Source organism: Myotis nattereri (genome assembly GCF_964212035.1).
Source record: "Myotis nattereri genome assembly, chromosome: 1".
Classification (NCBI taxonomy): Eukaryota; Metazoa; Chordata; class Mammalia; order Chiroptera; family Vespertilionidae; genus Myotis; species Myotis nattereri.
The window spans coordinates 206,991,301-207,251,801 of NC_138075.1; the positions used below are offsets into that span (position 1 = coordinate 206,991,301).

Consider the following 260,501-nt stretch of genomic DNA (forward strand, 5'->3'; position numbering starts at 1 on the left):
CCACAATCAATTTTAGAACAATATTTAATTTTGTTTTAATGTATTTACATGTGCAAATGATTTGAATTTTTGTGCAACCAAATTTATTATTCATTTCCTTTAATGTTTCTGGGCTAGGAAAGCCATGCCCACTCTAAAATTATATTGATAGCCTCTTATATCTTCTCTAGTACATTTATAGTTTTGCTTTACATGTTGTGATCTTTTTAAAATTAAAAATTTTTTAAGTTATTTACTCCCCCCAGTCTTCTTCCCCACTTTCAACTCTTACAACTGTTCTTCTAGAATTTGTACATCTCCATATTTCATTTTGTATAATCTTCAGGTAGCGGTATCTTTCAATTAATTAATTTCAGACTATCAATTTCCTGTTTTGGTAGATGAAGTTGTAGGTTTCTTTCTTTTTTTAAAATATATTTTATTGATTTTTTACAGAGAGGAAGGGAGAGGGATAGAGAGTTAGAAACATCGATGAGAAAGAAACATCGATCAGCTGCCTCCTGCACACCCCCCACTGGGGATGTGCCCGCAACCAAGGCCCATGCCCTTGACTGGAATCGAACCTGGGACCCTTCAGTCCACAGGCCGACGCCCTATCCACTGAGCCAAACCGGTCAGGGCAAGTTTTAGGTTTCTTGGATCACCATTTCCTTTTGGTAAAAAAAATCCCAACACTTACTTTTTTGGTTAAATTGATATTTAGGGTTTATATGACTTTTACATAAATATTATTCATTGCTGAGCATTGTAGTATACTATGATTATGCTCTCTCTCTTTTTTTCTTATAGTTTAATTATTGCCCTTTTTTAAAAAAAAATTTTGCTCAGTTGTCCTTGTAGCTATTGCTAAGGCTTCCCACACCTGCCAATAGCTCTCTACAATTTTCCGTAAGACCATCTCTTTTATTATTAGTTTCAATCTTTCCTCTTGGAGGTAGCCCTGCTGGGGACCTTTGTTCCCCTCTATCTAGTGATGCTCTGACTATTTGCTGTCTTGGGACGCTGCCCTTTGCTACTGTCTTTGGAATTCCTTTCCCTTTCCCCTGCTTTGTATTGTTATTTGAATCTCATTCTTTCATTTTCCTTGGTTCACTCCCTCATTGTCATGGAGTGGATGCCCCAGCAGCTTGGTCCAGAGGCACAGTGATGACAGTTCTTGCTTTTCATGTCTCCTGAGCGACTGCTGCACCCAGACTGCTCGCCCCCTACTCCTGGTGCACAGCTGCCACCTGGGATGCCCCTCTTTTTTTTTCAGGTGCTCGGTCCCCTGTTTTCTGTACCCCGCATCTGCCTCTTCTCTCTTCACTCCCTCATTTTGGTGGAGCATGTTTCCCAGTAGGGAATCAATTTTGGAGGCAGGCTTAGGGGGGACTACATGTCTTTTTTTACCCACACGTTTGCTTGTTTGATTGAGTTTAGAATTCTAGGTTGGGGCTCATTTTCATATAAGCTTTTGAAGGGAGACAGAGGTGATGATTCTGGTGTTGGAAGAGCCTGATGGACCACCCTGGGCATCACTGGTATGTGTAGCAGCCAGAGTGACATTCCCTGGAATGTCTCCAATTTCATCAGTGAGGGAAGGGAGGCTGTGGCAGTGGCAGTGGTAGTGACAGCAGCAGCAGCAGTTGCCGTTTCCAAGGGTAACCTTACACAGAAGCCTAGTGATGGCATCTGGCTTCATTTCTCCAGCTCCTGCTCCTCTAACATACTAAGTACCAAATTTTGTTAAAACAAAACAAAGCAAAATGCCCTCTTTTTGGTTGTTTCCTTTGACTCTCACTCATGGTGCTTGTACTTGGTCATCTTTGTTTTGTGGTGTGTGCGTGTGTGTGTGCATGTGTGTGTGTGTTAATCATCACCTGAGGATATTTTTTACATTGATTTTTAGAGAGAGTGGAAGGGATGGAGGGAGGGGAGAAAGAGAGAGAAACATTAATGTGAGAGAGACACATTGACCGGTTGCTTCCCGCATGCGCCCTGACCAAGTCCGGGGATCGAACCTGCAACCCAGTTATGTGCCCTTGACTGGATATTCTGAGATCCTTCGGTGTGGGGGCCGGCACTCTAACCACTGAGCCGCCAGCCAGGGCGTGCTTGGTCATCTTTAATTGTGAGTGGAGACTTTGCAAGTGGTGAGAGGGTGAGCCATACAGATATCAGGGAAAAGAGCACTCCAGGTAGATAGTGTGTAGTGAGTAAAAGGTCCTTGAAGTAGAAGTATGTCTGGCACCTTCAAGAAATGATGAACTCCTTAGGGGCAGAGACTGGACTTGGGGTGGTGAACACACAATACTCAGAGTGATTTCTGTTTCCTACACTGAAGGCCAACAGACACAATGTGTAAATGAGATGTTGTAGATTGTGCACCTGACACTTGCATAGTTTTGTTAACCAGTGTCACCCAAATAAATTCAATAAAAAGGGGGAAGAAAAGAAGAAATAATGAAGCCAGTGTGGCCAGTGGAATGAATGAGTGCAGTAGGGAGTCAGTACAGAGAGGGAATGGGACCAGATGGTACAGGGGGATGGAGAGGAATCTGTCTTATACTCTTAGTGAGAAGAGGAGCACTGGAGAGTTTTTAGCAGAGTGACCTGAAAGGAATCACTGTGGATGATGTGTGCAGAGTCTACTAAAGGGTGACAAAGGCAGAATCAGGGTGATTCGTCAAGAGACAGTAACAAGTAGAGAGGCGACGGTAGCTTGGACCTGCATGGTAGTGCTGGATGTGGTGAGATCTGTTGGGTTCTAGTTATATTTTGAAGAATGAGCTAACAACATTTCCTGAGGCTTGAGTGTGTGTGTGTGTGTGTGTGTGTGTGTGTGTGTGTGAGAGAGAGAGAGAGAGAGAGAGAGAGAGAGAGAGAGAGAGAGAGAAAGTTAAGGGGTCAAGGATTACTTCAAAACTTTTGGCCTGAGCAAATGGAAGAATGGCAGTACTATTAGTTGGGATGCAGGTTTATGAGGGAATATCAGGAATTTGGTTTTGGACATAATAACCTTGATATATCTATTAGATAGCCAATAACCTTGATATATCTATTAGACAGCCAAATGGAGATGTGAAGTTGGAAAATGGACACATGATTCTGAAGTTCATGGGGAAAATCAGCAGTTGATACAAATTTAAAAGTGTCAGTATTCAGCCAGTATACAAGGCTATGCGGCTGGGTGAGCTAGCTCACCAGGCAGTGAGTATAGAAATGAGCCCGCAGGCAGTCAAGTATTGAGAGGACAGGGAAATCAGCATCTGAGGAGTGGCTATAGAAGGAGGAAGAAAGCCAGGAGACTACTGATGTCCCCAAAACCAAGCGAGAAAGTACTTCATCAAGAAAACTCATGCCCTAGCTGGTGTGGCTCAGTGGATAGAGTGACTGCCTGTGAACTGAAGGGTCTCAGGTTTGATTCCGGTCAAGGGCACATGCCCAGAATGCGGGCTCAATCCCCAGTGGGGGGTGTGCAAGAGGCAGCCAATAAATGATTCTCTCTCATCATTGATGTTTCTAGCTCTCTCTCCCTCTCCCTTCCTCTCTGAAATCAATAAAAATGTGTTTAAAAAAAAGAAAAGAAAAAGAAAACTCCTCACGGAGAGATATTTTATTGAAATCACAGAGATTTAATTTACAGGTCATTAATAATTTATTAATTGTACCTTCTTAAAAATTTCATCTTCACAGCCATCTTATACATTATACATAAATACAAATTTTCTGATTTCTTTGCTCATGATTATTTCTTTCATTCCAAATCTAACAGACATTTTAGACATAAAATGTCCAGAAACAAATTCTTATTTCCTATTCCCAATCCTGTTTGTTGAACAGTACAACTATCCACCTTGGGGATATCATTTTTTTTTTAATTAAAAAAAAAGTTATACTTATAGAAAACTTACAAAAAGCAGTACAGTGTTCATGCGTATCTTTCACTCAGTTTTGCTTCATGTTAACTTACATAATCACTTATAATGATCAAAATCAGAAAATAAACACGGCTATGATACTATTTACTAAAGTATGAACCAATCAAATTGTACCCATTTTCCTCCCAATGTCCTTTTTCTGTCCGGGGTCCCACATTGCATCTGGTTACTGTATATTCTCAGTCCTCTCCAGTCTATGACAGTTCCTCAATCCCTCCCTGTCTTTCGTGACCTTGACACTGTTGGTGAATCCTAGTCAGTAGTTTTGTAGAAGGTCTTTCCATTTTAGTTTGTCTAATATTGTCTCGTGATCGGATTTAGACTATGGTGGAAGGAAGGGAAAGAAGTGGAATCTCTATATATAAAAGGCTAATATGCAAAGTGTCCCCTCAGGAGTTCAACCGGGAGACCAAGAGTTCGATCGCTCCCTATGACGTGCGCTGGCCACCAGGGGGTGGCGTGGAATGAGGGAAGGCCCTGGTCAGCAGCCAGAAGGCCTCGATCGGCCCTGATTCCCAGCCAGGCCTAGGAACCCTACCCGTGAAGGGCTTTCGTGCACCGGGCCTCTAGTTGAACTATAATAGTGAGTTTCAACATATAGTAATGTTAAGTGTTCTTAAACTGAAATATTTTCAAAACAATGTCTAGAGAATTCAAGTTATTAGTAATGATGCTGCACTAAATTCACCAATGCAGTGCATCCCAGAGCTAATGATAGTATTTCTATAAAGGCACCAAACCAGGTATAATATTTTAAAATGTGGAGTCTAACGCATTTGACCTTGTCCTTTTTTTTTTTTTAATCCTCACCTGAGGATATTTTCCCATTGATTTTTAGAGAGAGCAGAAGGAAGGGGGAGAGATAGAGAGAGAGAAACATTGATGTGAGAGAGACACATTGATTAGTGTCTCATCTGTGCAGCCCGACTAGGGCTTTAGTCCATGGGCCAGGCCGACACTCTATCCGCTGAGCCAAACCGGGGCAACCTTGTCTTAAAGCAAAGTTAGTTCTCTCTATAGCAGGTAGCAGCTTAAATGCATATGTTAAAAGTATTGTTTATATCCCTTTTGTGGCAATAAATCCGACTTCATCTGATAAGTTTTTTGCTGTATATTTTGTGGAAGATGTGAATTTATTGGAGTTCCTTTTTCATATGTCTTCTATTCTGACTTGTGTTCATTTACAAGATTTTTTTTTAAACCTCCAATATACCCTAGTCTGTATAAACAATGATGATATTCAATTTTATTTCAACTGCATATTGAGAAATATGACTGTGAAATTTCCATGGAAGTTAGATTTTTATTTTTACTGCTAACATTGTTAAAATATAAATGAGGGTTCTGGGCATACCTTATCATAGAATCTCAGATTCTCAAGAGTCTTAAAGGTCTGTTATATCCAGGTATGTGGTCATTCTTCCTATAACAGTCGTTCTCAAATAATAGCTGATGGCAATTTTCTTTATTCACCATGCCTCACATAGTTTCTATGAAACAACAATAACAACAAAATGATGGAATTACTTTGGTTTGTAGCTTTTGGGAAATGAAACATTATCCTAATCATAAAACCTATCACTACGAAATGCTGTTGGCATTCCCGTTGCTCTGTTTATACACATAGATACATTATATATAATAAAATACATTGAGATACATTATATATAATCAAATGTGTATATCAACAGTAAAGCTTTATGATTTTTAATAAATTTACTATTTTAAATGTCAATGTTTCTTCTAACCTAAGTGAAAATACTGATTTCCTTGGGAGAAACTTTCTATTATTTATACGTTATAAAAATCTTCAGGCAAATTTATATAAATTTAGATTACCCAAGCATAATCCCATTAAGAAGGTTAACTGGCTATCATCCAAGAATTAAAATAGATGACATAGTTAGTGCCTAATATCCTAAATTAGAATATGTGCACTTTAATGGTAACAGATATGACTTAATGATTACGTTCATAAATGGATTACAAGGTCGACATCACCGGTCTGGCTCTGCAGTCATCGCAAACACAGCAGAGGACAAGCTGCCTAGCAGACTGTTTTCTATAAGGAAAATGTTCCAGTAAACCCTGACAAGGCAGGACAGGCTAATATTTATCCAGAGGGCCGAAAGTCACATTTGTTGTTGCACAGTGAAAATTTGATTGATTCCTAGTGACTTATAAACGTCTATGTGAAAGACAATGCAACAATTGTGCTCCTGAGAAGGAGTTTAAAGTGACTTCAAGTGAAGAGGTATTCCTATGGCACAGATAAGTTAGATAACGCAGATAACCAGGGCGGAGGCATTGCCACTGAGGATTTATATTGACCTTTGCAGTTGTCTTTCACTGATACACAGTAGTTACGTGAGATTATAAAGGATGACCAAATACAAATCATGCCCTTTTTAATGAATACACATCTGTCAGTCCATTCAGGAGGGCAGCAATTTAACTCTCTGTGTAAGATATGGAAAGAGTGGCAATAATATAATAAGAATAATCCCAACCATTTGCAAATTTAGAAACATACTCAGAGAGATGTTAATGTCAATATTCTAACTTTGGGAGTAAAGAGTTCTCCATGGAATGTAAACAGTTCTTCCAAAGGGATCTGTCCCTAAGTGGGGCAGGAAAGGGACCGCTGACTTGCACAAAACTGGCTTTGTTGATAGAGCTTTCCCCGAAGCCTTTTCTTCATAGGACTAAGACAAGGCCAGTGAGCATCAGGTATCAGATCCAATGTAAACATATCCCTTAAAAATTGTCTTCTTCATGTTAGGTCTCAAATCCTTATTATAAGGACAAGAAAAAAAAATTTTAGGATTTCAATAGGTGTCTTTAATTCTGGAACTTTCAGGGCTATATTATCTGTTACCAACTACACTCTACAAATGAATTGTTAGTCTTATTTATTCATCAGTTGGGTTGATATATATTGATATTAAGAAGAGCTGAACTAATGACTAAGGAGAGTATGAAGAAAACTTTTGACCAAAATACTTTTAATAAAACATGCATGGAGTCTTTGTTAGTTAATATTTTATATAATGAAGAACTGACTTTTCTATGCCTTTCTGAAAAACTATCTAAAAATCAGCAGCCCTGCCCTGGCCAGTGTGGCTCAATTGATTGGAGCATCGTCCTGGGCACCAGAGGGTTTCAGGCTCAATTCTTGGTCAGGGCACATTCCCAGGTTACAGGTTCGATCCCCTGGTCAGGGCACCGATGTTTCTGTCTCTATCTGTCTCTCTCCCTCTTTCTCTCTGCCTCTCTCTCTCTCTCTCTCTCTCTCTCTCCTCTTTCTCTTAAAACAAACAAACAAACAAAACATGCACACAAACACAACAAAAACCCCCAAACCACACAATATCCTTGGGTAAAGATTAAAAAATATCAGCAGCCTAGTTTGTTATGTTCTTTGTGTATCCCCAATTTCTTGGAATGCATTATTGCAGTCTTTCAACTAAGACCTAGAAATGGAAGTAGTTATGACGTATTATTTTATTCTCATCAAAGAAGGGCTATATAGAAATGGAAGGTGCATATAGAATGGTCTTTTGCCTGGAACAAATTCAAACTAGACACTATTAGAGAATAGTGACAAGTAAGGGTTAAAATCCAGATGCAGTTATTACGTAGAAACAAATTTAATAAGAAACTCACTCAAGAGATATATGCACCAGTCATATAATTGGCTTTCTTGCTTTTCTTTGAATATATTTAACTCATACCACATGAGGGCCTTTATACTTGCTGTCCCTTCTCAACATTCATGTCTCAATGTCCCCTTCTTAGACGTCTTTTGATCACTACTTCCCCATTCTTCTCCCCAGCTTTCCTCTATCTCACTATGTTGCTTCATTTTCTTTTAAAAAATATTTTTTATTGATTTCAGAGAGGGAGAGAGAGATAAAAACAGCAATGATGAGAGAGAAACATTGATTGACTGCCTCCTTCAGGCATCCTACTGGGGACCAAGCTCACAACACAGGCATGTGCTCTGACCTGTGACCTCCTGGAATACACTGTGACCTCCTGGTTCGTAGGTTGATGCTCAACCACCGAGCCACACTGGCTGGGCATGCTGCTTCATTTTCTTTACAGCACTCACACTTATCTAAAAATAAAAAATTTATTCTTCCTCAAAAATATAAACTTCAAAGAAGCCGGGACTATCTGTCTTATTTACTGTGGGTTCCCAGCATGCACACACAAAAAAGTGCTGACACAGCAGAAGCTCAATAAATATTTGTTGAATAGTACATGAGTAAAAATCACCACAGTTAAAAAAAAAAAAAAAAAAAAAAAAGGCATCAGTGTTCTGTTCATGCTTATTTTTTTGAGCCCTTTAAAATGTTTCTATTATGGTTATCTTCACACCAACTACCTCAAAACTTAGTGCCTTAAAAGAACAATCATTTTGCCGAGGCCGGTTTGGCTCAGTGGATGGAGCGTCGGCCTGCGGACTGGGGGGTCCCGGGTTTGATTCCGGTCAAGGGCATGTGCCTGGTTTGCGGGCATATCCCCAGTGGGAGATGTGCAGGAGGCAGCTGATCGATGTTTCTCTCTCATCGATGTTTCTGACTCTCTGTCTCTCTCCCTTCCTCTCTGTAGAAAATCAATAAAAATATATATATATTTTTTAAAAAGAACAATCATTTTATTATGCTCACACTACTGTCGGTCAGAGTATTTAGTCAGGTGAGGTGATCTTTCTGTTGTACACAGTGTTGGCTTGGGTCACAGTGGAATCCCACCAGCACCTGGGAAGATGGCTTCACTTTAAATTCTGGCACCTGATGGAGATGGCTATAAACCTGGGCTCAGCTGGCCCCTTCTTTCGCTTTACATGGCAGCTCAGGCTGCTTGAGAGAGCAAGGTGGGAGTCGCTAGTCCTCTTAAAGCTGTCTGGACCTGGCATAGTGTTGTATTCACCGTTTATTTGGTCAGATCAGTCACAGGCCAGCCCAGGATCAGGTGAGAAGTATCAAAGCAGATGCAGTCATTTTTAATATTTCTGAGAGACAATATTTCCAAGCAGATGTTCCTAAAAAAAAAAAAAAAAAACCAACACAATCCAACAAATTAAATTCAGTATCTTTCTGGAAGTTACAGGCTTCTGATTGAAGTCCCACCTAAATTCAAAGGAGGCTTCAAAATGCTAATAAAGAAATAAAGAAGTTAAAAGTGATATAATGGAAAAGATATGTATACTTTTTATACTATGCTGTACACCTAAAATTAATACAAAATAATATTGAATGTAAACTATAATTAAAAATAAAATAAAAACTTTTAATATACATCTTCTTTACTTATTTAAACATAATAAACACTGTGAATTGGTTTAGTTCCTCTGAACTTATAGGCAAAGATTCATATATGGACTCCAGGTAAAGGAACCAGCAAATGCAAAGTGGATAAATATTATTCTTGTGATTATGGTAGTAATAAAGGCATATGAAATTACTAGAGGCCCAGTGCACAAAATTAGTGCACTGGTAGGGTCCTTAGTGGCTGCTGGCTGGCAGCCCGGGCCTCCCTCCCTTCTCCTGGATGGTCTGCCCCCTGGTCAAACTCCTGGAAGAACTCCGGTCAAAGGGACAATTTGCGTACTACACTTTTATTATATAGGATAGTTTTTATGTAATGTGGATAAATCTTGCTTTTGTAAATAGTATATGTGATTGCTATGATTAACAGAATCAATATAAGTAGTGAAATTACTAATGAGGGGCCCTAGCCAGTTTGGCTCAGTGGATAGAGCTTCGGCCTGTGGACTGAAGGGTCCCAGGTTCGATTCCGGTTAAGGGCACATGCCCATTGTGGGTTTGATCCCCAGTGGGGGGCATGCAGGAGGCAGATGATCCATGATACTCTCTCATCATTGATGTTTCTATCTCTCTTTCTCTCCCTCTCCCTTCCTCTCTGAAATAAATAAAAATATATTTAAAAAATTACTAATGAGGGGACAAATAGGTTTATTACTTTTATTTGGAGCCCCACCAGTAGTTTAGTTGCTAACACAAATGGGTAACTGCTACCCTTAAAGATTGAAAAATCCATACTATTATGCATGAAGGCATGAATTGTCAGTTTTTTGCATACTTTTTTGGTAAATAACAATTTTTACTTTTTGTTATTAGAGTCACAATCTAATGATTTTATTAAGCTATATTTACATTGTGCCCTTGCTTGCTGGCTCCCTTTTATTTCAAGAGTGGGAAGTGCAACTTCCTCTTAGCCAGGCCTGGTTATTTAATTGGTGGGAGGATATTTCCACATATGGGTTCATATGTGGATTCATTATGGATTCATATAGGCAAAGATTTATGTGATGTGTCTTCTATGTACATTTTTCTGAGGAGAAGGTTCATAGTTTAAAAAATATATTTTTATTGATTTCAGAGAGGAAATGAGAGATAGAAACATCAATGGTAACAGAGAATTATTCATTGGCTGCTTCCTGCTTGCCTCCTACTGGGGATCAGCCCGTAACCCGGGCATGTGCCCAGACCAGGAATCGAACCATGACCTTTTGGTACATGGGCAGATGCTCAACCACTGAGCCACACTGGCCAGGCAGGTTCATAGTTTTTATTAATCTCTCAAAAAATCTAATGACTCCTCCCTTCCCCATTCAAGTATTTCTAAGCAAAATTCCAAAGTAGGTAAGTTCATTTTTAGAGTTATCTCCCTTCTTGTGTAATTAATAATGGTAATAATAGTGGACTTGCCCGGCCAGCATGGCTCAGTGGTTGAGCGTTGACCTATGAACCAAGAGATCATGGTCCAATTCCCAGTCCGGGCACATGCCCTGGTTGTGGGCTCGATCCCCAGTGTGGGGCATGCAGGAGGCAGCCAATCAATGATTCTCTCTGATCATTGAGGTTTCTATCCCTCTCTCTCTCTCATTTCCTCTATGAAATCGATAAAAATATGTTAAAAAAAAGCTGACTTAAAAAATTATTACCTGCTACGTGCCAGGAAGAGTTCTGTAACAAGCCTATGAAGTAGTACTATTACTCCTATTTTACAGATGAGGAAACTGAGGCACAGTAAATTGCCCATGGTCACCCAATAGAATGTGGTGGGGCTGGGAACCCTAGCACATTGGCTTCAAAGGGACGCATGCAAGGAGGCCCTGTTCATGAGTAATCGTTTACTCCTTTGCAAACTGCGGATAATAGCAGGCAGTGTCATCATGGGGATTAAATGAACCAAACTAGGACAGTCCATAGTTGTAAGCCTAACACCGATTACAGTGGGCGCTTAATAAACACCAACTCTCCATGCTTAGCCATTGTTGAATTCCAGGGACCTCGTTATCTCTCATTGTAGAGGCAGTGGTGTGATTAAGTGCAAGTCCTAACAGGGTGGGTGGGTTAGGACTTGAAAGTCTAGGACTGATGCTGGAGATACTGCTCTTCCCACTGAACTCCTGCAGTGGTTCTCAACCTTCCTAATGCCGGGACCCTTTAATACAGTTCCTCATGTTGTGGTGACCCCCAATTTCATGGTTACAAATTGAACATAATTAAAGCATAGTGATTAATCACAAAAACAATATGTAATTATATATGTGTTCTCCGATGGTCTTAGGCGACCCCTGTGAAAGGAGTCGCGACCCACAGGTTGAGAACCACTGCCTTAGGGTCTTACCTTTTCTCTTAAACTTGTATGCAAATGTTACATTCTATTCCACAATCCTGTCGCCTATCTATTAATATAAAACCTGTTTACTCCCAAAGCTTTGGGATCATTGTTTTTCTATGAAGATGCACCTTGGTTATGGTTATGACTGGACTTCACCCCCCTCCCCTCCCCTGCTCTTTGGGGAACTTGGCAGGGCAGGTTTGGAGGCCTAGATGCCTAGTCTGGCTTCGTTTTGGAATAAAGCTGGACTCCTTAGCTTGGTTAGGTCTCATATTTTTCTTTTTTAAGAATATTTTAAAATTTATTTCAGAGAGGAGGGGAGAGGGAGAGAGAGAGAGAGACATCAATGAGAGAGAATCTTTGATCACCCGCTCCTGCACGCCCCACACGGGGGATCGGGGATCGAACCTGAATCCAGTCACTCCCGGCTCATTGGTGGACCCTCAGCTACTGAGCCATGCGAGCAGGACTAGGCCTCATAATTTTCATTTATATAATATGGAGCGGTGGTTGTCTCCCCCCCCCCCCCCACCTTGACATTCCCCGGTCCTTTCTTGCTCTAGAACTAGATAACCTAAAGGTGATCCTTAGCCTGCTGGTTTTCAAACTAGGGGTCTCCACGTAATAGGTGAAAAAGACCAATCGATGGGCCAAACATGAAAAAAAAAACCATCAGAGTAAATGCCGTTTGGTGAAAGCCTTGTTTAAAAACAGCGGCTTAGGTCTAACCCGTGAGAGTCCCTCCTAAACGGACTTCTCACTGCGGGTGGCGCAGCGGGAAGCCACGGCGGGCGGCGCGGCCCCGGCGGGAGGCGGGAGGCGGGAGGGCCTGGGAGCCGCCCTCCCGGAAGCCGGGCTCGGAAGTTCCCCGCGAGCGCCCCCGCCAGAGCCCGAGGGCGCGACTCCGCGCGGGGTCCCGCCGCTCCTCGCGAGGCTGCGGCCCGCCCGCCCGCGCCGCCCGGCGTCCACGTCACACTTCCCGCCGCGGCCCGCACCGCCGGGCGCCGCGCGCCTGTGACGTCATCGCCAGGCGCCGCGCCTCCGCCTCCCCGCTGCTGCAAGGGAGAAGTAGTTGGCGCGAATGGGTCCCGAGCTCCGGTAACGGATCCCCCAACCCGCCGGCCCGCCCGCCCGCGCTGTGTCCTGGGGCTGCGATGGTGAGCCCCCGGGGAGGCCGTGCGGCTCTGGGCGCGGGAGGCCGCGGGCGGGTGTGGACGGGGCTCTCGTGGTGCGGAGGGGCGGGGCGGGCGGGGGGCTGGGGTGCGCGACTCCGAGGGGAGCCAGGCACCGAGGGGACCACCCACCGGGCGTCGGTCGCCCCGCTTCGCTTGGCAGCCGGCGCGCCGGGCTTTTGGGGTGCGCGGCAGTGGCGCTCTTTCCCACTCTTGGGGGCAGGGTGGGAGGAAGAGTCTCGAAGGAGGTTTCGGGGTGCAGAACAGTGGTTTTCCTGCTCAGCACTGCCCCGGACCTGGGCTTAGGTCCTAGGTGAAGCGTTCAAAGCTTCTTTTTAAATTTATTTTTAAAATATATTTTATAGATTTTTTGCAGAGAGGAAGGGAGAGGGATAGAGAGTTAGAAACATCGATCAGCTGACTCTTGCACACCCCCCACTGGGTATATACCCCCCCCCCCAACCAAGGTACATGTCCTTGACCGGGTCGAACCCTGGACCCTTCAGTCCGCAGGCCGGCGCTCCATCCACTGAGCCAAACCGGTCACGGCCGTTCAAAGCTTCTTTAGGTCTTAAGGGAAAGGAATGTAACAAACTTTTTTTTTTCTTATGAATAAGTTATCTCAGGCCTTCAACTTTATTTTTAACAGTTTCAGGAGCTGCTCACGCAGGCGCTTGGAGACCTAGGGCCTGGGGAGGGTGTTTTGTTTTGTCTTGATGGGTGCACAGAAGTCAAAGGGTTAACACGACCCCCCCCCCCTCAGTAAAAACAGATGTAATACATTTGACAGCTGTCATCGCTTATCACCTGATGTTAACATCGTCACAGCAACAGCCCAGAAACCTCAGTGCAGGATTGTGCATAAAGCATTTAAATGAGGAGGGAGATAATTATGCAGCCGCCAAAACAGACATTCACGGTGCTAGGGCCATAGATACAGGCCTGTGTTTGAGATATTTTAACTTAAAGGACACTTTATGATGTTCATTACACCAGAATATACTGAATAATTAGACATAATTTTTCCAATCCTTCAGTTTGTCACAAATGCCAGCATTGTGGGGGTGGGGGGGGGTGGGGCTGGGGGAGGGGGAGTTTTTTTTTATGCTAAATTGGGAAACCTTGTGTTTTTTTTCCAAGAGGGATAAAATAATGATTATAGCTACCTTGGAGTAAGTATCTTCTTCAGGTCCATATGTGATCTGTCTGTTTTACTACCTTTTCTCACTTAAACCTCACAGCAATCTAGTTTTACAGACGGTAAAGAAGGCTTTCAGAGTTTCAACCATTTGTCATACAACTAATACATTGTTTAATTAGAATTAGAACCCAGGGATTTCTGACTGCTAGTTTATACCGCCTCCATAAAACGATCATACTTCAGGCACTACAGTGTTGTGGAAAGTTGATGAGATTTGGAGTCCTGAAGGTGAGAGTGAGGGGATGTTTTAGTGTTGTTGTGCCATTTAATCAGTTTGTAGTTTGGGGCTTAACTTTACACTCTTTAAGCCTCCATCTTTTTACCTATAAAAGGGGGAAATACAGCTGCCTTAAGTAATTGTCTTGAGGATTAAACAAGATTATATATGTAAAGCTTCCATTTTGGTGCCTAGCATATGGTAGGCAGTATACATTTACATTCTACTCATAATCTAATTTTCTCAGGAAGGACTTTTTAAAAATTTTTTTTATTGATTTCAGAGAGGAAGAGAGAGTGAGAGAGAGAGAGAAACATCAGTGATGAGAGAGAATCATTGGTAGGCTGCCTCCTGCACGCCCCTTACTGGGGATCGAGCCCACAACTTGGGCATGTGCCCTTGACTGGAATTGAACTCAGGACCCTTCAGTCCACAGGCCAACGCTCTATCCACTGAGACGAACCAGCCAGGGCAGGAAGGACTCTTTATGGAATGTTACATAGAGTTTAAGGGGCATCATAGATGCCTCTGCTGTTGTCAGTTACTGTGAACAAAACTGGTATAGTCAGCTTTATTTGATCATTTTCACCTAGAGATACTTTACATTGCAGTTATTTTTTTTTCTTTAGAATTTCTTTTCACGGTGCAGATGAAAAACAAAGCCCTTGTAAGAAACGAAGACATATTGGTCAGTTTTGCTCTTTGTTAATGGAAAACAGCAGTTAATAATGTTCAATAAAGTAGATAAGAATTTTGGATTATATTGACACTTAATTTAGTCTTTCTGGTTGCAGGTTCAATTCCTGGTCAGGGTACATGCCTGGGTTGTAGGCTTGATCCCTGATAAGGGGCGTGCAGAAGGCAGCCTATCCATGTCTTGCTCTCACATCAGTGTTTCCCCCTGCTGAAAGCAGGTTTCTGGGGTTTTGTTTAGCTTCTATATTTGTTACAATGTTTCTTAAACTGCAAGCTCAGAGGCCAGCAAGGCAGGCGGGGAACGTTGGAGTCCTCCATCACTGAGGCAAGCAAGCCTCATGTTCAGTTTAAGCTGCCTGGCTGCCGGCCGCCATCTTGGCTGGCAGTTAATTTGCATATCTCGCTGATTAGCCAATGGGAAGGGTAGTGGTCGTACGCCAATTACCATGCTTCTCTTTTATTAGATAGGATACTATTTTAGAGGGTTTACATATTTTCTGAGGCCTTTCCATATGCACCAGGTTAACATTTCTTGTCCTGGGACCTGCATTTTTTTCTCAAATATTTTTCTTTTTTTAAAAAAATAAATCTTTATTGTTCAGATTATTACAGATGTTCCTCTCCCCCTCCACCCTCCCATAGCTCCCCTCCACTTGGTTCCCACCCCACCCCATGCCCTTACCCCCCGCCACTGTCCTCATCCATAGGTGTAAGATTTTTGTCCAATCTCTTCCCGCACCTTTCACACCCTCTTCCCCCTGAGAATTGTCAGTCCACTCCCTTTCTATGCCCCTGCTTCTATTATATTCACCAGTTTATTCTGTTCATCAGATTTTTTTTATTGACTTAGTTTTTAGATTCACTTGTTGGTAGATATGTATTTGTTGACCCTTTGTTGTTCATAATTTTTATCTTTACCTTTTTCTTCTTCCTCTTCTTAAAGAATACCCTTCAGCATTTCATATAATCCTGGTTTGGTGGTGATGAACTCCTTTAGCTTTTTCTTGTCTGTGAGGCTCTTTATCTGACCTTCAATTCTACATGATAACTTTGCTGGGTAGAGTAACCTTGTCTGTAGGTTCTTGCTATTCATCACTTTGAATATTTCTTGCCACTGCCTTCTGGCCTGCATGGTTTCTGTTGAGAAATCAGCTGATAGTCGTATGGATACTCCCTTGTAGGTAACTGACTGTTTTTCTCTTGCTTCTTTTAGGATTCTCTCTTTGTCTTTTGCTCTTGGCATTTTAATTATGTTGTGTCTTGGTGTGGTCCTCTTTGGATTCCTCTTATTTGGGGTTCTCTTTGCTTCCTGGACTTGTCTTTCTTTCATCAGGTAGGGGAAGTTTTCTGTCATTATTTCTTCTAATAGGCTTTCAATATCTTGTTCTCTCTCTTCTTCTGGCACCTCCATAATTCGGATGTTGGTATGCTTGAAGTTGTCTCAGAGGCTCCTTACACTATCTTTATATTTTTGGATTCTTTTTTCATTTTGCTTTTCCGGATGGGTGTTTTTTGCTTCCTCATATTTCAAATCCTTGACTTGATTCTTGGGATCCTCTAGTCTGCTGTTGGATCTCTGTATATTATTCTTTATTTCAGTCAGTGTATGCTTAATTTCTGACTGGTCTTTTTCCATTTTTTTTTTTGGTATTCTCATTAAGATCCTTGAAGGTCTCACTAAGTTCCTCAGGGGTTTGTAGAAGATTCTTGAGTAACCTTATAACTGTGGTTTTGAACTCTATATCCAGTAGTTTGCTTTCCTCCTTTTCTTTCATTTGTGACCTGTTTCTTTGTGACCGCATTTTGGCTGCTTCCCTGTGTTGATAGAGTGGCTTTGTGTGCTAGGTGTCCTGTAGGGCCCAGTGGCTCAGCCTCCCCAGTCACCTGAGGTGGACACTCTTGGTGTACCCCTTTGTGGGCTGGGTGCACAGTCTTGTTGTAGTTAAGCCTTGACTGCTGTTGGTATCCCTGGGAGGAAATGACCTACAGGCCAATTGATTGCAAGGACCAGCTGTGTCTATAGTGGAAGAACTGCTGTGCTGGAGACACCCTTATGGGGCAGGACTTGTTTCAGTGGGGCTTTGGTGCTCACTGAGTCTGCCTCTTGAGTGTGTCACTTACGGATGTGAGGAGTTGAAATCTGGTATCTGACCACTGGGTACACTGGCTCCTGGCTCTCCAAGGATGTACAAATTCAACCAATGTGTGAGTCCACCCAGCAGGAGCTACCACTAAATCTGCAGATTTCACCTCTTTGTTTGGGGTTTGGAACTTTTGGGGTTCTCTGACCCAGCTGCAGTTTGTTAGGTTAGGCTGCAAAAGGAGAGGCGATTCATTTGCGCCGCTGAGCACAGCTTGGGTGGGTTGTAAATTGGGTGGGGCGGGGTCTCAGAAAATCACCAGGGCGGAGCAAACAGTGATGGCTGTCTGTCAGCCATTTCCAGGTCTCCAGGTCTCCACAGTAACAATGATCCCTGCGAGCAGTTCTGCAAGAAAGCCACCCTCGCTTCCCGACCGATGCCAAACAGTCGAGTTTCTCCCTATAGGAGTCTGAGTCCTAGAGTGTCGCCGGAAATGAGTTTAGTGCAGTCGGGAGCTTGTATCTCCCGATCGAAAAAAACCGCGCACCCAGGTGCAGCCTGGTTCGCATGCCTTCGTACCTCTGTTCTTGGCGCCTCCGCACCTCCTACCCAGCCTCAATGCTCTTTTTTCTTTTCTTCTAGTTGTAGAACTTCCACTCAGCCAGCTTTCCCGTGGTTCTGGATGATAGCCGTTTTGTCTTTTAGTTGTAGTTTTAATGTGGTTGTGGGGGGCGGCACGTACAGGTATATACCTTATGCCACCATCTTGGTTGTCCTCTCAAATATTTTTCAATTAGAAGTTATCAATAAGAGAATAAAATACTATATCTACAAACTGGAATACTATGCAGCCATTAAAAATGGAAAAACTTGCATGGCCAGTGTGGCTCAGTGCTTGAATGTAGACCCATGAACCAGGAGGTCATGGTTTGATTCCTGGTCAGGGCACAGGCCTGGGTTGCGGGCACAATCCCCAGTGGGAGGCGTGCATGAGGCAGCCAGTTGTTGATTCTCTGTCATCATTGATGTTTCTCTTTTTCCCTCTCCCTTTCTCTCTCTGAAATCAATAAGAACATATTAAAAAAAAAAAAAAGGAAAAATGTTATGCCCTGCTGTGAAACAATTGCCAAGCTAATTCAGTGAAAAAAATAAGGTTCAGGAAATATGTGAAGTATGCTACAACTTTATACAGTAAAAGAGAGAAAAGAATATATACATATTTGCTTGAAGATAAAATCTCTCAGGAAGAATACACAACTAATACATAAATAACACTTGTTGCCTGCAAAGATGGGAAGTTTTTGTTTTTTTTTTTTTAAATATATTTTATTGATTTTTGACAGAGAGGGAGGGAGAGGGATAGTGAGTTAGAAACATCGATGAGAGAGAAACACCGACCAGCTGCCTCCTGCACATCCCCCTCTGGGGATATGCCCGCAATCAAGGTACATGCCCTTGACCCGAATCGAACCTGGGACCTTTCAGTCCGCAGGCCGATGATGCTCTATCCACTGAGCCAAACCGGTTTGGCGGGAAGTTTTTTTTTTTTTAATTAAATATATTTTATTGATTTTTTAAAAAAATATATTTTATTGATTTTTACAGAGAGGAAGGGAGAGAGATAGTTAGAAACATCAATGAGAGAGGAACATTGATCAGCTGCCTCCTGCACATCTCCTACTGGGGATGTGCCCGCAACCCAGGTACATGCCCTTGACCGGAATCGAACCTGGGACCTTTCAGTCCCCAGGCCAACGCTCTATCCACTGAGCCAAACCGGTTAGGGCAAGATGGGAAGTTTGTGTCAAAGGAAAGGTGGGAGGGAGACTTTTTTATCCTTTTGAATTTTGAAACATATGAATATAATGTCTATTTAAAGGAAATGAAGCAAAATTGAAAATAAAAAGAATATAGGCATAGCTAGTTTTTTTATGCTTTGCTATATTGCACTTTATAGATGTTGTGTTTTTTACAAATTGAAGGCAACAACTTCCACCAGCAAAAAGATTACGACTCGCTTTATTGTAATAATTTATTGTGGTGGTCTGGAACTGAACCCACAATATCTCTGAGGTATGCTTGTAAAATAAGAAGCCATGTAAACAATTGGATTGCTATGAGGATTTAATTAATTGGTCAAAATGCAAATAAAACCTGAGAGATGCCATTTTTAAGAAGTCAGTATATATAATTTTCATTGGCTGGTATAAATATTTATTGAAAATATAAAAATAAGGTTTAATTAAATACACAGGAGATTATGGGCTAGCCTTTTTGAAGAGTTGTCAGGTAAATAAAAATACATTGTAATTTGATCTGTTTCATCGCGCCACTCTAGGGGACCCCTCTCACATCTTAGTTTATTATGTGAATGCTCCCCCTGGAGAAGTGCTGTGACCCTATTGTAATGTAGCTTTTGTCATATATACTGGTGCTTGGCCTGTAAAGTCCCTACCTGCCTCTGTGATCTCATCTCTCTGTTTTTTGTATATATTAAGCTGGTTCTGTCTTGGTTTTTGTTCTTGCTGTTTTCTCCTTTGAATACTCTTCCCCCAGATCTTTACATATCTCTGCCTTTTTCATTCAAGTCTCAGTCATCACTTCCTTAGAGCTTTTGGTTTCATAGCTAAGAAACCATTGCCTAATCCAAGGTCATGAATATTTATGCCTATGTTTTCTTCTAAGAGTTTTATAGTTTTAGCTCTTACTTTTAGGATTTTAATTCATTTTGAGTTAATTTTTATATATAGCATGAAGTAGTGGGCCATCCAAGTTTATTCTTTTGCATATCCATTTGCCCCAGCACCATTTGCACACTATTCTTTTCCCCTTGACTTATCTTGGCATCCTTTTAATGGTCAAAAATCAGTTGACCATTAAAGTGTGAGGGTTGTTTTTTTCTGGATTCTCAATTCTATTTCCTTGATCTGTATGTCTATCCTAATAGTAATACACTGTCTTTACTATTGTTGCTTTGTGATAAGTTTTGAAATTGGGAAATGTGAGTCTTCCAACTTTATTCCTTTTTTCAAGATTGTTTTGCCTCTTCTGGGTCCCTTGAATTTCAATATTAATTTTAGAATCAGCAGAGAACCCAGCTGGGATTTTGATACTAATTGTTTTGAATCTGTAAATCAATTTGGGGAGTATTGCCATCTTAACAATATTAAGTCTTGTGATCCATAAACATGGGATATCTTTCCATTTATTTAGATCTTTTTTAATTTCTTTAAATAATGTTTTATAGTTTTTAGAGTATGTATTTTATATTTCTTTTTTTTAAATATATTTTTTATTGATTAAGATATTACATATGTGTACCCTCTACCCCCCCCCCCCCTGCTCATCCCCTCACCCCCCCATTGTCCGTCCATTGGTTAGGCCTATATGCTTGCATATAAGTCCTTTGGTTGATCTTTCCCCCTTGCCCCCACCCTCCCCTACCTTCCCTCCAAGGCCCGACAGTCCAATCAATGCCTCTCCGTCTCTGGATCAGTCCTTGTTCATCAGTTTATGTTGTTCATTATATTCCACAAATAAGTGAGATCCTGTGGTATTTATCCGCTCTCCAGTTCCATCCATGCTGTGGCAAATGGTAAGAGTTCCTTTTTCTTCTTCCTCTTCTTAAAGAATACCTTTCAGCATTTCATATAATGCTGGTTTGGTGGTGATGAACTCCTTTAGCTTTTTCTTATCCGTGAAGCTCTTTATCTGACCTTCCATTCTGAATGATAGCTTTGCTGGATAAAGTAATCTTGGTTGCAGGTTCTTGCTATTCATCACTTTGAATATTTCTTGCCACTCCCTTCTGGCCTGCATGGTTTCTGTTGAGAAATCAGCTGACAGTCGAATGGGTACTCCCTTGTAGGTAACTGACTGTCTTTCTCTTGCTGCTTTTAAGATTCTCTCTTTATCTTTTGCTCTTGGCATTTTAATTATGATGTGTCTTGGTGTGGTCCTCTTTGGGTTCCTTTTGTTTGGGGTTCTCTGCGCTTCCTGGACTTGTAAGTCCATTTCTTTCACCAGGTGGGGGAAGTTTTCTGTCATTATTTCTTCAAAAAGGTTTTCAATATCTTGCCCTCTCTCTCCTTCTGGTACCCCTATAATTCTGATGTTGGTACGCTTGAAGTTGTCCCAGAGGTTCCTTACACTATCTTCATATTTTTGGAATCTCTTTTGTTTTTTCTTTTTCGGTTGGGTATTTTTTGTTTCTTTGTATTTCAAATCTTTGACTTGATTCTTGGGATCCTCTTGTCTGCTGTTGGATCTCTGTAAATTATTCTTTATTTCAGTCAGTGTATGCTTAATTTCTAGTTGGTCCTTTTTCATGTCCTCCATGGTCTCACTATACTCCTTGAGGGATTCATTAAATTTATCGGCGGTTTCCATAAAATTCTTGACAAACCTTATAAACGTGGCCTTGAACTCTATATCCAGTCGTTTGCTTTCCTCCGTTTCTGCCATTTGTGACCTGTTTCTTTGTCTCCGCATTTTGGCTGCTTCCCTGTGTTGATAGAGTGGCCCTGCGCGCCAGGTGTCCTGTAGGGCCCAGTGGCTCAGCCTCCCCAGTTACCTGGGGTGGACACTCTTGGTGCACTCTTGGTGCCTTGGTTGTTGTAGGATCACTGGGAGGAATTGACCTCCAGGCCAACTGGCTGTGGGAATCAGCTGTGTCTGAAGTGGGAGAATGGTCCCCCTCTGACCACTGGGTACAGTGGCTCCTGGATCTAAGGAGGTGCTAATTCAGCCCCTGCCTGAGGCCACACAGCTGGAGCCACAAAGAGGCTCAGCTGTGAAGCAATGCAAGCCGCTTCGGGGCCTTGGGCCTTCTCTTGGAAGTTCCGGGTCTCCCTGGCTGGGCTGTGGTTAGGTACATTCACATGCAAAAGCCTCTGCCGCAGCCTGGGTGGGGCGGGGTCTCAAGGAGTCAAAGGGCGGAGAAAACAGCTACGGTGATTCTCTGCGCCCGGAGTCGCGCGTCTCAGTGTCCTGGTAACGGCTGCAAGCACCTCTGAGGGGAAGCCGCCCTCAAGTTCGCCCGCTGCCGCCTGACAGACCAGCCTCTCCCCGTATAAGTCCTGGGTCCCCAGAGACTTCCCGGAACCGGAGTTCAGAGCAGTCGGGAGCTTGTGATTCAAAAAGACAGCCGCGTCCTCAGGTGCCACCCCCTTTCCGCGCGCGTGAGCCGCCGCCGTACCTCTGCACTCAGCCTCCGCAGCTCCTCTGGCTCTCAGCGTGCTTTTCTTTCCTTCTAGTTGTAGAAATTACACTCAGCCAGGCTTCTGGTTGTTCTGGATAATGTTTGCTCTGACCTTTGCAGTATTTTTCAATTGTTGTGTGAGGCGAAAATTTCCCGGTGTTTATCTATGCCGCCATCTTAGTTTTCCTTCCTTTATATTTCTTTTGTTAAGTTTGTTTCTATGTATTTTGTTCTTTTTAAAAAACATTTTAATTGATTTCAGAAAGGAGATAGAGAGAGAAAGAGAGAGAGAGAGAGAGAGAGAGAGAGAGAGAGAGAGAGAGAGAGGAAACACCAGTGATGAGAGAGAATAATTGGAGAGCTGCCTTCTGCACTCCCCACCCTGGGGATTGAGCCCACAATCAGGGCGTGTACCCTGACTGGGAATTGAACCATGACCTCCTGGTTCATAGGTTGATGCTCAGCCACTGAACCATGCCACCCGGGCTGTATTTTGTTCTTTTTGATAATACTGTATATGGAATTGTTTTTATAATTTCACTTTTGAATTGTTCATTGCAAGAGTTTAGAAATACAATTGACTTTTGTATGTTGATCTTATATCCTGCAATCTTGTTGAACTCATTTAGTAATTCTAATGGTTTTTAAAGTGGATTTCTTTATATATAAGATTATTTCATCTGCAAATAGAGATAATTTTACTTCTTGTTCAATCTAAGTGCTTTTTATTTTATTCTCTTTTTTCTTGCCTAATTGCTTTTGCTAGAACTTCTACAGTGTTGGATAGAAGTGACAAAAGGCATGTCTTATTCCTAATGTGATGCGAAAGCATTCCAACAGCTTTTTGCTTTCAAAGTATAAGGCCTTAATATAATTTTAAATAATATAAAATTATTTCATAGTTTGTCTCTGCTTTGCTGCTACTGGTTATATCCAACAAATATATTAGACAGATATAGTTTAGCATTTTGGTGGTTTTCAAGATAAAAAATTTTTGCATTTGGATAGATTTTATGAAATGTGTGTTGCTAATCAGTTTCTGCTGTGTATTTGATATACTATGTTAAAATAATCAAACTTTTATAATTCTTTGTTCTCAAAATAGAGAAATAAAAACTGAAATATAATATTTTGGTAACTAGTTTTCAGAGCACTGCAGTACTTACTTTGTACAAAATCCTGTATTCTTCAAAGGTAAATGAAGACAGTGACACAATTTGCTTTCTATTTTGCATTTTGATAAGTATAATTTATTTACTGATTGAGCACATTAGCAGTCTAAAAAAGTAATTAGAGCTGTTTGGTTATATGTCAGAATAAATATATATCTACATTTGTACTTTGGCCTTTTGAAATTAAAGATATTATGACAACTTTCCTCAGTGTGGATTGAGGAGTACTTACTGCAGAATTTTTTATCTCTTACTACTGATAGATTTATAACCAATCAAGTTGGAAATGTATGGACAACAGACTTTTTCTTTAATCTTTTAGAAAAATTTAAATTCTTTATTGTTTAAAGTATTACGTAAGTCTTCTGTTCCCCCCATTGACCTCTCCCCAGCTATTCCCACCCCCTAGCACATGCCCTCACTGTCTGTGTCCATTGGTTATGCTTATATGCATGCATACAAGTCCTTTGGTTGATTTCTTAACCTCCTCTCCCCTGCCTTCCCTCTTAAGTTGGATGGTCTGTTCGATGCTTCTATGACTCTGGCTCTATTTTTGTTCATCAGTTTATGTTCTTCACTATATTCCACAAATGAGTGAGATCATGTGGTATTTATCTTTCTCTGACTGGCTTATTTCGCTTAGCATAATGCTCTCCAGGTCCATCCATGCATGCTGTTCCAAATGGTAAGAGTTCATTTTTTTTTTTTACAGCAACATATTATTCCATTGCATAGCTGTACCACTGCTGATGGGCACTTAGGCTCTTTCCAAATCTTAGCTATTATAAATTGTGCTGCTATGAACACAGGGGTGCATATATCCTTTCTGATTTCTTGGGATATATTCCTGGAAGTGGGATTACAGGGCCAAATGGGAGTTCCATTTTTAATTTTTGAGGAAACTCCATACTGGTTTCACAGTGGCTGCACCAGTCTGCATTCCCACCAGCAGTGCACGAGGGTTCCTTTTTCTCCACATCCTCGCCAGCACTTGTTGTTTGTTGATTTGGTGATGAGAGCCATTCTGACAGGTGTGAGATGGTATCTCATTGTCATTTTGATTTGCATCTCTCTGATGATTAGTGACTTTGAGGATCCTATATAATAAAGAGCTAATATGCTAATTAAACCGAACAGCAGAAGGACCTTCCAGACCAGTGGTTCTCAACCTTCCTAATGCCGCGACCCTTTAATACAGTTCCTCATGTGGTGATCCCCAACCATAAAATTATTTTCGTTGCTACTTCATCACTGTAATTTTGCTACTGTTATGAATCATAATGTAAATATCTTATATGCAGGATGTATTTTCATTGTTACAAGTTGAACATAATTAAAGCATAGTGATTAATCACAAAAACAATATGTAATTATATATGTATTTTCCAATGGTCTTAGGCGACCCCTGTGAAAGGGTTGTTTGACTCCCAAAGGGGTCGTGACCCACAGGTTGAGAACCACTGTTCCAGACGAAGCTGGGCCGAGCTCCTTACACAAATTTCGTGCATTGGGCCTCTAGTGTTTTCACATGTATTTTGACCTTCTGTATGTCCTCTTTTGAAAAGTGTCTATTTAGGTCCTTTGCCCATTTTTTGATTGGATTGTGTATCTTCCTTTTGTTAAGTTGTATGAGTTCCCTGTAAATGTTGGAGATTAAACCCTTATCAAAGGTAACATTGGTAAATATGTTCTCCCATGCAGTGGGCTTTCTTATTGTTTTGTTGATGGTTTCTTTTGCTGTGCAGAAGCTTTTTATTTTGATGCAGTCCCATTTGTTTATTTTCTCTTCAGTTTCCATTGCCCTAAGACAGGGGTGGGCAACCCCTGGCACGCGTGCCAAAGCTGGCACGCCAGTAACCTTTGCTGGCACGCGAAACCCTCTCTTATAATCTTCCATTTACAATTTTTTTCTTAATATCGACTTTTTTATTTTTCAGATAAATTCAGTGTAGGTGCATCTTAGATAAATAAATAATTTTACATAAGAAGTTATCTTAAAGACCATATACACATGGATTGACGAGAGAGGGGAAGAGCAATTTCTATGCCTCTGCCTTAACTCTCCCTGCCTTCCTAGATCCGACCAGTGTTTTGGTTTCATCCACATACGCTTGTGAATCTTTGTTCTCAGTGATGAATTTTGTTAAGTCTCGTAATAGGAGTAGCCTAATGGATGAAAGTAGTAGCTCGTGCATATCTCTGAAGGTCACGAAATATAAACCTGATGTAAAATCTCTGTCATCAGTGATGCAGCAGCGAAAGTCCTACTGATAATATCAAACAGAATCATAAAGTTTTCTGTCGGACTATCAGTGTACATGTATACATTAAAAAATAAATGTATTTTTCATCATCATATACTGTGTTTTTGTCGCTCGAATGAATTTTATTATTTCTTCAATGTTCTTCACATATGTACACCTTAAGAGATATCAAGTAGGTGTAAAATGTTCTCAAAAAATTAGGGTTGGCCAGAACCGGCTTGGCTCAGTGGATAGAGCGTCGGCCTGCGGACTGAAAGGTCCCAGGTTCGATTCCGGTCAAGGGCATGTACCTGGGTTGCGGGCACATCCCCAGTGGGAGATGTGCAAGAGGCAGCTGATTGATGTTTCTCTCTCATCGATGTTTCTAACTCTCTATCTCTCTCCCTTCCTCTCTGTGAAAAATCAATAAAATATATTTAAAAAAAAAAAAAATTAGGGTTGGCACGCAGAAGAATTTTGAGTCAGAGATTTTGCTTGTTTCGGCATGCACTCACAAAAAGGTTGCCCACCCCTGCCCTAGGAGCCATATCGGTGGAGAAATTGCTTCGACATGTCTGATATTTTGCTGCTTATGGATTTTTCTAAGATTTTTATGGTTTCCTGTCTTACGTTTAAGTCCTTGGATAGCAGACTTTTGAAAAATAGTTTTTCTGAGTACTTGGAGAAGTCTGGTACTTTGTCTTGGCATATGTTTATTAAAATCGCACTTGGGCCACTTGATGGGCATTGTTTCTCTCTGACAGTGTTATAGAATTGTTAGTTACACCTTAGGGTAGGAAAATGCAAAAAGTCTTTTTGCTTACATTTAGGAGCAACTTAAATTTCAAAACTTTTACTAGAGAATGTATTGTTGGCATTCTTAATTTTCTCATCTGTAGATTGAGGTTAAAAAATTTCATAGGGTTGTTTTGTGAATTAAATAAGTTAATTTAAAAAATATTTTTATTGATTTCAGAAAGGAAGGGAGGAGTGATAGAAACATCAATATTGAGAGAGAATCATTGCTTGGCTGCCTCCTGCATGACACCTACTGGGGATGGAGCCCACACCCTGGGCATAAGTCTTTGACCGAATTGAACCCGGGACCCTTCAGTTCAAAGGCCAATACTCTATCCACTAAGCCAGTGATGGCGAACCTTTTGAGCTCGGCGTGTCAGCATTTTGAAAAACCCTAACTTAACTCTGGTGCTGTGTCACATGTAGAAATTTTTTGATATTTGCAACCATAGTAAAACAAAGACATATTTTTGATATTTATTTTATATATTTAAATGCCATTTAACAAAGAAAAATCAACCAAAAAAATGAGTTCGCGTGTCACCTCTGACACGCGTGTCATAGGTTCGCCATCACTGCACTAAGCCAAACCAGCTAGGGCATAAGTTAATTTTTTTTTTTAAACATATGACTTAATTTTTTAAATATATTTTATTGATTTTTTTACATAGAGTAAGGGAGAGGGATAGAGAGTTAGAAACATCGATGAGAGAGAAACATGAGAGAAACATTGATCAGCTGCCGTTGACCAGAATCGAACCTGGGACCCTTTAGTCTGCAGGCCAATGCTCTATCCACTGAGCCAAACCGGTTAGGGTAAGTTAATTTTTTAAAGGCGCTTAAATCATTTATGTAAGGATTTGATAAATAAATAAATACATAAATAAATAAACAAATGAAGCCCTGAATCAGGGCAGGGGCAATGGAAATAGAGTGAAGAGGACAGCAGTACTTGGGACATAGGTTAGATAGGATGATTAGGCGGAGGGTCAGAGCGAGGAGGAAAAACTGCTTATTTTCCGTTTTGGATGAATGATTGTACTATGCATGAAGTTGGGAATAAGGGAAGAGAAACATGTCTTGGAGGAATATGAGCTTAGTTTGGATGTTAGGAGTTGGAGGGACCTTTGGGAATTTGGACAGAGATGTATCGAGTAGGAGTAGATGCTACATGATGGAGCTCAGAGGAGGTCCGGAATGCAGACCTCTATAAAAATGACTTGTATGGTTAGTGAAAAGACTGCCTACTTTGCCTCCTTGGCACACAGGTTGGCATATTTTTAATAGATAGGCAACCTGTTACTGACAACTTTCTATACTAGCATATAAGCTCGGCAAAGATAGGGGCCACTAGGATAGGCAATTGCTGTATAGTGCCTGGCACATGGCACATTTTCAGTAAATGAATGAATAAGTACAAATAAACTTTGTAAATCCAAAAAAAGAGAAATGAACTAGAATGTAAAACTTATTGGTATAAAAACACCTCTAACCCTTTCTGCATGACTTTATGTCTGAGCTGTTGAATATTTAATGACAATGAATAATTAGCCTAGAGAAATACAGTATTTACTCTATTAGGTTGTAGGTGTATTTTTGATGTGAACTTAATTTCAATGTTTAGCCCTGGCCTGTGTAGTTCAGTTGGTTCGTGGTTTCGATTTCTGGTCAGGGCACATACCCAGGTTGTGGGTTTGATCCCTGGTTGGGGCATGTATCGGAGGTAACTGTTTCATGTTTTTCTCCTTTTCCCTTCCTCTCTCTAAAAATCAATTAAAATAAATATCCTTGGGTGAGGACTGAAAAAAAAAAAAACAACATTTATTTGAATAGTTTAAATATGATTTTTTAAGATCCAGGAGTCAGTTGTAAAATTTGATGTCTTGATGAATAAAAACCGTAATCACAGTACATTATCCCTGATGAAAATTTCAAAATGTTGAAATAAACCATTATATAGGGCATAAACAGTTTCAAATGCTTTAGTTATCCCAAGAAGGTTTGAAGAACTTATTTATTTTAAACCTAAATTAGATAAACATTTTCTGTTTAATTTTACCAGTGTTTTATATTTTTTGATCAGGTACCTGAAAACTTTTTGTGATACAGTATTTCACTGAAAGAGTAGTTTAAGGCTCATGATGCAAATATTATAACTTCAGACTCTTACACATCTATCTTGACACACGTAAGAATGAAAGTAGATCTTTCATTACCTTGGGAGCTGCCTCTGAGGTATACTGAATAGATGACAGAGCAAGCAGGGGAAGCAGTTTCTATGCACTGTGTCTCCCAGAATCATCCAGTCCCCATTCCCGGGCCGCTGCTGTGCTTTATTTGGTCTGTTCTTTATTTCCTATGTTCTGCCTCACTTTCTAAAGGCAGAAAGACCAAAAGCAGAAAATAGAATGAAAGCTCCATGAGAACAGAGATTTTTGCCTGTTTTGTTTATTCCAAGCACAAAGAATAGTTCTTGGCCCATAGAAGGTTCTCACTAAATATTTGGTGAATGAATAAATAAATGATTGAATGGAGGAAGTTGATGCAGGCACTTAAAATTATTTTTAGCTTGAAACTGTTATTGTTCAAAGATTATTCAAACTGCACTTCTTTTTTCACTCTCCGGTATCTTCCTTAGGTAAGTTCTTGAGGCCTGTGTTTGACTTTACTTATCATTAATAGTGATTATATAAAGAGATATTTGTGATTTTCTAAAAAAAACCCAAAAACCTTCTTTGGCTAAAAACAAATTTTAAGAAGAGGAAGTAGCCTACTAAAAGTGAAAGTATTTTGGTTTTCGTAGCCACAATATGGTAATATGACAAGAGTCCTTATTATAGGGATCAATTATAAGTCAACTTTAATAATTTACTTCAGAAATAATACACAATAAGTGTTAGTTTAATACTTAAAATTTCTTAAAGCAATTGGTAAAATCACAGCAAAATTTAATCCTAATGAAAGATTCTTTTAATATACAATCTTTAAAAACAAATCTACCATGAATTTTATTTTACATAATTAAGAATATCCCTGAGCCCAGGTGTGAAGGTCAGTGACCTCAGGAATAACTGCGCATGTGTTCATTGAATATTAATTAAGCGTTTAGTCATCTGAGGTGCCGACCCTGTGCCTGAGATACAGTGGTGAGTAAGATAGACAAGCCTGCTTTATGGAACTTGCAGCAGTGTATTTAAATTTAGATTTCTGTGACTATCAAAAGTCTCTTGGTAATCATTTTAGGACCCAGGGCAAGTTCCTTGGTTCCATTTTTTAAAAAAATATATTTTTATTGATTTTAGAAAAGAAGGGAGAGGGGGAGAGAGAGAAACATCAATGATGAGAGAGAATCATTGATCTGCTGCCTCCTGCACGTCCCCTACTAGGGATCAAACCTGCAACCCAGGCATGTGCCCTTGACCGGAATCCAACCTGGGACCCTTCAGTCCGCAGGCCGACCCTCTATCCACTGAGGCAAACCAGCTAGGGCTTCTTTTTTTTTTTTTAATATAAAAAAATTTTTTTTTCTCTATTACAATTGGCATGCAATATTATATTGGTTTCAGGTGTATAGCATAGTGGTTAGACATTTGTATAACTTAAATGGTTCCCCCAATAAGTCTAGTACCCACCTGAAACCATACAGTACAATATTATTGACTGTATTCCCTGTTCCCTATGCTGTACTTTACATCCCTATGACTATTTTGTATCTGCTGGTTTGAACTTCTTAGTCCCCTCACCTTTTTCATGCAGCCCCCAGTACCCCTCCCACTTGGCAAGCATCAGTTTGTTCTCTATATCTGTGAGTTTGTTTGTTTTATTTGTTTCATTTAGCATAATCTTCTCTAGGTCCATCCGTGTTGTTGCAGTGGTAAAATTTCATTCTTTTTTATAGCCGAGTAATATTTCATTTTATATATGTACCACATCTTTATCCAGTTATCTATCTATGGACACTTTCATGCTTTCCATATCTTGCCTATTATAAATATAGCTGCAATGAATATAGGGGTGCATATATCTTTTTGAATTAGCGCTTTGGATTTCTTTGGATAAACACCCAGAAGTGGGATTGCCAGGTCATATGGTAGTTCTGTTTTATTTTTTGAGAAACCTCCATACTGATTTCTTGGTGGTGTTTTTTTTGAGAAGCTATCCCTGAGGCACTCTGTGTCAGGTGCTTCTGGTACTCTTAGTCTTGTGATTAGCTCTTAGGACTGTTCCATATTTAATTCTTTATATACTAATTTGTCTCCCAGGTAGCTCCATGAGTGCTATTTCCTGTTCCCATCTTAAGTCCCTGGCACAGTGCCTGTCTAAGCATACAGGATCAAATGTATCAGAAATAATCAGAAGGAAAGGCAATGTTCCTAATTGTAGGGGGATGGCTACTTTTGTATGGATCCTTAGAATTACAGGACAACTGTGAAGGGGCAGGCATGGTCAAGTGGAAAACTAAGAAAAAGATTTGGAATAGGAGGACCAGGTTTCATTCTGGAGGTTTTGGTGGGCCACCTTTAATTCCCATAGGGATCCACCGAGGCAGGTGGCAACAGAGGAAACAAAGGGGCAGAGAAATCAAGTAATTCATCAGTAATAAGTGGCAAAAAACAAACGCCTGTGTGTGTTTGACTTACAGTTCCACTTGCTCATCTACAAAATGGAGATGTATCATTATATATTTGCCCTGTTTACTATGGATGATCATCAAAAGAGATAAATCTGTGTCCAATAGCTGTAAGTAAAATCATGAAAAACTTTATTTCTTTTAGAAATGGAATATTGAGAAAAAAGGTGTGCACATTTATAATTTTGATAATATTGCTGGATTGTCTTCTGAAAAGGCTGCACCAATTTTTACTTTTATCAGCATTTGTAGTGTGTGAGCATCTGTTTTCCCACATTCATGACAAGTTTGGGCATTATCAGTCTTTTAAAACTTAGAGAAAAATAATCCAGTTTTAACTTATCTGTTTATTATTTGTGAAGTTGAGCATCTATTTATGTCTGTTGGATATTTACATTTCTTTCATACTAGTAATTTGCCTATTAGTAGCTTTTATTTATTTTTTATTGGGTTATCTTTTGATTTGTAGGAACCCTTTTATATATAGCAGTAGAGGCCTGGTGCATGAAATTCGTGCACAAGTAGGGTCCCTAGGTCTGGCCGGTGATCTGGGCTGATCGGGGCTTTCTGGCTGCTGGCCGGAGCCTCCCTTCGTTCCACGCCGGTCCTTGGTGGTCAGCAAACGTCATAGCAAGCGATCGAACTCCCGGTCTCCTGGTTGAACTCCTGAGAGGACACTTTGCATATTAGCCTTTTATATTTATACTAAGAGGCTGGTGCACAAAAATTTGTGCACTCGGGGGTGGGGGGCAGAGGGGGGTCCCTCAGCCTGGCCTGTGCCCTCTCGCAGTCTGGGACACCTCGGGAGATAACGACCTGCTGGCTTAGGCCTGCTCCCGGGTGGCAGAGGGCAGGCCCAATCCCTAGGTGCAGCCCCTGGTCGGGCTCAGAGCAGGGCTGCTTGGGGAGTTGGGGCGCCGCCCCCTGTCATGCACAGAGCAGGGCGGATCGGGAGGTTGCGATGCCACCCTCAGTCACGCTCAGGGTAGGGCCAATTGGGGGTTTGGGGCACCGCCCCCTGTCACGCTCAAGGCAGGGTCGATGGGGAGGTTGCGGCGCCACCCCGTGTCATGCACAGAGCAGGGCCAATTGGGGTTGGGGTGCTGCCCCATGTCACTCACAGAGCAGAGCCCATCAGGGGGGTTGGGGCTCCGTACCCTGTCATGCACAGAGCAGGGTCGATCAGGGGGTTGGGGAGCTCTCCCCTATCACACACACAGCAGGGCCCATCAGGGGTTTGGGGAGCTCCCCCCTGTCACGCACAGAGCAGGGCCCATCAGGGGGTTGAGGAGCTCCCCCTGTCACTCACAGAGTAGGACCGATAGGGGAGGCATATTACCCTTTTACTATATAGGATAGAGGCCTGGTGCATGGATGGGGGCTGGCTGGTTTGCCCTGAAGGGTGTCCTGGATCAGGGTGGAGGTCCCCACTGGGGTGCCTGGCCAGTCTGGGTGAGGGGCTGAGGGCTGTTTTCAGGCTGGCGAGTGACTGAAGCTCCCAACCGCTCCTTTTACCGGTGCGGGGAGGCATATTACCCTTTTACTATATAGGATAAAGGCCTGGTGCATGGATGGGGGCTGGCTGGTTTGCCCTGAAGGGTGTCCTGGATCAGGGTGGGGGTCCCCACTGGGGTGCCTGGCCAGTCTGGGTGTGGGGCTGAGGGCTGTTTTCAGGCTGGCGAGTGACTGAAGCTCCCAACCGCTCCTTTTTTTTTTTTTTTTTTTTTAATTCTGGGCCAGCTTTACTCTGAGGCTTGGCTCCAGCTCTTAGGCCTCCGCTGCTGAAAGCAGATATCTGGTTTGTTTGGGTTCTATAATCGAAACACTGTTTCAACTCCAGCTCTGAGATCCCGGCTGGCTGAAAGCAGGTTTCTGGGGTTTTGTTTAGCTTCTATATTTGTAACAATGTTTCAAACTGCAAGCTCAGAGGCTGGCAGCGGCAGGTGGGGAACGTTGGAGTCCTCCGTCACTGAAGCAAGCAAGCCTCATGTTCGCTTCAAGCTGCCTGGCTGCCGGCCGCCATCTTGGCTGGCAGTTAATTTGCAAATCACCCTGATTAGCCAATGGGAAGGGTAGTGGAGGTATGGCTAATTACCGTGTTTCTCTTTTATTAGATAGGACTAGAGGTCTGGTGCATGAAAATTCATGCACTGGGTGGGGGGTCCCTCAGCCCAGCCTGTCCCCTCTCACAGTCCAGGAGCCCTCAGGGGATGTCCTACTGACGACTTAGGCCCACTCTGAGTGGGTCTAAGCTGCAGTCTAGCCTCCCTCTGCAGGAGTCAACTGGGCTGATCAAGCGAAGACGCCATCCCCATCACCCTGCTGCTGCTGCCACTGCTGGCTGACACGGCTGCCGGCCCTTAGCCCTTGCTTCATAGTGCTGGCCCCGCCCCTGGTCCCCTGGTCAGGGGGGTGGCAATCTGGGGCCAGGCCAGCTGGGGGAGGGGCTGTGGGAGGTTGAGGCACTGTGGTTGCACCCCATTCAGCCTCTGTGGAGGCTCCAGGACCGAGGCGCTGTGGCCCCTTCTGCTGCCACCTCTGGGGAAGAAGGGGCCGCAGCGTGGGTGGTGGGACTGGACTGGACTCACGCTGCGACCTCTCCCGCACCCCCCACAGCCCCTATGCGAAAGGCGCTGCGCCCCCAGACCAGCCCGCGCTGTCGGCCCTCAGCCCTCACAGCTGTGGCTTTGTCTGGAAGATGTCGGTTTAATTAGCATATTACCCTTTTGTTAGTATACATAGATGTTTGTAGATATTTTCAAATTAATTTCTTGTATTTTAACTTTGTTTATGGCGTGTTTTTTTTAAAAAAATATATTTTATTGATTTTTTTACAGAGAGGAAGGGGGAGAGAGAGGGATAGAGAGTTAGAAACATCGATGAGATAGAAACATCGATTCAGCTGCCTCCTGCACGCCCCCACTGGGGATGTGCCCGCAACCCAGGTACATGCCCTTGACCAGAATCGAACCTGGGACCCTTCAGTCCGCAGGCTGATGCTCTATCTGCTGAGCCAAACCAGCTAGGGCTGTTTATGGCATCTTTTGTTTTATTTTTATGTAGTCAAATCTGTTTTTATGGATGGTCTCTAGCCTTGATGTTTTGCTTGGAAGGCCTTCTCTGTGCCAAGATTGCAAAAGTAAATTTAAAATTTCATGCCTTTTCCTGTTTATTCTGCTGTTTAGATTCATTATTTGGGACATGATTAGCCACTGGACTTGTTCTTCAACAGTTTTTTAAATCTTTGAAGACCTGGAATACTAAACAGAGAGTGTTAACTGAAGACTAAGGTGAAGTCACATTCTATAAAGTGTTAGGCCAGATTGGTGACCTTTGTCTTTTAGATGTTTATACACAAGATGGCTGCTCACGTTAGAGGTAATACTAAAGGTATGAGTAAAATGGCTCTCACTCTGATGAAAATTTTTTTCCCAAAGCTTAGATTTTTAGTTTGTGTTCCGTTGGATCAGGATGCTGTGATTTCTTCAACTATTCTGCTGCCATCAGGGATAAGGCATGGGGAGTGTGGGCCCGTAGGGTAGACTAAAGGGAAAGGAAGGGACAGGGGGTGTGAATAGAATTACTTAGGAAGGAAAGGTTGTCACAGTGTGGAGGCGGAGCAGTGTGGTACAAACCGAAATCAGAGCTCAGCAGTTACTCAACCTTACCAACAATTTCATTTCCTGAATTGTTTTTTTCTCTTTGCGGTTTTAAGCATTTGTGGTTCTAAAACATTGAAAAACACCGCTGTTTTAAACCTGATTATTAATCTTCAGTTTTGGTATTTCCATGGTGCATGTGCACTCTGTGTCTGTGTGTCTGTGTTTTGCACAATCACCACTGTTTGAAATGAAGAATCATTTGGCAATTTCAAAAGTGAAACTCTAATGTGAAATTCTCATTTCCTCCAGAAGCAGTAACGTAAGTAGTTGTCAGCCTCAAATTCAGTTCTGTGCAAGCTATACAGAAGACTGAGACTTTCTTTATTACCTATCTCCTCCTCCTCCTCCTCCTCCTCCTCCTCCTCCTCCTCCTCCTCCTCCTCTGTTAAATAATTCTTTATTGTTGAAATAAAGAATAATAATTCTTTATTATCCTATATAATAAAACCCTAATATGCAAATTGACTGAGCAGCGGAACGACCAGTTGCTGTGACACACATTGACCACCAGGGAGCAGACACTCAATGCAGGAGCTGCCCCCTGGTGGGCAATGTGCTCCCACAGGGGGAGCACCACTCAGCCAGAAGCCATGCTCGTGGCTGGCGAGCACAGTGGCAGTGGTAAGATCCTCTCCCACCTCTGCTGCAGGTGGGCAGTAAGGAGCAAGGGGTCCCAGACTGCAACCAAGAGATCAGGCCAAAGCTGGCAGGAGGACATCCCCCAAGAGGTCCTGAACTGTGAGGGGGCACAGGCCGGGCTGAGGGCCCCCACCCCGGTGCATGAATTTCATGCACTAGGCCTCTAGTTGTTAAATTATTCTTTATTGTAGAGGCCCGGTGCACGAAATTCGTGCACTGGGGGGTGGGGTTCCCTCAGCCCAGCCTGCCCCTCTCACAGTCCGGGAGCCCTCAGTGGATGTCCTATTGACGGCCACAGTCTGGCAGCAGAGGCTCGGAGCAGGCGTCCTGTGTGTGTGTGTACGTGTCCGCTATGGGCCTGCCCCCAGCCACATTGGAGGCTCAGAGCAGGCGCTGTGTGTGTGTGTGAGTGTGTGTGTGTGAGTCTGCTGGGGGCCTGCCCCCAGCCACACTGTGGAGGCTTGGAGCAGGTGCCCCTCTGTGTTGATCTCTCAGGCTCCTGGCCTCCACTGCGTTTTTCTCTCCCTTGAGCTGTGGCCAGGGTGGGGTGCTGCCTGCAGGCTGCGCTTTCCTGCTCATGAATCACCGGATCACTGCAGAGACCAGGGGCAGGCCCTGCTGGGTGCTGCCTGTGGGGAACTTTTCTCCTCTGGGATCACCATGGCGATCTCAGGAGCAGGCCCACCTGGGGGCCGCCTGCCCTCCGCACTTGCCTGCTCTGGGATCACCATGGGGTCCCAGCTGGCAGTGGGGCTTAGGCGGCACTTGGGGGTCTTGGCTGGGGGTGGGGCTTAGGCGCATGGGGCTTAGGTGGCACACGGGGGTCCCGGCTGGAGTGGGGCTTAGGTGATGCGATCGTGCTGCCTAAGCCCGGCCACCCAGGGCCGCATATGGGGGCCGGATGGTGTCTGGTGCTGGCCAGCCCTGCCCACAATATGCAAATTAGCCGCCATCTTTGATGGCGGTTAATTTGCATATGGTGCTGATTAGCCAATGGGAAGCATAGCGAACGTACGGTCAATTATCCTTTTTGTCTTTTATTAGATAGGATGTCTCCTCCCCCCTCCCCCCCCCCCATTGACCCTCTGACTGCCCCCGCCTCAGGCCTTCAGCACCCTATTGTTTGTGTCCATGGGTCATGCATATATGCATACAAGGTCTTTGGTTGATTACCTCCCACCCACCCATCCTCCCCTGCCTTCTCTCTGAGATTCCACACTCTGCTCCATGTCTCTGGATCTACTCTGTTCATCAGTTTATTTTGTTACTTAGATTCCACATATGAGTGCAATCATGTGATACTTGTCTTTCTCTGACTGACTTATTTCACTTAGCATATTCCCTAGGTCCCTCCATACTGTCTCAAAGGGTAAGAGATTCTTCTCTTTTTTTTTTTGCTGCATAGTATTCCATGGTATAAATGTACCACAGCTTTTTTATCCACTCATCTGCTGATGGGCACTTAGGCTGTTTCCAGATCTTAGCTATTGTAAATTGTGCTGCTATGAACATAGGGGTGCGTACATTCTTTCTGATTGGTGCTTAGGGTTTCTTAGGATATATTCCTAGAAGTGGGATCACTGGGTCAAGTCATCCTTCTCTTCTTTAGCACCTGACACAAATGTCTCAGTTTCATAGCTGAGGTATCCATTTCATAAACAGTATTTTTATTTTATTTTTGTTACTCCTCACCTGAGGGTATTTTCCCATCTATTAGAGAGACTGGAAGGAAGGAAGTGGGGGACACAGAGAGAGAAACATCGATGTGATAGAGACACATCGTTTGGTTGCCTCCCCTCCTGCATGAGCCCTGACGCATCCAGGACCGGGGATTAAGCCTGCAACCCTGAGGTATGTGTCCTTGACTGGAATCAAACCCAGGACTCATCAGTCCACAGGCTGGTGCTCTATCCACTGAGTAAAACTGGCTAGGGCCATAAACAGTATTTTTTATTTATTTATTTATTTATTTATTTTTTAAAATATATTTTATTGATTTTTTACAGAGAGGAAGGGAGAGAGATAGAGAGTCAGAAACATCGATGAGAGAGAAACATCGACCAGCCGCCTCCTGCACATCCCCCACCGGGGATGTGCCCGCAACCCAGGTACATGCCCTTGACCGGAATCGAACCTGGGACCTTTCAGTCCGCAGGCCAACGCTCTATCCACTGAGCCAAACCGGTTTCGGCAATAAACAGTATTTTTTAGACTTGGATTTTATTAGGATAGATTTGTGACTTTCCTATATTGGGAAATTTACATAAGAGGGTTTAAAACCAGGGAAGCCTTCAATCTTTTTGGCAGAATTTAACATGTCCATGTACCTCTTTTATCTGCTTTGTTTATTGCTTAGCCACAAATCTGTGTGTGTGTGTGTGTGTACACATGTATACATACATAAAACACTTGTTTTGGGTTTTGGACATTTTAATGACAATTATTCCCATAGCCTGTATAATAAAGAGATAATATGCAAATTGACCATTACTCCAACACACAAGATGGCCACCCCCATGTGGACACTAGATGGCCGGCAGAGGAGGGCAGTTGTGGGCGATCAGGCCAGCAGGGGAGGGCAGTTAGGGGTGACCAGGCCTACAGGGGAGGGCAGTTAGGGGCGACCAGGCTGGCAAGGGAGGGCAGTTAAGGGTGACCGGACCAGCAGGGGAGGACAGTTAGGGGCGACCAGTCCGGCAGGGGAGGGCAGTTAGGGGTGACCAGGCCGGCAGGGGAGGGCAGTTAGGGGCAATTGGGCCAGCAGGGGAGCAGTTAGGTGTCGATCAGGCTGCCAGGGGGGTGGTTAGGGGGTGATCCGGCTGTCAGGCAGAAGTGGTTGGGGCAATTGGGCAGGCAGGCAGGAGAGTGGATGGGAGCCAGCAGTTCTGGATTGTGAAAAGGATGTCCGACTGCCCGTTTAGGCCCGATCCCACCGGGCAGTCAGACATCCCTCAAGGGGTCGCAGATTGGAGAGGGTGCAGGCTGGGCTGAGGGACACACCCCTCCCCCCCATGCATGAATTTTGTGCATCGGGCCTCTAGTGTAGGAAATAATTAACTTTCTTATACTTCACAAAATAATTTTACAGGCATTTTCCTCACCACAATAAAGAGAGATAGGTTGAAACAGGTAAAAAGGATTTGAAAATTCAAAATTATAATCACCAAGAATAAGAAGCGGGAAGAAGGTACAATTGGTTCTTGAACCTAGTTCGTTGGAATTCAGATCCTAGGTTCTCATTATTTTTTGTTCCTGATACCCTTGACTATGAGTAGAGGTTTGTAAATGGAGATGTTACAGGGTATGAAGGGATAATAGTTCATAAAGGAGGGGGAAGGGAAGCTTTTTACTGAGCCAAAATTGTTATAGATGCTATAATTAATTCTCATAAAATAGGTATTACTAATTCTATTTTTACTGATGAGAAACAGACTTATAAATTAAAGTAACTTGCCCAGGGTCACACACAGATAGAAGGCAGTAAATTAAAGATTTAAACCAAGGCTTTTTGATTCAAAGCTAAAATCTAAAAGGGTAGGGAAGAATATGTATGGATAAGAAAATGAAGTGATTTTAATTATAAATTACATTGTAAGTGTATGATTAAATTATACAGTGTAACACTGGGAGGGGGTAGAGAAATTAAAGAGAAGATTGTAATAAGCATCAAAATTTTTTTCTTCAGAACTTGGAAAACTCATATAAAGGAAAAGAATGTCAAAGTTCTTAGTTGTTAAAGTCTTAAATGATCAGGGTTGTTATGGTTATTCTTCTTTCAAACTGGATTATAAATCCTGTGGGCAAGGATTATATTTTTCAACTCTTCATCTTCTTTGCTACTGTGCCTGGTATGGTGAGCTGAGTATGTGCATGATTGAACAATAGATACCTATTACTTGCTACTTTAGTAATTGTGCTATTGTTAACAAAAATTTCACTTGGTTTTTTTGGCCCTATTCTTAGAATCAATACTGTTTTTCATTAGGCAAATCATTTTTAACTCAGGTAATTTTATCAGTTCACTTTTGCATATAAAAAGAATGCTGCTACACATGGAACTATGTCACCATAATGAAATTACTCACCTGGCTGGCGTGGCTCAGTGGTTGAGCATTGACCTATGAAACATTTGATTCCCAGTCAGGGCACATGCCTGGGTTGTGGGCTCGATCCCCAGTGGGGGCGTGTAGGAGGTAGTCGATCAGTGATTCTTTCTCATCTTTGGTGTTTCTATCTCTCCCTTTCCCTGACTCTCTGAAATAAATAAAAATATATTTAACAAAAAAGAAATTACTCAAGGTAAACCAGTGTGTGTATAGAGGTGTCCCTTTTTACAATTGAAATTATAATTTTATGCTGTTAATGTTTACTTATGAATCTTTTTTACTTTTAGGATATTCGGAAATTCTTTGGGGTTATACCAAGTGGAAAGAAATCTGCAAGTGAAACAATAAAGAAGAATGAGAAAACAAAGTCTGCTGAAGAAACTTCAAAAGCAAAGAAAGGAATAAAGGAAATCAAGGTAAGTTTTCCAAATACAATTTAGAATTGTACGAAAGGTTAAATCAATTCAGTTCCTAGACTTGATAGGACGTGAGGGAGCCTTGAGTAAATACAGATTTCAACTCATTTAGCAGTGGAAGAAGAAAAGTAATGAGCTAATATTTATTTCTAATTAATATGGCTTACTGAATTCATATGCTTTTCTGAGGTAGAGATGGAACACTTTTCAATTGTAAAAACTTTGTTTTAAGACCAAAGTTTGCTCATAGAGAGACATGAGTCCCTATACCCAGGTGAATGGTATTGGACTTCTGGTGAGGAAAGGGCTTTGGAAAGCTTTATTTTTTTTTGCCTGTCCTCCTTGGGCAAGAGTTTTATCATTTAACTAGAGGCCCGGTGCACAAATTTGTCCATGGGTGGGGTCCTTCAGCCTGGCCGGCGATTGGAGCCATCTGGGGTGGGCCGGCCGGCTGGGAGGAGTCACCACAGGAGGTTGGCCAGCAGGGGAGGGGCTGTGGGAGGTTGGCTGTGGGAGCACACTGACAACTAGGGGCAGCTCATGTATTGAGCGTCTGCCCCCTGGTGGTCAGTGCATGTCATAGTGACTGGTTGACAGGTCGTTCTGGTTGCTTAGCTTTTATATATATAGACTAGAGGCCCAGTGCATGAAATTCGTGCATGGGTGGGGTCCCTAGGCCTGGTCAGCGATCAGGACAGATCAGGTTCCCTGCCTCTCTTTCTCCCCCCCCTTCCCTTGCTGCCACCACATGGTTCCCTGCTTCCCCCCTCTTCCCTCGCCGTCTGCGTCCACCACCACCCACCCCCGGTTCCCCATCTCAGCCTGGGGCCTGGCCCCGATAGGGCAATCGGGGCCTCTTGCCCAGGGGGAAGGCCCAACCACCACTGTGGTAGGTGGACAGTGGACTGATCATGGCTTGCTGGCGGGCGGGAGGGGTGGGGGAAGGGACCTGGGAGGTTGGCCGCCAGCCCCAAGGAGGGAGCTGGCCCTCAGCCCCCTGGGAAAGGGGCCGCGTACACCACCACCAACCCCCTGTTCCCCATCCCAGCCCAGGGGCCTGGCCCCGATCAGGTGATTGGGGTCTGTCGGCCAGGGGGAGGGACCAGGAGGTTGGCCAGCAGGCCCCATCGGAGATCAGGGCCTGCGGGCTGGGGGCAGCTCCTGAGTTGTGCATCTGACCCCTGGTAGTCAGTGCATGTCATAGCGACCAGTCGTTCCAGTCATTCTGGTGTTCCATCATAATGGTCGCTTAGGCTTTTTATATATATGTGTGTGTGTGTGTGTGTGTGTGTGTGTGTGTGTGTGTGTATAAATGACACATCACCTTTCCTATAGTTTCCAATAACCTCATTTTTGCCTAAGACCTTACTAGAATGACCTTTAATGTTTATATTTCTACCAGCATTATGTTCATGATGATACATATATTCTCTAAGATGATAGAGGCTTTTCTATAGTTCTCACCTTTTATCCCTGACACTTTGCCAGAATCACTTTTTTAAAACAATATATTTTTATTGATTTTAAGGGAGAAGGAGAGAGATACAAACATCAATGATGAGAGAGAGTCATTGATTGGCTGCCTCCAGCATGCCCTCCACTGGGGATCGAGTCCGCAACCCGGGCATGTGCCCTGACTGGGAATGGAACTGTGACCTCCTGATTCATAGGTTGATGCTCAACCACTGAGCCACCCCGGTCAGACCAGAATCATTTGTAACGTCCATATTTTTACCAACAGTCCCTTTCCAGCAGTCTAGGCTTTTTTTAACATGTACCTCAAAACTCCTCTAGCCTCTACCATTACCTAGTTCCAAAGTCACTTCCAGATTTTAGGTATTTGTTATAGCAGTACTCTATTTCTCAGTAACAAAATCGGTATTAGGGTTCTTCAGAGAAACTGAACTAGTAAGGTGTGTGTGTGTGTATTTGTAAAGAGATTTATTATAAAGAATTGACTCCCTTGATTATATGGGCTGACAGGTCCCAAGACCTACAGTTGACAAGTGGAGACTCAGTATAGCTGATGGTGAGGTTCAACTCTGAGTCCAAAGGCCTGTAAATCAGGATTGCCAGTGGTGTTATCCCAATCTGAAGGGTGGCAGGCTTGAGACCCAGGAAGAGCCTGTTTTAGTTCAGGTCTGAAAGCAGGACAAACTGATGTTTCAGCTTGAAGACAGTCATGAAAGAAGAAGAATTTTTATTTAGGAGAGGGTCAGCCTTTTGTTTTCTTCAGGTCTTCACCTGATGGGGTGAGACCCACCCACATTAGGGAGAGCAGTCTGCCTTACTCTATCACATTAAATGTTAAACTTATCCCAAAACTTAACTCACAGAAACACTCAGAATATCTGGGCATCTTGTGACCCAGTCAAATTGATACATAATATTGACAATCATTGCTACATTTTCTATTTCTTTGTATCCTCCTGGTTTTCACCATGGACAGCGTGAATGATATAGTGTAGGTACTTTGGATTCTTTTGATTTAGCAGGCAGTTAGTTAACTTTGCCAAACTCAAACTCTAGACTCTTGTATTCCCTGTGATGGGCAACAGCTGAAATTTTTGTCCAATTCTTTTAATGTTAGCTGGACACTTGGAGTTGTTTCGTGCATACATATTTTAGGAGATAGTCCCAGACTTGGGCTAAGTTTATTGAAAGGATTTGGACTTTCCTTCTGTGGCTCTCTCCCTTCTTGGATACCCTCTTCTCTTACTGTTGAATTATAGTAATTGCTTCTGTTCTCTAGTCCAGTGGTGTATTTGGATTATAATGGTTTATTCTTCTCATTTCCTTGCAAGTTAGTGGATTATTTTTATACTTTTGATGTTTTATTATAAGGGCTAGAAATAGAATCCTACCTTATAATTGATTATAGTCAGTTTTTTCCTGTCTGCTTTTTGGGAAAATTTGAATGTTAGAGATGTGATGTATAAGTAACATGTAAACAATACCTTTTCCCCTGGTTTTATTTAATTTTACTAATGCTCTGTAATATCTGACATCCTTTTACTCTTTATTATACACAGATTAGTGTTGAAAGTGGAGCTGAAAAATAATATAGCTTTTCTATAACTTTTTCTTTTCCATCTGATGCAATTATTGTCTGGCCTATTCTTTAGCCTAATCAGGGCATTATTAACATTTTGGGCTGGATAATTCTTTTTTTTTTAATTAAAAAAATATGTTTTATTGATTTTTTTACAGAGAGGAAGGGAGAGGGATAGAGAGTTAGAAACATGGATGAGAGAGAAACATCGAATAGCTGCCTCCTGCACACCCCCTACTGGGGATGTGCCCACAACTAAGGTACATGCCCTTGACTGGAATCGAACCTGGGACCTTTCAGTCTGCAGGCCGACGCTCTATCCACTGGGCCAAACCCGTTAGGGCTGGATAATTCTTTTGGTGGATGACTGTCCTGTGCATTATAGGATGTTTAGTAACATCTCTAGTCTATCCATTAGATGTCACTAAACCTAGCCTCCCCTCCCCTGCCGCTGCCAAGCAAAACTCTCCTGGGGACACAATTTCTTCTAGTTGAGAAGCACTGAGCCTAAATCTAATGAGGAAAATACTAAGTTATATAGGCTTCTTTGTGTTCTAATTATACTGTGATGTTTATAGGTAAATAGTTCTTGTAAAGATGATGACTCTAAACAGAAGCAACCAAACAGGAAAAAGAGGATCATCTATGATTCAGGTAATATTTCTTTTGAGGAGCTTTAAAGTTTTAAAATTATTTTCTATCCTTTAGAACAGAGTTTTTCAAACTGATGTTCTGAGACACACAGCTCTCTATGATCGTAATAGGTGCTCGTATGAGAAGGCTCTGTGCTTGATACAGTAAAAAACAATTTATTATACTGCAGACTTTATCAGAGCCTATCTATATTAATGCATTAGAGATTTTTCTTAGAGAGGGATATATTATGTATAGTATATGTAGCATGTCTCCAATTACTTTGATTATATTATTTTAAAAAATATCATCTTCTTGTCCAGCTAAGGTTCTGAGAAGCTTAACTTGAAAAATAGTGCCTTAGAATATTGCTTTAGAAACAGATCTAAAATTTAATTTTTGTGCTTTTGAGCTTGTCCTTTTTTGTTGCATTTAAAATAGGACAAACACAATTGTAAAGTTTTTCTTTGAATATAATTTTAAGATAGGGAATATGAATCTTTATGCATGCTTTTTATATCTTTAAATAATGGTAGGACTCCGAAGGTGTTAGGTTTTGCTTTGTGGAGAAGATCCATCTGGTGTGAACTCTAAAATTAAAAATGTAACCTAAGGAAGCATTTATAGATTGTCAGGATTTTAACAGTGACGACAAAGAACTTGGGCTCAATTCTAAACGTACTTGTGTGATTATTGAGTCTTACTGCTGTATATTGTAAGAACATTTTTTTAAATCCTCGCTCGAGGATATCTTTTACTGATTTTAGAAAGAGAAACATCAGTCAGTTGCCTCCTGTACATGCCTGGATGGGGAATGGAACTTGTAACCTTTTTGGTTTATGGCAGCGGTTCTCAACCTGTGGGTCACGACCCCTTTGGCGGTTGAACAACCCTTTCACAGGGGTCGCCTAAGACCATCCTGCATATCAGATATTTACATTATGATTCATAACAGTAGCAACATTACAGTTATGAAGTAGCAACGAAAATAATTTTATGGTTGGGTCACAACATGAGGAACTGTATTTAAAGGGCCAGAAGGTTGAGAACCACTGGTGTATGGGATGATGCCCCAACCAACTGAGCCATCCGACCAGGGCATAAGAAATTTGAAAGAAGTACATATCCCCATTTCCCATGAGTTTCCATCTGATTTTGGAAACTGGAAGTTTAATTTTTGGATACAATATAGAGTAGTATGAGATATGATTTCTAAATGCACGATGAAGAGGAAGAACACTAACGTTCATGAAACACTTATTTAGTGCAAGGCACTATACTGGGTACTTACACTTTGTCCTGATTTATATTTAAGGGCTTTGGGTGACTAGGTGGTGGTAGACAGAATAATGGTCCCCAAAGATGTGTGCCCTAATTCGTGGAACCTAGTTTACATGGCAAAGGGAAATTAAAGTTGTAGGTTGCATTAAAGTTGTTAATCACATGGCCTTAAATTAGAGAGATTGTCTTGGATTATCTGGGTGGGCCCAATGTAGTCACAAGGGAAGCAGGAGAAGAGAGTTAAAGAGAGATTGACTGGAAGGTCAGAGAACCAGAGAGATGGCGCATGAGAAGCACTTTACCTGATGTTCCTGGCTTTGAAGATGGAGAAGGGGGCCATGAGCCAAGGAATGCTGGCAGGCACTGGACACTGGAAAAGGCAAGGAAGTAGATTCTTCCTTAGAGTATTCAGAAAGGAATCAGTCCTGCTGACACTTTGATTTTAGTCCAGTGAGGCTCAGATTTCTACAGAAAGTGTAAGATAAAAACTTTGTGTTGCCTTGAGCTACTAAGTTTGTGACAATAGCAGTAGAAAACTAATAAAAGGCTTACCACTGGGTAGAAGTAACCTGTGAGAATTACAGAAGAGATGTGCTTCAAAAGGGATGACCCTGAGAAGTTGGTTAACAATAATCACTTAAAAACACTGTATTACATTTCTTTCAAAGTTTTGTTTTATTTTCCTCTCATGTACAGATTCAGAGTCAGAGGAGACAGTACAGGTAAAAAATGCCAAAAAGCAACCAGAAAAATTGCCATTGTCTAAGCCTGGTAAAATTCTGCGGCAGGATCCTGTTACGTACATTTCAGAAACAGGTAAGGATACTGGATGTGTTTAATGATTCAGAGAGAAGCAGTGTGTGTTATGTTCTTGTGCTTCTCTTTGGAATTTGCAAATAAAGGTCAAGGTTTGTAGAGCTATGAGCAACATTAAAACTTTGCTTACATGTATGGGCCATTATTTGAGAGTATGAAGGTATACATGGTAGGTAAATTGTTCAGTAAACAGGGAATGAAATAGGAAAAAACATTGTGTGTTGTAGAAGGAACCCGAGACTGGAAGGTCAGAAGCTCTGCCTGGAGAGTACATCCTTGGTTCCCTTTTAACATCTGTGTGACTTTGAGCTAATGCTCAGTAAGTCTGTCTCCCTTTCTTTAAAGCAAAAACACTGATTGCATAGACTTGTTGGGAAGACTTAATGGGGTGATAGATATGAAAGGGCCAGACCTAGTGACTGACATGTAGGCAATCAAAGGAAAAAAGAAAAAGAAAAACAAAAAAGAAGTACACAGATTAGCTTTGTAAGTTCCCTGAGACAATTTATTTGATAAAGTTCTTCAGATCAAAGACAAAATGTATGTGATGGGAATATATTACTTGTAAAATTTTTGGTTAGCTGAGTTATTCATTATGGCAGATTAACTCTTTAACCTTTTTGTTCTATTGCTAAATATCTGCTCAGGTACATTGTGTAAATGAACTCTTGCATTAAGAGGCCCCCCCCCCCCCCCCGCCCCGGCTACCTTGGTGAAGCTTTGAATATGTGGGAGGGATTCTAAAAACAGTATGTTGATAGGTTTATTAAGTAACTGAAGGTGGTGTGATCAAGCTTTCCAGAGACACCATGGTTAGTGAGCAGACAGCCATGGCCTTCAGCTCTGGGTCAAGGCCGTCGCTATCGGGTGATTTTAGGTACACAGAAGGGTCAGACACCTTAAGCTCTCATCACAGATTTTCTTTAACGTGTGATTGTTTATTTCAAACCAGGTATTTTTGAATAGTATTTTCTAAAGAAATGTCCAGCATTTTATCTGAAATTTTTATAAACATTAGGCAATGTTTACATCATTCTGCTGATTGCATGGACAGGTGAAAGTGAGCAGTGTCCCTTGCTTTAGCTAAAAATCTTGGGGTACCTTGTACCCATCTAATATGATGGTCAGTATTACATAGTATTTTCTTTAAATTGAGAATTAGGAAAGAAGCTACCTCTTTTCTTGCCTGTTTTATCTTCTCATACTTTTTTATTCCTTGATATGATAGGTGAATGAGAGAAGATAAGCTCTTTTCCTTTCCTATGTAAAAGAGAATGAAACTGTTAAAAAGAAGTCTACAATATAACTAGCATAATAAAATCGGAAATATAATGAATTTCAATAACAGAGTGCAGCCTCTTGAAATTAATACACAAACTGGAATGTTCTTGACCTTAAAATAATTCTTTTATTATTCTTCACTTTTTGTTAAGCGTTAGTACTGCATCATAAGTAAATATTCAAATTACCAGTATAAAGTTAAAAAATATTTGTGGTGATAATTATTTAAAAATAAAAATTCTAATGTAAAATTGTATTAGTTGGAGATTGGCTCTTCTTGTGGAAAAGGGTTATGTGACATGATTCAGCTTTAAAACCTGTTAATTCCCAAAGAAAGAATTTTTGCTGTTTTATTCCATATTTTACCTGTTATCCACCAACTTTTGTTATTTTGGGTATTTTTCTTGCAGCATAGCAAGTGTAGTGTTTAAAAGAGCATAGCCCCTGAGTCAGACTGCCTAGGTTAAATCTTTGTTCACCTGCCCTGTGTCTTAGTTTTCTCATTTGTAAAATGCTGACATTACTAGTACCCAATTCAAAGGCCTTTGTGATGATCAAGTAAGATAATGCCTTAAAATAGTGTCTGGCACATAGTAAATGCTCAATAAGTATTAATTGTTATTTTTTGTTTGATTTTATTGTATGCCTATATCTGCCCTTAAAGACTATGCTGAAGACATTTTGCTTTTGCTTAAGTACTTAGGGCTCTCTTGATGATATAATAGTGCTTTAGAAATTTAGAAATTGTATTTGACTCACTTACGTCATTTATGTTATATGCATTGTCCAGTAAGGGGACTGCTAATTAAATGTGGTTATTGCACACTTGAAATGTGATTAAATCAAATCGAGAGTGGTTTTAGTGTAAAATACAGATTTCAAGGACATAATATGAAAGAAAGTAAATTATCTTTTTTTTTGGTATTGATTACATATTGAAGTGATAATTTGGATATATTGGGTTAAGTAAAGTATATTATTAAAATTAATTTCACCCTTTTTAAAAACTTGAATGTGAAAATTCACTTTATGAAAATTTAAAATCACATATGTGGCTTGCATTTTATATCTATTGCATAGTATTTTATAAACAATGAGGAACATATTTAGGAAATCACCTTAATTTAGAAAATAACCTAGTTTAAGTGTTTTTGTTTATCTTATTATACAGTTCTTTAGGCTATCTTATTGTACAGATCTTTAGGCTTATCATTTAGTTCCATGACATATTTTTCACCATTTTATTTGATTAAATCTATTTTGCGCTATTTATTGATTTTTAAAGTACCTAACTACATTAATCTCCCAAATACAGGAAAAGGAAAAAACTGCTGATAAATATCTTCATAGTTAACCATCGACTCTAGTGAAAAGGTTTTGTGGGTTGGTAAAAACCGAATACTGTTGTACTAGGTAAATATTTTTACTTTTAGCTGTTTAGTGAAGTGAGAGACCTTGAGTTTTGTTTGGCAAAGATGACCTTTTACTATCCAGTTTAATCAGGGGCTGGCGTGTGGTTGAAAATGGTGGGGGTTTTTCCTGTGTTGAGAATTGTTTATGACTGGTCATCTTAATAGTATGTAATTCCAGAAGCAGTTAGTGATCTTGATGCTAAATGGGAAAAATTAGAAATGTGTTCTCCAGGTTACTATGGAATATCAGTGACCTGTGGCTTGGGGAAAATAGTAGCAGAAGATATTATTGGGGATGTGTGTGTAGCATTCTTTTTGCTAGTTTTTAGAGACATATAGTTTTGTGTACAGACAAATAGGAATGGATTCTCTATAGGGTAGAGAGTTTTTCTTAGATGTTTTCAGAGAAACCTGGAGTTATTGAGAGAAAAATTCGAAGTAAGAGGAAACTAAGCACTGTGTATTATATTTCTTTGACTGTACTTGTTCAAAAATTATTGTTGATTGTGGGCTAAAACTCTGTAGAAACTAGTTTAGCATTTTTGAGGATGAGTAAAGTCTTTAGATTAATATTATTTTAAAGTACCTAAGTCACACATTACTAGAGTAAAAAAAGCAATTTTGAGTTTAAGATTGTACAAAGCTTCCCCGTGGAAGAACCCAGTAGTTCTTTCAGTGTCTCTCATCCACTTATTTTTTTTTATATCATGTGACTTCATATCTTCTACAAATTTGCTAAAGCTGTTTTTGTGTTTCTTTCTGAATCATTAGTAAATTGTTTAATATTAAGAGACAAATAAACAAACTTTTTACAAAGTTGACAAAATTGCCATAATCCATTATCGGTATCTAGGGTCTAGTTGTCCAATTTGTTATGAGTAGCTGTTCAATTACTACTTATAAGTCTTGGTAGCTATTGTTACTTATCTTGTATTTCTTCATCTTGTCATAAATCAGTGCCTCTCAATCAAGGATGATGTTGCCTCCTAGGGGACCTTTAGCAGTATATCTGGAAACATTTTTGTTCATCACAACTGTTGGGTACTGTGGCATCTAGTAGGTGAGATGAATATTAGAACAAGGGATGTCTGGACATCCACCAAATTCTCTTCTGATAGGCTATGGCAGGGTTTCTAACCTCTGCATTATTGACTTATTGAGCCAAATCCAAATAATTATCCGTTGTGGGGAGCTTTCCTGCATACTGAAGTATGTATAAGATATCTCCGTGGCCCACAAACTGCGGCTCGCGAGCCACATGTGGCTCTTTGGCCCCTTGAGTGTGGCTCTTCCTAAGCCTTAGGAGTACCCTAATTAAGTTAATAACAATGTACCTACCTATATAGTTTAAGTTTAAAAAATTTGGCTCTCAAAAGAAATTTCAATCGTTGTACTATTGATATTTGGCTCTGTTGATTAATGAGTTTGCCGACCACTGGGATATCTGATTCATTACAGAAATGGTGAAGAGATGGTATGTTTCGTTTCGCTTCCATCCACTTAATTAACAGATATATATTATTATTTTTTTAAAAATATATTTTTATTGATTTCAGAGAGAAAGGGAGAGGAAGAGAGAGAGATAGAAACATCAGTGAGAAAGAATCATTGATCAGCTGCCGCCTGCATGTCCCCTACTGGGGATTGAGCCTGAAACCAGGGCATGTGCCCTTGATTGGAATTGAACCCGGGACCTTTCAGTCTGCAGGCTGATGCTCTATCCACTGAGCCAAACCGGCTAGGACCAGATATATATATATATATATATATATATATATTTTTTTTTTATTTTTTTTTATTTTTTTTTAAAGTTAAATCTTTATTGTTCAGATTATTACAATTGTTCCTCTTTTTTCCCCCATAGCTCCCTTCCACCCGGTTCCCACCCCACCCTCTGCCTTTACACCCCCCACTGTCCTCATCCATAGGTGTACGATTTTTGTCCAGTCTCTTCCCGCACCCCCGACACCCCATTTCTTTAGCATGGTCTCTCTTAATTTGTTTTTTGTGTGTTCCAGACTGAAGGAAAGAAAATCAGAATCCCAAGCTCTTAGCAGTATGAATTCCAAGATTAGACCCCCCCCCCCCCCTTTGGCTTGTAAATAGATTTTTATATGGATCTGCACATTATTTTCTCTCTTTTATTTGTTATCCTTTTATATATATTACTATTTTTTTTTTGTAAGAGAACATTTATTGGGTAAATACAGAGGTAGGAAAAGTAATTCCTAGAAGAAATGGGCTTAGGAAACAAGTTTGAGAGGTAAAGGAAGAGCCCTTGGAGTTTGGGAGTGAGGAAGGTAAGGGTAATGTGCCTGGGGGGGTGGTGCAGGGTAGGGTGGGGGAAGGGAAAAGCATGGGCGTGGTCCTGGGAGGGAGATTGCCGTCTGTTATCCTTTTAAATAAATGAATGCATCTAACTCAGAGTGGCAAAGCAGTCTTCTCTCCCAGCCAGTTCCTCCGCTGTTTGTTGGATAATACTCTTTTACTTGGTGATTGTTACTACATTTGCAGTTATGTTGTATATAAATAAAAATAAATGGCGTTTTTATAAGGAGACAGATTGCCTAGAGGGAGATTCTGAGTTCAATTGCCCATGATTTTCAACTAGATGTCAGAAATTTGACTTAGATTTATTTTTCATTGCTTTATTACAAGTTTCTGGGAAGAAGAGAACACATTTTGCCTTTGGCTTCTGACAAGGAAGGAACAGATTTAGGCTTATTAGAAAATAAGAACAAATGTTGAAGGACAATCATAACTTTATTTGGAACATTAATCTTTACACGTTGTGTAGGTTCGTAAAATATTTATTTTACATGAGGGTGGTCACAGAAACGCCTGCTAAATGACTGCCTTTTGCAGGCAGCTAATTGCATTGTTCTAATCCTTGGCCTCTTTTGCCTTCTTTCTCCATAATGTATTAATGTAGCCTTTTCAAGGCTATGAAGGGCGAAAGTTTTTTTTAAACATGTTTTTATTGATTTTTTTAGAGAGAGAGGAAAGGAGGGAGAGAGAGAAACATCGAATGGCTGTCTCCTGCATGCCCTCACTGGGAATTGAGCCCGCAACCCAGGAATGTGCCCTGACTGGGAATTGAGTAGGCTACCTCTCCATGTAGGGATAACGCTCAACCAACTGAGCCACATGGGCCAGGGCCTAAAGTAGTTCAGAAGCCATACTATAGCGACAGCAGAATGCTGCTTTTTTTTAGGTTCTAGTTTTATCAAGGCAAGATGACAGAATGCTTTCAGATATGTCTGTGATTTTTAGTGAGCACCATATTTCTTTTTCAATAGTCACCTTAATGAGATCCTTTTTATTTATAAGAAATATCTATGCTTAGGATCATGAATTGACTTTTTTCCTGTTAGTCCCATAAGTGTAAGGAGTATAGGGAAATGCACAAATCACAGGGCACTAAGTAAGTGTCAAATCAAGCAAATCAAGCAAGTCAGTCTTTTTTCTCTTTTCATAACTATTTCAGTAGAATTGTGCCTTCTTTCCAAGTGGCCTGGAGAGCTATTTATTTTGTGGTTATCAGAGAAAAGGGGGCCATATCTGCAATTTTTGCTTAGTACATGCTTGAATTTCATGCAGAACATGGCCATATTTTTTTCCTTGAAAATCCATGTATAATTATATTTTCACTCAGAAATTATGAAAATGTTTATAAAATTATGTCTGTGTTTAGGTATCATTGTCTGGGTATATAGCTTGAAGACATTATTAAGTTTGAATTCATGTATTCTAAGCCAGAAATTTAGAGAATGGCTCTATTACCCTCCACTACTGTAAAGAGAAGCTCATGAAGAGAAGTTTCCTTGTAGGGGTGACATTTATATCTATAGTGTTAAGGCTAACCTAAAAGAACAAAGCTATGTGCTTTGGGTTTCTTTGCCAGCTTAATTTTGCTGTTTTCATAAGGTGTTTTTTTTTTGAGCTTTGAAATTTGGGTTTAGTTTTGAATGACTGCATGAGTCCTTTATATGGCTACACTACAATTTATGTAGCATTTTCCTGGTTTTGATTATTTCAGTTGCTTACTTTTCATGTTCTTAATAGTGTGATGAATATATTTGTATATAAATATTTGTTAGCACCTCCAAGAATTACTATGCTAAAGGTTATGAACTTCTTTAAAGAAAGTGAAAAACAGGGCCGCATGTATTGACATGAGGTAGAAGTAGTGACTAAAGCAGCAGTCGCCAACCTTCAGACCTCATGGACCACCAGTGTTGGTGACTGCTGCTCCAAAGGTTTCCTTAAACCAGTGGTCCATGGACCACTGGTCGGTGACCACTGGACTAAAGGTATGCATTATAAAGAAGGTGGCATGTAGCTTAATGCTCACTAATGATAACTGTTATTAATAGTAATTAGATAAAAAAGGTACCATGCAGTCCCAGTCTCTGATTCTAGTGACAGAATAATCAGAGATGCTGATAAATAATGAAAGAAGTAAGCAAGTAAAAGTGAAGAGGAGGGAGAAACCAATGCCAGACCTTTTCTGTCTCAGAAAGCTATGGGGCCAGGGAGTTTCTAGGAGAGAGTCAATTTGTTGTAAAATATTAGATGGGCGTTAAAAAGAAAAAGAAAAGTGTAATATATAGATTAAAAAAGATAGGAAGAAAAAAATGAAAGCTTACTCATAATCCCCTATCCAGTGATAAAAATTAACACTTTATTTTCTCAAATCTTTGAATGTTAATTTAAAAGTATATATAAATGGATAAATAGATGGATTATAAATATATCATTTAACATCCCATTATGTTACCTGCTTTTGTCACTTAAACATATAAATTATTTTAATGTCAGTAAATGTGACTATGCATTATAATTTTCTGTTGCTGCCTAGAATTCCATTATATGCTTGAACATATTAACAGATATTTAGGTTGTTTGTTTTCCCACTTTATAAACAATATAAACTTATCTCTATCTCCAGTGCCCCTGTTATATTTGAGGCTGTCTTTTTTTAAAAATCTAAACTGTTAGTCCTTTAGTTTTTTCTTCATCTTTTCTTGCCCTATTGCAGTCTGTTGTCCATACATTGGAATGAACCAATGCTGTGGTAAGCATTTTGTACACATATCTTTGTGTGCTTGTTTGTTTGTTTATTTATTTTTACTAAATCTTAGAAATGGAATTTCTGGATCCAGTTAATAGGTATGCATGTGTAAAGTTTTGGTACATACAGGGTGGGGCAAAAATAGGTTTACAGTTGTTAGTATAGAAAAGAATACAATAATTAAATAATAATACAAGAATAAACTGTGTTTCGCATACTCACAACTGTAAACCTACTTTTTCCACACCCTGTATTGCAAAATTGTCCTCGTAAAGATTTTTACAAATTTACTATCATTGTCACATATGTGTTGGTCCCATATCCTTACACATTTGCCAACAATCTTTTAAATCTGATGTTCTTAGAAACTCCTGATCTCACTAAATTTCATGCTAGTCTATTACCTGCAAATATTTATGAGACTGCTGGAGAAAGGGTTAAGCTAGGGATTGCAAATATCTATAATACTATTGTTTCCCTTTCTGAGGCTGTATCAAATAGGTGATTGACACTGCCTGAATTAAGTTCTTAAGAACAGATATAATGTTTTATTTTTTTATTTCAGAGAAGAGGGGAGAGGGAGAGAGAGATAGAAACATCAATGATGAGAGAGAATCATTGAATGGCTGCCTCCTGCACGTCCTACACTGGGGATTGAGCCTGCAACCTGGGCATGTGCCCTGACTGGGAATCGAACAGTGACCTCCTGGTTCTTAGGTCAATGCTCAACCATTAAGCCACACTGGCCGGGCAGGACAGATAAAGAATTTTAGATTGCAAGGAAGTTCTTGAGGAAAACTTAAAACAGGAAAACACAGTAGTTGTTGGGTCAACTCAGGTCTGGGGTTTTCTGTCATACTGCTTATGACTGGGAGTAGTGGAAATGTTAGTACTTTTGACATTTCTAAAGTGGGGGAAAAACTAGTCAAGGGCTATCATTTTTTAGAGACAGAGTTATTTTGTTCTGCATTAAGGGATTCCCTCCTTTCCAGAAGTACAGATATGGAACGGAATGTAAACATAGTAAAAATTATAAAATTTAATAAGCTCTCAGATAAGATTAGAAGCTTTATATACACTAAATATACTTTTAATTTTGCACTTACTCCCTAAGGAGATGTATTGGTTGTCTATACTTACCAGATCCCAGTCTTGTGGTTTTTCTTATTTTATTTTTTTATTAAAGCCAGAGTATCAGCAGTGTTGTTTTGAATCTTCTTTTAAGGGCAATTTACATAATTTGTTTTGACTGCTAAGTAGAAAAGTTTGTTGTTGAATGTTAACTGGTTTGGTTATGCTACAGCTTAACCAAGTCTAGGGGTTTCAGATAGACCAGCCATAAATTTTAAGGTTTCCATAACATGATAATTCATTATGGTGTTATTTTTGAGAAAAGGAAAGAAGTTTCAGATTATGTTCCCAATGGCACCATTACGGGTGACTCATGTGGCTGTTGCACTGATCTGAGTCAGACATCGGTCCACTTCTGGCGCAGGTGCAGGAGGACGGACTTGTTAGTAGGGAGGACAGATATAGGAGCGACTGAACCTAGTCTCCCAGCTCTTGTTAACAGGGTTGAACTGAAATCTGCAAGTATATCAAGCCTTGGATGTGCTTGGAAAGATTTGTGAACGAATCCTTCCTCTTTCCCCCTGAGCTCCTGCTTTTCCAGAATAAGCTGGAATTCTGGATTTTTGAGTTTTCCAATTAAAAAAATTTTTTCATATTCCCATCACCCTTCCCTTTGGCAATCATCACTGGTTCTCTATATCTATGGGTATGGATACAGTTTTAATTAAGCTTAAAGGTAGACTGATTATAGTTGAAGTTAAGTAAAACAATGCTTTAATTAAAATCTTCTGGTTACAGGTTAAGAATGTTTATTGAAAGCCTTTGGAGGGTAGGGTGGGATGGGATGTAAGTTTTAGGAAAAATGGGCTTGTAGGGGACAATGTGCATTTTCAAGAGACATCTGGTAAGTACACTCTTCCTTTTTTTGTTGTTGTTAATAGTCAGCTGAGGATATTTTTCCATTGATTTTTTTTTTAAAGAGAGAGTAGAAGGGAGGGAGAGACAGAGAGAGAAACATCGATGTGAGAGAGACACATCTATTGGTTGCCTCCCTCATGGCTGCAATCTGGGGCTGGGGTTGGAGCCTGCAACTGAGGTTCGTGCCCTGAACTGGAATTGAACCCAAGACCCTTCAGTCCAAGAGCCTACGCTCTATCCACTGAGGCAAAACGGTTGGGGCCACTCTTTTTAAATGGTGGATTCCTTTTTTACATTTAGTAATCAGAAACCTGTAAGAGTTTTACTTTGTAAAGTTTTTTGTTTCATTTTAACATAAATATAAAAATTAGAAAGTAAGGCTAAATGCTTTTTGATTTCTTTTTACATTATCTTAGGTACTTTCATGTTTGAAGTGGCATTCACCTAGAAATAGCAGATCTATTCTATATATATATATATGTGTGTATATATATATATGTATATATAAAAGCCTAAGTGACTGTTACTACCGAATGACCAGAACGACCGGTCGACCAGTTGCTATGACACGCACTGACCACCAGGGGGCATAAACTCAATGCAGGAGCTGCCCCCTGGTGGTCAGTGTGCTCCACAGCCAACCTCCTGCACCAGCCAACCACCCATGGTCCCTCCCCCTGTCTAAGGCTCTGAGCACCGGAGAATCTGGGCCCAGGAAGCCTATAGGAGGAGAGGGACCTTGACGCTGATTGAGACAGAGTAGCAGCTTGGGGGGGGGTGGGGTGGCAGAAGGGGAAAGGCGTAACTTTGCCTAACTGCAAAGACGTAAAGTTAGCACCACTGCCATCTTACCTCTGCCACTGCACTGTGCGCCACTTGCCCTTCTGCCTTCCCCCGCTCCCCCCCTGCCCCCATCAACCACTTCTAGCTTTGCTCACGCCTTTCCAGAAGGTAGAGGCAAGCAAAAATCTACACAACTAGATTGGGCCTGCGGCCAACCTCCTGCGCCCCCCCCCCCCCCCCGCATGAATTCGTGCACCAGGCCTCTAGTCTGGTACATAAAACCCTTAGCAGATGCTCCTGGTTGAGTAAGGGAGTGAGCAAGGTGTGAGTAAAAGCTAGATTTTTTTTACATCCGTGGTCTTTGCTTGCCTCTACCTCTGTCTTGAGAGGAAGACAAGACCCATTCATATGTAGCTTTACACACCAACTTGTGAAGTGACCTAGTCTTCATGATTACCTTTTAGATTTTTCTTTTTTTTTTGGATTTGTTATTAGGCCAAAGCAAAGGTTGTTTTCTCTTGTGAATTACTGAACCAAAGAAAAAAAGCTGGTTAAAGTGATTCCTTGATATAATTGGAGTTGATGTTTTATCAAACAATATTTGGTTATATTCCATTTAAGATGAAGAAGATGACTTTATGTGTAAGAAGGCAGCCTCTAAATCAAAAGAGAATGGAAGATCTACAAATAGTTATCTTGGAGCATCAAACATGAAAAAGAATGAAGAAAACACTAAGACCAAGAATAAGCCTTTATCGCCAATAAAACTTACCCACACATCAGTGCTTGATTATTTTGGAACTGCTAGTGTCCAAAGATCAGATAAGAAGATGGTGGCAAGCAAAAGAAAAGAGGTGAGTGTTCTACATGCAAGCAAGAATGTTCAGGAATGTTAATTTGCTGTTATTAATAAGAGGAGAAATTTGGATGTCATAATAGAGCAACATATTGTATTGATAAAAAATTTTCCTATGATTATGGACAAAATTTATTGCCATCATTTTAGAGGATGAGGAAGTTAGACTATTTAATTTTTTATATTTGAAAGTGGAAAAAGATCACTTAAATTGTATGAAAAAATTATGATTCTTAGAATTTAAATACTCAGAATGCAAACTCATTTTACTGTTCACCTCAAGTAGACAAAATTGGACAATAAATTTGTTCCCAAATGAGGTTCTAAGTACATAACTTATGTGCCAATGTTACACTTTTGACATTTTCTACTTTGGTTGATGTTGGATTTACATTTTTCTGGAAATTTACGAAACAGGAATACAGATAAATTATAGTGAAAGTAGTCCCCTGAGTCAAAGCCTGCCAAATGCTGTGTGTTTGTTGATTTCATTAGTGTCTCCATCGGACAGTGTAATCCTTATCACTATTATGTTATACCATGAAGAAAACTACAAGTGGTTGTTGTTGTGTGTTTTTTTTGGCCGGGGGAGAGCTGGGGGGTTACTTTTCTTGAACATTTCAATAGAATTAAGTGAGAACCATCTCTGCAGAATATTTGTTCATTAGGAAAAATGGATGTGGTCACTGAGTAGTCATGAACATGACTTTCTGGCTGGTGTGCATTGAGACTGACTATTTCATTACTGATACACTTAACTCTCACTGGTGTATTTAATCAGCTACAGTCAAGAAAAAAACACCTTATTTTTAACTTAAGTTTTATGCTGATCTTCCTTGATTTTCTTTGAAATACAGCCTTCAAAAAATGCAAATGATTCCAGATTAAATGATGAAGCCATTGCCAAACAATTGCAACTTGATGAAGATGCAGAGGTATTGCCATTTTGTTTAGATATCATTAACAACTTGATGTTCTGACTTTAGTTAGTCTATCCAGACAAACAATCAAGATTATTCTAGGCCAGCGGTTCTCAACTTGTGGGTCGTAACCCTTTGGGGGTCAAATGACCCTTTCACAGGGGTTGCCTAAGACCATCGGAAAACACATATATAATTACATATTGTTTTTGTGATTAATCACTATGCTTTAATTATGTTCAATTTGTAACAATGAAAATACATCCTGCATATCAGATATTTACATTGCGATTCATAACAGTAGCAAAATTGCAGTTATGAAGTAGCAACGGAAATAATTTTATGGTTGGGGATCACCACATGAGGAACTGTATTAAAGGGTAATGGCATTAGGAAGGTTGAGAACCATTGTTCTAGGCTAATTATGGATTGAGCCTCATTATGAGTTATTTGTAAAATAAGTTAAAATTTAGCATATAAACATCTAAATTTATATAAAATGATAAGAGCAGGGGATAATTATTTAGAGATTTATTAAATTTATTTTTTTAAAATTTTTTTATTGATTTCAGAGAGGAAGGGAGAGGGAGAGAGAGCTAGAAACATCAATGATGAGAAAATAATTGATTTGCTTCCTCCTACATGCCCCCTACTGGGGAGTGAGCCTGAAACCCAGGCATGTGCCCTTGACTGGAATCGAATCCAGGACCCTTCAGTCTGCAGGCCGATGCTCTATCCCAGTGGTCGGCAAACCACGGCTCACGAGCCACGTGCAGCTCTTTGGCCCCTTGACTGGCTCTTCCACAAAATACCACGTGCGGGTGCGCACGTACAGTGTGATTGAAACTTCATGGCCCATGTGCAGAAGTTGGTTTTCGGCCTGGGCAAGTCTATTTTGAAGAAGTGGCATTAGAAGAAGTGGGGGTACGTTCACTGAGGTCAACCCCTCAGATTGAGGACGTTTTTAGCAAAGGCCAGCTTAGGAGTACCGTAATTAAGTTAATAACAATGTACCTACCTATATAGTTTAAGTTTAAAAAATTTGGCTCTCAAAAGAAATTTCAATCGTTGTACTGTTGATATTTGACTCTGTTGACTAATGAGTTTGCCGACCACTGCTCTGTCCACTGAGCCAAACCAGCTAGGACTTAAATTTCTTTGAATGGAAGCCTCCTTGAGTATAGTTAAAAACAATTTAATTTGGTCATATCTCTTTTCACTGTGGGTGATCTCATCCACCCCTGTGGCTCTAATTGTGTGGATATGGTGATGATCCCTAAATCTGTTTCTAATTTATAGTGCTCTCTTGAGCTGTAAACCATATATGCATTCATTAAGCATTTGTTGAGCAGTTATTGAGTGCATGGCGCAGTTCCAGGTTTAAAATAATTATGTCATGCACTTAAGAGAACTAAAGGGATAGTTTTGGGTTTCTTTTTTAGTAAAGCACCATTATTACATGAGCTAAGTTGGGAGGGAAGAGGATTTATTTGCATTTCCGGGCCTTGATTTTCCTCAGCTAGGACTCCAGCTCCTTGCCCTCTAGCACATAGTCATCTGCTCGGCCACTTTGGCCTGGTACTGAAGGATGGATGCAAAAAGCTTGCCTATTGGAACTGCTCTTCTAGAAGACTGCTGATTTTGGCATTCTTTTTCCTTTCATCATATTTCTTCTGAATTTTTTTTTTTTTATCATTTTTTGTTTAAAATCTCCTCCTCCTCAGGAGTCAGCTTGGCCCCCTTCTTGTGGCCCAGGGGCAGTGCAGAGTGGGACTTGTACCAGTCTGTAGGGTGTGCTTGCTGTAATTGAGCACGATGAAGCTCTGTACCAGGGTCTTGGTACGGACCAGTTTGTTGTTGGATGCATTGTAGGCAACATCAGTAATCCTTTGTTTGCATGGACAACACTCGGGGCCCCAGGAGAAGTTGCCATGCCCAGCCTCAAGGCTTAGTACTTATTGCTGCCTCCCCGCATGTAGACCCCGTGTATGTGGCGAGGGCCAATCTTAGTGTTGGCAGCAGGGCGTCCCAGCTCATATTTTACTTCTTGTGGCAAAGTTTTCTTTTGCCCCAGATCTTGTGGTGCTTCTGCCAGTTGTCCTGAGAGATGCCCGTGACTTGGCACCAGCTGGAAAGAGCATGAGTATTCTATTTTAAGTAGAGGGGTCAGGACAGCCCTTCTGAGGAAGCAATATTGGGGCACAAAATGAAGTGATAATGGCAAGCCATGGGGCTGACTACCGAAGGCAGATTTCCTCTAAACAGAACAGCAAGTGCAAGCATCCTGAGGTAGGAGAGTTTGAGTTTGATGAGTTCGAGAAATGGCCAGCAGCAAATACTGTAAGCCACGACAGGTCTTTAGTACCTACCCAAAAGACTTGGATGGTGAGGACTTTGGATTTTAGTCTCTGTGTTGAGTAGATGTGACATGAATTTACAGATCTTAAAAGAAAATCATTCTGGTTGCTATGAGGCTAATAAACCATGGTGGGGCAGGACCAAAAACATCAGTTTGGACACTGTTCTGGTGGAGTAGGTAGGTGAGAGTTGATGTTGGCTTGTACCAGGGTGGTAATGGGAGAGATAGTGAGAAGTGGTTATAATCTGTGCTTTGAACGTGTAAACTTCAAGTTGTTGCTGATAGATTGGATATAAGGTATGAGGGAAAAAGAAGATTCAAAGATAGACTGTGTTTTTGGGCTTGAGCAACTGAATACACATTTATTAAGAGGAACACACTGGTACAGAGAAATCAAGAATTTTGTTTTGGACATGTTAAGTTTGAGGCTTCCAAATGGATATGCAGAGTGGGTGGTTGGGTAGTGGAATGTGGAGCTCAGGGATGAGGTCTAAACTGAAGATGTATATTTGGGAATCACTAGCATTTGAATGGTACTTAATTAAACCTGTGTAACTGAATGAGATCATGGGGAGAGAAAGTTAATAGAGAAGAAACTTTAGGATTGAGCGCTGTTAATATTTAGAGATCAGGTAGAGGAGGATGATCCAGCAAAGGAGATTTAAGACAGAGTGGCTTGGCTCAGTGGCTAAGCCTCTACCTATGAACCAGGAAGTCACAGTTCAATTCTCGGTCAGGGCACATGCCTGGGTTGTGGGCTTGGTCCCTGGTCTGGGGTGTGCAGTAGGCAGCCGATCAATGATTCCCTCTCATCATTGAAGTTTCTATCTCTCTCTCCCTCTCTCTTTGTCTTAAAAATCAATAAAAATATTAAAAACAAAACAAATAAAAAGAGTGGCTAGTGAAATAGGGAAATGAGGAGAGTTTGGTATTTCAGGGAAGCCAAGTAAGTATTCATCTCAGAGGTGTCAGACCTTGGTACCTACTGTTTGAACCCTCTTCCTGTTTATTAGCTTAAGTGTCACTTTCTCATATTCCCTAAGCTATATTAGAAACCCATCCTATATTCTCAGTCGTGCTCCATTGTAGCTACTATTGATTTTGTTATAATTGCTAACTAAATGTCTTTCTATGTGTGGGCTGTAAACTACCTACCGGGGCTGTTTATGGCCTCATTCAACTATTGTGCCATCACTGATTATGTGCTTGGCGTGTTGTTGTGAGAGAATAGTATTCTGATCATTTGGAATATATCTGATTTATCCAGATTTTATTAATTTGACAGTTCACAGTGCTTTCAAAATCTTTTTCCATCTTATTTGATTACACTGGATTACATAAACTACAAACCAGGTATCCATACAACTCAAGACAGCACAAATGGCCTAGGTAGAATTGTGGAGTTAATTTTTAGGGACCTGACTTCTTATCTGTCTTAAATACTGGAGGCTTACCCCATTCTTTCCAAACCAGGTGTGGTACTCTGTCACCATTCCCTATTTTCTCATTCCTATCACACTTTTTCAGAATCTTGTTTGGGTAATTTATTAGTCTGTTGAAGAGTTTTTAGGGTGTTAGTGACTGATGGTATCTTTCCTGATTATCCCTCTTAAGTTCATTTTTTCTCTCCCTTTCACCTTTTTGTTTATTCCTTTAGTTAAGTGTGCGTCCAATAACTAAATCAGTAAGTCAGTATGTAGACAGTATGTTAAACACCATCTGCTGTGCTAAACATTGTATTAAAATATAGGGTTTTTCATCACATATCTCAAAATTTTGTCACATTTACATGTTCAATGCATATTTAATCTAGGAAATTAACCCTCTTCAAAACAAATATATGTTATTGAATAGCTCTGTTAGAGACGAAGTAAATAAAGGTATTAAAAAATAAAATAAATTAAAATGTAGGGCTTTTGATCATATGATGCCATAATCACCAATTATGAATTTTGGATGAAAGTATTTAAATTTCTTCTGTCATCTAAATAATCTAGAATCTTCATCTACATAATCTAGAAGTGTACTACATAGTGTGAAATTTTGGAAAAATGGTATGGGTTCAACTATAAATTTTTGCAGGGCCACTGGAGGCTTAGAGTTTGAAGGACCTTTTTATGGTGAAGGTTTTCATATTCATTTTAGCAATTAGATGTGTAGTGCAGTTATGGTAAAGAAATACTAGACAACAGAATATATTGATGTGCACCTCTGGCTTATAGTTCTGCATAATTGGATTTAGTTCATTTATTAACAAGAAAAGACTTGGTTACTGTGTTCTCATCAGACTTATGCCATTTTCCAAGCCTTTTTAGGATTGGGTAGATTTTGAGTTTTTTTTCATATGTTTGAATAATATAGGGATGCCTTTGTTCGATGTTACATTAGGCCATTTTATCAAGGGACATAAAAACTATTCAGTTTCTAATGAGAAATGTATTCCATTGCTACACATTCTTTTCTGGAAGAGCTCCATTTTGCTGAAAGTAAGAATGTTTGTGTACTAACATTAGCGTCTTAGGAAAACTTCTGATATGATGACTTAAATTTTCAAAAGTCAGATATATTTGGATTAGTAATTGATAGTTATATTTGTGTATGACTTATGTTTGTAAAGAAAATGTATAATTTTCTTGATTTCTTTTTATATTTATATTTTATTTATTTTTTGTTAATCCTCACCTGAGGATATGACCAGGGCTGGGGATTGAGCCTGCAACCAAGGTGCATGCCCTTGACCGGAATCGAACTTGGGACCCTTCAGTCCTTGGGCTGATGCTCTATTCACTGAGCCAAACCATCTAGAGCTTGATTTCTTGATTCACTCTTTTTTGTGCCCTCCAGACTATTGTTTTTCTATTAGGATGAGATTATTTTCAGAGCTTTTCTAGAGTTTAAATAGAAGTAAGAGATCTATAAGTATTGCATTAGGACCATAAAGAAAAAATTGTAGATTTCAAACTTTACAAGTAAGAAATATGGCTTTAAAAATATGTTCAATTTATCTGTCTGCCTGCAAAACTAGATATATTTGTTCTGAAATCTAATATGGCTTAGTGAAACAAACCTGTGATACTGTTAATATTAAATGGAAAAATGTCATAGTTACTTTCTGGAAAATGTTTTCCAGTTTCTTCTGTGTATCATGAATCAAACATTTAAAAACTTTCATTTACAAAAAGAAAAAAAAATGACTCACTCTGTTGACACTTTTTTACAGCTGGAGAGACAACTGCATGAAGATGAAGAGTTTGCCAGAACGTTAGCCATGTTGGATGAAGAACCTAAGAACAAAAAGGTGGCGTTTTTACTGGGCTGTTTGCACGCTGAGTGTACAACATAGATCAGTGTTCCCTTTCATACCTGTGCAGTGTAAGCTCTGAAGATACAGCCAAGACTAATTTCTAAAAAGAAGCTAAATTGTTTTAATTTATAAAAATGTTTTTGGGGAAGCTCATTGAGGAACTTATTCTTCCCGTCGGAAGTTTGATAGAGCCAAAGCCAACCAGAACTTTGCTTCACAAAACAATGAATTGCAACCTTTGCTTACTATCTGTCACAAAGGGGTTTTATATACTTGTTCAGAGAATAATGCTTATAAAGATTCCTGTGAACCTAACGTTTAATAATTGTAATATTTATTACCATTTTGGGAAGCATAATTTTGCCATTTTAAATTAACTTTAAGGTCTGTATTAGGACAGTCTCAAAAGATGAGTATTTGGGGCAATTTTTAAAAGCATCAAAATTCTTTTTAAGTACTTGATCATCAAAAAATTAGACTTAATTTATTTTGAATCCCATTCTGATAATTGTCATTAGCAATATCTTACTATTTAAAAAGATTTTTTAGCAGTCAGATGTATGACCTAGTGGGTCATGAGGACTTTGTCATTTGAGAAGCCTTACTCAGTACATGTAAAGACATTCAAATTATAACTATTAAAAAAAATAACCGGGTCACACACCCCAATTTGTGATCTCTTTGTAAAAGGAAGTTCTGAGGAGGCAGTGGAAAGAGAATGGATGTTTTTTTCTCTTTTGAGCTGTATATTGTTTTTCATGTAGTCTTTTGGGTTTAGATTTTAGTTTTTAACCTCATAATGCTAACAATTCGAGAATTGAGGTGAAAGAAGCAGAAATAAGGCTTTCATTTCCAGGCTTACAAATTTGGAAGAATTGGGATAATTTTTTATAGAATATGTTTTTTATATCCTTTTCATCTGTTTTCTCGTCTGTAAAATTAAAAGAAGCAAAACATGCTTCATTTGCTCCAGAAATTTTGTGGATGAATGAATGAAAATTTATTGTATTGTCCTTTTACATTAGAAGATGGCCCTTAATCTTAAAATTAAAATTTAAATTAAAAACTGGTCAATTTTAACAACATATTTTGTGGTAATAGTTTTCTTACCATTTGTCACATTTGCCACTTTTAAAATTTTCTTAGGCTTTAAAGGACCCAGAAGAGAGAGAAACATTTTCATCTGTCCACGGCAATTTAAACAAAGCAGAAAAACATAAATGTCCTTATAAAGGTAATACTAGCAGAAAAAAATAAGCTGGAATATTTATCTTTATAGAAGAAAATTTATGGTAACCTTGTTTAAACATTCTATCAATAACTGTTAAGCAGACATTGTTTCATAGGAATATTGGAGCATGTTCTACTTAGATACTTTGAAAGTATTTAGGTATTAGTTGGTCAGAGTACCTGTCTGCTCTGTGATCGTTTTGAGAAAAGTTCACAGCTCTTGGCTGCATGTTAATCGCCATGTGTAGTGCAGCCTCTGGACTTCAGCGTGTGAAGCCAGAGAGCTAGATGCCTCCAGCTCGGAGCTGACTGGTCCTTGTCAGGTCATCTGAAGCTCCTGCTGACTGCCCAGAAGTTTTACTTGTTAGTGGTTCTGATATGTAACCATCTGCTAGGATAGATGGTCTTAATCCTATAAGTAAATCTGTTCATATAGTAACTTTTAGTCTTGAAATCTCTAGGATTTGTGGCTTTCAGACCATATTACAGAAATTTTATGTGCCATATTTTAGTAAGTTTTCTCAAGGCAAATTTCAGACCACTGAAGATTATCTGTGGAATAAAATCCATGTTCTTAGATGTAGTTTATCATATTTCAGTTAATGAGTAATTTGTATTTAAAAACAGATTCCTTAATTCGAACTGGTTATACAAAGAAATAAGATACAGATGTTTAATTTTTACTAAGTGTGCTGTATGAAGAACTAAAATCATAATGTAAACATTATGAAATCACCTATGACATTGTGCACTACTAAGATTACTCAGTAGAAAAGTGAAAAAATAATCTTGTTATTGGGTATCATTTTCCAAAAAACAACAATCACAGTCTCTTCTGTTTCCTTAGTAAAAACAGATCAATTCTTGGATGAAAGAAAGAACTTCAGTCCTAAGAAGCAAATTAAATGTGAAAGTTCAAAAGAATCTCAGCAACATTCCAAGTCTTCAGCTCACAAAAGAGGAGAAACTTCTCCTACAGCTAGTTCCAAGCTGACGCTTTTGAAAAAAAAGGAAGAGAGTTCTTCTAAAGAAACAGAGCCTATGTCCTTGAAAAGAAAAGAATATGCCATTGAATTGAAAGGAGAGGCAAAAAGTCCTAAGAAAATCAAAAGTTCTCCTGCTAAAAAAGAGGTAGAATTTTCAAAAAGTGTATCATGTTGGGGCTATGTGCTGATCTGGGTCTGATTATTTTAAAGTTTTCTAACTTTGTAAGTCATTATGGTACTTTTAAGATACCATCTTATTTAGATGCTGTTGCAGGTCATAGGTTACTAATATAGCTAAATTAGCCGATATTTACTGAATGTTACTGTGTATCAGATATGGTGCTAAAACATACGTAATCTTCACAACAACCTTGTGAGATATTTTTTTTTATTATTCAGCTTTTAAAAAAATTGGCTTTTAGAAGAAAGGGTGGGAGAGAGAGAGAGAGATTGATGTGAGAAAAATACATCGATTGGTTGCCTCCTGTACGTGCATTTACCTGGAATTGAACCTGTGACCTTCTGGTGCATGTGACAACGCTTAAGCCACTGAGCCACACTGGCCAGGGCTTTATTATTCAATCTAAAGACGAGTAAACAGGATGACAGCATTTAAGTAACTTTTACAGGATTATCCAGCTGGTGGGTTATAGAGCCAGTTTGAACTTGGGAATTTGGAGGCCAAACAATGCAGTATAACATGGTGGCTCTGACATGGAGATGGAGCCAGTTTCAGACCATAGTGCTGCCACTAAGCAGATGTGTGATCTTGGTCTGGCTACTCGCCCTTTGTCTGCTTGGATTCCTCATTTGTCAAATAGGGATAATAATGAATTGATATGTAAAACCATTTAGAACAATGCCTGGCACATAATAAGTGCTATATAAGCTTTTGCTATTATTAAAATAATTATTATTTGTATTTGTCCTGAATGTACTCCTCTTTGCTCTTGTATAACAATGTTGAGATACTGAAATCATTTTCAAAGGAAAGAAACAGTGAAATAATGCAAAATGGTTTTTAAAAGTTTTCTGTGTTTTCATCTCCAATTTGGAACGCCCTTTGATTCATAATGAGAAACCACATTCCTTCAAGCCTTCTAGGCACTTAGAATTAAAAGTAGAATATTGCCTATTTTAACTGCTCGTTACCATTTTTTAGTGCAGAACAGTGAAACGGTGATGATTTCAAGATGCTTTTTTTTGTTTGTGGTCAGTGCTCATAAATACGCTTAAGGGAACAATGAACTTTTGGTCTCAGATTTTTCTTCACTAAATGCTTGTCTGGTGGGTGAATGTTTTTCTTCAGGCACTCTAAACTTGTTCAATTTACAGAGGCTTATGTGTTTTTATTAAAGGAGAAGAAATCTTCAAGTGATATTTTCCTCTTTACTGTATTTTTCAAAGTTGGAATAGAAGTGACTTAGAGAACTTAAGCAGTTTTGAGAACATCTATTTAATAAATTCAGTCTAGCCTGGCCAGTGTGGGTCAGTGGTTGAGTGTTGACCTATGTACCAGGAGTTCGCCGGTTCGATTCCCAGTCAGGGCACATGCCCAGTTGTGGGCTTGATCCCTGGTGGGGGGCGTGTAGGAGGCAGCAGATCAATGTTGATGTTTCTCTCTCATTGATGTTTCTATCTATCTCTGGGCAGGTGTATTTTAATACGCTTCTCATATGTATGCACACCAACATTTGAGAACCACTGTGAAAATGTAGAGTTAGGGTCTAGGACCAATCTATGATGGCTTACTTATTTTATAACCAAAGCAGCTTACTTATTTTGTTGATTAAATCGCTTATTTGTATTGAAGTAATATTTTTGTTTACTCTCAGTGGTATTTGAGGTAGCTTACAAGTTAAAAATAATGTAAAACAGGGAGTAGGAAAAACAAGTGACAAGTGTAGTGGTTTTTAAATCAGAATTATCTAGGATGTTTTTCCTACAAATACACATGCCGACGCCATACTCCATATCTCTGAATTAGAAACTTAGTGTGAGTCTAGGGATACAGTTTGAAAAGTTTCCCCATGATTTTCTGAGACAGACTACTCAGCGTAAGATCTCCTGAAATAGAATAGGAGAGATTAAACCTAGAAGGAAGAGTGATGGTGTGTAGAATATGTCTGCTTTTTGGAGTAAAGTTTGCCCCTTGTTTGAGCCATCTGTTTCTATGAAGCCATTAATTCTCAAGACTGTAGTATTTATATCCCCAGGGGTATAGAGCCATTTAGGCTGTTTTAGGGGAGTGCAAAGCATTAGGATAAACATAGGATGTCTTCTTGTGTAACCAGTTTACATGGATATATTGTGAAATAGAATTGTAAAATTCACATGCATCTTTGAAATAAAATACACTCCTTTGATTTTTTTGCTTGGGGCTGGCTTATGCACCTAACCTGCCCTGAGATGTGTGCCTTTAGAGAGAGTGGAAAGGTTTGACAGAGACTGGTGCAGAGATGTTTACAATCTGGGTATGTGTAAATTGGGGAGTACCTGTGTAGCTAAAAGTGTAAATTTCAGGACTAATGCTTATTTATTAATATGTATTTTTATTTATTTATTTATTTATTAATATATTTTATTGATTTTTTACAGAGAGGAAGGGAGAGGGATAGAGAGTTAGAAACACCAATGAGAGAAAAACATTGATCAGCTGCCTCCTGCACACCTTCCACTGGGGATGTGCCCACAACCAAGGTACATGCACTTGACAGGAATTGAACCTGGGACCTTTCAGTACGCAGGCTGACGCTCTACCCACTGAGCCAAACCGGTTAGGGCTTAATATGTATTTTTTAAAAAAAATATATTTTATTGATTTTTTACAGAGAGGAAGGGAGAGAGATAGAGAGTTAGAAACATCGATGAGAGAGAAACATCGATCAGCTGCCTCCTGCACATCTCCTACTGGGGATGTGCCCGCAACCCAGGCACATGCCCTTGACCGGAATCGAACCTGGGACCCTTCAGTCCGCAGGCCGACGCTCCATCCACTGAGCCAAACCGGTTTCGGCAGGGCTTAATATGTATTTTTAATGTTACATAAATTTTGTATGACTTTGTTCTTTCTTTTCTCTATCCTTAAAGTCTGTAAGTCCTGAAGATTCTGAAAAGAGACGCACTAATTATCAAGCTTATCGAAGTTACTTAAATCGAGAAGGCCCCAAAGCTCTGGGCTCCAAAGAAATACCGAAGGTGAGAACACTGCGAAGGCGTGGCCTCCTGTCAGGTCCTCTGGCCGGTGGGTCAGTGTATGTGTCCACTATGTTTTTACAGCAGCATAGAATTGAGAATTTAAATTAACAGAAAAGCCACAGTTACCATAGTTACTAAATAGAGGTGTTTATTCCCATTATGAGTCACTGCTTGATACTTAGAAAAATTTCAGTGGGCTACAAGTAGCCCCAGGGGCTGGGCTTTGAGGCATCCAGCAATTACAAGACTGCCTTCCTGGTACTCATGGTCTAACTCAGGAAGGAGACTGTTAGTAAATTATTATTTACCTACTAGAGGCCCGGTGCACTAAATTTGTGCATGGGTAGGGTCCCTAGGCCAGGCCGGTGATCAGGGCCGATCATGCCTTCCTTTCCTGGCTGCCGGCTGAGGCGTTCCTTTGTTCCACACCACCCCCTGGTTGTCAGCACACGTCATAGCGAGTGGTCGAACTTCTGATCGGTTTGAACTCCTGAGGGGACAGTTTGCATATTAGCCTTTTATTATATAGGACAGTTGTGATATATGTGTCAGTCTTGCCTCTTGTATAAAGTGTGTGAAAGCCTCTGCTTGAGAGGACTTTAGGCAAAGTGGTGTCCTTAGGGGATGGGATAGTCAGGTTTCAGGGAAGATAAGCCTGTGGGGGCGAAGTTGGAGAAGAGTTGAGGGTATTGGTGGTTTGCTGGTCCTGCAGTGAGAGTTCTAGAGTGGAAGAGTTTGGCAGCGAGGCTAGAAGTGCTGGGTTAGACAGGCAAAAGGATACCCAGAGCCACAATGAGTGATAGATTGTTCAGGAGATATAGAAGATTGAGAGGTGGGAGAGGGGCTTGCATGTCGAATTTTATAAGGTTATTTTGAAATTGTTGAAAGGTGTTTAAGTACTTGTAGTGTTCACAAGATAATTTTTTTAAAAATATATTTTATTGATTTTTTACAGAGAGGAAGGGAGAGAGATAGAGAGCTAGAAACATCGACGAGAGAGAAACATCGATCAGCTGCCTCCTGCATGCCCCCTACTGGGGATATGCCCGCAACCCAGGCACACGCTCTTGACCGGAATCGAACCTGGGACCTTTCAGTCCGCAGGCCGACGCTCTATCCACTGAGCCAAACCGGTTACGGCCACAAGATAATTTTAATCGTAGAATCATAGGGCTTGAAGGGACCTTGAGATGATATTAGTTAAACCTTTTCTCTCCCAGTAGCTTCAGATCTATTCTTTTCCCCTCGAAAAAGATTCTTTACCTGGATGGTGAAGGATTGAACTTGTATTGTGCTAGTCTTTGAATTTTGTTAAGCTTCTTTTCAAACCTATTTTAAGACTGTGTTTAATTCTCTATTCAAAGAGATTGGTTTACATAATTTTCATTTTGCATGGTTATATCTTTTTATTGTAAAAATAAAAAAATGTTTATTACTATATACAGTTCCAATTAAGATTAAATGTCTCCTCCATCCAGCTTGCTTTGGCTAGTGTCTTTTATATTATTAAGTTATCTTTCCAGCCAAGAGATACCTTGCTGTTAAGTTATATATAGGTTGTTAGATTTACTATCATAAACAGCCAGAGGGGAGTGCAGGAGCTCAAACTTGTTTAGCTTTCAGAACTGAAGCTTTTCTTTCTTCACAACAGCAAGAGTTTCTGTGGATGTTGCATCTAGATGTTTACTTACAGTTATACTAGTTCATAATGGGGGGGGGGTGAGGACACATTTGTAATACCTTAACCAATAAAGAAATTTAAAAAAAAGTTATAGTTCACTAGTAGCTTAAATATTAAACATAATGAAAATAGTATGACTGTGTAATTTTAATAAGCTCTGCTAACTGTATTGAATGTGTTTTTTTCATTGTTGGTTTTATAAGTTTGTTAAGTATTAGCCTACATAAGAATTTCTCAGGATTTAATTTCAGTTTCTGCTTATTTGCTGTAAATTTCCGGGAAATTTTTCCATGCTGAGATTATTTATGATGTCAAATGAGAAAAATCAACTTCCTGCAGTTTTGATGCCAAATATTTCTTTGGAAAGCTACCATGTAATTTCCTCTCTGCTTGAACATTTTGGTTTTTAGGGAGCTGAAAATTGCTTGGAAGGCCTTATATTTGTAATCACAGGAGTGCTGGAGTCCATTGAAAGAGATGAGGCCAAGTCTCTAATTGAACGTTATGGAGGAAAAGTAACTGGGAACGTCAGCAAGAAAACAAACTACCTTGTCATGGGCCGTGATAGTGGGCAGTCCAAGAGTGACAAGGTGGGTGCTGCTGTGTTCTCAGCACAGTGAGACAGTCTGCACGCTTCGGCATTTGTAGTAATGCCCTTTACACAGAGTTAAGAGGAGAAAAAACGGAGAAGCAATTTCTTCCCTCTTATTTCTTCTCCATGGAAGAGTTGGCTTTGATCCCAGGATTTTTGTCTTCCAATTGAAGCCACAGTTCGTGTTTGTTTGACTTTTTAAGTGTAGTATTCCAATTTAAATTATTTGAAGATAGAAGCAAATGCAGTTTTCTTTTTCTTTTTTTTTTTTTAGTCCTAAGTATTTTTATATATGCCACTTACATTTTTTATTGGAACTCTGAAAGTGGGATTGTCTTTAGCTCCCAAGTCACAGAATACTCTACCTACCTTTGTTCAAACAAATAGCTTATTTCCTTATGTAACAAGAAGTCCAGAGGTAGGCAGTTGCTGGGATGGTTCAGCAGCTCAGTAATGTAGCCAGGCTATTTCCATTTTCCACCTCTTTTATTCTTATTTTGTTAACCTTAAACATTATGCATGTTGCCTTGTGTTGCAAGATGGCTACAGCTCTAGGCATCCAAGTCCACAGTCAAGGCAGAAAGAAGGGAGCGGTGGCAAGATGTTACTCCAGCTGTGACTGGACTTACAAGTTTCCCCAGAAATGCCTTTTGTGGGCTTTTCCCCAGAAAAGCCCACTTAAATCTCATTGGCCAGACCTGTCACATGGTCATTCAGTACTATAAAGAAGGCTGGAGGGCGAGCACTTTCCTGATGGCCTTAGACCAGCCATGGGCAAACTACAGCCCGCGGGCCGGCCGTTTAAAATGAATAAAACTAAAAAAAAAAAAAAAAAAAAAAAAAAAAAGACCGAACCCTTTTATGTAATGATGTTTACTTTGAATTTATATTAGTTCACACAAACACTCCATCCATGCTTTTGTTCCGGCCCTCCGGTCCAGTTTAAGAACCCATTGTGGCCCTCGAGTCAAAAAGTTTGCCCACCCCTGCCTTAGACCGATCATAATTTATCACTTGGGGATGGACACACTGGAGTTGTGTTGGTAGGGGAGACAGTGAGGGAAAGTGTCTGCCAGCCAAGCCAGTCTGGGGAGAGGGGATGGAGAGCTGGACTTAGGCCCTCGTGCCGTTGCCTTTCTAGGGTAGAGCAGTGGTGCTGTACACTTCAGGCACCAACTTAGTCTTAGGGATGTATCTGTCGTTTTCTTTCTTTTTAATGGTACTTTTCCATGAATATGGTTTAAAAAAAATAATTGCAGTGTTATCTAATTTACAAATGTGGCTTTTCACCAATTAAGAGGCCCAGATCTCTCTCTTTTTTCTTTTTAGCAGAAAGTAATGGTTAGAATACAGGTTTTTAATGGTTTGCATTTTTAATCACTAGGCAGCAGCTTTGGGGACAAAAATTATCGATGAGGATGGCCTATTGGATCTGATTCGAACTATGCCAGGCAAGAAATCTAAATATGAAATAGCAGTTGAAGCTGAGGTTTGTATAAAATGAGCTTAATTTAAGTTGACTTGTAGCAACTTTCCTGTTTCATAGACATTTCTTGGGTGGCTACAGGCCTGTTGGCTGAAAGATTAACTTCCCCTTTTACTGCAAATGATTCTACCTTAATTCCTTTTGAGCAGGTGGACTCTGCTTCAGGATATCTTCTTTGGTGCATTTCCTTAACTTTGTTGTTGTTGTTAATCCTCACCCAAATACATTTTTCCATTGTTTTTTATAGAGAGTGTGAAAGGAGGGGGGGAGACAGAGGGAGAGAAACATCGATGTGAGAGAGACACATCAATTGGTTGCTTTCCGCATATGTCCGGGGATCAAGCAACCAATGTATGTCCCCTTGACCAGAATCGAACCCGAGACCCTGTAGTCCTCAGGCTGACACTATCCACTGAGCAAAACTAGCTAGGGCTTCCTTATCTTTAAGGGAATATGAGGAGAGAGAGAGGACAGTGTTTTGCACTTAACCATATCTACTTATTAAACTTTCCATATTTTCCATATTCTTGCAATGACTTTGTGCAGAGTTTATTGCTTAAGAGTTCTTCAAAAGATACGATATAGTTATCAATATGATAAATTAAATTTTAATTAGAACTTTTTCAGTTGTGATAGAAACCCAGCCCATATTAGCTTTAGCAAAAAGGGAAAAGTATTGGCCTACACACCTAAACTGTGGGCAGGTGGGTCTGGTGTAGGATTACTGGTGGAGACTGTGGTGCTCTCAGGGCCCTTTCAGTTTCTGTCTCTGCTTCTCCTGGTGTGGGACACAGGGGTGCCAGTAGGCCAAGTTTAATGTCCCAGCTCTGTAACTCAAGTGCAGGGTGATCTGCCATTTGTTCCAGTTAGAAAAATCTTAGGGAATGATTTGTATTGGCCCTTCACCCAGTGTTCCCTAATATCAACAACTTACATAACCATAGCAGTTATCAAAACCAGGAAATTAACATTGATACCGTGCCGCTAACTAAACCACACATGTTTTCCAGACGTCACATTTCCTCCTGTTGTCTTTTTTTCTGTTCCAGGAATTCCACACTGAGTTTAGTTGTTGTGTCTTAGTCTCCTCCAGTCTAAGACAGTTCTTTTGTCTTTCCTGGAGGAGCCATTCTTCAAAAAATCTGCATTTCTTTGATGTGTTCTTATGATTAGCTTGAGGTTATGCATTTTTGGCAAGAACACTACAGAAGTGATATTGTGTCCTTCACAGTGCATCATATCACGTCATGTGATAGCTCTTATAATTGGTGGTGATAATCTTTTTTGTTATTTTTTTGGTGATAATAATCTTGATTACTTGGTTAAGTCAGTGTCTGCTGGGTTTCTCCACTAGTAAAGTGACTGTTTCCCCTCTGTAACTGATACATGTATTGGGGAGATAGTTTAAGACTATGCTAATATCTTGTTTCTCCTCAAACATTCACCCACTAATTTTAGTATCCACTCACTGGTAAAGAGGCACTAATTTTTTCCTTTTTTATTATTCACACCACAGAATTTATTATTTGGACATCATTCACACACCACACAATTCACCCCTTTTAAAGTATATAAATGAGTGGATCTTAGTATATTTGCAAGGTTGTGCAACCATCACTACAGTCTAATTCCAGAGCATTTCATCACTCCCTGAAGAAACCCTGTACCCATTCGCAGTTGATTCTCATGTCCACCCCCTGGCCACCACCACTCTGCTTTTTGTGTCTATGGATTTGCCTATTCTGGACATTTCATTGAAAGGAATCATGCAATATGTAGCCCTTTGTGTCTCGTTTCTTTCACTTAGCATATTTCCAAGGTCCACCTACGCTGAAGCATGTACCATTACTTCACTCCTTTTTATTGGTGATTAATATTCCATTGTGTGGCTATACCACATTTTGTTTATCCATTCATCAGTTGGTGAACATTTGGGTTATTTCCATTTTTTGGTATAATATAAAATAATATATGTGTATATAATATAATAATGCTGCTGTGAACATTTTGTGTATAGGTTTTTGTGGAGGTATTAACTGTTTAAAAATTTTGTTTTTCAATTACAGTTGACATTCTAATATAATATTAGTTTCAGTGTATGGTATAATGGTTAGACATTTATGTAACTTAGAAAGTGATCTCCCAATAAGTCTGCACCCACCTGACACCAGATATAGTTATTTGGAGGCATTAGCTTAAAAAAAATTGTTTTTTTATTAATCCTCACCCGAGGACATGCTTTCATTGTTTTCCAGAGAGAGAGAGGAAGGGGGGGGGGAGCGGGAGAGAAACATCAATTGGTTGCCTCCTGTACGTGCCCCGATACGGTATTGAACCCTCAACCTAGGGATGTGCCCTGACCGGGAATCGAACCTGAAACCTTTGGTGAATGCGACAATGCTCCAGCCAACTGAGCCACCTGACCAGGGCTTTTTTTTTTTTATTGTATTTTTTGAGGTGACATTGGTTAATAAAATTATATAGGTTCAGGTATATTGTGTAAGACATCATCTGTATATTGTATTGTGTGTTTACCACCCAAGTCAAGTCTCCTTCCATCATCATTTATCTCCCCTATACCTCTTTACTTCCACCTCCCCATCTCCCCCTCCCGCTCAGGGAATCACTATGCTGTTGTCTGTGTCTGTGAGGTTTTTCTTTAATTAATCCTTTCACCTTTTTCACTTAGCCTTGCAACCTTCCTCCCCTCTGACAGTTGTTAGTCTGTTCTCTATCCACGAGTCTGTTTCTATTTTGTTTGTTGGTTTATTTTGTTCATTAGATTCCACATATGAGTGAAATTATATGGTGTTTGATTTCTCTGATTGGCATATTTCACTTTGCATAATGCTTGGAGGCATTAACTTTTAACTAGTTAGAAAACTGAAACAAAAATATCTTAATCCTTTACCTTGTTTTTTTTTCAAACTGATATTGGGTTATTAAAAAAATGTTCTCACTTTTAAAAATTGCATTTGGGTACTTTTCAGGGTGTTATTAATTTTTATAAAGTTTGGAAGTAATGATTGTCATAAACAGCAGGGTCCACTGTGAAGACAGACCCAGCTTGGGTAGTTTATTTGGATATATCACATTGTCCTCTGGAGTACATGGACCAGGATAGAAATTCTTTATCTCACCAGGTTTCTTTTTCCCTCACTTTTCCAATTTTTATTTTTTTATTTTTTTTACTTTTCCAATTTTTAAGATGAATAAAGAAAAGTCCAAATTACAGAGAACACCCCAAAAAAACTACCAAGGAAAAAGAAAAATTAGTCCAAATAAGAAGGAATCAGAATCCAGAAAGAGCCAACGGACTCCCAAAAAGGACAGCCCTATGACGTCAGTAAAAAAGGAAACCAGTGTGTTTCAGAGAGGCCTGGACTTCAAGGAGCAGGTGGCCGAGGAGACAAGTGGTGACAGCTGGGCTAGGAATTTGGCTGATGACAGCAGTGAAAATAAGGTGGCAAATTTGCTCTGGGTGGATAAATATAAGCCAACCTCGCTCAAGACCATAATTGGACAGCAAGGTGACCAGAGCTGTGCCAACAAACTCCTACGCTGGCTCCAAAACTGGCACAAGAGTCCATCCGAAGATAGGAAACACGGTGATTTACAGCTTCATTCATTTTTGTGTGTCTGTCACCATGTCATTGCTCAGCTGCACATATGTGAGGGAGTATAATAGTCGGTTCATTCATCTCTCAGCAAGCATTTATTGAGCACCTGCTCTGAGCCCAGGTGCTGCACTAGTCTCCAGAGGTGCTGTTGTGAACAAAGCACAGCCCTCGAGCTCAGTCAGTGGGGAGATAGACATATGAGCCAGCAATTAAAGTGTAATGTGCTAAGTATTGTTATAGGGGTAAGTATAGGGTGTTAAGGGGATGGAGGTGTGTAGTCAGGGATGGGGATGTGTGCTCTCATCCCTGGAGGAAGGGGTATCTAAGCTAAGACTTGGAAACTAAGTAGGAGTTACTTAGGTGAAGGTGGGTGTTGGGTGGGAAAGGGTACATGTACCAAGATCTGAAGGTTATATGAACAGGACTGCGAAGAGTGCCAGGAGATTGGGGGAAGGGTGCAAATAGAGGCACAGTTATAGATTAGGCAGCCTAAAAACCTTGCTTTTGGTAGCCTGATAGTCCTAGCTTCTCTAGGTTCTGTGCTTGTTCACCATGTATTTGTCATGGACTATGAACACCACAATATACATTTAATGCCTAAAATGTTATTGGAGCAGAGAGGTTTCAGATCACAAACATTGGTAGTGTTTTCTTGAGCTTCAACCACAGCCCTGGAGGATGTTGTGTAAGAAATAAGAAGCAAAGTTTAGTGAGCATCACAATAAAGTCATCGTCAAAGTGGTGACTGCGTTATTCATGTGTGTGGTCACTAGACATTGGCCGAGGATGCCAATTATTTTATTTGTATCAGATAATATAATTGTAATGATACAAGGTTAAATTTAAGTTGGCTCTCTCTTTCCAAAACCACATACAATCTACCCTAAAGCGGGGAGATAAGTGCTTTGTGTGCCTAGAGAAGATTAAGGCTTCAGGTTAACTATAGTCCCTTTTCCCAAGCCTGCAGGAGATTCAAGTCTCTCTCAGTCATTGTGAGTGTATGTATGAGCACCCTGTATGTGTCAGGCACCGTGTCATAAGGGGAGGAAGAATTCTATGGAGCTGTGAAAGATAGTTGAAGGCACAGCATCTGCGGTTCATGCCAGGCTCTGCTTGGGCACGTTCATCCCCTCAGCACCCACCCAGGCACATTACTGTTGTCATCCTCATTTTCTAGAGGAGGCAGCAGGCCAGAGAGATACTTCCCAAGTTCTCCCCGCTGGTGAGTGGTGGAGTTAAGGGTAGTTGGGGTTAGGATTGGAGACCGGTAGTCTGCTCCATGACCTGTGCTTTTTAGCAAAGAGAATCATAAAAGTATTGTTTCAAATCAGAGTTTTCAAGTTAATGAGTTTTAGTTTTTTATTTTGGGTGGAGGTGATGTAGGGAGTAGAACTTTTTCTAAGTGCTGTGGAACCTATTGTATATACTTTGTACAAAATATTCTGCAAATTTAGAATTAAACTGGAGGATTGCTCTCTATTCTAAGTTCATGCACAATTAATCCTGAATTCTATTAGCTAACATAGCTAACACTCTGAAACTTCTTTCTTTCTAACAGCAAAGTTTGGTAAATTTGCCAGCAAAGATGATGGCTCTAGTTTTAAAGCGGCATTGCTCTCAGGCCCTCCAGGTGTTGGCAAAACAACCACGGCCTCTTTGGTTTGTCAGGTGGGTGTTCTCTTGTAGTTCAGTTGGAGAGTACCATCGGAGTGGGCATGTGTAGGGGATATGTGCGCTTGTGTGTGAGTATGTATGTGGTGTGTATATATTTTAACTGGTTGTGTATATACTTTCCTGAAATTAAACCTTTAGAATTTGCTTTGGTTTTGGGGATATTTGTTATTTTCATATTTTAAAAGTATTTGTCATTATAATTATAGGTGATACTGTAATATTTTATAGATAACTAGAGGCCCGGTGCACAAAAATTTGTGCACGTGGGGCGGGGGGGGGGGGTCCCTCAGCTCGGCCTGTGCCCTCTCGCAGTCTGGGACCCCTCAGGGATGACCACCTGCTAGCTTAGGCCCGCTCCCCGGGGGGATTGGGCCTAAGATGGCAATCAAGACATCCCTCTGGCAGCCCGGCAGCCCTCGGGGGATGTCCACTTGCCAGCGGGGAGCAGGCCTAAACTGCAGTCGGACATCCTTAGCAATGCTGAGGAGGCAGGAGAGGCTCCCACCACCAGCGCTGTACTGGCAGCCATCTGCCTGGCTTGTGGCTGAGCAGAGCTCCTCCCATGTGAGAGCGCCCTGACCACCAGAGGGCAGCTCCTGCATTGAGTGTCTGCCCTCTGGTGGTCAGTGTGTGTCATAGTGACCAGTCATTCCCAGTCTTTCTGCTGTTAGGGTCAGTTTGCATATTACCCTTCTACTATATAGGATAGCGGCCTGGTGCACAGGTGGGGGCTGGCTGGTTTGCCCTCAAGGATGTCCCGGATCAGGGTGGGGGTCCCACTTGGGTGCCTGGCCAGCCTGGATGAGGGGATGATGGCTGTTTGCAGTTGGTCACACCTCCTTCAGGATGGGGGTTCCCGCTTGGGTGCCTGGCACGCCTGGATGAGGGGCTGATGGCTGTTTGCAGCTGGTCACACCCCCTTCAGGGTGGGCTTCCCCCCGGGGTGCCTGGCCAGCCTGGATGAGGGGATGATGGCTGTTTGCAGCTGGTCACACCTCCTTCAGGGTGGGGGTCCCCACTGGGGTGCCTGGACAGTCTGGGTGAGGGGCTGAGGGCCGTTTTCAGGCTGGCGGATGACCGAAGCTCCCAACCTCTCCTTTTTTTCTTTTTTTTTCTTTTTATTCTGGGATTTATTTACCTTCTATGGCTGTCACTGGAGCTGAGAGCTGGCTTTAGCTCTGAGGCTTGGCTCCAGCTCTGAGGCCTTGGCTGCTCAAAGCAGGTATCTGGTTTGTTTGGCTTCTGTAATTGAAACACTGTTGCAACTCCAGCTGGCTTGCTGGCTGAAAGCATGGGGATTGTTTAGCTTCTGTAATTGCAACATAGTTGCTTAGAGTGCAAGCTCAGAGGCCAGCAGCGGCAGGTGGGGAACCTTGGCTTCCTCCTTCACTGGAGCAAGCAAGCCTCCTGTTCGCTTCAGCTGCCTGGCTGCCGGCCGCCATCTTGGTTGGCAGTTAATTTGCATATCTCGCTGATTAGCCAATGGGGAGGGTAGCGAATTTACGGTTAATTACCATGTTTCTCTATTATTAGATAGGATAAGTCTTATAGACACAAATATCTTATAAACCCTCCTAAGAATTTTGTGCACTGTTACCATTTTCATGTGACAAATGAAATGGGCTTATTCGAGAGGAGGGCAGTGGCCCAGTGTGAACCCAGGTATGTAGGACCCTGCCTTTGCTGTTGTGTCTCTCTGGCTGCTATATCTAGACAATGAGAAGACAAGGCAGTAGAGCAAACCACAGTTTATGTGTATCAGAATTCTATGAAACGATACATGAAACGGTATCAGAATGATAGAATGAAGGACTTTAAACTTACTTTAAATTTATTGCTGGATTTTCCCGCTCTCTCCCATAGCTGGTGGTTTCTTTTGATCTTTATTGTAGGGACCAGAGCATACATTTTTAACAGGTATAATAACTATGTATTTTCTACTCTATAAACATTTAAAACCAAAGAAATATATTTTCCCCCTAGTCTCTCCAGTAGCAAACATGACTCTTTTTCTCCCTTTATTATTGTCATTACCTTTTTGGGAATTCTGTTAGGCATTTTTTAAGGCTTTATGATCAAGATAATGATCAGTTTTGGGAAATGAACCATAATAACTTGATTTTTCTTCAGAGGACAATTATAATGATTTAACTTTTTTATCTTGAAGTCAAGAATTAATTTTTGGCATCTTATAATAGATTAATTGTATATCTGATATTGAAATCTTGGGATGGTTATATTTAATTCTTTTCAGGACTTTAAGAAACAAACAGTAAAATTGCTTATTCGAATATATTCTTCCAGGTTAGTGATTTGTCAGCAGAGGTTTTAAAAGTAAATGTGTGTTTATGTGTGTGTGGTATGTATGAATATGATGTTTTAAAGTCATGATTGTGAGGTGTATTATAGTTAACCTCATTGTCTGTTATTATCATACTTTATTTTTTTTACTCCTCGTTCCTTATGTGATTTTTTTTCTTTTTTTAAAAAAATATATTTTATTGATTTTTTTGTTTACAGACAGGAAGGGAGAGGGATAGAGAGTTAGAAACAACAATGGGAGAGAAACATTGATCAGCTGCCTCTTGCACACTCCCCGCTGGGGATGTGCCCGCAACCAAGGTACATGCCCTTGACTGGAATCGAACCTGGGACCTTGCAGTCCGCAGGCCGACGCTCTATCCACTGAGCCAAACCAACTAGGGCATGATTTTTTCTTCCCTCTTTCTTCCTTAACTCTTATTTTTTCTGGGAGGGGGGAATGGTAATTTGTCTTGTGATAGTAATGGTTTCCAATGTTTTTATTAGGAATTGGGATATAGCTACGTGGAGCTGAATGCAAGTGATACTCGCAGTAAGAACAGTTTAAAGGATGTTGTTGCTGAGTCACTGAATAACACCAGCATCAAAGGCTTTTATTCAAGTATGTGGCTTTTTGAACTGTTTTCTTGGGTTAAGCAAGAAAAACAAGTTTATTTCAATGTGGAGTAACCGCTACTATGTACTAGGCACCCTGCTAAGTCCCGGGGCTAATGAGAATTAAGAAAAGCCTCTGCTGTAACTCCAGTAGGACAATAGTTACCTTTTATTTTAGGTCTTAGAAATTTCTGAGAATGTGATAAAAATGCATTCATGGACATGTTTATGTATTTTGCATATGACTTTAGCGGATTCACAGGTGAATCCTGTGAAGAGGACAAGAAAATAAATTGAGTGAGGTGACAGAGGCCTTTAGATGAAGAAGTGATTCTATTTGAGGCTTTGGTGGAGACTACCAGTAAAAGGGGAACATTTGTTTGCAGGGCCTTGAAGAATGAGAAAGATACTCATTTGTGGGTGCAAGGGGTTATTTCAGACAAGAGGAGTAGGGGAGGGGGAGACAGCGTGAAAGTGCCGCTGTGTTCTAGTACGGCCAGAGCTTATGGGGACAGTGAGATGCCCAGCTAGGACTGACTGCACAGTGCATGTTTACAAACTGTGGTCTATTACAGGTCACTGGATTTCTTGGTACTTTCAATGGTAAAAAGTCATTGTTAAAAAGAACTTGCTTGGGAAATGTCACTCTTATACATTGCTGGAGGTAGTGTAAATTGGTACTGCTTAGCAGAGCAATCTGGCAGTATTTCTCAGAATTAAATTACACATTGCCTTTAACCCAGAAATCCTAATTTTTGGGTTCACTGTTAATATTGGTATATATGCAAAATGACATACACATGGATCTTCATTAGTGTGATTTATAACAGCAAAAGATTGAAAGCAACTTCACATTTTATTTTATTTATTTATTTTTATATATTTTATTGATTTTTCACAGAGAGGAAGGGAGAGAGATAGAGAGTTAGAAACATCGATGAGAGGGAAACATCAATCAGCTGCCTCCTGCACATCTCCCACTGGGGATGTGCTCGCAACCCAGGTACATGCCCTTGACCGGAATCGAACCTGGGACCTTTCAGTCCGCAGGCCGACGCTCTATCCACTGAGCCAAACCGGTTTGGGCAACATTTTATTAATAGATAAGTAAATTATGATAGATGTGTAAAATGGAACATTATTAAACAGCCTTGAAAAGTGTGGTGTTCTGTATCTACAGGTAAGAACAGATCACAAAAACATTCGGATGATCAAACCAAGGTGTATATTTTTCTGCATACATTTTTAACATGTACAGCATATCTCTGAAAGGATATAAAGAGTCTGTTCATACTGTTTGCCCTGGAGAGGGAATTTGGTTGCCCTTGGTGGCCAGGGTGGGAGGGAGGATCTCTGCTCACTGCATTCTCTGGTTCTGTTTGAATTTTGTACCATCTGTTGTTATCAGTTTCAAATGTGTGATAAATTGCTTATAAAGCAGCAGTGTTTGAACAACTGTTACTTTGTTTCTGACCCTTCCCACTGCTTCTCAACGTGGGCCAGGTGGAGCAGCCCCTTCAGTAAGCATGAAACACGCCCTCATCATGGATGAAGTAGACGGCATGGCAGGCAATGAGGACAGGGGAGGAATTCAGGTAATGAAAGCATTGTATTCTAGGTTTTTATTTATTTATTTATTTAAAATATATTTTTATTGACTTCAGAGAGGAAGGGAGAGAGAGACAGAGATAGAAACGTCAGTGATGAGAGAGAATCATTGATCGGCTGCCTGTTGTAGGCTCCACACTGGGCATCTAGCCTACAACCCGGGCATGTGCCCTGACCGGAAATTGAACCTTGACCTCCTGGTTCATAGGTCCACACTCAACCACTGAGCCATGCTGGCTGGGCTTTACTCTTGGATTTTAGTGCGTGTTTTTTTCACAAAAAATATAAAGCACTAATTATTATGTGGTATCTGTGGCAATTAAAGCTTGTTGCTGAGTTGGTTTTTAAAACTGAAAATGCATATATTGTGTGGTATTTGTTTTTTTAAAAATAATTATTTTTGTGTTGCAAATTTGCCTTTTAGGAACTAATTGGCCTGATAAAACATACAAAAATTCCCATCATTTGTATGTGCAATGATAGAAATCATCCTAAGATTCGCTCTTTGGTTCATTATTGTTTTGATCTTCGTTTTCAAAGACCTCGGGTTGAACAGATTAAGGTATGATGTTTGGAATTTTTTCCCCCATCACACTATCCTATTTATTTAAAGGTCAACTTTGAAAGTACCTGATAAATATTTTTAAAATATCTGATTATATAAGTTTAAAAAAGAAATCATTGAAGATTCTCCTTTGTCAATTTTAGGGTGCTATGATGTCAATTGCATTTAAAGAGGGTTTGAAGATTCCCCCTCCAGCTATGAATGAAATAATTTTGGGATCCAATCAAGATATCAGACAGGTAAATTAAATATATATTACATGAGAATTAATAATTCTTTTGAATTAATGCCTTAAAGCTGTTTGAGGAGAGGGAGTGGAATATATTTTTATTGATTTCAGAGAGGAAGGGGGAGGGGAGAGATAGAAACATTAATGAATAATCATTGATTGGCTGCCTCCTGCACACCCCCTCCTGGGGATCGGGCCTGCAACCCGGGCATGTGCCCTGACCAGGAATCGAACCGTGACCTCCTAGTTCATAGGTCAATGCTCAACCACTGAGCCACACTGGCTGGACAGGAGTGGCAGTTTTGTCCCACCTTGACAGTATCTTATTTGCAATTCTCTTAGGTTTTACACAACCTGAGCATGTGGTGTGCACGAAGCAAGGCACTAACCTATGACCAGGCCAAGGCTGACTCTCAGAGAGCCAAAAAGGACATCAAACTGGTAAAGTAAATTTCCATTTCTTACTTAATTCTGGTTGGGCTTAGTTCCTTGACACACATATAGAACCTCTGGATATTTATAAGAGATATAGACAGCTGTTAAAAGTGTTTCTAATTCAAATGAAATGCTTTTCAAGGACTAGCAGTGTATATTGTAGATTTTGAAAAAGGGAAGTTTTACATTATAATTATGCATCAATAATTATAAAGTGGCTTTTTCACAGTCCTTGATGTATGGATTTCATTCGTGTTTTAATGGGTCTGGAACTGTTAATGGTTTAATAACCTCCCTGAAATTAGAAGTCTTATCGATGATTTCTGTGTTCTATTTCACCTAGTCACTGCTTAGAATTTATTAGTTAGAGCAAGGGTCCTCAAACTATGGCCCGCGGGCCACATGCGGCCCGCCGAAAACATTTATCCAGCCCGCCGGGTGTTTTTGCCGCCGCTGTGTGCATAGGAATTTGTTCATAGTTTTTTTTTAAACTATAGTCCGGCCCTCCAACGGTCTGAAGGACAGTGAACTGGACCCCTGAGTTAGAGCAGTGATTAAGCAGTATTTTCCCCCCTCCCTTTAAAAATATTAATAAAAAAAATTACAGCAATTTTAGGCTCACATCCAAGTTGAACAGAAAGTACAGAGATTTTCCATATACCTACTGTCCCCAAATACATACACCCTCCTCCACTGTCAACACCCCCATCAGAGTGGTACATTTGTTCAACCGATGAACCTACACTGACACATCATTATTACCCAAAGTCCAGACTTCACATTTAGTGTTGTACATTTTGTGGGTTTTGACAAATGTCTAATAACGTGTATCTGCTATGGTAGCATACTAAAAATCCTCTGTTCTGTATATTCATCCCCCCCCTGCCCCCTGGAAGTCACCAATCTTTTTACTATCTCCATAGTTTCACCTTTTTGGAAATATTATGTCATTGGAATCATACTGTGTAGCCTTTTCATACTGGCTTTTTACCCGGTAGTATGCATTTAAGGTTCCTCCATGTCTTTTCATGGCTTGATAGCTCATTTCTTTTTAGTGCTAAATAATATTCCATGGTCTGGATGTACCACAGTTTGTTTATTCACCTACTAAAGCAACTTCCAAGTTTAGAGCAGAATAAAACTGCTCTTTACATTCATGTGCAAGTTTTTGTGTGGTAGAACTTTTTAATTCATTTGAGTAAATACCAAGGAGGACAGCTCCTGGATAGTATGATTAAGAGTATGTTTAGTTTTGTAATAAACCACCAAACTGTCTTTCAAAGTGAAGCCATGCATGAGAGTTCCTGCTGCGCCACATCTTTGCCATCATTTTGTCTTGTCAGCATTTGGATGTTGGCCCTTTCTTTTTAGGGCCCATTTGATGTTGCCCGGAAGGTGTTTGCAGCTGGAGAGGAGACTGCTCATATGTCGCTTGTGGACAAATCCGATCTCTTTTTTCATGATTATTCAATAGCGCCCCTCTTTGTCCAGGAGAACTACGTACACGTGAAGCCTATAGCTGCGGGGTGAGTGCTCAGAGCTAGTGAGGGTTAGAGTTGGTACCCTCCCTAACCCTGCGAAGGCCAGAGAGCCGAGAGGGAGGGGAGTGGAGTATACACAATGGTGTAATCCAGACTGGTTTCTGTCCTGCAGGGGGGACATAAAAAAGCACTTGATGCTTTTAAGCAGAGCAGCAGATAGCATATGTGATGGTGACCTCGTGGACCGGCAGATCCGGAGTAAGCAAAACTGGAGTCTCCTGCCCACACAGGTAATGCTCTCCTTAAAGCGCACGCAGGCTCTGCTTTAGTTCAAGAGAACAAAATAGCTGTCAGCTCCTGTAGTCATTTGAAATACCAGAAAAACATTATGGCTCTTATGGCAAAAATGCCATCTGGTAGAGACCAAAACTCTGTGGTCACTATTGTCTATTTCTTTCTTTCTTTTTATTTTTTTAAATATATTTTATTGATATTCTACAGAGAGGAAGGGAGAGGGATAGAGAGTTAGAAACATCGATGAGAGAGGAACATCAATCAGCTGCCTCCTGTACACCTCCCACTGGGGATGTGCCGCAACCAAGGTACATGCCCTTGACCGGAATCGAACCCGGGACCCTTTGGTCTGCAGGCCGATGCTCTATCCACTGAGCCAAACCAGTCAGGGCAATTGTCTATTTCTTAATCTGGCCTTATTTTTCAGTGATTCAGAATGGTTTTATGTAAATGGACATGGAAATGAGGAACGCTAGATTTTGGTCATAACTAAGATGTGAGTCAAAAGTTTTATTTGCTCGCCCTGGCTGGTTTGGCTCAGTGGATAGAGCATCGGCCTGTGGACTGAAGGGTCCCGGGTTCGATTCAGTTCAAGGGCACATGCCCGGGTTGTGGGCTCGATCCCTAATAGGGGGCGTGCAGGAGGCAGCTGATCAATGAGTCTCTCTCATCATTGATGTTTCTGTGTCTCTCTCCCTCTCCCTTCCTGTCTGAAATCAATACAAATATTTTTTAAAAAGTTTCATTTGCTCTGTTTTATCTTAAGAACATTTCTTTCTTTTGCCATTCTTGGCTCTCACAGATGGTTACTAGTGGCTTTTTCCTGAACTGCAGCCAGGGGAGGTCAGTAGCCACTTTCTAATATGTGGATTCTCATTTTCTTCTTGCTAAAGAGGCAGCTGTGTATTGGTACTTTACTTCGGTTGATATTTTTTACTCAAAATAGACTTTGGTCAAAATTCATAATTAAGGGTACTTGTTTTGCATATTTATACAGTATTATTATTTATACAGTAATAAACAAGGGACTTCCAGCATCTACTCTTCTCTGAACCCTACCACACATTGTTTGAAAACAAAAAAACAAGGACTCATTCTGTATATAAAGAATTCTTTCTCATGTTTTAAAAATGTTCATTTTTTTTTACCTAATACTTGTGCTTTTGAGAATTTATCTTAAAGAAATAATTTTAAACACAGAAAAAGCTTAATGTACAAAAATATTCCCGAAAGCATTAGTTCCGAAAGCAAAAAATTGGACAGACTCTCCCATGTTCAGTAACAGGAGAATGATGAATTATGGTAAAATCTCTTGGCTAGACTATTATGCCACCTTTGAAATTATTTGTAAAGATGAACTAATGTGAAAAAATTAGTTAATTATTAGAATAAAGCAGCATACAAAATGTATGTATAATTCCAGCGTTTAACAAGTGAAACCCTGGATATGGAAGATATTCAAGGACGCCCCTTTTCACTTTCTCAGTTTGCTTGACTCCATGACGGTTAGGGTTTTCATGCTCTGGTCCACCTGTGCTATCAATAGCTTGTGTTAAAGGCAAGCATGGGCCTCTCTGACATTGGCATCTACAAGGTAACTGGTGTCATGAGATCAGTTGGTTGAGGAGGCTGAGTTGGCAAGATAATCTCCCTTAGGGCCATGTGTGTTTTGGAATAAGGCATTTACCATAATCAGTTGTTTTCTCTGGAATAAGTTTTCCACACCCACAGATCGGAGACAGGGAAAGGGCCTGACTGCCCTGGAATTAGGTATGTGCGACATTGATGCTTCATTTCCAAAGACTGCTTGGAAGCTAAGGAAGCAACTTTGTACTGAATTTAAATTGTGGCCTGCACTTGATTTTTCCCCAGGCCATTTATGCCAGTGTTCTTCCTGGAGAGTTAATGAGGGGGTACATGACTCAGTTTCCCACATTCCCCAGCTGGTTGGGTAAGCACTCCTCTACAGGCAGACACGATCGTCTTGTGCAGGATCTAGCATTGCACATGAGTCTCAGGTAAGTGGTAAAACTCCATTTCTGGTATTTTATCCGTGTAATGTATTTAGCGTTTATCTAGTAAGGATAGCTTTAGTCAAGAGATTTATATTTTAGTTTTGATTTTATTGCCAAATACTCCTGAATAAGAGTGTGTGTGTGTGTGTGTGTGTGTGTGTATGTGTGTGCGCGCGCGCGCGCGTGTGCGAGCTTGAGTTTTATTATCCATAATCATTGTAACACTTATTTTATCACTAAAAGGATACTTTGGAAGAATAAAGCCAGGTGGTAGAAATGTTATAACTTTAAGATACATTTAAAACTGTATTCCTCTGAGATAGTGCTATGATTATAATGCCTATTACTAGTAGTCATATACAATATCTCTGCTTCAAAATAATTTAATTGGAAAAAGGGAACCATATAGATAAATGAACTAGTTTTTACCTATCCCAGTAGTAAAGTGACCTGGTCATTTGGGATGGAGATACAGTTTACCTTTAACAGGAAGTCAATACTCAGATGATTGAGACCCAGTATGTTTGGAGAAGTTTAAGGACGTTCAAAATTCTTACTTGGTACAATTTTGTTAATGTTTAAACACTTAGAAAATGTGCATGCATACACATACTAAGTGAACTTTAGGGGTTTACTTTTAACCATGAAAAACGACTGGAGCAGTCTTATCTTTCTGGTCTGGGGAGAGGATATTAGTATTTGGTTCACCCTTGGCTTTTGGTTAAAGCCGAACTGAGTTCTACTTCCTGCTCCATTCCCTCTTAGCCTGTGGCATGAGCCTTTTATTGCCACCATGGTGTTAGTTTTCTGTTGCAAGAATGACATATGACCAAAATTCAATGGCTTAAAACACAAATTCATTCCCATCTTCAGATGGGAAGACTATCCTGGATTATTTGGGTGAGCCCAGTGTAATTGCAAGGGTCTTTAAAAAAAGGGGGGGCGGGGGTTTGCAGTGCCAGAGAGAGATTGAAGATGCTCACTGCCACTTTGAAGATCGGAAAAGGGACCGTGAGCTAAGGGATGCAGGCAGCCTGTGGAGCTGGAAACGGCTGCTTTCCCCTGCTGTCCTCACTGGTCCAGATGTGGCCTCTCAGCTTTCTCCCTGCTCCGTCCACTGCTTGTTAATATCAGGACCCCAGTGCCCTAGGGTGTCCCCTGTGGTGCCCGTACTGTGCTCATGTGGATTGTGAGCACTGGACTTCCAGTGTTTCATGGCTGTCCTTTTGGATGTCTGCCCCCTTCTCCCGTCTGACAGAACATTTCTGGGGGTAGGAACTGAGGCTCACTCCCTAGCACATAGAATTGCTGAGCAAGTGTTTCTTAAGGAATCATATATAGGCCACTATCATCCTCAAGCACATCTGTATTGAGCCTCTCAACTTGTGAAGTAAATTAAAATGTTCCTACTTAACTTTTATAGCCCAGGTTTCTCTTTTTTTAAAAATGGAAAAGTGTGATTTTATTACTCTTAATCTATTTTGGGTCATAGATGCCTTTGAGAAGCCGAAGCTTTGGTCTTTATTCCCCCCCAAATGCACTAATGCACAAATACAATTTCAGGGGAAGTAATAGATTTTTGAGGATAGGACCCTTGATTTAGACCAGTGATGGCGAATCTATGACATGCGTGTCAGAGGTGACAACGCAAACTCTTTTTTTTGGTTGATTTTTCTTTGTTAAATGGCATTTAAATATATAAAATAAATATCAAAAATGTAAGTCTTTGTTTTACTATGGTTGCAAATATAAAAAAAATTTCTATATGTGACACGGCACCAGAGTTAAGTTAGGGTTTTTCAAAATGCTGGCACACTGAGCTCAAAAGGTTCGCCATCACTGATTTAGACGATGCTTTTAGACTTTACTAGATGTAATGTTATGTGATCCTACTAGAAGGTAACAGTGATGTAACAAATTACAAGACTAATTTTGGAAAAGGTTTGATGATTGTCTTGGGCACTGGGCTTACGGCTCATACTTGTCTTAAAGTGTGCTGGATTATAGGAGACAGACTCAGAGGAAACGGGTGGGTGACTTAAAATGGGAGCAGTTTGAACTCTTTGCCTAGTTAATAAAACAGTTGTGGGCCAGGTTCTAGATTTCTGATAGGGGAACTGTGTGGGGTCTTGTGATTCAGACATTCAGTTGCCTGAAGGGAGGAGCATGACCCATAGGTAACTTTTATTTATTATTATTATTTTTAAAAAATATATTTTTATTGATTTCAGAGAGGAAGGGAGAGGGAGAGAGAAATATCAGTGATGAGAGAGAATCATTGATCGGCTACCTCTTGCACACCCCCGACTGGGGATCGAGCTCACAACCCGGGCATGTGCCCTTGGCTGGAATCGAACCTGGGACCCTTCAGTCCACAGGCTGACGCTCTATCCACTGAGCCAAACCAGCTTGGGACACTGGTAATTTTTAAAAGGATTTTCATTTCCTTTCTGATTTTAGTGTGGGTCCTGGAGTCAACAGCTTTTGAGGTCTCTTGTTTGAAGTGTATATAGATATTTAGTTGCCTGGTGTGAGGATGGTGGCAGCTGGGTTGGAAGATTTAGGTTGGCGACATTGGAAATATTGTTTCGTTCATCTATTTTCTGTCTTTAAGCGACAGTGTTTAAATAGAAAGAAAAACAGCCTTTTCGTGATACCATTCTAGTTCTCAGCCAGTTAGAGACTGCTTTTCTGTCTTTCCCTGGCCAGAATGCAGGAACATTCTTGGCAGTTTATTAGATTTGGTGAAAACCCTGCTCTAGAATTAAAAATTTCAGAGTAACAGTGTTAGGAAATGCGAGGGAAGCTTTCATATGTAATTTTGTGTGTTACAATCCAGAGAGCAAAAAGTTTTTCAGACCCTTCTTAGGAAGTGGTAGTGGCACTTCAGGTAGGCAAGCTCAGTGACTTTTAGGGATGCTTTTCACATTTGGAACTGGGAACGAGTAACCGTTGGCTGTGAGAAGTATGAGCACATGGAAGCACTGTTGTTGCCTGGGCCTTAACGAGTAGGATGGAAGCAGAACCTCCATTTGTGGTTTGCATGCTCTGATGCAGGTAAGTAAAAACTTCCCTTGGAGTGTGTTGGTGTCTATACCTGACCCTGCTGGGGTAGCACCAGGCTTTCCCTACACCAACCGTGAAACAGTAGGCATGCCATTGTGCACTATTAAAAGTGGGTCGAACTCCCATCTGATATGCACACTGTGACTTGAATTGGTGGTAGTTTGCTCTTGACGACAGCTGTGTCTCTCTTGTTTTGGTTTAAGAACTTACTCCAGCAAAAGGACTATAAATATGGATTACCTGTCACATATGAGGGATGCACTTGTACAGCCCTTGACCTCACAAGGGGTCGAAGGAGTACAGGACGTTGTTGCCCTTATGGATGCCTATTATTTGATGAAAGAAGACTTTGAGAATATCATGGAGATTAGCAGCTGGGGAGGCAAGCCTAGTCCCTTCTCCAAGCTGGATCCCAAGGTAAATTGTGTCACCCAGTGGCTCTCCATCACTGTAATTACCGGGTTTGTATTGGGAGTACTTCAGAGGTGTTTTATGTGCTTTAAAAGGTTTAGCTTTTTCAGTGCTTTTTGCTTCTATGGCCCGTGCTTTCCAAATATACTATTTGAGTATGATATTAAGAAAAGACTTCTGGATTTAACTTTACAATTTGTGTTTATCTTTGCTTTATGCAGAGTGGAAAAGCAAGATGTGAAAGTTGAGGAACAAATATAAATATATTCCTTATAAGGAAGGGTAGGGCAGCTGAGCCAGGCGAAGGAACCGAGGAAAAGAAGTGCTAACTGGCTGAGGAGTGTTACACTTAGTCTGCCTGTTTGGTGGATTCAGTATTCTAGTTGGATAATCTGTTGTGTAGTAATGTACCCCCTACTTCACATAATGAGCATGAAAAACCTAAAGTGACATAACATGAATATGTGCTATCTAATACCTCACTTTGTGCTTGTTTATTTGATGATGTTTTAGAAGACGTTCTCTGTGGCTTGCTTCTCTGGAATTCCGACCTGGCTCAATGGTTGTGGGTACAGGAGACATCTACAGTTAGCATTCATGGACTAATTCTGCAATGATTAGAAGCTCAGTATTAAGGCTTTTCAAGTTATTTAGTATATTGAACTAGCCACTATTAGTAAAAGTATTTTGTAAATAAAGGCCTACTTTAACATGTACCTTATTCTGAGCCTTTTTTGACTTACTGATTACTGACTAACTTTATCACTTGTAGAATTGCAGAGAGCACTGAATTAGGTAAAAATGATGACTTAAAAGTCTTTTGGGTCTGCCTTAAAGTTTCCAAATACTGATTATCTTTTTGAGTCATGGGCTCTATTAAGAATATGAAAAATATGGACCTTCTCCATAGAAAAATGCATATATATAAAATAAATATACACACATGTGTATAAATATTTTGCAAATCATTTTAAGGGGCTTCCAGGGTCTTTCAAAGCCTTTAGGCCTACAGAGTTCAAAAGGATTATCTGGCACTTAGATTTGAGAAGTCCCCTCCTTTTCCTTTCTTTAGGTGAAGGCAGCCTTTACGAGAGCGTACAATAGGGAAGCCCACCTGACTCCGTACTCGCTCCAGGCAGTGAAGGCCCCCAGGCACAGCACCGGCCCAGCGCTGGATCCTGAGCACAGTGAGGAGTTCCCGGAGGATGACTCTCAGTCTGATGAGAAAGAGCAAGACGCTGTGGAGACGGATGCTATGATCAAGGTAGGATTTTAAGCTACAGAGAGCAGCTCTGACACTCCCGCAAACTAGTTTATTTTTTCTTGCGTAATTTACCTTCAGAAATTATTCAGGGCCTGTTTAGCAAGTAGCAGAGTAAGCTCTGAAAATACTTCTAAGTTTTTTTGTTCATCACAGTTGAAGGTGGAGAAGGTATAGATTCACTTTTTAAAACATCCTCACCTGAGGATATGTTTATTGATATTTTTTGGGGGTGGGGGGAAAAGAGAGACATCGATGTGAGAGAAACATTGATTGGTTGCCTCCTGTATGCGCTCCGACAGGGGATTGAACCTGAAACCTAGGTATGTGCCTTGGCCAGGAATCAAATCCACAACCTTTTTGCTGTATGGGATGACACTTCAACCAACTGAGCCACCCACTCAGGGCTAGATTTCACTTTTATAAACAGCTTCTAATAATAGTGGAAGAGCCAAAAAGCAAAATATAGGCCATCATATTGATGGTCATATGCTCTGTTAGAAAAAGTAAGATTTTTACTTTTTTGATCATTGGTTTGTGCTTAACCCACACACACAACCAAGAAAATCATTTTCAATGAAACCATTTCTCCCTTCTGTTATTTCTGTTTTGCTATAGCCACTGAATTGCCTATAGAAGTTTTTCAGAGCAAACATCCTTGTCTTTTGCTGGAATAGGTTAGAATCATTTATGGTATCAGCCCACTGTTTGCTATAGCAAAGGAATGTAGTCTGTGTCCTCCTGTATCGTGTGCGTATCCTTCTCGCCCTCTCTGGCTTTGTATGTGCAGCGGTCGGAATAGTGGCCTTCACCAGTGTGGCTCCTCTTCCTGTCTAGTCTTGTGTAGACATAAGAGGTTGTCTCCTCCCTTCTCCTCAAACTGGGCATGTTTAGACTTTGGAATCTGAAACTGAAAGAAAAGTAACTTTTTACCCTGTTTGTAAATTACGTCTTACTTATTTTGTCTTTCCTAAATATATCTATGTTCTAAATCCAAGAAACTGCATTCATGAAGAACATATGTTGGTTCTAGATTTTAAATAGCTTTTTAGTTTTATGGCTATCTTCTAAAGGCTACAAGTAGTTTATTGAAATTAAGCTCATTGGGGGTAGCAGTAGTTAAAGATACATACATATTTGCAACCTTTCTTCTTTACTAATTAAGTTGCAGGTAAAGATTTTTATAGAGATGAACTTACTTCATTTCCTCATAACACAGTTATTAATTATTTTCTGCATCTTTCCCTCCCAACAGAAAAAGACAAAATCTTCAAAGCCTTCAAAATCAGAAAAAGATAAGGAGTCCAGAAAAGGAAAAGGAAAAGGTTCAAAGAAATGAAACTGTTTTTTACTACTGACAGTCACTTTTTACTCACCCTGACCAGTCTAGCTGGTCTAGAGGATGCCTTATTTTTTCCAAAGGAACCATAATAGGGCGACTGAGTGGTCCCATTACCAGTAAATGGTGGTACAGCTAGCAGGATGCAACCGGTAGGCTGATGTACACCTCTTATAGAGGTTGATAGGACTGTGTGGGTCCTCCACTGTCCCCTGTCCATCTAATTCGATTGTGCTTCAAAATGACTGTGTATAATCAGAATTAGAAACTACATGTGGGCTTTGGAATTAGATTTTATTTAACAATAATATGCCTGAGAACAGTGGTACTAAGGCAGCTTTTGTAAGCTTAACAATTTATTCTAATGTCCTGAACTTTTTTTAAAGATAGTTACTATTATGTGGTGAAATTTTGTAAATAAATCATAATACAAAATAGTCACCACCTAGAACTGGGTATTCTTTTTGTACATTGTCAAGTATCTTGCAGAATGTAAATTAGGAATAAAAATGTCCCATATGGTACATGTATAAATTCTTAAGCCTATCATCTTGTATAGTAAAATACTATGTTGGTATATGACTTTCCTTACTAATTTGCAAATGATTGGATAAAAGAAGTTAATTTTACTACTAACCCGTTATGTGAAACAACTTTGGCAATTGAAGAGTTAGCACTCTGATTTCCAACTTCATTACGGCTGTGAATGCTGTGACTAGAATTTCATGGCGATGCCTTTTAGTTATTACTAGAGGGTGTGGCTGCAAAATGATGGCTGGTCATTCCTATCCTTCCTGAGTCTCAACCCATCAGTAAGTCTCAGGCTTACTCTGGCGTGGGACAAAGTGAACACTGGCTTTGGTTTACTTTGTCCCTGGGAGATGGTTCTATTCAGTGATGGAGCCCACAAACCCTACTGGAACTTTGGGTTGTCACTGTCCTTGCTGAGTGGCCCCGAGGCTGTGGAACTGGCCTGGAGTTTAATCTTGTCAGTGAATGCTAAGAGGTATGTGAGGAAAGGAATGTAAAATCAGGATCAGGAGACTGATTCCTGTTTCTAAGGAATGGAGAGTCTTGTTTGGACGGTTAGACATACATTGAAAGTGTATTTACCATGTGAAAAATGTCTTTCGTGGAGATTAAGTTCATTATGGGAACAAAACATTGCCTATTGAACCGCGCCCCTCTCTGTTCAAGCCTGGCTTGGAACTTCTGCTTCAGTGAAAATTCCCTTGATTGACGACTGCCTCCCCTAACCAGGTGGCTGAGCTTGAGTTTCTTACACATGCTTTCTATTTCTGCTGCTTTTGGATATGCAGGTCATATCTGCCTAAGTACTCTGTGCTCCCCAGCAAAGGGACTAATATCCTTGCAGTCAGAACAACGAACAGTGTCCTTTACTTGCTCATGACTTTAATTATAAATGCTCTACCCATGATTGGCATAATTTTTGTAGTAAGATGAATAACTTCGCTTTTAGAATTAGAGATTATAAATGTGCTTTTTAAAATATGAGAATGACAAGATGTTTGACTCCTGGCTGAAGCCCTCACGACTCTGAGGTGTGTGGCTGAGGTGAATGCAAGGTAGGAGCTGGGCTCCAGAGCAGCATGAATGTGAATCTAGGGGTCTGTATCCTTATTGGAGCCAGTAGAGGCCACACTTTATCTTTGCGGCATAAAACGGCGTACTTGCTTTTTTTGGAGATGCATTGGATGGATGTTGTCCATTTTGTTATCTATAACAAACTACTATATCCCCCATCTTTTTAAATCTGGCAGTTCATGAATAAGGAGTGTCTTCCTAAGTGAGTTCTGGTACAATTATGCACATGAATGAGTGTCTAAGGCCTGAAACTCCCAGAATATAATGTACTTCACCTCACAGATCCCAAGTGCCAGCGGCTCTTATTCCTATACTCTTATACTACCCCCATCGTGGGTGGGTTTATTGGTAATGACTTGTGTTGTAGCACTTAGGGGGGGAAGAAAAGGTCATAGAGCTGGAGGCATCATGCATGTGGATACTTGGATTGTCCCCTAGGCTTGCAGGCACCTCTAGTGCTCAGAATGCTAGTAGCCATACTGCAAAGACATCATCTGACACATTCGAAGTTAGGCCACACTACTCATTTCTGTTAGCTGCTTAGCCTGTGGTTACATTGGCTTTGGATGGCAAGGAAGCTTGTCGGAAGAGTGTGGTGTGTGATATGGGGAAGGAATGCTCTAAGCACCTTGGGGAAGACGCTGAATAATTTTGTCTTCAGGGGAAATCAAATGATTTAATTTTTGTGACAAGAATTCCATAGTACACAGTGTAACAACTCAGGACTATATATATAATGACTATAAGCTTCTAGTTTCATTCTCTCAAATATTTGATTTTAGTGGTTTTGGGTGTTTTTATTTCAGGGCTAAATAGTCTTGATTTGTGTAAACTTCTTATTTCAAACTTTTAACAGTGTTAATATCTGAGCTGCACAATGTACTTCAAGCTGCCTTCTTTTGTCTCCAAATCCAGAGAAACATTACAAATATCTAGTTAGCAATTTTATTTTAAAGGACATACTTCAAAAAAGCTGAATATTTACAATTATGTCATAGGTGACTATTAACAATGCAGAACATATAATCTGTAAGACTTTGAAGAGGAAATATATGAAGTGAAATAAACAGCAGTGTTATATGTTACTGTTTTGTCACTCTGTAGAAGTTGAAAGGGGCAACCTGGAAAGGTCACCTTGGTTTTTGTCTTCTGTGCCCGGGAAGGTCCATCAAGGGCATAAACACAGCCTCCTAGGAAAATGCTGTCTTCCCAGGAACATATCTAGAAAGCACAACAAACACAGCCACGTGCCTTTAGAAGGGTTTCAGGAAACTGGCTTTTAGTGATAAAGCCACGCACACTGAAGTTTTCTTGCTTGTTTATGGACTGTGGAGCAGGATCTCTACATTCCCACGTTAGAAATCTTCAGTCTGTCATCAGCATTGTGTTTCAGTTGTGGCCTTGCAACTGTCTAAAAAGGTGTGAGGAACCCTCGTGCACTGCTGGTGGGAATGCAGACTGGTGCAGCCACTGTGGAGAACAGTATGGAGTTTCCTCAAAAAACTGAAAATGGAACTCCCATTTGACCCAGGGATCCCACTTCTAGGAATATATCCCAAGAAACCAGAAACACCAATCAGAAAAGATATATGCACCCCTATGTTCATAGCAACACAATTTATTATAGCTAAGATTTGGAAACAGCCTAAGTACCCATCAGCAGATGAGTGGATTAAAAAATTGTACATCTACACAATGGAATAATATGCTGCTGTAAAAAAAGAACACTATCATTTGCAACAGCATGGATGGACCTGGAGAGCATTATGTTAAGTGAAATAAGCCAGTTGGAGAAAGATAAATATCACATGATCTCATTTGTGGAATATAATGGACAACTTAAAATGATTAAAATAGATCCACAGACAAGCATGGAACAACTGTTGAGTTTGGGGGGGAGGGGGGACGGGGTAAGAGATCAACCAAAGGACTTGTATGCATGCATATAAGCATAACCAAAGGACACAGTAGGGAGGCAGCTGGGGAGAGGTCAATGGCGAAAAAAAGGAGACATATGTAATACTTTCAACAATAAAGAATTTAAATTAAAAAATAAAAGATTAAAATATAGGAAGACCCCCCCCCCCCCCCCCCCCGCCAAGGAAAAAAAAAAACCCCCAAACTCCAAACCCCAAAACAAAACAGTGTGGACAAGCTGTTGAACCTCTGATGGACCATCTTACTGGGAAGAATGAGAAAAACTTCTGAAATGAAATGGTTGTTAAGAATTCCTTATCTAAAAGGAGTCAGTGAACAATAGCTTCAACCAGTACTCATCCTATACAATAAAAGCCTAATATGCTAAGTCTCTGACGGTTTGCTATGAGGCACACTGACCACCAGGGGGCAGATGCTCTGACCTGTAGATTAGCTTGCTGCTGGGGTCCGGCCAATTGGGGCTGGGTGAGATGGGCCGGACATGCCCTCCCATGGTCCCTCCCCAGCCTCGATGTGCACTGGTGGGGTCCCTTGGCCTGGCCTACATCCTCTTGCAATCTGGGACCCCTCAGGGTATGTTGGAGAGCCGGTTTCGACCCGATCCCTGCAGGCCAGGCCAAGGGGCCCCACCAGTGCACAAATCTGTGCACTGGGCCCTCTAGTTGTATAATAAAATATTTATAGTGACTTTTGCAAAAGGTCATGCATAGTCATGCACTGAGCATATCTGTGAGTAGCAGTGATACCACAGTCTAAGACTCTACAGAGGATTATTAAAAACAGTGTTCTACTTTGGGAAGTGGCAGAATTGCAAATGAATCCTTCCACAGGTAACACTATGTTTTATCTTCAGTTTATAACGAACTAAAGCAATCACTGTTTGATTCCTGATCAGGGCACATGCCCCGACTTGATTCTCGGTGAGGGGCTTGCAGAAGGCAGCCGATCAATAATTCTCTCTCATCATTGATGTTTCTATCTCCCTCTCCCTCTTTGAAATAAATTTGAAGGGAAAAAAAAAATTCTGCCAACAAACAGGTTGGATGAAGACTGAACCTCAGGTGAGATTACAGCTCTAACCAACAGTAGCCTTGTGAGGCCTTGAACAGACCACCAGCTAAACCATGCTTCCACTCCTGACCCACAGATGGCAACACAGAGGGCTTTTTGAACTACTTTCTCCTACAGGCACAGCAAATCTACAGTGACATACTGAATAGTTCCCTCTGAGTGAAATCCAGGATCTAGCCAAGTGACACTTACACAGCAAGTGAATGAGAAAACCCACATTGAAATGAGAGACAGAATCTTGCTATAAACCCCACAACTTCCAGCTTCGTCCTGAGGAATGAACGGTTTGGAGTCCACAGCTGGCATCCTGCATTTTAAGACTCTCACCTAAGAGACCCCCAAAACATCTAGCTTTGAAAGCCAATGGGCCCTGAATCCACAAGACCTACAACTAAGGAATAGTTCCAAATGGGATTGCATGAACCCATGTGGCCAGCACAGGCAGCAGACTGAAATGCATCCAGTCTTTCTGTGAAAAAGGTCTATTTGCTTATCTTGAGAGCTACAGCCCAAGAGCAGGCTTGGAGTGTAACATATCTGGGGCAAGTACAGTACTCCCCAGAGACTTGCAGGCATCATCTTCGTACTCTCCCTCTGCCCTGACTACGGTCTCTGGTGTCTCCCAGAAAGGACCTTGGGTACAAATTTAGTGCTCTGGTGTTCGCTGCTGCTTTCCAAGGGACACCCTTTAATTGCAGAGCTTACTTTCACGGGTCCCTAGGACTGTTCCAGGGAGTGTTTTTAACCTGCCACCGAGGCTCAACACAGGCAGCTGATAGAAATGCTTAACCTTTCCAGAAGGAGGCCCATTTGCTTATCTTAATAGCTGTGGGCTTTCACTCAGCCTGAATCGAGGTGCTGACTGAGATCCTCCCATTTGGAGCACAGATCTTGGCATTCCCTCAACCACTGGGGCCATAAGAACTAAGAAGGCTACTTGGACAATCACAAAGGTTTGAGAGAGAACCAAGAGTTAGGGCAGGTTGAATAAGGTTCATTCCCCACACAAAAGCACTCCATGACTGGGAGAGGTGGCTTTTTTATCTAAAGCATAGACACCAACAAGGATATGTTAAATGAAAGGACAAGATAAAACCTCAGGAAAGTAGCTTAACAAAATGGAGATAAGTAATTTACCTGGTAAAAACTCCTAATTAATGGCCATAAAGATGCTCATCAAAGTCAGGAGAACAATGCATGGACCAAGAGAATTTCAACAAGGAGACAGAAAATATAAGAAAGTACCACACAAATCAGAGCTAGAGATATAATAACTGACCTGAAAAATACAATAGACAGGCTCCGTAGCAGACTAGATGCAGAAGAAAGGACCAGCAAACTAAGGCAGGGCAGCAGAACGCATCCAATCAGAGCAACAACAGAAAAAAGGCAACACTAAGCAGACCAACATGTGCATTACAGGCGGACCCAGAGGAGATGGGAGAGAGAAAGGGGCATAGAACTTCTCTGAAGAAATAATGGCCAAAAGCTTCCCTAACCTGGAGAAGGGAGCAGAGACATCCAGATCCGGGAAGAGTTCCAATAAGAGGAACTGAAAGAGGCCCACACCAAGACATGTTACAATTAAACTGCCAAAAGTTAAAAAAAAGGAGAGGATCTTAAAAGCAAAAGGAAAGCAACTTGTTAAATAAAAGGAATTCCACATAAGACTTTGCAGATATTTCAGCAGAAACTTTGCAGGCTGGAAAGTGACATGATATATTTAAAGTGCTGAAAGGGAAAAAATAACTGCCAACAAAGAATTATCTACCTGGAAATGCTGTCCTTCAGAATCGAAGGAAAAAAGAGTTTTCCAGACAAGGAAAAACTAAAGAAAGGAGTTCACCACCATTAGACCAACCTTACAAGAAATTTTAGGACTTCTTTAAGTAGAAATGACAGGGAGCTAATTAATAAAGGAAACCATGAGAGTAAATTTCATTGGTAAAAGTAAATACATAAATTCAGAATAACCTAATGTAATATTGGTGGGTTAATCACATAAATCTATGAAGGTTAAAAGACAAAAGTAGTAAAAATACTTAACTACAATGATGTCTTAAAAGCTATACCACAAGATGAAAAGATGCAAATTATAAAAGAGAAAGAACTCATGGACAACAGTGTGGGGATTGCAGGGGCGGGGGGGGGGGGATGGGTAGAGGTGGAAGAGGGTTTAGGAGGGATAAATGGTGATGGGAAATACAGTAAACCGATGACTTAACGGACAAAATTTCTGGTCTGTATGTCATGTGAAAATTAACACCCTGTTAATTTTGAAATGCTTTTAACTAAGAGTTGCTTATAATTAAATTAACAGGTTTTTTTTTGTTTTTTTTGTTATTTGCTGTTATTTTTAACAAATTTTAGTGAATAGGCCATATGTTGGAAAAAACATCAGTAATTTTGCCTACATAAATAAATATTACATATCTGATACTACAGTCTACATTTAAATCCAAGAGTCACTGCTCGCAAATGATGTTCAGCGAATGATTAGCGCATGATCACACCGCATTGTGCGCAGTAATCGGTTCTGTTGTCCCATTGTGACTTTCTGCAGCACTTTTAATGTGAGCCAGCTGATGTTCAACATGCGCTATTGCGTTCACATTGAGAAAAAAACCGTGTGCATTTATTTATACACAGTGACTGGTGTAGGCACACATTTACTAGACCTATTTAGTATAAATTTAAAGTTATAGTAATACATGTAGGAAACTTTTTTGTGAAATTAAACTTTTCATACATTCTTAATTTTTATTACACAAATGTGTCCACACAAGTGAAAATAGGTGAAGTAACTAATTTGCCAATTTTTAACACATTCGGAAAACTTTATTATACAACAGATTTTCGGCTCTAATGGACACCCCCTTGCCCAAATTAGTCCTCATTATATCGAGGTTTTACTGTAAAGAAAAAAAAAAATAGAATGTGTGTGGGTGGATGGAGAGAGTAAAAATGTAGAGCTTTAGAATGCATTTGAACTTAAGTTCTCATTAACTTTAAATAGACTTACATGATGTTTCATGTAAGCCTCATGGTATCCACAAAGCAAAATCCTATAGTAGAAAACACAAAAGATAGAGAAAGAATTCTAAGGCTGCCACTACAAAAAATCAGATTACAGAGGGAGAGTGCAAGAGAACAAAGGCGCAAATTATTGACAAAACAGCCAGAAAACAATTAAGAAAATAGCAGTAAGTCCATACCTAATGATTACTTTAAATGGACTAAATTCTCTGATCAAAAGACAGAGTGGCTGGCTGTACAATTGGAAAATTCACAAATATGACTCAACAGCCTGCCACTGAACAAACTGGGTCAAAAGAAGAAAAAAAGCCAAACGATAAATAAGAATATACCTTGAGATAAATGAAAAAGGAACTACAACATATCAGAACTTAACGATATATAGAAAAAGCAGTTCTAAAGGGAAGATCTGTGCTAAATGCTTACAGTGAAACAAAATCTCAAACGACCCAACTTCACAGCTCCAGGAACTAGAGAAAGAAGAAAAAGCTATGCTGAAAGGTAGTGGAAGGAAATAATGGTCAGAGCAGAAATAATGAGACTAAAAAAGATCAATGAAATCAAGAGCTGCTTTTTTCAAGACAAACTACCCTTAGCCAGACTCACCAAGAAAAAGAGCACTCAATCAGAAGAGACTACAACTGATACCACAGAACTGCAAAAAAAAGATCGTAAGAGACTACTATGAACAATTACATACCAACAAATTACAATTAGAAGAAATTAATTCTAGAAACAACCTACTGAGACCGAAGCATGAAAAAGTAGAAAATCTGACTAGACCAATTACTACTAAAGAGAGTGAATCGGTAATTGAAAACCTGACACACACTTAGTGATACCTTATGGCCCAGCTGGAATCCATGAGGCGGCTTGCCCCAACAATCTTTGTTACTGTGGAGACTACAGCCTGCATGTTAGCATTAAGAAAACGAATCAGAGGTTTTGTTGTGCTCAAATCTGACAAACGACATGAGTCACAAAAAGGAGCCAATGGGAATACAAACTACAGCTGTGGACTCTGCCCAGGAAGGGGAGGTGCCTGGCACTGACCTGCACATGCCACTCACGGCTCCACCTCTGTCTGCAGGTACTGGGTGCAGTCCGAGAGCTTTTCCAGTTGAGCAAAGTTCAGTCTTTCTGAACACATGGGACATGTGCTTTCCGTGTTCAGTATGCTGTGTAGAGATGAAAGGCAGAATAGATTAAATATATTTCTTTTCCTTTGGGTTATTCTGTGAAAAAACGACTATTCCTATCCACATCTCTTAGTATATGTTCATTATGCAATTTAAGAATTAGAGAAATTATATATTTACGAGAGGCCCAGTGCACGAATTCTTGCATGGGTGAGGTCTGGCCAGCTCACCCCGATTGGGACTGATTGGGCCAGGCTGGCCGGGGGAGGGGCTGTGGGCAGTTGGCCAGCCAGCCCTGCCCCCTGGTCAAACTCCTGGCCAAACTCCCGGTCAAGGTGACAATTTGCATATTAGGCTTTTATTATATAGGATATGCACAGCCCATAGATACAAGCAACAGGGCAGTGAAGTCCTGGGGGGTGGGGGGGGGGGTGGGTGGGGGCTGGGAGGAAGGGGAAAGGGGGAGGGAATGGGAGATATCTGTAATACTATCAACAATAAAAATATATTTAAAAAAAAAGAATATTCAGTGTCATGCAAGATCCCCTTTAAGGATAATATTTTCAAAGGTCAGTAGTTCTTCTAAGAAGACAGTTTGAATCTTTAGAGATCTTTAGGAACATGAACAAATAAGGAGGTTTCAGATCAAGAGTGGCCGAGTGACAGGCCTATTTCTGGACAAACCTGAGAGCTAGGGAAACGATGCACACTTACATCTTCAATTCGGAGTACAGAGCAGGGAAGTCGCAGTGTGGACACACTGTCCAGTCATCCCTCAGCATGTGTCGACCCTAAAACAGTGCATTTAAGAGTAAAATTCATCTTCAGTTTTAAAGCTCCACCATTATTCAATTATAATAATTGGATTGCAGTTAAAGCTAGCACTCTAAATTAGGAAATTATTGATAATTCACACAGGTGGAAACTGACTAGAAAGAGATGGCATCAAAAGGACTAAAGCCAGGTTTTATGTGTCAGACTTGTGTGTAGAAGAAGTCTTCAGTTTTGAGAAACATTATCTAAGCTGCAAGGTAAACCAAATTGCAGGTTACAGAGCCGAGAAGTGGCGGAAAAGGATGTCAGCGCAGGCCCATCTGATCCCTCGTGTGTGCTGCACTGCCCCCCAGTGCCTTCTAGATATTCACTTAAACAATTATATGCTTTGTGGTTGTTTTTTAAAATTACCATATCCTTTGAATATAACTTCCAGCTTTGTTGACCATAAAATTATATGCTAAAAATTGCAGGAAATTTGAGGGACTGCAATTTCAGAAGTGAAAAATCTGTTGATACATCACATATTCAAGTGGGTTATAAATAGACATGCAAAGAAAGGGAAATTATTATAAAGAAGCTTACTGTTGCAATGCAATATGGGATGTTGTTTTTACAACCAGGACAGAGGAGTTCACTTTCTGGGAGAAGAAATTTACAAAACGGACACGGGGTAGTGACCTCTTCTGTCTCGGAGGTATCTGGTCTCCTGTGAGGAAGAATCACGTGTCATTTAAAAACACTTCATTTTCCATGTGATATGGACGGCAGAGAAAAGGCGTATTTGGAAAACTAGGAACGTGACACATACCTACTTCCTCCCAGACTCTGAGGCCCACAATGTAGCACAGGGAGGAGGAGGAGGGTTGGGAGTGGTCAGGTTGTAGCATTACGTGGGCCATTCTGGGAGTGGAGTTGAGGGCACGTTAAATGGCAGAGAACATGGGTGGGTTTGCTGTCCTCTTCCTTTGTCACTGGCGTGGTGAGCTTGCTACCCCTTCTGTCCAGCAAAACTGACAGTGGCAATGTCTCCTGTGCTGTCCCACACGAGCGCCAAGCTCTTGAAATGTGGGTAGTGTGGCGAACTAAGTTCTAAGTTTAGTTTAAATTTAGTGACCTGTGGCTGCCAGGAACCGCACTGGACCACACAGCTACAGAGCACCCTGGCATGGGGGAATAGCCTCTGTTCGAAGGAGCGCCTAGGACAGCAGGGTGCTGGGCTGCGGGGATACGCGTGCTCTAGCATGGCCTCCCTCGCTCCGCTGGCAGGCAGGCTGGGGTGGTCTGATTTGGTGTGAAGCTGCTGAGCGCTTATCACCGTTTAAAGAGGGCGTGTTCATGTGGCCCTGAGCTCAGAGTTCTCTGCCAGCTAACAAGGGGAACTGCTTCCAGCTGCCATCGTTGCAGTGCAGGTGCGGTGGTCAACGTTCAGGAACACCGGGTGCTGGTCATAACGGACCTAACGGACACCCCAGTGTCATCTCTCCTTTGAACAAGTGCAGCGTGGACTCGCTGTGTGGCTGGAAGGACTCTCTCCTGTAAACACCAGTGCTTTTCCTCTGGGGAAGCAGGCCGCTGCAGCTTTGCGGAGCTGTGCTTAGGTGCCTGGGGCCTCCACAGGGTGTGGAGGGGCACTCTTCTGGCAACAGGGTGTGTAATTACCCGGTTTCTTACACTGAGAAGTGTTTACTCTTTGCCCCTCTGGGCAGGCACTGAGGCCTCCAGACAGCCCCCTCCCCGCCAGCCCTGTTGCTTTTCCTCAGCAGGACGCTTTGCAGCCAGAGGTAGGGTGCTGGCCAGCGAGGTGTGAATGGATTCCTGGGGGTGGGTCCTTTCTAAAAGGCAAAGACCTCGCCACCAAGACCTCGCCACCTTTTCTTTTCCCTCTGCTTCCTGCCTTGGATGGGGCTGTGATGTTGAGTGGTGGCCGACAGCCACGGGGAGGGACTCTACGCTCCGGACAGCCAAGCTGGACGACAGAGGGACCGGAACCCAGCGGCGCCAGCCCTGGGCTCCAACGCCTCGTACGTGAGTCAAATCCCGACTTGTTCAGCCACGTGGGGTTTCTGCTGCTGGTGGCTGAGCGGTCCTAACTGCCCCCCACCCTCCCCCTCATGCAGTTCCTGCTGCCACAGCGGCTGCATCCTGAAAGAGGCGCCGGTGAAGCATGACAGACAGTGGGTGCCACCGTCGCCGCGTACCTGACCATGGCCTCAATCTTCTTCTTGTATTTGGCATCGATTTTGTTGCGGTGCTCGGGTCTCATCAGCATGGCGGCGAATCGGAACGCCGAGTGCTTCAGGCCCGCTCGGTGACACTCGATGACCGTGGACGTCAGGATCGGCACCACGTCTGCAATACGAACGGGGAGAAAGCAGTGTCCCTGCGGCGGGAGGAAGGCGGGGCCACACCTCTGAATCTGCCTTTCCTGGCAGAGAACGCAGACGTGTTTAACGAGGGCAGTCAGGCTAACTGCTCATCGACAGTCTCCCCGGATGGTGCCGCTCTGCCTTGTCGCCCAGGGCCTGCACTCCCTGGGGTCACGTGTGTCCTTACACTCCGCGGACACACTCGCGTTTGACAGGACTGCTGGTGAACGTAGGAGTGATCAGTCCTTTTATGCACTAACCTCTGCATGCACCTATTTCTTCAGGACAGATACCCAGACGTCGGATTACTGGCTCAAAGAACATGACCTTTTAAAAAAAACTCTTGGCACAAACTGCTTTCCAGAAAGGCCATGCCAGTACCCACCCAGCAGCAGTTACAAGTGCCTGAACTACGGCGGCCTTTGCCAACTTGGTATATAATTTTTCATGTAACAAAAAAGAACACATTTAGAGAATAGGTGTTGGTGAATTACGGCCTGTGAGCTAAGAATGGCTTTTACATTTTTAAGTGGTTGGAAAAAAAATCAATAGAATATTTTGTGAAATTTAAAATATTTTGCTGAAACCGGTTTGGCTCGGTGGATAGAGCGTCAGCCTGCGGACTGAGAGTTCCTGGGTTCGATTCCGGTCAAGGGCATGTACCTGGGTTGCGGGCACATCCCCGGTAGGGGATGTGCAGGAGGCAGCTGATCGATGTTTCTCTCTCATCGATGTTTCTAACTCTCTCTATTTCTCTCCCTTCCTCTCTGTGAAAAATCAATAAAATATATAAAAAAAAAATAAAAAAAATAAAATAAAATATTTTGTGAAAAATATGAGATTCAAATTTCAGTGTCCAAATAAAAGCTCTGTTGGAACACAGCCATGCTCATTTGTTTATGTATGTTTCAAGCTGAATAGCAGCTGGGTATTGTGACACACCATGTGGCTCCAAGGCCCCAAACATTTGACATCTGACCCTGTACAGAAAAAGCTTGTTGACCCCATCACAAAAGGTGACAGAATCGCTTCCCTGAAGAGTGTACCGACATGTCCTTTAGAAAGGGGCCTTTCTCAGAGGGAAGGGCCAACAGACTTAGTTGACTGACAGTGACCTTGGGCAAGTGTTAGTTCACTTCTTTTGCCCCCGTTTGCTTATCTATAAAACAGGGATAATAGTACCCATGTGTGCAGTCTTGAGACTGTTGTCATTTGAAAGACCTGCGTGAAAGGCTGGCCCTGGCTGGCATCTGGGAACTTGGGTTTTGGAGGAGTTCCTGCTGTTTCCAGAACTGATCGAGTGGCTCCCTGTGCCTGAACTCTTCATACAAGCAGTGGTTTATGCTGAAGACGGTGTCTGGGAGTCTGGAAATTTGGCACGTGCTAAGCGCGGTACCTGGGCATCACGTGCCACACAGCTCACTCCAGCAGGAGCTAAGCGTGGCCCACCTGGAGGGGCTCCTGGAAGCTGGCCCCTGTTCCCCAGACGCAGCCAAGCGCCTTTTCCCTTTGTATCTTCTTGCTGTGATAAACCCTAGGCCAGGGGTGGGCAAACTTTTTGACTCGAGGGCCGCAATGGGTTCTTAAACTGGACCGGAGGGCCGGAACTAAAGCATGGATGGAGTGTTTGTGTGAACTAATATAAATTCAAAGTAAACATCATTACATAAAAGGGTACGGTCTTTTTTTTTTTAGTTTTATTCATTTCAAACGGGCCGGATCCAGCCCGCGGGCCGTAGTTTGCCCACGGCTGCCCTAGGCTGGAGCACCCCTCTATGTTGAATTACCAACTTGTCATATGGCCTTATGGGGTTGTGAGGACTAGTGGGTTAACACACGCAGAGACCAGTGGCTGGCAGCGTCAGAGAGTGGAGGTCTTACAGTGCCACAGGAAGGCAGACGTGTGGCTCACAGGCTCTTCTCAGTACTTACGTGACGGAAATTTGCTAATGTTCTTGGCCACTCGAATAAGCAAACGTGCCCCTTTCATATGATCTCCTTTTTTAACGTGAATCTGAAATAAATGACATATTGAACTCCTTTTAGAGACTTTGATTAGCCCTAATTCATGCTGTTCCTCCAAATACACAATCCTTGATGGTGACCCTGAACAGAGCCGGGAGATCCTTGCAGACGTACCTGGCGAATGCCACTGCGACTCCCGCTCCTCCAGCAGCGGCTGCCGGCCCCGCGGCCTCCCCAGCTCACCCCTCCTCTACACTGTGTGCTCTAGACCACCTGACGTGAGTTCGAAGCCAGGATCCAGCTTGTACTGGCCGGTATTCAGGGACTAATAATGCCAACCTTACCAGGCTGTTGTGAGACCTGGAGGCTGTGTAGGTGATGCAGGAAGAGGCGCTGAGTTGTTAAAGGGGGGCCCTGGCTGTCCTAAGGCAACGATGGCCGGAGGGGCCGAGATCAGGCAAGTACCCGTGGGGTCTGCGATGCCGGGAGGGTGCACTGAGGGTGATGAGCTGGAGAACTGACAGGCCCCCCGGCGTCACTGCTGTCGTTGGGTGAGAGGTTACCCACAAAGGTGGGCAGTGGGGGTGGGGGCAGTGGACAGACGGAGTCAGAACTGATGATATCTGGTCAGAATGTGAAGGGTGAGCATAGTGCGACTCAGGCATCGGGTCTGAGCGAACGGTGTATAATTTACTGAGCGCTGCAATGTCATCACACATACGCACGCCCTGCAGCAGGGACGGGGAGCCCTGGCCGCTGGTCCTCCCTGACCCCTGCTGACTCTGTGGGCCTCACTGCCCAGCTCAGCCGCCCACACCCAGAGGTCCAGGCTGTCCTTCAGCCAAACCCCGGTCCCAGCTCTGGGGAGGAAGTGTCTGCCAGAGCTGAGGCCCCATTTCCCCTGAAAAGTGGACGACTCCTCAGTCCTTTGGGTCAAAGATGCCTGACATTGTCACATCAATTTGTTCTTACTTAATAGGTCTGTTCGTTTCCTTTTTAATATCACAAGCAGTTAAAAGTCCTAGCAAACCGTGAAAGTGTTCGGTGCTTGCATAAGTGACCAGAGCAGAGGGTGCTCTTTAGTGGGAGGGCAGGAGGGGACAGGCCAGCTCTTGGGGCCAGAGGGAAAGTAAAAGGTTTGAGCACCATCTCGATGGCTGTGATGGTGAAGCGCTGGTCCTACAGGGTTTCTTACAGGAATCCCTAGTTTTCTTTGTGTGTGGTGGTGGTGATGGTGGGTGGTGGTGGTGGGTGGTGGTGGTGGGTGGTGGTGGTGGTTGGTGGTGGGTTGGTGGTGGTGGTGGGTGGTGGTGGTGGTTGGTGGTGGTGGTGTGGGTGGTGGGTGGTGGTGGTGGTTGTTGGGTTGGTGGTGGTGGTGGTGGTTGGTGGTGGTGGTGTGGGTGGTGGTGGGTGGTTGATGTGGTGGTTGTTGGTGGTGGATGGTTGATGTGGTGGTGGTTGGTGGTGGTGGTGTGGGTGGTGGTTGGTGGTGGTGGTTGGTGGTGGGTTGGTGATGGTGGTGTTGGTGGTGGTGGTGGTGTTGGTGGTGGTGGTGTTGGTGGTGGTGGTGTTGGTGGGTGGTGGTGGTGGTTGGTGGTGGTGGTGTGGGTGGTGGTTGTTGGTGGTGGTTGTTGGTGGGTTGGTGATGGTGGTGGTGGTGGTGGTGGTGGTGGGTGGTGGTGGTGGGTGGTGGTGGTGGTGGTGGTGTTGGTGGCGGTGGGTGGTGGTTGTTGTTGGCGGTGGGTGGTGGTTGTTGGTGGTGGGTGGTGGTGGTGGTGGTGGTGGGTGGTGGTTGTTGTTGGCGGTGGGTGGTGGTTGTTGGTGGTGGGTGGTGGTGGTGGTGGTGGTGGTGGTGGGTGGTGGTGGTTGTTGGTGGTGGTTGTTGGTGGTGGTTGTTGGTGGTGGTGGTAGGAATCCCTATTTTTGCTTCTATCTTCCACCGACTTGTTTCTATCCTCCCCCCTTGACCTCTAAAGTCTCCCATTTTGCTGGACCGTGTGCTCCTAGGACCCTGGTGGCACCACTCCTGTCTGAAGCTGAGAACGATCTCCCGCCCCTTTCTGCTCCTTTCTGTGTGAGAGACGGGTCCTCCTGTTGCTCTGAAGGGAAATGCACTCCTGGGGTGGCCAGTGGGAGTTCAGAATGTTCTCTTAAAATCGGTGGTATGGATCTGTGAGGTCTGATATGGAAGCCACTCGCCACATGTGGCTATTTAAGATTAAAAATTAAAATTACATAAAATTAAAAAATGGTGTTTATCAGGTGCACTCGCTGTAGCCCGTGCTCTGCAGCCAGGCCAGGGGCCGCCACGCAGGCAGATGGAGTATCGCCCTCCAGCACAGCGGGACGTCCTGCTGGACAGGGCCCTGGAGAGGACACCGACAGCCCAAGTCACTCGTTAAATGGCTGCTCCGTGCTGGGTGCCTCCACGTCAAACAAACGTCAAACAAGCTCTTGTGCCCTGGCCTGACAGCCTCGTTAGCATTAGTGGGGGAAGGTGTACTTTGACGTAAGTTAACATTTGGAAAAGTCGGTAAGTTGGAGCCTGTATAGTATGGTGACTAAATGATACTGTGAGCATACTTGAAAGTTGCCAAGAAAGTAAATCCTGAAAGTTAACTTTGTCTGGTGACGGATGGAACTAGACTTCAGGTGATGATCATCTCACAATGTGTACAAATATTGAATCATTACGGCATATACCTAAAATCAATACAATGCTATATGTCAATTATACCTCAATAAATTTTTATTTTTATTTTTTTACAAATAAACTAGTGGAATTGTAGAAAATCCACTATCTTATAATTAATAAACTAGCAAGCTCTGAAAACAACAATTTTTAAAACAAATCTTTTTGGTCCAGGTAACACATTTATATGCTTCAAAGTCAAAGCAATATAAAAAGACACGGAAACCTGCTGTCCCTCAGACCCCTCCACCTGGTGGCCTTGGTGCCCCACCTCCTCTGCTCCTCGCCTTGTTTCCTTTAGGAAACTACTTCTGCTAGTTTTAAAAAATATATATTTCTAATTTTATTTGAAATATATATTCATTCCTATTTTTTGCATTTTTTGTACACAGAAGGTGGATCTTGTATAATTATGCTGCATCTTGCTTTTTTCACGCAACAATATGGAGAATGAGGAGGCCACTGTAATCCAGGGGAGAGGTGCCAGCGCAAACCCCCACAGTGCCAAGCGCCCCTGGCAGGTTCTGCCCCAGGGCGCCCGAAGGCCTCACCTTGACTAGGATGTAGCTGTGCAGGATCATGAGGTTGGTGGCCATCTCCGAGGGAATCTTGATCTTCTGGGATTTCAGTTCTGCATACATACTGAAGAGAAGGTCGTGTGCATTCCGATAGTTGCCTGGGAAACAAGGTGGTGAAATGACGTTACTGCAGAGGATGAATTCTGAGGACTTTCTATGGGCCCTCATTTTACAAATGACTTAATCATGGTATTAGTAATATCCTAATAATTTCTTACATAAAGGAACTCAGTAGTTTTTCCCACTGGAATTACGGTCCTAACATCCAGCCAGCCCCTCAGGAAGAAAACGGTGGCGACATCCTAGACGTCTCTCTCCCTCCCGGCTCCCACCTGGCCCCAGAGTTCAATGGGTCATCAAGTCCTGAGTCTCCCAAATTCAGCCTCTTCCTGGCCTCTGCCAGTGCTTCTTGTCATCTCTCAGCATCATCTGTCTCCATTCTGATGTCAGTGTTCTTGTAAAAGCCTCAAGTCTCACTCCACATCCCAAAACCTCAGGTCACACCCCTACAAAAATCCTCCCCCAGGCCTCAGGGACCAAGTGCAATTCCTCAGCGGAGACTTCGGCCCTCCAGGATCTGCCTCCGCCAGCCTTCCTGCCTCCTCTTTGCCCTCCCCGCCCGCTCAGGCATGGCCAGGGCCGCAGTGTCCCTCACTCCTTCGAGCACGTGTGTTCTCATGTGCTCAGGCCCCAAAGGAGTAGAGGAAACAGCATGTGACCAGAGCAGGCTTTAGCGGAGATATTCAATAGCCCCCTGTGATGATGAGTTCTGTCACTTCTCTGGAAACTTAAAAATGATGTTTCCCCCCAGTCTTCTTGGTTCAAAGCAATCCTCGATTAGAATCGGGCTCCTCGTCCCTGGCGGAGGAGGGTCTGGGGAGAGGGACCTACCTGCAGACTGCTCTTCCCTGGCGATGATAATGGCAGTTCGGGCGGCTTCCCGGTACTGCTTCAGGGCCATGTACAAGCGGAACAGGTACTTGGCGTCCTGACAGAGAAACCATGAGAGAAAGATCACTTTCTTCAGTAGCTAAGGGGAGAAACGCCTAAGATTTCGCATTTCAGTTAGGATCGCATTCGCTTTCCAGTAACTGAGGGTTGATACTGTTTTAAAAAACCGAATAAATAATTAGTGTATCAAATATTTATCTAGAGTTTAATATGTGCCAGGTAATATTCTAAGTACTTGAGAAATACTAGCTCGTTTGAATCTTCATGCCCTGCCTGGGAGGCAGGCACAGTTACAGAATTCACTGATGGAGAATGAAACACCAGGGCCTCGCCCAGCCAGGATCCTCCATGGGGACCTGGCTTCACTCGGTTCCTCACCCCGCTCCACCGAGTTCCCTCTCACACGCTGAAAACAAAATGTGTTCTTATACCATGTACCAACTTTGCAAAATTTCAAAGAATTTTAAAGAAACTATGTAAGTTTCTCAGGCCGATATGCTTTCTCTGGCCTTTGAGCAGTTTCCATTCCTAGTCTCCTTAGCCCTGGACAATTTCACGTGCTTGGTGCTGCTCCCGATGACTGTAAGAGGGTGGAAGGAGAGGTGGTTTACAACAGTTTAAGGGCCCGTGCCCTTCTGGCAGGTTACCTTGGCCTCCCTGAGCCTCAAGGTTTTTAGCTGTAAGGAACAGATAGTGGGTTTGGAGGTCAGGACTGTTACAATCCTCTCCAGGGGCGACATTCTAGTGCCTTCTCTCCAAACCCGTGACCCGAGTTCCTTCACAAGCAGATCCCCTTGGGCCCCAAAGCAAAAGGGGAGGGAGGATTGGGGGATTCTCTCAGGATGAGTCTGTCCTCACTGGGACTGAGAGAAGACCAGTTTCTGTGCAAACGCCAAGAGAGTTACACACTTTAAAAATAGCTTCTTAATGATTTATTTCTATTTTATATTTCTAGTGAGTTACTTTTATGCTAAATATGATTTTTATTAATTCCCAATATTTTTGAAATACAAATAAAGTACACTAATTTTCAGGAGTGAGTGCTAACTCATAGTCCTAATAATCATTTTTCATCGTTCTAGAATAACTAAAGCTCTATAACATTTGAGAAAAATTGTGGGTGGTGAGGATTGCTATTAGAGCGCTGTGGTCGTTTCACAGGCGGCGATGCTTATTTCAAAGAGAGAATGTACACAGTGTCCTCCAAGGAGCAGGGTCTGTCGAGATGGCCCGAGGCTACATGCAGAGAGAGAATTTTACGTCTGTGGTGCAGAAGCCACAATATGTAAAAACAGGACAGAGGGAGGAAAGTCTAACTGAGACGCTTAGGGATCGAGGGAAGAAAGCATTCCAGGACCTTCGGCATGCCATCGCTCTCCCCCATCAGGTGGTCGATCAGTTGACTGGTCAGCAGTTCATCTTTGGCCTGACCAACCTGTTTCGGAAGACAGAGAACCTGTAAATTCAAATCTTAAAACTAAAAAGAGGTGGGGAGAAAACAATCTGCTAAGGAAATGGGATTTAAAAACATGTAAAAATTCCTATTGTCAAGTGCCTGAAACAGCAGCACAGGTCTTTTCTTCTTTCATTCGTAGAGTTGACATTAAACTGTAGCCCTGGCCGGTGTGGCTCAGTGGATAGAGCGTCAGCCTGCGGACTCAAGAGTCCCAGGTTCGATTCTGGTCAAGGGCATGTACCTTGGTTTCGGGCACATCCCCAGTAGGGGGTGTGCAGGAGGCAGCTGATCAATGTTTCTCTCTCATTGATGTTTCTAACTCTCTAACCCTCTACCTTCCTCTCTGTAAAAAATCAATAAAATGTATTAAAAAAAAAAAAAAGAAACTGTAGCTTTTTAAAGTGGCTATATCAAAACCTACTTTTTAAAAAATATACACAGAGAGGACATACTTCTTGGATGTTTCAATAAAAACTTTCTTAAGGGAAGTGACTGTTAGCATCTAGAGAATAACATCTGTGATTTTACTTTAAAATGACGTAGGGAAGGAGGGTGGGGTATGAACAAAGGAAGACCGGCTATGTGTTGATAGCTGTTGATGTTAGATAATAGGTTTAATGAGAGTTTGTTACAACACTTGTATATATGTTTGAAAATGTCTTCAAAGGGTTTAAAAATATGAAAGTTTCATTATAGAGCTTACTTACAGTTTCAATTGCCATTTCGATTGCTGCATTATTTTCCGAGCTTGGACATTTTAGGAAGTGTTTAAGTGCCTGAAAGGAGAATTGTATATCAATTAAAACTCTTTAAACTGCTTTCACATTGAGAAAAACAAAGCTCTGACGCACACAAAAGGGATTATAGTCTGTAAAAGTGTCATCTTGCACAGAGTTGGATCTTAAAATATATATTTAATGGGCTGAGTTTAGTTTAAAAAAAATGGAAGGATCCAGTGAACGCTCTGAAGAATACAGCTCATTTCTGATGAGATGACAATAAAAAGTGTGCCCTCTTTCAGTAGGATTTTTTTTCATTAATTTACTGATTCAACAAGTATTCATGGACAACCTGTTACTATGTATATGAGACTGCTAGATGCTACGGAGACCAGGAGGGTATGCTATGGTACCTTTTAGTACTATGTACAATCTAGTTGGGGTGATCTGTGTGATGTGCTGATAAGGAACCATTTGGGCCATAACTGTCTAATTCCTGAACATCATACCACCACATCTATGAGGAAATGTAAGGTTATAACAGCTTAAAAGACTGGTAAGTGGGGAAGAGGGCAGAGAGGAATCTCACTGGAAAACAAGGATGGGGAAAGGCGAGTGGGAGTGTAGGATTTTTCAGTGGAAGTAGCTGGGTGCCAGATTGGGAAGCTCAGGCTGGTTGGTCCCACTGGGGAAGGGCTTGGACTTAGTACCGAAGACGTAGAAATGGCAAATGGATGGCCTGAAGGCAGATTCACACACACAAATGTTTCTCTGACCAGCAAGGTAGTCTATGAATATCTGTGCCCGTATTTTAAAACTGGGAGACTCAGACTTCCGTTTCTTATTAAAAATCATACGATCTGGCACGACGGGGCCCACGCTCCTGGCTGGCAACAACCTTGTGGAGGGAGCAGCAGCTGTTCCCATTGCCACCCAGCAGTCCCCGTCCTGTCGCACATGAGCCAGCTTTCCCCACAGCTTCCGTATTTATGTCCCTCGCTTGCACACAGTAACCCTACGTTAGGGGCTTCTTAGCACTGAAAGTACCATTTGGGGAACAAAGGGAAGGATAAATGATAGGGAGAGAAACTAAAAACGGAAAATAGGAGGAAACTATTGCAATAACCTAAGGGGAAGCTGTCTGGGCTTGGATTAAATTGATGGTAGTTAGAATGATAAGAAGATGCGAGAGATATTTCGAAGGAAGAGTGGGACTGGCTGTGGCAGAGAGAAGAATTTAGAGCTGAATTAAAAACATAGTATATTTTAAATTATTTCCTGTAACCATTCCTGTAGAGTCCAATGTATGTTTCCTTGGCACATACTAACTCGTGAATATTGGCCACACAGCAAGAAGAATTTTCCAGCCTGAAAATGCCTTTTTTCTCCTTCAAAATATAAGGCAATGCTTTGATAGTCTTCATTAGTAGTGTTTTCAGAACCTACAATAGAAGTTCATTGAGTAAAATATTTGAACAAAAATTTACTTTTATTGTTAACTAAAAATAAGATCTAAAAACAGGTTGATTAAAAACTTCACAAGCAAATAATGTTATTATCAGTGTCTGCTTTCATCACAAAACACATTCATCATAATTACTCCACATATCAACTTTGTTCCATCTTTTCCCTCTACACAGGAATCAGGAGAGGAAGCTGTGAGTCTGTGAGAATCCAGGCTATGGTTTGACATTACCCCTAGCAACTTTTACCATTCTTTAAGAGTCTCAATCTCATTTCCTAAAACAGGAATAACTATGACTATAATCTCAACCATGACTTGCCTAGAGTTTCAGAACAATCAGAAGCCAAGTTAACTGTAATGCAAATGTAACCCATCTCCCTTTCTCAGCAATGCCTGGTCTAAACAATAGTCTGTATGCATTTGTCAGGTCAGGAAGGAAGATGACATTCAAGTGGCCAATAGATGCCATTTAAAGAAAATGACTGTTACTCTTTTGGTTTGAGGCTTAACTATATTAAGCACAGAGGAAGAAAGCTGGAGTTCTAATTCATTGTTTACATTTACTCATGGGAGTTGGAGACCCAGTAGGATTCTTGTGCCTCCACCCCAAGGCAGATATGGAATTTATAAGAGAAGGGGATAAAGAAAGGTGGAGAAAAGTGTTGGGTTGGTTTTTTTTTTGGGGGGGGGGGCGGGCGGGGATGGAAGGGAGTGTGTATGATCCTATATAATAAAACCCTAACATGCAAACTGACCGAATGGTGAAATGACCAGTGGAACGACTGGTTGCTATGACATGCACTGACCACCAGGAGGCAGAGGCTCAACGTAGGAGCATCTACTTCCCTCCTGCCCCCCAAGAGGGAGGTGACTGGCTGGGGCGAAAGGGGGGCACCAGGCCACCAGCCAAGGCAGGTGCCAGCAGGAGCCCCCCGATTGCCCGGCCCACCAGTCACTCCTCAGATGGCCCTGACCGCTAGCCAGGCCTAGGGACCCTACCCTATATATCGGGAACAGTCCCTTAGATTTAAAAATTAAAACCTGGCAAGGCTACTCTAACACTGAAAAAACCGGATGATGCAGCGATGACATGCATGGACTCTGGCTTGCACATTTTGTGGTCAGCCCTGATTCTGACACTTATAACTGTGTGACAAAGCCAATTACTTAACTTCTCTCTGCTTCAGTTTTTTTCCACCCTTAATATGGGGGGAATGGTACTACTGCCTCAGAGGGATCATGTTACATACCACTTTTTATAATCAGGGCAAAAAAATGTAGCTGCCCATACAACAGCAAGATGCCTTTCACCTGTATGAAAAGTATGGTCACTGGTGCATGCAGCGTCCCAGATTGCAAGAGGGAGGTCTGACTGCCGATTTAGGCCTGACATCCCCCGAGGGGTCCCGGATTGCAAGAGGATGCAGGCCAGGCTGAGGGACCCCCCTCACACCTGTGCACGGATTTCATGCACTTGGCCTCTAGTATAGCATAATCCACATCCTTATGAAATTAAGAGAAATTTAAATAATTTAGTGCAATGACGATTTTAAAAAATTGATTTCAGAGAGGAAGGGAGAGGAAGATAAAAACATCATTAGAGAATAATTGATTGACTGCCGTCTGCATGCCCTCTACTGGAGATCAAGCCTGCAACCCAGACATGTGCCCTGACCTGGAATCGAATCACGACTTGGTTCATAGGTCGATGCTCAACCACTGAGCCACACTGGCTGGGCAATGGTGATTTTTAATGTTAGAACAGAAATATCATCTGTCAAGTTGAGCATTAATAATGCTAATGTTGCTTTTATGTACACATCCTTTTTTTCAGTAACTATTTTCTCCAATTATCGGAATGATTTCCTAAGATATCAGAAGATGCAGTTAACTATTTCTTCCCTTGAAGACTTAAAATATTTCTCATGAATCCTATCATCAATTCTTAAGTAACAAGAAAGGACAAATATTTTATGATTCCACTTATATGAAGTGTCACGAATAGTCAAATTTAGAGACAGAAAGTCGAACAGTGGTTACCAGGGGCTGGAGGAAGGGGAGTGGGGAGAGTTACTGTTTAATGGATATGAAGTTTTAGTTTAGGATGATGAAAAGGTTCTGGAGATGATGGTGGCAATGGTTGCACAGCAATGTGAATGCACTTAATGTCACACTTAAAAATGGTGAAAATGGTAAATTTACGTTACTTATATTTTATTACCCCCAAAACAAACAAACAAACAAACAAACAAACAAACAAACTCCAAAGCAAAACAACATGACAATGTTATGTATGGTCCATAAAATGAAAACCTGAAAGTTATTTCAGTAGTTTCTAAGAATAATCGCAAATGTGGGAAGGAAAACCTGTAAGCAGGTGTTCTCAGAATATAAAATTCTCTTTTGAGCTTTCAAAATCTTTAAAAGCCACATCTTTTGTATATCATTCTTCATCAAAAGTAACCATATATTCTTTTTTTTTAGTAACCATATATTCTTAATTTATAACTCAATTTTTAAAAATTTATAAAAACATTCATTTTTCAAAACTCATTCTGCATTTGTCACCTTCATTTGGGAACCCTGTTTTTCCACTGGCTGATCCATAGCAGGATTTGGGAAATCTGGCTTCTCTGCTCTTGGGATTTACCCCCAAATCCGTAAGTTTTGAAAATGGTCTTATAATTGCATATCACCTTTAAGGTGAGAGTAGGGATCCTGAAATCCAAGGAGTACCATAGATATTTGTGTGTTTCTATGTAAAAATGGTGGGTATGCCTGTGCTTGTGCTTATACCAACCTGATCATTAGATTGTGAGAATCAAAATGTTTATATGGTAAAAATCCTTAAGAGAAATCAGGGGAAACAATGATATTTACCAATAATATCTGCATAGATTTCCATCTTGTTGTGTTGCTGAGCCAGTGTGAAAGCTTCATTGTTACATTTGGACATGACAAGAAACTGGATGGCAGATCCGTAGTCACCTAGTTGTAGGAAAAACCTAAAACAAAGTACTAAATGAGCTTGACTCATTTCAAATAAGTATGTCATTTACAAAATAAAATCTTTCCCAACCATGAGAAACCATTTAACAATAAAAATGTATGAGGTGAACTGCAGTCCTATAGTCTATGATGCTTATATTGGAAAAACACCCTCTCATACACTCATACAGTGACCACAACAGTGGTTTTAAACACTTAGGCCTAAAAACAAAACAAAACAAAAAAAAAACAAAGAGAGAAAGAAAATAATAAATATTCCACTTGAATTTGTTTGCTAAAGGGAAGCAGGGGCTTTCCTCTAAGGCTAGTTTTTGGAAATCAAACTATCAATGCCTTATGCTACCTGGCTACCATTTTGGCTCCATCCAGAGACTGGGTCTCTCTGACGACACTGACAGCCTTTTCCGGATTGTTGAGGTGATCCAGATAGATTCGGATAACACTGTTCCACTGCTTTGCGTTCTCATAAGCCACCACAGCTTCTTTGTATCTATAAGAAATTCTTAGTTCAGACAAACTTTCTTCCACTGTCACATTTGGGTCAAAATGTCAATAAATGGTTGGGGCATTTTTCTCTTTTATGGTGATAACTGATTATTTTTCTGGAACTTCTTTTTCAGAAGGAATAATAAGAACCATCTCACTAAAATATGTTCTTTATAGGTTTAATAAACTATCAGTAAAATACCAATACTGAATTTTGTATTCTCATCTGAATCATCTCTATATATAAGGCGGTAATATGCAAATTAGCCGGGCGTCACCACCGGCTCAGGAGGCGGCTGCATCACTACCCCTCGGGAGGAGCTGCGTGCGCAGATGGGCAGGAGAGGACTGCGCGCTGCCCCCTGCCCCAGAGGACACACACCAGGGGTGGGGGCGTGCTCCGAGTGGCTGTGGTGCACCCCCGGGGGGTGGTAGTGGCGGCTGGAGTGAAGCAGCCTGGGTCCTGGGTGCCGGAAGGAAGCCGGGTGCCGGCAGCCAGGGGAAGAAAAGCCTATCTGGTACGAATCTTCATGCAACAGGCCTCTAGTATCTCCATAATATTTTATATTTTACTATTTTTCTAAGTTGAAATATTACAATATTAATATAGGCTTATTTTAGAAAACAAAATATAGATTTTTACAGTTATAAAGCTTAACAGTGATACAGAAAGTCTTTGTGTTGACCTCTAGATGGCGCTCAACTTCTCCAGTACACTAGCTCTCCAGCTCATTTATTTAGTGTATCTCTATTGCCTAAGGTTACTTTTCTAAAAGTGGAGGGTATTAACCTTTAAAAATCTCTTAATACATATTGTTCAATAACTTTTTAAAGGCTTTAGAAATTCATACTACCATCAATAAGGTATAAAAAGTGCATTTGGACAGTACGGTCATTGATTTAATATAATCTCTCCCAATATGGTAGGTTAAAACGATACACTGTTGCTTTAATTTAGTTACTATTAGTAAAGTAGAGATTTTTCATATTTACATGACATGCAATTTCATAATTGCATTTCCTCCTGAGGGTCTCCTTGTCTTTTTCCTCCTAGCATCTTTGAGTTTCCCGTATGAAGTTGCAGGAGACCTTTGTGTATTCAGGATATTAACTATCAATTGCTATATTTTAATACTGTTTTGAAGCTTAAAAAGTGCGACCACAGCTGTGGAATTCATGTTTCTTCACTTTCTCTCTCTCTGCATCAGTAAGTTATCCTCCTTAAGAAAAATGACTATTACCAACTTTATTTTCATGCCATATTAACTCAAAATTTCCACTCCTAGTATTTAACACTCAAATAAAAAGAGTTAATACTCTGCATTTGAATACATGCAGGCTTGACTGAGGTATATAAAGTTTGAGAGAACTTAACAGCCTGGCACTTCAGGCCAGGCAGGGCAGAGTTGTTCGCTGTTTCTCTGCGTTGCCTTTCTCAGAGGGCTGCAAATATCACTGTTAATGTATAAAACGTACTTAACATTGATGAAAATTTGAGAGATCGTACAAACCTCCCATCTGCTTCTTTGGCTTTGGCATACTGCAGGTAAATCTTTGGGGAAGAGACATGAGGCAGAAGCTCACCGACTTTTGCCCTAGAAAGGTGGGCGTAGGAGAAAAGTATCACCACGATGTTCATTCTAAAAGTAGCTTCCTACAATCAAATGTTACAGTTATCATGAGCTTTCAAAAATCTTGGCTCTTATAGTTTAAAGATTTAATTGTTTTTCCTCTTGACCACCCCTCTCTGCACCCTGGTAGGAAAATGGTGGTTAGTTCCTTAACTCTTTGGGGCAACCCCTATTTCTTTCTTCTAGTAACTTACCTGATCAGGGATTTCCCCAGACCAAGTCAACAGAATGTGCTGTTCTTTGAAAAAAGTATTATTAACATGAATTCATATAAAAAGAAAAAAAAAGGAGATGGAGGGAAGGCCCAGGTAGGAGGAATAGGATGTGTAGGTAGGAGGAGCGACAAGGAAACAGGTGGGAAGACCACTGGGACACATTCATTTCCATACCTGCTCAGGACAAATTTCAGCAAATTCTTACCAATTCTTATAGCGTATGTAAACAGATGCTGCTTTGTCATAGTAGAGGCCTTTTTCATAGAGTTGGGCTGCTTCCGAATATTGCTAAAAGGATATGAGATTATTAAAAAACTAAACTTATATAATATGCTAATTAGCTGTTATAACCAGATCATGGATCAGCAGGAGGGTGTGCCCGTGAGGTACAAGTGGGCTGTAGGGAGCTACAGGAGGGGGCAGGGCAGCAAGCTATGGGGTGGGGGAGGGAAGAGGGGGAGCTATAAAAGGGCGGGGCAGCAGGTGGGTGGCAGTGACCTACTGGCACACCAATTCGTGCACAGGGCTACTAGTTATGTATAAGATCACATGAATCTGTAAGCACAGAAAAGCAAACCTTCATATTCTCCAGGATGGCCCCGCAGTCTCTCTTAAGGACCCTGCTGGGATGCTTGAGGGCTTGGTTAACCCCTCGCCGTATGTCTCCCATTCTTATGGACATCTGGGCCACTCCAGCCAGACACAACTCATCATGTTCCTGTAATTAAAAGGCAAGTAACTAACAAATCAGATCCTAACTTAAAATGCTGTATTTTAGGCAAAGGATGAATTTAAATCTAAAATGAGCCCAAAGTTACGGTTAACTTTCATTAATCCTTTCAGGATTATCTTGAGATTTGGGGGGAAATTTTTTTTTTCTTAAGAAGTCTACATCTTTATGCCGAAACCGGTTTGGCTCAGTGGATAGAGCGTCAGCCTGCGGACTGAAAGGTCCCAGGTTCGATTCCGGTCAAGGGCATGTACCTGGGTTGCGGGCACATCCCCGGTGGGAGGTGTGCAGGAGGCAGCTGATCGATGTTTCTCTCTCATCGATGTTTCTAACTCTCTATCTCTCTCCATTCTTCTCTGTAAAAAATCAATAAAATATATTAAAAAAAAAAAAAAGAAGTCTACATCTTTTGTGCATAAGACCAAATTTTTATTGCCCTTCGTCCTAATACCTTTGCATATCTCTGTATATCTTCTTGCTGTTAAATTTTATGTAAGAAGAAATGTACTGGATATGTAAGCATATATGCTATGGATAAAATTAAGAGGAAACCCACTTATCAAATTGAAGATTTCTCTACTAGGCATGATTAAACATAAAAACTTTATTTAAAGTTGGTTACTTTATTGAAGATAACTAAATAATTTTTCAAATAACTAATCTGAACTAGTAAAATGCAATGTCAGATTTCATTTTATGTAAATCAGCGTGTCCAGTAGAATGTTCTGTGATGATGTCTGCCTTATAACAGCCACAAGTGGCTATTGAGCACTTAAAAAACGGCTAGTGTGACAGAGAAACTGAATGTTAAATTTTATTTAATTTAAAATAACTTAAATAGCCACATGTGGCTAGAGGTGACTATTTGATAACAGAAATAAAGAATGAACTAGATAGATGTAGCCTAACAAAGAAAACATCAAAAAGCCAAGAGACCAATGAGCCAAGGATATGATTGGACAATTCATAAAAAATACAATTGGCCAATAAAAAAAAGCTCAACTTCACTAATAATCAAATGCATAAAATAAAGTGAAACACTTTTTCTTGCTGATCAAATTGGCAGAAATAAAAACAATTGATAACATCCATCGTGTTACGAATGTGGGGGGAAATGGACACTTTCATGCATGACGGACAGCTGGATGGATGACTGCCATTTCCTTTAGCGGTACAAAAATTAAAAGCACACATGTATGACCTAGGAATCTCACCTGTAAGAATATATCCTTCAGAAATACCATCTTAGTAGCTAAAGATACGTGTACTAGGCAGAATATTCATTACAGTGTTTTTGATAGAAACAGAAGCAAAAACAACTATAATTCAATAAGGGCATAGAGAAAAAACCATGGTACAGTGTTCCCCTCTTATCCACGGTTGTTAGTTATTGCTGTTAATCTCTTATTGTGCCTAATTTATAAACTTTATCATAGGTATATGTGTAGAGGAAAAAACATAGTATATTTAGGGTTTGGTATGATCCATGGTTTCAGGCTTCCACTGGGGGTCTTGGAACATATCCCCCACAGATAAAAGGGGATTACTGTCCCTCCAAACAATGGAATTGCTCTAAAATTAAAACAAAATCAGGGCTAGAAGAGGTCAACGGAGGTGGGGGAGGAGACACATATAAACTTTCAAAGTTTAAAAAACACACAAAATTATATGCATTGACTTGGAAAGACCATGAAGACAGCAAAATGCTGCTTGTCATGGAATGAATTCTCAGTTGATCTTTGCTTAGTGAATGGAAATAATTTCATTTTCAGTAAGAACCCATATTACATATATATTTCTATGCTGAGAAGAGATTCTGCTTGGACCTATATGAAATCATTAACAGTGGTTACCATGAAGGGGCGTGGATGGAGGAGAGAATGTTGGACTCTCACTTCTCATGTTTACATATTTTGGTGACTTTTTAAAATGGACTCTAATAAAATTATATTACTTTTATAATAAAAACGCTAGATATAAAATAAAAAAATTTTCCATCTTTGTAAGACATTACCTAACTTAAAATCAATTTTTATTGCAAAGTTTAGCTTCTTGAGCTAAAATTGTGGGGTGGGAGGATGGGTCGGAGTAGGGGGTAAAGTTCATGCTTAGCAGGTTCATCGTAAAAGGCCAAGCCTGAGAGATGGAACGGCAGAGCTTTTGTGGCCTGAGAATTCACTTTCAAAGTAGTTATTGAAAGTTTTTAAGACTAAAAGGAAAAGCCTTATGAAAATCATAGCCTGTAAGTGAAGGGATACAAATCTTACTCCCAACCTTAATAAGGAGCTCATGTTGAGAATGCAATGAAAAACATCTTTTTCAAACCACTAAAAATATTGTCATCTTCAGTTTATAAAAGTTTAAAATGCTCTATAAACCCTTGCAAAATTGTTAATAAACTGAGAAAAGGCTTACCTGCTAAGTATTGAATAAATACAATGCAAATAAGATACATTTAAATTAATAACAAGCCCAAAGATAATTATGTATATCTTATCTTTATTCAAGATTACCTTATTTTCACCTGTTATTCCTTTCTCATAATGAGCCAAAGCATTTACATAATCACCCCTGAAAGAAAAATCAGAGTGGATTTTAATACATATTTAAGTATCTTATTTACATGTATGAGATATAGAAGTTAATCTTTGTCATTGAGTGGTTTCAGCTCACAATAGAAGTAATACACAACAATACACTAGCATTCTTTCAAACGCAGTGCGTTATCATGTTGCTACTTTAAAAACAACTGTTTAACTGGATTATGCCAGACTGTAAAGTACTAACTGTCTAACATTCTAGGCGTCTTTGAGATCTACGTAAAATCTTTTATTATTATTTTTTTTATTTTTATTGATTTTTTACAGAGAGGAAGGGAGAGAGATAGAGAGAGTTAGAAACATCGATGAGAGAGAAACATCGATCAGCTGCCTCTTGCACATCTCCTATTGGGGATGTGCCCGCAACCCAGGTACATGCCCTTGACCGGAATCGAACCTGGGACCTTTCAGTCTGCAGGCCGACGCTCTATCCACTGAGCCAAACCGGTTTCGGCTACGTAAAATCTTCTGGGCCACTTTTGGTTAATTATCTCCTTCGGTACAGTAAATGACAATCATGTGACCACAAAAATCAATGTCCCCCCCCCCCAACACCCAATATTTTTAATTACAATATGCACTGAGAAAATCTGCGTAGAAATGGAACAAAACACTGGGTTATAGTATTGAGGGCACTGGTTCTTTCTGATAAAAAGTATTATTCAAAATATAAATGATATTACTCCCTAATCCCATGACTGATGCTAACACGGACCTGCAGACCCAGAGGACAGAAAGGACAGTGATTTTTTGAGGTCCATTTGGAGACCCACCTTCTGAGAAAACATCTCCTCCAGAATAAATTAATCGGCTCTGAAGATCGTGTTATTTGAGATCCACCTGAGTTCCACCCCGTCAGCTTAGGCAGGTCATTCAACCTCTCTAAGCCTCACTCAGTTTCCTCATCTGTTGGTGGATGGGGAATTTTTTTTGAAGATAAGCTGTTCTGCTGATTGAGAACTTGGTTTTGGATACACAGCCAGAAATGTTACTAAGTGGAAATTTCTAATATTTGGACCCAATTATGTCACAACACAGCTAGGAATGTCTCCTGACAATAGGAACAACAGATCCTCCCTTCAGGAGCCTGAGGCTTTCCCTGGGCAAGCCCAATTAGGAGATGCTAAATCAACATTTTTAGCCGACCCCGTCTGGCTTCAGTGGTTGAGTGGCGACTCATGAACCAGTAGGTCATGGTTCGATTCCCAGTCAGGGCACATGCCTGGGATGTACACTCGATCCCCAGTAGGGGGCGTGCAGGAGGCAGCCGGTCAATAGTTCTCTCATCATTGATTTTTTTCTATCTCTCTCCATCTCCCTTCCTCTCTGAAATCAATAAAAATATATTAAAAAAAGATATTTGGAACTCTCACTTTATTTTCAGGTTATTTTAGCTCACTCACTTTATTATTTTATTACGGAACTCTCTTATGGATCTAGCTCATGAGTCTAATCCTAGACTAGAAAGCTAAATCCCTCCCACAGCTGGCAGACTGGTCCTGCTTTGACCTAATCAAGGTCTTGGATTAGAAGCAAACTGTTGGAACTGAGCATCGACCTAGGCCTTAGGTGTCAAAATCAGAAGCTGGAGGCTCCTGGGATACTTGATGATGATGAGATAGACCTAACTTACTACTATTATCACAAAGGAACTCTCCTGACCAGCTGGGGACCAGCATACAAGTAGCAGTGAAATTTTTGGGAATTGGTGGCTTCATGGTCAAATATTGAGCAGAAAGGGTTAAAATATACCAACAACAAAGCACAGGCTTCCACTTGACTCAGCTCATCTGACTGCAGTGAGACAACGTGAGAGTTTGCTACAAAAGCTTCGATTCCCCTGAAGGAGAACATCCACGTCTTCGGATGGTCTGAGGGCCTACTGGGTGTTTGTGCTCTGCCAGCACACGGTGAGTCACCAATGTAGCCCCTTTCTCTTCAGCGCAGAAGCTTTGTACTCTAAGACCCATCACCCTCAGGAGAGAGATGGAGGGCCAGGGCCCTGGGGCCTGTCCCTGTCGTATGCACTAAAATTCCAATTTGTTCTTTTTAATAAATGAGTTCACTTTGTAAGGGGCAGAGATGTGGCAAATTTAAATCCCCGTTGATTAAGAAGAAATATAGTCTTCAAAAAGTTTTTTATTTGCAAAATTTGAAATAAGGACTCTTGGTTAGAAATGAAACAGTACTTTTTGATGAGAATTATTTCTACAATTATAATCTGTGTGTCAATATTCTCAATGAATCCAAAGTCTATATGAAAATAAAATTATATAAAAACTTTTAAAAATAAAATGTTAGAAACATATTTCATTTGTTCAAAGAATAATATTTTGCTACACTTATTATTTTTGAAACTAAAATGTATCATAAAAATGTTAGAAAAGCCCTAGCTGGTTTGGCTCAGTGGACAGACCATCGGCCTGTGGACTGAAGGGTCCTGGGTTCTATTCCAGTCAAGGGGACGTAGCTCAATTGCAAGCTTGGTCCCCAGTACGGGGCATGCAGGAGGCAGCCGATCAATGATTCCCTCTCATCATTGAAGTTTCTCTCTCTCCCTCTCCCTTCCTCTCTGAAATCAATAAAAATATATTTTTTAAAAAGTCAGAAAAAATTGTCCAGTTGCAATGTAATTAACACTGCACATACACATGGGAACTTATATTTGCAAATGAATTAGTCATTTATTGCCTCTGCGGGTATTTGCATTAGTAGCATTAAGCATGGCTGAATTACAAGTGGATCTTGAATGCTTCTAAAATTACACATTTATGCAGCACTGAAATAAAAATCTACAGTCTGTCAACTAAGACTATTGATAATTAAGACTATCTAGCGACTAAGTGCACTGGAAAATCCTAAATCTCTCAGAACAGAAGATGGCATTTCCAAAGGAAGGAAAGATTTGTGAAACCTGTCCATGCATCACTCAGGCACTGAATATCAGCCCGTGAGAGCTTCTAGCCTCATCTTCAACATTAACTGTTGAATTTTTGTCCATATGCAATTCAATTTAAAAAAGAAAAACTACAAAATAAAGCAAATAGAAGTTGTAGACCAATACCTGGTATTTTTCACTCTGCCTTGAAATTACACTATAAATCCTCAAAGTGTACAAAGAAGTCAAGATCATGAGCTTAGGTCCTCAAAAGCAGTATGTCACCCTGATGGTCAAATGTGATTCAAAACAATGTTTAGGCTCTAAATGTAGAAAAGGCTTATCTAAGACCCACACTTGATGCTAAAAATGAAAGTGGATAAATGCATGGATAAGACAACATAAGTTAGAAAAAATTTATTTTGTTTGTATAATTACAGTAATCTCTTTTCCCCTGAAAAAGAAATTATTAAATCAACGGAGGGCCTTATAAGAATGGCAGTTTAGAACTTAAGATACTCAGTAATTATTTCCATAGTCAGTAGTCAGTAATTCAGCAATTAGGTACCAACTGAATCATATAAAGATGAGGACTTACGTGAATTCAAGCTGAATAGCATATTCTTTGGAGATAAGTGGTATTTGGTCCGGGGCTAAACGCTTGGCCAGCTGTAGAGCGCTGTCCCAGTGCTGCAAATCCCTTCTCATCTATTAGGGGCAAATGAGCAAGTTATTTTGCACAGTCACCATATAGTGCTAGTTTTAATAAAGTGATTACAAAACTCTGCTTAAAAATGAAACTTGATCTTTGCAAAGATAACACGTTACTATAGTATATTTCCTCAGTGGAGGTGACAGAGCTCCCACGGGGGTAAAAATTGATTTGGGGGAGCAAAAACATCTTAGCTATGATTACAAAGGCTTGTGGCCCTCCAAAATGCAATTTTATAGAGCGAACAACATAAACTGATGAACAAAAAGAGACCCAGAGACAGAGAAGCATTGAACTGTCAAACCTCAGACGGAAGGCGGAGGTGGGGGGTGGGGGTAAGAGATCAACCAAAGGACTTGTATGCATACATATAAGCATTACCAGCACATACACCTGAAACTAATACAGAATAATACTGAATGTGAACTGTAATTGAAAAAAAAAATAGAAAATTGAATGTTATATGTTTTTCATCACAATAAAAAATAAATAAATGACACTTTAAGTAATAAAAAGCCAAAACAGCTCTAGCCGGTTTAGCTCAGAGGATAGAGTGTCAGCCTGTGGACTGAAGGGTCCCGGGTTCGATTCTGGTCAAGGGCACATGCCCAGGTTGTAGATTTGATCCCCAGTTGGCGGGTGTCTAGGAGGCAGCGATTGGGTGATTCTCTCTCATCATTGATGTTTCTATCTCTCTCCTTCTCCCTTCCTCTCTGAAATCAATAAAAATTAAAAACAAAACACTCAATTCTACCCAACAAAATCTTATTCTTTAGTACTCAAAACTAATAAAAATTAATCCAACCAACCAATTAAATTATTCATTTTCCTTCTTAAAAAGTTGAGAAGTACTTTACTCCAGGAGTTGAGGTTATTTTCTGAGAAACTCTAAAGCTGTATCACAACACGAATAACAGCAAACATAAATAGAATGTGAATCTGTCTTCCTCCCTGGCTCCTGAGGTCTTTTATTTGTGTCTGGTATACAGTCCCAAATATAACTAACCAAGAATCTTTTAGAGTTCATTCCTCACTTTATTCACATTTTGTAAAGAATTAATAAGAGCTCACATTTCCCAAGTTATTTTCTGACAGGTAATGCTCTAGGACATTAGCTTATTTGCTTATCACAACGAGGCCTTTTGCAATTAATCGTCCGTAAGGAAAAGAGGCTAGCTGCTTCGAAACACCTCCTCTCTGTACAGAGTCGGGCTGTCAGCACGTGGCCGAGCTGGGCAGGAGGGCTTTGCCTCTCACTTCCTTTCCCTGGCTAACCTGTCAACCACGTTTGTCCTTTCTATTGATCAGGCACGGTTCCGAAGTGAGGTGAAGTGAACGGCAGGGTGCAATCTCCCCTCTCCACGGGGAAGCCATCAATCACCTCCAACGATTTACAGATCGTTAGCACATGACATGCGTCCATAGCTAAACGTGGAAGAGCTAAGGTGACGTCTTTGCCCTCACTTCTAGCAACCAGTCTCCTACTTCAGTGCGTACCTATCCAAGTTCTGAAAATTTCTCAGGGTGTCCCAATTATCTCAAATAATATTATAAAATTATCTAAATATTTTCTTAAAACAAAATTTACTTGGTTCATTTAAAATTTAAAAATGAAAATTTGCTACAGAACAATTTGAAAAAGGGTTAAGCTGTGAAATTAGCAGCAAATGTTTTCAAAATACCTCCTCTCTGTAGCTGTGGACAAGCTGATTTGAGGTGATTGACAGTAATGACAGCAGCTACCACTTTTGTCTTTTCTATCGATCAGGCACAGTTCCAAGAGATCTAATCTCATTTTTAAATCTTTACAATAACCAAGTGGGCTAGATACTGTTATCCCTACGTTAAAGAGATGAAATCCAGGGCACGGAAAGATGAAATAACTTGTCCAGGGTTGCACAGAGCTGGGATTTAAGCCCAGACATGTCTGACTCTAAAGTCCAATTCTTTTTTTCTTTTAAAATATATTTTTATTCCTTTCAGAGAGGAAGGGAGAGGGAGAGAGAGATAGAAACATCGACGATGAGAGAGAATCATTGATTGGCTGCCTCCTACATGCCCACTACCGGGAATTGAGCCCACAACCTGAGCATGTGCCCTGACTGGGAATGGAATCGTGTCCTCCTGGTTCATAGGTTGATGCTCAACTGCTGAGCCACACTGGCCAGGCTCAAGTCCACATTCTTTTTTTAAAAATATATATTTTATTGATTTTTTACAGAGAGGAAGGGAGAGGGATAGAGTTAGAAACATTGATGAGAGAGAAACATCGATCAGCTGCCTCCTGCACACCCCCTACTGGGGATGTGCCTACAACCAAGGTACATGCCCTTGACTGGAATCCAACCTGGGACCCTTCAGTCCGCAGGCCAACGCTCTATCCACTGAGCCAAACCGGTTAGGGCTAAAGTCCACATTTTTTTTATTTTTTATTTTAAATATATATTTTATTGATTTTTTACAGAGAGGAAGGGAGAGAGATAGAGAGTCAGAAACATCGATGAGAGAGAAACATCGATCAACCACCTCCTGCACATCCCCCACTGGGGATGTGCCCGCAACCCAGGCACATGCCCCCGACTGGAATCGAACCCGGGACCCTTCAGTCCGCAGGCCGACGCTCTATCCACTGAGCCAAACCGGTTAGGGCTAAAGTCCACATTCTTAATCCCTGTTCCCTATGGCCACTTCTCTCTTCCTCCTTGTGTTGAACTAGGTAGTTTACTCTGTTCTAGTCCTTCCGCTGCAATGCTCATCTCTGGGAAACTAGTGATGGTACACTAGTCCTTAGCCCACCTTTTCTTTTATTTGGTTAATCTTCACCTGAGGATGTTTTTCCCATTGATTTTTGGACAGAGTGGAAGGGAGGGTGGGGAGGGAGTGAGAGAAACATCAATGTGAGAGACACATCGATCGGTTGCCTCCCACATGTGCCAGGGCCAGGGATCGAACCTGCTACCCTTTGGTGTGCCGGCTGATGTTCTAACCACTGAACACACCACCCAGGGCTCCTTAGCCCACCTTTTAACGCACAGGAGAATTCCATACAAGAAATAAAAGATAAATGCGTCCCAGTTTTCCCATTTGGACAACAGAGCCTGTAACAGTACTATCTCACAGGATTGCTGTGCGGGTTAAATGAAAAACAGTATGTCTTAGGAACATACCTGGCACGTGTGAACACTCAATACATGGTGGCTGTTTTTATTTGCATGTGCCTTTGTAAGTTATAAAGTCTGTTCTCTTTGGGTGCATTTAGATGGAAATTATTTGGTAATGTTACCATGCCATGCCTTTTATGGCTCCGCAGAATGCAGAATGAAAGTATTTTTGAAGATAATGAGTACTCAGGGGTCCTTAAAGCTGAGTCTGAATTCTAGAGGGGCAAGGCCTGTGGTGCCCGGTGCCGAGGACTGTTAGCCATGTCCAAGGTGAGATCCCCCTTTACGTGGCCTTCCCCCTCCCCCCTCCCCCCTGATTTGCTGCCATACCTCCAGGGCAGCAACGGGGCAGCTGGACGCGAGGTACAGGTCCTGAGCCAGGTTGAAATCATTAGTAAACATGGCAAGATGCCCTGCCAAAAGGTTGTTGTCCTCGATCCCCTGAAAATAAAAGCAGCTTTAATGAGAATACAAATTTTGTGTTTTTGTTTTGTTTTTACTGATTTGAGAGAGAGAGGGGGAGGGAGAAGAGAGACATCGATTTGTTGTTCCCTTATTTATGCATTCCTTGCCTGATACTTGTATGTGCCCTGACGGGCCATAAGGTTTCACTAAAAGAAAAAAAAGGAAAAGCTTTGCTCAGTAAGAAATGGTAATGTTCTAGCAATTAACTTGTTGGTGAGTTAGGCAGGATTAACCATAGAATGTAAAATGTATGAACAAATACCATTTAAATCCTAACCTGATAATCCTCATAAGATGCTGTTTACCTTTATTTGTTCCAAGGACATCACCATGCCGACGTTTCCGACAGCCCGGTAGACACGGATTGCGAACTCCACATCCATGTGATGGAGGCACTCCCTGCCCAACTCATTCCAGGCGTCGTGATCATTCAGAATGGTGCACAGTTCCCAAGCATCAGAGAACCTAGGGTTTGAGTAGAAGCTGAGTCAGGAGGCTCTTTTTGCTCCCTACCAGGCAACTGCCAGATTGTACATTCTTTCATGTCATGCCCTAGGTAAGTTTTGTAAAAACTTCTTAGTCTGTAATCATTATTTACAAGTTATGAAAAATTACATAAACTTTTCTTCCCTTTTTGTACAGACGACTTTTCTTAAATTTCTTTTATTAATCTAAATTTACTCTGGGTAACCACCTTCCCCCATTAACGATTAATTCTATTTATTTTTGGTTTACTTCATGCAGAGATGAAAATTAGTTTTGTTCTCACATAAGTCTAATAAAATTAGCACTCTATTCCTGTCCAGTCCACTGCCTGGTTTTGAAAGTAAAGTTTGAGCGTCAACCTATGAACCAGGAGGTCAGGGTTTGATTCCCGGCCAGGGCACATGCCCAGGTTGTGGGCCGCATGAGGCAGCTGATCAATGATTCTCTCTCATCATTCTACCTCTGTCTCCCTCTCCCTTCCTCTCTGAAATCAATAAAAATATGTATTTTTTTTAAAAAAGTAAAGTTTGAGTGGAATGCAGCTACATCAGCCATGCATTATGGATTGTCTCAGCTGCTCTCGTCCTACAACAGCCGAATTGAGCAGAGGCAAAGACCCTATGGCCCCTTAACACGTGAAATACATACCATCTGGTCCGTAACAGAAAGAGTTGGCTGACTTCTGGTTTAAAACATGACCATAAATGCCAATTAAATGTTTTGTGGGACCTTTACATTAATGAATATATTACATCTACCCATCTATTTGCCTCTGCATTTTCCTGTCTCACACACATTTACTGAGCACCTATTATACGCCAGGAACTGTGCTTGGAACCAAGATACAAAGATCAAACCCAGTCATTGTCCTTCAGGTGTCATAAGTGGGAAAGGTGGAAGACAGATGAGTATGACAGAGTACAATGGAAGTAATCGAGTGCTTACAGTATGGGGGTCTTTGTGCTACGTACTCTGTATGAATTCTCTCACTGGGTTCCTCTGACAACCCTATCCACTCTGTATTATTATTACTTCTCCTTTATAGATGAGAAAGTGAGGATTCTTGGCCTTAACACACTAGCCCTAGTCACACAGTGGTGAATGGGAAAGTGCTCTAAACCACTATGTATATTGTATGTACCCTGGCTCCGAGGCAACACACTAGAAAGTGTTTTGTTTTGTTTTTGTGGGAGGCAGGGGGCTTCAGGGAAGGCTTCCTGGACTACGTGAGGGGTTCCACCACTGAACAGTGAGGACTAAGGAGTTACTACGTACAATAGCAGCAAGAGATGGTGGGAAGCATTAGAACCACAGAGGAACTCACAGTGGCCCTAAGCTGTAAGAGGAAATCTCAGGCAAGGCCAAACCAAACTTCATTGGGACGAAATTAAGATGATGTTGAAATAATAATAACTGCACTATTTTGGTGATTAGAAACGTTTTTGTTCCGAAGGGACTAAAGCACCGATATTTCACCGTGACTTCCTTTAGAATTCTACACATGCTCATATCTGTGACCTTACCTGAGCCGCACGATAATCCTGTGAAGGAAGCGAGGTAAATGCTATCATCTCCTTTACAATCCCCAAAGCAAGCGAGCTCCGTGGAGAAGTATTTGAAACCCTACCTTTTCAGCACTAAGGTCTGTGTCAGCATCTGCCTCAGCTCATCAGGCCCCACGTCTTTTAAATTGTTGAGGAAGCTGTGAGTGTCCAGGTAGACATTGTTGATTTGTCCACTCTGTGTCTGGCAGGTCAGCTCTCCGTTATACAACAGCAAAGGTTTATGAGAGAAGGGAATTTTGGTGCCATCAGCCAAAATGACCTTGGATCCTACATTATAAAACAGACATCTGAATGCTGAAAGGTAATACTCAGCACAAACATCAGAAAGGAATGTTTTCATTTCATTGCAATGGAAATTGACTTATCAACAAATATACAAAAAGGTGATTAAGTACCTTGTATAGTGTTCCTGTGAAAGACATAGGTGTAGGCCTTATCATCATCATAAGCAATAAAAACACCTTTATCCAATGGCCAGTTTTCCCAAAGCACACCTTTAATGGTTGGTGAAAAATCTGGAATCTCATACGTAGCATCATTTACCTACAAAATAGGATTTAAAGTTTTGCCCCCAGTCTATACATAAATTCTTATCATTTGCAGTGGCAGGAGCCTGTCTGTAGCCTTAGCTGGCTTGGCTTATGGACCGACACTCAACCCAACAACACACCAACTGTTCCAATATTAGGTCTGGCTTGAAAAAAAAACCCAACTATAGCTACATGGAAAAATCAAGGATTTTATCTAAAATCTGGTGAATTTGCGGGCAAAACTACAAGTCTGGACATAAAGCTTCACGTTAAGAACAAAAAAGCTGAAGGTGCTCAAGATGACAGAAACTTAAACTATGAACACTTGCGTTTAGAAATTTTTCAATACTGGGCACAGAAATGCTCCAACTAGGGAGGAAACAGAAATTGATTCATGTATGATTTAAAATTTAGATAAATTCCACTCTGTTTCACTTCAAAAACTTCTCTACAATGTACTCTAACAAACATAAAATGTACTGCTATAATAACATAACCTATTAAAAAAGCAATCCAGCCCGGCTGGTGTGGCTTAATGGTTGAACATCAACCTATGAACCAGTAGGTAACAGTTTGATTCCTAGTCAGGACACATGCCCGGGTTGCAGGCTCAATCTCCAGTAGGGAGCGTGCAGGAGATGGCCAATCAGTGATTCTCTCTCATCAATGATGTTTCTATCTCTCTTTTCCTCTCTGAAATCAATAAACATATATATATATATATATATATATTTAAAAAAAAGCAATCACCTATTCCTGTGAACTGAGGCCGGTAGGCTAATACATATGCTAAATGTGGAGCTGAGAAGTACCTGCTTTCTCCCTAATCTGTCTTCCTCTAAAAATAAGAATGAAATATAAAATTCTTACAAATAAAAACTAATATTATAGAGCTGTGCTGTCCACTACAGTAGCCACCACTTACTAACCACATGTGGCGATTGCGCACTGAAATGTGTCTCATCTGAATTAAGATGTGTGCAAGTGTGAACTATACATGGGATCTCAAGAAGTTACCCATGTGTATCTAACTAAGAGTGTGAAACAGCAATAATTTTTTATATTGATTACATACTAAAATGGTAATACTGAAATTAACTTCACCTATTTCTTTCTACCTTTCTAAAAACGTGCTTTAAAAATTAAAAATTACATATGTGGTTAAAATTACATCTCCATTGGATAGTGCTACTTACCAGATATTGTACTAATTATTTATGTATGTAACTCCATTTAATTCTAACCTCATAGTTCATAAGACAGATCCTATTATTATACCCATTTGCAGATGAAGAAACCGAGGCACAGAGAAATTTACACCGAGTCACATGGCTCATAAGTTGAAGAGCCAGGACTTGAAGCCAAGCAGCGCGGCTCCCGTCTATGCTTCTAACCACTATGCACACTGACCTGCGGTTTGTAAGGATGGGCACACCGTCCAATGGACAGGTGGCAGCGCTTTCTTAAAGGGCAGCCATCTGTTGAGTGCTTAGTATGTGGCAGGCACAGTACTAAAAACGTTTAATTGTTATAAACCACCTAGAACATAGGTGCCAGAATGGAATTCACTTGATAACTGGGGAACAGGAACTCCAATCAGAGGGGAGCTCTGGGGGGGCTCCTCTGGGCTCACACCAATGCACTTGCTGGCTGTGTGAGCTGGGACAAGTGACTGGTCTTCTCTAGGCCTTAGTTCCTTCACCTGTAAAGTGGCAATAATGTGAGTGCTTATCTCTGGGCTGTGATAAGGACAGAAATAGATCCCTGATGTATGTAAAGAGTACTCAGCACTGAAATACTGGTTATTACTGACTGTAAATTCAGGTCTGTCCGTCAGTCTTTAAAGTCCATGCACCTAGCTACTACACCTGATTGCCTCTCTGAAGGGCAACGTGTTTATAAACTTTCTAGAAGATCACAAGCCATCCTTCATGGGCATATAGGGAGTGTGTGTGTGTCTGTGTGTGTGTGTGTGTGGGGGGGGATATAGGTTTTATTGGGGCATATGTAAGAAAAAGTAATCTCTAAATTCTAATGTACAACATGAGTGAGTCCCTTACTATCCACATAGTGAAGAAAAATAGGTTGAATAAATATACATATGAAGGAAAATTGTGAGTACGTTTAAAAATTTTAAAGAATTGTAGTCTGAACATTTGCATGTATGAACATCACAGGAGCAATGCCTCTCTCAAATTATTTGAAGCACTGGAAAATTAGGCTGCAATACCAGCACATGATGAGGGGGCTGGGGGGCAGAGAGGGGTGTTGTTAAAATCAAATGAAGTGCGGAGCACTCTGGTCAAGAGTCCAAGGGCCTTACTGCCTTAGTGCAGCCTCCTGCTGGGTCAGAGGCCGGGAAGGCTCTGCCCCAAAGCCTCCTTCAAGGGCCCTTCCCTTCCAAGCTGGCCCTACTCAGAGAAAAAAGATTGGGTATTATTTAAAAGAGGAATTTACTCCTGTGGGCACAACACTCCCTTCTGGTATCTTGTCCATCCACTTAAAATTCGAGCCTACCAAAGAAATCTTAATTTGAATAAAAGCAAACACCCACCCACATGTTGGGGGAGGGAGAGCACATGCGCCCATGGAGTCATTCTCTGTGTGGATTTTGTTTGACAAGGTTGTTTTTTATTTTTTAAATAAATCTTTATTGTTGAAAGTATTACATATGTCCCCTTCCCCCCACCCCGCATTGTCCTCTCCCCCGCAAGGTTACTTTTTCTTAATACCTGAGTTGCAGGTTAGAGCTGGAAAAGGGAGTGGGGATGAGCAGCAATAAGAGAGAGAATTCCGGATTTGAGGGGTTGAAGGGTGGTAAAGAGGGCAGGGCTTTAACTAACACTCGCTAACTAGCTCCTGTGCCTGATAACATGGAAAGATGAACTCACTGATACCTCAGTCCAACTCTATGAAGGAGGCCATACTGGCCTCAAACAGAAATTACCAAGGAACGGGAAAGTGTAAAAAGAAAGATGTAGCAACGTGTTTAGGCAGGTCTTGCTCTTTGCCCTTTCCCTGCAGTCAGGCCCAGTTCTGACTAACTCCTGTCGGACACCGATGTCCCTGGACCCGTCTGTGTCCCCTCAGCAGCAGTTCCCACCTGTGGCGAACCCACGCGGGAAGCAAGGCAGCTCCGCTTCCTTAGGCCTGTCACAGAAACGGAATCTGCCAGACTGGATTTCCTTATTGCGTAGAGGGAACTCAAGGTTATCTTTATAATTATGTCATTTTCCCTCATTGGTTTGTGACCAGGAGAGAAATGGGTTGAGTAAGAACCAGCATATTAGAGATTTTGCATAAATAATCCAGTCACTCCTGTGGTAACTTGTTATATTTGTCAAAGAAAAAAAGGAGGGAAGAGAAAGCAAGAAAGAAAGGAAGGGAAGAGAGAGAGGAAAGTGCACAGTGAGGGGAAAGCTGTCTTCATTGGAATGTGTCTTCTCTAAGGTAAACCAGGTGCCTGGGAACAGCTACTAAAGATGGGCCAAGAGCAGCTGTAGGCTTATGTAAACTGTGAACAAATTAAAGCATTAGCTGGATATAAAGAAATAAATGAAAACTCCAAGTACATCTTACCTAATAATAGACAAAGATGCTAATTGACCGTACATTCACTACGCCCATCAGCCGATCAGAAGAGTATGCAAATTAAACCAACAAAGATGGCCCTTAATCTTACCAGACCTGAGGCCCTGAACCTAACTGTCCCCTATACCTGGGCTCCTGAGCATTAAAGAGAAAAAACTAACATGATATAGAAAAATGTTAGTTACATGCAAATAAGTGGTTAGAATAAGATAGAACTTGGAGACATTGTAGAAAATAGGTCTACCTTTCATCTACCTTTCACCTAGCGCCAATATTCCACATTTGTGTGGAAATTACCGAAAAATCGGTACAGTGGTCTGGTAGGGTTAAATTTGCATACTGCAGGCAGGGCGGGACAGCGCCATCCGCCGCCCGCCCCTCCGCCATCTGGGCCTGCCATGGGCAACCCGGAGCGGCGGGGCGGAGTGGGGGCGGGATCGGGCCGGCCCTGGGCGACCCAGGGCGCCCGGTGCTGCGGGGCAGGACAGTGACCTCCACCGCCCGCCCCACTGCGGGATCGGGCCTGTCATCTACCACCAGGGGAGCGGGCCTAAGCCAGCAGGTGGTTATCCCCCGAGGGGTCCCAGACTGTGAGAGGGCACAGGTCGGGGTGAGGGACACCCCCCCTTGCCAGTGCACAAATTTTTGTGCACCGGGCCTCTAGTATATATATAAAAGCCTAAGCGACCATTATGACCTAACGACTGGTTGGCCAGTCACTATGACGCGCCCTGACCACCAGGGGGCAGCTGTCCCCTAGTGGTCAGTGCGCTCCCACAGCCAATTTCCCTTGGTCAGCCAACCTCTCCCCCTCCCTCCCCCTGGCCGGCAAACCTCCCACGGTCCCTTTCCCCATCTGGCAGGCCTTGTCCAGCAGCCAGCAGGCCCCGTCTGGCAGCCAGCCTGGCCTGGCCCCGATCGGGACTGGGTGAGACAGCCCCAGTAGGCCCTGATCACCGGCCAGATCTAGGGACTCCACCTGTGCACGAATTTTATGCACTGGGCCTCTAGTAGTAAATAATGTAAAAACACATTTTCTTTTTTCTAAATCTATTTTCAAAAAAGTTAAGGATGTGCAAAAATATGAGTTAACTGAAAATGGTCTGTTTTTAATCATCTAATACAAAAATACATTTTCTTTGTATTCAGGACCTTAAAGGAAGAGAAAAATCACCTGAGGTGGAGGAAGGACAGGGTCTAGTCCCAGCCCTCTGGGGCTTATTGCATATCTGGAGAGAAAGTCATGTACATGCTGATACACTATAATATTGCACAGTAAAGAAGGTTAAAAGTGGTACAGAATATAATAATGATTTTTCTCCTAAAATATCTCTGAGACTGACATGAAAAATTGCAGAATAATGGAAAAAGATTCCTTGATGTGAACAGTCATGAAATGGATCACAGACATGATAACAAAGTACTATAATCCTTGGCTCTGCTTACGAGAAAATGATTTTATATATAAAATATATTTAAAAAATACTTTTCTTCACGTGTTGTATAATTTTAAGAACAAGCATTCAAAGCTTTTCTAGACTTACTGGACAGTAGACAAATCCATCACTTTTTTCATCAATGAAAACTAATGTGGTCCCATTGGGGTCAGGGAAAATCCTTTTCACACTGACAGGATGTCGATAATCATTAACGAATTGCCAGTTTTCAATGTAGAAATACTGGATGACACCAGTCTACCAAAAAGAAAAAAAAAAAAAGAAAAAAAGAAAAGAAAATCCAGTCAATAAAATACTTTCAGCATTTATGTTAAACATACCTTCTAATATGAAGAGAAAAAATGTCATATTTCTGATGATGAAAGAGTCTCAGAATATTTACAATATTTGCAATGTACAGGCAGAAGAAAATAAAACAAATTGTCTTTTCATTCTCTTAACAGTGTCTTTCAAAGACACTGTTTTGTTTTAGTTTTAATTTTGACAAAGTCCAATTTATCAACTTATTCTTTTATAGATTGTGCTTTTGGTATTATGTCTAAAAAATCTTTCCCTAACCCAAGGTTACAAAGCTTTACTCCTGTTTTCTTCTAGAAAATTTAAAGTTTTATGTTTTACATTTGGGTTTGTGGCTTTATAGAATGTATAAAGAATTCTCAAAACTCAGTAATACAGAAATAAACAAGCCAATTAAGAAATAATAAAAAAATATGAACAGACACTTCACTAAAGAGAAACAGATAGCAAATAAGCATATGAAAAGATGCCTCTACATCATTAGTCCATTAGTGAAATGCAAATTAAAATCACAATGAAGTACCACTGCACACTCATTAGAGTGGCTAAAAGTAAAGAGTGACAGTATCAGGTGTTTGTGAGGATGAAGAGCAGGGGTAAGGAACCTCCAGCCCTCGGGTTATGTAAGACCCATGAAATAATTTGGTCTGGTCCTGCCAAGGCATGAGGGGTGAGTTCATTAAGTGACCAAATATAGCAGGCTAATTTTTAAGTTGATAATTTTGTACTGCCCTCAAATGATGCTATAAATATCCAAATGGATCTTGGTAGAAAAAAGGTTCCCCACCCCTGATGGAGAGGAACTGGAACACATATATACTGATGATGGGAGTATAAAATGGTACAACCAAGTTAGAAAACAGTTTGTCAATTTCTCAAAAGGTTAAACATACACATGCCATATGATGTAGCCATTCCACTTCTAGGTGTTTTTAGCTAAGATAAAAGAAAGCATATGTCCATACAAAGGCTTGAACACAAATAATTATGGCAGCTTTATTTGTAAATACCCCAAACAGGAAACAACATCAATATCCATCCATAGGTTCATGGATGAGCGAATTATGATATATGCTGACTATGTACTATTACTCAGCAAGAAAAAGGATGGAACTATTGACACAAACACCAAAATGGATGATTTCAAAATAATTATACTAAAGCCAGACAAGAAGGAGTGCCTACTATGTGATTCCATTTACATAAAGCTCTAGAAAATACAAATTAATTTATCGTGACAAAGCACTAAGTGGGGAGGGATGGGAAGGAGGGATTGAGAAAACTTTTAAAGGTGACAAATATGTCCATTATACTGATTGAGTTGATAGTGTTTCACAGGTGTATACATATGTCAAAACTTAACTTTAACTTGTGTAGTTTATTACCAATTATACTTCAATAAAGCTGCTAAAAAGCCCCAATACTTTCAGAATCACAAGAAACAAAATTTTGTAACTATGTATGGTGATGGATGTTAACTAGACTTACTGTGGAGATCATTTTGTAATATATACAAATATCAAATCATTATGTTGTGCATATGAAACTAATATAATGTTATATGTCAATTACACTTCAGTTACAAAAAAAACCTCAAAAAAAAACCCACCGAGACAGATAAATACTGCCTTACTGATAGGCGACTACATTTTGAGTTCTTACTTCAAAGTGCCTGTGGCATAGTGGAAAGAGTACGTTTCCATCAGGAAATCTTGCTTGTCCAAGTTCCACCTCTGTCACAAACGTAGTGACCTCTCAACCTTCAGTGTCCTCATCTCTAAAACATCCCTGCTTATTTTATATAGTTAATGAGGTGAGTGAGGTCAGGCTTTATAATGTTAGGTGTCATGCAAACGTATTGTATTTAATGTTATTTACCACATCACTCACTACTGCACCTGATACATGAGACCTATCCTACTGATGTAAATTAGCACAAAGACTGATTCTTTTCAACTTATAAAGTCTCTCTATGGCAATAAGCATGCTTTAAGACCTGCTCTTTTTAATAAACAATTTAATGAGAGAAAATACAAATAGTGAATCATTGTTCTTCTCATGTGGAAAACAACTCCTTTCTACCACTTTACTGAATGTAGAGACTGAACAAGATAACAGGTATGAAATGCTTTGAAAACGTTTTGACAAATATTAGATGCTATTACTGTAACTATGCTTTATGTTCATGTAGCTAACGTAATGCTTAGAGGTACAGGGTATTGGTGGTTCAAAGGACCAAAAGACTGAAGTGAGATTCTCAATACTTCATTAATTTTAATATTTCGTAAGTGCCTTCTAAATGTACGCACTGGAAATCTGAAGTTGAATGAAGTGTCTTATATTTGTCATTAAGTTAAGTCCTTAAAGTACATAGATAAGGAAATGAGGCTTGGAGGGGTTAAACAGCGCCAGTGAAAGAACTGATGTTTCCATCCAGATTTTCTACACTCCATAGTTTCCCCTTTCCACCGTGCCGTCAAAATTGCTTATAGTCACAAAAGCACTCAATACTGGCAAATCATGCCACCTCTGTGCTCTACATCTACTTATTTATGTCTATATTATAGTAGTTATATATTTTTATGTAATATATACAGGGTGTCCCAAAAATACGTGTATGTACTTTAACAGCTGATAACTCAATTGTGAAAATAAAATGTATTTTAATAAACACTACCTTTATAATTATTCAAAGTGTGTGTATAGCCCTCGCTGGTTTGGCTGAGTGGATAGTGTCAGCCTGCGGACTGAAGGGTCCCTGGTTCAATTCTGGTCAAGGGCACATGCGGCTCGATCCCCAGTAGGGGGCTTGCAGGAGGCAGCTGATCAATGAATCTCTCACATCATTTATGTTTCTATCTCTCCCTCTCCCTTCCTCTCTGAAATCAATAAAAATACATTAAAAAAAAGTGTGTGTATACATTTTTTGGGACATCCTATATGTATATACATATATATGATAAGTATATTATATTACAAAGTAAAAATTAGAAATTGCCCTGTGCTCTATATTAAGGAAGACAGTACGTACATCTGTGCCGTAGATGAGGAAGTCACCAGTTAAGGCATGACATAAAATCCGGCACTTATCATCCACTGCTGGGAAGAGTCGAGTCTCACGCTCTTCTTGAGTATCCAAGAGTTCACTTTCTATCTAAAACAAAGAATAGCAGTGGCTCGTAGGGGAGGATCTTTTCCTTAGGTTCAGTTAAACATTCAGACTCAGCAGACTGCATAGGCCAGTTTACTCAAAGGCGTCAGGCAGGAAGCACGGCTTACGAGCAGGGCAGCATTAGACCCCCCCTCTTTAGCAGGAACACAGGCTCTGAAGTTGTCTGGTGGCTAAGCCCTGGCTTCCCAGAAGCAAAGAGCCAAGAACAGATGTGGCAGATGCCCTAGTTTGGAAGCCCCACATTCCAGGGCCAGCATCTCTTGGACAACTCAAGAGGCCTAGTTTCAAGGACCCCCACAAGCAACGTGCCTAAATGTACGAGTCAGTGCACTCCAGGAGGCCCAGATGTGTGGCATTCCCATCAGCGTTTATAGTTCATTTACGGTTTCTCCATGCAGTTACCAACAGGGTCATTTTTACCATAAGCACTGTTGGAAGCAGCACAGTTGATAAACTGGCGGGTTTCTTGCCAGAGCTAGAAAACTAACTGACCATCTCCTGCAGAAGGGCAAAGGTTTCTGTTAATCCTTTATCCACACCTGGCTTCTAGCTAGTCTGTACAAGGTTGCTTCCTGACCAAAGTTTTTAATAAGACACTGAGTTAACTGACAGGCCTCCAGGACCTCAAAGTTATACTTACCAAGTGTAACTGGACTTTGCCTTCAAAAAGAGCAGCAGCGTAGTCTGAATGAAGGCAAACACTGGCCACTGTCCCCAGATACTCCACATCTTTCAATTTTTTCACACCTGTAGCAATTAAAACAACACATTATATAAAGATTTGCAAATAATGTTAACCTTTGCAAGGATATTCTGAGCCTAAAATTTTTATTTTGGCCATGCTAAAGGAAATAGTTGCCATATAAATTTGCCTTCCAGAATTCTATAATGGTTCCCATGAAACAGAGTAATCGAAAATAAAACCACATGCAAAACAAATATTAAACCTTAGTGACAATAAGCTTAATGGTGTCTTCTATCTGAGAATAATTCTCAGGCTTGCTCTATTGCTGAGGGATATCTGACCTCCAGTGAGGGAAGGGACTGGATAGGGTGGGGAAAGAAGGAGGGGGAAAGCAAGGCTCCCTTCAGATGCTAATGGTCATTATCCAAACAATAAAATCAGGGAGGAAACCAGCTTTTGTTAAGTACCTACCAGAGCAAGGAGTACTTAAGAAAGTCATTGTGCAAAGGTAGATACCACTTATTTATTTATTGTGAATCCTTATCTGAGGATATTTTTCCCATTGATTTTTAGAGAGAGTGGAAGGAAAGGAGGGAGGGAGGGAGGGAGGGAGAGAGGGAGGGAGGGAGAAGGAGAGAAACATCAATGTGAGAGACATGACCAGTTGCCTCCTGCACTCCCAGACAAGGCCGGAGATCGAGCCTACGTGCCCTTGACCAGAATCAAGCCCTCAACCGTTCAGTACATGGGTAGAGGCTCTATCCACTGAGCCAAACTAGCTAGGTTACACTTTTTATTTAATTTTCCACATGACCCCTTATAAGGAGAGGAATTCTCATTCTCCAGATGAGTAACTCAAGGCTCAGAGGGGTCTAGAACTTTGCAGTCATTTAGTCAAAAGAGGCAGAAGGGGAAGTTAAATCCAGAGCCTAATTCTAAAGGTCATACTCTATCCCTTATACCATGCTATCTTCACTACAAAGGTAAAGAGTAAAACCTTTCCCAAAATTATGCAAAATTTATAGAGGATTCACAAAACCTTTCAAACTAAGAAATAGATGTCTGAAGAAAAAGAAAAAAGAAAAACTTGATCTTTAAGGAAACTTTTTATTTTATTTTATTTATTTTTTACAGACAGGAAGGGAGAGGGATAGAGAGTTAGAAACATCAATGAGAGAGAAACATTGATCAGCTGCCTCCTGCACACCCCATACTGGGGATGTGCCCACAACCAAGGTACATGCCCTTGACCAGAATCGAACCTGGGACCCTTCAGTCCACAGGCCAACGCTCTATCCACTGACCCAAACCGGTCAGGGCTTTAAGGAAACTTTTGATGCGTAATTATACCCCACACACCAGGCCGTCTGCTCATCTCCACAAGTTAGATCTTCTGCTTTTCCCTTAACAAAGCTATATTAACCAACAAAGCTATGTTAATATATCAGTTCCCTTGTAGTCATAGGATGCTTAAGGTTTAGACCAGTGGTTGGCAAACTCATTAGTCAACAGAGCCAAATATCAACAGTACGATTGAAATTTCTTTTGAGAGCCAAGTTTTTTAAACTTAAACTATATAGGTAGGTACATTGTTATTAACTTAGTTAGGGTACTCCTAAGGCTTAGGAAGAGCCACATTTAAGGGGCCAAAGAGCTGCATGTGGCTCATGAGCTGCAGTTTGCCGACCACGGGTTTAGACTGCGGGACTCAGGGAGACTGCCATGGTTCCTGGGTCAAACAACATTTTGGGAAAACTATAGATAACATCTCAAGTCAATGTATATGATGCTTCACAGAAAGTAATGGTCACAGGACAATAATTTATAAGCTCACTTTGCAAAAAACAAGACCACCCCTGATGCATGTGACCTTCTGATAGTGCCTTAGAATCTACTTGGAGACGTTATCAAGAGACCAGAAGATCTAAGGAATTTTCCTTAACTCTAGCCCTCCCCCTCTCCAACTTCCCTTCTCCAGCTTAAAAATCTTTAACCTAGTCCACCAGGTACGATAGAGTTGAGGCATTGATAAGTCTCCCATCTTCTTGATTGGCACCTTCTCGATCAATAAATCATTCCTTACACCAAACTGACATTTTGATTTTGGCCTTTCGAAGTGTAGGGCACGTGACCCAGAGTTTGATAACAAATACTTTTCAAATCAGATCAGAAACTATATGGTAGATAAGAAAACAACTGGATTTAGACTTGCCATTCTCTCCAAGGACATAAAACCAAGCTCGATTATTCATTCCCACAGCCAGATGATAAAGTCCTACTGCTACAAAGTTGGGTTCCACATCCACAGAAACTGTGATCGGTAGCTCCTATAATATAGAAACGTAACTAGTAAATGAGCTGCTATTACTGCTTTGATTTTATTTATAAAATAAAAATAAGAGCATTTTCATACTCCTTCAACAGGGTTGGCTACAGTGACTTCAAGGAGGGAGGTGAGATATGCAATCCTTGTGCTGCAGGCATCACCAAGTATGGGAAGCTTGGTCAGGAAAACATGGAGTGAGCCCCTTTGGGTAGACAACGCCAGCAACTGGCCATCATCAGTCCAGGACAAGGTACTCAACCCTGAAATAATTGATAAAACAAAGAATTATTAAAAAACAAATATACTGTTGCAGGCAAAAAAACAAATATTATCGCTTAAGCTTCCAGAGGCATAAAAATCTCCAAATGTTTTCTTTAAAAGTTTAAGGTCTTTATTTAGACGTGTGGATTGACATATGAACACGAGCACTAACTCATTCAATACTGGCTTAAAGGGAAAATGTATAATAATTTAGGTTTTCCAATTGGAATTGGGATAAAATGCACTATATATCTTTGGATCAAAGTGGACTTATATCATTCCAGTAAAGGAGTATGACTCAAAGTAATTACTAAAATAAGGAGGCTATTTTAGGGAACTCTAGTGAAGGGTGCTAACTGTATTCCTCTTACAAAAACAAACACAATACACTATAACTGGAATGATAAAATGTCCATCTGCTTCAAAAGAATTAATACCTTTAATTTCATCATCCAGGTTGATTATAGCATACATGTCTTTTAATTCTGCCAAGCCATGGATTTTAATGCTGAAAAATAAAAAAATTTAAACACAAGCTCTAAGTTAAATGGTTTTTGTTCATGAACAATTACAAGCTATACATGTTTATTATAGTCTATTTATAATCAACATTTAGACCACTTCAAGCAGAATGCAGAAATCTTACCACATATAGGAACTTACTTTTCCCCTTTATATTGTAGTTGTCATATGTATTGCATCTTCATGCAATGAACACATGATCAGACAATATTGTAATACTTGCTTTCTGTAACCACATATACATTCAAGATTTCGAAATTTAAAAATAGCCCATTATATCTACTCAGCTATTTACTATTTCTCTTGCTCTTCCTTCATTCTTGATGTCCCAAATTTCCTTCAGTCATCTGTTCTCTCCTACCTGAAGAACTTCTTAAGCAATTCTTTTTTTAAAAAAATATTTTTTATTGATTTCAGAGAGAGGAAGGGAGAAGAGATAGAAACATCAATGATGAGAGAGAATCATTGATCGGCCACCTCCTGCATGGCCCTACTGGGGATCGAGCTCGCAACCCGAGCATGTGCCTGGGACCCTCCAGTCCTCAGGCTGATGCTCTATCCACTGAGCCAAACCAGCTAGGGCCATCTGAGAATGTTTTTATTTCTCCTTTCCTGCTGATGGATATTTTCGCTGGATATAGAATTTCAGTTGATAGTTCTTTTCTTTCAGCACTTTAATAATGTTGTGATGCTTCCTTCTGTCATCTATGGTTTATGATGAAAAATCCACCGTCATTCAAAATGTTGTTCACTGGCAGCTTTCAAGATTTTTTTCTTCATCTTGGTTTTTAGCAGTTTGTTTATGATGTATCTGGGACTAGATTTCTTTGGATTTATCCTTTTGGGGATTTGCTGAGCTTCTATAATACATAGGTTTATGTCTTTTGCGAAATAGAGAAATTTCCAGACATTATTTCTAAGACTTTTATGGCACAAATGTTAGACCTTTTGGTACTATTTCACAGGTCTCTGAGCTTGGTTCATTTTTTCCAACCTATTTTTCCTCTGTGTTGAGATTAGATATTTCTATTGGTCTATCCTCGAGTTCACTGACTCTTTACTCTGTGATTTCCATCTCCTTTTAAGTACACTGCATTAATTATATCTTTCAGTTCTTAACTTTGCATTTGGGTCTTCTTTTTTTAAAAATATTTTATTGATTTTTTACAGAGAGAAAGGGAGAGGGTTAGAGAGTTAGAAACATGGATGAGAGAGAAACATCAGTCAGCTGCCTCCTGCACACCCCTAACTGGGGATGCGCCTGCAACCAAGGTACATGCCCTTGACCGGAATCAAACCGGAGACCCTTCAGTCCACAGGCCGACGCTCTCTCCAAACCGGTCAGGGCTGGGTCTTCTTTATAGGTTCTATTTCTTTTCTGAAACTGTTCCCATTTGTTTTGCAAATGCTAGCCCTTACCTCTTAAGACATTTTTATAACAACTGTTATCTTCATCCTCTTGGCCCTGGCTTCTTTGGATTGCCTTTTCACAAGTGAGTTGAAATTTTCCTGATTCTTCATTATGTCAAGTAATTGTGGGTTATATTCTGGACATTTTGAATATTATGTTATGAGATTCTATGATTGTTTAAATCCCATGGAGAGGGTTAACCACCCCCCCCCCACCCCCGCCTTTTTTTTTAAAGCAGGCAATCAACCCAAATGGGTTAAGGCCCCAAGTTTAAATGAGCCTTCTGGGCTATGGTTTCAATGTCAGTTCCATTTTCAAAGCCTTTGCCGTGGTATTTGGATATGTCCCTATATGGTCCATTCAGGGGCCACTATAGGACTTGGGCTATGATCTATCCCTTAGTTCAGTTCTCAGAGTCTTTGGTATATTTAGGGTGAGATACATATACACTGCTCAGGGTAAATCTGGGAGTTCATAAATAACTTTATAGGGTTATTTTCCAGAACTCCTCCCTCTCCGGGATCTACCTGGTATTTTTCCAGCTTCATGAAGGCTCCCCTTTTTGGTCCTCCAGCTGGAAGCTGGGGCTCTAGTTACCATATTCTGCCTTGTATTTCCCACAACTGCACCTGCACCTGTGGCCAAGCAAGGGGAGGACAGAAAGAAAATTAAGCAACATGGGTTTGCCCCACCTTCTTGGCACCATAGCTCCCCCAATTGGAGAGGAAGGTTACCCTCTCAGTTGCTGCCACTGCCATGGTGAGATTGCTTGATTGCTGGGCATGAGAAAACAAAGAACAAGAAAGAAAACTGGGGGATTTCCCCACCTCTCTCGGAGTGTTAGGAGTTCTCTTTCCTGCAACTTGAGCCAGCACTAGAGAGAGCTTCTCTCAGAGCTCCTCTGTCTATGCTCTGTGCCTACTTATGAGTTTCAGGCTGCCTTGAATCCAGAGACTGGGAGACAAATGGGAGACTCATCACTGGTTCAGCTGTACTTCAAATTCTGGTATTCTTCGTCAATCTGCCTGCTACTATTTACTTTCAGAGTCCTTAAATAGCTGTTCTCTGCATTCTGTTGAGGTTTTATAGCCGTATTCAGTGACAGAGATGGGGTGGAGCTTATTCCATGTTACCTAGAACTTCCTATTTTATTTTTAAGACTGATTTTCAAGCATACTCCATGTTAGGTTTTATATTTAGTATATATTTAGCATTTTAGGTTTTGCTGTGAGTGTTAAAGATAGAGGTAAAGGAGTCTTAGAAATTTCCATTGCAAACATGTCCTAAGAGTGAAAAATAGTATGGTTGACAGATTCATTTTGGCTACCAAAGTCTTGCTGAGTCTCTTGAATATTTCCTATATAAGCTTTCCTGGGAACTTGTAAATATAACTTACCAGTTATCACCACATGTAGCAGCTTTGTTAAGGGTCTGTGATATTGCAATACTGGTTAGATTATCTTTATAATCATAAGCTTGAAATATCTCTAGACCAATCTCTTGAACATGAGTGGAAATGACCGCAAAAATTCCATATGAAAAACCAATCATGATGTAGCCATCACCATACCTATAGCAACAAAGGCAATAAATCAATAAAAAGGGAGATTAACTATCATTGAAAATACAATGCAAAAACAAGTACCTTAAAACAAAGGAATTAGAGAATATAATTTATCAAAGGCCTATGTGCCAGATAATATATGCTAGGTAGTTTCACATACTAAATCATAGTCTATAATCTAGAAAACGTTATATTAAGCCATAACCGGTTTGGCTCAGTGGATAGAGCATCGGCCTGCGGACTGAAAGGTCCCAGGTTCGATTCCGGTCAAGGGCATGTACCTTAGTTGCGGACACATCCCCAGTAGGGGATGTGCAGGAGGCAGCTGATAGATGTTTCTAACTCTCTATCCCTCTAACTCTCTATCCCTCTCCCTCCCTCTCTGTAAAAAATCAATAAAATATATTTAAAAAAGAAAAAAAGAAGTGAAATTTATATAACCAGAATTTAAATACAATAAAGAAAAACATAAATTTCTATGATGAACTTTCTGTACATACCAACTATAGCAGACAATGTTGCCATAGCTCTGCTTAAATTCCAGATCAATTGAGTTATATGGTTGATTCAAATTAAAAAGAAACAAAGATCTCTTGCCAAGCACCACACTTATCTGCCAGAGAAGATTAAGAGATTGTGAAATGAATTACTCAGTACTTCATGAAAAGACCAATAAGCAAATTCAAACAGATGAACATAATTTATGAAAACAAGACAAATATAGATGTGTTAAATACTGTAATTAGTAAGTGAACAATGTAACTAAAAAAATAAATTTTATTAATATACAGTCCAGGAAGAATCCTTGGCTTTATACATATCTAATATACCCTTTGAAGTATAATAAATAGCTAGTTAGAGTAATTTTTAAGATTCTCTATACCTCTCATTAGGATATCATGCAATACAGGAGTGTAAGTCTGATATAGTTCCATTGAAATGGAATTCATATTTGGAATATAGAATCTTCCATCATAAAATGTCATTCTTATTTTGAGTCATCTGGAATGATAGGTCCACACCCATGTGAATATTCTAGATTGGCTTTTGCTACCATCACTCTTTCCATCGCCTGTAGGTCACTGGTCAATGTGGCTAGACTAGTGTCCCTCTGTTACAGAAGTCCATACTTAACTGCCATTCTCAGTGGAGGGTGTAATTGTGTTGGGCAGGTAAAGAGTATATTATTTAATTGGGCTCATTAAGGGTGATTAACATCTTTACATATATATATGTATATATATAAAATGAGAGACACATTTTTATATATTTTTTTGATTCTACAATGTAATCAATTATAAGTCACTACCAATTTAATAATAGCTTTTAAAGAAATGGAAACATTACTTCATTTAAATATAGACATATTGATTGTAAAAACTGTCTAGATTTCAGGATATTAAAATGTTACAGGAAGGCTGCGACAGCCCTTGTGAGGCTGTGTGAGAGGCTGTGTGAGGCTACGACAGCCCCTGCGAGGCTGCGATGGCTCCTGGGAAGCCGGCGGAACCACGCAAGCCGCACAGATGGCTTCGTCAACGGCCCGCGAACCAGCTCGCAGACCCACGCACAACTATCACCCGAAGGGCGAGAGGGGCGAGAGCAGCTGTAGTGTTGCTCTCTTCTCAGTTTTGGTAGCGAAATCCGCATTTTAAACATAAGAGGATACATTACAGTGGGGCCTTGACTTAAGAGTTTAATTTGTTCAGTGATGGAGCTCGTAACTCAAAATACTTGTTTGTCAAATCTTAAAGTGAACGAGTGAGACACGTGATGCTGGGCTGATGTTGTGGCGTTCACTGTGACGTTGCTGCGCCAACTAGCGGTGGGGTATCTGAAGCTGGCTTGTAACCCGAATTTTAGCTCGCAACTCAGAGACGGCTCGTATCTCGAAAAACTCGTTAGTCGGGACAGTCGTAAGTCAAGGCCCCACTGTATTTTAAAAAGCCATTACGTGGCTCCACACCCTTTCTGAGTAGAGCGTGAACAGGTCGTGAGAGACCTTTCCGAGCACAGGGACACGTTGCGGATGGAAACAGCTACATTTTCCATGTGTATGACCTTTGACCCAGCGATAAAAAGCATACACCTATGGATGAGGACAGTAGGGGGGTAAGGACAGAGGGTGGGGTGGGAACTGGGTGGAGGGGAGCTATTAGGGGAAAAAAGGGGAACAACTGTAATAATCTGAACAATAAAGATTTATTTTATTTTATTATTTATTTATTTATTTCTTGGGTGTGAGTGTGGTTGCCCAGGTCTCCATGACGCCACAGGTAGGAATGGAGGAACGCACCCACCCCCTGCTTCTCTCCCCCCCGCCCCAGTCCTGGTCAATAAAGATTTATTTTAAAAACATGTTACAGGAAAATAAATCTCTAAGATATTAAAAAAAAGCAACTACAATTTCCAGAGCTCTGGTCACATCTGGTAGTAAAAATAAAAAATCATACAGAAATCAATACATCAATTTATAAAAGTACCCCCACTTTTTTTTTGTTACCATACCAACTGTAATAGGAAGATGGCTTCATTTGCTGTAATGTGAGGTGGTCAGCAGCAGAAAAACAACTTTTAGGTCTGGGAAACCGGGGCCTACCATTGGTTTCATATGTGACAGACCATAATTTATTTATCATGATAGGTTCTGAGCCATCCTAGAAAAGGAGAGAGTATATTCTACAAAATTACTAGCAAAATTTGGGCATGCATTTGATTTAAAATTCTTACTAAGGTTTCAGCAGTAGAAGTTCGGTCATCGTTCCTCGTTGTGGAAAACTGCATGTTGCCAGGCTCTGATTTTAATGGTGACTGCAGGGATGAAAATATTATCACTAGAAATGAACCCAACACTCAAAGTCACTCTGAATTATAATAAAACAGGTTCCTTGCTTTAATTTCTGTTATATGTTGGACTGATAACCTTAAATTCCCACTGCTACAAACATCTACAAATCCTAGATAAAAATAGCTATCTCATTAAATGTATAGAGAAGCCTGAAAGAAGGTAAGGAAAATTCCCAAGGACCGTAAGTAAAGAGCAACTGAAAACCAAAGCGTGTGCAGAAACCGAGGCTGCAGCTACCAGAGCAGCTGGTACAAGGAGACAATAAGGAAGTGCATTTGACTTGGGCTGTGCTTTCGGTTAGAAAAAAAGTTGAAAAAGTTCTATTCTAACCAAAGACTTTACCTCCTATCCTCGTTCTGGTCTGAGATTCAAATTTATACTTGAGTGGTCTAGAAACTCTCTGCAGTGTTATGGAAAAAACTAATCTGAAGCCTCTTCCAATGCTGCAAAAATTTTCCACAGAAAATCACTGAGAATATGAGCTCATAATTCAAAATGAGGAAAGATGTACTATTCACAAAGAAACAATTAAGAGCAAGAGTAAGCAGATCTAAAAATAATAGAATTATCAGAGAGAGAGAGAGAGATCATAAAATAAATACTTTAAGATTAACTAAAGACATAAAAGGACTCCTAAGTATGAGAAAAAAACTTTAAAAAAAATCGACAGATTTTTACAAGAACCACAAAGTACTTTCCAAAAATAAAAAGGATAGAGTCATTTAAATAAAAACTCAATGGGATAGACAGAGATCAAACAAATTTGAAGAAATAATAAGTAAGCTGATTTGAAGTATTATCCAGATTACACAAAATGACAAAAGAAACTATAAAAGCAAAATTAAGAGATATGAGAAGGTCCAACATACATCTAACAGACACTCCAGAAGGACAGAACAGAAAGGGCAAGAGGTAATGTTCAGAGAGATAATGATAATGACTAAGAATCTTCCAGAGTTGATGAAAGACAGCAATCTTCAGGTCCAGGAAGCAAGACAGTACTCAGCAGGATAAATAAAAATAAATCCACACAGACCCAGAGTGATCTGCAGAATAGTCAAAAGTCAAAACCATTCAGAAACCATACCAAATAAAGCAATGCCTTTGATGTATGTTTTGCTTACCACAGGACAACTTAAGTAGTATGTCTAATTCTGGAAGCATACTTCTTAGCAATTAGAAATGGGAAGTTATCATGTTATATGTAAACTAGAGGCCCAGCCAGTGCACAAATTCGTGCACCAGGGGTGTTCCTCTGCCTGGCCTGTGGGATGGGGCTGAAACCGGCTCTCCAACATCCCCTAAGGGGTCCTGGATTGCGAGAGGGCGCAGGTCAGGCTGAGGGACCCCACTGGTGCGTGATCGGAGCCAGGGAGAGATGTAGGAGGTTGGTCAGCCGGGAAGGGACCACAGGAGGGCTCCAGGGCGTGTCCAGCCCGTCTCTCTCAGTCCCCGCTGGCCCGAATGGCGGGACCCCAGCAGCAAGCGACTGGTCGACCGGTTGACTGTCTGCCTCCTGGTGGTCAGTGCATGTCATAGCTAGTGGTTGAGTGGCCTTAGCATATCATTAGCATGTTATGCTTTGACTGATTGACTGGACAACTGGACAACCAGACACTTAGCATATTAGGCTTTTATTATATAGGATAACAGCTAACTGGCAGTGTCTTCCTGGGATGTTCTATGGAAAAATATTGTAAGGCCATGTCTTGATTCAGTGAGGAGTGGGGAAGCCAGAGTCTACTGATGATGTCTAACATGAATATCAGGATGGGGAGCTCAAGTATTTGTACTATGTACCTACAATTCTAGGTAGCTGAAAGTAGAATTATCAGAACCACTTGAATCATACTATGGTTCTGCCCAACATGATTGAGTTACTTACTTCAGTCTAACTTTCAAAACTTTCCAGATATGGGATTCAACTTCTTCAAACTTATTTTCTGTAAATTTTCAATCTAAGTCTATACCTTCAGCCCAGCCAATTTTGAACAAGCCATAAACAAGCTATAAGTTTTTTCTCTCATCTTTGTCCATTCTATTTTGCTTGGGTTGAAAGACACACATTGCTAAATATCTTATGGTATCCACTAAAACAAGGTTTAGCAGGACTCTGAGGTCTCATTATGAACAATTATAAGTATACATTTATAAAAGTTATTTCACAAATACACTGTCCTACTAACCACAGAGCTGACCTCCCATGCTAATACTAAACAACGTTAAAAAAAAGTCCTAATACGTAAAAACAAAAGTTTCTGATGTTAAAAGAATATGAAGTTCTATATGCATATCTCATATAGAGATTTAAACATTTTATAGATTAATTTGATAGAAAAACATTATTTTAGGTAAGAACTTGAATATATCAGACCAAAGAGATATTACAGTATTACCTGTTTTATTGTGTCACCTTCCTGATTACTAACTGTGATAAGTTTATCTTCGCCACCTAAAGCAAGCAGATTTTCTGTACTCCAACATCCACATGTGATTCTCTTAGTATGTTTTCCTGGAAAAGAGATGGTTTTTATACAAACACAAGGATTTCTCAAAAAAAAAAAAAATAAATAAAAACAACTGTAATGTCAATCTGAAAGCTTAGGTAATGTCCCAAGGAATTTGAAACCTCATCAAATCAGTTGTATCTAACAAATCTTTTTTAAAACAGTTTATTACCAAGTTATAAATCAAGATAATGGTATATAAGGGCAATAGTGTTCTCCAACATTTTCTGTGATGGCGAACCTTTTGAGCTCGGCGTGTCAGCATTTTGAAAAACCCTAACTTAACTCTGGTGCCGTGTCACATATAGAAATTTTGATATTTGCAACCACAGTAAAACAAAGACTTATATTTTTGATATTTATTTTATATATTTAAATGCCATTTAACAAAGAAAAATCAACCAAAAAGAATGAGTTTGCGTGTCACCTCTGACAAGCGTGTCATAGGTTCGCCATCACTGCCATACACCCTGAGGCAAATATAACTCATAGTCCACACCTGGGTTAAACTGGTGTTTGCAGAGAACAAGGGGTCAGAATTAGGAATCTGGATTATCCCCGGTCCAAGCAGTCACCAAAGGTTTTAGTGCATCTACTAATGTGTTCATACCCATGTCCAGAGGTACAAAGTGGGAGAGAAATGGACAGATGGAAGCCATGTCATTAATGTGCTGGTGCGCAAAGACACAGGCTGACCTTGACCTTAGAGCAGTGGTTTTCAGCCTTCCTAATGCCGCGACCCTTTAATACAGTTCCTCATGTTGTGGTGGCCCCCAACCATAAAATTATTTTCTTTCTTTTTTTTATTTTATTTTATTTTATTTATTTATTTTTTTAATTAAATCTTTATTGTTCAGATTATTACATTTGTTCCTCTTTTTTTCCCCCATAACTCCCCTCCTCCCAGTTCCTGCCCCATCCTCTGCCCTCACTCCCCACCCACTGTCCTCATCCATAGGTGCACGATTTTTGTCCAGTCTCATCCCGCATCTTCCACACCCCTTACCCCCTCAAGAATAGTCAGTCCATTCCCTTTCTATGTCCCTGATTCTATTATGATCACCAGATTATTTATTCACTTGATTCTTAGATTCACTTGTTGATAGATGCATGTTTGTTGTTCATAATTTGTATCTTTACCTTTTTCTTCCTCTTCCTCTTCTTAAAGGATACCTTTCAGCATTTCATATAATACTGGTTTGGTGGTGATGAACTCCTTTAGCTTTTCCTTATCTGTGAAGCTCTTTATCTGACCTTCAGTTCTGAATGATAACTTTGCTGGATAAAGTAATCTTGGTTGTAGGTTCTTGATATTCATCACTTTGAATATTTCTTGCCATTCCCTTCTGGCCTGCAAAGTTTCTGTTGAGAAATCAGCTGACAGTCGTATGGGTATTCCCTTGTAGGTAACTGACTTTCTATCTCTTGCTGCTTTTAAGATTCTCTCTTTGTCTTTTGCCCTTGGCTTTTTAATTATGATGTGTCTTGGTGTGGTCCTCTTTGGATTCCTTTTGTTTGGGGTTCTCTGTGCTTCCTGGACCTGTAAGTCTATTTCTTTCACCAGGTGGGGGAAGTTTTCTGTCATTATTTCTTCAAATAGGTTTTCAATATCTTGCTCTCTCTCATCTTCTGGCACCCCTATAATTCTGATGTTGGTACGCTTGAAGCTGTCCCAGAGGCTCCTTACACTATCTTCGTATTTTCGGATTCTTTTTTCATTTTGCTTTTCTGGTTGGGTGTTTTTTGCTTCTTCGCATTTCAAATCTTTGCCTTGATTCTTGCGCTCCTCTGGTCTGCTGTTGGGAGTCTGTATAGTATTCATTATTTCAGTCCGTGTATGCTTAATTTCTAGTTGGTTCTTTATCATAACATCGAGGGTCTCATTAGATTTCTTGAGGATCTCACTACATTTATCGGCGGCTTCTAGACAGTTCTTGAGAGACCTTAAAAGTGTGGTTCTGAACTCAATATCCTCCATTGACAGTTTCGTCCTGTTTCTTTGTCTCCGCATTTTTTATGCTTTCTTGGTGCACCCCCTAGTGGTCTTTGTGCGCAGTCTTGTTGTAGTTAAGCCTTGATTGTTGTTGGCAATACCGGGGGTGATTTGACCTCCAGGCTAACTGGCTATGAGAGTCCGCTGTGTCTGCAGTGGGAGAGCTTCTGTGCTGGATCTCTAGGGCAGTGCTAATCTAGTGTTTGCCTGAGGCTATCTGGCAAATGGCTCTGCGCAGGGCTTGGGTGGGGCGGGTCCCCGGGGATCTACAGGGTGGGCCGGAGCGAGCAGTTATGGCTGCTCTCAGTCCCGTCCCCAGGGTCTCTGCCTCACAGAGTCCCAGCAACCGCTGCAAACCTCGGAGAGAAAGCTGCCCCCGAGTTCCAACCGAAGCCAGACAGTCCCGCCTCTCCTGTTTGAGTCCGGGTCCCTACAGACTCGCCCAGATTTGGAGCTCAGAGTCTGAAACTCCCTCCCGATTGAAAACAACAACCGCGCCCCCTGCCTCCAGCCCGCTCCACGTGCACTCCGCACCCCAGCATTTCACATCAGCACTGCGCCTCCTCTGAGTCTGGGTATGATATTCTCTTTCCTCCTAGTTGTAGAATTTCCACTGAGCCAGCCTTCCTGTGGTTCTGGATGATGTCCATTCCGTCTTTTAGTTGTTTTTTGAAGTGGTTGTTCGAGGCAGCAATCTCCAGCGTTAACCTATGCCGCCATCTTGGTTTCCTCTAGGCCCATAAAATTATTTTCATTGCTACTTCATAACTGTAATTTGGCTACTGTTATGAATCGTAATGTAAATATCTGATATGCAGGATGTATTTTCATGGTTACAAATTGAACATAATTAAAGCATAGTGATTAATCACAAAAACAATATGTAATTATATATGTGTTTCCCGATGGTCTTAGGCGACCCCTCTGAAAGGGTCGTTCGACCCCCAAAGGGGTTGTGACCCACAGGTTGAGAACCACTGCCTTAGAGCCACCTGTTCTATGTGGCCTGGGACACGTTTAGTGGTCAGTGAAGAAGGATCTTCTAGTTTAGCTATATGTGAAGTTTGACAGGGGAGTCTTAATACTACAAAACATCCCTTGCAATATCAGGAAAATCAGAGGCAGTAAAATTTACACTTATGTAAAGCATCTCTAATATTTAACCGTGTTTCCAAATGTAACCTACCAATGATAGGAATCTTTCGAGATGTCTGACGATTATAAATAAGCAAATTTCCTTTAACAGTTCCAACAGCCAGGAAACTTCCAATTTTTGACCAAAGAAGGAAAGACATTTGATCCCTGTAACATTAAGATATAAATTACTAAGCAATTCACAGACATAACCCCTAAGTAGTCCTTTTAAAACGTGTTCAGGTTTGAAGAGGCCGGGGGGGGGGGGGGTGGGGGGTGGGGGGGGGAAAGGAGGGGAGGGAAGGGAGGGTATTTGTAATACTTTCAACAATAGATGTACACCCAAATGTAAAAGGACAGAGTAAGGAATGAGGGTTCTTAGACCCAGCAAGACTTTACATGGGCAGGTGGTACCACCTGAAGATGCATGCCTTGTGGATCCCTTTGCAGGGCGTCAAGGGGAACTGCTAAGGTTGTGTTTGGTCCTGTTCTGCATGGCCACCTTGCTTTCTTTGTGTTGTTATTCCTTGGAAAATAAACTGGGAATGTGTAGCTTTATATTATGGTATATGGGCGATCTCTTCCTGCCCACCTGTGGGCCATATGATGCCACAAGGCATATATGACTTTTATATCCATTACACATAGATGAAGAAATTGAGGCTTACAGAGTGGCTAAGAAACTTATCCAAGGTCAAAACTGCAAAGGTTAAGTTGTAAATATTGACAAATTTTTCTTTTCCAATGAGAAAATGGTTTCTATTTTAGCAGACATCTTGTAATTTATTCTGTCTGCCTAGGATTTTTTCCACTTGAGAACTGCCCACACCCTCACCCTATTCTTCATTTAGTGGAAGTATCAATCCGATGGCCCTGCCAACTCCACTCAGAGACCTTTTGAGAAACTGAGTGGACACGGGTGAGTTAATGGGAACATGCTCTTTTCTCTGGTGTAACTTGTTGCAAAGAATGATATAAGCCAATAGCTGCCAGTTGCTATGGACAGTGTCTGACTTAGACTGAACAAAATATAGAGCAAGGAAGAGCCAAGAGATAGTCTTGAGCTCTGGCTGGGTAGCTCAGTTGGAGCATCATCCCATATACCAACCAGAAAGATTGCGGGTTCCATTCCTGATACAGAAGGCAACCGGTCGATGTTTCTCTCTTACATCGATGTTTCTCTCTTTCTCTCTCTCTTTCTCCTGAAACCAATAAAGACATATCCTTGGGTGAGGGTTAAAAAAAGAAAGAGTCTTGATTGCATCATCAGAACCCCTAGGTCCAGCCATGCCTGCAGCCAATCCCATTTCCCCAAATACACTTTAGTCTCATCTTTCAACTTCTTAATCTGTTTCATTAGAAACAACTTAAGAAGCTATTTATATTTCACAACATAACTATTATATTCTAGTTAATGGGCAAAATCAATAGGACTACATATAACAAAAAAAAAGAGAAATGAACTTTTTTCTTTTATAAAAAAACTAGAGGCCCAACGCGCGAAATCGCAAGAGACCCCAGACCCACCAGGCTGCGGGACCCATCATTGCACCTCCTAGTGACCAGTCATTTGGTTGTTACGGTGTTACGGTAACTGGCTTTTTATAATATAGATAACTCCTTGATACATCTCTAATGAAAGCAGTAAGTAATGTTAGCATCAAACCTACAAGTAATCATATTTTTAAGTGAAGTTTTAAAAAAACCAAAGATTTGTCCTTACCTCATGCCACTTTCTAACTGGCTGGTTTTATTTGTGTTGGCATCCCATAGATAAATGCAATTAGATTTCTCAGCAACCACTGCTAGGATATCTCCGTCTTTATCCCAATCCATAGCAACACAATTACTTTGAAAAAAGAGAGCAAAACATCACTGTCCATATTTTTAAAGTAGAGGAAAGACATTTAAATACTCACCTATTCGTGATTTTTGTCTACAACAAGACCATTCAAGCTATTTTAAATAGGTCATAAAATTTCTAGTGAGAAATACAACTCACTATTCACTGCTTGGATAAGACTAACTTAAATTTTTTGTTGTTGATAGAATGGAAAAATTTTAATTCTGTTTTAAATACCATTTTCATATGCCATATTAAATATAATTATACCTAATAAGTTAACAGATTTCCTTGAATCCAGCCCTTTGGTAAAACACACCCTACAAATGAATTCCAACTGGAATCAAGTGGTCATCTGAAAGGTTACTTTAGACTTACAGAGAGAAAAAGAAGGTACTCCATATGTAATGAAGTCATATTTAGATAAACTGCATGTAAAATAGTTGAAGGCCAGGTAGATGTAGTATTGCAAACAGTGGAAAGACTGAATTCTGAAGTGATGGTTAAGAAATTTATTTTCATTTTATATCTTAATGGAATGAGAAGAGTGATTCAAGTGAGATGACAAAATAGCTCTAAATAGGAAATGCTCTGTTTAACAGGTTTCTTACTATTCAAAATTATTCCCAATGTTTATTATAATTTAAACACTTCCTTGGGGATGGACCTTTCTTTCTTGATGCTGAATTTTTCATTTTGATATTCTTTGTTCTTGCACAGATTTACATTGAAGATAGCTGGGGATTACGTCAGTTATTCTTCAAACTGTTAAAATGTTCTGGGACCTAAATGTTCTGTAGTAGTTTTAGAGATTTTGGAATATGAAAAGAGGAAAGCTTTCAAATTGCTGTTAAAATCATCTATCAATTAAAGACAAATATAAAGGCATTTTATTTATCTGGAGATCCTTTGTGAGTCAAGCTCAATTATAATTAATAAAGCAAAAAAAATATTCAGAGGTAAAAAAATAAGTCACTGTGTAACCAATATAGATGTTGCAGAGTTTATGTAATAAAGATCATACAATTTACTCAAAAGTTTTTTACTAAGTGCCTCCTTATTGTATTTTAGACATAATAATAACTACCTTGACCTCTTTCCCAGAATATAGAAACCAGAGGCCACAATGGAGAGGTACAGGAAATGCCAAAATGGTGGCCTCAGGTGGGTGGTGGCAGAGCAGGAATTGGAAAAGGCTGTTACGAGATTTGCAAAGGTGGTGGCAATCAACTACAGAAAGCAGCCGTGAACTATAAAAGCATGGCAGCATAAGAACATTTAGGTGAGAGTGACTACACACTTAATAACCACTGAGACTATCAGTAAAAATAACACAGGTAATGATTACACTGAATCATTAAAAATGCTTCAATCGTGATTAGTGTGATCTAGAATTATTTCCTGAATCTATAATAAAAGTATAATATGCTAATTAGACCAGACAGCCAAACGACCTTCCAGACATCCTTCCAGATGAAGCCACGGCGGCGGGGGCTGAGACAGAGGCAGTTAGGGGTGATCAGGCAGGCAGGTGAGTGGTTACAGGGTGATCAGGAAGGCAGGCAGAGTGGTTAGGGGTGATCAGGAAGGCAGGCGAATGGTTAGGGATGATCAGGCAGGCAGATGAGTGGTTAGGGGCGATCAGGCAGGCAGGTGAGCAGTTAGGAGCCAGCAGTCCTGGATTGTGAGAAGGTGCAGGCTGGGCTGAGGAACGTCCCCCCACCTCTGCATGGATTTCGTGCACTGGGCCTCTAGTAGAATAAAAGGCTAATATGTAAATCGACCGAACAGTGGAACGACTGGTCACAATGACGTGCATTGACCACCAGGGGGCAGAAGCTCAATGCAGGAGCTGCCCCTTGGTGGTCAGTGCACTCCCACGGCTGGAAAATGCAGTGGCAATGGCGGGAGCCTCTCCTGCCTCCGTGGCAGCGCTAAGGATGTCCGACTGCTGGCAGTATAGATATAAGAAAGTATTTGTCCTTTAAAAAGTATGTGAAAGTAACTATTTTTATTAGGCAGGAGATACTATAGTGATACAGGCACATCTAAGGCATGTTTATAATTACATAAGAATTCTTACATATGAAATCATTTCTAATCCTGCCTTTAAGCTTCTCTATGAATATATGGGTGTTTCTAAACTCTAACTCATATGCTATTTATCTACATATTTCATTAACTACTTATGATATTAAAAAAATACTTTGCAAATGGAGAAAGCAAAAGAGAAGATAGAGGTTATATATCTTATAAAATTCTATTTGCTTGTGGCTTTAAGACGATACCTTTTTATCTTTTAGGCAACAAAGCTTGAAAAAGTGTTTGATCCAACTCTGTACTTACCCAGATAAGTTAATTTCACTTCTTTTTTGACCATGGCGATCAAAGATTCTTACAATATGGTCAGCTCTAAAAGCAATTAGAACACAAAAATATGACTTGGATGTTTCTTTTCTTTATCTCTCTATGAATATAAAAGTTTAGGTGCCATAAAGTGCTTTCAATGTTCTCTCATCATAATTTCATAATTTGAATCTATAAAGTTATTACTGGGGAAAATGTTCCATGAACTCTGATGTTAATGGAGATGAAGATAGTACTCTTCCCACCATATAAACATCTCACAATAACTTCTACTGAATAGATGGGTGGTTATGTGGGCATACAACCATTTGGAGTCAGGATGATTTTATAAATTCACTGATTTCTTACCCTGTTACTGCAAGGTAGTTTCCTGATGTTTTTTGCCAGGTAAACTGTATCGGTGCACCAAGCCAATTCTTTTCTAGCAACGAGAAAACACGCTAGAAAAAACACACACAAAACATGATTAAGGGTTAGTCAGAAGACATGTCAAAATATGATCATGAAAACAGTAGGATTCAGGATGGTGAAGGCTTATGTTAGAGCTTATCCAAAAGAAGTCAACAGTAGAACAAACAAAACGATTAATCAACAAAACAAAAAAGCTCACAATCTGGTTAAGTATGGACCTCAATATATAGGGGAGCCCAGCAGGTGTGGCTCAGAGTTTGAGTGGCCACCCAGGAACTAAGAGGTCATGGGTTTGATTCCCCAACAGGGCACATGCCCAGGGTTGTGGGTTCAATCCCCAGTAGGGGGCATGCAGGAGGCAGCCAATCGATAATGTTTCTCTCTCACTGCTGTTTCTATCTCTCTATCCCTCTCCTTTCCTCTCTCTCAAAATCAATAAAAACATATTTAAAAAACATATAGGGGAGAGTTTATTGTAAAACTTCTTTGCTTTGGAAAGTTTTGAATATTAACTTTATAAAAATGTATGTTTCATGTTTTATAGATGTTTAAGATTAAAAGAATGATATATTTCGTTCAAAATTATTTTCTTCCTTTACCCATCAGTTATATTTACTTCATCATTGTGTTTAGTTTGGCCATTGAATGGACAATATATAAGTTGAAAAATCATTCTTTTTTTTCCACTTAGACAATCTAGAACTGTGGTTATGGAAGCCACAAACCACACGTGGACTTGAAATTTTATTGAGGAGTTGAAATGTGGGTAGACAAAATTTAATGTGCTGTAAATATAAAATGCATATTGGATTTTAAAGATTATGAAAAAGAATACAAACAATTTCATTGATAATATTTGTACTGATTACATGTTGAAATAATATTTTGGATCTACTGGATAAAATATATCATTACAATTAATTTTATCTGTTTTAAAATATTTTAATGTAGCTATTAAAATTTTTAAATTATATTGGCTCACACATTTATATCAAACAGTGCCCATCAGAACATCTAGGAACAGAGAACATGAATGAAAACATTTAGATTTTAATATTAGGTTAAATTACAGATTAAACAATGATGCCCATGTGTAGGCATATGCAGTTTGCATACTACTATAGGTGGCTTAATAGTCACAGTGATGATGCTTCCAATGCTCAAAATTAACCAGTTATCAATAGGTATTTTGTATGTTAAAGAGATGAAATCCATCTCAACTGAAAACAGAGGTGGGAAAAATCACAGGTATATCCAATTTTGTGGAGCATGAAGGCATCTTTAAAGAAAAAAAAAAAAGAGTATAAAAGCATCCTACTTTTGCAATTTTGTGACTACATTTCCCTGGTTGCTAGAGAACCTGGAGTTCATTAGTTTCATTGGTAGACTTCCATGGGGTCGTACATACTTTTTTTCAACGGATCTATACAGATGCTCCGCATACAGTGCAGCGGAAACGGTGCGCACTTCACAACCGGAAAACCGAAACTCAAATGCTGCTTTTTACATTAGCTGTAGGGCTTAAAGTCGCTTAAACTGCCTCAAACAGAATTCTCAACTTTAAACCAGGAATAATATCTCCTCCCTTCAGATTCTTCCTAACTGTGAAGAGCTTTAGAAATGTGAGTTATGATGACCGGTCAATTCCAATTTGCACACTAAAGTCACGAGGAAGCACACGGACGTATAAAATAACTTTGTGAGTGAGCTCTTCATCTCTTTGCCGGATCGGGCGGGGTGGGGCGGGTACTGCGGGAAAGCGGAAAGGTGCAGGAGCTGCGGCCAGGGACCCAGGAGTGGGGTCACCAGAAGCCCAAGCCTGGACACCGTGCCTGCAGAGAATGACGCTCTTGAGCGTCTACACCTGCGTGTACAGATTTCTCCGTGAATTCTGTATTCTCGCCACCAGGTGATGTATCAATAAGACCAAATCACAGGCAATACGCTTAGAGATTACTCCTTCGGGGGCTCTTCACTCTGGTCAGTTGCACAGCTTGGCAGGGGTTTCGCTCCAAGAGATGCGGCAGCTCGTGACACGCGAACGAGTCCCTTTCATCACGACCCTGCAAACACAGTCCCACGACTCGTTCCTTCCGCGCAGCGAAGTTTGGGCTCTTCTGATCCAGTTGCTCATTTCCGGCCGGACCGAGACTCCCCCTCCTGCACCGCTTCAACTCCGGTAGCGCCCCCAGAGATGAGAGGCCTCCCCCTCTGCTTTCTCCTCTATTTTCTTCCCTTTCCCCTCGCTCCTTCAACTGCGCCCCCATTCTCTCCCTCCCTGCCCGCCCCCTTCCCCACCCCACGCACTCGGAAGAGGGGGTGTCCCTATTCTCAAAGCCACGCTCCTCAGGCTGAGGGAAGGTCCGCTCTTCCCGCCCCCAGGGTTTGTAACTTACCTTCATCTCCAGACTGGCGCGGCCACGCGATTGCGCAGGCGCACCTGGTCTCCTCCAGGAAGACTACCGCGTTCCCGTCACCCTGGAGACCAGGCGAGCAGTAGCCAATCAGCGAGCACCAGCTGAAGGGCGGTGCTCCGCGGAGGAGAGCGGGAGACGTGGATGGGATCACGTGACGCCAGGGTTGCAGGGCCCGGAGGAGTTGAGCGTCGCGAGACCTTTCAGCGCCGCGGTTTCCGGGTTAGGAGCTGATTGGGTGGGATCTGGAGACTCGCCCGGGGGAGGCGGGCCCTGTGAGCCCTGAGTAGATTTCGGCCGCCGACTCACATGAAGCCTGGGGCACCGCGAATGGCGGGAGGGGGTGGGGATTGGCTCCGGGGGCAGACACCCTTACACAGTCCATGTAAAGAGGGCTTGGGTGAGCGAGCCTAGGTGTCCCCCCCGCCCCCATGTTTCTGGGCTAGAAAGGATAAGATGGGAGAGGTAGTTTATTCCAAGGCGTTAATGGGCCAACTAAATGCGCCAGCGAAAGTGGGCGGGCAGAATGAGCCCTTATGAAACAGTTTAAGTGGCACAGAAAACCGGACTTAAAAAATACACGATCACATTGCCCGGCTCATAGGTGTGGTTCAGTGGTTGAGCGCCGACCTATGAACCAGGAGGTCACAGTTCATTCTGGTCCGGGCACGTGCTGGGTTGCGGGCTCCACCCCCAGTAGGGGGCGTGCAGGAGGCAGCCGATACATGGTTCTCATGATTGATGTTTCTCTCCCTCTCCCTTCCTCTCTGAAAGAAATGAAAATATGTTTTTTAAAAAATACATGATCAATTGACAAAATTCCATACCCTTAAAAAGTCAACACACATTCATGATAAAACTAAACTAGGAGTGGAAAGTAACCTCTTTAAAGTGAGGAAGATCATCTGCAAAAATAAATACCGCTAACATCGTACTTCATAGACTGAATGCCTTCCCCTAAGCCTGTGGGGAAAAAGTTCCCTGATCCATGAATGCGATCTATGTTCACGTTGATTTTCTTTTTTTAATTTCTTTAAACAATTTTGTAATTTTCAGTGTCCAAAAATTTTATTTTGTTAAATTTATTCTTAATGTATTTTATTTTTGATGATATTATACATAGAATTTTTTAAAATTTCACTTTTAGATTGTTTATTTCTAGTGTAAAAAAATGGAATTGATTTTTGTATATTGATCTTATACCCTGAAAACTTGCTCAACTCATTGATTTTTTTTTTTTTTTTTTAGTGAATTTCTTAGAATTTTCTATGGTCAATTTTACTGGTTTCACTTATTCCTCTCCAATCTGGATGGTCTTGTTTCCTTTTCTTGGCTAGTGTGGACATCCTTTTAGGAATGCTAGAACCTATTGATAGGTTGTACGCATTGTTTCTTTTATTGTATTATAAAATTGCGCTGTTATCTTTTTATTTTTTAACATTCATTTTTACCTCAACTGTGATGAAAATTACATAATAGGGTCAATTTAATGTGTATTCAAGAAATTGGCTGAGAAACTTTTCAGACGTGGGAACATAACTTTTCTCAATAACCTAATAATTAAACAAAGCTGGCAGGTAATGGCCATTGCATATTTAACATTTAAATATGAGTATTGAGCATCACATTTGGATTTTTCAAATGATTTTACTTTTGTGCATTGCTTCATGTGTTTATATATTTATTGTGAAATATTACTCTCTTAAGTACTGCCTGGTGTAATAGCGAATTAAACTCCCAGTTTACACCCAGTTCATGGCATTCACTAGTTCTTTAATCTTTAGCCAATTTCCTCTGAATTTGTGTACCCAGATCTAAAGTGGGAATAATAGCCCTCGCTGGTTTAGGGAGAGCCTATTACAGATGCAACAGTGAATAAAATGTTAATTGCTTCAGGAGATACAAAAATATATCCAAGTATGTGCCGTTAAGGAACTAACATTCTTTGCCCATCTTTGTTTTATAGTCTATTATCATGTAAGATTTTAGTCTCCACACTGTTTTGCTCGGTGCCTTATTGATCAGAAAGTTTGAGGCAAATTAATTCTCAGTTGGATTAACTCACTTCCCCAGTCCTTGTCTGCAGTTTTGCTCCCGAGTCTCTGATACAGAATCAGACTTAGATAAGTAGGTCAGCTTTTGCCAGACTTACTACGTAGCATTTTCTTTCTCTGAAGCTCTCACACAGCACAGGTATTCTCGTCACTAACAGAGACAGCTCTTTAAATGACAGCTTCTCTAACCTCAGTGTTGTCACACCATCAATTACAGCAGTGGTTCTCAACCTTCCTAATGCCGCGACCCTTTAATACAGTTCCTCATGTTGTGGTGACCCCCCAATTTCATTGTTACAAATTGATCATAATTAAAGCATAGTGATTAATCACAAAAACAATATGTAATTATATATGTGTTTTCTGATGGTCTTAGGTGAACCCTGTGAAAGGGTCGTTTGACCCCCAAAGGGGTCGCGACCCACAGGTTGAGAACCGCTGACTTACAGCATAACCCAATAGTCATTGAGCCATGTGTGCCTTCCCAACTTACAGTTCTTTTAAGGCACAAACATCACATAAATAATATTCACTCTCTAATATAAAGCTATCTTAAAATACTTCAATTAAATATAATTGTTTGTTACCCACAAAGAATTGTCATTAAATGGACCCAACTTCAGCCTGGGTATAGACAGAGGTCCCTGAACATGGTTCCTAAGCTTCCCTGACTTCACGTTCTAGATGCACGTCATTAGCTCAAAGGAAATAACTACTCAGGGCTGGGTAACATAGGGTGTCAGTCAAGGCTAGTCATGATACTAATATCCCTATCAATCAATACTGCATTTCTTTTTTTTTTTTTTAATATATTTTATTGATTTTTTACAGAGAGAGGAGGGGAGAGGGATAAAGAGCTAGAAACACCGATGAGAGAGAAACATCGATTGGCTGCCTCCTGCACTCTCCCCACTGGGGATGTGCCTGCAACCAAGGTACATGCCCTTGACCGGAATCGAACCTGGGACCCTTCAGTCCGCAGGCCGATGCTCTATCCACTGAGCCAAACTGGTTAGGGCAATACTGCATTTCTTTTTTTTTTTTTTTTTTTTAATATATTTTATTGATTTTTTACAGAGAGGAAGGGAGAGAGATAGAGAGTTAGAAACATCGATCAGCTGCCTCCTGCACATCTCCCACCGGGGATATGCCCGCAACCCAGGTACATGCCCTTGACCGGAATCGAACCTGGGACCCTTCAGTCCGCAGGCCGACGCTCTATCCACTGAGCCAAACCGGTTTCGGCAATACTGAATTTCTTTAAGAGATTCACAAAATGTCAGTGTTGTTCAGGCCCAGTAGATAAAAAATAGATATACTTTATTAGGCCTTACAAATAAGGGTCTCTCATGGGATATTGGTGCACTCTTATAAAGATAAAGGTATTTGAGATCCAGAAGGATGAAATGCCAAAAGCAGGCTTAGACTTTTCATGGCATTTAATTTTTTTTACTCTAACTAAAAAATGAAATAGAATAAAAACATTCCATATGAATTAATAATCTAGTCACAGTAAAATTACCTATCATTTTACTGAATATTTGTTCCTGAGTAAGAGTTGAAATATTGGCAACAATTCCAAATAGTTTAGAGTTTATAAAAAAAAATATATCTTGACTTTCAGCAAACATTTATGGAGTGTTGTGTACCAGGTCTTGGGGAAGAGCTCCAAATCAAACTTGCCCCTTACGGTTTCCATTGTGTTTATCACTCTCTTTTTAGACTAGATTTAAGATCTAAAGAGACCTTCTGTCAGGCTTTTCAATTTATTTAATTGCAAATCCCATTTTTAAAAATTGTCTTTGGGAAGGCTATAAATGCAGTTTTAATTATATATATATATATAGTGCTTACTGTTATGACATTTAAATAACAATTTGTAATGTACCTAATACAATTGTAAAATATCCATAAAATTTACCATAAGTGACGTTTACCATAAGTGACATTATACAACATATTCTCCATGTTGTATAACCATCACCACTAATTAGTTTCAGAATATTTTCATCACCCCAAAAGGGAACTCCTTACTCAGTTAGTGGTCATTCTGCTTTGCCTCTTCCTCCTAGTTGTTCAGCACCACTTGTTGAAGAGACTGTTCTTTGTCCATTGAATGGTCTTGGTACCCTTGTTAGAATCAATTGACTATAGTGTATTTCTGGAGTTTCTATTGTATGCTATTGGCCTACGTGCTTATCCTTATGTCAGCACCATACTGTTTTGATTACTGTAGCTTTGTAACAAATTTTGAAATCAGGAAATGTGACTCTTCCAATTTCGTTCTTTTTCAAGATTGTTTTGGCTCTTTTGAGTCCCTTAAATTCCATATGAATTTTAGGATCAGCTTTTCCAATTTCTTTAAAAAAGTGGCCATTAGGTTTTTTGATGGGGATTGCACTGCTGTAGATTAATTTGGGGAGTACTGCCATCTTAACATCACAAACATGAGATGTCTTTCCATTCATTTATTTAGGTCTTCTTTAATTTTTTTCAGCAATGTTTTATACTTTTCAGTGTAGAAGCCTTGCACCTCCTTGGTTGAATTTATTCCCAAGTATTTTGTTCTTTTTGATGCTATTGTAAATAAAATTTTCTTCTCAGAATTATTTTTTTGCCAGTGTATAAAAATCAACTGACATTTGTGTGTTGATTTTGTATCTTGCAAAGCATTACTGTATTAGTTTTGATAGTTTTTTTTTTGTGTGTGGATTCTTGATGATTTTTAATATACAGGATCATAACTGCCAATGGAGATAGTTTTACTTCTTTCTTTCTAATTGGGGTTTCCTTGATTTTTCTTTCCTAATTGCTCTGGCTAAAACTTCTGGTACAATGTTGACCAACTGGTGAAAGTGAGCATTTTTCTGATTGTAGAGGAGAAGCTTTCAATCTTTTACCATTTAGTATATTGCTGGGTGTTGGTTTTTCATGAATGCCTTTTTAAAAAATTGATTTTAGAGAGAGAGGAAGGAAGAGGGAGAAACACTGATGTGAGAGAGAAATGTCAATTGGTTGGTTAGCTCATGTACACACCCAGACCAGGGATTGAACCTGCAACTTGGGTATATACCCTGACCAGGGAATGGAACCTGTGACTTCTGGTGTACAGAGTATGTACAGGACCATGCTCTAACCAACTGAGCCACACCGGCCAGGACTCATTAATGCCTTTTAACAGGTTGAGCAAATTCATTCTCTTTCTAGTTTGCTGCGTTTTTACCATGAAAGTGTGTTAAATTTTGTCAAATGCATTTTCTTATCTAGTGAGATGATGCCATTTTCCTCTTTATTTTAAATTTTTATTTATTTTATTTTTTTCTTTACTGTTTAAGGTATTACATATGTGTCCTTATCCCCCCATTGCCTCCCCCCGCCCCCACTCATGCCCTCACCCCCCTGGTGTCTGTGCCCATTGGTTAGGCTTATGTGCATGCATACAAGTCCTTTGGTTGATCTCTCCCTCTTACCCCCACACCTTTCCCTACCTTCCCTCTGAGGTTTGATGGTCTGATTGATGGTTCTCTGTCTCTGAATCTGTTTTTGTTCATCAGTTTATGCTGTTCATTATATTCCACAAATTAATAGAATGAAGGAAGCAACAGCTAAAAAAACTAGGACAGTAATATGAAAATAAAGCTTTGTTATTAAAAAACTGTTTTAAATAAAAAAACAAACCTTTTTTTTTTTAAATAACAAAGAGCTTTATTTTCATATTACTGTCCTTGTTGCTCCCTTCATTCTATTAATGTGGTATATCACACTGATTGATTTTTGTGTGTTGAACCATCCCTGTATTCCTGAAATAAATTTTAGTTTGTCATGGTGTATAATCTGTCTTTGTCTGGTTTGGAAGCAAGGTAATGCTGGTTTTATAGAATGAGTTAGATAGTGCTAACTCCTCTTCTTTTTTTTTGGAAGAATTTAAGAAGAATTGGTGTCAATTCTTTAGATGTTTGATAGAATTCACCAGTGAACCCATCTGGCTCTGTACTTTCTTTGTTGGGAGATTTTTGATTATTGATCCAAACTCTTTAATTGTTATAGGTCTGCTTAGATTTTCTTTATGTCTTGACTCAGTTTTGGTAATTTGTTCATTTCTAGGAATTTGCCTATTTCATATAGAGTATCTAATTTGTTGGCAATAAAGCTTATTTTTTATGAATAAATTTATTTATGGTTCAGTTATCCAAAATACAATGCAATTTATCTAATATTTGTAAAACTTGAAATGTCATGCTTTCTGGGATTTACTTTTCTAAAGCAAAATGTATACAAAATTCCATAAGATATTTAAGCAAAATCTCTCCCCAATACTCAGGAACCAACATTTTCTGATAAGAGTGTTACTGGTATAAACTTTATTTCTGAAAAGCATAAGCTTCATTCTTTTGACTAACATGAATGCTTCCCCACATAAAATGAAACCTGTCTATTTCTACCTGGAAGCAGGAATGATAAGAGTGTGGACCCTGAGCCAGACTGCCTGCACTGAAACCCTGCTCTGCCACTTACTTGCTATATATAATCTGGGGGTTAACCTCTCCAAGTCTGTTTCCTCCTCCGTAAAAGGAATAATAGAACGTACTTCACAAGGTTGCTGTGAGGATTCAGTGCATTCAAGCATGCAAAAACCAGGTCCCCAGTCCATAATGAGCGTCAATAATTATTAGCAAACATTGTTTTTCATATGGTGGTCATTAATTGGGGTTAAAATAAAGAACAACTAGATATCTCAATGGAGAGACTAAGAGTAAAGTCAAGGCAGCAATGTTGGATGATGGATACAAGGAAGAGCCATATTTTCCTCTAGATTTATAAGACCCTAGACTGGAAGAAGGAGTGTTTGGCAAATGTTCTGTCATTAGAAAAGAAATGTTCTCTTTGTCAGTATCCAGGAGAGCAGGTCCTATTGACTATAAAACTGCATCAGAGAGGCCCTCTAGTGGGACAGAAAATCAAAGGAACTGTTCTAGTGACTCCCTAAAAGAAAGGAAGGTCCTCAGAGAGGGAAATCAGTTCCTTTACTTTAAGGAGTCTGGCTCCACTGTGGGCACAGGGAACCAGAGAGTGGATGACAGTGTTCTAAGGAATGATCACAAGTACATGTACACGTGCTTCCTTTCAAATCACAGGTCTAAGCCTCCACAAGAAGGAAAAATGTACTGATATGTTTCTGCTTTTGAAAATTTTGTTTTGTTTCTTATACCTTTTCCTCTTCCCTCCCTTCCTCTAAATATATAAATATACTCCACAGCTGATCCTCCTTGTCAGGAAAATAATTGAATTCACATTCATAATATAATAAATTTATGAAATATTAATGTACTTGTCACCATCACTATTATTTTCTAAGCAGTCACAAAGTGAAATAACTACAGGTTTTGTTTGGGGAAACAGAAGTACTCAGTTCCTTGATTTCTAGAAACAATGTGGAAACATTGCATGAGCATTCAAATTAGCTAAAAAAAGTTTGTTTTAATTTTTAAAGAAAGCAACTAAAATAAAGGTTACCTGATATACAATGCAAAAACACATTAACCACAACACTGTATTTTAAAATATGGGTATTTAGATTATACTCGTTTATATTAGGATGTAAATTAATGACTTATACCTTAAAGGATTTATCATAAAATGTTACTGCCCAGTGCATTTTTGCAAACAATAAGCAATTCACTGGGAGTATTAACATCCACATATGTAATTAGAGTTTACAAATGTACAAAACTTTGGGTAATAAACATTTTAAACTTATTTTTCAAACATTCAATATCCCATTTCCCCCCAAACTGATTACAAAGAAACACAAAGGGATAAAAACATCTTTTATAAAAGAAAACAAATTCATATAATTAAATACTTGTTAGGTGAAAGAACATTATAAGGTATATAACATTTCTTTTCTCTATATAAATTTGCATATCTTAAGTTTAATGCAGAACACCATGTTTCAATTCCAATCTGAGAATATCATAACATGTACTTCTTGGTGAATCTAAATATAATAGGATGAATATTTAAATATATTCCAACGATCATATCAAGTTTTTATTTGGTCATTATTACTTTAACTTTTTAATGTTTTTCTTTATTTTAGAAAAAAATCCACAACCAAAGCACATATATTACAGCTATTTCTGGAAGAAAAAAAAACCCCACTAAACTAAATAGCATACTCTTTAGTATATCATTAAAAGAGTGGTTATGGTTAAACAAGGAAATGAATAAAAAATACTGCAACTCATGTATGATAAAGTTATAAAGAAAAAAGTTATAAGTTTTAGTTGGTCTATTTGCACAGTAATAAAAGAAATCTGGATAATGTGTTTCATTATTAAGAAATGAAATTTCCAATTAACACTGGGCTGTGCTTAGGAGCAGTGTGTTTGTTCTTGTATTTTGTATGAGGAATATATGTTCATAACCTACCAGCTATACTTCTGATTTACTAAGAAATGAAAGTATATGATTCTGGTTCATCCTCCCTTTTTAAAAATATCTTCACTTTGAGATCAGGCACTTTGTGCCCAGGAATGTGGCATTGCAAATTTCCTAAAAATGTATCCATTGATAGTAGGATAAATGTACCAAATTCATAAAAGAGGATATTTTCATTTAGAAACCAAAACAGTAAATTATAATTTTACAGTCACAACGCAAGCCCCAGCTCTTCCTAGGCACAATGGAGCAACCTGAAAAGAAACAAAAAGACATATGTTTTGGGTTTGTAGGTAAAAATGTTGATAATACTAGACTAGTTGGTGAAACACTGAAATAGTGCATACTCCTTGGCAACAGGCTGCTGCCCCAGGCCTACCGCTGGCCTGGTTCCTCCCCGCAAAACCTCCTCCTGATGTGAAACTTTTGTAGACATCCCACATCACTTGGGTACATCACATGATTATGTATTATTCACCTCTCTTTAAAGGTAATTTTTCTTTTATTAATTGAGATATAATTGACATATAACATTATATTAGTTGCAGGTGTACAACATAATGATTATATATATACACACATATACATATATAGTGAGAAGGTGTTTTTATAACTGAGGAATTGTTCTACATGAAGTACAATGTTTTAGATAAAATGGTGTACAATATGGGTGTGAGGAAATGCTGATATTGTGAGAAAATGCTGAATACTTAAAAGCAACTTTATGACCAATATGGAGAAAATATCAAGTATTATCTAGAGGGGCCCTGTCGGAGGATTATCTGAGAGAATACACAAAATACACTGCATGCCTGGGATCTGCTTACTCCAGAAAAAAAAAAAACAGTGACTTCCCAAATAATGACTGCTTTCTCTCTGCATGGCTGAAAAAGGCTAAACCCGTGCCACTGATTTTTAGCAGAGTAAATAAATAATAAATATCTTTTTCAACTCCCCAGTAGTGGGAACAAACCTGATGAATGAACTCTATGACAGTGAGATAGAAGTGTGAGTGCTAGGAATATAAGGTGTTTATAGATAAGGAACAGCTCTTAAATTTTTCACTTATTATCCTTTTAAAAAAATGTTTTCATTTTTAAATTTATTTTTTGTTTTTAATGATTTGAGAGAGAGAGGAAGGAAAAGGGACAAATAGAAACATCAATGAGAGAGAAACATTGATTGGCTGCCTCTGGCATACCTATCACAGGAGATCAAGCCCACAACTTGGGCATGTATCCTGACCAGGAATTGAACTGGCAACCTCTTGGTGCATGGGTTGATGCTCAATCAACAAACCACACCAGCCAGGCTGTCTTATTTTTTTTTTTTAATATATATTTTATTGATTCTTTACAGAGAGGAAGGGAGAGGGATAGAGAGTTAGAAACATCGATGAGAGAGAAACATCGATCAGCTGCCTCCCGCACACTCCCCACTGGGGATGTGCCCGCAACCAAGGCACATGCCCCCGACTGGAATCAAACCCGGGACCCTTGAGTCCACAGGCCGACGCTCTATCCATTGAGCCAAACCGGCCAGGGCTGTCTTTTTTTTTTAATGTATCCTAAACACTAGAAAATTACTAGTGAAAACAAAAATGTGGAAAGAATAGTTTTCAAAGAACTACTTTGAAAATAGTAAGAATCTATGCATTTGACCTAAGAAAAATAAAATGTTAGCATTTGGGAAAGAGTGACTAATATAAAGAACTAATATAAAGTGTTTGTATCAATTAGTGGATTTTAAGAACACAACAGACTTCAATTGTAAGAAAATTCTCAGTTATTCTCCATCTGAATCAGTTGTTTTGATCACTGTTCTATCTCCTTGAACAAATAATCTATTTTAAAACCATATCTACTTACAGTATTCTAGGAGTGACTTCTAAGTCATTAAAATCAAAGCATCTGTTTGTAATTAGCAGTTTTTCTCAAAAGAACCAAGACACTAAATCTCTACACTGTGAATAGTACATGTTGTTATGACAACCGGCTAGCAAGTTTAGCTTAGAGAATTTATTAAATACAATGCAGGCACCTCCTGCTTTGGGTCAAGGCTGGTAGTAGGGTGGGTGATGGCTTAAGATTCTGTAACCTCATTTCATTCCCTGTACAAATGTCCTCTCGTCCATTTGTTGGAACACTGAATGAAACATTTATTTTTCAGATACTATGGTTTATAAGCTCACACTTAGGCGCTGTGAAATAGTGATAGAGGTGGCATGCATATAAAATAGCTATGTGGTCATAGATTATTAATTTTGATACAGAATGATTCAGCATAAAGCATTAATTATCTGAAATAACAAGCCTCAAATACTGGCCAATAGATTTCCTTATAACTGGCCCAAGGGTTTAAATCAAATATGTTTCAGAGAAAGAGATCTTTTATCCCATTTTGGGTTTCATGGTTATCATTCACACTACTTCTGCCAAGGTGGAAGGTTGAGGGGAAGTAATCACATAATTTCCAATGAAATCCTGTAGCTCTAACTCAAGCCTTCACTTCTGCCTTAACCCACCTTATCTTGTCCCCTTCTACTGCCAGGTGAACTTTTTGTTACTGTATCACTCTCTTGGTTAAAAGTCTCCACCAACTTCTCATGCCCAAACTCTTTAGCTTGACCTCCATGGATTTCCATCCTGACCCCAACCTTCCTCTCCAATAAGAACTCCTATTCTTCTCAACCAGCCACACTTCCCGAATAGAGCCTACATATTTCTGTTTGGTGACATTTCTTTCATGTTTTCTCACACAATTTCCCCTTTCTACTTTCTGAGTTGGATCCATTAAGGTTTAGCTTAAATCCAACTTCTTTCTCACTGAAGCCCTCTCACAACCATTCTCCTTGTTCTCTGGTTTTCTATAACTACTCACTGCCTATGCCACAGGACTCTTCATATCACCACTCTGCATGGTGGGTGCTCCTTACACATGCAGACCTTACCTCCCTAAGTAGTTGAGGTCTATGACAGTCGATTCTCCTAAGCTTTGTTTTCTTAACAGTACTTATCACTGCGTCTTGTAAAAAAGCTTTGGCTCAATTAAACATACAAATGTCTTTTATGTACCAGATACTGAATTGGGGCGCAAAATTCCTGATTCTGTTCTTGGTGACGGAAAAGAAAGATCTCAAAAGACCATTCCTGGAAGTGTGAGGCTCTCCCAGAAACAGACACATTTGGAACTCTTGCTATAATTTGCCAGATCAAGTGTCTTACTTGTTAATGTAATTTAGGATTACCATCTTAACTAATTAGGTTATGACCAGCCATTTGATCTCCCAAATGTCAGTGGCTTGAGTATTTAAAAATTATTGGTCATGTACGGGTAAGCAGCTCAGATTTTTCTGACTACCCTCTTTGTTTCCCACAATCTCCCCTCCCTTTCTCTTTCTCATAGCCTGATTGTGGTACTGTCAGCTCTGGCAATGCTAGAACATCTCACCAATTCCCAGCAGGCAAAGGGTGGCATACCAACTAACAATAATCTGTCCGAGTAGTATTAACTTATACTTTAAAGGTAATTGTGGATTTTAATTATGTTATAAAATTAATGAGTCCCTCTTGTTTTTTATATTTAATTAAGTGATGACTTTATCATGTTCAGGCTATATATTTTGATACTCTTTTGTCGGGATCATAAGCCTCCAAAAAATTGAGAGGGTCTGTTTTACTAAAAGAATTGTTTTAACAAAAACAGAGTAAGTGCACAAGGGTTTCCTTTTCTCCACATCCTCACCAACATATGTTATTTGCTGACTTTCTGATAATAGCCATTCTGACTAGCGTAAGGTGGTTCTCATTGTGATTTTGATTTGCATTTTCCTGATGATTAGTGATGTTGAGCATTTTTTCATGTCTGTTGGCCATCTGTATATCTTCTTTGGAGAAGTGTCTTTTCATGTCCTCAGTCCATTTTTCAATGGATTGTTTATTTTTTTGTTATTGAGTTGTATGAGTTTCTTATATATTTTGGATATCAACTCTTTATCAAATATATTATTGTGTACTGTTAGTGAGACTGCAAACTCATGTAGGCCATATGGAAACAGTATGAAGATTCCTCAAAAAACTAAAAATAGATATATCATATGACCCAGCAATTCCACTTCTGGGTAATTATAAAGAAAACGAGAACACTAATTTGAAAAGTTAGATGTAGCCCTATGTTCGTCACAGCATTATTTACAACAACCAAGTATGAAGGCAACCTAAGTGTCTATTGATAGATGAATGGATAAAGAAGATGTGGGATATATGTACACTTTGGAATATTACACAGCAATAAAAAAGAATGAAATCTTGCCATTTGTGACAATATAGGTGGATTTAGAGCAGCAGTCGCCAACCGGTGGTTCGCGGATCACTGGTGGTCCGTGAGGTCCGAAAGGTTGGCGACCACTGATCTAGAGGATATTATACTAAGTGAAATAAATCAGGCAGAGAAAGCCAGATACTGTATGATTTCACTTATATGTACAATCTAAAAACAATACAAAACAAGCAAACAAACAAAACAAAAACAGATTCATATAAACGGAGAGCAAAAGAATGACTGGTTACCAGAAGGGATGGGGTGAGGAGATGGATGAAAAAGAAAAGGGAATACAGTCAATAATATTGTGATAAATTTACATGGTGTGATAGATGATTACTAGAATTAGTGGGGTGACCACATTGTAAGGTCAAGTCACTATACTGTACACCTGAAACTAATAGAACCCATATAAGACTCTATACCAACTATAATTAAATAAAAAAATTAAAAAACAACAGAGTAAGTGGAATAATGAAAAATGAAATGACATACCTGAGTCCATTCATTTGTTTGGGGATCATAAGCCTCCACTGTATTAAGATAAGTTTGTCCATCATACCCTCCAACAGCATATAATTTATCTCCAAGTAAACAGACCCCCACTGCATCTCTGCTGATGCTCATCGATGCCACCGCAGTCCACATATCTGTTTTGGGATCATATCTGAAAGAAAATTTTAGAACTGGAGCTGACATTGTTCTCACAATATTTCATGTAAAAATAGTTTTGTTCCTTAAGCCTATCTTTTGTCTTATTATCTGCTATATAAAATGCATTTGTACATAGTTTAGAGAATGTCAATAGAATATCAATATTTTCCTAAAAACTTTTAACTTACAATAGTACAGATTCATTTAGCAGATGCATTCCACTTAAACTTTTCCAAAGAGCTAAGTTCAATACTGAAAACTGCTTTAAGGTTTTTAGATTGCCTACTGAAAATTGCCTACTGAGGAAATCAGTATGTGAAGATCTATATGTGATGACTCACAGCCTCAATAATTGCAGCTGTCCATTTTTGGACTTTCTTCTTCCTTTCATGAAGTATGTTTACTAGAACTGCCTAAAGCTGTCTATCTAAGAGCAGATACATGCTAAGAATACTTATATTGCTCTAATACCCCTTTATCTCAATGAACAACTTTTCACTGTGTGCAGTACAACATTGAGCCTGCGGTAATTTATGGGGCAAAGTATATAAAAACTTCCACATTCCTCTCCTGGATTATAACATGCAACATGGGTAGTCTGAATTAGTCTCTCCCCAATACAGGTGAAATGCAGGCGTAACATTCCTGCTTTCTTATTTGCCTCCTGCACACCTCCTACTGGGGATGTGCCCACAACCAAGGTACATGCCCTTGACTGGATTAGAATCTGGGACCTTTCAGTCCACAGGTCGACGCTCTATCCACTGAGCCAAACTGGTTAGGGCTGATGGTAGGCTCTTTACCTGGTCCCACACTTGAGTTTCATGAGGCCAGTGTGGATGACTTGTTAAAGCTTCTAAGCCTCATGAGTCATTTATTATTTTACAGTATTTTATTTTATATCAAAATATGTTAGAAATACCCCATTCCTTTTCACTTCTTAATTAGCCTCTAGCCTAGTGGTTCCCAACCTTTTTTGGCCATGCCCCACCTAAGCATCTCTAAAATCCTGATGCCCGCCTCCTTCCCCCGCCGTGACATATAATTCTTATTATTCAAAAAGTGAACTCCTATTCACATGGGGGAAGCCTCAAAGGCCATTAACTTGGTCTAAACAAGCTTCCAAAGAACATGGCATCCATGTAAGAGAAAAATAAAAGAACGAAAGGACAGTTGAAGTACTGAGGAAGAAATCATTAAGAAATTGTTAAAAAATAATAATATGGCCCTAACCCAGTGAACCTTTTGAGCTCGGCGTGTCAACATTTTAAAAAACCCTAACTTAACTCTGGTGCCATGTCACATATAGAAATTTTTTGATATTTGCAACCACAGTAAAACAAAGACTTATATTTTTGATATTTATTTTACATATTTAAATGCCATTTAACAAAGAAAAATCAACCAAAAAAATGAGTTCGCGTGACACCTCTGACACGCGTGTCATAGGTTCGCCATCACTGCCCTAACCGGTTTGGCTCAGTGGATAGAGCATCGGCCTGCGGACTGAAGGGTCCCAGGTTTGATTCCCGTCAAGGGCATGTACCTTGGTTGCAGGCATATCCCCAGTAGGGGGTGTGCAGGAGGCAGCTGATCGATGTTTCTCTCTCATTGATGTTTCTAACTCTCTATCTCTCTCCCTTCCTCTCTGTAAAAAATCAATAAAATATATTTAAAATAATAATATGAAGTGATATGAAAAATAGCAAATAAAGTTTAAAAACATATAACAGAAAACTGAAATGCATAAATATATAATATATATCTATATACTGTATATTAGGCCTCTAGAACCATAAGAACTGTAAAAAATTCACTGTTAATAACTTATCCTTGAATTCACTCCCTTAAAAATCAAATTGCTCCCCTGTGGGGCATGTGCCCCATGTTGGGAACTACTGCTCTAGCCCCTAACTAATTATCTCTGAAAATCACTGCACTCCCTTTCTTTTTTATTAGTTAGTGTCTAGTACAAAATGGTATACAACAAACATTTTTCCTATGATTCAATTAATAAATTATATAATCAATTCTAAGGGAAAGTTGAAGCAGGCAGTTATAAGACAAGAGAAGAATCTGAGGAGGTTGTTAGGATACAGACTGAGAGATGGCAGAGCAGACAACCCAGTATTTACAAAGCTTCTAAGGAAAATTGCATGTGGTGGATGCTCAATAAAGAATTATTAATTTTTCTGAAAGTGTCTGAGGCATAAAGTGTTCTTTTTTTCCCTAGTTTTCCTGCATAAGAAATTACCTCTCCACACAGTCTGAGAGTCTGGAGGTCAAGTTGGACGCAGGAGCATCGTGCCCTCCGATAGCATACAGCAATCCATTCCAGGTGGTTACGCCTACTCCCCCTCTCCTTTTAGACATTTGTGCACAGAGTGTCCACTTATTCGTATGAGGATCAAAACATTCTACTGACTTGAGACAAGAACTTCCATCCCGACCACCAACTGCATAAAGTCTATAAAAAGAACAAATAGAATGGTAATTAAGAAACAGTGCTACACTTAAATCAAAGAGGTTATTCTTATGGTATTTCTATTAAACTTAAAGTGCCATTGAATATAAGACACACTGTCAATTTATGTTCCATTAGAAAAATATATGTTACGAATTAAATGACATATGTATATATCTGGATATATCAGATATCACTAAGTATACATATAAAAGAACACCAAACTCACATGAAAGCAATGACAACTGTTTCACAGCTGCCATCTGTTTGACACACCCTTGGCTGTAAGATGCACTGCATTTTTAGAGACGTTAAAATGTGTCTTAGAATATAGAAAATATGGTATATAAATGCTTCCTTGGTCAATTTTAATTCATTTTCAATTAAGATACAGTACTAATTTGAAAGTCTTTTACTCTAAATATGTATCAAATGGTTTAAATATTTGAACATTTTAATATTTTTATTAGGCACAAACTCTTCTTGTACTTATTATTTACTTGTAGTGCTTCATAGATATTTTTTCTATTAGTTTTTTAAAGAAAGAGTAATAAATTCATGCCCTGACCAGGTGGCTCAGTTGGTTGGAGCATCATCCCATGCACCAAAAGGTTGCAGGTTTGATCACTAGTCAGGACATGTACTGGCAATCAATCCATGTTTCTTTCTCACATCTATGTTTCTCTGTCTCTCTCCCCCACCTTTCTTTCTGTCTCAAATCAATAAAAACATATCGTTGGGTGAGGATTAAAAACAAGAGTAATAAATTCAGTTCATTGCTACTATTAAAGGTCAAGTATTTTTAAGTTATAGAGGCCTTAGTTAACATTTAACTATCTTTTTATTTTAAAGAAATAATATTTGAACTATACCAAGTTTCTGCCAATTAAAATTCTAAGTATTTTTTTAAAAATATATTTTATTGAATTTTTTACAGAGAGGAAGGGAAAGGATAGAGAGTTAGAAGCATCCATGAGAGAGAAACATCGATCAGCTGCCTTCTGCACACCCTCCACTGGGGATGTGCCCACAACCAAGGTACATGCCCTTGACCGGGATCGAACCCGGGATCCTTCAGTCTGCAGGCTGACGCTCTCTTCGCTGAGCCAAACTGGTCAGGGCAAAATTCTAAGTATTTACATTTGGATAATACACATATTTTAAAGACAGATTTTATAATTTTAATTCATAATATAAAGTACACTATGCCACTCAATCTAGTTTTTAAATAAGATGATGTTTTAAATAGCAACATAAGGTTGTAGTAATTGTTACAACAAGTTGTAAGCTTAAGCTATATTATAATATAGAAATTTCAATTTATTTGAAACTTTAATCTGTTAAAATTTGTTATCTGTTAAGTACTACTTTTTGTGTGTCACTGTTCTTAATATTAAACTACTAGAGGCCTGGTGCACAAAATTCGTGCACTGGGGGGGCGGGGTGTGTCCCTCAGCCCAGCCTGCCACTCTCACTGTCTGGGAGCCCTCAGTGGATGTCCTACTGATGGCCACAGTCTGGCAGCAGAGGCTCGGAGCAGGCGTCCCGTGTGTGTGTGTGTGTGTGTGTGTGTGTGTGTGTGTGTGTGTATGTCCGCTGGGGGCCTGCCCCCAGCCGCATTGGAGGCTCAGAGCAGGCGCTGCGTGTGTGTGTGTGTGTGAGTGTGTGTGTCTGCTGGGGGCCTGCCCCCAGCCATACCGTGGAGGCTTGGAGCAGGCGTCCCTCTGTGTTGCTCTCTCAGGCTCCTGGCCTCCACTGCATGTTTTTCTCTCCCTTGAGCTGTGGCCAGGTGGGGTGCTGCCTGCAGGCTGGACATCCCCCAAGGGCTCCCAGATTGCCAGAGGGTGCAGGCCAGGCTGAGGGACTCCCCCCCGCCGGCCAGTGCCTGAATTTCATGCACTGAGCCTCTACTAGCTTAATAAATTTAGTTTATTGTTTTAAAGAGAACTTTAAATATTTTCTTACTTGCCACTTAGTACTGCCACACCTACTGTGCTCCTGGGAGTGGACATAGTGGCAACAAAATTCCACTGGCGTGCCTGAGGGTCCCATCTTTCCACTGTGTTCAGATAGCTCCAGCCATCATGCCCTCCAACTGCATACATGGGACCTTCCAATACAGCCACACCTACAAGACAAGAATGACTTAAAAATTACATTTTAATTGAAATATAAGTACAATGAATCTTAAACATACAAATTTAACTAAGCAAAAAATTTATGATGTAGACATCTGGTTTACTCACAGCTCTTCTTGGTAGACAGGTGGGTGAGTTGGGGGGGGGGCAGGGGAGAAACAGCACTATAGCTCTGGTCTTAAAAGTTTTAGGGTGCCCCTGGCTCAGTGGATAGAGCGTCAGCCTGAGGACCAAAGGATCCTGGGTTTGATTCCGGTTAAGGGCACGTACTTTGGTTGCAGGCTCCGCCCTGGCCCGGGCCCTGGTCAGGGTGCAGGCAGGAGGCAACCAATTGATGTTTTTCTCTCTGTCTTTCCCTCTCTCTTCCACTCTGCCTAAAACTCAATGGAAAAATATCCTCGGATGAAGATTAAAATAAATAAATAAATAAATGTCTAAAAATATATTAAAAAAAGTTTTAGAGGCAGTATTTTGAGGACCAACAGTGAATTATTGAATGCAAAAATAAAAAGTCTCTATCATTGCCTTCTCTGTGCCACTTTAAATTTTTCTGGGTTTTACTCATTTGTGCTTAATAAATAAAACACAATAATGCTAAAGATGTTTAAATAATCATTTCAATTAGGTTAGATAATACTAACTGTCAACACAAAATACATCAGTCCATCATGCTACACTAAAATATTCATGTTTTACTTGTGTTAGTTGCACATGGACATTAATGTACTTGCTTGTTTCCTCTGCTCCTAACTCCTCAGGTAAGAGAGAGCACGTGAAGAAATGCCTGGTGCCTCTTCTGACTCAGCAGCTGCCACACTGGTCTTCCTCTGCCTGGTACAGAATGTAAACATGCCGTGGAGGCCTAATCCTAACTTAGGAACAAATCTGCAGTGATACTCACCAAGGCCATGCCTGTGTGTGGACATAGGAGGCATCACACTCCAGGTCTTTGTTTTGGGGTTGTAGCATTCTACAGTATTCAACGTCTTCAGTCCATCTCTTCCTCCAACCACATACAGTTTGTCATCTAACACGGCAACACCGAACTGCAGTCTCCTCCCATTCATATTTGCTACCGGAGTCCACATATTGGTACGGAGATCATACTTTTCAATGCTTGTTGCTCCTTAACGGTAATACATAAAATTATGTAAATAAAAATTTCATCATGACTGAGTATTTTATGACATTATACAGATAAAAGTATAATTTTATTAGCACTGACAATAATACTTTTATTATATTCCAGTAAGCCCCTGCATGGTCTGGCCCCTGCTATTATCTCTGACCCTGTCTGCTAATATTCTCCAGGGCACACACCAGGACATTCATCTCCTACTATTTATTCTCCCGGGCATATATTACGCTCTGGTATTAAAAGATCAAGTAAAAGAAAATTATTTGTCAAAAAAGGCCGAGAAGCATTAGCTAGAAGTGGGAGGAAAAGCAGGGTAGTTTAGTGTCATTAAAGCCAAAGGAAAAAAAGTTTATAGCAGGGAGGACTATGAACAGTATCAAATGCTACTGAGAGGGCCAAGTAAGATGAAAACTAAAAAGTATTACTGGATTGGCTACGTGGAGGTCATTGGTGACTTTAAGGAGAGTCCTTTGATTGAGTGGTTAAGAGGATTGGGAGGCGAGGAAATGGAGACAGTGAGCACAGATAATTCTTCAAAGTTTGGCTATAAAGGGGAGGAGAGAAAGATAGAAATTACGAGATGGGTTGAAGGAGGTTTTGCCTTGCTTTGCTTTTAAAATTGGAAAAACCTGAGTTTGCTTAAAAGGTAATGGGAAGGATCTAGTTATAAGGAGAGAAGCTGAAGATACAGGAGATGATGGGATCCCGAAAGGCAGGAAAGGGTAATATCAGAGCATGGGTAAGGGGCTGGTTTCACAGGGGGAGGGAGAGGACACACATTCTACTGCAACCAGGAGGACAAGAGCATATGGATCATGTGCTTTGGGAACTGAGTGTGGGAAGTTTAGAAAATAATTATCTGATGGCGTCTACATTTTTGTAAGAATTGGAGGAGTCAAAGAACTCATGTTTTATTTATGAAGTGAGACCAGTGGAGTTAAGGGGAAAATAACCCCAACCCCTCAGTTACAAAGTTTAGTTAGTATCTACTTTACTCTCCTCTTCTAAGCTTCTAATATAACATGCAATCAGTGCTATTCAGTCAGGGCAAACATTTATCCTAAAGAATTTACTGCAATTAGGTCATCAGAGCACCAATATTATTGATAATCTCCTAAAATTTAGAAATAGTTTTATTATATATGTTATCACATTTTCTCATTATTGTAGTTTTCATTATTTTTTATTCACTCTAAAAAATTTTAGGTTATTTTAAATAAAAACCAAGTTAGGTTATTTTAAATAAAAACCAAGTCTCTTTCCATCTCTATATTTTCACAGGGCCATAAAGTACATTCCCTTGTACATAGTAGCTGCTCAAAAATACTTTTGAATTTGAATAGTCTTTTTTTAAAATTCTCACTTGAGGATATTTTTAGAGAGAGGGAAAGAAAGAGGGAAATATCGATGTGAGAGAAACACATCGATTGGTTGCCTCCTGCATATGCCCCGAACCAGAGCCTGGGCCAGGGAAAGCCTGCAACTGAGGTACATGCCCTTGACTGGAATCAAACCCAGGACCCTTCAGTCCACAGGCCAATGCTCTATCCACTGAGCCAAACTGACTAGGGCTGAAGAGTCTTTCTATGTAATTTTTAGCTATAAGAAGATTTTACTCATACACTCAGATTATTTAATTAACGGTATACTTGACTCATCACTTTAAATTTGATCTTAAAACTATTCCTTTGTTAATGTATTTCCCTTGCTAATGGATTTAAGAAATATTTATTTCATTTTGATTTTAATTTATTTTTATATCTAGTTCATGAACCAGTATCAATCTATCTAATAAAAGAGAAACATGCAAATTGACCACACCTCCACTATGCCCAAGCCACGCCAATAAGCCAATCAGAGCAACTATATGCACATTAACCCAACCAAGATGGCGGCCTGCAGCCACGGAGCTGGAGAAAGCAGGAGGCTTGGTTGCCCTGGCGATGGAGGAAGTCAAGCTTCCCGCCTGCCCTGGGCTCTGTGCAAAGCAACAAAGTTTCAATTATAGAAGATAAATAAATCCCAGATACCTGCTTCCAGCCAGCCTCCACTGGGAGCTTGGGTGGCTGGGGGTCATGGCCAGCCTGCAAATAGCCCTCAGCCCCTCATACAGGCTGGCCAGGCACCCCAGCGAGGACCCCACTCTGAAGGGGGCGTGGCCAGTCTGAAAACAGCCCTCAGCCCCTCACCCAGGCTGACCAGGCACCCCAGCGGGACCCCAACCCTGATCCAGGACACCCTTTAGGGCAAACACCCCATGCACCAGGCCTCTATCCTATATAATCAAAGGGTAATATGCAAATTGACCCTAACAGCAGGAAGACTGGGAATGACTAGTCACTATGACACACACTGACCACCAGGGGGCAGACGCTCAATGCAGGAGCTGCCCCCTGGTGGTCAGTGCGCTCCCACAAGGGGAGCTCTGCTCAGCCACAAGCCAGGCTGATGGCTGCCAGTACAGCGGTGGTGGTAGGAGCCTCTCCTGCCTCCTCAGCAGCGCTAAGGATGTCCAACTGCAGCTTAGGCCTGCTCCCTGCTGGCAAGTGGACATCCTCCAAGGGCTCCTGGGCTGCCAGAGGGATGTCTGACTGCCAGTTTAGGCCCAATCCCCTGGGAAGCGGGCCTAATCCAGCAGGTGGACATCCCCTGAGAGGTCCCAGACTGCGAGCGGGCACAGGCTGGGCTGAGGGACCCCCCTGAGTGCACAAATTTTTGTGCACTGGGCCTCTAGTAGTCTGCCGGGAGCTGGTCCATGCTTGCTGTTTCAAGGGACCTGGCATATATGGCATACTGTTCTTAATATGTTTGCTCACCTTCTAGGCACCGTGTGTTTTAACCGAGGTCTCTGAGAAAGGTTGTTTCCCCAGGTAGGGATTTTCCCCTGAAGTTAGGGAGGGAATAAAACCTCTTAACTAAGTGCCAGGTGGGTAATTAATCACTTTAACTACGAACAATCATGCTTAAGCTACATAATCTTTACTCCCTGGAATGGAGATAAGAAACGCCCTAACCTTTGAAATAGAGATTGATAGGATTGGAATCAACTGGTATAAATACAGATGTAACAAGACAGAACGAAGAGAGACAGAAATTGGCACAGAACCTACACAGAACGTTCTCTAGAGACAGAAGAACTTCGCTGGAGAGAACATGGCAAAAGATCCTGGACAGAAACTGGCCTCAGAACCTAGAGACAGAACCTAGCGAGAGAACATGGCAAAAGATCCTGGACTGAACCTGACTACAGAAATTGGCAAGAGAACCTGACTAGAACCTGGTGACTGAACCTGGCTGGAGAACCTGGACAGAACCTGGCTGGAGAACCTAGCGAGGGAACATGGCTACAGAACCTGGCTGGAGAACCTGGAGAACCTGGCTGGAGAACCTAGCAAGAGAACATGGACACAGAACCTGGTTGGAGATCCAAATCAGAACTTTGCTGGAGATCCAGACCAGAACTTGGCTGGAGATCCTGGCTAGAGATCCTGGCTAGGCTGCTGATCAACTGAACGCTGCCTCCTTGTCATTCCTTCTTCGCTGACTCCGTCCACACCTTTGGGGACCCCTGGACCTGCTGGGGTCGGACCCTGGCAGTAGTCTTGTAAATTGCTAACGAAAATTCTTTTGCTAATGTCAAACATAATCTTACATAGTCTTAAAACACTATCTGAAACATGTATCTTATATATCTCAAAGCATAAGAAGATCCTAACAACTGCAAAATTCTACATAAAGGTTTAGAACTTCGCTAATTTATACCGAATAATTAACTTTTAAAAATAGTAAGCACAAATATAACATTTTCTTAGTGACTATTTAGAACCATTCCCAGTTTATGTGTTGGCTCTATACTAAACAGATACATGATGGATCAAGAACCCCATGAGCAGACTACTATTCAACTAATATGAACAGCTTTTCTTTATAAAGAATAAGGTAAGGAGCAGGATGATAGCTTGAATAGGATGGAAGGTCAGAGTATTATTAAGAAAAACACAGAAATAATGTTGGTCAAGCCACAAGGGCCAGATTACAGAAAGCCTTGAAATCTAGAAGGAGAAATTTATACTTTATGTGGTAAGAAATGAAAATTGCTGGAGCTTTTGAGCAGGATAATGGCATGTTAACAGAAGAGTTAATGAAGCAGAGAGTACTGTTTGAATCCTCACTCCATCACTAATTAGTTTTGTGCTCCTGGAAAGTTACTTAAGTTCTCTCTCCCTATCCTCTTCTACAGAAGAGTGTAATAACATTCAGCTCTGAAAGTTACTATGAAGATAAAATGATATAGGTCAAGTGCTTAGAATAAATGCCTGGCACACACGAACAACATAAATTAACATGGTCAATATATGTGGGCTGACAGGAGGCTAACTGGAATTAGAAAGAGAGCAATGGAAATGTGGAAGCATAAGACCCATTTGAAAGAAGTCACTTGGTGACTGGGGGCGGGGGGCGACAGTAGATAGATTTTGTTTACTCTGGGTACTTAGAACCTGAGTCCCATTCTCATGCTTGGGGAATTTTACACTGTATGTATGAGCCTTGATGAGGGGCAGGAACCCATGTCCCAGAAAGCTGAAAAGATAGATATACATTGTGTTTGCCCTTGGAAGTTTAGGACTAAAGTCTGAGCTATATGTAGTCATATGGATGCTTGCACAAGGGATTTAAAATTGAAAGCAGGATTTATAAAGAAGGGACAGTGGATATAGCTCCTGCCAATTTCTCAGTAGCCTTCCAATAAATGTCTACCTCCTTAAATGAGTAGACACCAGAGTTGGTATCTACTGAGTCCACTGAGGAACACTGAACTACGAATCCAAGTTTTCAAAGCTGGGAGACATGGTCAGAGAAGATGTGAACACACAAAGTTTGAGGTGAAAGTTGAACATAAAACAGTACATTTTATACAAACTAGAATTATAAGAATAAAATAAAGTTAGAGAGCATAATTAATATAGAGATAATAGGTAAAGGCTTGAAAAAGAGAGAGAAAGATAGAGGGGAACAAGCAGTGCTAGGAACGATTACAATGCTAAGTACCAGTAGCAGGTACATAATGTATATACTGGCAATAAGACCTTTGGTTACTTGGTTAAGGTGGTGTGCCAGGTCTCTCCACTGTAAAGATATGATTTTACCCTTTGTAACTAATAAGAAAGTGGTTGGGAGATCCTTTGAGACTAAATATCCTGTTCTCAAACTTTCACCTACTAGTCTCACCATCCACTGATGACTTTTGACTGAATTAGTTATTATGGTGGTTGCCATGTGGCGATTTTTTGAATCCCATCTTTGCTTCCACATTTATTAGTTGGCATTCTCTTACAAGGAGGAGCTTCCCTTCATCTTTCTTTATTTGAATCAGTGTGGTCATGAACACTTATTGATTTAATAGGTTGTAATCTTTTAACTACATTATATATTTTTGATGCTGAAGTTATCCTAGATTGGACAGTGGTAGCCCCTACAAACTTTTCCTTGATCTGTCTCCATCATTCTTTGGGCACTTCTTATTTTCTGGTTCTACAAAATGTTCTAAGTTTATCTTGTACTTTTTCTACCCCAATGTTAGAGCAAGCCATTTTCCCAAAGAGCTCCTTGGCCATATTTAATACTAATTAAAATTCATTTTTCCACAAATAAAAGATTGTTTAATACCTTTTGTTGAATCCATTCCTCCAACAGCAAATAATGTACCAACAGTTGACTTCCTAGGTTTTGTCCGAGGACTTTGTAACATGGGTCGTCTCTCTGGTAATAAATGATACTTCATTGCTTCCATAATTAGTTTCTGACATTCTATATCATCTCGAAAAAGTGCATTATTTTCCATGTCTGCCAGGAACTAGAAAAAAAAGTTATATGTAAATTGAATGTCCAAGAAAATAGGAAGGGTAAAAGAATAAACTATATAGTTCACAAATGGCAAGGATCTCACTTTTAAAAAATCCAAGTCTGGACACCTATTTTTAAGTAAAAAATGCAACATTTACAAGATTCACATTTTAAATTTCCTTGAAAATAAAAAACTGTGAGGGATACTTGGTTTGCTCTCAAATCTTAATAGTGTTTATCTCTGGGTAGTAGGGAAACTGGTGCTTTTTTAATAGTGTTTTTTTTTTTTCACGACTTTTCTGTATTTTCCAGGTTTTCTAAAATAAGTAATTTTACTTCCATAATTATAAATGATTTTAACTGAAGAGGAATAATTATAAGTTAACTAATTAAACTGCATTTATCTGTCCTCTCAAAATAATCTTCAAACAACAGCAAAAACAAACTTACCAATTTCTTAAGGGGCAAAGAACTCTAACTGGTTCTAAAATAATTAAAATCTTTTGTGAATCACTGAATTCTACTTTTTTACTTATGTAGTTTTATGTAAATGCATACACCCTTCCTTTTAAAAAGTGAATTTCTAAACAGAGTATGAGTTGAAAAATACTTTTATTTTCTTCCAGGTGGCTAGCCAGTTCTGTATGAACACCATTTATTAAATAACCTCTGTCATTTCCAACTGAATTGAACCTTGGTTGTATGTTACATTCTCATAAATAGTCTCAGGATATATGATTTATTTTTTGATTCTTTATTCTGTTCCATTGATCTGATTTATCTATTTCCATTATAATACCGTATATTTTTAGTGTTTTTATAGCATGTCTGATTACCTGATATAAATCGACCCTCACTGTTCATTTCAGTTTTCTTGGCTATTTTTGAGTCTTTACTTTCCACATAAACTTGAGAGAAATTTATCTAGTCCCCTCCACCATCCTGACCCTGTTGGAATTCTAATAGGAACTGCATTAAGTTTATTTATTAATTTCCTCCCATTTCCCTTCCCCTGGCAATCACCACACTGTCCATGAATTTTTTTCTTCTGCTCAATCCCTCCACCCCCCACCAGCCCTCTCTCCTCCACAGCTGTCAGCCTGCTTTTCATTTTTGAGTCATCTCTATTTTGCTTAGTTCATTTTGTTCATTAGATTCCACATATGAGTGAAATCATATGGTACTCGTCTTTCTCTGACTGGCTTATTTCACTTAGCATAAGGCTGTTGCAAAGGGTAAGATTTCCTCCTTTTCTTTTAATCCTCACTCTAGGATATGTTTTTATTGATTTTTAGAGAGATGAAGGAAGAGAGAAATATCGAATGGTTGCCTCCCATACATAACAGGGATTGAACTGCAACCTGAGTTTGTGCCCTGATTGGGAATTGAACCCACCATCTTTTGGTATACAGAATGACACTCAACCAACTGAACTACCAGCCAGGCAATTTCCTTCTTTTTTTTTTCTTTTACAGCCAAGTACTGTTTAACTGTGTAAATGTACATAGCTTGTTTATCCACTTATCTACTGATAGACACTTGAGCTGCTTCCAAATCTTGGCTATTGTAAATAATGCTGCAGTGAACACAGGGGCACATATATTCTTTCAAATCAGTGTTTTGGGTTTCTTCATATAAATTCCCAGAAGTCTGTTTCATTTTTAATGTTTTGAGGTAACTCCATATGCTTTCCACAGTGGCTGCACCAATCTGCATTCCCACCAACAGTGTGGGAGGGTTCCCTTTTCACCACATCCTGGCCAACACTTGTTTGCTGAATTATTGATGATAGCCATTCTGACAGATGTAAGGTGATAGCGCACTGTGGTTTTAATTTGCATTTCTCTGATGAATAATGACATTGAGCAATATAGAGTATTTTTGTTTCTGGTTTGAACTCATATTGCTTTAGTATCTCACTATTTAGGATAATAGTTGCTATAGCATTTAGTAACTCACCTTTATTATATCCAGGTTGTTTTCTTCTCTACCTTTCTATTTTAAAGTTTTAATATTAAGAATGATGTGCTAAAATTTTCCTCAAATACCCTTTATACATCTATTGATATAATCATATGGCTTTTTCTCCTTTATGTTATTAATGCAATTAATAATTACTGCAACAGACTTCCTGAACCTCAACAATTCTTGTATTCCCTGAAAAAGACCTTCCTGGTCTTCTTTTTGATACCCTACAGTATTGCATTTGATAAGATAAGGTGTATTTTACACATCACATAATGTACCATTTCAAGTATATAATTTAGTGGCTTTTAGCAAATTTACCAAGTTATGCAACCATTACCTTAAAACAGTTTTGGAAGGAACATTTTCATCACCTCAATTAGATCATGCCTATTTACTCTTAATCTCTGTTCCCATCTCCTGTCCCAGGCACCAAACTGTCTTAATAGATTTGCCTTTTTAGATGTTTTATGTAAACAGAATCATACAATATGTGATCTCTTATGCCTTGCTTTTTAAAACATTTAGCTTATTTTTTAGGTCCATCCATAGATAGCATATACCAGTACTTCATTTCTTTTTATTGTTGAACTAGAGGCCCAGTGCACGAAATTCATGCACGGGCGGGCGGGGGGTGGAGGGAAGAGGAGATGTCCCTCAGCCCAGCTTGCACCCTCTCTAATCCGGGACACCTCGGGGGATGTCCGATCGCTGGTTTAGGCCCGATCCCTGTGGGATGGGTCTAAACCATCAGTCGGACATCCCTCTTTCAATCCAGGACCACTGGCTCCTAACTGCTCACCTGTCTGCCTGCCTGATTGCCCCAACCGCCTCTGCTTGCCAGCCTAATTGCCCCCTAACTGCCCCCCTGCCGACCTGGTCCCCCCTAACTGCCCCCGTGCTGGCCTGGCTGCTCCCTAACTGCCTCCCTGCTGGCCTGGTCGCCCCCTAACTGCTCCCCTGCTGGCCTGGTCATCCCCTAACTGCCCCCCTGCTGGCCTGGTCTCCCCCTAACTGCCCCCCTGCTGGCCTGGCTGCCCCCTAACTGCCCCCCTGCCAGCCTGGCTGTCCCTAACTGCTTGCTCCCCTGCTGCTATTGCCACTAACCACCTCTGCCTCAGCCCCCGCCACCATGGCTTTGTCTGGAAGGAAGTTGACCCAGTCAAATTAGCATATTACTCTTTTATTAATATGGATAATATTCCATTGTATGAACATGCCACATTTTGTCTATCTGTTCACCAGCTAATGGACACTTAGGTTGTTTCCAGTTTTGGGCCATTATGAATAAAGCTGTTAAGAACATTTGTGTGCAAGTCTTCATGTAAGTATTTATGTTTTCATTTCTCTTGAGTAGATATCTAGGCGTAGAATTGCAGGGTCATATGGTAAATTTATGTTAATGTTTTAAGAAACTGCCAAACTGTTTTCCAAGGTGGCCGCATCATTTTATATTCCCATCAGCAATATATAAGAGTTCCTGTTTCTTCACATTCTCACCAACAAATGTGACTATCTCCTTTTATTTTAGACATTTGAGTAAGTGGGAAATGCATTTTTACTTTGTATTTCCTTAACGACTAACAATGTTGAGTATATGTTCATATTTTGATAATGGAAGAAAAGGAAGCTTCTAACAAAAGTCACTGTAAGAAAGTTTGTGACATTTGGAAACTGAGAACAGCACACTGATGGCCAAAAAGCCAAAGTAAGGCATATGTCTCAGGACCTATGTTAGAGTATGCATTTTGGTATTAATTACTCCATATTTCTTCTATGCACACAAAATAGTTATACTTGCTCCAGAAGTCATTAATGAATATGTACTGAGTTGGCTCATTTATATTAATCTTAATATTTATATTACTTCTGCTATAAATAATTACTTTAGTCCTTTCTAAATAAAAATGTAAAAAATTATAGAAGGTAATCTTGAGAGACTTAATTGTTACTGCAATTTAAAGTATAACATATTTCTTAGCATACTGACAGCCTATAAATTATGAATAAACTAGAGGCCCAGTGCATGAAATTTGTGCACTCGGGGGGGGGGGGGTGTCCCTCAGCCTGGCCTGTGCCCTCTCACTGTCCAGGAGCCCTCGGGGGATGTCCGACTGCTGGATGAGCCATCAGTGGGACATCCTTAGCACTGCTGTGGAGGCAGAAAAAATCTTTCAGAAGGCACTGAGAGAGAACTACAAAATACAGACTCAGGTACTCTGCATTTTAGGTGAATACTATGTGCCTTCTCTGCCGTAAAAGAATGGCAAATTATTAAAATAAAAGCATTTATAAAATAGAAGAAATATTTTCAATTTGTGAACTTTTATCTTTACTCATATACTTGTTTAGCATACATATGATTATTTCTCTAAAACTATCCTCCCTCCAAAATAGAATGTGAATGATTTATGAACGCTTTAAAAATTGTTTTGGTATTAAAAAACTTGCAAATTAAAAGAATGCTAAAGATAAATACAAACTCATTTTATATTTTTGACTTTTAGTAAAAAACAACAGTGAGAATTGAGAACCGACTTGTGAAGGCCAAGATATTTGTAGTACAGGCTATACATGGGAACATTAAGAATTTAGGTGTCAATATCTTTTAAATAATGTATATAGGCCCTAGTATTTGTATTTACATGCTTTAAAATTTGATCAAATAGGAAAATTTGGAATGCTTTCAAAGGTAAAATAAGATGACCACAAGCATTTGTCTCCTGGATTATTAAGAGTTTTTGAAAAGGGCACACTAAAATGATTATTTGGCAAAGAATTATAATTATATATGTTATTTCCTATATGATTTTAAGGATCTAGCTAGGCTAAATAGAGTGTTTCATATTAACCTAGTAAGGTAAAACCGCATTGAGAAAGAGACTATTCACAAAAGTAAATTCTAAGGTAACTGGACCTAATGGCAATTTTTAAGAACATTAGTCATTTATTATTTGATAGGTATTGGACAGTTTAAATAATTGTCATGCTTTTGTATCCTTTAAATTTTTTATTGAGATATAATTGCCATTAACACATTAGCTTTAGAATATAATGATTTCATATCCTATCTAATAAAAGACAAAAAGGGTAATTGACCGTACCTTTGCTACGCTTCCCATTGGATAATCGGGGCGATATGCAAATTAACCGCCAACAAAGATGGTGGCCAGCAGCCATGCAGCTGAAGCAAGCAGGAGGCTTGCTTGCTCCAGTGATGGAGGAAGCCAAGGTTCCCTGCCTGAGCTCCGAAGGCAACAAAGTTTCAATTATAGAAGCTAAACAAACCCCAGATACCTGCTTTCAGCAGGCCGTGGCCTCAGAGCTGGAGCAAGAGCCAGCTCTCAGCCCCAGTGATGGCAACAAAGTTTCAATTATAGAAGGTAAATAAATCCCAGAATAAAAAAAAAGAAAAAAATAGGAGAGGCTGGGAGCTTCAGTCGCCGGCCAGCCTGAAAATAGCCCTCAGCCCCTCACCCAGACTGGCCAGGCACCCCAGTGGGGACCCCCACCCTGAAGGGGGTGTGACCAGCTGCAAACAGCCATCAGCCCCTCACCCAGGCTGGCCAGGCACCCCAGCGGGACCCCCACCCTGATCCGGGACACCCTTCAGGGCAAACCAGCTGGCCCCCACCCATACACCAGGCCTCTATCCTATATAATAAAAGGGTAATATGCAAATTGACCCTAACAGCAGAAAGACTGGGAATGACTGATCACTATGACACACACTGACCACCAGGGGGCAGACGCTCAATGCAGGAGCTGCCCCCTGGTGGTCAGTAAGCTCCCACATTGGGGAGCTCTGCTCAGGCACAAGCCAGGCTGATGGCTGCCAGTACAGCGGTGGTGGTGGGAGACTCTCCTGCCTCCTCAGCAGCGCTAAGGATGTCTGACTGCAGCTTAGTTCTGCTCCCCACTGGCAAGTAGACATCCCCCGAGGGCTGCTGGGCTGCCAGAGGGATGTCTGACTGCCAGCTTAGGCCCAATCCCCCGGGGAGCAGGACTAAGCCAGCAGGTGGTCATCCCCCGAGGGGTCCCAGACTGCGAGAGGGTACAGGCTGAGCTGAGGGACCCCCCCCCCCCCGAGTGCACAAATTTTTGTGCACTGGGCCTCTAGTATGTATATATTACAAAATGATCACTACAGTGACACATTTTTTTTCTTTCAAGGAGAACTTTTTGTTTATTTATTTTTATTGTTGACACTATTACAGATGTCCCCATTCCCCTCCCCACCTTAGACCTCTCCACCCAGCCCTTTCCCTTTCCTCTGGCCGTCACCACACTGTTGTTTATGTCCATTGCAAGAAGAAGTTCTTAGAGCTCTTCGCAATGATCAAATATACACTATAGTATTATTAACTATGTATATTACATCCCCAGGAATTAGTTATTTTATAACTGGAAGTTTATACCTTTTGACTACAATCACCTATTTCATCATCCCCCAGCTCCTTTCCCCTATCTTTTATTATTATTTTTTATTTACTGATTTTAGAAAGAGAGGGGAAGGGAAAGAGAGAGAAAAATGGATTTGTTGTTCCACTTACTTATGCATTCACTGGTTGATTCTTGTATATGCCCTGACCGGGGATCAAGCCCACAACCCAGGCATGTGCCCTGACTGGGAATTGAACTGGTGTCCTCTTGGGGCATGGGATGATGCTCAACCAACTAAGTCACACCTTCTTGAACTTGAATCTCTTTAGGAAGTTTTAAAAAATTTCTTAGACTCCAAGAATATAAAAGTGTCGAGAAGCTCTGGGAACATGATTCTTCCACTTCCTTTCCCACCTTCAAAAGCAGCTCTTCACCCTGTACCCTTTTTCTTAATTGACAGCACCTTCATTAACTTAGTTACACAAATCAGGATCATTCTGGACTGCTGTTATTTTTTTACCCCCCACCATTCAACTGGACATTAAGCTCTATCAGTTTTACCTCCTAAATAGCTCTTGAGCCTGTTAATTTCTCTATCTCCTCTGCCACAGAATGCTTACTGTGTGAATCCAATGGCCTTCCTAATGAGTATCTACTTTGACCTCTTGAATCCATTCTCTACAATGCAGTTATAGGATCTTTCTGAAATGGAACGATAATTATGCTATTTCCTATTAAAAACCCTTTAGTGCTCCCTCATTGCTTTTAGAATGAAATCCATGACTCGAGGATCTTCTTGATCTGGTCCATTTCCCTCTCCAGCCTCATCTCTCAACACTGCCCTTTTATTTCTGCATTCTAGCCAGGCAAGCTACCTTCAAACTCCAGCACATGACATATTTGCTCAGGACTTGATAACTAGGTACAATCGCCTCTCTCTCCTAGACTGCCATGCCCCTTCTGGGTAGCTTACTCAGGATGCAGATTGAGTAACACTTCAGGAAGTCCTCCTAGCTTCCCCACCATCAGTCTGGGTGGGCTACTCTGATTATTTTCATAATGCCATGTTTATGCAGGGGTGGGCAAACGTAGGTTCATAATAATAATACAATAATAAATAAATAATACAAAAATAAATTGTTTTGAGTACTCACAACTGTAAACCTACTTTTGCCTATCCCGGTATATCTATCACAGATTTATTTTTTAATCAATTTCTTCCTCCCACCCAGCAATTTTAGACATAGTATATACAAGAGGCAGAATGGTTCAATGGAAAAGGCGCAGACTTTACTTGAGTTTGAGTCCTATCTCAGTGTCTTATTAGCGCTATAATATTAGTCAAGTAGAAAACCAAATAAAACTACAATGCAGAAGAGATTCTGCAATCACTTTGCGATTTTGATCACATGGTTTTACTTTTTTGGTTTGTTACTTCATTTAGGTGTTAGAATAAATGATCTCAAAGTGCCTTTCAAATCTAAGATCTTAAGACTATGATTATCAGCAGTATCCTGGATAACAGAAAATCTGAAGTTCTCTTAGGGTCATGCAAAATAGTACCATAAATACAGTGGGGCCTTGACTTACGAGTGTCCTGACTAACGAGTTTTTCGAAATACGAGCCATCTCTTGGCCGATTTTTTGCTTTGAGTTGCGAGCTAAAATTCAGGTTACGAGATGCCCCACCGCTAGTTGGCACAGCGAACATCACAGTGAACGCCACAACATCAGCTCAGCATCACGTGTCTCACTCGTTCACTTTAAGATTTGACATACGAGTAATTTGAGTTATGAGCTCCGTCACGGAACGAATTACACTTGTAAGTCAAGGCCCCACTGTACTTGAAACGGCAGGACTGAAGTAAATTGTCAGGCTACTTAATTGTCCAGATTATATTTAAAGTCTAATTTTTTAGGTTATATATTCTCTCATCTAAAAAGGATAAGAAAAAAATTCTGCTAGGTATCAGTAAAATATAACTCTCTTCTTTAAATTTGGTTTTGAGAGAAGTATTTTATGATGTTATTCTTCCTGAATTGTCACAAATACATGCACTTCACTCCTATGAACCCATACAATGTTCTCTCTGAAGAGGAAGGTCTTTCTTATCAAGCATCCGCACTGGTTTTTGCCTCTGTGAGGTAGAAAGCAAACAGCAACTTTTGCTCACATCAGCTAGAAATAATACAGAATCCTCAAGATAAATACAAACAGGACAAAATTTATGGCACTTTAAACAACAATAAAAAGTTGAGCAGTAACAGCTCATTCTTGCTCTACTTTCAAGGCCCTTTTCTCTATTCAAGGCCTCAAAATGCGCAGCAAAGTATGCAGAGGACATTTCTGTATATCCCAGTCAAAATTGTAGAAAAGGGAAAACTGTGCATGTAAAAATGTTATGACTATTGCCTTGAATACACCAACTGTACAATCTCTCAATCGTAAAGTAGTGATAATAATCGTACCATTGTTATTAGTTTAACTTTATTGAATTTATTGGGGTGACACTGGTTAATGAAATTATATAGATTTCAGGTGTACAGTTCTATAATACATCATCTGTATATTGTGTTATGTGTTCATCACTCCAAGTTGAGTCTCCTTCTATCACCATTTATCCATTTATTCCCCTTTTACCCTCTTTAACATCCCCCCACCTTACTTTCCCCTCTGGTAAGCACAGTATTGTCTGTGTCTGAGTTTTTTTTTTGTTTAATCCCTTCACCTTTTCCACCTAGCCCCCCAACCACCCTCCCCTCTGACAGCTGTCAGCCTGTTTTCTGTATCTATGAGTCTATTTCTATTTTGTTTGTTTGTTTTGTTCATTAGATTACACATAGTGAAATCATACGGTATTTGTCTTTATCAGACTGGCTTATTTCACTTAGCATAATACTTTCCAGGCCCCTCCATGCTGTTGCAAAAGGGAAGATTTCCTCCTTTTCTACAGCCAAGTAGTATTCTATTGTGTAAATGTACCACAGCTTTTTTTATCCACTCATCTATTAATGGGCACTTGGGCTGTTTCTGGATCTTGGCTACTGTAATTAATGCTGAAATGAACATAGGGGTGCATATATTCTTTTGAAATAGATATGCTTCCAATTTCTTCAGATATATTCCTAGAAGTGGAATTGCTGGGTCATAAGGCAGTTCCATTTTTAACTTTCTGAGGAATCTCCATATTATTTTCCACAATGGCTGCACTTGTCTGCATTTCAACCAACAGTGCATGAGGGTTCCCTTTTCTTCCCATCCTTGCCAGCATTGTTTGTTGCTTTATTGATGACTAGAGGCTCAATGCAGAACGTTCGTGCACTTGGGGAGTCCCTCAGCCCAGTATGCGCCCTCTCACAGTCTGGGAGCCCTCGGGGGATGTCCAACTGTGGGCTTAGGCTCCCTCCCCTCAGACATCCTGAGTGCTGCCAGGAGGCGGGGAGGCTCCCACCACCGCTACTGTGCTCGCCAGCCGTGAGCCTGACTTCTGGCTGAGCGGTACTCCCCCTATGAGAGCACACTGCCCACCAGGGGGGCAGCTCCTGCGTTGAGCAGAATCGGGTCAAAACCAGCTCTCCAACATCCTCTGAGGGATCCTGGATTGCAAGAGGGTGCAGGCCAGGCCAAGGGACTCCACCGGTGTACAACTGGGGCCGGAAAGGGATGCAGGAGGTTGGCCAGTGTGGAAGGACCGCGGGAGGGCTCCAGGGTGTGTTCAGTCCATCTTGTTCAGTCCCGATTGCTGGACCCCAGCAGCAAGCTAACCTACAGGCTGGAGCGTCTGCCCCCTGGTGGTCAGTGCATGTCATAGCGAGCGGTTGAGTGGCCTTAGCATATCATTAGCATATTATGCTTTGATTGGTTGAACGGACGACCAAACACTTAGCATATCAGGCTTTTATTATATAGGATAGCCATTCTGACAGGTGTGAGGTGATATTTCATTGTGGTTTTAATTTGCATTTCTCTAATGATTAGTGATGTTTAACATCTTTTCATATGTCCATTGGTCATCTGTATGTCCTCTTTGGAGAAGTGTACATTCAGGTCCTTTGCCATTTTTAATTGGATTGTTTGTTTTTTGATGTTGAGCTGTGTAAGTTCTTTATAAATTTTGGATATTAAATCCTTATAAGATGTTTCATTGGAAATATGTCCTCCTATTCAGTGGGATGACCTTTCATTTTTTTTTGATAGTTTTCTTTGCTGTACAAAAACATTTTAGCCTGATGTAATCCCATTTATTTTTTATTTTGTTTTCCTTGCCTGAAGAGATATATCAGAAAAAATACTGCTATGAGAAATGTCCAAGTTTTACAGCCTATGTTTTGTATAGGATTTGTATAGTTTTGAGTCTCACATTTAAGTTTGTTTTTTTTTTTAATATATTTTATTGATTTTTTACAGAGAGGAAGGGAGAGAGATAGACAGTTAGAAACATCGATGAGAGAGAAACATCGATCAGCTGCCTCCTGCACATCTCCCACTGGGGATATGCCCGCAACCCAGGCACACGCCCCTGACCGGAATCGAACCCGGGACCCTTCAGTCCGCAGGCCGATGCTCTATCCACTGAGCCAAACCGGTTTCGGCACATTTAAGCTTTTAATCCATTTTGAGTTTAGTCTTGTGTATGGTGTAAGAAGGTGGTATAATTTCATTTTTTGGATGTATCTGTCTAATTTTCCCAGCACCATTTATTGAAAAGACTGTCTTTATCCCATTGTATGTTCTTGCTTCTGTCAAATATAAAGGCATGGGTTTATTTCTGGGCCCTCTATTCTGCTCCATTGACCAATATGTCTACCTAATACCTGGTACCATCTGCCATTAACATCTTGATGTGACTTCTTTTGTAAATCCTTGGTTATTAAACTTCTAACCAGCTAGTATTCAGTTGGTTATTCAGGCTGATTGTTCTGTATTTTAGTTGTAATTCCAGTTTGTCCTGGGAGGAGATGAGTGTAACAGCCACCTAGTCCGCTGCCATCTTGGATCTCTCTGTACCACTATTATTTATAGCACAGTTTATTTCACAGAGCACTTTTCTGATCCTCAGAATAATCCTATGAGATGGTCAGAGAGGATATTATCTCCACTTGACAGATGAAGAAACTGAGGTGTGTGAATGTGTTAGGTCACAGGGTTTTAAAATCTCAGAGTGAAAGTATTATCATATCTCATTAATTTATGTATCATTAAAATCCAGCATTTAGTGAATAGTTAACTGTGGCAAGTGAAATAATCTAAATTTTCTGGTTCTTAGGATCTAGTGTTCCTTTTATTAGCAGCTTTACTAATTCTTCAATTTCTAGGATAGGTTTGTAGCTGAGTCAAATAAAATTACTAACCTCAAAGCAACAATGTCACTTAATTGATGCAATTAGGTTATTTAATTGACAGAGCCAGATCTGCTGGGTTGAAACATACACGAAAATTTTTTAGCTCACTATCTTTCCACTTAAACACTTAATAGAAGCCTGGCTTCCCTGGTCAGTGGTTGAGCATCGACCCAGGAACTAGGAGGTCATGGTTTGATTCTCTGAGGTCAGGGCATATGCACGGGTTGTGGGCTTGATCCCGTGTGGGCGTGCAGGAGGCAGCCGATGGATGATTCTCTCTCATTGATGTTTCTCTCTCTGCCTCTCCCTTCCTCTCTGAAATCAATAAAAATATATTTTAAAAAAAACTCACACTTAATAGGAATATACGTAAAATAACCCTATGGGATAGACTAGTAAGAAAAAAAAACTAGACACAACTATATATTAATGTAATTAGCATAAAGTGAATACTCATTTTGTTGAAATTATGACATTGTTTTTAAATAATCAAAAATTGTTTACCTGTGGTGCAAGAAGAGGTAGCCTAATATAAGCCAGAAGTTTACTAAGATCTTTCCGTCTCGGTTCCAAATCATGACGGACCCAAGTAAGAAGTGCATTCAATATCGTCTCCTCATTAGGAATGTTCATGTCATCACTGGCCAAGAGCTTTGCAATTTCATTGGCTGGTAATAATACAAATTCTTGGTTTCGAATTACTTCCATGAAATGTTCCTAGAGAGAAAGTAAGTATCATATAAACAAAACTTTTTTTTTCTTTTTCCTGTCCAATACTGGTTTTATTTGATGCCAAAATAGTTTATAAGTTAGACCTTCCTTACAATTTATTACTGCTTGCTAGGAAAGAAACACAGTAGGAGAAAAAACCCCCAATTTAAACTACAGTCATATTGTTAAACTTTTAATTTCTATATTAAGTAGAATTAAAGTGTTGTATCATTTATAACATTTTAAAAATGGACGTGGGACCTTCAGGTATTGCTTTGCTCAAGTTAGGGAATAATTTTGGCATGTCCTTCAAAGGAAGATAAAAGAATTTAGAGATGAGATGTAAGATAGGCTAACATTAAAATTTAGTTTAGATTTGTGGTTGCCATAGAATTTGGCCAACAGTGGAGCCAAATACTGGGTGAGCTGTGAAGCTATTTCTCTTACCCAGAAATGGTTTCCAGGCTGGCTAGATTTCCCTGGGCCGCAGAAGTCTTCTCAGACTGCCTGGGGAAGAGTATGTGTCCTTAGGACTATCCTAAAACCACACCGGCCTTTAAGAGTGTTTTAATGTTATTTATAGGACCACCCAGGACTTTAAGTCTAGTTTGAAAACTTTAATCTCCTCTAATCTGACTTGTGTACAAAGGTCTATTGGTCTACAAGAAAAAGCCAAAGTACAAGAATGTACTGGGACTCCAGGACCTTATACTAAAGATGACTCAGCCCTGGCCACATACTCGAATCAGGCTATTTTAATTTGAAATGGGCACTAGGAATGCCCTTAGATGTGAAAGAATGACTTTTATTAGGCAATTGTACTAAGCAATCTGAAGAGAAGGGAATTGTACTCTCTGGTATACAAGGTTACAAGTCTTAGTGCATGGATTGATTATATAGTTGTAATTTAAATGCAAATGCTAGACATATTGTCTCTATGTTTTTCTTACACTTCTTAACATGCTATGACTGTCTCAGCACACAGAATTTTAGTAAAATAGCTAAGGCTGTTTAAATTAGAGCTACAGATAAGGACTATCAATAATTATCTCCTAAATTAAAATGAGAATTATATTTTCCATATAGCATGCAATAACCCTAGTTAGGTACTGATCTAAAATATATCTAGGGTTAACATTCTTTTCTATAAAAATTTTTCAGAGGAAAACCATACATGAATAGTTAACTAAATTCAATTGCTTCAATTCATCATGATTTGTTAAATATGCCACAGTGAATCTATTTTAAATGACTGGTTATCATTTTCAGAAATATATTTTAATAAAACCTCAGTTCTGGAATGACTTCAAGCAAACTGTTCTGTGCCATTGTATACTGACATTATAAAATGATTTGGTAACATACAGCAAGAACTATAAAAATGTTGAAGTTCTCAACCCAATTATGTCACCAGTAGTTTAATCCTTACTAAATAATTCATGAGGGAAGGAAATTGATGCTTCTCTAATGATGCTTATCTGTATTAACCTATACTAGAGGACCGGTGCACGAAATTTGTGCACTGGGGGTGGGATGGGGTGATCCCTCAGCCTGGTCTGCACCCTCTTGCAGTCTGGGACCCTCAGGGGATATCCCTTTCACAATCTGGGATCCCTCGCTTCTTACCACCGGCCTGCTCACTCCTTACCACTCGGCTCATTGCTCCTTAGGGCTTCTGCGGAGGTGGGAGAGGCTCTCGCCACCACTGCTGTGCTTGCCAGCCATGAGCCTGGCTTCTGGCTGAGTGGCTGCTCCCCCTGTGGGAGCACACTGACCACTGGGGGCAGCTCCTGCATTGAGCATCTGCCCCTGGTGGTCAGTGTGCATCATAGTGACCAGTTGTTCTACCATAATGGCCGCTTAGGCTTTTAATTATCCTGTATAATAAAAGGCTAATATGCAAATTGACTGAACAGCAGAATGACCGGTTGATATGATGTGCATTGACTACCAGGGGACAGACGCTCAATGCAGGAGCTGCCCCCTGGTAGTCAGTGTGCTCCCACAGGGGGAGTGCTGCTCAGTCAGAAGCCAGGCTCACGGCTGGTGAGCACAATGGCCCACCTCCATGGCAGTACTAAGGAGCAGCGAGCGGTAAGGAGCGAGGGGTCCTGGACTATGAGAGGGATGTCCAACTACTGGCTTAGGCCCACTCCCTAAGCCATCAGTTGGACATCCCCCAAGGGCTCCCAGACTGTGAGAGGGTACAGGCCGGGCTGAGGGACCCTTCCGAGTGCATGAATTTTGTGCACAGGGCCTCTAGTTATTTATAAAAGTAAAACTTAGCAAATAGTTTAGATGTCCAGCTATAGGAGTTACAACTCAATGGACTATTAAGTAGGCATTAAAACTTTCAAGGACAAAGATCATATAGATATATAAAAAGTTGTTTATTCTAAAATATTAGATGAGATTCTGAAGAAATCAAATACATTTCTAATTGCTCAAAGGTATAGGGTATGGTACAGTCAACATTTATACACTGATGTAACTACTGCCATACTTTCACATGGTATTAACCATTTGTACACCATAAGCATCTATAGATGCAAGTGGCTTACCTTTTTTAATTAAATTCAAAATATCGTGGCAGTTAACTGGTTAATTGCATTTCATCAATGAGAAAAACCTATTATATAAAAATTCTTTAAAAAAAAATCTTTCAATATATTTTTTGTTTATTGGTTTCAAAGAGGAAAGGGGAGGGAGAGAGAGATAGAAACATCAATGATAAGAGAGAATCATTGATCAGCTGCCTCCTGCATGCCCCACACTGGGGATCGAGCTTTCAACCCAGGCATGTGCCTTGACCAGGAATTGAACCATGACCTCCTGGTTCATAAGTTGATGCTCAACCACAGAGGCACACCAACTGGGCTAAATATTCTTTTCTTTAAAAAAAAATGTTTTTATTGATTTCAGAGAAGAAGGGAGAGGGAGAGTGAGATAGAAACATCGATGAGAGAGAAACATCATCGACCGTGGCTGCCTCCTACACACCCCATACTGGGGATCGAGCCTGCAACCCAGGCATGTGCCCTTGACTGGAATCGAACCCGGTACCTTTCAATCTACCGGCCAATGCTCTACCCACTGAGCCAAACCAGCTAGGGCTAAATATTCTTTTGATTATTTGTTGATATATTTCAGAACATGCCCATTCCATTTTAGTATAACTTGTACTTAGCGAAAATTTAATTTTTAAAAACTTAGAGAAATACTACTAAACAAAGTACTTTTCAAAAGTATTTGGTTTTGAGGCAGGTATTTTAGCAGAATTCCATGGTTTTATAGGTTTTCTAGATCACAAAACAAAATTTTAAGTTTTAAAATGAAATGCTTATATTTATTTTATAAATCCATAATGACATTAAAATTTTGTAATGACATAACCAGTCTTATACTTTTTTTGTAGAGGTTTAATGACTTGTTCCAGGTCAAGTGCAGTGGCAGTCAGAACAAGAACAAAAGTTTCCAGATTTTAGGGTTACAGGAAGGAACTCCTCATCCTTCCCTACTTGTATTCACTCAGGATCAGGGAACATCCAAAGTACATGCACCACTTATTGACTGTGCCAAATGAATTCACAATGTGGCATTACACTTCCTTCATATTCTGAATCCATTTTATGATACAAACAGCTATCATGCTACCCTAACACTTGCTAGCATTATGCTCCTTTCCCCTTTGGGATAGTTCTTAAGTAAATGAAATTACTGAGGAATTTATTTAAATTAAAGATTGAATTTTGTTATACACTTTCATTCAGTTCCCATAGCAACAATTCAAATCACACAATCTGCCTCTAAATTACTTATTGTTATTAGAATTCAATTTCATGTCTCTGTTGCAACTGAATAATGTCAAATAATGGCTTGAAAGGAAAAAAAAAATCCCTATCCCAACTTCTTGGCTATGAGAAGAGCTTTAAGAACATTGAGCTAATTTGAATTTAATCTATGTCTAAGTCTTAAAAAAGCAGCAATTGTGCCTCTACTGTAAACAACAGGAGTGACCTAAATATTTCATGTGAATAAAACTCCTTCCTAGGAAAGACATCTTACTTATATTATGAATTGATTATAAAGGTTTAAAAATCCAGCTTTATTTTATTTATATTCATGTTATTCCAAAAAGTATTTGACCTTGAAATGAGAACTATACAAGGTTAAAATGAGAACTCTACAAGGAAGAATAAAGATGCGGGGGGGGGGGGGGGGTTAAATCTTCTGAAAGGACTTATTTTAAGATGTTAACCTAACACCATGCTAGGTCTGTATAGTATTGCCCTGTTGCACAATCGCTTATTTTTTCACTTGAAGTACTTTGACCATTATAAACAAGAACATTTCTGAAAAGTAATTATACCACAGGGAGAAAAACGAATCACAAAGGTTGTGCTTTGGTATGAGTGCTTTTTTGTCCACTCACATAAATCCCTTCCGTGTTGAAGGGAGTAAATCTATATAATGTGGCGACAATTATGATGATGTCATTTATTGACTGGGTATACTCTGTGTCAATCACCGTTTTAAGTGCTAAACTTCTAGTAACTCATTTAATGCTCACATTAAGCTTATGAAGTAGGTAGAATTAATCTTCCCGATAGTTGTAAATATTCGGTCTTATAATTTTTCCAGATCTCTATTTTTCTAGTGAATGATTCCTAAAGTACTTGTCAATCCCCTGACAAAGCAACTCAACTGAAGGATGGGGGGGTGGGGGGCAGTGTAGAGAAAAACATCTAAAGGTTGACAAAATTAGTAATATGGATAACTGTATTTGTTATGTAAATGCTCACATTTTCTCTTCCCTTAGAAGCTGTATTGCCTTAAATGAAGCATTTAAAGCCAGAGTCTTCAATCATTGCACAAGAGTAAAGACCCAAGTGTGGACAGACGGCCATTCCTTAAAGATCCACAACCCTCCCTTCCCTAAATCCCTCTACAATGAGGACCAGGGAGTTGTTGGTCCTAACAATATGGCCTCAACATGCCCTTATTTTCTTGCTGTCCTAAATCAAGTTGTACTCATTATCCTCTAGGCTTCTGAATCAGAGCACCCTTTGTGATTTATTTTGAGCATATAATTTGATACAATTAATAACAACATATTTCTATATAAATAAGAACACTTCTTACTTTTAATGAGGTTTATCCATGATAAAAAAACCTCCCCTTCAGTCTCCTATATTCTGTACTAGGACTGCACCAATGCACTATCATCATTATCACCAAATTCCATCAGTGAATATGTAGACAATTGTCAAATTCATGCAAGTAAAATGTTTGCTGGAAATCTTAGTTTAAAAACAACAGATGTGAAAATCTTGATTGGAACAGTCCTAGGCCACTGTTCTGCTTTTTAGTGACTGTGAAAACTTAAGGCTTGACTCATGTATCCAGGAGAAATATTCCTTGGTGTTTTTGCTTATAACCCAATGAAAATATAACAGATTAGACAGTGAACCTGAGCCTGAAAACATGTGGCAGAACCATGGGAAAACAGCAACATGTAGCTAAGCCTGCAACAATAAAGAATAAGACAAAGAGCATATGCTTTCCTGCTTTTCAAAAAAACACATACCATAGTATAATTGTGAGCCACTTTATGCAAATCTGTACAACCTTGGGCATCAGCAAAAGAACGGATTCCAAGACAGTTGGATGGGTGAAGCTGTTTCATTAAAAACTTACAGCATGCTTCCACAACCTGTGAAAGCTGAAGAAGGCAAGCTGTAGATAACAGGCACTCAATATTATCTTCTTTTAATTCAAGGCGACCTTAATGATAAAGAGAAATTCCATTAACTACGGAATTATAATAGCTTCAGTTTATAAACTAATTGGTGTTAAGAATAATAATTCTAAATAAGAACTCATTACATGCATTTCAGACCTAGATGATTTAAGACATTCAGAAAGAAAAAAAGAGTGCTAACTATAAAATAATTTTTGGCCTTTGTGACTTCTGCTAAAATAAACAAATAGTAACTCATTTTTAAGACTTAAAAGGATGATTTAATTAGTAACATATCTATTATATATAACTCAAATTTTAAATGCAATATTCTAAACACACAGAATTGATCTAATTATTATATTAACACCTAAAAATATCATTCAAAAGCTTAATTATGATAACTGCTTTAAAGGTTCTAATATACAGGTTTTAACTTAAACAGGTATCACCAAGGGTGATTATAATAGCAGAATCCTATCTAATAAAAGAGAAACATGGTAATTAGCATATGACCGCTACCCTTCCCATTGGCTAATGAGGGCAATATGCAAATTAACTGCCAGCCAAGATGGCGGCTGGAAGCCAGGCAGCTGGAAGCGAACATGAGGCTTGCTTGCTTCAGTGACGGAGGACTCCAACGTTCCCCACCTGCCTTGCTGGCCTCTGAGTTTGCAGTTTAAGAAACATTGTAACAAATATAGAAGCTAAACAAAACCCCAGAAACCTGCTTTCAGCCAGCCAGGATCTCAGAGCTGGAGTTATACATTGTTTCGATTATAGAACCCAAACAAACCAGATACCTGTTTTCAGCAGCAGAGGCCTCAGAGCTGAAGCCAGAGCTAAACCTGGCCCAGAATAAAAGAAAAGAAAAGAAAAAAAGGAGCAGTTGGGAGCTTCAGTCGGCCTGAAAACAACCCTCAGCCCCTCACCCAGACTGGCCAGGCACCCCAGTGGGGACCACCCTGAAGGGTGTGTGACCAGCTACAAACAGCCCTCATCCCCTCACCCAGGCTGGACAGGCACCCCAATGGGGACCCCCACCCTGATCCAGGACACCCTTCAGGGCAAACCAGGCAGCCCCACCCATGCACCAGGCCACTATCCTATATAGTAAAAGGGTAATATGCCTCCCAGCACCGGGATCAGCAGAGCCGCGAGGCCTCCCGGCACCGGGATCAGCATGACAGGGGGCAGCACCCAAACCCTCTGATCGCCCTGCTGCTCTGTGTGTGACAGGGGGCGGGGCCACAACCTCCCTATCCGCCCTGCTCTGTTCGTGACAGGGGAAGGCGCCCCAACCCCCTGATCAGCCCCGCTCTGTGCCTGATAGGGGGAGCTCCCCAACCCCCTGATTGCCCTGCGGCTCTGTGTGTGACAGGGTGCGGCACCCCAACCCCCTGATCGGCCCTGCTCTGTGTGTGACAGGGTGCGGCGCCCCAATCCCCCGCCCCCCGTCCACGGGCCCTGCTCTGTGTGTGACAGGTAGAGCCATAACCTCCCCATCGGCCCTGCCCTGAGTGTGACACTGGCGGCGCTCCAACCCCCTGATTGGCCCTGCTCTGTGGGTGATAGAGGGTGGAGCCCCAACCCCCTGATCCGCCTTGCCCTGAGTGTGACAGGGGGCGGTGCCCCAACTCCCCTATCGGCCCTACTCTGTGAGTGACAGGGGGGAGCTCCTCAACCCCCTGATCGGCCCTGCTCTGTGCATGACAGGGGGCAGCGCCCCAACCCCTGATTGGCCCTGCTCTGTGCATGACAGGGTATGGAGCCCCAACCCCACTGTGGGCCCTGCTCTGTTTGAGACGGGGGCATCGCTCCAACCCCCTGATTGGCCCTGCTCTGTGCGTGACAGGGGGTGGCGTCGCAACCTCCCCATCAACCCTGCCTTGAGTGTGACGGGGGCGGTGCCCCAACCCCCCCAATCGGCCCTGCTCTGAGCCCGACCAGGGGCTGCACCTAGGGATTGGGCCTGCCCTCTGCCACTGGGGAGCAGGCCTAAGCCAGCAGGTCGTTATCTCCCGAGGGGTCCCAGACTGCGAGAAGGCACAGGCCGGGCTGAGGGACCTCCCCTCTCCCCCGAGTGCACAAATTTTTGTGCACCAGGCCTCTAGTTAATTATAATAGCAGAATTAACTGTTAGCTGTGGCTAAAAGCAGAAATCTGAAGTCTAATAAGATAACATAAATCTAAGAGGTTTTAAATTTATATTACCTGTATATGCATACTGAATCAGGGACCATAGTGAATTCGGTTCTACACCTTCCATTTTTATTTCTTCTTGTCTTGCTTCCCTGACATCATTAGTAAACATGGCAGCAAAATAATCTGAGACAGAGGATAGCACCAATCTGAGGACATATTAGAAGAAAAAAAAATCAATGACCATATTAAAGTTGATGCTCATTAATAAGTGCTACTTCTACACAGTTCTATATTTGTAAAATAATTTATGTTGTGAACTGAGACAAAAATTTTTTCCCCAAGAAAGTATACTGCATGCTGAGAGTCACATGAAATAAACTCTAAGTGGGATGAAAATAAATAAATAAATAAATAAATAAATAAATAAATACTACTTCTCTCTCTCTCTCTCTCTCACTTTGTTACCCATAGAAATTGCATGGTACTGGGAAATGCATTTTATTTGCTTTATGCTCTAGTTCCCTAGTTCCTTCCTTTGAATAATAAATTATCATTACTGAAAATTTTCTGCTGAGGTAATGATTTACTCTTTCACTCCTTAAATATTGACTTATAACATTTAGAAAAAAAAAAAGCTACAAGGCCACAGCATTAAATTGACTATATATAAAAAAGTAGATGAAATATAAAGGTTGACTTCTGTTTATCACCTGTTTTTTTATTTAATCATACAAGTAGTGAATATATGGAAGACATCTGAGAATAGTTTTAGCAAGTTATTTTTAACTTTCATGATATTTTAAATTATTATGATAGTGTTATAAAGTTATAATATTTTTGTTTCAACACTACAAACTATAATATTTTGTCATAATAATAATTATTCTATATTAGCTATGCCTCTGTCCAGACTTTTCGATAGTCACATATAAGCAAAATAGGTTATATATATATATATATATATATATATATATATATACACACACACACACACACACACACACGCACACACTAGAGGCCCGGTGCAGGAATTTGTGCACAGGTGGGGTCCCTCGGCCTGGGTGGTGATGGGGGCTGTCTCACCCAATCCCGATAGGGGCCGATGGGGGCTGGCCGGGGAGGGGCTGCGGGAGGGCTCCAGGGTGTCCGGCCCTCTTGCCCTGTCCCGATGGGCCGGATCCCAGCAGCAAGCTAACCCACTGGTTGGAGCGTCTGCCCCCTGGTGGTCAGTGCACATAATATCTGACAGTATTCTTGGACCTTATTAAATTATTATACAATTCTGGTCAAGTGATCAGACACTTAGCATATTATGCTTTTACTAGAGGCCTGGTGCATGAATTCGTGCACAGAAGGGTCCCTAGGCCTGGCCAGCTGGGGCCTTCCTTTGTTCCGTGCCGCCCCCTGGTGGTCAGAGTATGTCATAGTGAGTGATCAAATTCCCGAGGGGACACTTTTCATATTAGCCTTTTATATATATAGATTATATAGGGTTTTAAACATGCATTTTCATTTGATAATATGTTTTGAAGATATTTCCATATCAGGACATTTATACAGATTTACTTTATTCATTTTTTAAAAAAACACAGAGATTATGATACAATAATAGTTGAAACTGCCTTAGTGTTTCTAATTCCATTCTCCTCCCTTCCCAAGAGTGGGTTGCTGAGTCTTAATGTTTGCCAAATTGCTCTAGAAAGTGCTGTGCCAATGTAGACCCCTACCAGAATTATATAATAATTTAATAAGGTCCAAGAATACTGTTAGATATTTAAAAATTTTGGCTATCTGTAAGGTATTAAATGGTATCTCATTGTTGTTTAATTCACCTGATTGCTAGTGAGGTTGAAGATCTTTTCAACTGTTTATTGGCCATTCGGTTTTCTTCTTTTGAGAACTGCCTATTCATTCATTTATCCCCCAAACAAATGCTTATGCATGCCTAGTAAGTAATGGGCACTATCTAGATACTTGAAATATTACCAATGCAAAAAATAGAGAGGAGATGCCTTCTCCCACCGAGTCTTACATTCTAGATTGAAGGGAGACAAACTGATAAACAGCAGAAATAAACTCTATAGTACATTTAAAAGTGCTAAGTGCCCTGGGGGGAAAAGTCAGGTAAAGGAATATGGGGAGTGGGAGGTGGGTTAAAATAGATGGTCTCATTGGAAAGAGACAATTGGGCAAATAATTGAAGGAGATGCAGGAATTAGTCATTCAGGGATCTGGGAATAGCATTCGGGCAGAAGAGCAGCCAATGCAAAAACCCAAAAGCCAGAGCAGCATGCATGGCACATACAAGGAACCATAAGGGCGTCCGTGTGGCTCGGAGTGAGCAAGGAGAGCACTAGGACAGAACATCACAGTGGTAATGCCAGGCTGGATCACACAGCCGCTGTGAGCACACTCAGCGACATGAGGAGCCACTGAAAAGTTTTATCAGAGGAATGACGGAATCTGAGCTCTATTTTTAAAGGATCACTCGAGTAGCTGTGTAGAAAACAGAATGTAGGGGAAAGGAATCAAAGGAAGGAGACTGGTTAGGAGTTTCCTGCCTTGGTAACCTAGTGACATGGTGATGGCTTACATAATATGCATGACAGGTAAGGCAATGAGTTCTGCTTAGGAAATATAGAATTTTAGATGCCTTTATAAAATTCAAGTTAAAACATGCTAATAAACTGATGCCTATAATGTGGACTTTTTGTCACCATATGGAGTAGCATCTCACGCTAATTAAGTCACTGAAAACTATAAAACCAAAGTCATTCTTCCTGATTTTACTTCCACTTTGAAGAGTCTAACAAAACTTTTGGGACAGAGTGTTAATTAATTTTGAAAGGCATAAAAAAGCCTTTGGGATCATAATAGTGATTAACACTGAATAATGAGATATGGAATTATCAGAAGAAAAATGACTTGTTTTTTTATTAAATAGCTCTTTTTTCTTTTTCTTATGTCAAGAAATAATACTTCATTTCTGTTAAAACCTTTTGTTCCCTAGCACCAATGATTTTCATATTTCTTGGAGATCAGCAAACAAAAGTTGGGATAACTGCAGTTATTTAAAAATTCTTAACAGTTTTTGCCATTCTATTTGATCAGCTTTTTTGCTTCTGAATACCCACAGCTCTAATTCCCACTGAATTTACTTCAAGTTATTTAGTACATAGAATTAGGTAGGGTGAAAGCTGCTTATAATAACTGAAATCTATGCCAAACAATACTGACTGATCTGAAGCTACTGTGTTTTGTTTTTGTGTTTCTACAGAGGGAAAGTGACCCTTTGGGGTCATTTGATGTATAATAATTTCATATGCACCGTTTTCTTTGCAGAAATTCCATGAAATATACCCCTTCCCCAAAAACATTCTATCCTAACAGTCAATTGGAATTAGTTACCACAATATGATACTGTTATAATAACTTGGTTATTAAATAACAGGAAAGGAATTAAGGGAAGACTAAATAATAAAGGCATGCCATTTATACAACCTTGCTAGGAAGCTGCAATTAACATTCTCCAAGTCTGTTCCCCACAGATCGCTGGGGGAAGGGACTGGACAATAGATGCTTGCCCAGTAAGGTCTGGGAGCTATGGGAGATGTTTACCTGTCAGTCACACTTGGGAACTAGTCAGTGGCCAGAATAGGTGTGGCCACTGCAAGGGTGTGAAACCTGAATATTTAAACTCTGGGACAAAGGAACCTCCCTCTTGCCTCTCTCTCCTGCTGCTCTGGGCTGATTCCTGTTGCAGGGCGCCCGGGTCCTCTGCATTGGACAACATGGCCCACAGCCACGTGGGCTCTGTAAATCTATAATGGATTAGCAGACTTTAACTTGCCTGATGTCACCTGACCCAGCTCCACCATGGAATGGACACTCTGGACAGTGGCCCTGCTTTTGGCTCTGCTGGAGCCCCAGCTGCACCTTTTTCAGGACAGGGTTAAGGGGTAGGGAGGGGACTTTGCAACCCGAGAAATATAATTCCATGCCAATAAAAACCATTCATTCTCCTGTGGGGGCCTCTGGAAATGCTTATTCCAGTGGTACCCCAAGAACCCCACTAGTGTCAGGGAAACTGAACTCACTGATTTCTCCTGCAACAAACATACATAACTAAATCATCAAGAAAATTTTCACACACACAGAAATTTAAAAAACAGTTACCTATGAGCTGGAATTCTGCGATCACCAGCAACTAGAATTACATCACATAACTGTTTATGTCTCAAATAGTTTTCCATCTTTTTAAATGTTTGCTCAGCATGATTAAGGGCTTGGAAAAATTCATCTGATGAACATGGCTCCATAGTATGGCAGGATGATAATGTCTGACTACTATTGGAAGTCCTGAAAAGAAAGAGAACACACATTTTGAAATATCACTATTACATTAAAAAGATGTTTTCTAGCGAGTCCCTTTAAAACCTTCAAATGTAATAGAAATAATTGATGCTACCAGTCAATAGTAATGTATAATCATTCATTTTTGTCTTTTAAAATCATATGTGTGTCTTGTAAGCATTGTGAGTGAATGTGACATCTGTTAGTTAACAGCTACACATATTCTTTGTAGTTTCTGTTTTTGAGGTCTCTTCTCTGGTCAACACAACATCTCTGTTGAAAAAAAACGCAAGTGTTTTCATATTAATAGACATTCCTCCTAACATTATATGTAGGTGTAAGAGATCATTTTTTGAAGTAAGGAAGGCAAATATAAATTCAAGTCATTCTTTACTTAAAAAATGGGTTATGTTCAATAGCTCATTTATAAGATGTGTAAAATATGAAATTATCATAAAAAACCATGCTATAAATAAGTTATTCGAGTCTCTGCTCAGTCTTCAAAAGTTCAGATAAATTATAACTTATATTGCAGGTTAAAGGACTTTGACGGCCTAACTAAAAAATTATTTGAAATTTCCAAATTATAATTTGAAGAGTATGAGTTCTGTTTTCATACGATTTCTTGATGGCAAAAATTAAAATGATTAGGATTAAGAATCTATATATATATAAAAGGCTAAGTGACCGACCGTCCATCCATCCGACTGACTGACCGGCCAGTACATATGACACACACTGGCAATTTAAAAATAAACGTTGACTTGCGCATGGGTGATGCATATAAAGCTCTTGCTGGTGCCAATCGTACGTGTGTGTTTTGATCTGTCATTACCGGTCATGAATTTGGTTGACACTGCTATTATAGAGAAAGGGCGAATAGCGATATTAAAATATTTCTTCTAATTAATTTCCTTTCAATGTGCATGAATACGTGCAGTGGGCCACTAGTGAAATAATAAATTCATTACCTTCCCCCTGTCCTCCAATATCTCTTTTCCACAATCACTTGAATTAAGCAATTAACATATGTTGGCTATGCAATTAACTATAAAACTATCAACTGTGCCATAACTAAGTTCTCATTTCTCATCAGGTTCATTTTTAAGGATTTTATGATTCTGACAAATGCTTTGTTGAATCAAGTCTCACTATATCTTAAGAGAATTTCTTAATATAAATATCTAATAACCTTATTTAAAAAATCACTGGATGTTTTAAAGTAAAGGGAACTGAAGCCAAGGAGATTAAGTACCTTGCCAGAGTCATAGAATTTGTTGGTGGCAGAAACAGGGCTGTCATACAGACTGCTATGTGTTCAACAAAACAGCTTTTTCTTTTCCTCCTGGTAATACTATAGCTAGACTACATTTCCCAGCCTTTCTTGCAGATAGGTATGGACTTATGATGGAATTAACTGTCAACCCCAGGCTAACGTGGCTAAGAGCAGGTATGCCTTTTCCTTCCTTCCTTCCTTCCTTCCTTCCTTCCTTCCTTCCTTCCTTCCTTCCTCCCTCCCTCCCTCTCTCTCTCTCTCCTTCCCTTCTTCTCTCTCTCTTTCTCTCTCTCTCTTCCTGAGTTGAATGGACCTGAGAACTCAGATGAAGGAAGAGGTAAAATGTACTCAAATAAGAACACTCCCATAGACTGTACTCATGGAACTCTGACATTGGATTGAGATATAAGCTAGCAGTGCCTGACTAATACATATTTCTACTAAATCCTCCCAGCCCAGTGCATTTTCAGTGCCAAACAAATATGGGCCCTAAAAAAATGTTCTTGGAGATAACTGTCAATAATAATAATGAAGGCAAAATATATATTTTCTAGAAAGGATGTACTGTATACTATGAATATTATTAGTGTGATGACCTGGAAAATCCAGTATTATATACTCAACTTTACATTTAAGATCATTAACATAAAAATGTATTGAGAAATGAATATCTATATGTTGCTTACACAACTAAGTGAGAATTAGAATCTAACAGAAAACATAAACAAAAACAAATAATGGTAGCTTTGATGAATAATAATTTGAAGATTTAAAACATTTTTAATAGCACATAATTTGTTTTATTCTGTCAATATACTGACAAATGATTATGAATATTAATAATCTAAGGATGAGAGAAAATTAGAAAAACTAATTTTAATAAGCTACAAATCCTTTCTAGGACAAGATAAAGTGAAGTAAATAAATCAAGTTCTTTCCTAGGGTTTCTATATTTTGTATTACATTTCTTATACTTTATATTACATTCTCAGAAATCACTAGAAAATGAATTTGTTGATGATTGGTTTGGGTGGACACATGATCCAAACAAGGCCAATCAGAATTAATCTCAAGATGTTTGTTGATGTTCTTTAAAAAGTCACTCTCTTCCCACTGAGTTTGCTAAGCTGATAAAAAGAAAACTTGAAGCTGCTAGTGGCTTTTTTGCTGTCACATGAGAAAATGCCATCACAAAGGAAAACAGAATCTAGAGAGAGAGAAAAATAGATTTCTGGACTTATTTGAGTATCTGGATCCGGCCAGATGTCTGAAGCTAGGCTCTGTTCATGGACTCTCAATGTACTTACATGAAGCAAAAGTTTCTAGCTTTTGCTTAAGTTAGTTGAACTGGACTTCGGTCTTTTTCAAACAGAGTCCAAATTAGTATTTATATTAGGGCAAAAAAGCAGGTTGCAAAAAAAGTATGTAACAATAAGATTCAGATTTTTATTCTAAAAACACAGTTGTTATTGTGTATGTTTAGAAAATATACTGGAAGTACACTTCCCCAAATTGTTAATGATTATTTTGGGGTGGCAGGGAAATCAGTTGTTTGCATTTTTTCATTTTTGCCTACTCTATTTTCCAATGTCTCTGATAAAAATATGATGCAATATGGTAAAAAAAAACTAATTGAAAAATTAAATCCAAAGAACTCGGAAGAGTTCTATTCAGCTGTCTTCACCTCTTGGACTGCTGATTTTAACCCCCAAACAATTCTTCACTTGTACAACAGTAGTGAGTTTTAGCTGGACACAGCTACACACTCAGGTAGAGAATACATTTCTGAGCTTCTTACAACTAGCTGTGGTCAGGGGACTGGGTTTTCAACAATGAAATGTGAGCAGAACTGATATATCTAACTTGTGATATTTGATTAATGCCCTTCTTTTCAGTCTCTGGCCTTTCCCACAGGCTAGAATGCAGAGGGGAACTGAGTAAGCTTTGACCATAAAGAAAGGAAGACACAATATGGAAGGAATCCCAGTCTCTGAGTTGAAGCTGTGAAGCAGAGCTACCTAGCTGCCCTGGGCCACTTGCCATCTGTTAGGTGGCAGAGAAATAAACTTCTATCTCGTTTGAGCTGCCGTATTTCTGAAACTTTCTGTTATAGCATTTTAACCTAATCTCTAATAATATACTCCCTAAAGTTAAATGACCAAATTATAGGGCAATGTGCATACAAGTGTATATGTCATGTGTGATTGCTTTCATGCCTAATACATATAATTCTAAAAATGTATAAAAGTAAAATATAATAAGTGACATAAAGATAGGTTCTTCTGCCTTAACATTTTAGAATTACAAAGGCCAGCTGTGCAACTGTGGTGCCTATCCTTTTCCCTAAGCTGTTGCTTCAGCTTTCCCAGCAGTTCTAGGAAGAATATGATTCCAATAAATTCTTATTCTATTTAAGTCAGTCAGTCAATGTCAGTTGCTTAAAACTAAGAATGGTGATTGATATAGCATACAGATAGGTATTAGGGGGTTCATGAACTCCTTGAACTATATACAAAATATTTCACACACACACACACACACACACACACACACCAGTGTTTTCTGGGACGAGGTTCCATAGCTTATGTCAAGGGAATCTCTATTATGACTTGGGTATATATGTATGAGGGAAGACCATGCCATATATCTGTCCTAGATACAAGTATATTATAGTTCAACTTCTTTGCCATCTCTGGAAACAAAATACTTTACATGTGGAAGTGTAGACATTTTTTAATTTCAAACTGAACCAGAATTAATAGACTTGTTTAAACAAAGAGATGTAGAGACAACAAGAGGGTCAAGACAATGGAGATAGCTCTGGAGAAAAGCTGATTATTATGAAGATAACCCCTTGCTGGGAGAGAAGGAGGACCTAAATGCCTTCAGGCTGAGTCAAAGAATAGCAAATCATCTTATCAAGAAATAGACTTCCAGGATATCTGTAGTTGAAACACAGAGTAGCAAGTAACCAAAAAGGTCTGCTGACTGGATAAAGGGTTATGGCTGTGTCAAGAGAATATACCTGTAAGCCAGCCTGGTTTGCCATTTTCAAGAACCAGGCTAAGAAAATTAACTGGGGAGAGAAGGTGACACTGGTTAGAATAAATCATTAACTATTATGTTAATGCAAGTTGAAAAGGTGATTAAATAGTCACAGAGAACTGCCTACTGGTATGGAAGCATGAAATCTACATATTAATTGTTTGGGCTCAAAATGCAGCTATTTCCAAGTGATCAAGGTCAATACCAGTGGTAAGTCAAGTTGGTAGCGTGGACTAAAAGGGGCCACATGCTATCCTGACTAGCTAGCTCAAGGACCGCCTGTGTGGCGACCTTATAAACCCAGAGACCTAAACTAACCACATAGGATGGTCTGAAATGAAAACTTTTTAAATTAAAATAAGTTTATGGTGGGTAGTCATGTCCTAGGCTGGTATCTTTCCTGACAAAGGTCAATCTTTACCTTAACTGAGGCTGTTGTCTTTTTGCATCTACAGTAACGTATTGTTGGAATGTCAAAGTAATTTTCCTTTTACTGGATCCCTCAAAGCACAGGCACTGTTTTGTGGAGTCCACAAATCCCCTCACTGTTATTGAGTTAATCGTTGACTGTTAACTATCCTCCACCCACCTAAGAAAAAAGATGTGTCTACCATTTTACTTTTTATCCAATCCCAGAATTTCTCCTCCTCTTCCGCTTTGCTTTCTCCTGCCTCTCTAATCCATCACCAATGGATTTCATGTAATCCACTTACATCTTCTCTTTTGATTGTAATGTATAAAATAAGGTGTAAAACTGCCATTCTCCAGAGCATTATCTCAACCCATTGTGATTTTGCTTCCCAGCATTTGTCAACATTTTGGCTCAAATAAACTCAGAAAAATTCTTCACAGGCTTGAATGTTTCTTACATTGACAGTAGTATGCATCTTTGATATGATGTGATGAAAACGGTACTTTGTCCCTGTGATCTTCCAAGCTCATAACCCCAGTCTAATTATGAGAAAAACATCAGACACATCCCAATTGAGTAAGACATTCTACAAAACATCTGACCAGTACTCCTAAAATGCTGAAATAATAAAAAACCAGGAAAGTTACTGGGCTGGTGTGACTCAGTGGTTGAGCACTGACCCATGAACCAGGAAGTCACAGTTCAATTCAGGATACATGCCAGGGTTACTGGTTCAATCCCCAGTAGGGGGTATGCAGGAGGCAGCAGACGATTATTCTCTCTCATCATTGATGTTTCTACCTCTCTCTCTCTCTTCCTTCCTCTCTCTGAAATCAATAAAAAACAAAACAAAAACACACAATAAGGTAAGTCTGAGAAACTGTCACAGCCCAGAAGAGACTAAGGGAACATGATGGACTAAATGTAACAATGTGTTGCCTGGCCGCCCGGCGTGGTCCAGTAGTTGAGCATCGACCTATGAACCAGGAGGTCACGGTTTGATTCCTGGTCAGGGCACATGCCAGGGTTGCAGGCTCAATCCCCAGTAAGGGGCATGTAGGAGGCAGTCAATCAATGATATTCTCTCATCATTGATGTTTCTATCTCTCCCTCTTCCTTCTTCTGAAATCAATTAAAAAAAAAAAGTAACATGTTATTCTGGATAGAATCCTGTAACAGAGAAAGGATATTAGGTAGAAATTAAGGAAATCTGAGTAAAGTATAGACTTCAGTTAGCAATAAAATATCAATATTAATTCATTAATAATAAGAGATGCACCATACTAATAAGGTAATAATAGCAGGGGAAATTGGGTGTGGGGTATATGTGAACTCACCATATACTATCTTAACAATTTTTCTATACACCTAAAACTGTAATAAAAATATAAAATTTGTTTTTCTTAAGAGTAGTTTTTTTTTTAAAAAATATATTTTATTGATTTTTTACAGAGAGGAAGGAAGAGAGAGAGGAAGGAAGATGGGAGAGAAACATCGATCAGCCGCCTCCTGCACATCTCCCACTGGGGATGTGCCCTCAACCCAGGTACATGCCCTTGACCGGAATCGAACCTGGGACCCTTCAGTCCGCAGGCCGACGCCCTATCCACTGAGCCAAACCGGTTTTGGCTTCTTAAGAGTAGTTTTATTTTACTTATGATCAAGTTACTTAGGCTTTCTGTGCCTCATTGGCCTCATCTGTAAAGTTAGAATACAGGATGGGGAAAAGGAGGTTTACAGTTGTGGGTATGAAAAACTGTTTATTCTTGTACTATTATTTATTAGTTATTATATTATTTTCTATATGAAAAACTGTAAACCTACTTTTGCTCCTTCCTGTATAACAGGAACAGTCTCAGAAATCTGTTGTGAAGACTAAATGAGTTAATATACTAAAATGCTTAGAACACTGATTCACGGATAGTAAGCACCAGTCAGTATTAACTGTATTACTTTATTATTAGAGGCCTGGTGCACGAAATTTGTGCACTTGGGGGGGGGGGGGGCGGGCAGGTGTCCCTCAGCCTGGCCTGCGCCCTCTTGCAGTCCAGGAGCCCTTGGGAGATGTCCAACTGATGGCTTAGTCCTGCTCGGGAGTGGGCCTAAGCCAGCAGTCAGACATCCTTAGCGCTGCTGCAGAGGCAGGAGAGGCTCCCACCACCGCCGCTGTGCTCAACAGCTGTGAGCCAGGCTCAGGGCTTCTGGCTGAGGGGCGCTCCCCCTGTGGGAGCGCACTGACCACCAGGGGGCAGTTCCTGCATTGAGCGTCTGCCCCTTGGTGGTCAGTGCACATCAAAGCAACTGGTCGTTCTGCTGGTCAGTCGATTTGCATATTAGCCTTTTATTGTAATAGGATTTTTCAATATTTGTAAAGTACAGTAACATTTTATGCATATTGACTAAAAAATTGTCTGACATTAAAGTCTAACTTTACAAACAAAATTTGAAGTGATTTCCCCCAATTAAAAATGTCAAAAATTACAGAATTTCAAAGCTGCCAAATCAAGGGAAGTGTAAACTGTGTTTGTATTATGGTCACATGGTGGGCTACGTGTAAACCTTGCTGACCCTGTTAAGAATTCATGAGTTAAGCTCTTAGGAACCTATAGTTCACATGAAACGTGACAACTCTATTACATAGGGTCTAAAATTCTCATGGTGTAACAAAAACTAAAGTTTGTATTTTAATACCAAAGTAATGATTTAGATGACTTCCATGGAGAAAAGGTGGCTAGGTTATAGACCCAAGATCAAAGTTAAAAGAAGAGGAACTTTTAAATCATTTAGATCTGTGGCAGCAGAAACTACCAGAAGCCAAAGGCTCAGGCAGATACTTCTCCTAGCCATTATACAACTGATCAAACATATTAATAATGTAGGCTGCCTCCTAAGTCCTTATGATTCTGTATATGTAAAGCCACTCAGTGGTCTTCCCTTTTTCTAATAACTGAAAATTTCAGTCTAAGTTTTGGGGTCTAAATAAAAAATATTACTGCCTAAATAAATTCTCCATGTATCATATGTATTTCCCCATTGTGTCTTTAATATTTTAAGACATCTATAGTATACTTAAATAAAATGTTTACTACATATTTTCTATTATTTGCAAATATTGTATAAGAAAAAGAAACATTTTCAAGTTACATAAAAAATTTGATATCAGTGTAGCTTCTTTTGACATTAACAGTGATAGTTTTTGATTTGTTTACAGAAGAGCAACCACCTAGAGAGATGCTCACTTAATCAAAAAGCTAGGGCCAAATAAATGTATCTACCCTTATAACAAAAATCAAAGACTCAGAGCCAGAAGACTATAAGAAGATGTGAGAATTAGATATATTTAATCTAAAAAAAAAAATGAAGAAGTAAAAGTATACACACAAATGACATTTCTAACATCTAGATGTTTGTTTTATCCTTTTTTTGCAATAAGGTGTTAAGATAGAAATTTTAAAGCACTGAGAATGTTAAATTTGACATATTCCCCCTTTATATCTAAAAATCAGAGACATTTTAAGTACATTTTATTTTTGAAAAAGGTATTTTAGAAATAGTTTGGTTAAAGCAGATGTGAACTGTTTACTCCCACTTTATTATTTACTTTATCAATCTTCTTGACTAAATTTTTTTAAACAATGATATTTATTTTATATTTTTAAAAAATGTCATTTTCTTATATTTACATCTCCTATAAATAGAAATATCAATTTTATAGTCTTGAAGTATGCATATAGCAATCTCAGTAAAAGGCAATCTTTTTCTTTTACAATGAATATCCCAACAAGATGTTATTTCAATATGGATACTAAAAAATAGATTAATTTAATTTCAGTAATCATTAGTTATGCAAACTACCTTTGTTGTAAGGAAGTAAATTACAGTAACCAATGTGTGTATAACCTTTCCAAGACTATACATGTATATAAATTTCATTCATACATATGTAAAATCTCTCCAAGTAGTAGATACATGTTAAGATTTTTATAATTTATGCTGGTAAATGAATGGTTTGTCTAATTTTGTTAAAATGTTGACACATTGCATTGATTTTTAAATGGAAAGATGATTACTCTTTGGTTTCCCACAAAAATGATAAGCCTTGAACCTTTTACTATATAAATTATTCTGCTATGGCAACAAGTCTCAAAACAACCACCAACTCCCCCCCCCCAATACCACCCAAATTCCCCCCAATTGAACAAACAAAAAAACCCAAAACAATAAAACCACATTAACTCAATCGATCTCCATATTAAAATTATTAGTTTCCTCTAATCTCAAGATAATGCCAAGTCACAAACTAATTCAAAAATTTTAAAAAAAGAAAAATTAAAAAATTAAATATACTAGTTATCTATGTAAAGATATTCCCTTCTCTCCATTACACAAATGATAATAGATGATTAGTCTATATTTATCACTATTCCGACACCACAGTTTATAATTCAATATTCTGAAGGTTAGAAGGGAAGGCAGTCAATATCCCTAAGTAAGATTTATTTGGTGTTTTTTTTTTTCCCTAAGTAAGAGATATTTGAATATAAGAACTCATTTTGTCTCCATCTCCTACATTAATAATCAACATACAAATTACAAGTGTTATCAAAACCTGCAAAGGGTTTTAAAAGAAAAAGAATCCATAATCAAACTAAACAAATGATAAGCTATGTATGCCTTTAAATATTTTGAAATATTTGAGTGTAGATGAAAAGAAAGGTGACTTTCATGTTCTAACTTGTTACATAATATTGTACAGTAGTTTATACTAGTTAATAAGAAAATCCATTTCAAAGATAAAATCAGGTTCCAAGGATGAATATGGATAAAGTCATTGTGAAATTACCGATGTTTTATTTTCTCCCCTCAAACTCATTTTCCCTCCTTCTTGCCCCCTTTCACCAGCTGACCACAACTAGCCCTCTACATTCCTTTAAACTCTCCTGAAGGAATGTCCCTCATTTCCCTAAATAGCACAATTTTCAGTGAAGTGAAGGTAACAGGAATTAGTAGCTGTCATCTTAGAAAGAGACATGTTACTGTATTCTCTGTATTAGTCTGGAGAGCTGCAACATAGACAAGACAAAGAGAAATAACCATAAAAAAAGACTATTGACAACTACATGGTGTAAAAAAATTATTGACAACTACAGTGTTATCTCCTTATAAAACCTTTCATTTTCATTAAGATTTTACAATGACTCTCTATAATCTGTTGCAAACTAAAATGTCATAAAAAATGTATACACTAGAAATGTCTCCAATAGTTTTGCTATGATTAAGAAAGGTAAAAGAATGAAACAAACTGCAAGGCAATGATGTATAAAACTGTTATTAATATTCTTTTCAAGGCAGAGCCAGATCTATATATGGAACACAAGATTATTTTTAAAAGAATGCTATTTGTTGTCTTTATAATTTTACAGAATTAATATTAGAATATTCTTAAAACCTAGCAAAAGTCCCACATTTGCATACCAAGATATTCTATATGTGTATGTACAAGGTACATACATATATATTCATAAATTTTAAATAATACTAAGTTATCTTAAAACATTATAGAGAATATACCCCACCCCCCCATTTCTAACAGTAAGAAAATCATCGACCTGCACGAACTGGAATCAGATTCATTTTCCTCTTCACTAGTGCCATCATCCACTTCTGGTCTATCCAGCCAGTGTGCACCGCCACAATCTTCTGCTGTAAACTCAAATGCAGGGACTTCAGAGGTGGATGCCATTGGCCAAGAAGGTGAACTCTGAAAATCCAGTTGGCTGGACCTTCGGTAACCAATTGAAGCCAGAGGCAATTGTAGGCTACATGGATCTAAAAACTTTCTCCCACCGTTTGCTCCAGTCTGTCCTCGATTCCAAAATTCTCCCTGCTGGCTGTCAACTGTAGGATTAGGAGATGATGCTTGATGGCCAAACCACCTCCATCTGATTTTCAAAATCTGCTTCACATCAAACTCTTTACGAGAACCAGACATCCTCAGAGAAACCAAGTGATCGTCTAGGCAACGGGCAAAAAGCACTGCACACAGATCTGTGCATCCAACCAAGACAAGAGAAGTATATGCCCTGCTGTACACAATAAACAGATTGAAAAGAAAATAAATCACATTCACATATATATCTCCATTTACTTTTACACCACGATGTCAGATTATAAAGAACAAAGGATAATGAATAAAGATGAAACACGGTGGAACATTCCGTTCAATCAGAGCAAACTCATCCACCTATCCTGAAGCAGCTAGCCCACTTTCCCCTGCTCTCCTTCCCCATACTGACCATTAGCTCTCACAAACACTGACAGCATTCATTAAAGCCCTTTCAAATGCAGAACACTACCCCCTTTTCTTAAACCACAAATGACAGGAAGCACTACCCCTCACAGTATCAGTCTCCGCTGCTTAGTGTATTAACTCTTTTATTGCTGAAACAAGACATTTATTCCAGAGCATTTTCCTTTGTACTTAAAAATCACTGTAAAACTAAAGTGCCTCTATTTTTACACAAAGTTCCTACATGAGATGGCACAAAAGAATAGTTTTTAAATAAGCATTTTTTCAATTAGACAAGTTCTAGTGGTTTTTCAAGCTGTGCTCTTTGGATGGGGGATGAGGAGGGAGGAACGGAACAAAAGGTGAGGTTCCAGTTTGTTGCTTTCCACCTCTATCTTCTCCCTTTAGGAAAGGAGTGCATTTCATTAATAGAGTAAGATCCTGGGTAAGATTTCATTTGAGCAAAGAATGAGGAGAAAAAGTTTGACACTATAAAGATCAAAATACGGCAGTACTTATTCTTCAACTAAATAACATGAAGCCAATATTGCTCTAAAAATAGGATTGGACTATGATAATATCCAAATTCCTATGACACTACTTAGAAAAAGGAAAGTGTGGCTCAAGAAAGCTACCAAGGACTGGGATAGGACTATTTTGGGGGTGAACAGGCATTCTAATGGTACCCTCTATTGTTAGCAAAACAAAACAATGGCCTAAACATGGTTACAATTAAGGCAAATTGATAAAGCAAATAAAAATCAATCAAATGCAATCAAATTATAAAATAATGAGTGGTTACTGTGGGCAAGACACTCTACTAGGGCATTGGGGGAGGGGGGCATACATATATGCATCTTGGTTCCTATACTCAAAAATAATTATAACCAGTTATAGAAACAAAATATTTGATAATTTAAATACAAAAAACATTTTTTGGGGTGCTCAATACCTAATACTATATCAAGTATTTCACTCAAACGGCAATGCCTTTTATCAACTGACCAAGAAAAAAAAAAGCTGCTTTGGAGGCTTAAAATGTATTTCAAGGCATATGTCTATATATCTTAACCTCACACAGCTCTTTAAGAGAATCAGAGTGAGGGCATGAAAAGCCATATACAATTTTGTGCTAAGTATTGTAGGACAAACCAAAAACAGTATAAAAAAGAGAAAGGAGATATCAGGATGGTGTGGGATGGTATGGGCCAGTTATATTAGAGAGAAGGCATCTAAGAGTAGGAAGAAGTTGAATAGGCAGAATTATGATAGATTTTATAAAGGAAGAAAGACATTTAAAAAAAAAGCATGAAGTGAGCACATTGACAAAGAAAGGGGGAAATATTATTTTAATCAGTCAGCCACACATACTAATTAATTTTAAGGAGTAGTACAGTTGGATAAATATGATGAGATAAAATGCCTTGAGCACAAAGCAAAGGTGTAAAGACTAACAGGCAATGCTAAGTGGACTACTGAATAGAGCAGTGTTTTATGAAATAAGTCTGGCAGTCATATGCAAGATGCATTAGAGTGAAATGACACTTCCCTTTCCACATCCCTCTGTCAGACTTCTAACTCCACTCTACCTATCCAACTTTATTTCCAACATAGACATACCACTTCATCTGTCAAGGTAGAGTCTAATTATGCTGCTCCCTCTTTTATATGCTGTTTGTGTCTCAATTTCTGTGGTGTTTTTTAAAATACATTTTTATTCATTTCAGAGAGGAAGGGAGATGGAGAGAGATACAAACATCAATGATGAGAGAGAATCACTGATTGGCTGCCTCCTGCATAGCCCGCCACTGGGGATCAAGCAGGCAACCCAGGCATGTGCCCTGACTGGGAATCGAATTGTGACCTCTTGGTTCATAGGTGCACTCAACCACTGAGCCACAATGGTTGGGCCCAATTTCTATGGAATCCTACTCATCCTTTAAGGCTCAGCACAGACATTACAATTCTTAGAAATATTTCAATTACTCCAACACTGTGGTTCTCAACAAGAATAGCACCGACACCAACACCCCCTGCATCCCAAAAGGGGTGCTGGAAGTTGGGGCTGGAATTTTAGTTGTTGGAATGACCGGAGAGTGCTATAGGCATTGAGTGGGCAGGGGCCAGAGATGGTAAATACCTTGCAAAGCATGGTATAGACCAGTGATGGCGAACCTATGACACGTGAACTCATTTTTTTGGTTGATTTTTCTTTGTTAAATGGGATTTAAATATATAAAATAAATATCAAAAATATAAGTCTTTGTTTTTTTTACTACGGATACAAATATCAAAAAATTTCTGTATGTGACACGGCACCAGAGTTAAGTTAGGGTTTTTCAAAATGCTGACACGCCAAGCTCAAAAGGTTCGCCATCACTGGTATAGACCCACACAATAAAGAATTGCCATTGCAGTAGTTCATAATGATCTTGCCATCATTGTCTTCATTCAAATAACTATTTACCAAGCATTATATGTACAAAGCACCACAAGAAACAGAAAAATGAATAACAGATTTTTTTGTTGTTAATCCTCACCCAAAGGTATTTTTTTCATTGATTTTTTTTTTTTTTTAGAGAGTAGAAAGAAGAGAGGGAGAAGAGTGAGAGACAAAGAGAGGGGGAGAGAAAGGGAGAGAGAGAAGAAAGACAAAGCAACTGGTTGTCTCCTACTGGTGTCCCTGAAACCCTTCAGTTCATGGGCTGATGCTCAAACCACTGAGCACACTGCCCAGGGCGGATTTCTTTTTACTTTTTTGTTAATCCTCATGGGCGTATATTTTTTCCATTGATTTTTTAGGGAGAGTGGAATGGAGGGAAAGGGAGAGAGAGAGAGGGGAAGAGAGAGAGAGAGAGAGAGATTGGTGCCTCCCACACATGCCCCAACCGGGGCCAGGGATCGAGCCTGCAACCGAGGTATGTGCCCTTGACCAGAATTGAACCCATGACCCTTTAGTGCAAGGGTTGATGCTCTGTCCTCTGAGCCACACAAGCCAGGGCAAATCTTTTTTCCAAAGAGTTTTTAAACTTACACTCTTGCAGAGAAAAGGATAATTAAATGAACATTACAAATGAAGACTATATTTTGATAAATATAATTTTATATAAATATAGTTTTTAATTGTATTTAATCTATCAATGTGAGAGCATTTATCAGAGATTCTACTTATAATGTGCTAGCTCCAATAGCTAGAAGTGATTTTAATTGTTCTGTTGTTCGGTTGACTGTTGAAGCCTGAACTCTAGAGTGAACTTCAATAAAGGCCACTGAGATGCCAGACACTGCTCAATATAATACAGAGGAGAAATCCAAACACTTAAGGAGATGTGAATGTTAAAATATTAAACCATGCCCCTACTTCCAGGAGGGCCCAAAGACCCTTTACACCATGGTATTAAGACATACATTAAATATGACCTCTTTAATGTAGTAGCTGTTCTGAACAGTCTAGAGATGCAGGTGAGAGATTAGCCGTTGAAATAGGTTTTTTGATTTTAAAGGGAGTTCAACCAGGACCTCAGGTTGTCAAAGACCAAGTAGCAGCATTTAACCACTACTGCCATGATCATGGGTTCAGTCACACACACACACACACACACTTAAATATATATATGAGAATATATATATATATATATATATATATATATATATATATATCTCCCACGTTTAAAGGCTGTTAAATTGCATTGTTTACCCATATCTTCAGAAAAAAATCACTTCTACTGTCGTGGTAAACAACCTGCTTCCCTATTTATAATGGTCTGGCCCTCTAGCAACTTCAGTGCGAAATTATAGCTAATTTGCCTACAAACGTCAGGTGGTCATAATAATCTGGCCACTCAGTGCATGTGTGTGTGTGTGTGTGTGTGTGTGTGTATTTTTAATATATATACATTTTTAAAGCCAAACTTTTGTATCAGTGGACTTATACTGCATGTTTTTTAAAAGGAGACCTTTATTTTGCCAATCCTCTTCCATTCATTCTCCCTAGTAATCAATGTTGACAGGCTGGTGTAAAGCCTTTCACATCTTTCTTCATGTTTATAAAAGCATATATAAACTTATATGTACATATATAGGAGTTTGTTACTGTTTTATAAAAGAGACATATTATAAATTTCTCTTTGGCATTTTGCTTTTCTTAATTATATACATACTAGAGGCCCAGTGCATGAAATTTGTGCACTCAGGCGAGTCCCTCAGCCCAGCCTGCTCCCTCTCGCAGTCTGGGAGCCCTCGGGGGATGTCTGACTGACGGCTTAGGTAAGCCGTCAGTCGGGCATCCTTAGCACTGCTGCAGAGGCAGGAGAGGCTTCCGCCACCACCACTGCGCTCGCCAGCCTTGAGCTGGCTTCTGGCTGAGCGGCGCTCCCCCTGTTGTAGTGCACTGATCACTAGGAGGCAGCTCCCGCATTGAGCATCTGCCCCCTGGTGGTCAGTGGTGTCATAGTGACTGGTCATTCTGCTGTTCGATTTGCATATTACCCTTTTATTATATAGGATATACTAGTATATACATATATATGAACTAATAATCTTTTTAACAGTTGCATAATCTATACTAATAAAAGCCTAGGTGGCCCTTGTGCCCTTGCGTGCGACATCGTCACAAGATGGCCACCACAAAGATGGCTGCCAGAAGATGGCCACACGCATAGCAGAGGCGGGGTCCAGCAGCTGCTCCGTGCGGTGAGGCCTGGGGGTCCCATGGCTCCGCGCAGCATGGAGGAGGCTGGTCCTGGCGTCTGCTGCCTTGTGCGGAGGAGGCAGGTCCCGGTGGAAGAGGCAGGTCACGGCAGGGGAGGGCAGTTGTGGGTGACCAAGCTGGCAGGAGAGGGCAGTTGGGGGTAATCAGGCCAGCAGGGGAGGGCAGTTGTGGGCGATTGGGCCAGCAGGGGAGGGCAGTTGTGGGGGATTGGGTCAGCAGGGGAGGGCACTTGGAGGTGATCAGGCTGGCAGGGGAGGGAAGTTGGGGGTGATCAGGTTGGCAGGGGAGCAGTAGGTGTCAATCAGGCCAGCAGGGGAGTGGTTAGGAGATCAGGCTGGCAGGCAGAAACAGTTAGGGGCAATCAGACAGGCAGGCAGGCAAGTGGTTAGGAACCAGCGGTACCAGACTGTGAAAGGGATGTCCCAGATTGGAGAGGGTGCAGGCCGGTTGAGGTACACCCCACCCCATGCACGAATTTCGTGCACTGGGCCTCTAGTATTTCATAAATGTAAAATACAATTTATTAAATTATCTCCTTGCTAATGGGCATTTGAGTTGATTTCAGGTGTTTGTTTTATGTTATTAAAACAATGTTGAAATAAAAATGTGTGAGGCTTTTATGTCTATGGAATTTATCCCAAAGAATAGAATTGCTGGGTTGAAGGTATGTGTATTTTATATTTAAATACATAGTTTACTTTCCTAAAACTCACATTTCCAAACCTAAAGTGAGTTTATCCCTCTAATCTATTTTATTTGGCCCAATAGTCAACAATGAGTATTATAGTTATTTTAACTCCAGATGACTACCAGGCTTGAGAATATTTTCATAGGCTATTGGCTGATTTGACTTCTAGTTTTCTTCTTTTAAAAAAAAATATTTTTATTGATTTCAGAGAGAGGAAGGGAGACGGAGAGAGAGATTGAAACATCAATGATGAGAATCATTGATTGGCTGCCTCCTGCATGGAATTGTACCTGGGACCCTTCAGTCCACAGGCCGATGCTCTATCCATTGAGTCAAACTGGATAGGGAGACTTATCGTTTTCTGAACTATGTATTTATGCTATGTTTTTTCCTTATCACTATCTAGATCAGCCGTGGGCAAACTACGGCCCGCGGGCCGGATCCGCCCATTTGAAATGAATAAAACTATTGAAATAAAAGACCGTACCCTTTTATGTAATGATGTTTACTTTGAATTTATATTAGTTCACACAAACACTCCATCCATGCTTTTGTTCCGGCCCTCCGGTCCAGTTTAAGAACCCATTGTGGCCCTCGAGTCAAAAAGTTTGCCCACCCCTGATCTAGATGCTCATTCTATATTACAAATATTAACTCTGTCTTATTTTGCAAATAATTTAAATTCATCTGTAACAAACTAAGGATGCTAAGATAGGTACAGAGGTCAAAAAGTATATTTCTAGTCAAGTTGGAACTCTGAGTATTATAAAAGCCCCCTTGCCAGATGAAACCTATAGTTGGTTCATTAAATGAAAAAGTCAGTACAGGTATCCCCCAGTTTTTCCAAGTTTCCCTTTTATGAAAGATCTACAGTAGAACCTAATTTAGCTAACTGAAAGAGATCTGAAGAGGATTTTCACTTTTACAAAGAAAGGTGAGAAGCAGCATTCAGCATTTGTTTGGCTGCAAGCTGTTATAAGGCAGCGGCACCTCCAGCAGTGAGAGTGGCACTACCACGCTTTCCCAAGTAACTACACTTAGCTTCCCAGCATCAAGCCGCCAGGGCTGTGAACTGTGTCTGTGAGCATCTGTACCTTATTTTGGTTTGTTTTGTGCATCCCTGCTTTCCCTATATGTTAGTGTTATTTTAGGTTTTTATGTGTTATTTGGCATGATTTGGTGAGTTATTTTTTGGATCTGGGAACACCAACAATTTTTCCCATACAAATGAATGGTAATTGCTTCTTTGCCTTACACCAGCGATTTTCATCCTTTTTCAGCTCATGGCACACATAAACTAATTACTAAAATTCTGCAGCACACCAAAAAATATATTTTTTGCTGATATGACAAAAAATAGATATAATTTTGATTCATTTACGCTGGATGGTTGTTATCATTTTTTGTGTTATGTTTATTGTTGTAGTTGTTGTTAATCCTCACCCAAGGATATTTTTTTCATTGATTTAGAGAATGGAAGGGAGGGAGAAGAGCGAGAGAGAAAGAGAGAGAGAGAGAGAGAGAGAGAGAGAGAGAGAGAGAGAGGGAGGTGAGAGAGATACATTGATTCGTTGCTTCCCGCACATGCCCTGGCTGGGGCCGGGAATCGAACTTGTAACCCAGAAATCGAACTTGTGACCCTTCAGTGTGCAGGCTGACACTCTAGCCACTGAGCAACACTGGTGAGGGCTGCTGTTATCATTTTTTTATTTGATAATCTAAAGGAAAAGAGGTCAGGGCCCCTGACTAAATAGTCAGGTATTGCATGTTTTAAAAATTCTTGTGGCAACTGGCTGCCATTTCAGCTTAGAAAGTTTCATAGGATATGCTCTACTTTTGGATAGCAGGGAAAACCTGTAATTGTAAAAATTAGCTTTACATATCATTAAAGATTTTATTTTAATTTAAACACATAAGTACACATTTATTCACTAATTTTTTCATATAGGGTTCATGCTTTGTTTGATATGGGCATCCTAATGAGTTTGGGTACTCTTTATTATATAAGCCATGCCCACAATGATCCATCATCTATTTTCACTTATGGTTTCTGTAAATGGAGAAAGAACTGAAAAGCACTTCTGAAAGAATATGAATACAGAATCCTTTAGACCAGTAGTCTGTCCACCATGAGATAAAAACCTTGGGCCAGATGTAAATTAATGTACTGCTTACTTCAGGAGAAGTAAGGTTTTAACCATGCATGGGAAAAAAAAGTCAGCAGAACTAAACAGTGTGCTTAGTGATGTAGTTAATTTACATTCCGGTGTGAGCTCCTTATTTCCTTGAGAACCACTAATACTCTAAACACCACTTAGCTAGCTGGTCCATGGACACTTTGATAGGCACTGCTTTAGACTTCGATGATTCCCTGCCCCCATCTCTTACAGTTATCCAATTTGATAGTAAATTTGTCAATAACTCAGTTGTATTAATTAAGCATTCAGCTTAATTTTCAAAGAAAGACTTCTCCTTTCTTTATACTCATTAATTTACATGTTTACTCATGTTTTATAATTATTATAACAAGCATAACGGTTACAAACAGGTTTCTGAATAAACACAACTAACTTCTGGCAAGTACCTGCAGGTCTACTACAGAGCAGCCTACTTAGCCATGAGCATTCAGCTGGCCCTTGGGATAAGTCAGTACATTTAACAGAGGAAAGAGAAGCATTAGTTAGGTTAGAGCTACCGTATGAATCTTCAGAAGTAGTTGGTGAAGAGATCTTCTGCTATTATTTCCCCACATTATCACTTATTAATGGTAACCTAAGTGATACAGTGGAAAGAGCCCAATAGCTAAATCACCTACTAGCTCACTGCATAATTGGGCAAATCACGTTTTCTTGATCTTTGGTTTACTGTTCAGTAAAATGGGGTTAAGTAAGTAGCATGAGCAAGTACTTAGTAAAGATCTGGATTTGTAACAGCAGCTACTATTTCCTAAGTGCCTAAATGAGCAAGATAATATGTGGAATACTTTACATTGAGGCATTTAGTTGTCACAAAACTCTGGCAAATGGGGTGATTTTCTCTTTCCCTCACAGATAAGGACACTGAAGTGAAGTGAGGTTACATATCTAGTGAATAGCAGGGTTCATTATGAACCAGAACTGAATCTAAACACCATACACTTTCAAGTACACACACTGCTTCTTGCTTTCAAAGTATTCTCATTTGCAACTCACAACCACCTTGTAAGGAGGCAGGGTAGCAAGGAAGCACATTCAGAGGCTAGTTGACTAGTACAAGGTTAGACATCTAGGACAGGGTAGTAGAGCAGACTTAAGTTCTTTACCAATAAGATCTGACCAAAGTTAAAGCAAATAAGGCACTAAAAAAAGGAAAACACAGAGTAACTAAAGGACACATCACTCCGAATATAACAAATACTGTTAAGTTCATCATAATTAAATGTCAAAATGGCAAATGTCACCAAGTACAAGCGCCTTATAGATTTTCACCCACTTGGCTCCCTCCCAGTTTGTCACTATTTCTTTGGGCCAAGTGCTGAGGCACATTAACATTAAAAGAAACTTTTCATCCCTCAAATGTCTATTGGTTCTAATATCCAGTTATAGAGCAAGGAACATTGAAAAAAATCAGCTAAATTAATATTCTATGGCCTTCTTAGCCCCAAACTCATCTATAAAAGTTATCACAGCTGATACTATGAAGGCCACAACATGATTATAACAAAATGTTTACTTTTTTAAAACAGCCCTTTGACTTGATGAAAGGTAAAAAAGACTTCCTTGCCACCCATGCCTTAGATTTTGTGAATTTAAGTACATATTTGCTGTAGCACAAGGATGAGAACTGTTATACCCTAACGACAGCGAATCACAGCTAAATTTCCTGTTTGGCATGTGTGGAGACACCCAACTGTCTTATGTGTAATAAAAAGTAATAGTGTGGATAAATGTAATCTTGTCTTTTACTGACCTGAACCAAATCCAGCAAGTGTTTGTCTTCTGTGCAGCTCTATGGCAATGAGGGACGAAAAGTAATCAATCAGTGCTCTAGACACAAATATAATCAAGCATTGCCTCCCTCATTGCCTGGGTTCTCTGCACCCATAATAAGCCAATCATAGATCAACTTAATTCTGCTGCAGGACCAATCATTTTTTTATAAATTGTATATTTATATTGGACAGAACCGTGTAAGTCGGGTAAGGAAAGAGTATAAAGGGCAATGTAAGCAATAGAAGAAATATGTGAAGCAGTCTGTTTCTCAGCTGCTTGTAATTAGAAATAGTTAATCACTACAGATGTTAATTAAACCAGTTAACCATTAAAGAAACTCCCCGGCTTGCCCTAAAATTAGACCTAAAAACAAACCAAATATACCGTATTTTTCTGTGTATAAGATGCCCCCATGTACAAGACCCCACTCCCCCCCTTTTCCAACCCCAAATTAAGAAATCAATATTTTAAACATTTTACTGGTTTTCCTCTTAAGGCCTTCTTCTTTTTTGGCATCTTAAGGAGTTGTTCTTCCTGTTTTCTCCACTGTCTGATCACACACTCAGTGGGAGGAGGTCCAAATTGTTTCTCTGTGGCTCTACGTCCATGCTCTTTTGCATAGCTGATTACACTCAGTTTGAATTTTGCAGAGTAAGACAATCGCTTACCAGTATTTATCCTTTTATTTTTTGACATCTTTATGAGCTCAGAACGCTCTGGTCCCTATTGCATCTGTGCACTCTCCACCTCCACCTCCACCTCCAATGGCATCAGCTGTCCTCAGTAACAATAAGGCTCGTGATTGGAGGAAGCCTGTTTGACAGGGAATGGGCAGCTACACACCCACGACTCCCTCATCGGCTGACTTCCATGTATAAGATGCCCCTCGATTTTCAGTCTAACGATTTTAGAAAAAAATGCGTCTTATACACAGAAAAATACGGTATCCACTGAAAGACTGTTCTATCCATTAACTCCAGCAAAAAGCAAAATAAGGGCTGCTGTTGAGTCAAATGAAATCAGTGGAGGCCAGAATTTCTTAGTGTTAATTTCTTAGGAGGCAGTTAAGAGTAGTCCTCCCAAACTCTCAATCTCCAATGGTGGGGGGAGCAATACATTTAGAAGGATGAGCTGATCCAGGCCCCTCCAAAGAATCATGCTGAATCTGTCCAGCAATTCCAAACTCCTACAGAGCACAGAATTGAGTAGTCCTTCTTTCTGCTTATAGAAGAAATATCTCCCCCGCAAAAGCAAATATTAAGTAGAAACGAGCCAACTAGCCTCAAGTCTAAATCCCCTCTCATCTACTCTCCACTAAAGTCAAAACAACCTTCCAAAGTGCAATTCTTGACCACATCACTCTTAAAACTTGTATTTTATTGTTGTTCTCAATCACCTACAAGATAAAGAAATGTCAAGATCTTTAATATGGAATTCAGTGTTTTTAACAATCTAGTAGTCTTTGTCTACCTTTCTAGCCATACCTTCCTCTCAACCCCTCTTCCTGTTTCACACGTTTTCTGCTATAGTTAACACACTACATCAAAGGAAACAAAATGTATATTATTGAATAATTCCCAAATGAAAAGGAGTATGCAAGGTACTATGGAAAATACAAATATGAGTAGAGTTAAAATCTTTTCTTTTTCTGCACTTAACCTTCAATTAGTTAACTCAGATCTGATGGAAGAAGGTATGCCACCTAGGCAACTAGGCAACATTGCTTATAGTAAAAATGATTAGTAAAATTTGCATCTTGACTCAGAGATCTATAAATAAAATCATAAATACCTGCTAGGAAGCCATAGCATTGACTTCCCTGAGTGTGATGGCTCTTGTAACTTGGCATATTGCTTTCAGGAACCCTGGGAGCTAAGTCTATGGAGTTGTGGAGGAGGTATTGTCTTCTGTGGGACATGAGGTTTTTAAAGCTCACAACGCACCTACCCGATGTGAGCTTTGTCTCCTTGCACTTGAAAGGATGTCTCCTAGAGAGCTACAGGAACTGTTTATAGGGATCATTGTCAGGAGCACAACCACTGATGAGGGACATGGGCTGCTGCCCTGCTGGCCAGCTGTGGTTCATGTCTGATATCCTTCTGAGCAAACAAGCCTACGGTAGCTTTCGGAGTCTGAATGTTTAGTTGAACCTAAGAAGACTCGTTCATCTGCACAGCAACAAGAATATAAGAATGTCTTAGAATGACAGTCCAGATATTCTAAAGTTTGAAATCAAACTCCTTCCCTTCCTTGTTTGCTCTTTTAGTCTAATCGATATCCCTGACAAATCCACCTAACTCTACACACAGCTTTTATTCACCTTTCTCTGTTGTCATTTTTTTCCCGTTTTTTTTTTCTGGGGATTTCCTTTTCTAGGTAACATCAACTAATTCCCTGTAGTCCATCTCCTCAGCCATCTGCTGAGGTGAAGCTATGGATATTTTTCAATGAGGAAGAAAGGAGATATAGCATAGGTAAGGAATGCAAGGAAACTCTGCTAGATAAGCTAAGTACACACAGCTTCCAGAAAAAGAATGGGAATTTATTGAGAGAAAAATAACAAGTTGGTGGGGAAATATGGCAAAAGTGAAAAATGTCCAGATAGAGTGTCTAGACCAGGGGTCCTCAAACTATGGCCCGCGGGCCACATGCAAATACAAATATTGTATTTGTTCCCGTTTTGTTTTTTTACTTCAAAATAAGATATGCGCAGTGTGCATAGGAATTTGTTCACAGTTTTTTTTTTTTTTAAACTATAGTCCAGCCCTCCAACGGTCTGAGGGACAATGAACTGGCCCCCCTGTTTAAAAAGTTTGAGGACCCCTGGTCTAGACCAGCAGTCGCCAACCTTTTGGACCTCACGGACCACCAGTGGTCCACGGACCATGGGTTGGCGTCCGCTGGTCTAGAGACCAATTTGGATGGTAGAAAAGAGCAGAGCAAGGCAGTTTATTAAGTGCTCCCTTCTTCCTGCATTATTCGCCATGGGGAGAAGCCAGGGAGCCCTGTATCAGCATCTAAAGCAGAGGACTTGTAAGATTTAGACAACTTAGGACTCTATATACCTAGGGAGAGGGAGAAGGGATGGATGAAAGGATTAGAATGGAGGTGGTGCCTGCCAGGGTTCAGGGAGGGGATATTGTTGGTACAAGGCAGCTCCAGTTCCGTCTTCTTATCTTGATTACCTTAATTAGCCTGTCTCTCTAGAACAGTGGTTCTCAACCTTCCTAATACAGTTCTTCATGTTGTGGTGACCCCCAATTTCATTGTTACAAATTGAACATAATTAAAGCATAGTGATTAATCACAAAAACAATGTAATTATTTATGTGTGTTCTGATGGTCTTAGGTAACCCCTGTGAAAGGGTCATTGGACCCCCAAAGGGGTCTCGACCCACAGGTTGAGAACCGCTTATCTAGAATATGCAAGCTGATGTTAACTGTGTAGTAGAACTTTGAACTGGCATGGTAGGTTTCTTCAATCCCAAACTAGGAGAGCTGCCTCTTGCTCTATTACATATGAAGTTGCCAATTATCCTAACTTGTGATACATTATTTCCAAACTCTGATAGTGATTAATTTAAGAACTAACCAAGATGTGGCACTTAGAAAAAATATAATTCTTCTATAATTGCTAGAGACTGTAGTTAGTTTCCTTTAATTATGTGAACTCTTGGGTTAAAACACCCATTTAACAGCAAAAGCCAGTCAACACATTAAAAGAGGAATGAAGTATATGCACAGAGAGAAGCACTGGCAAGAAATTATATAGACCTGGAGAGGAAACACAGACTCAGCTCCTAACTTTCTGTTATTGATGACAATTGCCTCTGAATTCAGCTGCACTTCCAGCCCTTGGACTCTGTGACATAAAACCATATCCCTCTTCTAAAAAAAATACATTTTTTTTTTTTTTTTGCTTAAGCTAGTTTACGTAATATTCTGTAACTTGCCACCAAATAATTCCTAAGACCAAAATATGCCACAGTGTATATATACACAATCCATTTTTATCATATTGAAAGATTCTGTTAATATTATTTTAAAGAGAAAGAAGAGAGAGGACTTAATTATAGGTATTGTCTATTGGGGTTATAAACTTCCATTCATCTTTTTAATCTCATAGAATCTAATACAGTGCCTTCTACACATTACATTGAACCAAATGTGTATTGAATGAACATATAATTCAAAAAGAACAAAATTCACTTGGCTAAAATAGTACATCTAATTGTGAAGCTTTCAAAAGATTTCATTTCCAATTAATAAAAGATGTTCTTTATAATTTTCATTAGCATAATTCTGTGATTAAACACACATGTATACACAAAGAAATGCTGCTTTCTGTTTTCTAAATAGAATCTTGAAAACATAATTTGGATGTTATTTATTCAGATTTTATTTTAACCCCTGGGACTATGAAGCCTGCTTAGTGTAGTAGTGGTCATTAAGAGTGTCCTCAGACTGTTCCAGTTCTCCTTCTGGGCACTTCATAGAGTTGCATTTGCCCACCTCCTTGAAGTCGAGTGTAGTGTTTTGACTTGTTTGACCAATGAAATGGCAGTGGAAATTACATGTGTCATTTCCAGGTAGAAGCCTTTAAGAGCCAACGTGCAGTGCAATTCATCACATCTTTCCCCTGCCTGGACAATTGTGGAAGCATTGTTGAGATGGAGCCTCTGACAACTGGGACTCTGATAACAGAGCTATCCTGCTGACCCTAACTGGACATGTATTGTGACTGAGAAATAAACCTTAGTTGTTTTAAACCACTAATATGTGAGAGTCCTTTGTTACCAGAGCATACTTTACCTTACCTGATATACTCAATAAATCCCGTTCTCATAAATGGAGTGTAGACACTGAATAGCTCTGACCCTCATTTATCTTCAGAATGATAACATTTTGTATATCACCACATCATTTATAGAATAGTTTCTTATAGGAGTGTCCCTTATTACCCAAACTCTCAAAATCCAATCAGGAACTGAATGGATTTATATAAATTTTTGGACTAAAAACCCTCCTTCTCTTAATTCTCACTATGTGCTAGCTGAAACTCAAGAACCACTTTCCTCCATACTCTTGCCATCTGTACTCAGAAAAAAAATTTAGACAGAAAAAGATTGTTAGTACACTATTATCACCCTTAAAGCTGTTATTCTTTATAAAATTTTATTTATTTTTAACCTTTAAAATAAATTTATCGGGCAGCTGGGGGAAGGAAAGCCCAGGTAGGCCCTGATCACCGGCCAGGACTAGGGACTCTAACCGAGGGATGCCAGATTTCGAGAGGGCGCAGGCCGGGCTGAGGGACACACACTCCCATGCACAAATTTCATGCACCAGGCTTCTGTTGATTAATAAAATTATACAGGTTTCAGATATACAATTCTATAATACATATCTGTACATTATATTGTGTGTTCTCCAGCCGAAGTCAATTCTTTCATTTTGTTTATGTGATGTATCACATTTATTGATTTGCAGATATTGTATTAACCTTACATCCTGGAAATAAATCTCACTTGATCATGGAGCATGATCTTTTTAATGTATTGCTGCAGCCAGTTTGCTAATAATTTATTGAGGATTTTAGCATCTATGTTCATCAGAGATTAGCCTATAATTTTCTTTCTTTGTAGGGTTTTTATCAGGTTTTGAAATTAGGATAGTGCTGACCTCACAAAACAAATTTGGGAGCCTTCCCTTTTCTTGAATTTTTTGGAATAGTTTGAGGATAGATGTTAGTTCTTCTGTGAATGTTTGGTAAAATTATCCTGTGAAGCCATCTGGTCCAGGACTTTTGTTTGTTGAAGGTTTTTTCGATTACTGCTTCAATTTCATTAGTTGTAATTGGTCTATTCAGATTTTCTGATTCTTCCTGATTCAGCTTTGGAAGATTCTGTTTCTAGGAATTTATCCATTTTGTCCAGATTGTCCCATTTGTTGGCACACAGTTGTTTGCACTATTTTCTTATAATTCCTTGTTATTTCTGTGGAATCAGTTGTTACTTATCCTTTTTCATTTCTGGTTTTATTTATTTGGGTCCCCTCTTTTTTTTTCTTAAAGAGTCTGGTTAAAGGTTTGTCGATCTGTTTATCTCTTCAAAGAACCAGCTCTTGGTTTCACTGATCTTTTAAATTTCTTTTTGGTTTAGATTCTATTTCATTTATTTCTGCTCTGATTTTTATTCTTTCCTTTCCTCTACCCCAGTGGTCGGCAAACTGTGGCTCATGAGCCCCATGTGGCTCTTTGGCCCCTTGAGTGTGGCTCTTCCACAAAATACCACGTGCGGGCGTGCATGTACAGTGCGATTGAAACTTCGTGGCCCATGCGCAGAAGTTGGTATTTTGTGGAAGAGCCACACTCAAGGGCCAAAGAGCTGCATGTGGCTCACGAGCCCCAGTTTGCCGACCACTGCTCTACCCAATTTGGGCTTTGCTTGTTGTTCTTTTTCTACTTCCTTTAAGGGTAAAGTTAGATGGTTATTTGAGATGTTTCTTGTTTCTTGAGGTAGATCTGCAATGCTATGAATTATCCTCTTAGGACTGCTTTTGCTATATCTCATAGATTTTGGGTTGTTGTGTTCTCATTTTCTTTTGTTTCAGGTATCTTTTGACTTCTTCCTTGACCTCATTATTAACCCATTCATTGTTTAGTAACATGTTATTTAATTTCCATGATTTTCTGTGTTTTTTAGTTTTTTTTCTTATGATTGACTTCTAGTTTCATACCATTATGGTCAGAGAAGATGCCTGACATGATTTCCATCTTTTTAAATTTACTGAGACTTGATTTGTGTCCTCACATGTAGTCTATCCTAGAAACATGTTCCATGTGCACTTGAAATGAATGTATATTCTACAGCTTTGGGTAAAATTCTCTTAAGATATCAATTAAAGCCATGTGTTCTAATGTGTCCTTGAAGGCCACTGTCCTTGTTGTTTGTTTGTTTGGAAGATCTATCCACTGGTGTCAATGGGGTGTTAAAGTCCCCTCCTATGACTGTATTATTGCCAATCTCTCCCTTTATGCCCATCAATATTTGCTTTACTAGTATATGTAGGTGTTCCTATGTTATATGCATAAATGTTTACAAAGGTTATATCCTCTTGTTGGATTGCTTCCTTTATCATTATGTAGTGCCATTCTTTGTCTCTTCCTATAACATTTGTTTTGAAGTCTATTTTGTCAGATACAAGTAATGCTACTCCAGCTTTTTTTAAATTTCCATTTGCATGAAATATGTTTTTCCATCCTTTTACTTTTAGTCTGTGTGTACATTTTGTTCTGAGGTGGATTTCTTATAGACAGTTCTTATTTCCTTACCCATTCAACTACCCTATATCTTTTGATTAGAGCATTTAAGCCATTTCCATTTAAAGTGATTACCGATAGTTAAGTTTTTATTGCCATTTTATTCTTTTAACTATATTCCTGTTTGTTTTTTCTCTTCTTCATCTTCTTAAAGAAGACTCTTTAACATTTCTTGTAATACTTGGTATGTGGTAACGAATTCCTTTAGCTGTTTCTTATCTGGAAGATCTTTATTTCTCCTTCAATTTTGAATGAAAGCCTATCTGGGTAAAGTAGTCTTGGTTGTAGGTCCTTCCTTTTCATCACTTTGAATATTTCATGCTAACTTCTTCTGGCCTGAAATGTTTCTGTTGAGAAATGAGCTGACAGTCTTATGAGAGCTCCCTTGTAGCTAACTAACTGCTTTTCTCTTCCTGCAGTTTAGATTCTCTCTTTGTATTTAAACTTTTGCATTTTAATTATGATGTGTCTTGGTGTGGGCCTCTTTGGGTTCATCATGTTTGGGACTCTCTGTGCTTCTTGGACTTGTGTGTCATTTTCCTTCACAAGATGAAGGAAATTTTCAGTCATTCATTCATTTCAGTCTTCAAATATGTTCTCAATCCCTTGCTCTCTCTCTTCTCCTCTGGTACCCCTATGATGCTGGTGTTACACTTCATGTTGTCTCAAACATCCTTTACGCTATCCTCATTTAAAAAAAATTTTTTTCTTCATTTTTAGAGAGAAGAAGGGAGAGGGATAGATAGAAATATCAATGAAAGAGAAAGATCAAGCGGCTGCCTCCTGCACAACCCATACTGAGGATTGAGCCTGCAACCTGGACATGTACCCTGACCAGGAATAGAACTGTGAACTCTTAGTTCAGGGGCTGATGCACAATCACTGAGCCACACTGGCCAGGCTATCCTCATTTTTAAAAATCCTTTTTTCAAATGCTGCTCTGATTGTTTTCTGTTACCTTCTCTTCCAAATTGCTGATTTGATCCTCTGCTTCATCCAACCTACTGTTTATTCCTTCTAGTGTATTCTACATTTTAGGTATTCTATTCATTTTAGGTATTGTATTCTTCATTTCTGATTCTTTGTTATGGCGTCTATGTCCTTTTTTATGCTATCTCTTTGTTAAAGTTCTCACTAAGTTCTTTGAACATTCTTAGTCCCATTTTTTTTTTTAACTCTATATCTGGTAAATTGCTTGCCTCCATTTCATTTAGCTTTTTCTGGAGATTTCTCCTATATATGTTCTTTCTTTTGGGGCATGTTTGTCTTCCCATTTTGGCTGCCTCTTTGTGTTTGGTTTTATGTATTAGGTAGATCTGCTGTGACTACCTTGGTAGGGTGGTGTTATGAAGTAGGTGTCCTGTGAGACCCAGTGGCACAGTCTCCTTGATCAGCTGATCTCAGTGCTCCAGGAATGTCCCTTGCTTGGATTATGTGGGCCCTCCTGTTGTAATGAAGTTATTTTTTTAAAGACATGCATTTTTTTCCTATTGATTTTTTAGAGAGGGTGGAAGGGAGAGGAGAGGAGAGGAGAGGAGAGGAGAGGAGAGGAGAGGAGAGGAGAGGAGAGGAGAGGAGAGATTGGTTGCCTCCTGCACACGCCACAACTGGAGCTGGGGATCAAACCTGCAACCCAGGCATGTGCCCTTAATGGGAATCAAACCTGTGACCCATCAGTGCATGGGCCAATACACTATGGCCACTAAGGCACACCTGCCAAGGCTGTAATGAAGTCTTGATTGCTACTGGCCCATTTGTGTGTGGGGTCAACCCTCAGGCTGGCTGATTGTGAGGATCGATCCCAACCAGTGTACAAGCTGCCGTGCAGCTTCTGACCACATGAAGGGGAATTCGCCTCAGCAGTGTGTGGTGCCTGCCAAGACCTCCCTTTGGATATTCTGCTTGTGAAGCTAATTGGATCCTGCTCTGATGGTGTCTGGAGCTGGCCACTGAGTGTGTTGGTTCTGAGGCCTCTTAAGAAGGACTCTGGTGCAGGCCAACATCAGATGTTGCTTGAGACTGGCCCTCGCAACCTGTTTGGAGCTAGAAAGCAATCCATAGTTTGTGGCTGCCTTTGCTGGGCCTGGCTCTATGTGGGAAGGATCAAGCTTTTACCACACCGGATCCCTGGGGCAGGTCAGCAAAAAGGAACCCCAAGATCCTCCTCCACCTGCCTGCCAACTACCCGTTAGGCTCAGTCGCTAAAAGAGCCTCTGGCGATACTCGAGTTGTAATAGGTACATTTTCAATGAATCATCAGGTAAGGGCAAGTGGTGTTCCCCAGGTCTATGCAGGTTCAAACTTGGTGCTAGTGCCTGGTCTGAGGCCACTCAGCAAATATTCCAGGGTATATACCTGCTGGGGGTCTGCAGACCTTTGTGATGGGGCCAGGTCTCAGAGAGTCATCAGGGTGAGGCCAGCAGACTTTATCAGGCCCTAACCAACCAAGATTTGGCCACATGAAGGGAGGGCTCTGCACTGTTTGGGTGTGCCAGGGAAAAATTTCCTCCACCCTAGAGCCACAGAACGTAGTCTGTCCCAGTTTCTACGAGGAGCCTGATCTCAGTTGTTTGGGGCAGCCAGGAGTAGGGAAAGGGGGAGGTGCTGGTTAGGTTTGGGGGTAGGTAGGGAGAGGGGCCCCCACCCCATAGTTACACAATACAGTGTCTCCTGAATTCTGCCTAAACCTCAGTAGGTGGAGGCACCAGGAGTTGGGAGGATGGGGCTGCTAGGAGCCTGGTGAGTGGGGCTAGCAGATCTCTCCTGAGGGGATGGTGCCAGTTACAGTCAAGGGAAAGTGGGGTAAGGGCCCCCACACCAAAGCCACACCACTCTTTCCTGACACCCCCTGAGTTTGCCCAACCCTCTACACCCTGGACCAGGCAGCTAACTCCTCAGTAGGATGCAAGCTCCACAGGGTGGGTGATAGGGAGTCCAGAGGGAGGGGCTTTCCCGGAGGCTGATGCTATATGGAGGGACATGCTCCACCCCAAAAAGATGGTGTCTGCAGTGCAAGAGAGTGACTCAGCACAGGGGTAGCTATCCCCTCAGCTCTCTCCCTAGAGCCACAAACCCCAGTCTCTCCTTACTCAACTAGTCTGCTCCGCCCTCCCTCCAAAGGAGCCCAAGGTGAGTGGCTGGGAAAGAGATTTTATGCAATGGCCCTTTAAGAGGGTGCCTGTGTATCTCATAGACTCTGGTCTCTCCTTGGCAGACAGAATCCCCACTGATTTTCACAGCCAGATGTTAAGTGGTTGCTGGGGAGCCTAGGGTGGGGGTTGAAACTCCATGCTCCGCAACAGGAACCTTTGCAGCTGAGATATCCCTCTGGAATCTCAGATGCAGCCCTTGGGAACAGGCCAGCTCTTTTCATGTCTACCCCCTTCCTACCAGTCTCGATGTGGCTTCTTCTATAAATCCTTGGTTATAAGATTTCTTTTCAGCCAGTCTACAGGTTGATTGCTCTATATTTTAGTTGTAATTCCAGTTTGGTCCTGGGAGGAGGTGAGTGGAACATCCACTTACTCCTCCGCCATCTTGGATCCTGGCCCTTAAAGCTGTTTTTCTACTACCCAATACCTATTCCACTCTCAACATCTATTGAACGAATTGAGTGCTGGCATCATTCTAGTCTTACAAATAAGAAAACAGATTCAGCCGAAACCGGTTTGGCTCAGTGGATAGAGCGTCGGCTTGCGGACTGAAAGGTCCCAGGTTCGATTCCGGTCAAGGGCATGTACCTGGGTTGCGGGCACATCCCCAGTAGGAGATGTGCAGGAGGCAGCTGATCGATGTTTCTCTCTCATCGATGTTTCTAACTCTCTATCTCTCTCCCTTCCTCTCTGTAAAAAAATCAATAAAAATATATTAAAAAAAAAAAAAAGAAAACAGATTCAGAGTGGTTCATAAATTTGCTAGAAACAATGCTGCACATTAGTGGTAGTATCCCAGATTTCCTGGCTTCAAAGTCCTTTCCAGTATGTACCATGCTTTCTAAGGTCTCTTACCACTACAGAATTCTAGGATTTATAGTAAAATAATAGTATCAATAATGTTTGTGATGGAAAGGACATGTTAATCACATGTTTACATCTGAGAATAACTGAAGTTATTCTTCAAGGAATTCTATTTGTGTAAACCTAGTCTAATTCAAGACCAGGAGTAGCCTTGAAGCGCTGAATAGGAAAAAGTCCTAAAGGTCATTTGGTCCAAAAGGCAACCTGCAGAATAATGAAGAACTATGAAAGAATTCAGGAGAAAAGTAGCCTTTACCTTTAATATATATAATATTAAAATTCTGACTTTTTAATTATCTTCACTTTGGAAATAAATTGGAAAACCTCAAACTCTTTGCTTTCCAGTTCCTATCAAACCTCAGTTGTAGGAAATTCTCATGAAGAACCATTTGAAGAATAGGCAGTCCAGCCATTTCGACAGGTTCAGTGGTTTTCCATTTGTGTTCCACAGTCAAATAAATTTGGAAAAGGTAACAAAATGTAACCCCCTTTAAAAGAGTAAATTTGAACATTAGCCAAGAAAGAGTAAATAACTACTAAAATTGGTCTAATCCAGCTATCTCAAACTTATTTGAACTAGAATCTTACTTTAAGTAATAAACTATTGATTTCTCATTTCTTAGGACACAGTTTGGGAAATACTGTCCTAGGTAATTTTATTTTCTTTTTTAAAAATATATTTTTATTGGTTTCAGAGAGGAAGGGAGAGGGAGAGAGAGAGAAACATCAATGATGAGAGAGAATCATTGATCAGCTACCGCCTGCATGCCTCCCACTGGGGATGGAGCCAGAAACTCTGGCATATGCCCTGGCTGGGAATTGAACCGTGACCTCCTGGTTCATAGGTCAATGCTCAACCATCAAGCCACAGCAGCTGGGCCTAGGTAATTTTAAATGTTATGAATGGATCAAAACATTAAGCTTTCAGAAAACTTACCTTTAGAGTTTTATTACTGCCCTTTATTGAAGAACACTGTTGTCCAAAATTCATTATTTTCTGCAGGATATTTTTAAAATGTCGCCAAATGCCATCATACAGTTTTATAGTATGCACTTTCCCTGTCACTTTGTATTGTTTTTTTTTCCTGCTCTGCCTCAATTTTCTCACTTAGTTTTGTTTCTTCCTATGGTACTATATGCTTCAAATAATGTCTGAAACTATCTATTGTATATATTAAGACCTATCTTCCTACAATTTCACAAGGATTTCTACCTACCTGCCCCATTACCCACAAATAGTATATTCACCTTTGTGTAAAGGTATTCACATAGTTATGGCAAGTCAATAGTATATACACTTTCACGATCTAGTTAAATTCACAAATGCTTAAAACCAGAAATAAGTCATTATTGCCCCCTCCCCCGCCCTCAGTGGTATAATAACCAATAAGACTTGTTAATCTGTTTTCTAAAAGGAAGGAGAAGGAACATTTATTAGGCACTAGTGACTGAAGGCATTTTTTAAAGGGCATTTGCATATGCACACGGATGCACACAACAGTGGTCAGATTGGCTGGCTGGGTGGGCGGGAAGAGGGAATGTGTATACATTATCCCTTTTGAATTCTGTGAGTGCATCAACCATTGAAACACATTTTCCAAAATCAAACGGATCAATAATAAAGATGGCAGTGGGGCTTTCCTCTTTGATACAGCAAACTTTCTCCCTTAGCTTTTGACGCCGAAGGATGCCCTGCAATGCTTAAAAGGAATAAAGTTTCACCCCGGCACGCCAGGGCTCATCGACATAAAGTCCCTTCCTGGTTCTCCACACTCTGGGGCGAGGCAATGACTTAACCCAAAACTCAGAGCACGAGCGTCTGCGGGGACAGCGCGGGGACCTGAAATGGTTCCCGGCTCCTGGCGGAACAGTCCCGGGAGGAGCCATGATCCTGGACAGCGGTCCCCGCCTCCCAGGCCCGCCGCCCGCGCCGCGGCCACAACTTTGCACAACTCAGGGCGGCCCAGACGCTCCGGGGTCCGGCTGCGCGGCGCGGGGACCCGGCCCGGGTTCGAGCCCGGACGCGGTGTGGGGAGGCCCCCGCCTGGCTGCCTCCTGGGGCGGACCGAGGGCCCAGCGGGCCGCCCAGACCGGGGGGAGGGTCGCGTGGGGACCGGCTGCCAGGAGGAAGTCGCACTTACCTCGTCGGGCTCCCGAGGCGGCCGGGGGTCACGGCGGGGCGGGGCGGCGGGCCGGCGGGGGGCGGGGGCCGGCGGGTGGGGGAGAGGGATGCTCGGCCCCTCAGGCGCCCCCAACCCCTCCCCGGCAGCCTCAGCCCCGGCGCCCGCCGGGCCGGGGCGGGCCACTCCCCCTCCGTCAATCTGCACCAGGTCTTGGGGGGACCAACTCTTCGGGCGAATCGGAGGGGGCGGGCGGGGGGCGAGGGAGTGGGAGTCGGGACTGATCGCCCGCCCGTCAGTCCAGGCGCCGAGCAAGCGGCTCCCGCCCCGCCCCGCCCCGCCCCCTCCCGCCAGGCCCCGCCCCCACAGGCCCCGCCCCCTCCTCGCCGGCGCTGGGCCGCGGGAGACTGCCGCCGCCTCCGGGTTGGCGGTTTCTATTACCCCCGCGCGGCGCCCGCCGACGGCCCGGGCCTGGGGAATGGAGGGGAAGAGGGGAGAAGGGGAGAAAAGGCGGGGAGGGCGCGGGCTGAGGTTTGGAAGCTCATGGGGGAGGAGGACGTCAGTCTGGGCGGGGCTCTGGGGCAGGGGGCGGGGGCGGCAGCCCTGACAAAGATTCCGGTTGTTCCCCGCCCCTTGAAACTGGGAACGGGGCATTCCTGGGTGTGGAAGTTTAGGAAGAGGTCCCTCTGCAGGGCTGGAAGGCGACCAGACAGTGGGCCTGGGGTTTGCTTCCTTGGAGAACAGGACTGTATTGTCCCGGAGCTTTGGGGAAGCTCACCAAGAGTCGCCTCTTTTCCAGTCTCTGCACCCTTCTTGCAACAATCTGATCATTACTGTGTCCCAGAGATGGTGTGTGCCACAGGGATTATGATTCTCAGCACTGTCCATAATCATCGTTTTCCAATGGCGGGTTAATAGGAATGCCACAAAAGTAGCTTCCTTATTTAAATCTTTTTAGCCAACATATATTAAACTCCTATACAGTATACTAGAATCTAGTATACTGATGCTGAGAACAACAATAACTAATGTACTCAGCGCCGATATGCTAAGCACAAATCTAAAGCACTTTATGTAAACTCATAATCAGACTTGAGCAAAACAGCCAAGGTACTTTCCCTCATGGAGCTTATGGTGGATAAGGGAGGACTGGGGTTTCCTTAGCTTGTTTCAGACTGATGTGTAAATGAAATGTCCACCTCCTTTTGATTCTCCAAGTAATGCATATGCTCATTATTTGCAGGTTAATTGTTTGCTACTCTGAGCTAGCTGTATGCTGTCGCCAAGGGTTGAATGTGGTCATTCCCCACTGCCAGCCCAAATGACACTTGCTCAGGACATTTCCAGTATGTCTTCCGACATGAAAATCCGACGCAAGCAAGTGGTGATTCAGAAGCCTGATGGATCAAGTCACTATCAGAATAAAAGCCAAATGGTGGCAGCAACCTAGGGGTGGCTGGAAGATTTATGTTAGGGATCTATTTTGTACACTCCCTCTTGGGGAAGTGGTTAGAAAAAAGCAGCATAATGTAAAACAATGAAGCATTGAATCAGAACTGCTAGTTCAAAGGAAAGCGGAAGGGTGGATTTAAAACTGTCACAATCAGGAAAGTGATACATCAGAAAATCTACCACGGAGAGCTCCACAGAAGCACAGGGTACCTTTGTTGTTGTTAACCCTCCCCCGAGGATATTTTCCATTGATTTTTTTAGAGAGAGCGGAAGGGAGGAGAAGGGACAGAGATAGAGAGAAACATCTATGTAAGGGAGACACATCGATCAGTTGCCTTCTGCATGTGCCCTGACCACGGATCAAACTTGTAACCAAAGTACGTGCCCTTGACAGGAATTGAATCTGGGACCCTTCAGTTTGTGGGCCGACACTCTATCCACTGAGCCAAACTAGTTAGGGCAATTTTTTAAAAATTAGAGCCACATGGAAGAGACTCCAACCCCCTCCTTTGCCATCACTTGCACAAATAGATAAAAATTATTTCAGTAGTATTGTCTTTAAGTACAAAAGACAGTTCTCTAAATCCATAGCCTAAATTTTTGGAATTTGATACTACTTTTCAGCCCTCATTTGACTTTTCATTGTTAACATTACATTAACAGCAAAAGACATTCTTCTCATGGCCGCCCCTCCCCCCTAATTGTTGTTCTGTTTTGGAATATTAATTGTTGTTTTCTTTTGGTTTTATAGTGAGTAAGACTAGAAAAGCATTGCAACCAAATCAGATTCCAATTGCAGTAAAAAATGAGTCCTAATTTAAGAAATAGGATTTCCCATATACCCTTACCTTTTTTTTTTTTCCACATTAAATGTGTTGTTTGTACTGTCCTAAAATCTATTCTCTTTGATTTACTAATGGATATTTTAAGTTTATTTGCTCCACCTCCCCAATAAAAGCAAATCAAATACAATATCCCTCGTAATCTGGTCCCGTGCTGCTGGCCTCAGCTCTTACCCACCGGACTCCTTCCTCTCTGCCAAACACACCGAGCACTTACCAGTCACGCTTTTGCATGTCCCTCCGTCTGGAAGGCTCTTAGCTATTCACACGACTGTTTCCCTTTTCCTTCATCTTACCTTTCCTGCCGATCCTATGTAAACCTGCAACACCCCCCTCCCCATTTCTCAGCACTTAGCACCACCTGACCTGTATCTGTTTATCTCTGTAGTCCCAGTGGAACATAAGCTCCCTGAGAGCAGAAACGTATCGCTTTAGTTTGTGGTTACATCTCCAGTGTCTATTACTTACCGTGTCTGCTATTTGTAGATACTCAACAAATATTTTTTGAATGAATGAATGACTTCACCTAGGAAAGATAGCTTGTATATCTTTTTGTATTGGCCAAAGGGCTTGTATACAGTTATCTTATAACTAAATCATATGATATAGACATGTGAATGAGGTTTAAAATACAGCCCATTTTTAAAATTAGAATTTGAAATGGCTGTTTTTAATGGTTCATTCTGGCAACACATTGAAGAAACATTCATAGCTAAGAATTTATGCTGAGATTTTATAAGTTGGCCCATAAATGGATCCATAGAATCATAGAGTAATAATGGATCAATAAATGCTGTCCAAGTCCTAATATTTTTTCCCTGAGAAGAAACAATACAGCAGTAATCAGAAGTGGAATAAATGAACCTAAAATTTGATTACTGGTAACTTTACAGGTGGTGCTAATACTATGGCCTTTGTGAGTTCTCAGATGATTTGAGTTGATAATAATCATGATGGTGAGCTTAACAATGTTTTCATCTGGTTGAAGTGTAGTACTGACAGGTAGCAAACAGAACTTGATCCTTAGTGTAGATGCCCTTAATAAAGAAATGGTTTGGCTTTTCATTTTCTGCTCCGATTACGAGTTGTGTAGGTGGGGAGGATTAAAGGCTCAAATATAATTATGTACAGTATCTATGGTCAAAATCTGGATCCCAGGATTTGAGGATTTAGGATTACTTTTAACAGTACTGCCACTATCCATTTAAAATATATATATAAATTTTTTATTTATTTCAGAGAGGAAGAGGAGGGAGAGATAGAAATATCAATGATGAGAGAGAATCATTGACTGAATGTCTCCTGCATGCCCCCTACTGGGGATGGAGCCCGAAACCTGGGCATGTGTCCTTGACTGGGATCACACCTGGAACCCTTCAATCTGCAGGCCGACATTCTATCCACTGAGCCAAACCAGCTAGGGCTGCTATCCATGTTTTTACACAAACAGCCTCCTATTAAAATACTTTAAAAGGTGTGAGCAGATCATACCCCTGGAAGGAAAATTTCCAGATGGATGAGACAGGTGGCCAAGTAAATCCAACCCAAAATTTGTCCCCTTGAAGTTCACCTCAGATTCTCACTCTGATTTCTTTTGGTTCCCAGGGTAACTTGTTTCCACTTTTAACTTAGTTTAAAAAAAAAAAAAAGTTTCCTTGGCTTTCTTTACCACAGCCAAAAGCCAATCTAGAATTTTCAAAATGAATGTTACTAAAATCTAAAGGAGATTAAAAATGAAATTATTATGGAAAATGTAAGGGAGAGCCATAACTCCATTTCTCTGTCCAGCTATTCTTCTACAGTTTTCATTCCTCCAGGAAAAACACTTCCATCCCCAAAGGGCAGGTGTAAATTGCAGGCAATCTGCCTAGATTCCTTCCTTCTTGGCTCCCCCTCTGGCTCCACATGGTAGGGTCACTTTTCTGTCTTCCACGTGGGAGCCATCAAGCTTGTCCCAATCACAACCAAGGCTAAAAGCCGCATTTGTACTCCTGTTCATGTCTTAGTTCTGGTCAGAGGGAGAGGGCATAGTCCCAGTCCAGTCGCAGGGACAGACACAATGCCCCTCGTTCAGGTGCGACTCTCTTTACACATGGAGGAAAGGTGGTTCCAAGGCCACTGCCAGGTCGCTCCTCTTGGTCCCCAGAGAATCTCTATAAGAACTACCTTACATCCTGAAAAGACTCACAATTATGTGTAACATAAATTCTGTTCACAATAACAGGCGACCTAGATCTTAGGAACTGGAGCCTTTTCTAAGGCCTGTAGGGAAGCCCCTGGCAGGGGACAGGGGCCTGGCAGGGCTTGGGAGCAGGCACAGCAGAGCCAGGCACTGCCAGCCTGAGGGGACCTTGCTGGAGGACGCCCCAGTTCTAAGAAGGGAGGCCCGGGGCCAGGCGAGTGCATCTCTGTGGAGAGCGATGGCCCACCCGCAGCAGGCACATGGCGCCTCCGAAGCACAGAGCCATGGTCGCGATTCAGTAGAGGCAAGCTTGGCACCTGTCTGAGTCGGGAGGTGCTCTTGGGAGACCTCGCTAGCAGTGCTAACCAGGAAACAGACAGACTGAAGGTGGCCAGCCTCACACATGGTCTGCGTGGTCTCACAAATGGGAACAGTGTGGCCTTTGGAAGGCACGTAGCAGTTCCCAAACTCCCGGCTGTGGGTTGGAGAGCCCTGGGCCTCCTGGGCGGAGCCCGTGACACTGCCTTCAACCTGTAACCATTCAGTGGGGCCCTGGGCTGCTTGGGCTCTCGTTCTGTGGTTAACGATCACCAGTGTGTGGGGCTGATCCCAGCTTTTAGGGGACTGGCGCGGTGGATGCCAAAATTGTATAACTGAGATAAGGTAAGTGACCAAGACAACTTTTTACAAACAAAGAACTGCTCTGCACTGGTGCTGAGACGTGGGGATGTAACGCACATTCTCTCCTGCATGCGTTTCCATCCATCCATTCACAAGTAGGCCTCCTGTAAGCAGGCAACACTCTCTGACCAGAAAAAAGGGTTTTTGTAAAACGGATTCCAACACTTCTTGGCTGTCTCCCTAACCATTCTAAAATACAAGCCTAATTCTGTTTGTCCCCCAGGACCCTGCTTAAAACACTTTAGTGACTCTCTGTTGCCTTCCAGGTAAAGTCCAAATATCTTAACACGGGCTTTGTAGGTTGTAAGCTTCGTTATCGTCGAATCCCCCTGCTCTCTCTCTAGGCCTGTGCCCATTCTGGACGATTTGCAGTGTCTAGAATGTATAATTTCTCTCATAATTATACCTTTAAATAAGTTTCCTCCATTTGGAGTGTCCTGCCTTTCCAATCTCTGCGTGTATGAATCCCTCAAGGCTCAGCTTAAGGGTCACGTCCTCAGGCAATCTCTATCCTGAACTCTCCAGGCTGAGCGCGTTCTTCCTCTGGGTTCCGTAGTAACCCATGCACCCTGTGTTGTAGCAGGTACCTGATTGGCTAACTTATCTATGTCCCTGACTGGCTGAGAGGCCTATGATGCCAGGCACTCATATACATTTGTTGAATGAATGAATGAAATAACACTCCTCACTTATGAAGACTTGGGAAGTAACTATTACAGTGTGGCCATTTTTCCCCATAAGCATTGTAAACAGGACCTTTCTTCTAATTTATAATGTTATACTCCCAGTTTTATGAAACTTTAGAAGATCCTTAATTTAGGATTCCATAAACTTACAAGGCAAGGGATGAACACAAAGTATCTGTATTTATTTCCACGTATTAAAAAAAATCTTCCAGTATCTCAACATACTTGTTTTGCTTTCTGAAGACAAAAATTGTGAGACTACTTACTGATGCTGATTTCTTACGAGTTAAAAAATGTTCCAGGGTGTATCTTCATATTTGACATGTTACTTCCTGCCTAACGGACAGGAACCACTCAATCCGCTTTCATTTTAATGTTCTCAGAGAATGTTTATTACCATTCTACAAGGTTAAGCATTCAGGTTTGTCACTGTGCTGGCGGATTGCTTATAGAATATTCATTCAGCAACACTGACCAAGTATTCTGAAGAAGCCCACGGCACAGAAGACATGGTGCTACTTGTTCCCGGGGGAGAGGATGAACAAAGATGAATCAGACAGCTAAGTAAACTGAAAAGTTCTTATCGATCATTATGCTTCCTCTTCCTCCTTCATTTTGTTCACCTTTTTAAAAGCACACATCCCCCTGTGTTCACACTTGCTTTCTATACTCAGTGACTATACTTAGCACAGAATTGTGGAGGAAAGGTTCGGGCTGAGTAGCAAGCAGCGGACCTAGGACAGAAAAGCAGGGGGTGAATTGGAGGTGGCACGCACTATACCAGTTGAAGACAGTCACAGAGCCAACGCTCTAATACAAAGAGGAAAAAAACCCCAAGCATTTTATTCTCTTCCTTTCCAACCACAAGGAAATCAAGAAACACGATTATTTACAGATTACATGCTAAAGAGACCCCTAAAAAGCCCATTTGAAACAGTCTTATGCTGCTAGCAGGTAACAACCTTTGACTCTTCAGGAAATTGAGTAAAATCAATGGCTAGAGTCTGAAACTATTAGGTCCAATTGGTCCAGTGCCAGATAAAAAGAACAGGCTACAGCAAGAGGGCTCTTCTGAATCTAAGTAACACTAGTTCTTGATTTCCTTGGGGATGGAGGGGAGGAGAATGGAATGTATTCATAATTTGACATTGAAATGCCCTTTGGTTGCCTCCAGTTCTTTTTATCTGGGACTGGACCTATTGCACTGAATGCTTTCAGACTCCTAGGAGTTGGTTTTACTGGATTTCTTAGAGTCGGGATGTTATATTTTAGTATCATAAGAATATTTTTTAAAAATATATATATTTTATTGATTTTTTACAGAGAGGAAGGGAGAGGGATAGAGAGTTAGAAACATCGATGAGAGAGAAACATCAATCAGCTGCCTCCCGCACACTCCCCACTGAGGATGTGCCTGCAACCAAGGTACATGCCCTTGACCGGAATCGAACCCAGGACCCCTGAGTCCGCAGGCTGACACTCTATCCACTGAGCCAAACCGGTTAGGGCGAATGTGTTTTTTTTTTTAAATATGTATTTTTATTGATGTTAGAGAGGAAGGGAGAGGAAGAGAGAGATAGAAACATCAATGATGAGAGAGAATCATTGATGGGTTGCCTCCTGCAACCTGGGCAGGTGCCCTTGACCGGAATCGAACCTGGGACCCTTCAGTCTGCAGGCCAACGCTCTATCCACTGAGCCAAACCGGCTAGACCATGAAGAATGTTTTGATTGTGTTTTTCTGCGTCTTTATACATGGAAGTAACATGGTAACGCATTTCCGGGCCAAATTAATTGCCAGGAACTTCGTTCCCAGAGGCTAAAATACTACAGTGGTCCTAGGAATCCATTCCGGGGTGGTTTACCTTTCTGCCCCCACTCCCACCCCTCCCCCCAGTCTCTGAGTGAACTGGCTGGGCAGACAAGCCTGCCTCACATTCCTGCTAAGGAGAGCAGCCCCAGTGGGTTCTCTCCTGTGCAGGCTACAATCTCAGTGCAGTGGCTTTTGTTGGTGAGAACAGATTCTGCGCTTCTGGCCCCAGGTGACTGGGGTGGGGACAGTGCGGGCAGAGCACCTAGGTATGGGCTGTGCGGGAGAGGGCCCATGTGCAAAGGCCTCAAGTGAACGCACTCTGCCCAAGGAGCATTCTGAACACAGTGGTAGCAGATCAAACCAGATGCTCCCCAGAGGGTCATGAACAAAGAGAAGGCGGCTCAGTGAACCGAAGCCTGTGGTCTGAGCAATGCTGACCACCTTTTCTGGGTCACTGACCTGGCTGCTAAAGACGTGACTTCCCCTGTGCCTTGGAGCCCTGGGTTCTTTGCAACAACCTCACCTGGGCCACTGCAGGAAGCAGGGGCAACGCTGTGGTCTCCTGCTGACCTGGCCTGAGGCTCCTTCTGGAATTCTCTTCAGTTAAGTTCAAGCTCTGGCCCACTCCCAGCCTCAGAAACAACATCCCAGCCCCTTTCTCCATAATCTCTGCTTCTAAAACAGCAAAATAGCCTGTGTGGAGACGACAGAGAGAGAGAGGGAGCGAGAAAGAGAGAGAATTGTGTATATTGAGTCATAATTTACCTATAGTAAAATCCATTCTAGAGTTTTGACTAATGCTAACAGTTGCATAAACATTACCATCATCAAAATATAAATTTTCATCACCCTATAAATTCCCTCATGCCCCTTGGGAGTCAACCCCTCCCTCTATCTCCAGCCTCTGGAAATCACCGCCGTGTTTCTGCCCCTGTAGTTTTGCCTTTTCTCTCGAGCCTTATACAGTGGGGCCTTGTCTTATGAGTGTCCCGACTAACGAGTTTTTTGAGATACCAGCTGTCTCTCCGCCGATTTTTTGTTTTGAGTTGATAGAGTAATTTGAGTTAACAAGCTCCTTAACGAGTTCCTTAACGAGCTCGGTCTCGGAACGAATTAAACTCGTAAGTCAAGGCCCCACTGTACATGGAATCATACGAGGCAGGCCTTCGCTAACATCCGTGTTTCAACTACAACATGCGCCCTGCCTGACTCTCTCTTAGCACATCAGTCTTTGCCTTTTTTTTTTTTTTTTTCAGAATACTTAACGTTATCTGAACATAAGCTGTTGTCATTTTTGATGATTGTCTGTCAGTGAAATGCACACTCCCGCTAGAATGTGAGTGCAGGCGCTTCGCCTCGTTTGCTGCTTCATCTCTGGGGTGCAGACTGCTGCCTGCCATCGCGCAGGTGTTCAGGAAGTATTTGCTGAACGAGCCACCAAATGAATGAGGATGTTGGAACTTCCCCAGACCCTCTCCACATTCAGACGGACCTCATGAATAAGAGATTATCCTCGCCCCACTCTCCCCGCAAATGTGTCAATCCAAGCTTCGCTGTGGTGCCAAAGTAGATGGTTCAGCTGCAAGTAACACTATTAGAAGTAATTAGGCTGATGGAGATTATAAATTGTCTTTTAAAGCCACTCCCTGGGACATTAGATCACCTAGAATGGAGCTGGTCTGATGCGAGTAAAATGGAAACAATGATAGTGACTATTTCCTAAGGTTGTTTTGAGGATTAAATGACTTAATTTAGTGCAGGTGAAGTGTTGAGCACAGTGCTTCTCAATGGGAGTATTTTGCCTCTGCAGGGACATCAGATGGTGTCTGGAGACATTTTGTTGTGGTGGTGGTTGTCAAAACCAGGGCAGGGTTGTTACTGGCATCTGCTGCTAAACACTCTACAATGCACAGGACAGTCCCCTACACACAGAGAACTAGATTCTAGCCCCAAATGTCAGTAGTGCCACCTGTGAGTTAGAGCAGTGTCTGGTACACAGTAAAACTACATTTGGGTTTGCTACTATTATTTTTAGGCCCTGGCTGGGTGGCTCAGTTGGTTGGAGCATTGTCTGTACACCAAAAGGTTGAGGGTTCAATTCCTGGTCAGGGCATATACCTAGGTTTCGGCTTTGATCCCTGGCTGGGGCGTATTCAGGAGACAACCAATTGATGGGCCTCTCTCACATCAATGTTTTTCTCTCTCTTTCTGCCTCTCTCTTTCTTTCTTTCTTTCTTTCTTTCTTTCTTCTCTCTCTAAAAATCAATAAAAACATATCCTCTGGTGAGGATTAAAAACAACACAAAAACATGACAACTTAGGGAAAATGTTTGCAACATATATGGCAAATGATACTTATTCCCAAAAGCAGCAACAAGGATGTGAGTGCTCTAATAAAAGACACGAGCAGGCAATTCACAAGAGTAGAAATTCAAATTTCCAGTAAATATGAAAAGTATTCAGACTTACTAGCGATAAAAACTGCAAATTAAAACACGAATTATTTTTTCCCTTCAAATTGACAAAGGTTAAAAGAATAAAATGGCGAGTTTTGAAGTTTGGTGATAAATGGACACTCTCATATACAGTATGCTGACAGGTTTTCTGGGAAACAGTTGTCTATGTGAATCAACTACTTCAAATATCTTCATACTGTTTGTCTCAGTAATTCTACTCTACAATCAGACTCAAATATGTTTGTATGTGAATATTCACATGTGGTGCTATATAAAAAACTGAAAATGACATAATTGGAGTTTGGTTAAATGAACTATGTTGTATCTATGGACCATTAAAAAAAATCAAATGAAGTCTTTAGAAATAACTTAATCTGCAGATTGGCATGTTTGATTGATGGAGAGGTGATGGTACAGATATATGAAAGAAAGGGGAGCACAGATGCAAGGAGGGACACCAAAGGAAGAGTGACAACAGCAGGGAGAGCCCCTGTGCACATCTCCAGCTCTGGGAGCCGCCTTGGCTTCCCACAGTTCCTCAGGGCAAATATGCACAGTAAGTTCCAACAGAGTCACACACTGGAAGGTTTAGAGCTTGGCACATCTCTGTCCTTCTTAATATATAAATCAAGAAATTGGCTGTTGAAGAAAATTTCTCATACACCACTAGATGCATGTCTACTCCAGGTTTGTTTGTTTCTAACCTTCTGTTGCTTCAGTTCTATCTTCAAAATAAAATGAAAAGGTAAATAAAACCAAGAGTTAGCACAACCTGTCCACAGACATGGAACCATGAACAGACTGATGAATTTCAGAAGGAAGATGGGGGTAGGGGTGCAGGGGGAGAGATTAACTGAGGAATTTATATGCATATCTGCAGAGCCCCAGGACACAGACAATAGTGTGGCAAAGGCTCTGGAGGGGCAGGTGCAGGGAGGAGGGGGTCAATGGGGAAACATACACACACACACAGGCTCAGATCCTAAGGTCTCTTAACCTTTGATTTCCATCTGTCTATCAAATCCCCAACCCTAATCAGAAGATGTTCATTCATGCTCATAATATATTCACAGCAGACATCTGTAATACTTTCAACAATAAAGATAAATTTAAAAAAACAAACAAACAAAACACACCCACTGAGAGGTCGTGGGTTTGATTCCGGGTCGGGGCACTTGCCTGGGTTTCAGGCTCAGTCCCCAGTAGGAGGCGCTCAGGAGGCAGCTGACTGATGCTTTTCTCACCTAGATCTTCCTCCCTCTCCCTTGATTTCTCTAAAATCAATAAAAACATATTTGTATTTAAAAAAGAAAAGAAAACACAGGATGGGCAAAAGTAGGTTTATAGTTGAGAGTACATGAAACACAGAGTTCATTCTTATATTATTTATTAATTATTGTATTATTTTTCATACAAACAACTGTAAACCTATTTTTTTTTTTTTGCCACCCTCTATTGAAGTGGCTTAGCAGCCTTTTGAAGAAAATTGATCAAGGAATTAAATAGACTTAATGGTGTTAAATAAATAAATACTTTCTGATCAATTTTATCTCCTTTGGTAAAATTATGATTGAACGTTTGTATTCATAAATGAGAAAGTGTCTGAGTGAATCAAAACAGGGTCCAAATGGGGAGTAGAAGGTCCACTGATCGCTCAGTGACCCCTGTAAGATGGGGAAGAATTAAGGGACAGGGCCTCTCACCCCTCCCTACCAGCATCTCGACTGGACCTTTTGCTGGACCTGTATTCCTATACGTCTCCTTTCAGTAGGCTGTGTGGGCAATGACTCTCATCAATTCTTCTCTTCCTTTGAATGATTCTTCTTGTTGTTCATAAAATAGATCTAATGTTGCCCGGCTGATGTGGCTCAGTGGATGAGCGTCACCCTATGAACCAGGAGATCATGGTTTGATTCCCGGTCAGGGCACATGCCCAGGTTGCGGGCTTGATTCCCAATGTGGGGCATGCAGGAGGCAGCCGATCAATTATTCTCTCTCATGTATCTCTCTCTCCCTTTCCCTTCCTCTCTGAAATCAAGAATAATAATTTTTAAAAATCTAATGTTTGAAGCCCTTACTCCCATTGGACTATTTTTAGGCTCAGATCCTAAGGTCTCTACACCTTTGATTTCCATCTGTCTATCAAATCCCCAACCCTA

At 40.5% G+C, this 260,501-nt stretch overlaps 3 protein-coding genes and 1 pseudogene across 5 annotated transcripts; 1 reads left to right on the forward strand and 3 right to left on the reverse strand.

Annotated features, from left to right (window-relative positions):
• Positions 1-12,470: 12,470 nt before the first annotated feature.
• Positions 12,471-94,181, forward strand: RFC1 (replication factor C subunit 1). Its single transcript, XM_081093048.1, has 25 exons — positions 12,471-12,736; positions 39,684-39,812; positions 43,443-43,518; positions 45,475-45,594; positions 56,755-56,987; positions 57,847-57,924; positions 63,489-63,566; positions 64,719-64,806; positions 65,650-65,933; positions 68,879-68,986; positions 71,078-71,257; positions 72,644-72,748; positions 75,954-76,353; positions 77,924-78,033; positions 80,848-80,962; positions 82,459-82,550; positions 82,988-83,125; positions 83,272-83,367; positions 83,700-83,798; positions 85,164-85,318; positions 85,446-85,563; positions 87,440-87,585; positions 90,852-91,065; positions 92,132-92,323; positions 93,576-94,181. The coding sequence occupies exons 1-25, from the start codon at positions 12,734-12,736 to the stop codon at positions 93,657-93,659; spliced, it is 3,441 nt and encodes a 1,146-aa protein (XP_080949174.1). The 5' UTR covers positions 12,471-12,733; the 3' UTR covers positions 93,660-94,181.
• On the reverse strand, positions 59,396-61,727 carry LOC308529891 (small ribosomal subunit protein eS8-like; annotated as a pseudogene). The gene is made up of 2 exons: positions 61,723-61,727; positions 59,396-60,037 (listed from the first exon to the last, which is right to left on the reverse strand). The product of its transcript is annotated as a small ribosomal subunit protein eS8-like (transcript).
• Positions 94,182-95,925: 1,744 nt separating the features above from the next.
• WDR19 (WD repeat domain 19) lies at positions 95,926-164,717 on the reverse strand. Its single transcript, XM_081093036.1, has 37 exons — positions 164,671-164,717; positions 162,212-162,303; positions 161,843-161,908; positions 159,377-159,502; positions 157,706-157,821; positions 154,416-154,531; positions 151,902-151,982; positions 149,672-149,784; positions 149,004-149,177; positions 146,112-146,182; positions 145,501-145,673; positions 145,300-145,414; positions 143,043-143,149; positions 142,262-142,384; positions 139,021-139,170; positions 133,751-133,898; positions 133,418-133,622; positions 131,610-131,769; positions 131,170-131,280; positions 127,565-127,674; positions 124,002-124,059; positions 121,336-121,476; positions 120,964-121,046; positions 120,424-120,507; positions 118,770-118,916; positions 118,298-118,422; positions 115,282-115,394; positions 113,941-114,009; positions 113,135-113,212; positions 111,718-111,814; positions 110,800-110,924; positions 107,524-107,605; positions 105,424-105,574; positions 103,808-103,931; positions 103,163-103,239; positions 102,363-102,487; positions 95,926-96,734 (listed from the first exon to the last, which is right to left on the reverse strand). Exons 1-36 carry the CDS (start codon positions 164,674-164,676, stop codon positions 102,376-102,378), a joined length of 4,029 nt encoding a protein of 1,342 aa, XP_080949162.1. The 5' UTR covers positions 164,677-164,717; the 3' UTR covers positions 95,926-96,734; positions 102,363-102,375.
• Positions 164,718-172,200: 7,483 nt separating this feature from the next.
• KLHL5 (kelch like family member 5) lies at positions 172,201-225,460 on the reverse strand. Of its 2 annotated transcripts, XM_081098953.1 has the most exons (12): positions 224,724-225,121; positions 223,469-223,567; positions 214,205-214,387; positions 210,098-210,234; positions 207,731-207,927; positions 201,937-202,149; positions 189,565-189,751; positions 183,661-183,885; positions 182,587-182,749; positions 180,412-180,624; positions 177,999-178,170; positions 172,201-173,437 (listed from the first exon to the last, which is right to left on the reverse strand). In XM_081098953.1, exons 1-12 carry the CDS (start codon positions 225,104-225,106, stop codon positions 173,381-173,383), a joined length of 2,229 nt encoding a protein of 742 aa, XP_080955079.1. In that variant the 5' UTR covers positions 225,107-225,121; the 3' UTR covers positions 172,201-173,380. The 2 variants fall into 2 exon arrangements, with proteins under 2 accessions (XP_080955079.1, XP_080955078.1); XM_081098952.1 differs by lacking the exon at positions 223,469-223,567 and having other exon boundaries at positions 224,724-225,460.
• Between the last annotated feature and the right edge of the window lie 35,041 nt (positions 225,461-260,501).

Coding starts and splice junctions, on each gene's coding strand:
- WDR19 (XM_081093036.1), bottom strand. Junction 159,503..161,842: donor AGTGAAATTAACTTATCTGG/GTAAGTACAGAG, acceptor CTTTTTTCAAAG/TAATTGTGTTGCTATGGATT. Junction 115,395..118,297: donor AATCTATGCAGATATTATTG/GTAAATATCATT, acceptor CTTCTATTGTAG/GTTCTGAAAACACTACTAAT.
- KLHL5 (XM_081098953.1), bottom strand. CDS start 225,106: ATGTCTGGTTCTCGTAAAGAGTTTGATGTGAAGCAGATTTTGAAAATC. Junction 202,150..207,730: donor TGGCTCACAATTATACTATG/GTATGTGTTTTT, acceptor CTTTCTCTCTAG/GAACATTTCATGGAAGTAAT. Junction 178,171..180,411: donor CTCTCAGACTGTGTGGAGAG/GTAATTTCTTAT, acceptor ATTTTCTTTCAG/ATATGATCCCAAAACAGATA.
- RFC1 (XM_081093048.1), top strand. Junction 83,368..83,699: donor CCAATCAAGATATCAGACAG/GTAAATTAAATA, acceptor CAATTCTCTTAG/GTTTTACACAACCTGAGCAT. Junction 87,586..90,851: donor GCATTGCACATGAGTCTCAG/GTAAGTGGTAAA, acceptor TTTTGGTTTAAG/AACTTACTCCAGCAAAAGGA.